This window comes from Tyto alba, unplaced genomic scaffold, assembly GCF_018691265.1.
Source record: "Tyto alba isolate M040663 unplaced genomic scaffold, T.alba_DEE_v4.0 Super-Scaffold_2, whole genome shotgun sequence".
Taxonomy (NCBI): domain Eukaryota; kingdom Metazoa; phylum Chordata; class Aves; order Strigiformes; family Tytonidae; genus Tyto; species Tyto alba.
The window spans coordinates 39,899,864-40,157,102 of NW_024881282.1; the positions used below are offsets into that span (position 1 = coordinate 39,899,864).

Here is a 257,239-nt window from a genome sequence, read left to right on the forward strand (position 1 = left end):
AGAATCCACTTAAAAAAACTTCTGATGATTTGAGGTACTTTTCTGTGTTTCAAAATGTATGTCTTTCTGCAGGTCACCAGTGTTATTTGCTTATGGCTAGAAGAAAGAAGCATCAGAATACATATTATTCTTATTAATGATAGAGACATAAAAATGTTCCTGAAACTGTCAACTGAAGATCATACATGAATGACATCTACATGCCATTTTACCTGATTTGTTTTTTCCTTTAAATTTACAATAGAATTTGAAATGTTTTAGAACTCCTAGGAATGTACTAGTAAGCGGAAATGGCATTAAAATCACGCCATTTGACACCAGTTTCTTTTTAATTTGAATTATTAAAACAAGTACTTAACCTGACTCTTTTGTGTATATCTCAGGGATAATAATTTATACCTGCCTCACAGGCCTGTAGCATGAGAAAAGCTCGATGAAGGAGCGGATATGCAAAGTGGCTTTTAATTAAATACTCATAGATCAAAGAGAGCTTCTTGGATTCCTTAGTTTTTACTGAGATACACCAGGAAAAACAGGTTCCATATTTCTGCTTGTTTACAGCAACACTGTAGCAGTGATGTATAATCAGGAAGGAGGTCTGGTGACTAATAAAGATGAAGAGGTGGTCAGAGAATGGAAATGGCCTCGGGATGGCAAGCTTGCCCAGCCAGTTATAGCACAGGTAGTATTTATTGCTTGACTTTTCTTACAGTTGTTCTTGCCTCTTTTTTTTTTTTTATTTATTTATTTTTTTTTTTTTTCTTAATTTCACATCTTCTGGTCTCTCTGAGGTGTCTCAGTTGCAAGGAACATGACTCTTACATTTCTTCTTCTTTAACACACTCTTTACAAAGAATGGCTCTCCCAACAGCCTCTATATGAGTGGGTATCATTACCCATACCAACCCAAACCCATACCAGCCCAAGCCCATACCAGGTTTTCTTTACTTGGCTTATACTGTGAGGCTGGCAGCTGATATGAAGGAATAACTTCAAACAAATGGCAATAAAATTCTTACAGCTGCTATGACTGTTTCATATAGGCGGATATTCTTATTTGGGGCTGGACTTTTGTTTATTCTGTAAAATCTGCAAGAGTTTGAGACTTCCAAAAATATCATGCTGTATCTGCAGTTTTGGTTTTTACAAAGTCTGTAAAAATCAAAGCAGATAATCATTGAAAGAGTTTGGGTTATCAAATGGAGATTATAGAACGTTATAGATTATAGAATGTGAATTATGTGCTATATCAAATTAATTTGATGTTCTTCAAGAGCCACATGAAAATGGAAATTAGTTTAGTAAAGCTGTTAGTTTTTGCAATATTTACTTTGTTTGAATGGGCAGGAGTGTCAGAGGCTGGAAAAGGCTGGTGCAAACTGTTTTTTGCATTACATGGAAGTGGTTAAAAGTCCCCTTCTTTATGTCACCAGGGCATTCCTCATGGTCTGTGTGCACAGATAATGCTAATGGCTTTAGTAACATGATTTTAAGAAAGTACTTTGTATGTGTCAAAATGCTAATTCTTTACTGGGGACTAAACATTATCCCAGTCCTGCCCACTCTCACCAGCAACCGTAATTAACAGGCAAGCAAGGACTAGAGGTTCCTGAGCCTGGCCATGTCTGACTCCACAGCCTCTGCCTCAGAAGTATACCTGCTTTCCTGAGTGGTTTGGGAGGTAGGAGAGTTTCTCAGGTCTTCCTGCTATACAGCAGCACCTTCCAAACCAGTGTCAGTACATTTGCTTTGGGCAGAAATCATCCAGACAAAGGGCTGGGAGCTGTCTCTGTTCACAGTTTTTACGCTGCAAGCTAACTTTGCAGGGTTCAGATGAGGGTGACAGCACTAAAACTTGTTTGTAGACTTAAGCCTAAAGTAACTGGTCATTCCCTCACCTATGACCAACTGTCTTGGATAACCCTTTGTGACTTCTGTCTGCCTCTTCCATTCAAACATAAATAGGAAAACTTAGTGGAGTTAGTAAATCTCCTTTTTCTCTCTTTCAGGTTAATGAATACATCACAGTGGTGATTGCAGGGCGCTTTGCAATTACCTTGATCTACAAGTGGCAACATGAAAGTGTGTGCTTGTCTTTGTCACCGCTGCAGGGTGTGGCTCTGCCTCAGTTAGAAGAATTGGTATGTTGTAACTGCTACACTGTTGCATTTTTGTAAGGCCCTCTTAAAATCTTATTTGCTCTGCACACTCTGGAAGTGATGAGTTTTCCCATAGAATACACTTCCCAAGTTTATTTCCTTTTAAATTCACTAAGTGCAATGCCACAGAGTGATCAAGTAAGAGCCTCTGGAGATTAAATATAAACTCCAGTGGATTTGTGCCAATATCCACCTACTACATGTCTGGTCCAAAGGGACAGTTATTTCTATGTACTTAGGTTCCTATTTCTGCGCTTTTTTTTTTTTTTTTTTTTTTTTTTCTGGCTGATTTCCTTAATTGTTTAATGTATTACCCGTTCACAACTTCTGGCTGATAAGTCCCTACCACCCTACATCCAGTGTTTACTCTATAGGTGCAGCTAGAACACAGATGAATCTTCATTTTTTTTCAGAAAGGATGGTTAAATATTACATGTAATTTATCTAGAATGCTCTGGTCTACAAGAGAGAATACTAAGTGCATTGACAGCCAAGTCTGAGGTAGGTATTGTGCTGTAGATGGGGGCTACTGAATGAAGCCCCAAGAAATCCTGATCCAAATCTTTCTGGTCTTCACTCTCATGCAGTGAGTTGGCTGTCTATCTAGGCTAATTATCCAGCCAAACCCCTACATCTTAATGGTAAATGCTGCCATATAGTTGGGTTGAAATATTTTGTTCATGAAAGAGATTTATGTGATTTGGGAGTCAGGAAAGAGATAGCTATGAAACAGTTGTTGGAAAAGCAGAAGAAATCTGAAAGCCAAGTAAAACAAAAACAAAATTCTATTTGTTCAGAGTTTATTTCCTTCTTTCTGCTATATGTGAAAATATAGAAAATGTAAAAGCACACATTGCAGGTCTATAAGAGTCATGTGTACATGTCTCATTGATTTTAAGAGAAATTTAGATTAACTCCTGAACTTCTGAGAAATTATATTTGTTGGAGTTATTAAATGGCATTTCGTAAGAGAGTTTCACAATGTGTAGCTCACAGCCTTAGATGCTGGAACGTGATCCATGAAACTGCTACAGCTAACATCTAACATCACCATCATTAGCAAAAAACCTCCCAACTTCTCACTCACACACCTTTCTGCTTATGTGGGCAAGGAAACATTCTAAATGATGGAAAATAAAGGTAGTAAACTACCATATTCAAAATCTAACCTATTTTTTATTTGTTTGGAAATAAAAGATCAATCTATGTTTCATAAGCTGGACCTTAGGGTTTTTTTAACAGTTTGACAGTACTTTGATTAAAGAAGATTGAGAGGCTCTTAATACTCCCTTAATAAGATGTAATCCCTCTGTAACACTGCGATGAGAAACAATACCCTATTCCTTCTAATTCTGGAAATGGCTGAGCCATAACAATAATAGAATTACTTCTGAGTCCCTGTAAGACTGCCATCTGAAATGCCACCAGAACAAGGCTTCCTGTATGGAAGAACAGAGTTTGAGCCTCTCAAAGAAGAACTAGGGAAGATGAAGCATCATGAGGAATTCACTGGATATCTTCCCCTGGTGGAACTGGAAGGCTCACTGCTCTGAGGGACTACAAGGAAATAGGGACAACTGGAGGAAGGATAGGAATAAGTCTTTTAATGATAGGAATAAGGGTAAGAAATAAGAATAGGAATAAGTCTTTTGGCTCATTCACACCCTTGAGTAGGTGTTTAGAATTTATACAGATCTCAGTTCAGACCTATGTCTTTACACACGAAGCCTTCCTTGACACAGCACTGAAGTGGAGAATTTGACTTTAAGAGGATTTGACTTTAAATAGCTGACATAGCAAATTCCACTTGGAAAAAAATATAGAAAGCATATGGCAGACAGCTAAGGTCTGAGTCAGAAGGAACCTGTGTCTTCAATTACTCTACTGGCACAAGGGTGTGTCGGTAAAAACCTATGAAGAAGGTATAACCAAAAGATTTTATTGAGTCTTTTTAGTTTGATTATGGGTCTCTACTCTCTAAGACTCCACACTGGCTCATTAAGAGATGCACCAGCAACACACACCAGATGTATATGGTACTCTGCCATCTTATTGTCCTCCTTCCTCCAAGCAGATTTATGTAATTTTAAACACTACTGGCCCAAAAGAACCAATTATTTTGAAAGATCAGACTTTTTTGAAAATGGGTATGAGAACATGGCATTTGCTTACATCAGGATATCAGCTGTAGTTAGTGGCATTTTAAATGCCTGTACCTGCTATTTCATTAGAGATTAACTGACAACACCAAAAATGGTCTGAACTTTGAGGTAAATCAGCATTTGTCTTTGTACTTTGCCCTTTGTTTCTTATTAATTAAAATGATCTTTCCTCTGAATTTTAAACAGTGCTTTTTACTTATAGTCAGCAAGAATATCTCTCAATTAATCTCTCTTCCAAAAATCAAATGCTCTCCTTTTACAGCAATTAAAATAGTTCTATTTTTTTCTCAGTTGTCTGCGATCCAAATAATTAAAGACACTGAACAGTTAAACCTCATAAAACAACAAATAATTAAATGCCACACAATGAAAACTGTGAATCACCATAGCAGAAGTGATGAATACTCTCTTTAAAGCCAGTTAAGCATGTTGGATATATGTCTTTCTTCAAGTGATAGATTCTAAGACTAATACCATTCTTTTTGGAGTCCTGTTAGCGTCCACTTTCATGTCAGTCTATGCTCTCTATGAAAGTTCTTTACCCAGAGAACTGTCCCGCACTAGGCATGGTCATCATTATGAGGAGTTGGACAGCAGACAACATAATCCATATCCTGCTGCTGGCTACACCTTTAGAAACCAGTTAATCCTTTCAGCTCTTTCTGCCCTAAGTAAGAACAACATAATAAGAGATCATTAAAACCAGGTATAATGGCACTACCTGTCACTCAGTTGTTCCCTTGCATGTATACTTTCCACCAGGTAAAAATTATTTTCTTCAAAGCTGAGATAATTTGGACAAAGTATTGAAGATTTAGAGGAGATGAGAGTTCATTCTGAATAAATTATTCTGGTTCTTGTCTCTCTAGCCCTCAAATATGTTTAGCCACAGAGACATTGTATTAATTTCTTCTGAAAGGGTGAGGTAGGGTATAATTCACAGGAGCAAATCTAAAACAGAAAGAGGAGTGTTTTCAGGTAGATTTAAATTAATAGTCACACTGTGGCATGGTAGAATCTGTAACATTTTTAGAGAATACAGAATGTTGTCATGCAAACTAAGATTTTGTTAAAAAGAAATAAAAAATAGTTACATTAACCTTCAGTGGGTAAGCTGACTAATTGCAAGTAAAGAAGCAGGTATTAGGCTTATTTTGATTTATGCAAGAAATTAACAAGACCAAAACCTGTGTAGAATTCAAAAATACACTTTGATTTTAACTGGAGAGAATCCTACAGCTGGAGAAGAGTGAGTTATCTGGTATCTACTCTAACTTAAAGAATGAATAAACCAAAAATAAAATCACGGCAGTCCTGCCATAGCCACCTTCTGTCTGGAAAAAAAAAACGAATATCAAGGAGCACAACATTAAACACATTTATTTTTAATTTAGAAGCATTTCATTTAAGGCATGAAGTGGATATTCTGTGTGGAATTAATTTTATAGTAATTTTAAGCTACATCTAGATTTTTCAGAGGGGCCTAACTTTGTTAGTTGTTAATTTTAATTTTCCATAGTTATCAAGGGCTCTTTCAAACATACAGTGATGTATGACTTATTGTTTGTAAAACGTTGTTAGGTGTATCACACCGCTACTATATATGTTCACAATAAATTAAAGATAGAGCATTTGTTTGGAATGTGAATATTTAAATGGTTCTAGATTCAGTGAAACATCTAGAAGTTATATCTGCTTCATGCTTTTTTTTTTTTTTTTTGGCATAGTGCAAAGTGCTATCTTCTTTGGCCACTGGAGTTTTCATGAGCCCAGCCAAGCAGACAAATAGTCAGAGCATTTACTCTGCTTTTCAGTATTTATAGTCTCCTTTGTCCAAGCTAGAAGAGAGCAGGATTCACTATTGCAAATATTCTCCAGTGACGGTTGAGTTGGCTAAAAGTTCCTTTTAAATTACACCTTGTTCTATCAATAACGTGTACTCAGAAGGTATTTGTATCTCTGAGGCATCTAATAGTGTTATGCCAGTGTCAGCACCGTTAAACACCAGATGGAATCATTAAGTTCTTTAATTTGTTTTTCCATTGTTGTTTTTTAAAGCCAAGGTTGACAGAGCTGTTGACAAAAACTGAAGTTCCAGAGGCAACTGTAAGCCACATAAACGACATCAGTGCAGCCAGAGAACTGAGGAATTTGCAGAGGAAGATTCGGAGCATCGTGGATGACTGGCTGCAGTATTATCGCACAGCCCTAGGTCAGGCAGAGTCAGAAAAAAGCTGGGTTTTGAGCTTGTTTCAGTATCAGCAGGTACCAGAGTAGACTAAATAGTCCGCTGAAAGTCAGCCCCAGGCTGACCACCAGAGAATGCAGATGCTGCTGGAGTGAACACTGAACTAGACAGGAGGCCAATAGGCAACCTGTTACTCAAATTGGTGAGCCAGAACTTGAGATACATGGTTGCTCTGAGAACAGCAGGTATTTCTCTGCTGTTTCCATAAAGTGTGGCATTAAAATGGCCAGGCAAGTGCTGAAGAATCCCACTCCACAGCTGACAGCAGTAGAGCTGTGTCAGAGTGCCACTGCCTTCGGACTGATCAGTCCTACAGGGCTTGGGACATTTAGCACAGGCATGGCAGCACGTTAACGCTCTGCGCTGTTCCCAGGGCCAGGCTAATACCTCTGCATGGAACTGCACTGAGCTGAGCACAGCGACTTGGTCAGGGATTGCTGCAGTGAGGTACATTGCACAGTACAGACATGCCCTGTGCAGCTCCGTGAGATATATCTGGGTTGAACAGACAGTGGATTCCAGTCCTGTACTGAGGAAACTACTGGGGACAATGGGACAGGTAATGACCTGTCTGATTCCCTACTTCCCTATTAGTGCAGCTTTTGTTAGACTGAGACTGTGGAGGTGGAGGCATAAAGGTTTGGAAAAGAGGAGGAAAAAAGTATGTAATAACTAAAAACCTTTTTTGAAGACTGTTGCTCTATATGCATTAGCTATAACACTGAAATGAACTATCTGATAAGGTGATCCACTGTGAGTTCACATAATTCCCATTAGCATGAAAGCCAGGACTGGGCAGAAGGCTAATATAAACTTAATTTCAGAGTTGAATTGAACTAAATTGATTTAGAGCACTCATGCTGGTGCGCTACATGCCACAGGAATCATTCTGTGGGTGTTCGATGCATAAAAACCTCCCTAGTAATACAAACAAAAGCTACGAGAACACGCTGTGGTTTACTGAACCAGTGGTTCAGAATGGTTCAGTAAAATTGGCTCTGTCTGAATTCTGTATCTTTGCTGGTTAGTTTAGCAAAAGATACATTCCATATATTGGAGTCTTCTTACAGGAAAGTTTGAGCATCACCATGTTCCTTTGACAGGATTCATTTTCCATCTTGTCAACATAATTGTCAACACTGATAATATTTTCTTCTGAATTATAATCTATCCACCAGAAAAACCTGCCAACCTGCCAATTACTTATACCCAATCCAACAGCAGAGCACTGGTTCTGGACAGGAAGAGGGATGTATAAAAGGGTGAGGGTCAGATTTAAGATCTACAACCTAAGTCAAGATTTTGGCCTTAGCAGATCAAGGCAGGTGATCCTTCCCATCTCCTTAGCACTAATGAGTTCATACCTGGAGTACTGTGTCCACTTCTAGGCTCCCCAGTACCAGAGGGACATGGACATACTGGAGACAGTCCAGTGAAGGGCCATGAAGATGACTAAGGGACTGGAGCATCCCTCCTATGAGGAGAGGCTGAGACACCTGGGACTGTTCAGCCTGGAGAAGAGAATGCTCAGGGGGATCTCATCAATATGTGTAAATACCTGAAGGGAGTGTACGTAGAGGATGGAGCCAGGCTCTTTTCAGTGGCGCCCAGTGACAGGACCAGAGGCAGTGAGCAGGAACTGAAACACAGGAGGTTTGCTCTGAACATCAGGAAACACTTTTTTACTGTGATGGTGACCAAGCACCAGCACGGGTTGCTCAGAGAGGTTGTGGAGTTTCCCACCTTGGAGATATTCAAAAGCTGTCTGGACACGGTCCTGGGCAACCTGCTGTAGGTGGCCCTGTGTGAACAGTGGGGTTGGACCAGATGATCTCCAGAGGTCCCTTCCAACGTCAACCATTTTGTGATTCTGTAATTGTGTGATTGACTTGCACTATTAATTTTCCAGTTTGGATCACACAGCAGATGAGTTACATTTATAAGCGCAAAGCCACCACCAGTTATCAATTCAGGGCTTGCTTCGTCACTGATTTCAGCAGTGGTGGTATATTTCAGGAATCGACTGCATACGCCTTCAGAAAATGTCTGACCTTCCTCTGCGACCCTTAAGGAAGGGCACAATTCAGTCTGCAGATGCTTTCCCAGTTACCTCAGGTATGCAGAGATCACAAGGGAAGAGGAAAGAGAACAGGCAACCTCCCAAGTCAGAAACGCCTCTCCTAGATCAAATGCAGTCAGCTCTTCCTTGCAGCATGCAGCAGGAACCATACGCTTATTCTCTCAGGTAATTGAAGGGGACAAAGTGAGGAGATGAAAGAACTGCTTTTCCCTTAAGTCCCTAAATGGTTCTTTTATGAGTGCTTACTTATGCCACATATAAGAATTTACATTCGTTTTCCATGAAATGTTATTATCAATACCTCAGAGCCTTCACATCTCCCCGTGTGATACTCTAAAAGCATCAACAATAATGAATCAGCAGTTGTGAAGGTCTGGAAAAATACACTATTAGATCTTTAAATACTATTTCAGCAAATAAGATGAACTTTTTCATATTATCAGCCACATTTTTGATAGTAGCGTCCAAAAAGCTGTTTCAGAGCAATCCCTCTCTATACCAGCATTTATGAAGCTGCAAGTCCTGTGTGTCATGTGCTTGAATGATGCTGTTCTTCCAAGTCCCACCACCTGCCAATTATAATATATAGAAAAATGGAGCTTCAGGCTTTCTTGCTAAGAGTTTGTTTAGAGTTGTAGCCATACTGCTTTGGTTTACTTCTTAAAAATATGTAAGAGAAGCCAGAGAAAAGGAGGGAATGTTGTTTTCAGCATCTTTCCTGAGTCCTTGCTTTTTCAAGCAGGACGGTCTGTATTTGATTTCAAATTACCTGATAGTCTCAGACAAATATCTTTTTAATCAATCCAGTAAAGCAAAGAGGTTTGCAATATCCTGAGCAATTATCTGAAACCTGATTTCACCCATCTGTGGCACATCTTACTAATGCAAGATGCTTGTCTGTTTTTTTTTGCCATTAAACTTTCACTTACTTGCTGTTATTTTCTCATACAGGGCTTCTGTTCTACTAAACAGTAATACCAAATCAGAGAAACTGCATACGACTCGGTTCAATGTAAATAAAAGAAGCAATGTGCTGTACGTCATTAATTCATGGTAAGGAAATCTAAGCTAAGATTGGACAGTGATGACTCCAGAGTAAACACTGATGCTTGTAGTTTACTAGCAGTTCATTTCTGGATACGATTAGGTAGTTCATATATGCCTCCAAGCCATTACACCATTGCATAGGATGCACTGCATATGGATCAAAAGCAGTAGTAACTTTTCAAACCTAAGTAATCCACAGCTGTCATTCATGCTTTGTCTACAGTTTCTCATAACAGAAAAACAAGGTGACATGATTTCTCACTGTATTTTTGGTGGCTAAAGGTTCCCTTGTGTCTTTGAGGCAAGTCTGCTTTTATTGATGACTTTCCTACAGATGAATAGTAACAGTGCCTTTTTACAAACTCAGCAATGTTTAAAAATGAGCAAAATTAAAGGAACAAAGTACTTCTCATTTCATATGACTAGTCTGTAGCTCAACTAATAAAGTAAAAATACCATAAATCTCAAGTATTTTATTATTGCTCCTAGTATGCTGAAACAGTAATGTTGTTTTACATACATGTGAAGCTGAAAACCAAAATTTTGCCTTCTCCTGCTCTCTATGAGATCCCTTACGGACTCTTTTCTCTGATGCAGTTATTTTAGACTTATTTCCTTTTTCCTTCTGCTCCCTCCAGTACAACTTCTAATTCAGGCCAGTGCTCCTCATAGTTGTTTCTCTTTTAATGCTTTTCTTTTGGCACAGCCATTTAGGGATTGATCCAACATCCCCAAATACAGCAACAATACTTCCATTAGCTTCAGAAGGCCACAGGGGAGGCCTATGGGCTTTAGTGTCTCCTTTTTTTTTTTTTTTCTGGTCCAAACCTTTCAGGGGATTTGTTCTCACTATGAGGAAGTTGTGTTCAAAAGATACCATCATCTAGAGTGGTGTGGCAGGTTCTTATTGATGACACAATGTCTTCACAAGAGGTCTGGAGATAAGGCTCTGGAACTTGGCACTCCTGCTGCCTGCTTTACAGGACCAAGCAACCTACAGAATCCCCCAAAAATGTTAAACGACTTCTCAAACAAATGAGTCTTCACCACACTCATGAAAGACAAATAATACGAACACACATAGCACATATACACGAATATAAAATAAGCATACTACAATCAGCTCTCTGAGATAAGAGGTGCCTATGAGACCTTCAAATAATTACGGAGTAGCCTTTGTAGTCTGCTCCTGACTGCTACCAAAGCCTGCCTGGCTAGCTCATCTGGTTAAAGCACATCCCTCTTTCTCATGTCGGCTTCGTTTCAGAGGCTGTGTTTCAGCAGAAGCCAGGACCTCCACAGCACTCATGGTTGCATCAGACCTTAAGAAATACCTGAAACATTTAGATGACTGCACGCCTTACGTAACAGGGGATGGCTGGGCTTAGGCTTGTCGTTTATAGAGATGATTTTAAATTATTCCTCAATCTGTACTTGATTTATTTGACAACATATCTTGTCAACACTTTCACCTATATTTTCTCTTCCTCATGGCAGGGACAAGCTGTGGGTCACATCCCAAGCTGTTTGTCCTGCTGTGCTTCGAAGAATTATGATGGGGGAGGAAGGAAAGACATGCAGCTGCAGTAATCATTGGATTCCCTATGTGTCAGACCTGGAGTATGATCACCTCATTAACAATCAGATGTCCTTTAAGGAGCAGGTTATAGTGGTCTGTGTCTCATCTTCTTCACAAACAAACAAGGATCCCAGTGAAGACAAGATAGAGCAGCTGTATAAAAGAAAGAACAAGAACAGAAGTATGCCTTGTGCTCAGGTGGGTTTTATCAGACAGTAAATAATTTTTCCAACACATGGCTGAAAACTTTAGAGAGTCTTTTTGGGATAATTTTCTGTTTATCTGGTTGCTAAAATACCTAAAAAGTTGTCTCTAGAGAAATGACTAACTGACACCCACTCCAAATACATGTTCTACAGGAAATTTAATACTAAAAAGATATTTCAAAAGTAGAAAAGAAATTTAGAAATGCTAGAGTTTCCTACAAAAAAAAAAAAAAAGAGTATTTTAAAAAAAAACTATTTCTGAAAACTAAATATTGCTTGAATCTGTATCTTTGAAGATGGAGTAAATTGCTATTCCCAACATAGAGGAATTCCTCATATCATTCTTTTTTCTGAAACTGCTGAGGGAGTAACCCCGAATAAACCCTTGATACAGAGTAGGGATCTCAAACCTTGGTTAAAAATCCCTAGAACTGAGTTTTGGGGGGCTTTTTAGCTTTGTGGAACAGTACCAGGAAAACCTGTGAGGTGCGTGTGTGTGCCTACTGTGGCATTGTGGGCCCCAAGGATTAGTAACCACAACAATCTCCTATATAGCTTGAGCAGAAACCTGTGATTTGGTAGCAGTGTGACAAAGTATCTTGTTTTGTTGAAACATTTTGGCTTCCAGGAATCAGCAATTTCTAATAAAAATGAATGAAAAAAATTCCACACAGAAGCATGCTGCTAGAAAATTTCAAACCAGTTAATTTTCCTTACAGTATAAACTTAGTGAGTAGTGATTTAATACAAGACCCTGTCCTCACATTCACATGGCCAAGTACTAAGCAAATACACAGCACAAAGTGTCTTTGTATAAGTCTGTATTTAGAAGGACTGGAAATACAAGTAAGTTAAAGTTTGGAAGGGAAAAACGCTGAAGATAGATAATATGATAAACAATTTAAAACAAGGAATGTTTCTTGTTTCCATGTCTCCCAGACATTGTCTATTGTTAAAATTACCTGAAAATTTCTCAATAAAGCTAACAGTGGAAATGGCAGTAGAGACTCAAAAGGCATTTTTATCATCTTGACATTGTGGGCACAACAGTAAACATCAGTGACTGCTGTATTCAAAATCTTCTGCTTGTCACTAGACATTAGTGGAGCTGCACTGAAATTAAAATGTTAAGAGGATTTGAGTCTGCGTAGCTGCAGCTTCAGTACCAATTAAGGCATTAAAATTACTTCTTTCACTATGTCTTATTTGTCCATTCCTTGAGAAACTGGTCACACAGCAACTATAATTTCTGATTTGCATTTGAAAAAGTTAGCATAGAAGGGGTCAAATTCTGGCCTTCATGAAATCTTTGAGAAAACTTCCATGCATTTCAGCACAAGCAGGATTTTTAGTCCAAGAAACAAAGGCTACATCTGAATTAAATACCTACATTTTATATAAAAAGAGGAGGAAGGAAGGAAGTGTGTTTTCAGACCTTAATTTTCATATTGGTCTTTCTTCCTGGAAGCCTGACCCAAAAACCTAACTGGGAATCAGTGGAAAAAAAGGCTTGTGTATTGCCTCCTTGTCTCACAGTGTGGTCCTGTAGTTGGCCCCTGTCCACTAATGGCAGGAGCACAAGACTTTTATAAGTCAGGATTCCAGAGGATTATGACAAGTCCATAAGGAGGCTGCACAGTGACCAGTTACCACCCCGGTTCTCACAACTGTGAAGTCTAGTTTTATAAATCAGAGGTGCTGTTTCCTTTAGGAAGAGAGAAATACACCCACAAAGAGAAACTGAGAAATTTAGAAGCCTCTGTCATCAAACTTACAGTGTAAGGAACCATTGCTACCTGGTCTGAAAGAGAATTCAGCTGAGTTCATAAGGACTTGTTTAGAAGGAATGTTACTAGCTTAATTGGTCAGGCAAAATTTACCACCTGCTTAATTATATAATTGTACTTCCCTTGTTGCTTCAGGGCTATCTGGATTCCTTTCGCCTCCTCAAATATGATATCGCTTCTGCAGATGCATTTACAGATCACAAGGGTTCCTTATTGGAAAAGAGACATAATGTAGCTCCTGGCATGTTTTTGGTATGTTAAAATCATTACAGTCAATTGTTTAAATTTTAATGCTATTATTGTGATCTGGTTAGAAATGAGTGACTTTGGGATTGCCCCATGTCATGAGTATTTGGTCCATCAGGAGAGTGGAATGCTAATTTTCCTTCTCGAGGACTACAGAATGTTGTCACAGCAGCCCCAACTCTCCTCTTTCTATTAGCAGTTCAGAATTTACAATGCATCAGGTCAGCCTCATTCACCTGCAAGGGGCAAGAAGCATGTCCTAGTTGCCACAGCATTAGAAAAAGAACATGATTTCTTCCTTTGGAGTTCAGAGGTTAAGTCTAGCCATCTATATGCACTTAACCCCATTTCTGCTTCATCTATGGCAAAAAGTCTTGAAGCACATGGCAGAACAGCGTGTTTCAGTCTTTAAAAAATGGAAAATCTTTTGTTTTCTAACATTCTGAGAAGTACTCTTTGCAAATCAGGAAGAAGTCTATGATGAAACATGCACTGAAGTTAGTTTTAAGCACTTGTATAGTTTTCATATGTGGTCTGGAAACATTAGAATTTCTTGTAAGAGATTAATTCGTGATTTATTCTACTGAAGTTTTTTATGCAAAGCATACATTGCATGTTTTGAAATACATTACTGTAACACTGTGAGGGGAGGATTCCCCAGGTCTTGTTCACCTCTGTTGACAAGCTGTTCACCTCTGTTGCAAGCTGTTATTAGGCTAAGAAAATGCAATCTTGTTTTGCATCTCACAGAATTGCATTATAATTGGATTTCAATAATCCTCACATCTTTCCGTAAACATCAGCACAAACACTGTTTTGCTTGGTTATTTTACCTACTTTCTCCCAGTAGGAGAGAGAACCCACTAATTGTTGTCTGGTTATTCTTTGTTCGCTTCCTAATAATGGTGAGGAACAAGTACTGCTTCCTGTGTTTGCTCTGCATATTTTTAGTAATGGCATTAGAACAGAGGACCTTTCAAATATCGGCTTAACTACTGTAAAATTAAGGCTGTTTCTGTAAGGAACACGTTATTCCTGGAGAAAGAAAAACTTATCTACATGACACCTATCTGTGATCAACTTCTCTGTCCACTGGGTGACACCAGCAGCCTATCTGACATTGCTTAGCTGTGGGTAATACCACAGAACAGGTCTTGAAGAAGATAAAAGTCTTAAGCATACAGCTTCTTTTTTCCTGGTAATATTAACAACATTTTCTTTCCTCTCTGGTGTCAAAGTGATATAAATAAATAGGAAAAAAAATTGCAGAAAAACCCCAAAACTTCTTTCACACCTACTATATGTAGCTTATAAAGCTGAAGGAGACTAAGTGGGAAATGCTCTGTAAAATACACAATGAACCGAGGGCCTGTTGTAGAAGATGATATGCTTTAGTATGAATGACCCACAGTTGGTGAAAATTATTGTTAACAGCTCTGAGGAAATCAGGTAACCAACCACAGAGATGCAGTTTGTTTCTGGTCCATGTTACCCTTTTGCATTCCCATAGGAAAATAATTTATCATTTTTGAAAGAAAAGTCAGGATAACAGGCAATTTTATTTGTGGCTGATGAACTGACTAAGTCTTAGAACAGCTCAAAAACTACTCTTGTTTTTTAAAATATTTAAAGACATTCTACAGTATATGTGCAGCATTTTGGGTTGGGTTGGTTTTTTTTTTTTTTAACTTTACCTATAATTCACTGCTACGAAGATTAGCCACCAGTACAAACTCAGTTTCAGTCTGTACCCAGATACAGACAGATATAAACAAAAGATGCATGAGGAGTACCTGAAACCTAATTAAAGTGTCAGCATGGTCTTAATTACTGTTTTTAAAAACTGAATGGTAAAGGCAATGTGGCTAGTCCTTTTGCTTGAACAAGAAACTAACCGTTGTTTAAGGAAGAATGGAGTTTGTTTTTAGAAGGAATGTGTTAATAGTCCTTTCTGTCAATACTCACAATGTGTCTCAGATGGTAAATAATCAGTCCAAGCAAACAAAAAGTCCCAAAGGGATGAGCTATTTCACCTGGCTACAACCCCTACAGTGAACATCCTATACAGATGGAGCTGCCTTTGCCGTTTCCAGGGAGGTATTCCTCAAGCAGTTCCCAGTCAGACTCACCCAGCTGTTTCCATGCTCTACCAGAACAGCTTTATCTACCAAGGGCAGTAGCAATTCAGAACAGTTTCACAGGACTGGCTTCTTTGGACAAGACTTGACCAAAGCCATGCTGCAGGATGCGAGCATTCTCTATAGACCAAGGGGCACTAAGGTAGCCTGCTAGAGGTAGCAGCTCCAGCTCTCCTTATGTTATCTGCGTACAGTAGTGACTTGCAAAGACCAGGAGGAAGATAAGAAGCTGTCAAATGCAACTCTACCAGAAGTCACAAATTGGAAAGGGCCACAGTCACTTCCAGAGCAGCTCAACAGCAAAATAATAAATAATATTCGGAAGTTCTGAAACGTAAAATAAGCTGTGGTTCTTTTCTGATGTACAACAGCATGACCTCTGATGAAGAACTGGGACTGGCCTGATTACAGTTTAGAAGTAATAATCATTAAGAATGAAGTTACTACATTCAGAGTAGAATACAACTCTCATTTTTTGGTAGTTCTGAAAAATCAGTCATGTGTCAGACGTGACAAAATTCCAGGTCACACTTGATTGTCTGGAATGTTCAAAGCTGATCACAGAGAGCTCCAGAAGGATCATGTGATGCTCAGTAATTGATAATCAGTTGGTGTATGAAAGTCACTGTCAATAAGTGCACAGTAATTTACATGGGGGAAAAGAATCATAATTATTTATACAGATGCAAAGATGGACACAATAGCTCTTAACACTGAAATAAGAAATCTAAGACTCATTCATTGACATATCCCTGAAAACTTCCAATCAGTGCTTTGCAACAGTCATAATGTAAACAGAATGTTAGTTAAAGGGTAAATAAAATGTTCTTGAGATTCTGGGACATACCACGTGACTGTCTTCACCACATCTCAAAAAAAGATATAATATGGAATGGCTGTTCGTACAAGGAAGGGCTAAATAGGGTAGCTTACAAGAGACTAAGATGAGATACAAGAAAGCTTTATAAAGCAAAAATGGTATGGCGAAGGAATAAGAACTAATTATTGATTGTTTCTTAAAACACAGGCACCAATGAAGAGATAAGCAGCAGATTGAAACTAAAAGGAAGTCCTTTTTCTCACAGCACATCATTAAATTGTGGAACTCTTTGCCACAGGATGTCGTGGAGGCCAAAAGCATAAGTGTGTTCAAAATGGAATTAGATACATTCTCAAAGGTTATCTCCATTGGCACATATCAAATGTGATGGCCCAGACACAGCTTTTGGTTGAGGAAATCCCTGAATTGTTAACTGCTTATGGCTGATATGGGTCACAAAGAATAGGATTTTCTTATAAATGCTCTTCCACTCCTCCCCTAGCTACCAGCCACTTGCAGGGACAGAGTACTGGACAGATTACACGAGCCTTTAGTATAATCCTGCACAGCTGCTTTTACACCAGCATGTGCAAGGTTGTTGCTTTAATTTGGTTAAAACTTTAATAAAGGGATTAGGGGGGAAAATGCAGAGTTCATGAGGAGAAGGTTCTTTGCCTCTGAAATCATCCTCAGCTAAATGTATCAAACAATTTTGTATATATTTAAATTTGTAAACCTTCAATAAGGCAAAAATAATATTCCCAGGAAGGTCTCTCTCAAACTGTGTAAAAGTAGGATTAAAAATGTACTTAATTTTACATGCTTTCTTCTTGAGGCAGATAACTAATTTCCTTCGGTCCTTGGGAATTTCCTCAGATGATTAGGAAAAAAACTTCAAAATGAAACACAATTGTCCTCTGTATCTAATGAATCAAAAGGCTACCCTTAGTACACTTAGAAGGACAGAGTCCATCCTTAATTTCCTACTAAAATAACTATTGTTCAGCTAAATAAATACAAGTGAGTTTAAGAGAAGGAATTCATGGCTTCAGAGAAAAAGAATTAAGTTCAAGTTTTAATGAATGTATTAGGCAAGAAGGGAATGTTGTATGATGTTAAACATTTGCTTTTAGACAGCTTTCTATATAGTCTTTTAGATGCCTCAAGGAAATGGTTTTACAGAAGCATTACAATAATGCAGTTGCTCCCAGGGGCAGTTGCTTCTCTCTGATCATGGTATGCACTTCCTGCCATATGGACAATTCCCCTCTCTCCCCATGCCCCCATCTAAAGATCTTCAGCCAGGACTTAATTCCTGTGCCTCCAGAATGTTATGGAGCTGTGTGTTTGATGGGCAGGAGGCAGAAGGGAACCAAAGTTTTTATTTTATTTGCAAGAAGTGGCTTTTCAGAAGCATTGTTTGTGCTGAGTTAAAAAAAAACAACGACCAAACACAAAACGTTCCTGCTATTTTCTTTCCCATAGGATTTTCATTCCCCTTTTTTTCCAAAGTAGATGTCTTTTCTGTGTAGTTCACAAATTTATAATCATACATTATTTACAAATAAATTACTTGGATAACAAATATAAGAACCTAACAATAACAAAGCATGGTGTGCTTACATCCAAATGCACATGCAAACACACAGTGCTGTTCCACTTTAAGGATGAACTTAACACAATACTCTAGCTTTCATCCATCAGTGCTGTACTGCATAGAATGATGGTTAAACATCGTGGGAGCGGGCTGAGGGGAACTGGCACTGAATGATTACATTTCTAGATTTTTAGATCATCTCTAGATGTGACTGACTGAGTGCTAGCAGCACAATTCCTAAAGACTGCATTTTCTAGTTTCTGGAGCATGTCAGACTGACACTGTGATGTAACGGAGGGAAGAAGGCAACTTTAGGTCAAAACCAGTTCCATGGGTCTGGAAATGTGTTCCTGCACTTGAAGAATGCAACATGAGCTGTGGAAGTTACTTACGTTTACTTGGCTCTCACTTGCAGTGCGGCCACGTAGCCACAGATGGAAAGCAGCAGCTTTAGATTTCAATCCGTTAGTCCGGATCCTTTGTTCATCCCAAACAATAACAAAGGTAACTGGCCTCTCCAGCTAGCAGCAGTGTGCCCAGTTAGTGCCACTGTTAACTGGCAAAGTGTGAATCACAGACTGAAGTCCTCCAAATGCATGAGGAAGCTAGAAGAGGAAAAAATAAAGAGGGAACAAAGCAGGAAGGGAGGAAAGCTTGCCCTCAGCAACACTCGCTGCATTTGCCATTAGTGGTGAAATTCATACACACCTATAAACAGAGATCTGTGGAAAAATCAGACATCCAAGCACAGATGCAAGGCCTAGGATGAAGAGCAGGAGAATCCATGCTTTTTCCCCTGGAGATGTAAATATGTACAAGACTTCCAGAAAAGGTCAGGTGAAACCACAGCCTGACCTTAACCTGTCCCAAGCTTCCCCCTCCCCAGCCAGTGTTCTAGCATGGAGGTTTGAAATGAGAAATGTAATAAAGATTTAATTAGATCCACTAGTGACTTTTTTATTGCCATTCCTTGGTGACTAGAGGTTGAAAATATTATAATTAATCGTACAAGTCAGGCTAAACTATCAGTATGGGAAGCTTCACAGATGAGGTTTTCATAATTCTTCTCCCCTGAAAAACAGAGTACTGCCCTGAAGAAGGTGAAGGAAATCCATTTCATTCCAGCTGACCTCAAAATTCAAAACTTTTTAAAGGAAGGCTGAGTTCTATAATTGCATTTGCCCTGCAGCCTTGCCGGCCTTTCAAGTGCACTCATTATGATACAAGATACAAGCTGAATGCTTCGCGCTGTTTCTGCAGCTTATCAATAGCATGGAGGGAATTTGTACCATTGAGGCCATTCAGTGAGTCTGGACTTCTCTGCATTCAAGAGTTGAATGGGAGTCTTCTGGGAATATAATTCAAAATTGTTTCTGCCATTTTCTGCTGCAGATAATCAAGAAGGTGGTGGTTTTAGTAATCTTTCTCCAGTAAAAATAATGCTTAAGAAATAAGCCTAGGATGTTGAATCCTCTATTTATACACAGAATTTAACAATACATTCAGCAAGTGCACAGTTTTCTGTTTCACAAAAGCTGTTCTGGAAAGGCCATAGTCAGGAATTTACGGGATAATCAGTCTCTATGCTGCTTCTACTATTGACTTCTTTGACTAAGAATGCTGGTTTGCTCATTGTGTGGTGATAATGTACTTGTTTATTTACTAACCATTCAGTTATTCATTATCTCATTCCAAATTACTCAGCCAAGCAGCCATTAAATAATAACAAATTTTTGTCACTGTCGTCCTACTGAACAGGCAACTTTTGTTTTCAGTTAGGTCTTTAGTTGGGCAGATCTGCAGTGACAGTTCTTCATTTCCCTCATAGCCTAGAAACAATCTAGGTCATCCAGCTTGGCCATTTTCACCAGAACAAAATCAACTATGTCAGTGCTGTTACGGAGACAAGAGATGGTACAGACCTGACAGAGCTGTAGACATCTACAAAACAAACCTTTAGACTCGAATCATTTTTCTAAAGTCTTTCACAGCCCCCAAAGAGAAACAGGCACTTCCACAGTACAGTTAATCTCCTGCCAATGTATAATGGAAGTGGCTCAAATGAATCACATGCTGGAAATGCCTGTTTCTCTCCCATGGGATTCAGCTGCAGGTGAGGTGAATTCCACTCTCTCTGCTTAACCTGTTCATAAAGACTCAGTGATAGAAAAGCCACAATATCCTTACAAAAATACATCTGAATACTTTATACTCATATTGCTTGACAGATTTTCCTATTTAATTTTCCTTCCTGTAGTTAAAGCATGTTATTTCTTGCTCTGTTTATCATAGATGTGGAAAGCAGGCCGTTCTCTTTCTTTCTGTAGCAGGTCGTATTTTTATGTCCCTTCTGTCTCCCATAACTATACTCCCACACTCGGTCTTCACTTCTGTATACTAAATAAGCACAGGTTATGCAACCTTTCTTTATAAGTCATATTTTCCGGAGCTCTGGTCATTCCCCTTACTTTCCTGTCGATTCTTGCTGGTTGATACACAGTTGGCCAGTCCAGCATTGCTGAGCTTACAACTTATACTTTGTATTTCACAGGTTAGATTCCTATTTGCACACCCCACAATGACTAAAAGTTGTATGTCATCATCAGCATAGATAATCTATAACATGAAAAGGACAGCTCAACCATCTTGTTTGTACATTACCAGCCCAAGAAGGGTGGTACCACAAAACCCAAACAGATAATGAAGCTTTCATTAAGCGTATTTCAACTCTGGTGATTAAATTTAAATGAGCTTTAGTGTGATCAAATCTTTTTTAACTGAACATCTGAACGCACATGCACATATAGCCATGAATTTGTCAAGTTGTTTCTTTAAGGGGCAGTTTGAATCAACAGAATTGTTTTTATAATAGGAACATGTGAAGTTTGCTAATCTGCATGAAATATTCCTAGACAGAAGGAAGAAGGTAGTTAACCTCGAGAATGATCGTCTTGGTCAAAAAAGTCAGGGAAAGAGAACTTGTGATTACTTGAAGGCAGCCTCATTTTACTCCTTTAGTTGGCTGGAAAGATGCAGACAGGCACATATGGGGAAAAGTATGGACTGAACTCCCAAAACCCCAACTATGGATTGCTTAATGTCTGTGTTTAATATATTAAAGTTCCCCTTCTCCCAAAGGTTAAAAGGAATCAGGACAGAGATATATATGCTTATAAAACCAACTTACTGTTGCCAACAATAAAACTTTTTTTTGGACTTTTTTTTAATGTCCTGACATATTACTGCTCTGAAGTTCTGAATTTCCTTAGTATTAAAGTTCATCTTTGACCTTTCACCTTTTCATGTAGACGAATTAGTCAGGGAGAAAAAACCATTCCTCTTTGACCTGGCTTGCTTATTATGACTCCTTCAAGAATTTCAGTCTGAGGCTATTTGCCAGAACTGTGTTTAGCTCTGAGAGGAGAAAGAACCTCCCCCACTCCAGAATGCTGCCATCCAAATTTATCTCTTGGCTTTCACTAAAGACTTGGGTTTTAAAACACGCTGGCTTAAATTTACCCCAGTAGGGGTAAGAGCTCTGCTATGCCAGTTTATACCTACTGAGAAAAGTTGCCCTTCAGAGCTGCTTGCTAGTGAACCTTCTTATTCTGTAAATTCTATAAATTCCTGGTGTTTTAGGAGTTAACCAAGTCAGAAAGATACCCTGTAGAAGATAAAATTGTTACTCATGACATAAAATGCCGGCCTGTGAAATTCATATGCTACAGAAGTCCATAATGAGAGCGGCAGGAATTTGAAAAACAGTGGAAAACTTTGACTGGTAACATTTATGTATTATGCAAGCAAAGCAAAGCTGCAAGCATGCTTGAATTTTATGCTTGAAGGCACAAATTGATTGCTTGTGGTGGAAGGAATAATGAAATTCCTCCATGTCATAACATCACAGGATCAACCAGGTGAATTGTAATAGAAAGGGCTACATTCCTCTGACAGTGATGGTGATTGCCAGAGGCAGCCTTCTCATTTATATTCACTTAGAAACGTTCCAATGCATTGTGTATGCATGCATCAGATCATCTTTGGAATAGATTTATCTACCCCTTCTATCAGCCTCTTCACTTTGTACAATTACAGAACACATATGTATCAGAGAATAGCAGTGTTATTTTCAAAGCATTCCCTAGGCAATCCTGCAGCAGCAAAAGGTTCCTTCCCTATCTGCTTGCTATAGTTTCCATCATTAGCCACACTGAAACAGAGTCAGAGCTCTAAATGAAATAACAAAACTGGTATGCACCCCACCACATTTTGGCAGTAGGACAATGCCAGTGGTTAAACAGAGCCAACAAGAAAGGAGTGTTGTGTGTTGCTTCCTTATCAATGTGGCAGTGAAAGGCACTTCAAATGGACAACACAACATGTAAGGGCTTGCAGCAGCAAGTGGAAGCTAATTCAGATTATCTGTATGGGGAACCCAAAGGCTAGAACAGACCAGGGTGTGATGACCAAACCAAAGCACAAATCCCTGGTGCATGGAGCAGAGGCAGCAAGCTGGGCTGTAGGTAGCTGGAGGTTTCTTCTCTGTGTTCCCACCACAATCAAGGAAAGAACATGCAGAACTGAGGCAGAATGATAATAGAGATAACAGAAAAGTATGAGAGACTGGGTGTCAGATCAGAAGGATCTGTGTAATGAGAAATATGATAGGGAAGGGGAGGTAAGACCAGTTATGGGAAGTAAGATGAGACACTGATTATGAAAAAAAGTAAGAAGCAGGAAAAGAAAATAGGTACAAGTGCAGTATGAGGAAGAAACTGAAAAGAGAATAGGAAAGTCAAGAGAGTCAAGAAAATCAGAACAAATGAATGCAAAGAGTTTGCCTCAAGGGGAAAACATGCAGACATAAAGGGGTACATATAGCCACAGAATCAGCAGCTGAGGCCAAATGTTGCCATTTCCACCTGCTGACATACACTCAAAACTGTGCCCCAAGGAGAGCTTATAGGATTCCCTTTGTTATGATGCTGACACTGCTCACAACATTAGATTTAAGCAAGGGAGTGGAAAAATGAGAACCTGTGTCACAGAGTAACGTGTTAAACTGCTCACCACTTCCAAATCTGCGCTGCTGTGAGTGCTCCTCGCACAATCGGGTAAATACAGCTCTTCGTCGTAATGAGACAGGCTTCTTGACTGAAAGAAAAATGTTTCAGAGTTGAGTAAAACAGTGCTATCATAATAATTTTTGCCTATAAAACTGCAAAATGCATGATATAAAATGTTGGGGGTTTGGTTTTTTGGTTTTTTTTTTTTTTTTTCCCCCAGGCAAAAGCAGTGTTCTATGTCATGTTCATTACTGGCTATATTACAGATGAATACATATTTGTGTGAGCATAAGATGAAGACAATTCAGTGGTCCTCTGGATTTCCTTCTAGTGAATACATCCATTGTTACCTGAATATGCATTCAAATATTCAAAGAGTCTTGATTTGGAGTCCTGCATGCTGAGGGTTTCCATGAAATAAGCCAAATGTTTCCAATTGTGTGACACTGGGAACATCCCACAACACAAGCAGCTTTGGATAGTACATCAGCTTAAATGAAGTTTTAAATTCAATTAAGCCAATTTTCACTTAAACAAAGGCACCTTTACACTGCCAGAACAATGACACAGGCCTTTATGTCAGTGAGAATCTGGCCCAACTATGTCGCTCTTTTTTTACTGACTGAGAAAAGGCTGGTGCTCCAGCCTTCATTCTTTTTGTATCTAATATTTCAACAGGCTTTTCTTTAAGCCCTAATTCTGAGATCGTCCATGTGTTATATCTGTTTGGAACAGTCTTTGCAAAACATGGAAAAAGTATTTATCTTTTCTTGAACTTGCACTGATAATTTTGAGTCTGGGAACATTGAAACCAAAAGGCCTAACCCAACAAACTGATCCAAACCCAATAGAAATACTCTAAAAATCCAGAAGGCCACTTCCTTTCAGTTGTTGAGATCTTAAAACAAAATGCATCATTAATCTGACTTGCTTAGTAATTTCAGGTTCTAGCACAAAACAGAATTTGGCTTTTAACTCATCTGTTTTGCTGAAAATATCATGCTAAGAGTCATCTACAAATGACAGCTTCTGGAAGCATGCAAATGATTGAGACATCATGAAACATATTTCAGAATCAAAAGCAAGTTTGCAACTGTGGAAATAGAGTTGGAAAATGTTTCTGGATCTTTCTAAACAACTCTGAATTACCTTTAGTCTCCAGGTTGACTTTTCCAGGGAGAGAAAATTGCCGATGTTTCAGATTTTGCCCGCATTTTGAATTATGGCTTTGAACATCAGGCCTAGTTAATTCCTGTAGATTTACAATCACTTGTCAAATGACCTCCTCTTCTCTAGAAAACTGTTTCCAATGAGATACAATATTTAAACAGGAAAGTTCATTGCTACTTATAAAAGTTTACAGTAGGATACCTTCTATTGTAAAAAACAAAGCAAACAAAAACCCCCAAAATATTTAGTTAACATACAAAAAGAAAGAAAAAAATCAAACGAATAGCAGTTTTTTTCTTATGCCTAATGTATTTGTCTGTGTTCATCTTCAAATACATCATGTTTTGCCATACCTAAACTGAAATATTATCTGGATGGATGGTGGTGGGTTTTGGTAGTCCATGAAGCAGCATGCAAAATGTTGTTTCATACACTCCAGTGTGCTGTGTTTTGAGATCATGGAGGGACTAGAAAAATGTTTTATTTTTTAACTTCTTAAATGAAATAAAGTATTTTATATAACAAAGTCATGCAAAGTGAAAGCTGTAAGATATACTAAATTGTAAGTCAGGCTACATTAAAACCTTCTTTGGTTCTCAACCTATCATCTTCATTAAGAGTAAAAGGTTGCTCTTGCCAATTCTGCATTTTTTTTTTGTTCTCTTCTTTGGCAGATGTACATCCAAGGAAAGCTACTCTTTGCCAATTATATTTTCAATGGGTACAGCAAGTCAACTACAGACCTTCAAAAACAAATAGCTAAGACAAGGAGTGATTATCACATGGGTTACTGTCTTCCAGGTGACTTTAAGTTCAGGTATTTCTTCCATCATCATGGTTTTCAAATCACTTCATTCTGAGACCTTTGGCTTCTTTGTTCAGTTTCTTAAATATAAAGCACTGTGACTCAGAGCAGCAAGTACAGCAGTCAATATCAAAGCATCGGCACCTTTTTGGTGTCTTTGCAGATTTTACATCTTGCATATTCCTTCCTGTCCCATTCAACAGTGAGGACTGTTTAACCTTAACTGATGAGCTACAGAATCTTTACTGGCAGTTACTTGCAAGGAGGAAATAACAAAACAGAGGTGAAGATTCTGGGCACATCCCCCATTTCTTTTGTGCATGTCTGACTAAAATTGATTTGTTTTACAGGCTGTTCAATTTACATTTTGGCACTATGCATAAAAATTTAATTGCAATTAAAGGCCCAATTACTTTAGCCAGGTGCCTTCTGGCAACTAGCTTCGTCATTTAATTAACAGTTGCAGGGAAGCTTTAGAAGCATAACCTGGAGAAATAGCAGTAGATGGTCAGATACTTCACAGCTGCATACTGAGCATACAGCTCACAGAGTGAGCATTCCCAGGAGCTAAAGCATATGCTGCAACAGTTAGCTCTCTTGTAAGAGTTTCCAAAGCAGAAACAAAGAAGAGGAAATAATTGCAAATTCTGCAATGTATTTATTACTTAGCTTTTAGGAACCATATAATTATTTTTAATTTAGTGATGCTGCAAATCAGTAATAAAACTGGAACGTCACAGTGCCTGGTATGAATGCAAAGGCCACTGCATTCCACTACTGATGTAACCCATGCAACTTGTAGGGTGTATTGATGATGCTGATGCTCTGTTAAACTACTGTTAATAGCTGTAAAAGCAGGTGACAGCAGTCACAGCAAAGAACAACACACGATATAGCCCCAAATGAAGTGTGCAGTCTTTTGCTGAGCTGCTCTTAGCTAGCTTTCACAGGTCACGGAAGGCCTGTTCCTTTCTTGTACTTCTTTTTAGCTTAATAAAACAATGTATTTCATTTATACTGAACAACAACAGCAAACAGCACGTATTATAGTTTTAGGCCACTGTTCTCTGAGGCTAGTCACTTCACATGTGCACACAAAACAATTACTGGAATAGTAGAAAAGTCAGGGATTAAATATGACAGGTAATTAACAGTAGCATTTTCAAACGCATTAATTACTGGCCTACCATGCTTTCCCTCCAAGTCAGTGGCAGCAAGCTTTCTTGACTGCAGTCAGGACAGATTAGCTTTAGGCTGGGTGTTTTTGCAAACACTTCTCTGAATGACTAGAAAGGCTGCACTGGTCTGTGGAATTCCCTGTGCTGGTTCCTCTCCACACTAGAATTTTCCTAAATATTTCCCACCGTGGCATCATCCCTAAATGCAACTTTAGAAGCAAATGTATGCAGTCACACAGATGGGCATTTTCCCAACCTAAATCTAAGTATAACCGATGTCACACGTGGTCAGAGCCAGCATGGTTATTCTACATGTGTGTTTCTGCTCCTTGCTACCACAACACCATGACAAGAAATCCTTAAATGCTACCAGTGGGACATTCCACAGAGTTCTTGCATGTACAAGCTGTGAGCACATGGACAGGTGCAACTGGGGGCACAAAACCAGTCTTAATGAACGAGAGGGTGATGAAGAGTCTGGGAGCAAACGAAGGCCATGTGACATAGCTATTTCCATATACACTCCTATATTTATATAGGTGGTGCTAAAGATGTGATTAATTTCATCCTTAAGTAAATGTCTAATTACAGATGAAACAGTAGGTTCTCCAAGAGCAGATGCTCCTTGTATTTTCCCTCTTGCTAGCTAACCTCCCAACCTCAAAAATTGCCAAATACCCAACAGAGAGGTGCATGTGCCTGTTCTGTTCACTTTCTTTATTTCAATACCTTGGATCCACTGCAATGGACCTTTGAACTCTTTCCACCTGGATAACATGCTGTGGAAAAGATACTATAGAGAGTACAGCTGTAGCTCAAGGAAGATCCTGCACTGCTAAAAGGGATTAGCATCAGTGAAACACTGAAAATCTTACTTTTCACTGGGAACATAAAAGAAGCACTGTCATTTCTCATGAAGTGATGAAGTGGTTCATGAAGTGATTTCTTGTGAGACGGCATTTTCTTGTTTGGGAAGTAAGCAAACAGGTCCTGCCCTGCATTAATTTTTTCCTCTTCACCTACCTGGAAGATGAGTTAAGCATGGAGACAGCATAGAGAACTGGGTGGATTAAGCCGAAGGCCGCACTTCTAGGACAAAAGTGCCCAGACAGTCCTCTTCCAAATCTCTGCTCAAAACTTACTTCACTCAGAGGACCACAGGTTCATTAGCATATGTCAGCAGAAACAACCAACCATCCATGATGACAAACTTCATCTTTCAGTACATTTTTTGTGTCTTGTCCATTTGCTTATACCATGGGTATCCCATTCTAGGTTTCTTCTTCGCTATCTTATCAAAGCATGGACTATGCTGCAAAATAACCCAAGGGAAGCTTAATACAGTAAAACTGATTACAAGTTGGGATCAGTGGAATATAAATAGAAGTCTGAATGACTGGCTTTTTAGGACTGGTCTGGCTCCATCTCAGCCAGACCCACTACACCAGACCAGGTTACCTGACAACAGTGCAAGTATTTCCAATATGAAGCAGCACAGTAGAAGGATGAGAAGAACAGGTTTTAATGAGAGAAAGGAGAAATACAGCAATACAGCTGATACAAAAAAGTACACAATATAACACAAGTGTCTAATAAATTAGCAGAGAACTCGAGAAACAGGAAGAAAGTTTCAGATGACTGAAGAAGGAGGCTTGCTCAAAAAGATACAATCTTAAGTCTTCATAGATATATATATATACATTCTTGGCAGTATAGGAAACGTACAGTTCTTACATAGAAAATATTGACTGTCTGAAGTGGTAGTATCAATTCCTGAAGAATATTTGCATATGGTACATTATGAAGAATACACACAGGCAATTTAGCATTCAAAAAATTTCCAAGCAAAGGAAAACATTACGGATCCCTCATGGCACACAGGCTTCTCCTTTTAACAGCAGTGATTGGATCTGTTCAGTATTCCATATGAAAATAAACAAACCTGGAAATAGCAAAGGATAGGCAAGACCTTTTGTACTGCACAAGAATTATTCACACATTAGGCAGCAAGATTCCATACATAAGAATAAATACTCCTGCCTCACCAAGATTTCCCTTGCCTTTCAAGATCAAATTATTTCCCTTCTTCCCCACTCATCTCTAAGCTTTCCTTCCTGGGGATATGAATTAGGTGAGAGTGAGTCATACTTAAGTGAGAAGAGCTGACAACAGCTGTCAACCTTAAAACCAATATAGGGAAAGTTTACAGGAAGAGGTGTGCATCAGCCACAGCTCCTAAAATCAGAAGAACACAGCCTTTGTTCTGATAATAACGTCTAACCACTATGAGGAAGCAAAGAGCTTCAAAAGGAGCCAGTCTGTACTGTTGCCACTATTTTGGCACTTTCAAAGCGTACAGAGAAATTCTGTTTCTTAGGAGTCATACAGCTAGACAAGTAGAAGACATCTCCTGCAGAACACCTATGCCCAGGTCCTGGGTTTAAAGATCTACTTGCTACCAGTCTCCTCAACTGACACATTATTCTCTTCCTAAAGCCCCACCTACCTAGCCATTTCTGTGATGCTAAAAGGGATTTTGCTAACAGTTGCCACATGGTTGCACAGCATACAGGTCTCTGAAAGATGATGGGAAGGTGCCACTGAAAGCATAAGACACACAGAAAAACATTCTTTCTTCTGTCATCACTTATTTAGACAAGACTAACCAGTGTTCATAACTAAAGTGCTTGCACTAAGGAGCCAGCAAAATATACTGCAGAAACTGTTGGCAGGATTGCTTAAAATTAATTTCATCTTCAAGATGAAAGAGGAATTATAAATAAACTTCCATATAAAAGATCAAACAAAGTGCTGATACAGCATTTATGAGTCCCTGTAGAAGCATTTCCTGTTCTATTCAATCATTACTAACTGAAGGATGGATGAGTCGCATCCACGCCACCTAGACAGCTGTCAGGGATACAAAATAAGGAGAAAAAGTGATACATGCAGTAGCGAGGCAAAATTTTACTAGAGATGCTGAAGAAATAATAGCAACCAAAAAGACTTTGAAAGTGATTAGTATTACAATTGAGAAAACTACTTCTGAAACTGTGGAAACTCAGCCAAAAACTAAAAAAAAAAATGGCTTAAAATTAATCTTGGTGATGCACATCATCAAATATGTAAAAAAGACTTTAGGTCCTGAATCATATCCATGGGAAAAAGGAAGGATGTGAAGTGGGAAAGTAAGAAAAAGAGAACAAAAGGGTTTGGGAAAATATCACAGGCAAGAAATCGTACCACATAGAAAGGGCAGAACCCAGGAATGTCTTCCTGCTACTGCCTACATCCAACCCAGAACTTCAGTGCTTAGAGCCCTAACACAGCCAGCTACCAGGCTTCATACCTGCTTTAAAGAGCTGCTGATCTAAACCTGCTTGAGGCCGATCTAATCAGCTGTGTTTAAAGCAGCATCAGCAACTGGCAGGGTAGGTGCAGAAGAGGCTCCCAGTGGAGCCAAACCACACGGATTTTCAGTGCAGTCAAAGGCAAGAGACTGACGTCATACAGAGCTTAAAGGAAGAGATATGGAGATTGATTTACATGCAGCTTGATACACCAGCACAGCAGGACTGAGTCTTTCTGTGGAAACAAAATGTAGATAAAATAGAGGGTTTTTAAGAGCTGCTGAAGACTACCAGTCTGGTGAATGTTTCCTGTCTCAACACTGAAGAGAAATTGTGGATCCTTCCCAGCATCTGCAAACTTCAGCGTGTATCACCTGTGATTTCCCTCTGTAACCCTGCCAGAAGTCTCTTATTGCAGTTTGTTCTTTTAAACATTTCCTCTTATATTTTAGCTACCATTTATTAACCAATTAAACAGCAGCTTACCAACATTCTTTTCTTTCCCTTCCCTGTAGTTTCCTTGGCAATTTACGCTGCCCTTAGGCCCTGTTTTGGGAAACTCAGACTTAGGCAGGAAATGTTGAGGAACATGTATCTGTTTACATGCTTAAGGTAGGGCAGATGGGCATACAGGCACTCACAGCAGCTCAGGTGCAAAGCCTTGATAAGAGAAAACAAAGTTAAATAGCTTTTCTAATTAAGGGTGTAAAATCAGTGTGCATTTTAAATACCTCTGCACAGCCTGCTTTGTAGAACAGAATTAATTTCTTTTGCCATTAGATAGCAAGAATTAAGTTTTTGTTTACTTTCTGAGTAAGTAACTGGAAAGTTTTATATGAGAAAAATACCTCTTCACTTGACAAGACTTCAGTGTGATATCTGGCGATACACTGTACAATATGAAGAGAGAGTGTGTGTATACATATACACATATATATATTAAAAAAACCCGACACAAACCCTTCAAATTAAGTTATGAAACAATCCATTAATGCTGCTCAATAAAAATTCAAAATTGTTCAATTCATGGGAGATGTAGTAGTAATTGTGTTCTGAAAACAGATGCTCTTGGACAGCGGAAAAGGCTTAAGCATAACTGCTAGATCTCAGAGCTTCCAGGGCTCAAGGCCTGGCAGCCGTGGAGCCAAAGGGGAACACAGACTCAGCCATAACTGTGCCACCCTCCTGTTGGAAAGAACAGCTAAAGTTCATATAATGAGGAACACGTGTTCCAAGATCAGTTTTGCTGAGGAGACATGACCATCTTATGATCATTAAGGAGGGGGATTTCTGGAAGTGAATGTTTTGAAGTCCAGGAAGGAATAGGAGAGCCAGGTTGAAACGCAGGTCAAAGCTCCCTGGAGAGTCAGGACAGACACGTTACCAGCCCTAAGAATCCTTCTGTTTATGAGTTTGTGACTGGGAATGCACAGCAGCATCTTGGTGTAGATTCCCTCTAACCTGCTGTTTCATAAATTTTAGAAAACTGCTTCAGAAATGAAGGGGAAAAGTGGCCAAGTTTCTAAAGAGTTGGCAGCAGAACGTTGAAAAGCCGGACTGCTAAGAGGGAAGAGAGAGACATCCGGAGGAAAGAACAGACCTAGCAAAAACTGGAGCTTTGGAAGATACCTGCAGTCGTTGAGCCCGGCTCAGCACCCCCCCAGTCAATCACCTCAGTACAACCCTCCTCACAAGTGGTCAAACCAGAAGAGCTTCTCCAGCCCCTGTGTGCCCAGGCCCAGTCTTTTGCAGTGTGGCCACTAATGTTTAAGCTCCTATTGGAGATACATTACCTGGTGCATTAAAGGATAGTAACCTTGGTGAGAAACGAACAAAAGAAACCTCTCTACAACTGGTTTGTGTGGCCTATGAAGAGGAAAGTTGAGAAGGAAAAAGTTTGAGTGGGATTGTATGGCATGGATGATGCAGTAGAGCAAGGCAGAGACAATAAGCCCAGAATGCTTGTGAGGCACCCTGCTCCTGTATAGGTTTCATTCAGCACCGTTGCATGATCTCTCCAAGCTTTGCAGACCTCGAGCACACAGATGCACGCCGAGTGTCTGTGAACACTCATGTTAGGACATTAAAAACCTTGAGTACAGTGTCATACTGAGCAGTGCAGGAAGAGACAGCATGAAGTTGTTTTAAATTTGACCAGCTGTGGCTTTGGATGAAAGATATGGAGGACAATTCATAGATTTCTGGCTTTTATCCCATAATACATTTAAAGCCTATTATTATTATTATTATTAATTATTATTATCGAAACATATATAAAACATTTATGGTGCTTCTATTGAGATCAAATGCATGATTCTCTGTTAGTAATGACTACTGAAGACATTTAACACTGACTTTTCTCTTTTTGTTTATTTAGGAATGGACCTCTTTTTAATAGCACAAAGTAATGGAAAGCATTGGTCTGGTCACTCCATTTGGAAATTTGAGATTATTTTAAGTTCTCTTCCATGCAGCTGGAGAAGGTCAGGAAGCAGTCTTAAAATATTAAAATTTGAGCACAAATCAAGCCAACTAATGACACTTATTTTGTGACCTTATTCTAGAATTGCCGTTATTTCTAAAACACTGTTTTTTTTCAGTAAGCCAGAATTACTTATAAAAGCCAATATACACAGAAAGTGTGGTATAAATTTGAGCTGCTATATATTATTATTTCTGTTTTGACTGTAGTACTCACCATTATGGTGTCCACCGTCTGTTTCAGTTCTCAAATCAAATGGGAAAGTCAGTATATATTTCTAGATCTAATCATTCCAATGATGAAGATATAGAAGAATCAAGCTGTGTTACACACACAAAAAGAGTCTATGTGTTATTTTAAAATCTGAACCTCTTAAGAGTGGTGGTAAAGAGAGAGGACTATGGGTGTCAAGAGGGACCAGAAGGGTGAAAACAGTAAGCAGAAAAAAACCCATGCATGATCATTTCAGTTTCACTAGCAGTATAATAAACAGTTCCTAGAGACTCCGTGGAATAAGACAGCCTAGGCCTGAAGAACAGAAAAACACGGACTCAAAATGAGCAAGAAAAATAATGAGTGGCATCATCCTTGATCAACAGAAAATACGGAGATGAAGGAAGCAACATAAGGAGTTGAGTTTATGCCACTTCAGTACAGACACTAATGCTATAACTCACAGCATGTAAATGTTCATTCAAACCTTATTTAAATTTGAACTATGGCATTCCTCCTCATCACCCAGGCACGTACGCTCTCCTGCTCCCCTGAGATGCTGCTACTGCTCTTTCAACCACAGGATGAACTAGTTGTGGGAGCCAGCTGAAAGTTATAGCAGTGGTGCATTTTCAGCCAGATCCATGTCCTAAATCACTGAGTGGTTACAAAACCAGCCTAAAGGAGTGACTGAGATTGAAAGGCCATGGCAGGGCCGCAGCAGCCTGGACCTGGACTGGTTTAAGCTGCTGTAGAACAGCATCCCCTAAAGGAGACTGTCCATGAGGCCTTTAAGATTTAAAGCTGAGAAGGCATAAAGGTCAGAATATGCTGATCATGTGAAAGTATTAAAGTTTTGGTCCTATTCAACCATTTTAAAATAAGCCACTTTGTAACAGAGAAACAAACTCTTTTTCCTCGTCTACTAAATCATAGTCACTTTTCAGAATCTATAGTCACTTCTTCAGAATTCTGTGTTCAATTCAGAAAGTGTAATGTGGGGTAACAGAGTATTCAAGCTGTTGAGTCAAGTTTTATTCTGACGAACCTGCCCATAACTTAAGAGATGGCAGTGTGAAAGGTGACAGCAGAATATTGAGATCAGTTACATACTGATCTGTAGCTCAAACTATACTGCCGTATCTGCCCACTAAGCAAAGCTCATGGAAAGTAGATTTCACCCCTACCTATGACCATGTCTTATCATCACAGTTATGGTTCCATTACCACTTATTTGATTACTGCACAAATTTCCAAGTCACATAAATCGGAGTGTATTTTTTGGCATTTAAAGTTCAAGGTGATAAAATAAAAACATATACATGAGGGCATTACATATCATGAGAATATGAACAAAGCACACGTCCAAGCATTTTAAAAATTAACCACAGAAGCCTTCAGTTTGATCCCTGATATCCATATATGCACTGCCATGTTTCTTGTGTGATAATGTATTTTGTGGCATATGCTTATTCATCAGACACCAGAACAGCTCTGAAGTCAAGCTGAAATTTAAACAAGTGTTGTTTGGCATCCTTAGTTTGTGTTAGACCAGGTGGCAGCTGTTGGAAGATCATTATGATTTAACAACTTTTTGTTTTGTTAGCAAAGAAAAACATTGTCCAGCCAAATCCTGCTGACAGTGAATAAATATTTCTCCTCCATTAGACCAAATATTTTCATTTGTCGTCCTAATAGCTAGGGGTAAAAGATCTGAAAATATTTTTTTCCTATGTGGACTCAAATATATCTGAATGGCTCAGTGTTTTATGAGAGGTGATTATTACTCCATACTCAGCACTGTTGAGGTTACGTCTGGAGTTCTGCACCACACTTTGGTCATTATACTTCAAAAACTGGACAGATTTCTAGAGGAAAGCAATCAAAAGGTGGAAAGCATGATCTCTGCAGAAGGACTGAGAGAAGAGAGCTTGCTCAGTTTAAAAAAGAAAATTAAAAAACATTATGGACAAATCTCATTTGTAAAAGAGTGTGATAAAGATGAGTGCATACTGGCATTGGAATTAGCAATAATTGACCAAACACGAAACTGAACAAATTTATAGAAAAGAACTCAATTGGGACCTGTTAAGCTGACAGCCAACAACACTAGCTCAAAAAGACCATGAGCTACAAATTGTTGGGGAGTAGCCTGGGGAAACATCACTACAAGATCTCCCTTTTCTCATATTCTTCCCTCAGCATCTGCTATTAGTCCCTGTCACAGACAAGATCCCAGAGTAATCCGACCCTTTACCCTGACCATGTGCCTTTCTCATGCTCTGCCTGATTCTTCAAATGAAACAGTATGAAAACCTGTTAATTCTAAAGAGTAATTAACCTGGGAACAAGACGCTTGCAGAGCAACAGCAGCCCTTCACTAAATAAAGAACAAGAGCAGTTTAGTATACTTGACCTCTTGTTTCTGTTAAAACAAACAAAAAAAAAAAAAGGAAAAAAGAAAAGAGGGATGGACTACAAGATTACAAAGTTCAGCACAGGCCAACAACTCTACAGAGTCCAACATTTATATGTTTCTTTACTATCAAAGAAATTAATAAGACAGTTGCAATTTCTGCACTTCAGATACACATAAAATTTCCAACAGTTGGGTCACACACAGAGAGGTGTGGTGAGGACAAAGTCTGAAGCCTCAGTAAAACTGGCTACTCTACCAGATTCTGTCTTGTTTTTAGAAAACTAAGTGTGAGATTCAGTGATGTCTAGTAATCCTCTGTCAGAAGTAAAACTGTCTCACTACTGCAACTGATAGCAGAAGCCTTCACATTTGCGAATCTTGCTTATAGTTGACACAGGCACATTTGACTCCATTTGAAAGATGCTCAATTATCTGTAATTCTCAGAATTTGCTTTCATTACATCACTGTTTCATTTCTGTCATGAAGACATACACTTAAAAAAAGGGACAAGTAATCTTCTAATCTTATCACAGATCTTTGCCCCCATTTAAGCTTTTACCTAGACTGTTAGCTGTAAAGTTAAGTGACAAAAATGTAGCACTAGATTGCAATCCAACCTAAGAAGCAAATCATTTTTGGAGTGCCTTCCAGGTAGGAGAGGAGGAGGAGGAGAAATTATTTAACCCTATGTATTTACTTGCTTCTTTACAACTTCACAGACTTGCTAATTGGAAACGGAATAGGGAAAATGCATTTATTGGTAGCTCTGCTCTTTGCAAAGAATTTTGGCTGCTGATATCCTTTGGTGTAACCCATTATTTAGCATGGATTTCCAGATTAACATTTCAAAAAGTTACAAAGCGCTAAAAAGTAAATGTTGTTTTCACAAAAATCCCTATCTAGGGTAATGAGCCAAAGAACACAGGACAGCACTCAGGCCTCAACATGCTCAATATATTAACACAACTCTTTAGTGCTTATGCGTATTTCACTGTGTTCACATATATTATTTTAAATGCAACAATAAATTATGATTGCCAAGAAATCTGTCAGGTTCTTGGAGAAATCTACAGAATGTATGTACAGTCCTTTCAAATGACATAATTATAAGGAAATCTGGATTCTAACAGACTATTTATATGTAGATGGAACTTTGTTATCAAATCAAGGGAAGCCATGCTTTGTGTGCTGCACACTGTTAGCCACGTATTTCTGCAGGGAGAATATTAAATTAATCAAAAGAAATGACTGACCAAAATAACTGATGGCTGTTATATATAATAGATGTGATGAGATGCAGAGAAAGCAAGTGAGCCCAGGTGTTCATACATGCAGCTTCTAAAACTGCATTAAGACCATGAAAATCAGTTAAATTGCTTGTAGAAAATCTATTTGTTCAAAGTAGGATCAGAACTTGCTCAAAAAAGTCATCCTTTGATCATATCCATGTCTAATGTCAAGGCTGTAATTTCACACTACAGCATCTTTGCCAATAATGTAAATGCAAGCAATCCCAAGTCTTACGCCAGCAACACAGTATGTGCTGATACAGCTGTTTGGAGGTAAATGCTGTAAACTGCATCACTGCCAACAAGAACAGTGAAAAGTAACCCCTAAAAAGGGCAGATTTTTGACCCAAGTGGACTCATAAGGTGGTTTGTAACATGGCCACAAAAACCTGTGTTGATGGAGCTGATAGGTGAAAATGAAGAGCTAACGATAGATGGGGTTTCTTAGGCCAGTTTCATCACCAAGACCAGTGCATTATAAAACTTGGTCCCAAGTGAGCCACCAAAGTAGATTCTCCAACTCTTTTACTAAGGACTGTAGCAAAGGAATAAAGAACTTTTATAAATATGAGATGTGAAACTTATTTCAGTAGCAATGCAAAGCACTCAGACTACTACCGGCTTCATCCAAAACTGTGAGGACAGTGATAATTCATATGCTGCATCTAGTAATTTTTCCAGGTTGGTATCATAGCCATACACGTTGTAAACTAAGTTTTGGATCCCATGAGAAAAATTCAGAAGTATCACTTCTGGGATATACAGTATCAGATCATGAAATGCTGGTGGATGAATTAATGGAAAAATATGAATGGAGCATACATTTAGGCAGAACAATTAGCTAGAACAAAAAATACCTGGGCACTTTGTGAACTCAAGGATCTCAGGTCAAGGATGAGGAAGACTTCTTTTTCAGAAGCACGGACAATGCTTCAAACACAATTTATCCAAAGCAGCTTTTCTAGGCTGTCCAAAACAGTTGTTCTGGACTTGATTAAAAAACCTGCTTACCACAGAGAAAATAAAACAGTGTTTCGTCATCTGAGCCTAACCTTTACAGGTTACAGAAGAATATACTCTACCACTAAGAGGAGGCTTAGCTTCTGAATACCCTATGAGAACCATCTTTTTTTTCCTTTTACAAATTCCCCAAGACATCATCCATTCAGCTTCCAGTCACTTACACAAAATTAAGGGCACAGAACACAGTACTACTGGTCAATGAAGAACGGCAAAAATTGTCTTCCCAAAATCTGTGTGTGAGGGAGAAGCCAGACATTACATTGTGAAAGAACACTGTAAGTCACACTCCCTTCTCTATCAAATGACATTTACTTCTTTATGGTCTGTGAAAAAAGCCACATATTTTAACACCGTTCATACAAAAACACTAATAGAAGACAGGGAGGCTGAAAGCAAGCTCTCGTTTTCTGACATACGGTCAAGAGTTCCACCCTAACCTGCTGACCTTTGTTAGCTTCCCAACTTCCCACAACAGCATCCTAGGAAAAATACTGCTCCAAACCACCTGCATCTAAAATACCCTTTATTCTACAGAATCAACAGAGGACAATAAATACCCTGTGTAACTGATGAGGTGTTTTGTGACTGGAAATGTATCCAGGTCCAAGCAGAGCATTCCATACAAAGCGGCAGCTCTCTCGCCATTAGAGACATGAGACCTTTGCTTCATTTCGTGTCAGAGGGCAAAAGGAAGAGAAGGCAGCAAAACCATTAATGAGCTCCTCTGCGAGGTAAGCATCAATTTGCTGCTCCTCATAACATCACCACAGAGAAAAAAACAACCAACATAACCTCATACCAAACAGCCAGACTTCAGTGTCAACTAAGTTACAAGATACACCTTAGAAAATACACGATTCTTGTTCTCTCATGGATTCTTAATCACACAGGTTATAGCTGTGATCTATGGAAAAATGAAAGAACACTAGGGAAAAGCAAGTATGCTGTTTAACCAAAATACTGTATGTTGTTAAGCACTCAGATAATTTTGCTTTAAGAAAATTACTTCAGGACATAAACAAAAATGTACAGTCAATCATTGTATCTAATCAAACAATTATATTAAGGTTCAATTTACAAAAGGTTAACAAATAATTAATAGCTGCTTTAATAAATAGGTGTTTACTTCTCATCTATTATCAGTCCAACAGATAGCTTCTAACTGTCTATAGTACTTTCTACACATGTGCTTATAACCCTCCCTAACATATATTACACATTTCTCTAACATGAATTACAACATCTAGAAACCATTTATTAACCCTTCATAAAATTCTAAATAAACCTTAATATGAAGCATGACTAACTTTATACTATTTCAGCCCCATACTCCAGGACACATCAAATACTAGCTCTTTCAAGTTTTTATTTAAAATTCTACATTTTAGTTGGGAGCAACATCACTAGACACAGAATCACAAATGCCTACGGTGTCTTATCCAACACACTGCAGACACAAGTAGTGAAACGAAAATGGTGGGGGAAGATCACAGGAAACAGTTCAGGTTCTTCCAAAAGAAATGTCCTGGCTTTTTTGTTGGAACAAACATTGATACCATGACAACAGAATCAGAGAGCAAAAATACCAGAGTCTGCTGTAATTCAAGATACTGTTTTTCCTTCTTTTTAGAAACAAAAAAAACCCCACAATACATTATAATATAAATAAATAAAACAGAAAACAGAAAGGTAAATTCCAAAACCCACCACAAGGATCTTAAAAAAAGGGAACAGCCAACTATTTCTTGGATGCAGCCTAAACTTCTCTTACCTGCAAATTTTCAATATACTTAGAAGTCTTATTTAGTGTATCAGACTTAGGGAACAAGATGTATTATATTTGGGTCTCCTTTTTTTCCATCCAGTATTTTCTTCAAACCCCCACCTTAGTTTTTTCCATCAAATTGCCTGCTGTTGGTTTAACAAAGTTCAGTTCAGACTTATGCTTTTCCTTCACTTTCAGAGCCTCTGCCTTCATTCTCACAGTCCTCCACAAGGTCTTCACACTCCTGTGTCTTCTCTTCCTCCTCCTCCTCATCTCCAAAAGTCTCTTCTTGCATTGTAGTAAAAGTGAAAGACCTGGCAGCAACTTGTGCAGCCAGGCCAGATGTGAAGTTTAAATCTGTTGATATGTGGAGCTGGGCCAGCCTATGCTTGATTTTTGAATGTAATTCATCCTTAGAAAGAGACTGTGAAACCTCTGCTCCATCCATATTGCTTGGCTTCAGTTCTTCAACTTCCTCTTTATGCTGATAACACACTCTTTCTTCAGCCCCTGTAGAAATACCTTCATCAGCAGTACTGTCTTTGGTTTTCTCCATCTCAGGATCTTCATACAAATATTCTGTCCTGCTTTTATCAGTAGCATTCATTTTTGGATTAGAGTCTTTTTCTTCAGATTGATCACAATTTTGGCTGCAGTCCTGCTTTTCTGGATCTGAATTTGTATGTGATTCCAAATTATTTAGTAGCTTCAGTGGTTCTACAGGAGACAAGGGTTTCACTGCAGCTTAGAAAGGGGGAAAAAAAAATAAATGATAACTAAAAGCAAGCTGCTATATATAAATAATTTATTTGTGTCTGAAAAGATGGAAGACTGTAAGGGTCAAAATGGCTTAAAAAAAAAACCCAAAGCAACAAAAACCACAATCAAACAAAACTTAAAATAAAACAGTGTTTTCTAATCACAAAGCTGAAGTGAAATGTGATAGCTACATGTTGTAACTACTCCTTAAAATCCATGATGTAAAGAGACAGCACAAAATTGATGATGCTTAAAACCGGCATCAAACACAATGTTGAAATCAAAACCAAGTAAAACTACTGCACTGTATACAGATTTGAACTGTCTTAATTTTAAACAACAGTTTACCTAATCCGGTCAAGACAGCTGGTACAATGAAAAAGTCCTTATAGGCAATATCTGATCTCATACACCACAACATATAAATACAACACGTATTCATACAGTCAGGTAAGGTGTCCTCACAAATAAAGTGTGGTTTAATTTAGCCTCTCTTGAAGTTAGTAGCAGCAGCGAGTCCCATTGCCAGCAACGGGATGCTTGCCAAGAAGTCTCTCCTCCCAGTGTTAAGGGTTAGTATAACTTGGTACAATCACTTCTTGAAGAACAGACGTCTTTCTTTTTAAGAAAACAATATAATGTCCATTTCCAAGTAACAGATTCCCTAAACTGCAGTAGCTCCATTAGAGTAGCAGCACGAACATAAATGAGAGCGGCAACAGCAGATTCCCAAGTAGCATTTCCCTTTCTAATTCCATTCTGACTTTACCCCTGTAAGCAGAGATGAAAATAACTCTGGGAAATACACAAACTTTTCATGGGAAACAAAATTTACAGTATTAGGATTTTTCCATCGCATCCTATTTCAGTAATATTTACTTTATCTAGCTGAAGGCAGGCGCATCATTATGGCTGTCACATTGATAATTATTGTCATTAGCACACTGAAAGACTGTGGCTTCAAATTTGTACCACATTTTTTTTTAAAACCTTATATACCGAAGGAGCACTGCACCAGACTCATCTCAATTGTTAACAGAGTTCTTTCCCCACCTTGTAAAAAACACGCTCCTGCTTATTTCTGCCCATTTGCTTGAAGAAGCAGGAATATGCACAGTAATCTTATCATTTGGGAGCACACTTGTTGCCTACATCCACTAAGGAATACTTCCAAAGCCAAAATTTCTCAAAAAATAAATAGATACTTCAGATTGGTAGCTGGCCAATTTGCTGAGTTAATTAGTTAATAAGCAAGGTGGAATTAATGAGTTCACAGAGTGTAGCTTTCCAAATATGAGAAACATCTGTATAAGAACAGTTGTATGGCCAAGGTGAGAGAAGGGGAGACAGCTGGGTACAGTGCAACCACTGCCAGAATGAACTTGTTTTGGGGAAGAGGTTAGAAAGGCTAGAAGTGATTTTGCACCAGAAGAAAGTTGTTTAACAACAGTTGACAAATGAAAAACAAAGCTACTGACAACTTCACAGACCTCTTCGAAAGCAATTCCATTTTATTGGCTCAACAGGATGCCAAAGGACCAAAAATATAAGATCACCTACACTCTCATAAATTACTTACTGCCTAGACTGTAAGCAGTATTACCATGGTGCTGGGCTGGGCAAATTTGCTTTAGTCTGGTGCTCTGCTAAGATTATGTTTTTCTTCTGGAATCCAACCTATCATCTCCAGTTGACTTCATGCTGCATTCTTCAGACATATCAACTTGTCTGGAGCTGGCCCCTTTTATGTGGAAACCTTCACCAGCTCCTCCTTCAACAAACCAAAACTCCTAACAAATCAGAAGGGCTTGCTGGGTGCCTGGACTAACAGATTAAAGCCTTTGAATATTTCAGGATCTTTTTTCACAATAATCACAAGTTAAGAGAACACAGGATTTCTGTAATATGATTGTCCTGCAAAAGCAAGATTTGAGAGGGCTGTGGAACAGTGTGATATCACGGCCATCTGTTGGCTTGGGTCAATGCAGACAAGAATATGAACCTTTCTGGGTTTAAATCTTCAAGATAAAGCAAGACACAATTGTGGAAAGCACAGCTCACAAAAATGCTTCTTTAAGGAATGACTTGTGCATATGGATAAAGTCTGCAGCAAGTAATACGGCAGGGTCCATTATGTCATATTTAACTGACTTGTATTTCTTTTGAAGACATACTGACAAAATTCCTTAAAAAACAGTAGAAGATGTTACGTCTGCTGTCCATATCAGTCTGTCAGATTAGACACACAGAGTCTCTGAGCCAGAAGGAGACAATATGAATTACTTTCATGAACTGCCCACATGTTTTCTAGTTTTGTACAGGATGGAAGTAATCAGTGATTAGTCCTAGGCAGCTGGAGGAAATCTTACCTTCCTCGCTCCCCATAACTGAATCTCTAATCCTAAAACAATGTAGTATCTATACATAGAAAGGAAAGGAACCAATGTAAGCCCCAAAGGCTTTCAGGTGAACAGTTACTGAAGATTACAGGAGTCAGCTGGCTCTTTCCAGCTATGGTCACAAATGGCCTGAGGATATACGGATGTGGACAGGTATCTGGTGCTAACCTAGATAAGGAAAGTTCCTGTGCAAGCTCTCCTGACAAGAACTCTTTCTGCAGCAGCCACTAGATCTCTCAAGACTTGAACTGGGGGTAGGATTCCTTCCTTCTCCCTTTAGCAGGAAAGATACGAAGACTTGAAGAGATTTATGTGAAGAGTTGTGTGGTGTCACATCTAATATCAGAATGATAATACAGAAATCATACTCTTGAGCTGACTCTGATGCAATCTGATATCTTAGGGGTTTTTTAACTCAACTAGAAGAGAAGTCAATACCAATGATCAACTGATTTACTGTAGTTGTAGCTAAATGGACATAAAGAAGAAAGTTGTGAAGAACAGATATTTTTGTGGGTTTGATGTCAAAAGAAACAATCTCATAAATAGCTCTGTTACTGCGTGTTCCCACTAAATTATTGAAGGACACAATCCATGGTCTCTTTTTCCGGTACACACTGGCAGAGTCAGAATCCTTGAATATGTTGCCAGACTTGACAGTTGCTTTTCATAACACAGAATGTGAAATTTTTTAGAGGGCTTTTCCTAATCCATGTTTCAGAGAAAGGAATAAAAATGGGGAAAAGAAGGGAAAATGGAAAAGACAAACTACTGCCAATTTTAAAGATAATAAATCAAACAGCTCAAGCAGTGAAAGGAATCAAGTTGTATCCAGCCTTATTGCTGGAACAGAGACAGACTGTCTGGTTGAAGCAGGAGAAATTTTCATATTCCTGTCTTCAAATGCAAGTGGATGGAGCTACCCAGCATCCCTCAGAGTTAGTAAAGGTTAGTAGGCTAGTTTGGAAGAACTCTTCTTGTTAGGTGTTTTTCCATTGTTTGTTTGTTTGTTTGTTTTTTAACATATAGCATATACACACTCTCTCGTAGAAACAAAAGCCAGTCTTACTCTTTTATGAGCCTTTAATATTTCAAAGTCTAGCGCTTCACTTTAACCTATATATTTTTGCAAGTCTGGGATAATTTCTGATGGTTTCTTTAAATTCTGAGAAGTAATTTATTTATGCACACTCACTAAAATTCACATTTATTGGAAAGCCATGAAAGAAAGTCAGTTCAGTTTGCGTGGTTTATAGCCTGACAGTTCCCTTTATGATGTCTTAATATTTTGTGTGTTGAATATTTTAGCTCAGTATTTTGTTTTGAGCCAAATTCCCATTTCTTGGAGTCCTTTTCAATAGATAATGAAATGATTGCTACAAGTGATATAAAGAGATGGAATAGCAAACTAAGACCACATAGCTCTATCAAAGACATTACTATAGCTAAGCACTGTCTGAATTCCAACATAGTCAGAAGTTGATGGCAAACAGACACCTACTCTGTCTTAGAAATAAATTAATTTTCAAAAGTAATGCTTACCATGGTCGCTGAATAGCAGCTGTTTCCATTTCTGCCTTTCTATTTCTGACGCTTTAAATCCCAGTACAGATTTCAACTCTTGTAACACCCTTTTAGATTCTTGTCTCTCTCGTTCTTGTCTCTCTCTTTCTTCCTGGGAAAAGCAGTAAAAATCTTCCCTTTTGTATTCATTCTCGGTATCTGAATAATCAACATATGCTTCCAGTTCCTAAAGAAAGAAAGAAAATTTTGATCTTCACTGTTAGTGTAGACCCTGTCCTACAATTTGATGCACAGTCAAGTGATCTCAGCACAAGCCAACCACAGTAATAGGATGGAGCCCTGTTTTAACAGAGCCAGTGGATCTGACATTGCTCTCAGTTATATTTGTATAATTTTGGAGCAAGTCCACTCATTGGAAGTTAACATTACTGCAGTCACCTAAGATTTACTTTCATACACAAATATGATTAAGTGATACACCTTGAAAATGGGAGTCCATTTCCCCATAATTACAGATGAAAATAAGCAATACCAATCCTGGTTTCTTTTTTTTTTTTTTTTTTTTTTAATTTACACTGTAAGCGAATTGTTCCTCAGTCAGGCATCTTGCTAATTAATTTATGTAAATCCCTATGAAGAGGATGTTGAGAATAGCAAACTCCTCCGATTTTAACTCAATTGGCTTACAATCATGAAAATGCAGAGCTTCATCTGTGTTATAACAGACAGCCAGTAAAGTTAATAGTCCCAGCTCTTTGATATGGAAAAAAATCTAGAAAGAATATATGTGAGGTAGGCTTGGGAGAAGGCAAGGGAGGGACTGTGCAGAACACAGGTGTTCAATTTGTTTTCAGAATGCATCTACCACTCAGTTCTGGGATGGAGGAGGCCAGCCCCTCTTCAAGACAGCCCAACCATCACACATGAGTTCCCCAAACACCACAAAACTGTTCAGTGTCACAGTCTGTTTTAGGTATCCAAAAATGCAGAGATTATTCAAACTGAAGACAGGCTGGTTTGTTCTGGAACTTGTCACTTTTGCAGCTGCAACAATTCATCTAACAATATGCAAGTAGGACTCTATCTTATATACTGCCTTTTAGCAATCCACAGTTTTTTTCTGCATTACTCTGACTTGTGTTGCTGCTCTCCTTTTGTCACTTTCTTCTAATGATATATAATGGTGAAATGGTGAATGCTACTACTCTTTTTTCCAGGGTGGGGAATACCTCTCCATGAGACAGCAAAAGGAATATACATAATCTTTTTCTGTAAGTCCAATTATGAAATGGCACTGGCTACCTACTTGATCTGTCTTGGCAAGACGTCACTGCACAAGCAACTGAAAAAGGAATGGATGCAGCAAACAAACCCCAGTTATTATTTTGAAATGGTCCTATTTTTTTTTACCTGCTCTTCAGGGATTGGATCTTTGTTTTCTATGTATATGGCAGGCTGTGTTAAAGGTACGGTAGTACGCTGTAGGTTGTCACAGGAAACTTCAATTTTGCCTTTAGGGGGAAAGAAGAAAAGGGATTAAAAAAAAAGAAAAAAAATTGAGTGTTGAATGATGTTTTTGACTCACTCAGGCGGGGTCCAGGCATTTTCATTAGGCAGGGTTGGCACACATGAAAAAAATGATGAGAAGGCTGGTCAGAATACATTGAAACACTGTGTTAGAGAGAGCACCTGAATAACTTAGCTAATTTTGATATAAATTGGGTCTGATGAAACTCATCTTGAAATAATTCAACTTAGAAATCTCAAAATTTTTATAGACTTTGAAAACCTGAAGATTGCAAAATAAATTGGTAAAATCAGAAAAGAGACTTGGTGCCCAAGTTTAAAAAGAGAAGTAAAATAGTAACATTGTAGGCAAATCAGGTTCAAATCATTGGAAAATATTGGAAGAAATAATCAAGCATAATTTACAGGAAGCTATTTGGAAGGTAGCAAGGAGATAAGTGACGGCCAACGTGCCTTTGTTGAGAACTGAAGATGTCAATTCACTCCAATTTCAATTTCTAATGCAGTAAGAGGTCTTACGAACAGAAAGAAGCCAAAGACATTCTGCATTTTGTTTTCAGTATGGCTTTTGACACGGTGTCATGACATACCCATAAGCAAAATCCGTGGGCCAGGAGAAGTTGCTATCGGGTGCATAGAACAGTCTCTTGGATAATCAGTGTAGTTACCATTTTCAGACAGGAACAATATACTGAATGAGAATTTGTCTCAAGTCCAATACTCTTTAATATTTCCAATGGGTGAAAGAAAAGTGTTTCAGCCCATTAAATCTGATAACATTGGCATAATCTGCAAGGATATTGAAGAGCACAATTAGAATCAAAAATAATAGTGGAAAATCAGAGATACAGCCCAGGAAGAACTGGATTTCAGATAGAGCAGTATGGTGACAGTGGCTGCCAATTTTTGTGCTTTGGAATAGTCAAATGCACAAATATATGACAACTGACTGGGCAGCACTGCTGAGAAAAAGATATGAGGAGCCTAGCAGCCAACTGTGCCCCGCTGCAAGCAAAAAGCCAAACTACATACTAGTACATATAAACAGCAGCGCTGACTGCTAGACACATGAAATTACATTTCTACTCTGGCACTGATCAGGCTGTGGATGGAACACAGTGCCCTGTCTGGGGCTCCTTCATTCAATAATGTTGTGGACCAACTAGAGGGAGTCTGCAGGAAAATGGTAGAAATGATCAGAGGACTAAATAAAGTCCATCAGGGAAGAGTTAAAGGATACACAGTCATGTAGACAAGACAGAAAGAAACATATTAGCTGTCTTCAAAAAATGTAAGAGCTATAAAGAGGAAATGGATTTCCATTGTGGGTAGATCAAAAGTACTGATTGCAGCAAGAGATATTTATATTCAGTAATAACTCTCCACTGGTAATGGGGTTAAGTGCTGGAATAGATGCCTGGAAATACTGTAAAATGTCTCTAAAGAGAGGTTTTTTGGAACAGGTAGACAACATTTACTCACAAACACTAATTTACCCTTGAGAAGGGAAATGGGCTAGATGACCTCACCAATCCCCACCTATCCTTATTTTCAATTTCTAATCTATACATTGAACACTTAGGGATGGTATTCTGAAAGTAGGCAGTTCACATTAATGACAATTTTAGTTGTGCTCAGTTACTTGCTTTTGTGAACAAGGAAAGTATGTAATTCCTTAGTTGCCTGGGCTGAGCTAAAGATTTGACATTTCAGAAGTATTTAAATGCAAAGTTTAAAAGAAAGGTGAAGCATGTAGTGAAATTTGAAGCAAGTGGAAAATTGACATATTTATCCCCCTTGTCCATTGCATAACTCTGCATTGTAAAACATTTTAATAATAATAATGAAAGCAACAATAGAAACATGGTCCTGAAGGTATGAGGACAAATTTGGAAGAGTATATGGAAGTTAACAATTAAAAGCTTGTCTTCCCAAATCAGAGGAGTAAAACAGCTGCTCTAATATGTACAGCTGCTCTGTTTGCCACCTATATGGGATGATGACATTGCTAAGGATACGCTTCAAGATCATGAATTCACAGTGTTTCACTAAAACTGCTCCTGCTTTAGTTCATCTCCAGTGATCAAAGGACTGCAAGATCCAGGAGCTTGCAGCAGAGTACTTATGGCCTTGCTCTTACAATATCTTAAAAAGTTGTATACATTTGCAAAGAGACGGTTTAAAAGGAAAGAAAATTGAATTTAAACACTTTGAGGGATATTATTTCAAAGATCATTAAAACAACACTGTAACTAGCCATAAAGAGCATCCCATTCTGTAAAATTAGAAGCAGATTACTACATGCTTAAATTGTCGAGGCTTTAAGCGGTAAATCAGTTATATCAGTGACGAAAAAAGGTGAAATAATAAAGAGAAGATGACTGAAAGTCTAGAATCAGCTCATTTTGGAAATTAGCAAAGATCTACATGTAGATCAATGATAGATAAGTCTTTCATTGCCCAGTGAATTTAAGTAGAGTTGAACTCCCCTCAAGGTGCTAAAGCCCCACTTGCTCTCAGGCTGTTCTCTATCTGATGGGATCAGTGACTAATGGCACTGGTTCTAGAAATACACTAAGTCCTGTAAACAAAGAGGCCAAACGGCATCCACTAAAATAACCACATACTATAATATATGCTAGTATCACCACTCATGAAATGCTGATGGGAGTGTATGAATGTTCAATCAGATAGACTTAAAGGCTTTGCTTTGACAAGAGTTTGACACAATGAACTTTTAACGTAGCTGTAAGAAACCTGCTTTGACACAGAATGATTTAGAGCAAGAAGTATGTAGTGCTTGCTGAAGGAGACTCATCTGTTTATACAGAAAACAACTAAAGATACGCAAAACTGCTCTGAAAATAAGTGGTAGGCAGCTACACGGGATGCCACAACTAGGATAACCCACAGTTCAAAACAGCTCCTTCGTGGTTGGAAACTTTCAACTCCTGCTTCAACAACAGCACTCATCAGCACCTGCTTCAACCATCCAGCACAGATGCTGGGTGGACCAGTATGTTCCCAGTTTTCTCCCCTCTGTGGAGCAACACAGGCCCTTTGCTGCTGCAGCTGCTGAGCTGACTTCTACTTCTCATGGAAGGAGACCTTCCCGTGCTGAGAGCAGTAGGAACCAAGAAGAATAAGCAAAGATACGTTTTTGCTTAGTATATAAACATGGTAAGAACGAAACCCAAACAAACAGTAAATTTAAATACTGGATACATTTTGTATTTACAGATGAAGAAGCAAAAAAGACTTATTTTGTTTAAATACTAAGCACAATTATGAAATACGGCTGAACGTATTTAACGAATATATATAGCTTTTATGCAATGAAATATTTCCTCTCAAAACTGGGTCTAAGCCATCACAAACAGCTGCCTCTTCAACAGTGTTCATAACTGACATCGAAAATGGTATTCCCACTGCTCTACTGGTTGAACTAATTAGTTGAACTAAACATGAATTGCAGCAAAAGTGCTGGTCATCCACTTAGACACAATGTTTTACCACCACGGGCTTCTCGCTACGGCTCTTGTCAAAAAATTCATTTGGTTTAGGATAATAGTGCATAAAGACAAAAGAAAGATGTGCTTAGTTGCTATATTATTTCAGCAGGAAGGTATCTTCTTCCAAAGAGATTTCAGGAAGCATTAAAAAAACTCCAAGATAATTTAATGAAGTAATTCACATAATCACGACCAACAGACCAGCTGTTAAGATTTGTAGAAAGCCAGCAGAAAAATTAGACTTGATTTCACACACAGCTTGAAAAGATCAACTCTGGACTGTTTAGAAATATATCAGGAAAGTCAAATGTAGTCAGATAAAAATAGTTTTCAATGACCAGCATAATTTAACAGTAGCTCCTGTGGAGTAATTCAGTAAAGTTGTTGCAAAGTAGAAATTCAACCCCAGCACATTTCCAGGCAAGTCACTGGGCAAAAGTGAAAGTGAAGGATTTTTTAATTTTTTATTTCCCACGCAATCCCTCCCTTCCAGATCACACACTAGGTTATTTTTGTACTGAACTTTAAATGGAAGCAAGTTATAATAAAAGTGCCTGCTGTGATATTTACACACAAAATAAAAATAAAACTAAAATAACTAAAAATACTATGGCATGCAGTTGAGAAAGAACATTTAAGGAAAGGAAAAAAAAAAGATCAGTGGAACTGCTGCTTGTCGAGGGCATCAGCAAAACACAACAGGCTAGTACATTCAAATGTATCAGACTACATCTAATATCCTCATAGGTTGTTTTATGCAGCACTGAGAGGGAAGTTGTAAGACTAGGCTATCAGGCAAAGTACATACCAATTTTGTTATACCATGTCTGGACCCGCACAAAGCCTGCATTAGGCCTCCCAGTGCTCCCAGTTCAGATGGAAGCATGAGCAAGGTCAGCTTGCACACCTCTAGGCCCACAGCAATATTCATCCATCTACTGGATATCCCACCCACATATCATTAAGAGCTTAGCTCACTACAAATTTGAATTTCTGCAGGTAACTTGCTGATACCCCAAGTCATAATTTTCCTAATCCAGTCTCCATTACCAGCATTTTTCAGATGCTGAGCTATGCCTTCCTAGGACAGTAAAAGAGCTCCTGGAAAAAAAGAAATATTAGAAATGATGGGTTCAACTCCATGTCAGGAGAGCCTAAGTTCACTTGCATTATTTAAGCCAGTTGTGATTCACAAGGAGAACAGCATGGGTAGTACAGGTCACTAAGGAGAGGGACATAGGCAAAAGGTTGGGATATGGGCTCAGTATGACTTTTAAGCATACAGAAGATTATATCACTCTCTCTTAGAGAGCAGGTAAACAGATATTATATGCTCAACACATTCTCTACAATTTAAAATGTTCCAGGAAATGTTGTCAAGAAAGTTTCATGACAATGCCATTGCCATTTCAATTAACTACACAATTTTTATGCAATAAGTAAATGAAAATCTGAGGGATGTTTCATCAAAATCCTACTCCTTCACATGTGATTCACCAATTCAAGGCAAAAACCCACCATCAGTCTACACCTGGAAATGTAACAGTCTGAATCCACAGGTCTAACAGGCTGAGTTAACACATTTACATTTTTTGCTGAAACAAAAGCCTCAAGGTCATCACAATGAAAAAGTTTGACATGTGTATATTGTGACATATGACATATGTTTTTCTAAGTGTATGGTTGTTAGACCTTCTTCAGTTAAAATTCTGATACACAGGCTGAACGTTGTCTTTGATCCATTTGACTACTCCATCTCTAGAGTGTATCCCATTAGTTGCTAATTTAATGCCCCCCATTTACCTTTTTTATTTGGGTTTCTTCCACCCATTCTTTCCACCTGAGAAATGGCTTCTTCCCAGCAGCTGTTGCTTGCCTGGATATGAGGCTGAATATACTTTAGTTTTTGTTCCAGAACCTGATGGGCTTCTATTGTCAACTCAGGTGTCTCCTTAGTGCTAACAAGTTTTTCAAGTTCGTCCTCAAGAATTATTACCCTAAGTGATGAGGAGATGAACAGAAATAAGTAATAATAAATATCTGAATTCACCATTCCTTCAAGTATTTAATTTAATATCTTGTTATTTTCTTCAAGCTTTAAGAATCTAACTCAGGAACTCCTCAAAAATGCCCCAAAATTTAAAAAATAAGATCCTTTTCTCCACTTCAAGGTACATTGCTCACCTGCACGCATTATAGTAATTTTTATACGTAAGATTAAAGGAGTAGGACAGTTCCAGCTATTTCACCAAGACAATGATGAACCTTTAAAAATATTTACTATGTAGTTACTCTGAGCTGAACTTTCTTATAAAGCATCTGGTACATTGCAAAATCGATGAAAGCTAAGTACGTTTTCAGATTTTTTTCAAGGGAGTGACAAAAGTGAGGCAAGATACACTGCTTAGCTTTGAATTTTCACCAGATACTTAAAGAATAACTGAGAAGCAATATCAGATTCCACAGTGAACCAAGGATCTTTGACCCCATAATATGTGAAGATATGCCCATGATTGCAATGACTATACCTATCTGCCTTTTTTAGTTCTACTCTGGGACACAAGCTGACAACCCAGAGAACTCAAGTCTGAAACCTTCTTCCTACAGGCATATTCCCTTAATTAATGTGTAAACTTACTCATTGAGCAGTGCCTTGAGATGAAGCTGCAAGCTGCGTACCGCTGTCTGAAGACTGTTCAGCTCTCTCGACTTCTGCTTTGTTCTGGTTGGCCATTCAAAACCCGACTGATGCTGAGTTTCAAAGTACCGATAAAACTCATAGCTTCGCTTAAGCTCCTCTAGGCAGGCAGCGTGTGTATGAGGTAGGCCTTGAGTCACATCAGACAAGATATGATGAGGCAGCCGCTCAGGGGAGACCAAGGGCTTGGGGGACGCGTTGGCTGGGGAGAGGAGGAGCACTAGCCTCCTGAAGAATTCTGAACTCTGCCCTACCCAGAGCTGAAAGAGGACCTGCAAAACAGAGTAGGGTTAGTTCTGTGCACCTGGAAAGACAGCCAGCCTCCAAAGTAAATGTACAGATACACCATGGGAAAACATTCCTCGGCTAGCAACAGGAAGTTTGAAAAACTGCGAAAATCTGCTGAACGTTTTGAAGGGTATCCCAGAGCATGTGGGGTTTGGGTCTTGTGAACCTTAGGTAACTGTTAATTCTTTGATGAAGGGTATTATATGCAATCATGCTTAGAAGGTTGTCAGAGGCCTAAAAACTCATATTCTCATCAGGCAGTTTCATTATTTGCTATAATCTCCACATACCCTACAGCTCATACAGGGCTGCCAAAATTCCAGTGGCAGCAAAGACATTTTTTCCTTTCTAATGCCAAGCTATCATTTCTACGATCTACTTACTACTACACTGCCCCACACCCAACCTTGAAACACGAGTCTAATTGCACTGTACTTCAACAAAAAACATTCTACATCTGAAGAAAACTGAGCTGCTAACTTCATTTTTTTTTTTTCAGACAAAGTGAGAAATTTCAGCAATACCACTAAGGAGGGAAAGGCTTGTAAGAAATTAATTGATTCCCAGTGTTATATATGGTACAAAAGAGGTCAGTCCATCTGGGAGCAAGGAAACCCACAATTTTAATTTCTTGAGAACTTCCACTTCCAATGAAATGAACTGTTTTCTTACTTTAGAGAAAAATGTTGGGTCTGTAGACCGTGACAAAACAGTAGCATCTTATATCTCTAAAATGAAAAGGAAAGGTTGTGACACTTTTCTCTGCAATACTGCCCTTTATTAAAAGGGATTAACTGTAGGTGACTATGAGGTGGAGTCTGAAATCTGTTCACAAGCATTGCAGACCGAGGAAGACAAAGTAATTACTCATCATGGTTTTTTTCCACCCCTCCTTCAGCTACAGAATAGGACTAACAACGTACTTGTTCTGAGATTTTGGACCTGCAGGAATTGAAAGAATGTATTTACATCTTTGTACTCATACTACTATGGACAAGTAGCAGTTTTTTCCAGTGTGCAAACAATCAACAGCAAAACATTCAGAATAGTAACACAAACAAATGCCTTCAGATACATGTGGTCTGATATAACCCAAGGGCATATCAAAAATACTTGGATGCAAACTGATAAAATATTCAAAAATAAAAAAATAATTATCAATTTACAAAAGATGGTAACGAGAAGAAAGAACACAGAATGATATGAAATTAATTTGGGGCACACATGCAAGACTGTGATTTGGCTGGGTGCTAAATAAAAAGCAAAAGAATGGGCAGCAATCACCCAAGTGTTCCTGAAGCTGTGGTGCCCTGGACAGAAAGTCAAGAGCTCATGCTAATAAACACAAAAGAAGACCAATCCCTTCCACCAGATATAAGGCAAAAGCAGTGAAAAAGTAGCACACAGAAGTAGTGGACTTTAGGTATTGATAATAATAATCCAAAACCTACCTGAAAAAAGGCACAACTATGAGAGAAAAGGAAATTCCAGATCCATTTAGGATTTCAAATAGCTTACTCTGCCAATGACTTCTGGTGATTTTTACAGACACTTAAACTTCACCCAAAACATCCAACTGGATCCCCTCAGCTTGAATTGGTATTTTTATTTAACCCAACAATTTTCACTCTTTAAATTGGTTTATTTCAAGGACAAGGTAGCCAAAAGACACAGGCTACATTTGTCAAATGGCCTAGACGTCGGCTTGAATGAAGATTAAAATATTAACCAAATCCAGAGACATGTCTATTCTACCTGCATTTTAATATAAAGACAAGTTCTCTCAAATTAAAAAAAACTGAAGAAGACTGCACATAAATCCAGGGCTTGCCACACAAACATGTCCCAAGGTTACTGAAGTATATCTATTTTATTATCTACACAGGAATCTGCTTAAGGACTGATTTATGTTACTTTAGCTCAGTTCAGCTACATCATACCCAGCCTGCATCACTGTCTGTTACGAGTTAACGTAAACTGAGATTTACTAGTTGTGAGCTTAACTGTATCCAGAAAGCATCTGAACCAGTTGAACTAAAACAGATTTCAGTTAGATTACTGCAAATTGCAGGTAAACAAAGACTTAGCTTACAAGCTTGGGGACCTCTGAGTGGCTTCTTGTGCTTAAAAAGGAGTGGGTAAATAAGTGGGCTTGCATGGTTACAATTAGAACTTCAGCTAATGAAAAGGCAAGAAAAAAATCCCCAAAGCTTACATCTGATGTAGCTCTTAGCTTACAACCAATCAGAAAAAGCCTCAAAGCTTAGCAATCACTCTTACTGGTAACATTTACTGTCAGAACAAAAGAAATCAAGGTCTAGGAATTAAGTGAATAAAATGTAACAAGACCCAACCCCACAGAAACACAGAAGTCACATCATAATGGAATTTTCCATTAAAAAAATAATGTTAAAAGGGAACTGCCTTGGCAGAGAACCACTAGAGTGTGGAAGGCTTGCATTCAAATTAGATCTCTTTTCCAAATTGCAAACATTGACTCATGCAAATTAAAAATACCTAACATCTCAAAACAAAATAGATAAAAAGGCCATTATATGGTTGTCATTCTGCTCAGTTAAATGTTTTTCAGAGATCAAAGAACCACACCAGCTCATGGCAGCAGGGGCCCAAGCTTATGATTTCTACTCCTCAGTGTAACTAAATGCAGCTATTCCCTTTGGCGATTACAACTAATTTATATCTTATGATGTCTCTCCTTTTATTCAAGTCAATAGATTAGCTAAAAAAGATGTAAGTACAAATCTGGAAATTATTTTATTCAGCTGGGATCAAGTAAAATCAGAGAGCAAAGAATCATGTTTAAGAAGGAGATTGATCAAGCTGATTATAAAACACTGACTTGAATTCACATGATTTGCAGAAAAAAAAAAAACCATGATGTTGTATTGTGCAAATTCTTTTCAACTATATCTAAAAAGAGATCACCTAAATGCCAGTAAACGTAGAATCAATGGGAGGTATGAGACTGATTACACCTCCCATTCAGTTGACCATGTTACTACGGGCTAGTATGTACAAGCCACAGGTCTTGAGGACAACTAGAAGAGATTTTCACCAGGAGGCTCTGTGGATGTGCCCATCCTTCGAGGAGAAGTTACCTTGAGCGCTGGCAAGCTGAAGCCATCGGTGAGATTGTGTGCCTCCTCTTCAGAGACCTGCTCTTCACTCAGTCCCAGACCCAGCTCCTTAAATGGGACTACACAGATGTAGCTGGTCACGTTGTCACTCTCTGAGTTCAGAGGGTAGGTTTAGCTGGAGTTAAGGTCATTAACAAAGCAGCTTTTGCATTAAACACTCAGAACAGGAAAAATAACCTAGTAAGGTTTCTTATTTCCAGCAACTCATATGAAAGCACACACTTTCCACCCAAACCCACCTGAATCCTGTTTAATTGAATGTTTTGCAATTCTTATTCAGAGTACAAGTTTTAAAGGCTCTCAGAAGGATGACAGATAAGACATTGACAAAATACCTATGTCTAAATGCAAAAACATGAAAAGAAATGAAATAGATTGATTAAAAATCCCTGCATCCCATTCAAGTGAGGAATATATCTTATCTTTAAACATTAAGTTTCCAAGAAGTAGCTCATGTCAATCTTAAACCAGAAATCGTATATTTAACAGATGAAAGAGGAGAACAATTGTGCAATTTTAAGTTTCAAAGGTAGCCTGTGTTATAGACCAAATTCAGGATGATAGGAATTCCCTGCAAGTTCTGTCTGTGGAAGGACTGCTCCGAGACCTCTACAATAACTGCTCTTTGACATTTCAGACAGTACCGTGAAGAACAGGAGCTCCTCGACTGTCATACCATTCATTTTATTGATTACATCGGTGTAAAGTCACCAATGATCTTGGCAGGAACAGCGGTGAACTGTTTCTTGCCAACACTATTCAGCACATTTAAACTCTGAATATGAAAATGTACATTTCTAGTCCTCAGAGATGCTTAAAAAGTAGAAAGCTAGCATGATATAACTGATACCAGAAGACAGATAAAAATACTTCATAGACCAGGCAGAATGTATTTTAGAATAGCACTAATTTTAGGCTAGCCTCATGCTGGGGATGGGGGAGAAGGAACAGTTCAAGATTTCTGCACATTTTGGATAGTTACCCAGTCACAAAATAGTAACATTTGCTTTAAAACAGAAACTTACAACTTATGGTCATAAGCATATTTGTTTCACAGAAATACCTAAAAAATAATATTTGTGAAGCATTCATGAAAATATCACCTTAATTTTCACTATTTTTTTTTCATTTATATTTTGATTTACAAACTGAACACTATCATCTCTTGGGGCATATAAATGTGATTATCAGCACCTGTCTCCTGTCCAACTAATGTGTTTTCTGGGGAAGCTACAAGTCCCATCTGCTTTCACTCCCAAATTTTCCACTCGATAAATCCTCATAGGATTAAACTTGTAATAATAATAAATTGATCAAGAAAATTTTTACCACCTGAGTAGCAGAACATTTCATCAAATAAATTTTCTGTGGCCTAGAAAACAGCAGTAGTAAGTGTCCAGGCTCTAAACAAACAACTACATTCCTCCCTAATTTCTATGCTAAGTCCCAGAAGAAAGAAGCCTATTAAGTGTTCTCCAGAAGTGTGAATGCAGATGAAAACCTGCAATGCAAGTCACTCAGAAACATAATATATTGTTGCCACCAGCTGCTGCCTCACATAAACACGGTGTCTATTCTGAGTTAGCCTGACAGTATGCCCAGCAGATGGAGCACATGGGACGAGGATGGTAACCCCATCAGACTGAAAAGTCAGGTCAAAACCCTTCAGGACCAATTATCTCAGATTAGTTATTGCTTGTTAATCTCTTCCCACAACAAGACATTTCCAACAGCAGAAACACCATAAAAAGCAGTTTTGGACACATATGAATTACTGTCATGCTAAAAAAATTTTCTAGGGAACCTCTCAAATGTGTGGTTTGACCAAAGGAGCCACTTACTGATATTATGTCTCAGCTAGGGATTCCTAGTGGACCCCCACACCTCCTGTCTCGTCCTCCTACTCCCCTTTCTATGTGATAGATGAAAGTATAGAACTGGTCTCATGCCCCCATTAGTTTCCTATGGACTAAACCTTTAGAAAGTTTAAATGTACACACTAACATATACATATACACAAACACCCTTCCTTCATGCTCTTTGCTCTAAAATGCAAGTATTTTTAGTGCTAATGTTTTCTATTAAAGTGAAAATACAGTAACTAACATTAGGTTAGTTAAATTTTTCTGTCTTTGTGAAAATATTTCATTCACCTGTTTAACTTACATCCCTTATTAGCTTGGAAGAAGAGAATGCAAAGCTGCTTAATAATAAACTGTCAAATCCAGACTAAAATATCTGTACAGTGAATGTCTAACCTCTGTCAAGAGGCTGATCTTATTTACCTGTAGAAAAGCAAGAACTCTAAAGTACCCCTGTATGTAACAATTTAATATTCATACTTTGCTCTTCAAGAGTACATTCCTATCTAAAGATCTAACAGGAGGGCCTCACAATACACCTGAGAAATCCAAGATGCTCTTTTATAAAATTCTCATCTGCTCACCCGCAGGAAGGGATGAGCTAAGTAACCATGTGATGAACTGGTTGGTCAAGGAAGAAACATGTCACTGAAAAATGCCCAAGTATCTTTATTCAGAGTTTCCAGCATCAGATTTCTGATTTAGGCTTTTATGACCCAAAGAGGATACTACTTTTTGTTTAGCTTACTGTTTTCTTGTTTGAACTTTCTCTTTCCCAAGTTAAAGGTATGTGTTTTCCTGACATTTCATGAGGCATTAACTACATTTTTACAGAGAAGTAACAATTTTTTCTAGATTTACAAGAAGAAATTTGCAAGTTTCCTTGTGCTCAGTGCATCTCAAAGACACAGAATGCATTTTATATCCATTCCACCATAATGGGGTAAGATATCATTCAGTTTAAAATACTGCTACCCAATGTCTGTTTTTATAACACTGTTTATGCCTTGCCATCAGAGAATGACACCTTACACTTACAACAAAATTCAAGTTTTTTCAGTATATATGGTCCAACACCCAGGTTGTACTTATCAATATAGTTCAATGGAAATGGAGTATCACACTGTCTTATGCCAGGTCAGAATGAGACTATTAATATCATCCAGTAACATAAGGTACAAAATTTCCTCCATCCAGATTGCATGTAATTAAATCACTGAATTAAACATAGATTCCCATGACATAGAACCTACAAGGATCTTAAGTATAAAAATATTAAGCAGCTAGCACACTGACTAAAGTATTGCCTGAGTTACTACATAATTCAGTGGAGTAAAGTGCAGAGATTTGTTGAACTAGTACTGACTGGTCTGAGCAACATCCTGTAAATACTTAACCCAAAATGCCTAATTTCCAGTTTAAGCTTTCAGCCATTGCATCCTGCTATACCCTTATCTTCCAGATTAAAAAAAGAAATACTCTTCTCTTTTCTTCCTTCTGACTTTTTCTTCTATGATTTTGAGCAACATACTCTTGCCAATATGAACAAATCAGAATAAGAACGGCATGAGAAAATGCTGAATTGTTTCTGCAAGTGCCCAACTGTCCCTTCACATAAAATGTAAAGAATAAGACATGCCATCTCATTAAATCACTGGTCGACCAAGTCTGATACAAATGCCTGGTATAAGGCTAAAGTATAATTGTATATTTTTTCTATTTTACATCGGAACAAATTTTAATTAGGAAAGTATAAATTTATTCTACTCACTGAAGGCAGCTGTCTAGCTAAAAAAAATTGCTAAACTTCTAGTTTTACTGAAGCAAGTAATGATAACATATCAAGTTTATGCAGTTCGTACTGCCATGAATAAAACCGTGAATTAGTATTTTTAATTATCTGTAACAGGTTCATCAGACAGATCCCCCTCTAACACATTTGAGATACACATTAACATAAAAGCCTAATTTGCTGCAGATATTTTGGTAGGAGAAATAATACTGACGTTTATAAAATCTACACTTAATGTATTAGCATAGATCAATATATCCCTTAACTTTTAAGATGGTTTTACTAATTTATTTTTACTTTAGCCACTTATTTGTGTCTACAATTAAGATTAATACTTAAATAGCCAGTTTTTAAGACTAAACCCAACAGTTACCAGCTCAGCCCCTCAAGTATATTTTCTTCCTTGTCTGTCTTGAAGTTATCACATAAAGTGGTTTAAGTTCAAAGTTTGGTTTCCAATAGGATTAGTCTTACTGATTCAAAGTGAATCTGAGACATCACAGAAATAATCAAGTACATTAAAGTATATGTTTAGCAACCTACTTAAGATTACAAATAAAAAAATCTCTCAAGGTAGTGTAAAATAAAGCAACAATAAGCTTTGCAGTTTGCATTTGTTAATAAAATGAGATACAAATCTGCAAATATTTTTACGATTAAACATTTCTCTATTTTACTGCATAGTTTTAAAGGTCTAGATTTTGCTTATTTCTGAACACTTTTTTGACTTAACATTACCTACACGCAACCTGTCTTAGAAAATAGTTCCTATAAGAGGCTGTTCAGCTAATTTTGTTAAGCACATATAAATGCATATTTTCAAAGTAGAGAAAACTATCAGTCCTTATTAAGCCATAAATGAGTCAACTGATCTTGCTGCGAATTATTTTTGAAACGGACATTCTGACTTAGTAAGCTTGAAAAATAATTCAGCTAGAGGTATTTCTAATAAGTTCTGAATATATAAGAATGTTTTAAATGAAAGCTTAAATCAAAGTATACCTTGTAGAACATTAGTAAATTTAATACCATTTTCTACAATACTTTAACCATTATATCTAATAATAGGCATGTCTCCGTTCAAGACATGCTTACCCTACCCTTAAGGCAACAATTATCTTCACTGCGTTATAAACTTCCATCTCAGATTTCCAGGTTTATTATAAGTAACAGAGGGAAGAAGGAAAATAGGACATACTTCACATTATCACCCCTTCGTAGGCCTGTATACCACTCAGAAGGCCCAGTCACAGACTAGGAGCTTATTCTGATAACTGGACATCACACAGAAAGGATCTCTGGAGTCAAAGGCTCACCACTGATGTTGAATGACAAGTGTCATGCCTACGTTGCATTATCAACTGAAAACCACCAGCCAAGGAAAACGAACTGTACTATGGAAGTTTATGTCCTGTTTATACATGCACATAAATGTTTCCATGAAATGCACACTCTGTGGTTCAAACCAGTGCCTGTCCTATGTATTTGCTCACACTCTCAAGAAATTACTACTTTCTCATTCTTTAAAGAGAAAAATCGCCCTAAAGAATGATCAGCCATCAGTTAAAATGGAACTAAGATTTGATCTTTAGTGTATTAGCTGGGAACATTCAATTTTTATTGTCCTCAAGACTAGGAGGTGTTTCACATATTAAATTCCTACTGAAAACTGATCCAAGCAAAAATATTTCAGTTTTTCACTTGCCTAAATACAGAGATACATCTGCTCTGCAACAAAAACAGAAAGCAATATCCAGTAAAACAAAAAAATATTTAAACAGTATTAACCAGGGAAAATGGGTTTGGGGGATTTTTAATGTTATTTTCTAACATTCACCCAAATTTTAAATATCTGGAATGTTTCTCTAGTATCTTTAATAAAAGCATTTTGTTTTGCTGTTGCCAGCATAAATCACTAACAGTGCTATAGGATTCATGTCTCTCACAATGCTCAGAAAAAGCAAATTTGGAATAGCAATTCACCAATTCATACTCAAATAACCTAGAGGAGCTAAAGTAGAGAATAACTTCCGATTTTGTGCAAAGCAGAACTTACTAAAAAGTAATGTAAAAGTCAGAATTGGGATCTAATTTCCAGACTTCGGATGGAAGTTCCTTTCCTTTAATTTATCAGCATTCATTTCCTTCAATTTATCACCTCAATCCTTTTATTTAATCTCTCCAGTTCCTCTTCCTCCTTGCTGTAGGCCAGATTTGTGCTAACAATCTGATGATGGACAAGGGCATTGAAGTTGTCACAAGTGGCAGCTGTGAATGTTTTCGACATGAAGAAATCTTTGGCCCCTCCAGCATAAGAGTACTATTTAATTGAACTGGAATCTGTTTGAAAGATGCTCCTTGCCATCAATACCCATGTAACATTGACACATAACATTTCCAGGAATTCACATTATGCAGGGCAAAATTCAAACTAAGGGAACCTGGAACTACCTTAAAGCTGCACCTAATTATCCTGGTAGGGAGGAAGAATCCTTCACTCACCTTCCTTACATTTAAATTCCTTACTTTCAGTTTTCATGCATCACAGATTTGGCCCAGCCTACATCTCAGCTCACATGCTACCACTGCTTTTGCCACTATGTTCTGGACAAATATAATGCTTCTCTTTCCATTTGTCAATGTATCCATATACATGCAACTTCAACAAATTTTTGGCCATTTATTTCTCCTGACCCTTACTACTGTGATACCTTTGTGATAATGTGGTATAATGGTACTTCCATCTTTAAAATATTTCTGAGACAGATATAAACATCGAATTATCCAAAGTAAACAAAACTTTATTTTCTCCCATTCCTTAATTTAAAAGCCATTCCTTAAGTTTAGTAGCGGACAGTCTAATACACACCAATATTCCCTGCACCTGTAACTCTGTGCCATAGCAGCAACCTACACATCTGTCATAACCAACTGCTGGACTGACTTTCTTCATTCTGGCGAATATTTGGGAAGGCCATGTTATCTGATCCTATTTTCAGATCCCTCTTCCTATGTCCTTAGAAGTGATTCTTGATTATTTCCAAGCTAGGTGTCAGCTGCTCTTATCAATGTGTCTGAATAAGAGTATTTTTTTCTTTCTTGACATAGCAAATACACCTTACTCCTCAGAGCTGAGTAAAGTCTTGAGCCCAGAATGAGGACGCCTATCCCCACACAGATTACTATTTTGCAAAGAAATAATAATTTCCTTCAAAGCGAATGCATGCACCTGTAGCTCTGTGTGTGCCTCTGTGTGTGTGTACACATTATCACTCAATATATGCATCCATTTTCCAGGCAAGATATAGTAGTGAAATGTTATGTACCAGGAAGACAAAACAAGTAATTTGTCATGTCAGATTTTCAACACTCACATTGCCACCAGCTTTTGTTTCCCTGCATGTGTTTTTTCAAATCAGGAACATATCTGTTGTATTCTTTTCTATAATACAGGGTGAAGACATTGTTATTTCCTATATAGTACAGTAAGTATAATAAACATCGAAAAAACCCTTGAAATGCTAATGCTATTAAAGAAAGCATACAACTCATAGAAGGAATACGGATGACACTTCACAAAATGGCATCTGAACAAAGTGTTCTGCTTTGACTCAGAGTAGAGACTCCTCGCTCTTAAATGTGCCTTTTGGCTAATTAATGTAACCAGAGTTTCACCCCACTTGTCTGAAACCGGAAACCAACTTACCTTTGAACATGGGGATGTTGAGTGAAAGGCCATGTTGTTCAGAGAAGAGGGCATTTTGGTGCAAGGGAAAGAGATGGCTAAAGGGAATTCTAAAACAAAATCCTGAAGGACTCTGAAACACATTATCAGTACTCACACCAAAGGCATGGGTGTCAGTAACTGGGACAATGTTTTCAGTGCACAAAATCTTATCTCACACAGCACAGTAAAGAAAAAGATAAAAATTTTAAGAATGTTCCAAACCAAGCATAAGTCCCAATTTAGTATGCTAACTTTCCTTTATCTTGTTTAGATATGTAATTAGATACTGTATGTTTCTGCATATACTAATTCTAAACATTGGCACAATTACAAGTAGGCAACATGGAATATCTGAACTTGTGGGTTTTTACAGAAAGGATATTTTTTCAGCATGTATAGAGTAGCCAGTCTTGAAGCGCGAAAGTTGGCTCTGACAGATCGATAAACAGCTTTCCGGAGACCAATAAGATGCTGACTAGGATGCTGTCCAGCTTTATTAAATGGGCAAGCGGCACTGACCCTGTCAAGCAAACTTGAAAAGTAAAATGTGATACAACTGTACAGATGTCCTAAAGTATTTTTAAAAGACAGTACATCAGTTTTCTTATTCCATTACTCAGAAAACTTTTTCAAACCACTCAGTAACTATGAGAGCAAGAAAAAAAAAAAAATCCATCATATCAATGATATATTTATTCAAAATTTCAGGTAAACAGCCAGGATTCCTCAACAGACAGCCTGACTCCATTCTCATCTGAGCCATGGCAAAACTTCTGAGGATATTTGTTTTCTCCGGAGTTTTCCAAAATGATACACAAAGGGTAGACAGGCCGCAGCATTACCGCTGATACAAAGCTATGACGAGACCACTGTAATCTTTGGAAGTGTTACCATACAGATATTTAACATATACCTCTTTATATGCAAATTTGTTTTTAAAATAATTTTTGCAGAAGGAATGTGCTACTACATATTATTTTTCATGCAGAACACCGTATTCTTTCAACTTTCTCCATGCAGAATCTTCTCTAGGTCAACAGAAATATTATTTGAGAGGTGACATAGATTTTCTCATCATGCAATGAATGACAGCTGTGTCTGTGGGAGTCTGACAGGTAAACACATGAAATGTATGTACCTATAAAAGCATATCTGAAAATAGATTTTGGTGTCCACATATTCAGGTGAATATACAATTTAAAAGAAACTATGCCATTTACCTATTAGAATATACTTCAGAATGGCTTTAGACCTGTAAAAAATTGCCTAATCTGTAAATAAACTGAATTGTTAACCAGATGAATGTTACACATGTCTGTGTACCATTAAGCTGTAGAAAAGTAAAAAAGATTAATATCCAGTTATATCTATTCATACACAGTCTGATGCAAACCTAAGACAGCAACACTGAAAACAGCCTAAAAGTGCACTCTAACTTGATGGGACTGTTTTTACTAGCATCAACTCCGGAACGGATGTAGTGTGGACAACAGGACAATGAATTGCAATGAACTGTTTGGAGACTGGACGCCTGCTTCTGCTCTCATCTTTCCCAGGGCATGGTGAGGAGGTGATTTCACGTCTACAGTCACTTAAAAGCAAAAAGCATACAGAGTATCTGGCAAGATTGAGGAGGGTTGATGCGTTGTTAACTATTTCTGTAGCCCATCTGACTGAAGAGCTGACTAAGCCAGCAGACCTGACCCTGCTGGAAAAATTCAGTCCTACTGCATGTGCTTAGCTGGACCATGCTGCACATTGACCGGGAAGGGAAATAGCTTATCGCCTTCACTGTCAAATATGAAAAGCAATGCAGCCCACCCAGTGAGCAAGGCTGGACCCATATCAGTATGTTAAATTCGATTAACACAAGGAGATTCATGCCAAATACTGCAGTAAGTTGAATACGCTAGCTGAAATACCCTATCAAAATATCTGTGTACCATATTAAATTATGTAAGTGATATTAAAATGGTTTATATAACATCTCATAAAGTACTTTCAAATATGAATAAAATAAAAACAAACTGCGGTAATTTCAGTTTCTAAATATAAATTTAAAATGCTAGTCTTGCCATACTCACACTAGGGAACACAGCGTGTAACGTAGTACACGCGGATATCTAATCTCTCCCTAGCTTTTGAAGGTAACAACTGGAAGTATTTTCGGATAAACTCTTACATCAGTTTATGGATTCAAGCACTGGCTGAATTGTCAGAAGCAGGCTCAAAGAAAAGGAGCAAAATGCTTCTACAATAAAAAAGAGAGATTTACGTTCTGCTACAGCGATGTAAGCATTTCTAGCTCCTATACAGAACAAATACAGCACAACTCATGCACAGCATGTACTGACAATATTCAGCAAAACAATTTGCTTTCCTTCTGGGAAGGCTTGTTTCAGTGTTTTTTATAAAATAATTTTTCTTTTTTCCAGTAATCTTAAATTAGTGTAACTTGCTCTAAATGTCTGTGCATCAGACATGCCATATCCCTAACTTCCTAATGTCCCATTTATCTTCTATATATTTTAATTTGACTTACAAAATGTTACCAGCTTTGCATATCAGCCACAAATAGCAAGAAGAAAAAAGGTTAAGGGTGAGGTTCCTCTTTCCTACTGCTCTTTTACTTATAAAGAACAGTGACTTATTTCTCCATTAATCTCACAAGCCAAATTTTAAATAGGCTCTCAACTTTTAACAAACTTGTATAGACACATTAATAAAAACATGTTACTGCACTTCAACATGAAAGCAGTTCTATAAAGATGCTGTATGTTCCAATATGTGCTTGTAGAGCTTGACTCTAGTTTAAAATATAGTAGAAAGGGAGCATTTTGGAGAAAAGCTTATTATTTCAGTGGCAGACAAGGAAATAACTACTTGCTGCAGGCTTTCATTACATATTCCTACAGTTTTCATTTTATAATGTGCAAGACAATGGACATACTTTCATCAACCAGTGGAAATTTCAGGCTGCAACCGGTGATCAGGCTTCGTTTGTCTAATTGTAAATGAAGCAATTAGACAGAAATACTGCCATTCTGCTGGAGCAGGCACTACCCTACCTTGCTTACACAGTTTCTGTAATCCAAACTACCCTGGAGAGGTCTTGGCCATAGATATTTCAAAGCATGTGTCAATTAGCCTACAAGAACACAGAAATGGATGGTGCAATGGGGAGAAAAAACAGCGGTGGAACACAAGGAACTTCAGACCAAAGCTGCAGACCTGGACTTGCCACATCACAGTCCAGCTAAGTACAGCTAGCCAAAATCTGAACTCGGTACTAATTAAATGTCATCTTTGGTATCTTTCCATTCAGAACATGGTTAATGCACAGTCCCAACTATGCTGAGCTAGCAGTACACTAAGGCAGCAGCACGTCTATCACCGAACAGGGTGCTGTGCTACCTGGTTGAAATCCCATTCCTTCAAGGATGTAAAACGACACAGGAAGGTACTCATTAACTTTTCAGATGCAACCATTTCTATTGCCATGTGACTCCTTCTGAACAAACATTAGGACTTTGACAGAGTTACTACAGGAGAACATTCTAAACTTTGTTCTACTAAGGTTTATTGTAGCAAAATTCTTGAAGGAAAAGGGGGTAGCTACTTTTTTGGATCACACATGAAGTGCTATCTCAAGCAAAGAATTTCATGGTGCCCTGTGCAGCAGCATCTCTTGCATACGTGGATGCAGGAAAGGACATTCTGGAGTTAGAAATTCCTCCAGGCTAAACCAAACCAAAACCTGTATAGCACTGACTTCTTCATACCGGACAACTGTTCCGATGAGGATGCTGGCACAGTCATACTTCTCCCACTCCATCCATACTCCAAAATCTTTTGAAAAGTTTGCCAAAGCTTTAAGTAAAGAGGCCATTAGATCAAGCATCAGCTTAAAGACCAGTCTGGTTTTTGTTAATCTGTTATCTAAGACATGTAGTAAAAGAACAAGGCACCAGCAATTTAGATGTTGACCACAAGTTCGTTTGCTTCAACTTGGGAAAAAATCCAAATGTTTTTCTCATTTGTAATTTGGACAAGCCCTAACAAAAATTTCTTTTAAGAACCCATTTGCAAAGATAAGACTGCCTATTGCTTAACTATATGCTTCTTCAGCAAAAAACCAAACCAAAACAAAACACATAGCTAGGCAGACTAAAGACATGCTTATGCATTCCAAAGGGAGAATGAAACATTTCTTCAATGAAACATACTGAAGGTATCTCAAGCTAGAAAATTAATTCAAAATGTTAAGTCTACAGTTTCAACTTTGCATGTAAAAACATGTGCCTGAGCGCAGAATTGGTCTGGCACGAACAAACAATTTCTTGGTGCTCACAAGGCAATTTTTTACTGTTTTTAGAAACAAGTCAACTGGATTTCAGCCGTTGGTGTTTCCCACCTCCTTTTACCTTAAGTCTAACTGGCACAGGTACATATCTAGCCATAAGTTGTTAAAATGAAAAAGAATACATGACAATGAGAGTGCACAGAAGAGGGCCTCCTGGCTTTGGGATTATTGCATACACTGAAGATGTCCTTTCACATACCAAATAAGCAAAAATTACCAAATAACTATATAAGCTAAACAACCAGGAACACTTTCACATCCCTTAAGTGGACAAGAGGCAAATTCAGCAGTAAAAAATTTAAGAATCTAAACATATCAACAGTTGTATGCAAGAAAAAAAGAGTAATGTAAACTTTATTTGAGGTGGGAAATGACCTTTGATGGTCTTTGCTGATTGCTGTGTTCTCATTACTTCAGACTGTTACTTGTTAAATAAAAATAGAATGGTAGAATGGTTTTCATGTCACCTTGTTTCTAAAATATGAATCATTACTTGCAGGTCAGTTTATTTACATAGATATGGTAATGTAACATATGAAAAACCCTCAAACAAACAGCCCTCTAAATGATTCCCCAAAATAGTTAAATAAATTGGTTTAAAATCCATTTCTTCATTTATTTCATTGCTAGTAGAGCAGTAGCTTTCAAAGCATATGAGTTTTGTGAGACTTAATTCTCTCAGGATGCAGGGTTTTAACACTGAGTTGTTAGAATTCATACTTTTGGTATGAATGGTAATTATACTATTTTATGTAAATAAAAAGCCTTAAGTATTATGTCTTTCAGTAACTCCACTTGTTATGGGAGACAGTGTAACAAGACAATTTTAGAAGACACCTGGCTTGAATGGATCTGTGTATTAAAGTGAAATATAGACTCACAGGGTAAATCCTCTAGAAATTACTTCAGTCTCTTGAATGAGTCGCAGAGCTTTCCTCACGAGATTAGTAAAAGCTCGGCTGTTCGCCACCGTTTCTTCCAGCTGGATACAGTATTTTCGCAGGGACATTTGCAGCTTGGCTGTCCTCCATGTGCCCCACACTCGAAAGACTGCATAGACAAGCAGAACTAGTCCCCACAGCAGCCACGATGATTCCTTCCACCACGAAGGAAGCATAAGCAGTACACTTACAAAGGCAAGAAACAGCGAGACATCCCTGCAAACAAAGAAAGTATCATCAACCACAGATTCCTGAGGTTAAACAAGTGGGAAAATCATGAAGCTTTCAGTTACATTTGAGATTACATCTTATTACGGGGCTTTTATGTAGGTCCTGAAGGGAGCTATAAACAGCAAAAACTACTCCTAGTGGCAGATTTAGATGCATACATACATGGTATTACTTGGTTGATATACTCTAAGGACACATTTCTCTGGCTTTTTTATGGCACAAGAATAATATGCCACTTTGAAAGGTCAGTTTCTCTTACACATGTGACTTCAAAAAAAAAAAAAAAAAATAGAAAAAGGAAAAAACCTGGCCACTCAGCATTATAAACCAGGGTGTGTAGAAACTGGAATATCTGTACTTCCAGGTTCAAAAGTACAGTAGGGAAGGGCATGTTTCTTTTGGTAACAAAACCCTCAAGTAATGCCAGCTTTATTTTTTCCAGAGTCTGACTCATTTAACTTGGACATAAACACACCACTAGTTTCTAACACATTTTTATAAAGGTGGCTTGAATAATAATTTTAAATAATGTGGCAACTTTTAAAAATCCTTAAAGAACAGGGTTACTAGTATCTCAGTTCAGTTACTTCTCAAGGACATTTTAAAAAGTTCATAAAGCTGTTATTCTCATCTAGAAAAATTCAACAAAAGTAACTGTTAGAAAACACATTATGTTCATGTATAGTAATATAGTTGCAGTTTTGTAAAATTATGACAGTTTTCACAGAGATGGATGGGATATGGGCTTCAAGATGCATAACAAATTTACTGTTTCAGAAGTTCATTTTTTTCACCCCTTAAAGCTGTGTACCCTGTATTTAGTTTTGCAAGTATTCACAAGGAATATTTTCCCATTTCTAAAGAAGGACATGATCTCTGGGTTTCTATTTTCTGAACAGTTTTGTGGTCATATTTCAACAAGTTTTACAAGTGTTAACTCTTCAGGGCTACTGATAGGTTTCAGTAAAGATCCAGGGTTAAAATATTCCAGATATGTAATAACTTTAAAAAGGACAGAAACAGAGTCTATAACTTCCTTGGTGCATTAAGAAAAAAAAAAAAAAGTCACACACAATACATGAATCACAATAGTGAAAGACTGGAAGGGATTTAAGAGCTCCTTTTGTCCATTTTCAGTTTCTGGTTAATCCAGATCATCAGGGACAGACTAAAGAAGAAAACGAAGACTCTATAACCCACCCAGGTAGCTATTCCAACTCGTAAGTATCCTTAGAGTTCAAAAGATTTCCCCCAAGTCCAGTGTGAATCATTGGCAAATCAATCACGTTATTTTTCCTCATATCCTTCCTTCCCTTTTCTGAACAGAATAAACAGCTGATCACCACCTTCTTATTAACTAGCTTCTATACATCGTAACACTGTTCCATCCCACCTCCACTTTTTCCATTTTGGCCAAGCAATCCTAGCACACTCTAATGTTTCCGAAAGATTACATTTTCTTAGCTCATTATTCTTCTTGTTCTGCTCTGGCCTGTATCTAAATTAACTATGCCTCTCAAAGTGTGGCATCCAAAACCAGATGCTGTAGTCTAGCACAAGGCTTAGGGAAACAGACAGAAACATAAACTGTGTCCTGCATGTAACAATGACACCAGGATGAGATTTGCCATTTTTTGAATAATTTGCTGACACATTCAACTTATGCTCTGCAATGATGTTAATATGATTTTTCCTTCCCAAGTGTAGCAGTTGGCTTTTGTCTTTAATGACTTTTCTATTGATTTCAAGATATTTCTCCAAGCTACTTTTGAACTCCATTCTGCCAGAAGACCTACAAACTTGGTGTCACCTATAAGATGAGCAATATTCACAAATTTTATAAGTGTACTTTATCATCTGAACAGTTAAAGAAACAATGAATAGTGCTAGGACCAGGACAAACCACTGGAAAAAATCTGGTTCAAAAGTTCCCTTGTTTGACAGAGCATCAATAATGACATGTTACAACTTAAACAAGTGGAGTTTTTAACCTGTTGTGGCTTTATAATAGTTTTATCTATTTTCCTAAGATATGTATGAAAACATAGCACTGGGCTGTGTTATGAGATATTTTTATCTACTGATTCCTGTCCATTTCTGAGAAAGTCACTCTGTCAGAACACCCACTGTCCTTGTTATTTTTCAGATACAGGTGGTAGCTGTTCAAATACTGCTGCAGCTAGCTCCTTCAGTATTCTAGGGTGAATTTTACCAGCCTCTGCTGACTTAAATGCATCTTATTTAAATATTCTTTAGTCTATTCTTCAGGTATTCTACGTCTGAAAATTAATTGTATACACCCACCCAATGTATTTTATGAAGACTATAGCAAAGAAAACACTTTTCTTTCCAGTCTTCACAATCATGTCTCATTTATCAAAATCACCATAGTATAGCTTTAGAAATTAATGAATTAATCAACCATGTTAGTTCTTCCTTATAGCATATATTACGGTTTGGAAGAATCCACTCATGTTCATGTAGCTACCTCAGACTAAAACTCACTCTTTCAATAAAACACCTGAGGGAAAAAACAGGCTTATACAAAAATTTGGGGACTAGTGGACCAAAGACTCAAAGACCTGAGGAAAAAAATAGTTACTTTATGCTGTATTTTATATAAATAACACACAATACATTTTTTGCTTGTTTCTCAGTGAATGTAGTGGTAGATATTCTCTGTACAATACCAAATATTAGGAGTTGCTAGGGAGCGTAGCGTTGGAAGCTGTCTGTTTTCCTGTTGCTTACACTGCCCTGCAGACAGGATACTGGGGTCAAGGAACTCAATCAGTTCCACATCCTCCTGCAGCAGAACTTCCTGTTGCAGGATGGTACGGAGCGTGTCAAATCGAAATCCAACATCCTTACCACAAATGGGCAGGAGAAAAAACAGGCATTAGTAAAGAATATGCAAATTCTTAAAATTAAGTTAGCAGAACAAGAAAAACACCCAGACGCTCTACACTTTACTGACAACAGTCTATTCCCAAAGACTACAGGAATGTTTCAGATATATCACAAGAAGCTACTTGATTATTATTAAACTTGCTTAACTTTAAAAACTCACATATGGCCTAACAGTTCAGACTTGCAGGATGCATCACACTGACTTCGTGGTCTGACCTAGATAGTAACAATACCTGGAAACATGCCACAGTTTATGCCAATATATCTGCATAAGAATCAGAGAGGTATTGTACCTATTAGAAGATCCTTAATAAAACAGCAAATACTTTTTTTCTTTTTTAGATGTCATGAAATAATTTACATCATTAACAAACAAACAAAAATAAGAGAGATTACAAATTAGTCAACAAAAAGTCACCTGTGGACACTTAATTACAGTATGGTAAATGCACTGGACTCAAGCTCTGAGCCAAGACAGTGAAGTCCTCTCCTGCAGAATTCTGTGCCTTTCCCAAGGAAACCTGATCCAAACATTCAACAGCATGGGACTCTGAAGACCTCACACTTTCTGAACTCCCAACAAACTTCAGGGAGTTACTTACTTGTGGATTTGATGCCATGATAAGCATTTGCTATTTTTTTCCCTATAACTATAGCTCTTCAAGAGAAATACACAGCTCTTGAAGACAAATATATCCATCAGAGAAGCTCCCTGAAATTTTAATTTGCATATTGCACCAAGCTATAATTACAAAACACTTCAAGTTAAGAATGTCATAACGAAACCAAATAAACACTGAAACATGTGCATCTTTGCATTTAGCTAGATTACAGGAGAGAAAGGAGAATATTTCTGAAAACCCTCTAATAGAAACTGTTAACAGAATTGACATTTCACAGTACAAAATCTGTTTAGTTCTGTCATTGACAGAATGAGATTCTTTATGAAACCATAAGATAGCTAGTCAAAAGTTTAATTCCTTATATTGATGTCACTTGAGAAAACTTGCATTCTCTTTTTAATGGAAAACATTTGTTTCAGGACCATGTACAAGAGGAAACTCTGCCCTTCTATGATGCATCCTGTGTCATTTCAGTATCCTACTGTAGCAAGTAGCAGAAGAAACATGTTTTCCATATTTTTTGGTTGTGTCTTCATCTCAAGAAAGTAAGGCTAAAAAAAGCTGTTAAGATAATACCTTTGATTCACAGAGGAAGAGGGAGGAAGAAAAAAGACAACCAAAGATCACTAATGAGAAGTTTCAGAGGAAATTTTGTCCTCCTGAGACAAAGGAGAAGAGAGAGCAATTGGATCCAGCAGAACTCTCTGAGAAATGGAAACCCCTAACTTCTCATGTTGCTCAACATTTTTTTTTTGAAGCTACATTTGAAGACATCATCCCTACATCATGGTAGAAAAAAATAAATTAAAACGCTAACTTTTAGATTCTGTAACAGTCTGACGAATGTGACATTTGCAAGCCAGACTAGGAACCTGAGACAGCTGGGTGCAAGCTAACACACGTCTCAGACAAGCCCATGCTAGAGACTGAACTGGCTATAAAGTGCCACAGCAGAGAACGGGTGTAAAGGCAGCATAAAACTGTTTTTAACTATCTGGGGTAGAACTATCACCCTTCAGGTCTAACCCGCACAGGCTGACTTGGGCCCTAGAAGTTACTGCAGGCTCCAGGAGTAGGAGAATACAACTTCTGGTGAGGCAGATGGACAATGAACTGGCTTCTGAGCTGCTGAAATGAGAGCACATAGGAGTGCAGAGAACTGCTCTTGCCTTTCCCTGCGTAGCCAGGGCGCTACACAGATGTCATCTGCTCTTAATGGTAACACTGTTCTGAAGCATTGTAATGGAGGTGCCTTGGTTTGCTTTGCTCTTCCCAAATGCAGAAGCACTGTGGACAGCAGTGCAGAGGTAGATAGGCCAGCATGGGTCCAGCGGTAGTAGAGCTGCACTGCAGTGGTGCCGTGCCTCAGCTAACAAGCTGAAACAGAGGGTGAAGTAATACTCAGATAAAGCTCTAGAGCCTTCTGTCTTGACCTGTGTCTGCAAGGCACGAGGCTGCAACATATGGACTTTCTCAGACAGCATCTTCACACTGCCTTCCACCAAAGGGGGTAGCTACACTGTAGGTTATCTCCTTTCAGCTTTCAAGAATTTCTTTAATTTTCCACACACTTTAATTTCCCTTCCACATTTTAAACATCTTCAACCTGGCTACTGATATTGTTTCTGTCCTTGTGTGCCCAACTTGCCTGGCACAGCAGCTCTGAAAACCAGAATCAATATTATCTGAAGTACAATTCTTAAAGCCAAAACCAACAATACAGACCAAAGATGGAGCATAACGTACAGAGGAGAAGAAGACTTGTGGATCAAGGAAGGAAATAGAAAAAAAAAGTGATCACTTACCAGTCGGTGAAGTATGTCATCATTTTTCTTATACTGTAGAAAAGGAAACCAACTTCTAAAGAACTCAACTAGTTTTGACAGGATGCCTTGCTGAAGGGAACAGAAATTACTCCAATTAAAAAAAAAAAAAAAAAAGCCAAAAATAAATAAAGAACAACATACAATTCCTTTATTTCTGCATTTGTTTTTCTTGTTAACTCAGACTCAGGTACCTCTAAGGAAGTTTCGCTTACTCTGTCTGGCCTAACTTCAGAGTACACTAAGGGAACATCTGCTTCCCGTCAGTTTGCCCATACACAAGAGTGTGAAATAAAGCTTTCAGTAACCCCACCTATTTGGAGCATAATGGATTGTTATGTTGTACTGTTAAAAATAACTACAGTTAGAATTAGTTTGATCTCAAGTTGGCAGCTACTACATTGATATGAAAGACTTTCTATCTCCTTGAGGATAAAAAAAGCAGGTTAAATGGCTGACAGGGACTGAAGAAAAGTAAAAGACCAGGAGAGGAACAACCTCTCTCTGGCAGTCCATGGCAGCTTGAGGGCAACGCTTTGGAGGAGTTGTGAACAGAGACAGGGAAGAGTGACTATAAGAAGAGGAACTGTCCCAGCAACTCCCTGTCTCAATCAGTGCGTTGCTATCAGGTACTTTGTCTCCATGCTGCTTCCCATGAAACCTAAATCCACACTTTCATCTGAGCCGTAAACATAACTTGAACACCACTAATTAGAGGGACTCCCTCTCGGCCATCACACATTTTACTCTTGTATCTTCCAAAAATATGATGCATAAAAGATTATAATTAAATAGATGCATGATTTTGCTTCACTCTGTAGCAATTCAAAGAAAAAAAATTGAGTTTTTGCCACACACTATATATCTACTTTCTTCAGACTGAGCTGACAGGAAGTATTTTTCAAAATATTTACCTATATATATTTCATGAATTCTGAGGCCCTACCTCTTAATCTTCAGACTGCTGACATGTAGTACAATCGAACAAAACACATGCCAAAAGAAATTAATTGTGGAGCACTTACGTTTTGTGGCATACCATTTTGAAATAAAAAAAAAAAACAAACCAAACAGATTATAATAGCTTAATCTATAAAGGGTGTCTGCATTAAATCAGCTTCTTCTGTTTCTCTCTCTTATTTGGTTGTGGTTTTTTTCCCCCCCAACTATTAGGTGGGAAATAGAAGAGTAAAACTAAGCAACAGGAGCTTGAAGCTTTGAGGTTAGCCTTGTGATCAGCCGGACAGCTCTCTGAAAGACAGTGTGACACAAGTTTGATGCAACAAACCAGGGCAGAAGGGCTTTGAGTAACATCAGAAATTGTCACCCTAAAGTCCTTACGCTTCAACAATTTTTGAAATAACATCTTTCTGTGTACAGTTAGAATTGCAGACCTATGCCAAAAGGAAGTGTTTTTAGGTCAGTGGAGAGACAAACCAGTAATAGGGGTTTCATAATGACAGCTCTTCCCAACACACAGACATTATTGAGGCTTATTAAAAGGAGCTATCCCAGCAATCCTCACTTCTTAGACTATGGAATAAATCCAGGTGATTGTATTTTGATGTTGCTCAAGAGCACTGACATAAGTTGGAAGAGGAGAAGAGTATCACAAACTGCAGCACTAGGTTATCCTCCGAGTTTCTTGTCAAGTGGTGCAAAATAAACCAAAATTTTCTGACTACAATTTGTAGAAAACTGAGATTAAATAAACAAAGGTCCTTGCTCTGTATTTGAGTTGCAGACAATACTTAATTCAGAATTACTTTTCCCCATACTTTGAAAGCAGAGTACAGAAAGAATTTCCATGTACTATTTAAAATTATGCCTCTTGGAGCGTACCAATTTCAACTGCTTAGACTTCATAAACCTGTATTTTTATCATGAACATTTAAATCTACATCAAGGATAATTTCAAACTGCTACCAGCTGACTAAACTAGACTGTGGAATTACTGAAAAAAAACCCCCACATTAGTGTGCTACATAAGTAATCTTTTGGTTTATTTTCCATGTTTTAGTTTAAAAATAAAAATCTGAGCTTGCATAAACACTCAACAGGCATGTCAGTGCTTGAAAACACAAAACAAGACAACCCACTGTCTTGGGCTGTGACCCAGTACAGTACAGTGACACATTAAATTATTCAGATCCTTTGAATAGTGTCTCACAGTTTGCATTCCCATTGGGAGTGTTACTGACAAGTAAAACAACTTTCATCAACACACAAGTCAGATCATGTTGCCAATGCCTCTGGAGTATTCTTTTTAAAACTTTAGAACACCACTCAGTCAAACTCTCTGTAAACTGAATAACAAAGATGTATAACCTCTAATATTACATATATATATATATATGTATAAAAAAGCATAGGACATGCATATTTTAGGTACGTTCATTTGAATCTAAAATAAAATTCTAAGAACTATTTCTCCCTTTTACAGGATAAACCTGAAATGACAAACTAGCAGGTATCTAAAATATCATCATTCATGCTTACACCTTTCAATTCTGTGCACTTCAGGAAGAAGATAATGCTACAACCTAAAAACCTTCCAGCTACCCAGAGCTAGTATTAAGTGGGTGGGAGCCCTAGATAAAGGTAAAGGACTGATCCCTCTGCCTTTCCACATCAGGTCACCTGCACAGCTATTGAGGGCTAGCCCCAACACAACCCTTAGTAGTTGCCTCTAACACCAGGCCTGTTCTAGTGATGAAATATTATGACATCTAAGATGGGAAAAGGTGTGACAGTATAATCAATTTAAACATTTAGATATGCACAGGAGTCTAGGAAAATGACTGAGAAAGGAAAAATGTAAATGGGAAGAAATATATTCCTTAAAGATCAAGCAGAATTATCCAAATAGGACTTAATTCCAGAAAACAGGTCTAGGAGCTCTTGCAAACAGTGCTTTTGAGTATCAAGTAATCATGAGACCAGAAGTCTAGCTGTAACTTTCTCCAGAGATTGGTACAGTCATGAACACTGCACCTATAATTACCGTGCTAAATCACATCTCTACACGCTCTCAGGTGGAAGCTTGGCATTTCATCAGCCCTCAGAACACAATCATGAAGCACCTTTACAGCTTTTCAGCTCAGTGTTCATTAAAACCATGTACTGATTTAAAAAACCCACCAAAGCCACACACAGAGAGAACTATTTAATACGTGCTTTAAATTCAACTGATGTCTCTGCCTTTCATTAAGCCTGAACCATATGCTCTACTTGGCAGGACAGCAAGACACAGCAGCAACGTGTATCAGTCACTAGGAACCTCTTTTTTTTCCAGATTTGTTTTTTCAGTCCCTGAAGATCCCAAACTAGATCACTACCTTGCCAAAATCTTGCTATATGTCACCAGATTGTATCTGCAAAAAGTTCCTACTTGACTGAATACAGGAGGAGTAAACAATCTCAACTCAAAGACAAAGCAATACTGCAGTTTTTCTATTTTTATTTTAATAAAGTGTTTAAGGCATTTGCAAACTTGCTTTTCAGAACAGAAGGAAAATAATACACACATACTAGGCATCACTCAACATGGAACATCATCTACTCCCTGTGATTATATTTCGCATCACACTAAGTCTCAACTAAGATAATTTTGTATTAGGACTGTGGGTAGGGTAGATACATATACAGAGCTCAGAGGCCATTTGTTTCCCAGACATTTTATAATTTCAGTAGACTAGGCAGGCAAAGCCTGAGGGGAGGAAGTGACAATAATGTCATGTAAAAATAAGGAAATGATTGGATGGGAATGTAAATGATTTGCCAGTATGTCATACAAAAGTTGCAACAAAGCCTCAGTTCCTCCTAAATCCAGTCTACTTCTTTAAATGTGTGACCAGCTTCCTCTCCCTCATTCTCATTCCTTTTGAGACACCCTACCAAAATGACACACAGAAATCAAATGACAAAACCAGACTTTCTGATATCAGATCACAAAAGAAAAGTGTTAAAGTTCCCAAACTGGTACAGGAACAGCAGCAGGAAGAACCTATGCCAATTTATCACTAGAAATTACACACAGGTTTCTTCCTTATTTTCACTATGTATCCCTGTCTAGACAAAGATGAGACAATGTGAATGTCATTCCAGGATTTGCAAGAAATGGACAGACCATTTTGCACACACCCACTTCCTTCAAGGTGCAAGGCAAACCATGACGAATTACTTCTACATCTGACACAATACTGGAGGACTTGCTCCCAACACAAGAAAATTAAGTGTAAAAGGCTTGAGGGGAAGGGCGCTGGGGGGTGGGGGGGAAGAATACCTGAGGCTTTTAAAAGCAGTATATCTTAATACTTTTGAGGTTCTTAACCCCACAGCACTTTTGTATTAAATTTGGTGGAAATTTTATACATGAACACAGCATCATACTGCTTTACCGACTTCCACCAAAGTAATTATTCAAAATAACGTAATGCAGATAACAAGCGAGAGTCCATGCATTATTTCATAGTAATGAATAGAAAATCAGCTAATGAAATATGTCACACCAATTTTCAATTAACAGTGGTTTAACTAAAGTCTTCCTGCACTAAACCAGAATAGGCATCTTCAGTGCAAATGTACCACAAAACTGCCAATAGCTTTAAAGGGAAAATATATTTTCAGGTGGTTTCTTGAGGGTTATGGTGAGTGCCAGCTGAAAATTCTGAAAAGTAAGGGTAGTGGACCTAATATTTCCATGAATACTTTTAAAGGTAGTTTAAATTAAAGTATAAAAAATAGTGAGTTAAATACTGAATTAAATTCAGCCTTGCCTTGTGACCACTGTTAGAAGCAATCTTTATTACAAATGCAATAGCTATCCATATCAACAGTAATTAGAAATCAATTTATTCATTAAATTTATAATAATCTTACATCAGAGAAAACAGCCAAGGAAGCATGGAGACACTGAAAGACTTACTTCTCCTCCTCCCCTCAGCTAATCTGTTTTCGGGGCTCACAAATTCTCAGCACACTAGACTAGGGGGTTCTGTATGAACCTCTTTCATAATTTTTTCTACATGACTGCTGAACTCTTTGAAAAGCTTTAAACTCTATGGGAACGTAGCTCAACAGTACTGAACTTGGGGATTCATATTACAGTATGATTATTTTTTTACAGGCTGTCTAATCCATGTGCTGGGCACGCAGTGGTACTTACTGGTCTGCTTGATGGATCCACACCCTGCATCTTATCTACATGGTCATTTTTGATCAGAAAGTGGGGCATGAGAGGAGGGAGACAGGGCACACTTCCATAGGGCTGCAAGTCCCAGAACTGGGGACTGAGTTTGTGAAGCAAAGTGTGCAGTGTACCTGCCCAACAGGTAAACACAAACTACGACCAACCTATCCATGAAGATAGACTCCAAAAGGGCTGAAGACCAAAGCCAAAAGTTTCATGTTTTATTATCCTGTCTTTTCAAATGGACTGATGAGTGTGTGAGGAAGCTTATACAGTCTATACAGAGAACGGTTGAAATTAATATCACTATATGAAAATATGACCCATCAGCATTTCTCTGAATACTGCTAGATGAGTAAGCTTCACACTGCAACTTCTAAATCTCCACTTCAAGGACTGCATGTCAGTCTTTTCACGCACACCATACTATTGCAAACATTTCAACAACCACACATTCTTCCTCCAGATCAGAAAAAAAACCTGACTGATGTTATCCACATCAATTCATACACTTCCAAATGCTATCCCACCTAAGATCCTACACAGAGCAGAACAGATTAAAAATCCAACAAGAAGAAAATACTTCTAACCTACAACGAAGAAAGAACAAGAGGGATATATACAAAACTGAAAAAATATATTTGCAATAAAGCCTAACTAACTGTGACTATTACTTGGCTAATTCCTTGAAGCATCTGAGAACTGAGTAGCTGATATACATCAGGATGGCATTATTTGAGGAAAGATTCTAAGAAAAGCATCAGCTCTCCCCATTCACCAAAACCTACAGAGAGACCTGGAGATCTCAGGACCATTCATGTCATATTGCTTGTGTTTGGGAAAAATAGGAAACTCTCCCCAGTTCACTACCAGATAATTGGGAGGGTGGAACACTGTGGAGCAGGGAAGCAGCAGTGGTTACAAACAAGAGGAAAGGGGTTGTGACCCTCTGATATGAAGATGGCTAAAGAGATATAAAACTGGAATTAACAACAGGAAAACTGAACTCCAGTGGAAGGTTAAAAGCCACGGCAGGCAAGAATCAGATGACCTAAGATGCACAAAGATGGAAGCTACTGTAGATGGTGGAGAGAGAAGATAAAGAAATGGTAGTTCTTTGGAGGCAGTGCATCAACCCATGAATGCTTGGTTTGGGTTTCTACCCGTGAGCTGCTGCCCATCTCAGCCTGCAGTGGCCCGGACAGAGAAGTCTGCATGGAGGCCTCCTTTCCCCCCTGGCTTAGCACATAGTGAAGCACGTCCACTGAAAATTGAACTCTCCACTGTGGAAGTGAAAGAGGTAGGCAGAAAAAACTACTCTTTGCATGCTCCATCTGGGTGCTAAGGGGAAGACAGAATGACTACTGAATTTTCAATATACTTGTTTCAAAGAGATTACTACATTAGCTGACTCAAAAGAGGAATTTCCTCACCCACACTATAGCTCTTCATCTGAGTCACACTGCCTGTAAACTACCAATAACAGTAAAATACCACCTGATTTTAATATGGGAAACAAAAAATGTGCAGGCTATAGTAGGTGTTAAATGGCCAAATTCTCAAGCATAATTTTAATACCAAAATGTTTTTGAAAAATCCACAAGCCTTCACTTAAAACAACAGAGAAATAAGAAGTCTGAGCTAATCAGCCAATGATCCTCATCAGCTGTTAATGTTAGAAAATTGCCATAACCTAAGCACAGTTCTCCTATCTCATTCAGATTGGTTATTGTATTTATACTTCCCAGAAATCCTTTTTCTTAATATATTTTGTCACGGAGTAAGTGATATTTAGCAACCGAATGCCTGAGAAGGGCTGGGAACTATAAATACTCTGTTCCAGAAAATTACAGGTTTTATTCCCAGAATGTCATGCTAAGCTAACATAATAATATCCAGTAAATAAGATAACTTATAACACTCAAAAATTTCATTATCAAAGTCTCTTGCTTCCCTAGCTTACATAAGTGCAAACAAACACTCCAAACTGTATTGGCAAACCATGCATTTCCAAACACATTTGTAGACAAGATATGACAACTGATTGGGGTTTGTTTTGGTTTTCTTATTTTAAGAATACAGTAGTAGATTTATCTCTATGCCCTCTGATTTTGCCTATTTGTGAAGTGATGTGGTTGTCTTTTGAGCAGATAAATGCTCAGGAACATGAAAGTGCTCACTTTCTGGGCAGCATGCACAGTCTGCTCTTTCTGTCTTTCTGCTGCTGCACATTGCTCTGCCTTCTGCGACACAGATGAACATACTTCAAAATCTGTGTGTCCCAAATCCTGCAGATACTGGTAGAGTGGGGAATTCTGAAAGAGAGTTAAAAAAGTGAGAAAAAACAATGTTAAAGATCATTCCATGCTTCCCACAAAACACAACTGTGAATATAGTAACCACACAACAAGCAATGAATGGATTGAGAGCAGCCCTGCAGAGAAAGACTTTCGGATAGGGGTGGGTGAAAAACCAGACATGAGCCAGCAATGTGCACTCACAGCCCAGAAAGCCAACTGTATGCTGGGCTGCATCAAGAGCAGTGTGGCCAGCAGGTCGAGGGAAGGGGATCTCCCCCTCTGCTCTGCTCTCATGAGACCCCACCTGCAGTGCTGTGTTCATCTCTGGGGCCCCCAGCATAAAAAGGACATGGAACTGCTCAAGAGGGTCCAGAGGAGCCTCTCCCCTATGAGATCAGACTGAGAGAGTTGGGGTTGTTCAACCTGGAGAAGAGAAGGCTCCAGGAAGACCCTTATTGCAGTCTTTCAATAATTAAAGGGGGCTTATAAGAAAGACAGAGAAAGAGTTTTTAGTAAAGCCTGTAGGGACAGGACAAGGGGCAATGGCTTTAAACTGAAACAGGGCAGGTTTAGATTGGACATAAGGAAGAAAATTTTTAAAATGAGGGTGGTGAGACACTGGAACAGGGTGCCCAGAGAAGTTGTGGATGCCCCATCACTGGAAGTGTTGAGCAACCTGGTCTAGTGCAAGGTTTTCCTTGCCCATGGTTAGATGATCTTTAAAAGTCCCTTCCAACCCAAACTATTCTGTGATTCTATGCAACAGGAAAAAAAAAAACCATAGTTAATAGCAAAGAAGCCAAAATTTTGCTTTAAATATCTCCCTTAAGTTTTAGCCTGACCATAATGAACAAGGCAGCAAGACAACATACAAAACAATGTGATGAGAAATAAGCACGCAACCAATCATTTTTTCCCACAGAAATATGTTTTCTAGGTTTCCTGATAGGGTTCTTTAGCTTATAACATACATGTTTTCAATAAATAAATTGTGTATTTGGTAATAAATTTTAAAATATTATTGTGTGACTCTGGAACATTTAATGACACGGTTTTCCTAAAGTTTATAGAAATTGGATAGATTATAATTTGAATCACTTCTACTGAAACAAACTTTAAAACTAGAGCACTTTTCAAACTTCAGTAAATGAGGCCTCAGTGTAACCTGATTAGGTACCTACAGACTGTTTTACAGAAATGGAAAAACAAATTAGAAAAAAGCTCCTGCTCTCTCCAAGTATGGTACTAGCATTTCTGGCAAAGGAGTATCACAGTTATTTAAAAAAAAAACCAAACAAACAAAAAAACCCCCAACCCGACTTCTTTAAGCTGCTGACAAAATTACTTATTTAAAAAAAGTCCTTAATAAAACTTCTTAGAGAAAGTATGGGATTCTGACCACCAGACAGTGCGTTTTTGAATGTTTATTTATCTATATTGACTTCTGAAATTTCTTGTTGTCATCTGCATTATATATATAGATTTACTTCATTCTTATTTTTCTGTTTACAACCACATATATGGCAGTATCTAGGATAGATCTGATAGAAAGGATATTTATGCTAACTCCAGTTCTACTCAGAACATGTAAAAATACTTTGTTTTTAAGAACACCTCTCAGCAATCAGTCTTAAATAGCCTAGTTAGTTTGGGATTCATTTTGACCTCTGAAAAATTTTATCAACATCCCACACTAGTCTGCAAACACTAGCAAACTGCATAGGGAGGACACAAACCATTTTAAGAATTATAACATACTATCAGTGAGATAACAAAAATACTGTAAATAAAAAGTAAAAACCTTACAGTAAATAATGCACAGTTGTGGAGGTCTGCAGAAACAACCACCAACAGAACAACTACTATAGTTACATTAACTATCATTAATTTGCTGGTGTAAGTTGCAAAGGTGGCCCATCTACTGTAACGATGTACCAACACGGCCAAATCTCAAGACCGCTTGCCATACAATAAAAGAAGTCGGAAGCAAACATTCATACTAGCTAAACAAATTAGCTTGTTACCTCTAGGGCTTTTTTTTTAACCCCATCACCAAAGCGCTATTTTGATTGCTCTCAGCTATTTAAAGCATGCAAATTCATACTTTTGCATGCTTTGCTTCAGTTACTCACAACAGATTCAGCGTCCAGTCATTACCTGAAACTCAAACATTCGTGCCAACTCACAGGGACCGACATACCCCTCACCCACAATGACCACAACTGTGCAAAAAGCTAGGATAGGTTTATGACTCATTTCCTTTGGGAATTTTGCCAGTGCGACAACCCAATCCTATCTTTTTACCAAGTACCCTTCCTCCTTGGCTGAGTACATTTTCAAATGCATGTAACTCTAATGAAACACTGTGCCGTTCTGGACTGGCTGGGAAGAAGGTACAGTTCTCTCTTTACCAGAATTACTTAACTAAAATGGAAAAGAAAAGATAGTAGACTAGAATACTTCTCTTACGTAAGACTGTTAAATTCAGCACAAAACTCAGAATATGAATGCATATGTATAATCTCATATTCTTAAAATGATTTTCATACAGAGCCAGGCTGGGCACTGCCAGTGCACCTGGAACAACCTGAACACCCCCACACAAGGGGCTTTGGGGTAGCACAGAGGTTTCAGTCAGAATCACCCAGAATTTTCCCTATTTAGACAAAGATACATATACAAGACAGTGGGTGAACAGAGAATGTTTTATTCAAAATCATAGTTTTGATGCTTGTTCCAGGCAGGACTCCAGGGAAATCATACGTAGGCTCTTGGCACACCTGACCATCATTTTGACCATAGTTGGCCATCATCTTGATCATACTTGTCACAGGCAAGGCCAGCCATCATTTGACATGTACATTACTGGTACTAGCCAACATAGAGAGAGCTGGCAAAATAACCCAAACATACCAAGGAGTTTTTCCACTAGTATTTCAGGGTGTACATCGCTTTGGGGTCCATGAGGAGATAATTTTATAAAAGCTGATCAAGAAAACCGGTCTAATGCTGCTTAGATTGGTTCAATTTCCCCACAAAAATGGATGAAGGAAGTCAGAGAGAGAGACAGAGGCAGACAGAGATTCTGTCCGCTGCAGACAGCGTTCGCTTAAATCCGGAATGCTACATTAAGTGAAATATTGTATAAATGTAAAAATGCCCAATTCTTCCCTCTTACTTGGTATTTGGCAACACCAAAACCTTCCCTCTGACTGTAATTAGTACATTCTCTACTCTATGGAAATAGTAAAAAATACACCATCTCTCCAAACATTAATGAAACTTCAGTCCCTAGCTAGGATGAGTAATTTTATTTGTTCTTGTAATCACGGTGGAATACAGGCACCTTACTAGGTTTTACATAAATTCCTTCCAATTAACTTTTTGAAGGTTTTACAGGGTCTCATTTTGGGTAGATCTGCAATTTTTTATCACTGCTCAGAACCAGGAATCAGTTTTCTGATTATTGAGTTACAAAATGATAATTGATTAAAATCTAACTTGAATGTTTATCACATATTCCTTCAAGTACATAAGGGTTCTCCTCTTTCAGTTTCTCAGGAAGTACACAGGCTATGATAATTCTCCTTTAACACATTTCTCTGGCTTCACATGCTTTTTCTTTCCCATTCTTTTCTAAAAGATTTTTAATGTAACTTAAGTGCGCATTGGAAAACTTCATTTTTTTATTAAAAACTTTACTGTGACTGAAATCCCTTATGCTGTAAGTAAAACTACCATTGTTCTCCATTCTGAATCCATTAGTAGCATGTAAAATGTGGGTTAAGAAAGCACTGAATAAGAAGTGTGTTGAGGCCCTTGTGAAATTAGATTATTCAGAAATTTAATGAAACAAACATAAAATTCTTCCATTAAGAGTGAGGTCTCTTGTGTAGCACATTCAGCTTCACATTTTGCACAGAAAATTTGAAGATTACACTCCTCTTCTATTAGAAATACCACTGATGGCATATATATATCATATACATTACATTTCATGTCCTAGATACCTCTTAACTTCCAATGACCCTGACAAGCCTGTCACTTGTAAAGCTGTGTGGTCTGTATAACTCACGGAGGATGTCTCCATCAGTCTCCACCAAATTTCTGCCATGACGTACATAAGTAATGGCTAGAAAATTCAGTAGAAGAATTTTTAAAAAGTTGAAGGGTAGATTCTATGTATGTGAACATTTACACAAAAGTTCCAATATTATCAAAGAATCAAAAAATTATTAATTATGCAACTACAGAATTGCAATAAGATACCATTAAAATAGCCTATTCTACATACTGTTTGTTTCAATACGAGACAGAAGTATTATACTTACTGCTTACAAAGTATTTTTCATCTTCACGAAGCTTTAAAAACAATAATTAAATCCCATAATGTGTCTGATATCCCACAAATTATAGCTCTGAATTTCTAGCTTACATCCTTACCCATACCTCTCACTCCTAAATGCCTTCTTTCCCATAAAAACGATCACAGATATGCACATATGCTTGCACATGCACTTCTAACTGTGAGAAAAGTTCCTGGGTTTCAATTCAGGCTATTGTTCATCAGCATTGTCAGGCTCAGCTGTTTTCACCTGCAAATGCCATGATAATATAAAAAAAAAAAATCTACTTCTTGGTTGGGGAAAATAGGAGGGATCTGCCTTTCTTCCCCCTAATTTTCTTTGATCAAAATTAATGTATTCTTTTTTTTAAGTCCAACATTAAAAAAAAAAAAAAGCAACTGATTTTGTTTCTGCATATATTATAGATACTACACTTCTAATTTAAGAAATTCAAGATATATTAGAAAGTTTACCCTTGCAAGCAGTAATAGGTTGTAATTTAAAAAAAAATATATAATTTAGACTTCAAAGAAAGCTTTTATCTTAGAATGTGAGGTAAAGGGACAGCAAGGTTGTTTCAGTGGATGGCATGAAAAGGAAATTCAAAATATAAAATCTCATCTTCCTATTAATACAGGATCATATTATTCTGGAGGAGTCTATTTCCACATATTTTTGAATCTTTACCTTCAATCACTTTCAATCTAGATAATATCTAGAATAGTTAGTATTACTCATGTTTGACAGTCAGGTTCGTTTATTTATTGCAGCCTTGTAAGGACAGATATTGGACTTTATTGTGTGAAGCATTTTGTGCATGTTCTGAGAAAAACCTTTGCAATCACAAACCACATTAAGGCACTGTTAGCTTTCATAGTTTTGTTACAATAGCATCTGAAAATCAAAGCCACACCCAAATTATTTTTGCTGATGCATCATGAAGTAAATGACTCAGGATTTCTCCATTAGAGACAAGGACTTCCCACACCCAATGTTCTTCACTATGATAAAATTTATTATCTAGTAAAGCATTACTCTAGTTTCCAACCACAGCTAAAGGAGCAGATTAACCTTCAAGGTAATATTTAATGCTATTGCACAAAATAAGAGGTTTAAAGCTCTCCTCTTAAAATACATATATGTTTTTCCAAAGCTGAGGTTTCCAGTATGCCAAAAACAGTGTGAGCTTAAACCACCTCCGAAATAACTACAAGTTATAAATTATCAGCTAAAAAAAAAATTAAACATTCCTACCACAGTGACAGCAAAGGCTAAGATATGCTGAACAGGTGGCTAAACTCAGAAGAAAACAGGCAGCAGTCTTGAAATCTGTCCCCTTTTCTTAAAACACAGATTTGAAGAAGTTGAGTTAACACTCACAGACAGCGCGATCTTTGTCTCCTGGAAGAGGGCATTCCATTTTTCTCTTCGGTACTGCTCCCATGCACCCGACAGAATCTCGCCCGCCTCCCCGTTTCTTTCCGCTTGTCCCTCCAGGATGACCCGAGCCAAGGATGAGAAGCAGCCGTCAGTGGAATTGCACCTGTGCCCCTGCACAGTAGCATTTTCCTGATGGCATCAGCGGATGCAGTTTAAAACTTCCCAGGACTGTGCGATTTCTCCTGACTAATGTGGCTTTCTCACTGGGGGGAGGGAAATGAGGATGACAGATTGCTAAAGGCTTTTAAAAAGATACTGCTTGAAAGAATTATTGCCCATCGATCTTCTGTGCAGTCATTAATAAGACTTTCCAAGCAACAGTATTTAAAAGCCTTGGTCATATTCTCCTGGCTGGTAACCACCTCCTCCTGCGCTCCGAGTGACAAACAGCGAGGCGCTGACAGGGCTGATATTAGACAGTGACTTCAAGGCAACGAAACAGTCATTTAAATTTCCTACTCTGCTTTCACCGTCACTGGATCGTAGACCTCGGTTTCTCCAGCGCTACTGCATCATTTGATTTAGAAGCAGGCTCCAAAACCTACTTTTGAAGCCGTTAATCTGTTACTGTTGGTGGCTATTTTCTGATGCATAGTGTATCTACCTAATTCTGCATGCACCCACATGTGCTGAAGAGTTAGGAAAGTTTTATAGCCTGTGTAGAGTTGCATATCACTGGATCTGTGACAGGAGAAAGCTCTTTCCTTTGCATTTTCAGCAGGTGCTTGCACATTACTGCCATTGTGGAAGGGTCTTAGAAAGAAATATTACAAACTAGAAAAAGCCCTGAAACTCACTGAGCGTTCTGGATTACTTAGCTGTTCAAAAGCAGACCTGTGAACACAGGTGAAAAACTGAGCAGGACCTTTCCGACAAAGACAGAGAGGAAAAATACTTGAAAAATTGCAAGTAAAAGTGGTACCCTGGGGGACAGGGCAACAGGCCAACCAGACTCTGTACCTGGAACTTTGGGTGGGAAGTTACTGATCATGCAAGTCACCAACCTAGGCCAATACAAAAAAAACTGGTTTGTTTTATACCAGTTACTAACAATTCACAGATTTTACTCTTCACTTACATTCAAACTAAAGTAATGAAATTAATGCATCTGACTGGTAAACTAGTAGAGTATTTCTGAAACATTCTGGAAACCTCTTTAAAGCACCAGGTCCAAAGAATTAGCTGTTTATCCATTGTTAATTCTGACTCCTAATGACAACACACTGTACGCAAACATCTTTAATGAAGTGAAAAGTATCCAAGAAACAAGAGACAGTCACCTTATAAAGACTAAAAGAAGTGAATCATTTTTTTTTTATTAAAGTGTCTCAAGGAAGTTGCTTCATGACTTGAAAGTGTGAGAGCAGTACTGAAGTACAAATCATCCTGTAAATACGACCCCAGAGTAATTAATACAGAGGACGATTAAAAAAATGTTTGGACCAACAGACCTCAAAATTCACTATCATCATATACTTTTGTCTTCAAATTTTCTATTAAAAATAATAAAGGCAATATGGGTTTACACACCATATGGCCCATATAGTACTCTTCTCTATCTGCTCAGATATGACATTAGTGTTATCCAAAAAACACCTGATGAGTTGTACTTGGCCTCTGCAACAACAGGACTGTTCTTTACACAGTTTTAAGCTTGCAGTTTCTTTTCTTTTCTCTCTGGTGTCACCTGCCTTGCATTCATGTGATGAAAAGGAGCACAGCCTGTCCTCCCGCTTCCTCTTAGTGGACTGCTGAGAAGCAAAATACCCAAAATAGTCCACCTGTCACTAGTCCAGGTGCCTCTACAGTACACTGCAATTTGCAGCAGAGATATCTCCCTGGGCTGCATTTACATGGTCAATTTAATCTGCCGTTGCCAGTGGGTGCAGATTAAAGCTGCAGAACCATTTTAGAACACTAATGGTAATATTTATACAGCCAAATGGTGAGATAGAACAAGGAACCGATCTGATTGTAAAAAACCATAAAAGCCATCTTTTTTTTTTTTCTTCCCTTAAACAGGTTAATTTATAGTCTAATCAGTCTTCTTAACCAGTTTACAGCATCACCCACAAATCCAGGTGCCAGCATAAGGAAGAGGATGGGAATAAACTGGAAAAGAGTGAAATCCAAACACCTCTTCTGGCAACAGCCCACACTTCAGGCAGACAAAGCACAGCCTCAGAACTAGCTCATCAGAATGACAAGTGAACTGTGGTTGTGACAGAACTGTGTATTTAAAACTGGATTTCATGCATATATATATATATAAACAGAAAGTACTACATCTTTCGTCCACCCAATATTTGGTGAGAAAAATTCTATTGAGGGAGTGTTACTGACACTACCACTGAAGTATCAATGTTCTTTTACAGCTTCTTCTTTTTCCTAATTTATAATGTTTGAGATACTATTTTTTAGAATACAACATTTATAAGCCTCATGCTTGACAAAAACCGTATTGCTACACAAGTCCTAAAGTTTTCAGGTTTTTGAATGAATGTGACTTAAAATTTTCACCATAACAAAAAGTTTCAGACATTAGGTTTCCTAGGGTTTTCATTTCTTTTTGTTTAATTTTTTAAACAAAATAATTTTAGAACAGCTCAACTTAGGTGGAGAAAGCATTTGTGAAAGCAAACACCACTAAGTGTTCTGATAAAAGCTACATTTAGTTTAAAAGGGTTCAGATGAGGATTTAAACATCTCAATTTAGTGATGCACTAGTATTCTAAGAAAAGAAGTACCATATTTTACATATGTTTTACTATTGTAGGCATGCAATGAACACATCAGCTGAAGGCTGTTCTGAATATAATTGTATTATACTGGGAAATGGTGGTGCCTCTTGCTGGAATCTCTCTTAAATCTTACAGAAATCTGTATATCAGAACATTATCTGTAGGCATCCTCCACACCCCTCAGCACCAAGCAGCATCTTGGCTCATTGCCTAAATAAGCAGTGAGAGTTGTCTTTCTGAACCTGACATCTGAACGCATTATGAAGTTGCCCAGTATTTCCCAAGCACTTTTGTCCCACGTCCCCCCTAAACAGACTCCACCATTCCTACCTCCTCCCCACATGAGCCAGACCCAGTGCCATGTAGTTGCCAGCTCTGCTGAGCCTTGGTGCTTCCTTTCTCTCTCAGGATGGCATGCTGCTTGTAAAGTTACTTTTCCACTGGTTTTAGGGCTCGTTTTTCACATTAGCTTCTTCCACTACAGCAAGAAGACAAAGAACGCAGACCATGTCTTGCCAAACTCTGCAAAGGGTAATCCAATTCCTGTGCATATTTCCCCCCAGTGATGGGAAGATGACTACTTGAGCAAGGGCTGGCTTGAAATGAAAGCACCTGTTACACGTTCAAAATCTTTGTTCTGAGTTTGTGAGTTCCAATTCTAGGTTCAGTAGAGCTGTGTTCAATATTTTACATAGATATAAGCTTTTGAATTTGGACATGAGATTTTTTACTCTTTGTGTTTATCCCCAGTCTGTTTTTTTTTTTTATATACAGATTAGTATGGATTCTAAAAGGTGATGCAGCTGGATGAGCCAAAGAAAGTCTCATTTTGTTAATTTGGTATCGCTCTCCCCTTTGCACAAAATCAAATTTGAAGTCAGGGAAGATCGCATACACAATTTATACTGTATTTTTCAGTATGAGAATTCTAATGGGACAAACAGTAAATCCCAAATTTAAAAGTCTGAAGCCATACTAATGATCAGATCTCCTAGATCTAGAATAAAAGATTAGATTTAACAGTGACACTACCATCATGACACTCAGCCAGCCTTCAGTGGGGCTATTCCTTAACATGTATTTCCATTAGTACTGAAATAGCTAGTAGCAAGGTTAATACGGACAGAACTGGTTGTAAGAATGGCACAAGACTCATGAGTTAATTAAAATAACGTCTTAAGTGAGGAAAGTTTTCTTTCCTAATTTAAATTAAAACAAAACAAAACACAAAGACAGATGTTTATGGCGATGACATCAGTTCAGTACTATGTTTTACACAATTCTATATGCAAGGCTTAATATTTCAAGCATTGTGTATGAAAAAGCCCTTAAAATATATAAGGTGGTAGTAGTCTGACATTGTGGGTGTCAAAATCTCCTTTTTTAGTGTATTCTGGTGAAAAGTCTTGCATGTATTAACTTTCTTCTCCAAACACAGCATTCAAATTGAAAACAAATGTCAGCTCCAATCTTTCCACCAGAATTATACAGCTGACACAGTCAGGAAGACTTTTTGGGATTAGGTTCCAACAACGGTCTGGGTGAATCTGAAGGAAGAAGCATCTCACACATGAGGAGAGGCTGAGAGAGTTAGGACTGTTCAGCCTGGAGAAGAGAAGGCTCGGGGAGGGATCTCATTAATGTGTGTAAATACCAAAAGGGAGAGTGCAAAGAGGACAGAGCCAGGCTCTTTTCAGTGGTGCCCAGGGAGAGGACCAGAGGCAAAGGGCAGGGACTGAAACACAGGAGGTTCCCTCTGAACATCAGGAAACACTTTTTCACTGTGAGAGTGTCCAAGCAGTGGCATAGGTTGCCCAGAGAGGTTGTGGAGACTTCATCCTTAGAGATATTCAAAAGCTGTCTGGATATGGTCCTTCGCTCCAGCTGGCCCTGCTTGAGGAGGGGGGTTCGACCAGAGGAGTTCCAGAGGTCCCTTCTAACCACAACCATTCTGTGATTCTGTGAGCATAGCTTGAATTTCTATTCGAATGTGAAAACCAAACTTGCACAAGCTCATTCAAATATAGGACAAATGGCTTAACTGGAAGCAGGAAATGTACTCGAACAGCAGACTTTGGATCACCTTCATCCCAGTGTTCTGAAAGAACGGGCACAGGAGATTAAAGATCCAGCAGAAAGGATTTTTAATAAATCTATCAACTCAAAAGTGGAAAAACCCAAACATAGTGCCTATATTTACAAGGAGAAAAAAGCAATCAGGAATATGTCAGGCTTATGAATCTAATCAAAAGCCAGCATGTTACTGAGAAGAATTATTATTTCTTGCAAAATTCAAAGACAAAGAAGAAAACAGATGATCATCAAAGAAGGTATCACGTGGGTTCACCAGAGGTAGATTGTACCAAACACACTCAACATCCTTCTTTGACAAGACAGCTAATTTGCCTAGGTAAAGGAAATGCAGGAAGTTTATATGGACTTTTTATATTCTGCCATATCAGTTATGGACTTTTGATACTGTGCCATATCAGTTAAAATTAAAAAGATGGGAAAGGAACCAAATATGTAGATTGCAGAGATAACAGTGGGTTATGCTGAACAGAAAGCTATCAAATCAGAAGGTTACTAATGGAGTTCCTAAAGAATAAGTCTTTGGTCAAAGTTTTTACATTTTCCTTAATTACCCTTATACCAAAAAAAGCATGCTAATGTAATTTCCTGATAACACCAAGTAGCATCATATATTAAGAAAGGAATTGAAACATCATACAAAAGGAACTGGATGACCTGCAGTGGGTACTGATAATGGCATGCAATTTAACAGTAGACAACAGCAAGACCAGACAGACAGACTAATACAAACTCTCCAATAATGTGCAAGCTGTTGATAAAAATAAGGACATAAGTGGTTACCCTATCATATTACAATGAGTCAAAGAGTATGAAGACTTGAAAAAGTTGTTTGCAGGCCTAGGATGCAAGAAACAAAGTATTCCCAGCAGAAGCAAGTGAAAGTACAAGACCCCAGCAAGAACGCAGATTACCATGCTGCAAGCTCAGGTAAATAAAGATAAACCAAAGTAGATGTAAAAAGCCCCAACAAATAAACAAACCAAAGAAACAAACAAAAAATTAATAGCAGGAAAATCTGTTTTGTGAAAGGATTGGATTATTCAGTTTAGCAAAATTGCTAGGCAGGATAAGATTGCTTTTTACGAGTACATTAGGAGAGGAAAATTCTAGAGAAATGTAAGAACTATATATGGTAATGGACAGCAGTAGCAGAAGTGCAAGTAGGTATGAAGTGGCCATGAATAAATTTCAAGTAAGAAATTAGATAGCAGTTATTGACTATCAAAGCAATGAGGTTCTGACACAGTCCTCCCATTGGAATAATGATGCAGAAATTCAGGCGGTTTGAACAAGGAGCTTCTTAAATTTATATGTCAAAAAAAGAAAAAGAAAACAGGGAGAGGATGTCATTGTCCAAACAACAACAAAAAACCTCATACAGCTGCAGTACCATAACAAAATACACAAAACACTGCAACATTTTCCAGAGGACTCTGGTGTACAGTAATTACAGTGTAGCATGCACTGCGACTACATCATTCTGTCCTCTAGTCCATTTTGTAAAAAATGTGTCTCAAGTAACTTACCATCACATTTCCTATCTCATGATCTCCCTTAATAAACTAAGGCAGACATTAATAAAAATGTCATTCGTCGTTCCTCCATTTTTTAGTACAATTTGCTCTGCACTGCAACAATCTTTGATTTGACACTGCTACCAGAGGAGCCCAGGCCAAGTATAATCAGGGGCACCTCTGTGTTTTTTGGATTATGTCCCTTCCCCCCAGTATTTGTAACATTTTAATTACAAGAACAACCGGTTGTAACCAATGCAAGAATTGAAGTGCTGAGGACTATGCAGTAGGTGAATGAAAATCGCTGCCTTCTGCAGGAATTAATTTATAAACTGGGTTGAGTATGGCAGCACTTACTGGATAGAGTAAACCACCCATCATTCACTGCTCAATCACAATGATCTGCAATGGCTCTTAAACTGGATGGAAAACACTGTGTTCACAGGGCAACAATGCCCTCTTTGTGCTTCCCTTCCTCCAGAGATACATTAATGTTAAAGGTATTTTGATACTGAGAAAAATGATCAGTTTTTGGAAGGTGGTAAATATCTATCAGCGGGCTGTCATCTGATGCTGCAAAAATTTGTAGTAATGCAGACAGCTGTCATGGATGCATTCAGGGCCTGTTGGACAGAGCTATGACCTGAAAAAATGTGCAGAAAGTAGCACTGGCCATAACTGTGATGTGGAACAGGTGAAGCGTACCCCATCTGCTCCTCTTCCCTCTCCTATCCATCCTGTTGTGTTTGAAGCATGCAGGTCCACTCCTTTCCTGATTATGTATTTGTTAGCACACCACTACTGCTTATAATATTGACTGATATCTTGTTCACAAGAACTCCAAAAGCAGAGAGAAAACAGCTATTCGAAGGCCTCCTTGCAACAGTGACTGCTTGAGGAACAACATGGGAAGTGACCCACTGAGGTGCAGAAAAAAATACAGTTCTTTACCAAAAACCACAAGTAATTAAGGGGAAGAGTTTGGGGCCCAAGAAGAAAATTAAAACAATGATTAAAGAATAAATACGATGTAGCGTTAACTACTCAAATAATTTTCAGCTCCTTGCTAATTCCCATCTCTGGTTTATCTGTGTGGAGTATGTTCATAATTGTCTGTCAAGACTTCATTTTACAATAGTATGAACCCTGCTGAGCACTCCTGAAGATAATTTTTGCAGGTATTTGAAGGTACCTGTTATTATCAGTGGGTATCTCAACAAGCTCTGCACCTCAACCAACCAAAAAAATCTGTATTTTTCCTACTGTTGTTTATCTGATGTTATAAATGTACCCTAATGTATGAAAGATACAGTACTATGTCACTCAGTATACCTGTAAGGGTTATATACACACACACACACGTTCGATACAGTAATGTTCCAAAGAGTCTTTACAAATGAAGGAAATCTATTCCCAAAACGCAAAGAAAATAGTGATGGGAGACCTTTTACTCCCTATACAGCAGAACTTTTTCAGTCAAAATGGTAACTGCTATATGAACTGAATAACTGTGGAACTATAAAACGAGTATCATGTTTACTGAGGAAGGAAATGCAGAGAGCAGGTATTATACCTGCGAAATAAATTCTCACCATGGATTTATGCCATTAAAGGAAATGATTTAACATAGCAACAATATACTTAACAGATTTTGTTAGAATTCAAGGTTGGTTGTTAATAAACACAAAACTCGGTGGTATCGACCAAAGCCATATACAGGTAGTACTTACACATCCAAGAAAAAACAATGCTCCTTATATAAGGAGATTTTTGCACCCTGGTAAAACCAGGAGCCTTATTATTATTATAATAATTAATCATTTTAAAGACAACATTTCTCTATAACCACTTTTGCCGTATACCTGCAAAAACAGGTGTGCCCTCCACAAAGATGCAATTACATTTACCTGCTGCAAACTAATCTGATTTTGTTACTGAACTGCAACAACAGATGTATTTAGCCAGTGTTTTAAATAAGGCCAAGATGATATTGTAGCCCCGTTATCTAACAAGACACTCAATATAACTGTAAAAGTTTTACGGAAATCCTGTAAACAATACAAATACTAGAATGGTAAGGCAGTTTCAGTACTTACAGTGCGTGCTGAAATGTACCTTTTACGTGAATGACACTGACTTAGCAGCAGGGTTTATTAGCTTCACAGCGGATCTGCTATCTTTGCCCTCGACCCCATGGCCAGGGCCGAGCGGTGGGAAGCCTCCCCCCCACCGTGCTTTCTGCACCCGCAGTGACACGGGTGTGCCGCCCCCACGCCCCGCGCCGACACCCTCGGCCGGCCCCTTACCCTCCCACCCCCTGAGGCTTCTCACGGACACGGGCTTCCCGAGGTCTCTCGCCGAGATCGCCACGCCGGCAGCCCGAGCCGCGGGGACGCAGCCGGCCCGGCAGCCGCCGCCCCGCCGCACAAAGGACCGTCCCTTCGCCGGCTGAGCCTGCCCCGGCCCCGCTCCCGGTCCCGGTCCCGGCCCCGGCCCCGGCCCCGCTCCCTCTCCCGCCCTCGGCCTGCACGGAGGGGCGCGGCGCGGCTCTGGCCCCCACGGTTCTGCGGAGCGTGGGACACCCACGCCACGCCGCCCCGCCGGCGCCCGCCACAAGCGCTGCCCCCGGCCAGGCCCCGCGCCCGCCTCACGCCCAACGGTCCCCTCAGGCCACCCCGGTGCGGGCCGCCCCCGGGGGCCGCGGCGCAACGCCCCGGCGAGGGGCGGAGAGACACGGGCCCAACCCGCCCCGGGTCGCCCCCGCGCCCACCTCAAACACCACTTCTTCGTCAAACTCCGGTGTCATCCTTCTCCGCCATGCCACCCCCTGTGGGCACTCTGGGAAACAGAGTCCGCCGCGCCGCCGGCGGCCCCTCCCCTCCCCGCCCGGCCCGGCCCTGCGAGGCGCCGGGAGGAACTACAGCCCCCAGAAGGCACAGCGAGCGCCCGCTTCCGGAGCCCCGGTGTGTGGGGGGTGCGGGGGTGGGCGGTGGAGGGGAGGTGCTGATTGGTGGGCGGGGCGGGGCGGGGCGCGGGCGCGGGGCCGGCAGGGGGCGCCGCTGTGCGGCGGCGGCGGGAGCTGGCGGCGCTGGCTTCGCCGGCAGCCGCGGGGCGTGATGCGGCGGCGGGTGGGGGGGGCGGCGGCGGTTGGTGCTGGGTGGCGGCGCGGGGGAACAATGGGCTCCTTCTCCTCGGCCCTCAGAGGGGCCGTGGCATAAGGGACGGCAGGGAGGACGGCGCAGCGCGCAGGGAGCACCATGAGCTCCGCCGGTGAGTGCCCCGGGGAAAGTTTGGGAAGCGGCGGTTCGCTTCTGCCCGCCCGGCGGGGAGTGTCCGCCTGTCCCCGCGGCCAGCGAGCCTCGCCTCACATGCGTGGGGAGGAGGAGGAGGAGGAGGAGGGGGGCGCAGCATAACACTGCGCTCCCGCCCCGGGGAGCAGCCCTTTCCCGGGGTCCGCTCTGGGCGTCCCGCTTCCCCTTCCCCAAATCCCCCCCTACACTGACCCTGGCACGTTTGGCCCCGCGGCTGTGCGGGCACGTCCCGTCCCGGGCTCTCCGCTCCCCCTCCCGGCGTGGGGTTCCGGCCGCTCTCGCGTGTCCGGCGGCGGAGTGGGTCGCTCGGCGTGGGGCTGAGCCGGCGGCGGGTGGAACCTGCCAGCAGCCTCCGCCGGGGGCCGGGTGCTGCGGCGGGGAAGCCAAGCCCCGGGTTTGGGGTTGTCGCTCCGTCTGCCTTGGCGGGGCCGCCGAAAGTTTGTCAGCGGCTGAGCTGCGGCTTCGCCCCGGGGACGGACCTGCCCTGACCCAGCTCGTGCGAGCTCAGGCAGAGGCGCGGGGACGGGAAAGCGCTCGCTTTTGGCCTTTCCAGCTCCTGGTTTGAACTGACCTCCTTCAGCGTTTTCCTTACCTTTCCTCCCCTTTTTCTTGGCCGCTGTCAGTTTCGTGGCTACGAGAGCTGCGAGGCAAATTCTTGGTTTTAAACGAGAGCTCCCCGTGTTGGAGGGAGTTGCTCGTATTTTTTTGTTTGGCTGCGCGGTGGTGTACTGTTAGTACTTTTGTTCACCCATCTGTTAGATCAGTAGATTCCTGGCTTAGGCTGCTTGAAGAGGAGAATAGGAGTCGTTTCTGCGTTGAAAAGATGTCATGTGTAAGTTATGATGTATTGGGTGGAAAACACAACTAATTACGGTGTAAACCTGAAGCGGCGAAGTGCTTCCTGTAAGGATTGGCGTGGGGGGGTGTTCTAAAGAAAAAGCATTACACAGATAACAAGTAAAAACATCAGCCTAATTATCAGTCTCTTCCTGTCAAATATGTCAAATTGTTATCAAGTTCAGGGTTAATTAAGTTATCAGGGCTGTCTCAGTTCATCAGAATTTACAGGAGAATAAAAAGCTCTGTAATGCATCTTTCTGCTCCATTTAATATATTTCCACTTGAAATATACGTGATAGAACTGATTTTGTTTAGATCTCGAAAAACATGTAACAAAGCTGGATATCATCTCTGCTTAACACCTGCATTGTATGTTCGTGTTATTTAGTAGTGCCACTGGTAGTGCAATTCACCCCTGCTCTTTTAAGAGTTAAACAACTCTGCAAATAAAAGATATGTGTTAGGGGGTGCTCAAGAGCTTAGGACTGCACTGTTAAAATTTGATATGGTATTAAGTTCCAGAAAGTCGGATAGATTTTCAGCACTAAACAGTGATTTCAACTTCTAGAGCTGAGGTTGTGTGACAGTCTCTGTTCCTTTAGTTGATGTTGTGATGGTGTTAGTGAGGAAGGTGGGGAGGAAGGGGTTCTAGTGAACAAAGTCACTTAGAAGGCAAAAGTGAAAGGGAAGCTGAGGAATATCAAAGAAGAAAGTGGAACAGTTTTGTGGAAAATATTAATTTTAGCAAGGGATTTGAAGGGAAAGGCTTAGAGAGAGTCCTGGTGGGCAGGAAGAGGGAAGCTGAGGGATGTGTGAAGGCTGTTGAAGAGGGGATGAAGAGTATTTTGTGTGTGATGGATTATATGAGGATAAAAAAAAATATTTGGGAACAGGTGAAACAACATCAGAGATTCACAGTTTTGCTGACAGTGTCATGACAGCTTTTCACGTTTTAGTGAACGAGGGATTTGGAAAAAATGAGGACTGTCAGGAGATGGTTCTGAAGGTTTAATATCCATCTCTTGGTATTGATGCAGAATTTAGCTCCTGAAATATATAGACATGCTTTATAATGCTATTGCTCACAAAAAAACTTACCAACTCCTATATTTTAATTTCAGTCCTGTGATCTATAGATCTATTTCCTACAGTGAAATGATTTAACTGTGAATTTGGTTACTACTCTGGTTTGTGCTATGTAAGCTAGCATTCTGACAACTGATTGGGGTAATACAGTGTTTCAGTAAAAATGGTTTCATCAGGTGTGAAGGCTTCAAATGCAACTCAAAATGCCTAGAAATCCTTCTGTTCCTCCTTCAGTTTAACTTGAAGGGCTCGAGCGTCTCTCTTGTGTCTTTCATTTAATGTACCTTTAGAACAAAGCAACTGGGTACAGCATCATCAGTATTGATTTAATATTTTTAAGTAGGATTTGCAGATATGAGTGACTTCAGCTTGATATGCAGGACTCTCTGTAAGAGATACTGTGCTACTTGAGGGGACTACAATGCGGAGAGAAATACTGAACATAACTTCTGTCCGTGGACAGAAGCTGCAAAAGCTCCAACATTGATAACCCAGCCTTAACTCCACTCCAGCTTGCCTTCTGCCTTTCTAAATAATGCAGTGCATATTCAGTTTCTTGTTATATATGTTTTCTAGTTCCTCTCCCAAATTGTTTCAGTTACATCTCAGTCCAGAGCTGGATGTAATTCAGTGATAGGGGAAGGAGTTCTGCCATAGCTGTTACATATTTGAAAATGTATGTGTAAATCTGGACTTGTTAGAATTAAGGAACTGTTGTACTTATTTAAAATACTTCTAGATAATTAAAAAATTATCTTATTGTAGAGATCAACCTGTATGTTGGTTTCAACCGTCATTTATAGCTATTCTCCTCTCATTACTTTCTCATGTACTGCATATTCTTTATATACAATGCTGATGAACGTGCATTTATTCATTTTCTGCCTGGAACCATTGTGCTGCCTTCAAGTATGTGCTTTGCCTTTAAAAGGGAAAAACAAACGCTCAGAGTTCTGAGTTTGACGTTTATTATTTCTTTCTGAATAAACAGTCCTTATATGTGAATCTATACAGCTTTTTAAATGTGGACAGAATGTATAGCTTAAACTTGAAATCTGATTTGACAACAACAATGAGAACTATGTAGTGTATTTTAATGTCAAAAATGTAATTCAAAGGGGAAAAAACCACAGCAGGAACAGGATAAACAAAATCGACATGACTTTTCCAATCAAACTTCATTGCTTTCAAGGACTGAAAAAATGAGGCCTACAGGGTTTAATGTCCTTTTAACCCTCTAATATGTCAAGTTTCATTAGAGTTACTCAGTTCTATCTCTGCATGCGATCTTAAAAGCTTGTTTATTCATCTTTTGTACTTACTCTAAAGTTATCCCCAACTTTCCTGTTTTATTTCAACAAGTCATCCAACAACCTGAGATTCTGAAATGAATGTTTTCCTTTTGGAGTTTATTTAGGATGTTTTCTAAAACTGTAGTGTCTTGGAAACCATCATTTTCCCTTGTATTTTAAAAATGACATGTGTTATCTTCCGGGATGTCATGACTCATTCAGGTTTTTTTGTTTTCTTTTGAGCATTGTGGCACCTGAGAAAATCAGAGCCTCTGCATAATGAGAAAATAAATACACATTGACAGGAAATAAATTAATGATCTCGGAATACTTTTTTAAGGTGTTTACCTAATGAAACTTTCTTTCTGTAACTGAAAGCAAAGTAATTGAACTGAAAAGTTTTGTTGTGAGTCATTAAAATGTAAGTTGCTGGGGAATGGAAGTTTTAAAATACTTTATCAGTTTCTCTATGCAGTATTTTAACCTCCATCACCATAATCTCTGAGTGTGCCCCAAACATATAGCAGTAATTATCTGTCTCCTTACATGCTCTGTAAAATCTGGATTGGTTTTCTTGTTTTGTGTCTGTGAGGTGTAGTGTTTTATGCAAAAAGTAGTCCCAGGAACAGTGAATTGGCTGTTGGAGTGAGCTCTTCCTTCACATAAGAAAGAACAGCACATCGATCCCTTGCTAGATACCTGCTGGGCATCATATTATTTGTATGTATAGCCTACAGATGTGATTTCCTAACTCTGAGAATACAGTACACGTGTAAACAAGGTGATATGAGAAAGCTGATATGCACATGTGCAGTAGGCCAGCTGTGAAGCTGTAACTGTTTCAAGTACTTTTCCTAGTGCATGTGAAATAGATGTAAAGTAGTATGTGAAATAGATTTCACCTCGTAGGTGAAAAGGAATAAACTACCTTATGTAGTGTGCAGTAAGGTAAGAGTATACATACGGCCAGTTTTTATAGAGTAGCTGATTTGTAAAATTCATACCTTGGCTTACCCCATAGTAACTTGGTTGTGTACCCATACCTTAAATTTAGGTCCAGCAGCTGTCAGAATCTTATGTCACACTGATTAATTGTTTTACTGTCTTCCTACTGTTTTATGGTTCCAAAAGGATGTTGATTTAGGGTGGATTGCAGGATCTTGCCACAGGGATACCTTTTGGGTGGCTAGAGACAGTCCCATAGGGGACCCTGAATACCAGGAGAGAGGCCTCTGTTCATGTGCAGCGTTGCAAGGAAAGGAATATCAAGTTATACTTGCATGACAGCATCCAGAACTATTTGTCCCTGTTTCTTAGATAAATGCAGGTGAACATAATTTGTTCCTGTTCTTTTGCTGTTCTCATGTGTAGAAGTTGTTAGCATAATCTCAAAAGTATGGGCATGAAGATAACCTGGGAAAATGTTCCTTTAGCAATAGTAGGGTTTATTGCAGAAGGGGTAGTGCTATTTTTTTTTTTCCTTTTATTGTCTCAGTTCAACTTCATATATCTTCTTTTCTCCCTATTCCTGTGCTGGACAGACAAGATAACAAGAGGTTATAACAAGAGGAGAAGATTTAAAGCTGTGTAATAATAGTGTTTAAGACTGCACTGTCTTACTGGCTTTCCTGCACATTCATGATACTGCCTAGGAGAAGACACACGAGTATTTTTAAGCGAGGTGCTCAGTTGCCAAATCCTATCATCTGAAGAACAGAATTGGACACTTTAAGGCTAAAACATTGAGAGTAAAAGTCGCTCCAGGGTGTTCTCCACCTCTAAAACAACTTGAAGGTAGGACGGGAACGCATGCTAGCCAAGCAATAAGAAGTGTTGGTCACAAGGGAGCTCAGCAGGATGAAAATGGGTGTTGCTTTTTCCTCAGCGTGCTGGAGGAGATAATTCACCAGAGGGCCAAATATCTGTTCTCTGGACTGTGACCTGAAGTCGGACAAAGAGCATATGCATTGACCTACATAGCTGGTGCTAACAACTATTTATTGTTAGAAAAAGAATGCCCTTTTTAATCCGTTTTTTTTTAAGATCGTTGGCTGTGTTGGTATTTTTAAGCTTTTTTTTTTTCTTTTTCCCTTCCAGCACTGAATACTCTGTTGGGTGTTCCTAGAAGAGCAGTAGATTTCCTGTTGGTGATGGCAGCTTTGTTAGTCAATTTATTTATGGATTTCTTCCTTTGCCTAGTTAATCAAGTCAGAGGATATCTCTCTCTGCTTCTCTGGCTCTGAATTGTTTAATCTATTTATGCAGATAAAACCTTGTGTTTCTGCTCTTACATTTGAGTTTACTACTAGTAACCCATAATGCTAGACTGGATGTAGGGATCCTCTCTGAGAAATGGGGTAAGATTTAAGGGGGAGCAGGGGAAATCATAGTGATTCTCTATTCTAATCTCCAGAGTAAGACAAGCCAGAGAATTCAGCGTCCAGTCCAAAATTTTCTTTGAAACTTCTACACATCTCAGAAAGTGAGTTTAGGTTGACTGTAAGTGCTAGTGGCTCTACCATAACTCCAGGCAAGATGTTTCTGTAGTTAATTATCCTTTGGGTTTAATAATAATTTTAAAGCTTTGTTTCTAGTTTGAACTTGTCAAACTTCAGTAGTCAGCTCTGGAATCTCATTGTGTCTTTTTTTTTTTTTCTTTTTTTCCCTGATTAAAGAACCATCTGTTATCAAAAATCTTTCACATGTGCATAAGTATATATGCTGTTACCATCTCACTTCTTAAATTCTTGGTTAAATTAAGCAGAATGAGCTTTCTTGGGATTTGAGGCATGATTTTTAGACCTTGGATACTTCTGTAGTTATTTCTTGCATTCATCCCAAGTTTTCATCTAAGAATGTGCGAAGATGACATAGCATGTCACTAACAGTCTGGCAGGTGCTGTGCACTGAAATATTTTCAGCTCCTTCATCTTTTTATATTTATCCCCTTGTAATTCGGGGGATTACTTACTGCTTAACTGCAGACCTGCATGGAGCTCTCATAAAAAAACTTATCTACAACGATTTCCAAATTCTCTTCAGTTTTCACTCTCCTAAGCATAACCAACCATCTGTATTCTTAAGTGAACAGTTCCATATGGCACCAGGAAAAAGCCCATTGTCCAAACAACTCACCACTGCATGCACTTGTTGTATAATGTTTCCTTGATTATATTTATTGTTTTTCACCAAAAAGGCTCTCTTATGCTTGTCATTTAACAAAAAGTCATTCTCATATGACTTCCAGTCATTCCTTACACCTTTATATTTAACATTTGCCTCCTACTTAGTTTTCTGTGTATTCAGGATGGGAAATTGTCCCTTTTAAAGCATTGCATTATGTAGAACTGTTTTTTACCCACACATAGTGGATTAAATTAGTTTATAATCAACTGAACTTTAATTTTTAATTTCTAATCAAAATCCAATATACTTTTACCCCTGCCTAGCTGCTGTTCATCACTTGTATTTTTCAGAAACTTAAAGATACTTTGTTGAGGAGAACTACTGGTATGCATTCCCTTCCTGAAGTCTTTCCTCTCACGTCATATTTATGTTTAAAAGGCCTCTTCATCACATTCCTTTCTGATTGAGCGGTTGACTGAAGATCCGTATTGATACCAAGACTCTAATGTGCCTGTTAGTACACTGACCCATATCTACTCTAGATGAAATGAGGAACCACTTTAAAGCAGATAGTGGAGTCTTTTATTCTGCTGCACAACTTGCCCCTCTCTTCTGTCTGTCCCAATGCTTTTTAATGTTGAAGTAATTTCAAAAAATTTATTAGGCTTCAGAAATCACATGGAATCACACTTATTATCAGAAGTCGCTTTTTCTCACTGTTCATTATCCAGGTTTCCACTATAGGCATATAAGCAACTCGTTTGTCTTCTTTGCATCACTTTACATGTCATGTTTTAGTTTTGAATCTTATATTCAGGTAATGGTATCATATCATAACTTCTGGGTGTCCTCCCTAATAAATACTAGTTGAAAGCCCTGCAGAATAATCTAGTTTGTTTGCTATCTAAAATGTTAGCCAGTCCCATTATAGAGAGAGAAACTTCCAAGGTTTATGGACTTCAATTTGCAGTGTGGGACAAATAATCCACAGGGTATCACTTACCTGGCCAGTGCTTAATCTTCTATAATCCGATTCTCTCATTTGAGCATCAGGAAGGATTCCCAAGAAGACTGTCTCTCTCCTGTTTCCAGAGAGCTTTAATAACTTAATAAATATTACTGAACATGGCCCAGGTTTACTACTGCATTGTATTCTGTGACAAACTGGGTATCCCTTCCTCAGTTTTTACCATAGAAAACAGGCTCCTTTATTGTCATTGCTTCATTCTCCAACTGAATAGGCAGTTGCCTTGTCTGAAAGTGCGTGTACAACCCTCTTTTGCTGTTCAGGATCAGTAGTTGCCCAACCAAAGGGTTAATTTTTTTTCTTTATCGAACTATTGACTCTTCACTCTGTGGGAAACCTGTCATTGGAAAGGAAGCAGAAGGTGGTACGGCCTTTGCAATAGCTGGTAGTTGAGTCTCTGTTGGCTGCTGTCGATGGCTATAGGGAAGTGTTTCTTTGGAAATAAATTCTGCATTCCCTCTTGCACAATGTCTCAAAAATTGTCTCTGCCATCGCGTTCATCTCTTTGCTAATATAATTGCAGCAAGGACAGCTATTCTAAGTGTAAGTGGAGTCAGTCTGGATACCATTTAATGATTCATGTCCTAGAAAAACATGGTTTTCCTGTTTCTATAGTAGAGACATTGTTTCTGGCTGTCTGCTTAGAGCAGTGGCTTAGTGTTTGGGAAATGCTTGCAACAGAGGGCATCTGCTTTTTTTTTTTAACATCTAGATTTCTTTCAGACAAACAAAAAAACTCCAAAGCAGAAAGAAGCCCAAGCCTGAAACTTTATTACTAGGCTACAGATTAGAATGTAGTTGCACATCTATAATAACAATGGTGATAAAAACAACCAAACACCAAACCTGCAGTTCAAAGGGAATAATAAATCAATGGATTACTCAATCTCTTTGCATGTGAAACATTAATTGCCATGTTTTCTTGAGAGTTTTAGTTAACGTGTGTATGACTTCCTGAAAGTATACCAAAATATTATTCAAAACAAAGGTAATAAATACAGAGGTAGTACATTAAAAATCAGAATGAGAAACTTGTTTACTATATAAATCAGTTTTCATATGTCAGAAATCACTCAAAGCATTTAGAAATCTGAAATTATTCCAGCATATGGAAATTGATCATAAATGACCTCCTGCAATATTAAAGTGTTTCAGGCATATCTTAAAGAAAGACAAACCCAACAACCACAAAACAAACAAACAAGAAAACCCCAAACCCACCCAAAAACAACAACATGATCAAAACTCCATAATCTTCAAGTTCCTCATGTGTTCCTTTTCCTGCTGTCTACTCTCCATAGGGTTTGTCATCTTGTGCTGTCAAGTGGGTCATAAGTCATAGCACATAGTGACTGTTTCAAGGACAGACTACTAGTACCGTGTTGGGAAGAGTAGAAGATGCACAGAAAGAGTATTTTACAGTAGGAAAGTAGGAACTGACTTGGTACAAATTACTGCATTAACTTCACACCACAGACTCATTTAACTGAACTGATGGTGGTGACATGCCAGTTTTACAGTTTGTACAGTAATCCGTCTCAATATTGTTTGAGAAGAAGAGGAAGGGAAAGGGGAATTTTAGGCTACACATTTTCAAAGGTGGTAGGGGAAGAGACTAGACTCTCCTGGTAGTTATCCTAGCTGTTCTGTTATCTTCATGGCTTATTATACATGAGGCACTTAATATATTTACACCATTTAAAAATGGTATTATAATAGTTCAAATGGCAAAACCAGGCTAATCTGTTCTGTTTGTATTAGCATCATACTTTAGCACCTGAACAAGGACATGTACTTTCATAAAGTTAAACTTTTTTAATGAACAAGTTACCCGTGAAGACTTTTCCTACCACACCTTGATTGTGCCTATTAAAATGAAAAAAGGCAACCAGTAAAAAAGTGGTAGGGAAGGGTGGTATGCTTTTAAGAGAAAAGTGGATACATATACACACTGAGATCTTGCAGACCTCATGATTTAAATGTTATAAAATTTCTAATAATACTGTGGTGCAGGTGAAGTTGTTCTATGGCCTGATGGTGACTAAAGTTTTTGTTTTCCATCCTTCCTAGAAATTAAGAAGCCACCAGTGGCCCCCAAACCAAAATTTGTGGTAGGACACAAGGCGACACCTCCACCTGTTGCACCGAAGCCTGACGTTGTACTTTCTGGTGTTATACAAGCAGCAAGGAAAACCAAGCCAGCAATTGCACCGAAACCAAAGGTTCTGAAGAGCTCATCTGTTCCAGAAGTTAAACCTCCGTCATCTACACGAAAAAGCACAAAAAGCTTTGAGGAACACAGGGGAGATTCTTCTCAAACACTAGATCACTTGAACTATAAAAATGAAGCCTCGGAAGGGAGTACTGGTAACACATCATATATTCTACCAATGTCACCTTGCAAATTTGAATGCCTTCATAAGCTTGGCAATGGGGAGAACACCTGTAAAACTCAGATAATTTTTGAGCACTTTGAAAACTTAGAGAACATCAAATTTGGTGAAAAAAATGCATTAGCTCTGGGCGATAGTCACAGTGAAAAACTAGCAAATAGAAACCAGGTGATTTTGAAAGCCAGCATTTTGGAAGAGAAACTTAAGGACGTTCTAACTCATAGTGTGTTTCCGAACAGCAGTCCTGTGAGGCGCAGGTATGCAGACAAACTTGACAAAGTGGATGGCAGCAGTTCCAAGAGCAGTGTTAAAATTGAGTTTATGGATCTTTTACAGTCTTCGTCGTCTTCTGAGGTAGCTAAAGGGAAGCACCAAAATACTGACAGTAAGCTCACTGCTGATGAGTTTCAGATGTCTGAAATTTGTCCTAGTTGGACTGAAAATAACCACAGTTGCTCTTGTCCACCGGACCAGGAAATACTGGAAGATGAAAATTTAAGTAGCAATAGTACGTTTTCAGGTGAAATAGGTATGAAAGCAGATGCTGGTAAAGCCTCCTCTGAAATGTCTTCAGTCCTGAGCTCAAAAGTGCTTCCTATCCCTAAGCCAAGAAAGCCACGTGCTGCATGTCTAGTCCGTCAGGATGGCATAGACACCACAGGAGAAGGAACAAAGGAATCATCTAATTCAGAGAAAGATTCCTTTGGACTTGTGGACCAAAGCTTTAAAAAGCCAGCAAAAATTAATATCCATGGTCAAAGTGTTTGTTATAACAATAATACAGAAGTGCTTCATCCTGAAAAATGTGAGATAAACCAGAGCAATGCAGATAAAATGGATCAGGTGAAGGAACCTTCTACGGAAGAGTCAACTTCACAAAATCTTTTGCCTCAGTTGTCACACAAAACTTCTGATTTGATGGAAAGTGTTGAATGTTCTTTAGATGCAGACCATAACTTAGTTAAGTCCACGGAGGAGATGACAGATGATACCAGTATGCTAGATGCTGTGGACAGAAGGACTAACTTTGTCAGGTGTGATACTTTGTCCATGAGTTTGCCAAAGCAACTCAAATTAACTAGCAATCAGCACTCATCTGCTTCTAATAGCCTTCATGTTTCCCCACAAAAATTGGAAGATAAAGAAGTTAAAATAAAGGATCAAAGTTCTCCAAAAATCATTCCTAAGAAACCACAGAGGCACAGTCTTCCAGCTGCTGGCATGCTGAAAAAAGCTGCATCAGCAGAGCTTGTGGATAAAAGTTCTTACACCTCCAGTGAGGACAAACCAAACAATGTTCTAGAAGGATCTCATTTCACACATCCACCAGCCAAGGAGCAAGGCACACTGTCATCCTGTGACATTCCCAAACGTTCTTCTGAAAAACCTGTCTGGAAGTTACCTCATCCTATTCTTCCACTTTCCGGAAATTCAGAATCATTAAAAACTGCTAACATTGCTACCAGCTTCAACCACTTGACTGTTGTGACGAAGCCTAGGGCCAAATCTCTGTCTTCTGTGGACATGGAAAGGACAGACAAGCCTTGCAAAGACCATCAGAAGAAAAACAGCTTGAAAAAGTTTCTCAACATGAAACTGTCAGTTTGCTTAATGAAAAGCGACTTCCAAAAATTTCTGTCTAAAGGCAGCCAGTCAATGGATAGTGCTATTGCCAGCCTTTCCACCAGGGACGGGTATGGAAGTGGTGGCAACCGGAATATAGCATCTGTCAGCAGTGAGAGGAAAGCTAAATCTGCCAAGGCACATTCCGTAGAAATAAGTAGTCCGGCATTACAGAAGAAGAGGCAGAGAAATAGAAGTCAACCTGAGATGCGAAATAACCAGAGGCTGGAGCCTTTAGATGGGCACATACCTTCAGGAGAGAATTTGCCACAAATGCATTTGAGTTCTGCGACCAGCATTTGTGCTCCAGAGTACGAAAACGTGCGTCACTATGAGGAAATACCCGAGTATGAGAACTTGCCTTTTGCTATGGGTGCTGAGAGGAATCTCTGTTTTGAATGGCAGAACTCCAGCAGCGTGGAAGACCAGAGCCCTGGCTTCTATGAGGTTGAGGAGCCTTGTGAATCTACAAGCAGATGTTTGAGACTTGGCAGGTAAAATAAAGAGAAAAGGGAAGTTAAACAGCTCCATTGTAACTGTTGGTTATAAACATGTTTAGACGATTATTTAAGAGGCTGTACCCCTTTCTTAAATGTCAGCAGGACAGTCATTGCTGTATATCTTTCTATATGCTTTTGCTGTTTTGAAAACTGTTTGCACTTGGTAAAGAGTCAGGAGGAAAAGTAAGCTAGTTATTCCTCACATAGGATCAACGTTTGGGAAACTAGCGTATGTTCTTTTCCAGATTTAATTAAAGCAAATCAGATACAGTTATGTGTTTGTATGCAAGAATACTTAAATGGAAGAATGAACGTTACCACAGTCTCAGGATGAAGTTGTTTAAGCATCCATAGAGTGCATAGTTGCTAGGACTGTGGGGGGAATTAATATATTTTTAGATCAACTGATAGAGCTGGGAAAAGCAGACGAGCTTTTGGGTATGCAAATTCTTCATCAGGTCTTGAAAGATTTTCAGGTTTTAACAAAAGATACGGCCTCTCCCTGAATATAGTGGGTCTTCTGTAGCTCCCAGTGCTTCCAGCAAAGGCAGTAGCGGTGTGCGAGTTCTGCGTGACTCACACAGAATATTACTGAAAGGCAGGGTTTGGTGGCTCTGGGGGTTGCTGCTGTGTTTCATTGTCTCAGGAGATGGTGGAGACTGGTAATGTCAGCAGATTCAGAAAGGGAGTGGATCAATTCATAGATACATCCAGAACGGATGCTAAGCGGAATAGGCAGGAACAGATCTTTTAATACCTGTAGTATTGTGACTGTGAATGCTGGGAAGAGTGGCCAAGCTTGTACATTCTCCCTAAATGGCATCACTTACTGTGTCAGTGTGGTAACAGGTGAAGCATTGTTTTGATCCAATATGGTATCGTTTAACTTCGGCTAATCAGTTGGTCTTACAGATTCTAAAGATTTTATCTCAAACCAGCAATAAGGATTTGAATGATGTATGCGGCCTGTATACTTCATAGTCCCCAGCAGACTTCTTCACACTGTTGAGAATATATGCATAATGACAAGAAAAAATGAGCTAGCTTACAGATAGTCACATTTAACTTCATTTTCCACTAGGCTTCATTTAACGGATGTGTGTGTAGCAAGTCCATGCTCCAACGAGTCTGAGAGCTGGCCATTCTTTAGGGGAGTGTGTCCTCTTACATAGGAGGGGACAAGTATTTTAAGTAGTATCCTGTGTTGATAATTGCTTATAGAGTTGATATTCTCAACACTGGACTGTTTGATGGAAAGCATGAAGTCTTATCATGGGAAGTAGGATTTCTGGTTATGGGCTTGATATTGGTGTATTTATTGATGTGGTGGTTGGGTATTTTTCTTGTTTACAGTAGGATGTTTCTTGATTTTATCTTTGGTATACTTTAAGTTCCTGACTGAGTGTATGCTTTTTGTTTGAATCTAATCTTTGGGTATCTTTCAGGGGTTTCAACCACACTGTCGTGGTATTCCCTTGATTTGGTTTACCTAAGGAGGGTGAGACTAAACTTAAATAAGGATATATTTTATGCATTTATGTGATCTATTTTGGTTTGTGTTGTGGTTCTGGATCCAGGTGAATGTTTGTCTTTGCTTTAGGAAAAGGACAGGACAGTTTTGCTGTATGAACCATGGTAGATGTGAGACTGCAGTTGCTCCTTGAGTGAAATGCTGTAGTTGTCTTACCTGGCTGAGTGTGTGAGATTTATAGTTATTCCCTCTCCACACAAATATTGCCCAGTACCAATGGTGATTTAAGGCTTTAAGTTATCTCTTGCACCCTGGCACATCTGCACCTGTAGCTGCCTTCTAAGCTGGATTTTCTTGACATAACTGTGTTTGTGTTGTGTTTTGCTTTAAAAAGCACACATAGAACACCATAACTGGAGCCCTTTATATATAAGTGTTTATTTTAAACTAAATTACATAGTGAGAAACTACATTAGGAAACAATGCATACAGTTGCTTCAGTAGATCTCAAGGAACAAAAAAATCCCTAGGAGAAAAAGGGGACGTAACGGGGCAGCAGTCTCCTCACCCAGACCAGCTGCTGTTGGAGGAGCAGGTACAGGTATTAATTTTGGCTCTGGCTTGGGAGGTGTAAGGGTCCCCGCCCAGACGGAGCCAGGCAGGACGCTTCTCCAGTTTTCCCATCCTTTGTTATCTCAAATCCTTTGAAGCTTCTCTATCAATGTCGTCTTACCTTTTCTGCATAGTTCTTTAAGAGCCTTTTTATCATTTCCTGGGCCAGGTGGTATTATAAAACCGGTTAGAGAAACAGTGCTGATGTTGTTGAAATAATTACGGCTTGCGTTTTCCCCAGCCTGTCAGAACATGCACTTAGCTCTTTTTTAATAGATCATGGCACATAAAACTCCTGTAATGCACACTGGTAATGGAGATCTCGAAGCAAATTATCTTATGATTAAAGCCAACGTACAAATGAGATTATTGTTCTGAGAAATTAATGGACTGATTGCCTACACTTCTAGTCATAATAGCATATATGCGGTATATTAAGTCTGAATGCCAGGCTTGCCATTACCAGGAGAGTTCGGTGGTGTCTTTACCCCACATTACATTTTTTTCTGGAAGAAAAAATAGAATTTCCATGATGTACTCAGTGGTTACTGAGAAAATCCCAATCCCATCTGGTGAAACCAGTGTGCTTTAATGGAGAATGGTAATAACTTCTGACACTCTTATTCTAACTTCATATGTCTTACTAAATTCAGATACGTTTTGTTTGCTTGGGCCTTCCCATAGAAATTTAAATTCAAATGGTGGGCCTGGGTAATTAATGGTGGATATCGGTTGTCACTTACTACTTGATTTTTGAGTTATTTGATGTCAGCCTCCCTTCTGCTGAAGATGGGCCTGGCTTAGAAAGGAAAAGAACCAGGGTCTTGATATGGTGTGTGAACTGCTGAGATGGGATGGGAAACTGATGGGTTTTGCTTGTGGTAAGTAGTTCAGGGGAATATTTTCAGTGAAGTAAGTAATGGCAAGACCTTGGGAGCAGATAATCCGTGTTTTGTTTCTACTATAGAAAAAAGAAGTCTCTGGAAGTGATTTTTAAGGATTGATTATTTTGTCCTAGTCTACCTGTCTGACTACCAATTTAAAATGGGTAATTAAGGTGAATGTGTTATTATGAGGACTCTGTAAATAAAGTGCATGACAAATAGATGCTATGGGATAGAAAATGTACTGTTAAATGTAAAAGAAGTTTTAAGTATCATTATCCAGTTGTGGATAACAACAGGGAAAGCAGCCCTTTGGGTTTGTTTTTTTGATAAATTAATTTCAGGCCTTAAAGTGAGGTGAAAAGTCAGTGCTGCTGGTACCACCACAATTCATTTTAATGTTGTCAGAGACCAGTAGTTGTAACAGTTCTGTTTTGAAGAACATAATTTTTTAAAAACCTCCTAATGAAAGAGAAATATTAACACATTGGTTATCTTCTTTATAGTAAATAAACTTTATTCTGAGGAGAACAGCAAAATCTTCCTTAAAACGGAAAGTAAAATTGAGTATACATTTGTCCAGTAATCTAAAGATGCAATGGAACAATGAATGTGCTTTGGTACATCTGTCATGCTGGAGAAAACAGAAGCTTAAACTTTTCTGGACCTTGTGGGCTTCCTTTTGGTATTTCTTACATTGTTCTAGGTAAGAGAATTGTACTTTAGGTTGATGAGTCAACTTACCCTTCAGAAAGTAGTATACTGTATTTACTGGCTGCTTTTGACAATGTTCCTTCAAAATGCTGCAAATGCACATGACCGCTAATTGATTTTGATGAAATTTATAGTTGTGTCATGTTTCCGGCTAGGGTTTTTCTTTGGAAAGGGGTGGAGTGTTTCATGTGACAACAGTCATTTGAGATCTTAATGTTGGTTTAAGTAAATACTGCTTCCTATTTTTTCCCACCCCTGCTGATTTAGAATTATCCATTGGCTTTCCAGAAATTAGCATCTCAATGCAAAATGTAAGTTTAGTTTTCCGGACTAAATTCTGCTTTGGTGACTGGAATATTGAAGTAGTGTTGAAATCTGTGTGGTTGAGCACTTTGCTTTGATACATATTCCTCTTTGATGTACTGAACTTTGTAAGGGTTGAGACACGCTTCTGATGAGCAGTATTGCACCAGATAAATGTGTTGTTGTTTAGGGACTGGCTGCATTAGGGAAGGGTGTGGTTTTTTGTTTTGGTTTGGATTTTTTTTTTTGAATTGCAAAATTCCCATTCAAAACCATTTCAAGAGAAACACTAAATTAATAAAATACTGCAGGGTCTAAATAACATTTTAAAACAGTTTTCAAACAGTTAAGCTGAAATTTGGATGCATGAAATACATTTTAGATATTGAAGGTGTTACACATTAAACAACCCATCTTCTTTTCACTGAAAATTTTAAGCAGAGGCCAGGTATGTAGATTTTTTGGATTTCATCTGCTTCTTAAAGATGAAAATGGATTAGTTTCTGATCTGAAGAAGGCAGCTCTGCAGACTTGTCCTGTCGTCTGATCTCACCCTCTGCTTCTGCTACCCTTAGTTGTACGTTAAATTGTCTGAAATTGTATCTCAGGTTTTAATGGAATAGCTTTGATAATATACTATGTAGGCATCCTATCAGGCTTCACTATCTTCAGTCATGTGTTATCAGGGTCTTTCTTTTTGTATTCTGCTCTTGTGCTTCTTTGAGCCTGCCTTTCCCGCACCCCCCCCCTCGCTTTCTCACATCCATGTTATGCAGCTGGTAGGCTTCTGCCAACTCGGAGGGCTTGTCAGTAAAGAGTGAGTCAGATGGCTCGGATCTCCGCTTCCCGTCCCCCACGAGGCTGAAGGCAAAGCCTATCTGGCAGTCCCAGCTCTGGCACTCGGGAGCTGGGAGTGGACAATGCAATTCTTGGTTACCGGGCATAAGGAATATTCTGTCTTGCTGACTTCTCACGTTTTGCTTTTACAGACTATGAAGAAACAAACTCTGTAATCAAGTTAAGGTGTGTCTAATCAGAACCCAAGCTGGTGAGAAGTGGTAGTACTTGGGAATATTGATGTTCTGTCACAAGGACTTGGGGAAGGAATCGGGTGGATGCAGGTGGAGGGACCCTCATCCTGGGTCTGTATGCCGCTCACGTTGCTCCTTCTCTTTCCTCATGGTCAGTCGGATTGCTGACCTTGGGCCTGCAATTATTCTATTTTGTAGTGTCAAGTTAATTATTTTATACTAGTAGGGTAGCATGTGAAACTAAGTGAAAGACTCGCAGTGGATTTTTTTTCTTTTTTCAGGGAAACACATGGGGTGCTTTGGGTTTTCCTTCCTTGCAAAAAATGTTATGCAAGTCAGTGTCTCCATTGTCTGCTTTTCCAGTAAGAGAAGGAGTTTTCCTTAGTATTGGGGTGGCTTATGGTCATATAGTTTTACAGTTTAGTCTGCTTATACAACCTGAAATAAAATGCATCTATTGTAAGAAGATATGCACTCTGGGAAAATACTTAAATATTTTAAAGCAATCTGGGACAAATGCACGAATCCCCACCCTTCTCTTTAAAAATCAGAATAAATAGGGACTTGCTTAAAAGAATCTTGACACATTCTCATCCAAATGTGTTTGAGATGTGCTGATTTCATCTGGTTTGATGTTGGGAAAGATTCTGAGGTCCAATGTTCTCCCTCTCCAACGAGGGAGAGAAAGGAGTTGGAAAACTGCATTTTTCCAATAGCAAGTCCATTCTAGTATACAATCCAGTTTTGAAAAAGTTTGAAAGGTCTTATGAAATGAAAACCGTTGTGAAGATCTCAAAGATTGAAATGAAAGAGAACTTTTGTCTTTGGTATTTCTTTCATCCCTCTTTTCAAGGGTTCCCTGTTGATGTTGGTAAAAGAAAGAGGTGGGTGAAGCAGGTTGACATGGACACAGCGAAACTTTTGACAGAGCTGAAGGTACAAGAATGAAAGACTTGTAATTTATCGGATGGTATTACAAGTGCTACATAAAAATAGATGTGGTTTAAGTTCCTGACGTTATCTTTTTACTGAGTGTAGTTGGGGTTGAGCATGTTTGTGAGTGTAAGAGGAGCAAGCTGACAGTGGTAATGAGGCAGGCGCTGCCAGGGTGCACTACCCGGCTGCTGGGTGAATTCCGCTGATGCCCTCCAGAAGGTTGGGTCGTTACTTTTGTCACAGTCTTGTGCAGTCTAGAAAATTATATCACGTTAACCTTGGGAGCACGTGCAGTTCACATGCATTAAAAGATCCGTTTTGGGGATAAACTGCGCTAACCTTAGTTTCCCGCCAAAGAAGTGCTTACCACAGATGGCAAAAATGTCCTAACTGTGCTGTTCCCATCAGTCCCCCGGTACAATACAAGGATGTCCTCGTCCTTCCTCCCGGTGACGTCGCCTCATGCCTTCAGCTAAAGGGTGGCTTACTGTGATGCAGGGGAGCCTGAAGTAAGCAGAGCAGCTCACAGAAACCCTGCGTCCTTTAGCCTGCTTACTAACCCCCCCATTTATGGATAACAGGAACTCAGGTGTCATGCACTTTCGTAAATTAATCTCAAAACGCTTTATCTTTTTCTTCCCTCTTTTATTCCATGTTTGTGGTGTTCTGTTGTTTGGGTTGTTGGGTTTTGTTTTTTGTTTTTTTGTTTTTTTTTTTTTTTCCCCTAATTTTGGCATTCTTCGTATGTATTTCCTTTTCCTTAAGATAGGGGAAGCTAAGTTAACGTTGCATATTTGTCACTGGACGTTGGCCTTTCTCCTCCACCTCCAATACACATGCTCTGTCTCCAGTTGCCAGCCATGGTATAAATTGCAGGTTAACAAAATGTAGCTCCAGAGAGCATCTCAGATGTAGAATGGAGAGTCAAATGTGACATTAGAATTGATGAAAGACCCATTTATATGCTCAACAGCAGCCTCTTCCTGTGTGTTATTTTCAGCACTGGCTCAGGAAACGTGCATGTGAAGCTACATGCTACTCTGGTTTGTATAGTGGTATTTTAACTGCAGCAAGGTCTAATGTAATTGTATATGTAAAACAGTAAGATTTGGGGGGGCATAAAATAAATGTTGAAAGAAAGAAATCAAAATATTAACTTCAGTTTTTATTTAAATGCCAACAGTAATATTAGTATGTCTCATTTATCCAACATTTATATTTGATCCAGTTAAAGATGTTTTAGCGAATAGACTTACAAAACTATGCAGCTATGCTGTTTCAGTGCATTAGACAAAATTTAGGTTAAGGAATGCAGGTTTTATTTTAGATGCTAGAATCCAAGAAGTTTCTTTTAAAAACAGTGAGTTTACACAAGTTTTAGTTTTTCCTTAAAATATCTTTGTGCATATGGAAAACTGCTCCACTCAAGCAGAAGTGGACAAAAAAAAAGTCTCTAAGATGCATGTAAATAAATAAAAGGAGTTTTCTATCAAAACTACCATTCTGATAGCTACAACCTGAGCCTTATGGCTCAGTGATTTCAACTGCACAGAATTCAGTTGAATTTTTTCTGATTTTTCTGTTGTTTTGGTTTGTTGTTTTGTTTTTGTTTTTTTTTTTTCCCCCTCTCCAGTGGTGTTTCTGGGGGTTGGATGTTCTGTATTGGTTTTGAGATGAGCTGAAAAGTTTAGAAAAAAGTGTCTACATCTCATTCTTCCAGTCTGTGCAAAAGATTAGAGGAGGTAAGAGTACAAGTTCAACCTTGCAAGCAGCTCAGTTATTCTTTACAGCTAGTCAGTGTTGGTCTCAACCAAATTATTTCATCCTCTATTTTCAGGCAGACTACCCAGGAACCTGTGTCAGCTCCCATGCATGCAGACAGTTATGTGTTTAAGAGTCAACTCACTCCATTTTTACTTTAAGTCACTACCTTTTGAATACTCTGCTACTTTTGTCATCTTCTAGGTATCTGACATGTAAAAAATGGAGTGCAATATGTTGTACATTATTTTTAAATTGAATGAGCAACTTTCTGCAGGGAGGTATTACAGCCCTGATTTCAGGAATAAAGTAACCCAAAAATCGTAAGAAGAATGATGAGTCAATACTGAAGGTATTTAGGGACTTGCATTAACTCTGATTTTATGTGGAATAGAAGTAGTTATGTATTGGAATGTCATGGTGACTCTGGCAAAGTAAAATCAATTTTCTTTGAAATGGGTGTTAATAGGAGGTTTTGTTCTCATTTGGTCTAAGTTTTCCCTTTCCTATTTGATGCGTTTGGTTTGAGATTTTATCACATTTTTATTATAGTTTTCTAGAAATCTATCCAGTGTGTGCTGGAGTTGTGTTGCTGTGGGGTTTTTTTTCTGCTTGTGTGACTGGAAAGTAAAGCATTATTTTTCTTCTGATCCTGCTGTCTTTTCCCAATAAACATTTTCCCACTAGGGTCTGTTTTGTGAATTGATAGAAGTTACAATAGGAGGTCCTGATTGTAAATGAGTGCTGTATTTTGGCAATCCTGTTCTATATTTTCACTTCCATGCCAAGAGTTTTTTTCCAAAGGTCTTGGCCATGAACACTGCAGCTCTCCCTATGAAATGAGAATTAATGGTAGGGGAAGCCAAAAAGCTGTAAATTCTGCAAAGACTTCCCTTTTTACCTACCCTGGGAGGCAAGTAATCCCTTACAGCTTTAGGTGGTGAAGGGAAGAACTGATACAGCGACTCTTTCCCCTGTACAAGTCTCCAGGTAAGGTTTTAAATCCATGGGTTTTGCTGCAATGTTTCGCTTTCCCGTACCAGTGCTCGACTGTCCCCTTGTATCTTCTTGCATTATCTTCTGCTCCATTGGCGTAATATCCTTCTGGCATTTTTGCTGGGGCTGCCCCAGTGGAAGCAGGGCAATGCAACCGTCGCTGTGCTGCCTGGGAGCTGAACTGTGGGCACCAGTTTTCCTGAAGACTTAAAACTGAGACTTTTCTTTTTCTTTTTTTTTTTTTTCCTCTCCCCCAAATGTGGCTTTTCAGTGGTGAGCGTGGAAACATCTGAAGCATCCGTGTGTGTTTATGTTGAACTTTCCAAGGAACCGAGGAATTGTCAACAAATGGTCTGGCTGACTATGGCTCCTGTGAGCATGGGAGGCTGAGCATGATCCTCGGGCGCCTCTGGCTGCGGGAGCTCCTGTTTTCAAATTGCAGCTAAATATGGAGATAATCTGAGAGCTGTTTGCACCTTTTTTAAAACCCTGCTTTTCAAAATCATGCAATGAAGTATGCACATGACTGTGTTGATCATAGTGTGCCTGAAGTAGGGTGGCTGACAGAATGGATTGCTAAAAAAAAAGGCACAAAATGTTATTAAGTGTGTAACATATTATAAACGCCTTGCTTATTTTTTGCTTAGAATGCGAGTAATTTTTTGTTCTTTCCTCCTTGTTGAGAAAAGTGGTAAGTGCTGTCTTGGCCCAAGGATAACAAATGCTAAACTAAATGCTGCTGACTGCAAACGCTAGGGTAACTTGGTTCCAGCAAGTCAGGTGTTGCAGTTTGCAACACGCTTAGCCAAGTATGGAAGGAGCTGCCAGTGGCATGATCTAACAGGCTAAATGTGGTGGCAGCTCTCGGCAGTTTGCGATATCCTCCTTCCCCAGCAAACCCAGGTGTGAGCTGGGAGCGCCAGAGCTAAAGACCGGGACAAAGAGGTTAGTTTTTGGCGTTTCTCTTGGCAGGAGCAAACTCCCGGCATTCCCACCTGGCCTGTCTCTGAGCCAGCCCTCTGGCCAGAGGCAGCAGGCAGCTTTCAAAGGACAAGAGGCTCTGAACAAAAATGAATTTCAAATAAATTGTCTTGAGCTTCTCTTCTGACAGTGTATCACTGTCACCAAGGGTCCTGACTTCCTATAAAAAATGCATACAGTATATATGTTATTTTAAAAAAGGATTCTGTTTCAATTCCTGAAGTCTTTAAATCGCAATTTGAAAAAGTAACCTGACATACACAAAATATTTTTAACTTGAGTTGCTCAGCTGGATGCAGGTTGTTTCTGTTTTCTAGCTGTGATTTTTGAGGAGTGTTTATGTTTGTAATTGTATCCTTAAAGTTCCCTAACCAGCCCAGAGAGAATACAGCACAACAGTTTTAAGTGATGCAAATCATCATGGATTCATTGGTCTAGTTTGTTTGCCTCTTGTTTTGTGGCACTTTTTTAAAAAAAAAGATTGTTGTAGAGGACTGTTTCATGGCTCAGCTCACAAAAGGGACTAATGAATCTCACAGGCATGATATGTTCAGGCAGTCTTAAAAATATAAATAAAAGGGTGATCAAGATTAACAGCCTGTCATGTTCCTTAGCATCAGACCAATAAAAACTCCTGGTGTGTTGCCTTTTTTGTTGTTATTAGTCCCAATATTATGAAGAACTTATTAAAATCCTTGAGTTGTCACTGCAGAAGAATGAATGGCACAACTTTAATGCTATTGTGTAAAGTCCTATTTGAGAGGACACCTTGCTATCTCGCTCCCTCACTGTGAAAAAGCACCATTTTTGGCAGAAAGTTGAAGCCCAAGCAATTTGGCTGCAATAAGGCAACCAGTCCCCAGTGCTGGCAGCCAAGCCAGCACAGAGAGCTGCAGCAGTATGCACCAGCCACACTGCCCACTACACCTAGAGAGGAGAGACGTGTTCTCAGCTTCAGCTCTTCCCATCTGTGAGTCTGTCGTTAAACCAGAGAGGTACCTGATGGTGTAGGAGTAACTCAGACAACGAAGCCACCTGGTCCAGGCTGCATTTCATCCTCATTTGCTGCTTAATGGTCCAGTATGCCTGAAGGAGAAATTAAAAGCAGGGGGACATGAAGAGGATGGTGAGGGAGGGAATTTTTTAGCTGTAATGGCACAGTCACCGTTGTTCAGAGAATCTGAAGTTTAAATGATGAGGTCAATCTGATGGGTTAGGGTCCTGGTGCGTCTGGGGTGATAGGAAGTTCATCTTTATGCTTTCCAGACTGGTTCGTGAAAGGAAACATGAGCAGATGTTTGCTTCTTCAAGATGGTTATGGAGCTGAGGTGTTGCAGCAAAATGTAACTCATCCAAAAAGTACATCGATGCCTTTATTAATCTTGCAGATCACTAATCTTGTCATATATTCTTAAAACTTCTATAGGAGCTCACTAGTGATCTTGGTTAGCATTCATTATCATCTTTGTGCTTTGTCAAGTATGCTTCCTTTCTAGAACTGAGTCCCTTTTTCCCAAAAACCTGCAGTAAATAAATATTAAAGACACTGAACTGTCTTAAAAAGTATTAAAGCAAAAGAAAGTTCACTAAACAAAATCAAGCGATTATTAACCAAGCAATAATTTAACTTTTGCTTTGGTTTTCCAAGAGCATCTTCTGTTACCTTCAGCACCCAAATCAGGTAATTGCTTCCTAAATTGTTTTGGAATCGTAACTTGATTACTTGATTTCTATATTTACAGCCCTTCTTTCTGCCTTGAAAAGGAGATTCTGAATTTAGATAGGACCTAACAAAAAAGATGTCATAGAACACTTTTTTCTTCTTTTTTTTTTTCCCTGCCTTTTTATCCATGTAGTTTCCCAGAAGCATACAACTAAGATCCATTGAGGGAATCAGTCAGTGAGGCATGCTGCCTTACCTACAGCTATCACAAGTATAAGGTGCTATGAAAAAATGTAACAGCCTTATCAGTTATTGCCTTTACAGAGAGCCAGTGTGCTTTTAGGTCTTTAAAAAACAAAAACAAACAAACAAAAAAGGCACCTGAACATTCCTTAATTATTGAAATTGATTGTAGGGACTGGTGATACTAAAAACTGAAAATGGATGAACAGCAGTAGTAATTGTTACCTCTTTGGAGGAAAGTGAGATGAAAGCAGCTGCAAAAGGATTGTGAAATGCTGTAACAGTATATAAAGGATTTGAGATTAAATACTATAGTAGGATATGCTTATTGGCTCTCTCTGATGCTTTGATGTGTATTTTTTAGTAGAGTAGGAACTTCAGTTTTTGTAATTTTGCCTGTATGATGAAGGCTTTCTTTAAAAATAAACAAACAAAAGCACCCACAAAAACAGCAATGAAATACTGGAGAAAGAGACAGAAGATGAGTAAAGATGCTGGGACACTCCTACAAAAAGCAGAGTAGAATGGACGTTCCTTTTAAAATAGTGAAAGGATGAGAAAAGAAGAACTTAGCAGAGTCCTGTGTGGAAGGTTCTGTTCATTCAGCATTTCTACATATTTTTGATTACTTACTGAAAGCAGAAACAAACGTCTAAAAATAATGAAGATCACAAGGAAATGTGTGTAAAGGAGCAACGTGGATGAATATTTTAACAAATACTTTGGTGCTGTGGAAACTTGCTTTTTAGTAGTTATGGTGATGCTAACACTTGAAGTAATTCCAATATACTATAAAATACTTAATGTTGGGGCATTCCGTGGCAGAGAATCTCTCTGAATCATCTCAGCCAAGCTTAAAATACTATTTGCCTTCTAAATGAATTGGGAACTGAGACTGAAATGTTAATTGTGACTTCAGGCTATAGTGTCCTGTGCAGTGTATAAGTTAACAGTGACTAAAAGTGAAGCCTCAGGTGTATTTGAAGCTTCTATAATAATACAAATAGGCTAGTCTGAACTAGTCTTGGCTATCTTTTGAAGACAATAAGAGGTTTTTATGCTGATTAGGATTTATTTTTTCTGTCTGTAATAGCTTGATAGCAGTTCTTAAGTTTTGACAGTTTATCTTGCTGTATGTATTACTAGGACTAGCATGTTTTGTTCCGTTAATATTTTACTATTTTGTTAGGAAAATATAGTGCAGTGTATATGCTTCATCCCATAAATTGTTTATTCCGAGGCTAACTATCCCTTAATTTTATGTGTCAAATAAAAAAACCCCACATCTATATTTATATAACTTGCTCACAAGATATGGCAAGATATTCTTACTCAGTGGGCAGCACGTTGAGTTGGCAGTGATGGTGTTTCACATGACTGATAATGCAGAAGTTTCTCTTTAGTGCTGTGGGTAGGACAAAGAATCGTGATGAAGAGGGAACAAGATAGAGATAGTTCACAGTATCCCTGAAATACTTACTAGAAGAGCTTCTTAAAAATAACCATTATTGCATGCTTGTGGTATTTTGGAAGAGGGGAATTGATATGTGGTAGAAAAGATTCTGTTTATTTAAAGATTTACTACTCTTTCCAAACTCATTTAAAGATTACAAGGGATTTAACTTTGTCCAGAGATAACTTTAAGAGAACCATATATACGCTTATAGATAGCTTCAGAGGTAAAAGTACAGAAAGAGTAATCGGTAAATACAAAACAGCTTTCTGTTTCAACAGAAAAGCCATAGTATTTATGGTGAAAGGTTAAGGTGTAAGGTACAAGGGGAGTCACATGTTCTCCAGCACGTGGCTGATAAAGGCAGATCAACACTGTGCCTTTGTCACCATCTCCTCTGAAGAAGAGTATTGCGACAGTAGTGCATCCTGTCCCAGAACTGGCAGCTTGTTTGATTCTGGAATCTGACTGGGTGTGAACTGACTTTTGATCATCAATCATGTAATCATTCACTGTGGTTTTTCTTTAAATAAAACAACAACAAACCCAAGCAAACAAATAAACCAACCACCAAACAACCAAAAAATCAACAAAATGTATCAGGTGGAAGAACCTGAGGGCTGTGTTAGGCTGTATGCTGAGCAAATACAGGATAAAGATGTGTAGGGGTTGGTGGGGCAGATACTGTAGGCAAGATTTGGTAAATCGTTCTCTCAGCTTGCATAATTCCCTTTACACAAATAGTAGGTGCATACACACCACAAAGGCAAGAAAAGGAGCTTACCACTTAAATGTTATTGTGATTCATAGGAAGGAAAAAATCTTAGATGGTGAGTGGCTATCATTTATGGACACTTACTAAACATCCTAAATCATCAGTAGCTGATTATTAAAAATGTGTAGTAGTTTTTTTACTGAAACTTTCTATTAGATAAGCTGATTAACGTTTCATTTAGAAAATTCTTCACCCAGCACAGACCAGCTAATTTGATCTTCATCCTTCAGTGGTGAAGGCATTATGTTGGCACAAGGAGAATACAGCCTCACCTATAAATGCTTGTTTCTGACTTCCCAGAGGACAGGTTTTCTGAAAATGTTAAGTTGGCAGAGGTTGGCTAAAATAAACCTTCTCAAGCTAACAGGTCGTTTGACTGTGAATTAGACTAGACAAGGAGTTTTCTGAATTGCTGAAGTTAACAAGTAACTGCAGAAGTCCTGGTGCCCTGCTAGTGCAGTTCCAGGGAAAACTCCAGTGAAAAGCTGCTTTTTTTGCCTTCCTGAAGCTTGTGGAGGCCCTGTGGGAACCATTCCTGGTGTATTCTCTGTGCTCTTGTCATCAGCACTCATCTCTCTGGGGCCGCTCTCTGCCCGCGTGAAGTTTATAGTTTCCAAACTGAAATAAATTGGTGTCTCTCTGCACCCTGGGTGCTGCAGTCTTGGCTCAGGGTCTCATTTGAACTCAGTGATGAGCTTGCAACCTCCCCCCTCCTCCCAGCCCATTCAGTTCTGGGAGACAGTAACTGGTTGGGTGTTTCCTGAGTCCTTCCTGTGTTGTCTTAATAGAACCAAGCTATTTTAAACTTTTGTATGTCTTTGTGGCTGATCGAGGTCTGTCTTCAAGCCAACTTATTTTGTCTTCATCTCTAAATATATTTCTGGCTTTGATCAGCATTTGTGTGTTTTGTTTGTTTGTTTTTTGTTTTTTACCTCTACCTTGAGCATTGAATAATCAATACATTGTGGCTGCCAGAGAATCCTCACACAGCTGGTATTCCTTACTTCTGCTCTTCATGTTACCAGTAGCCACCTCCCATGTGAGGTGACTGGTTTTCTTTCTGGTAACTATCACAGTTGGATGTGGTGAGTCTGAAGAGTTGCCCTCTATCCCTACTTTCTTGTGATTGCAAGTTAGGAAAATAAAAGATCAGTTGTAACCATCCCATGCACAGGGAGGCAGAGGGCAGATACGTGGAGAAGTGTGTAGCCCTGAAAGATGTTGGCTGCACAAAATAGTGTTGATCAGCACAGTAAGATCTCTGCTGCAATGGCTTGGGGACAAGGGTTTCTGGATTTGCTTTTTGCTTTTTAGGGTAGCTAATCACTTTTGAATCATATCACAATAAGCCTGTGGTATCCCAGCATCTTTTTGCTGGCCTTGAATATAGATTATGTGAATTTAGACACAGCTTTAGTCTAACTGACAATGATCAGGTATTTTTAAGGACTAAAAGTAGGAGCCCAGGAATTTGCTATGTTTCTACATAACTTTACCAAAACCTCAGGTTCTGTTTCCTCTAGTCTCTGTTTTTTTCTTTATCTTTCCCTACCCTCTTATTTTCTTACAGAATTACATTTCTTAAATCTCTATTGAAGTTGTCAAGGCTAGTTAGAGGAAGGAGGTTGTGTGCCTGTCTCATGCAATTTCTGTATTGCAAATACGGCTGAAGCTAATGAAAAGAGACCTATATAATCATTGTACAGCAGCAGAACAGGGTTATATTTTATAGCTTTGACAGCTACCTGGAAGGTGTCTATCTCTGGGGGATGGGAGTTTTTAATCACAAAAGATTCTGCTTTCTTGTTTTTAAGAAGAATTATTGGACAGAATAGTTATAATATTTCCATCTTGGATGCAGTTGTTTAGCATATGCATTGAGAAACAACCCTGTACGTATGTGTGTGTATATATATATGCCTCTCAAATTTCAGAGAGAGAGCTCCAGTCTGAGTACCGTATCTGGAACAAGTCTTGGTGCTATGAGCTAGGAGAGCAAAACAGCTATGATCTTTCTTTACCCTTCTGGCACACAGTACAAATGTTTCACTATAGATGCAGATAGCAATAAAGGAGCAGATTTATCAAACTTTGCTGTCAGACAAATTCTGAGGGACAAGAATAACATAAATACGCCAAAGGTACTGTGGCTTTTGCTTGCTGTCAGTGACATTGTATCAATACCAGCATAGATAAAACATTGTGGACTTACGAGTCCACTGTGGAAAAGCTTCTCACTGTGGTCGTCATTTTCAGGCTACCCACTACTGTTTTTAATGTTTCTGATACCAAGTACACCATTTATTGTGGGGTAAAACAGAAATCTCTTTACATAAATATGGTATATATCTCAACTATACATACTTTAATTTTAGGTCTTTAGAAGAACACCATGATCATCCTAACATGGTAATGGGAGATCTTCAGTCAGATGAAGAAGATATCATGAACAGTTCTGATGAAGATGACGACACAAATTCTGATTCCAGCAAAGGGGATCCTGATCCTCAAGAAGATAAACAGGTATCTTTTTATCTTTGTCTTCTGAATCTATTTCTCACTCTTGCACTATTTTGTAAGTTGTAACCTGCTGGGATATTTTCAAATAAAAGGCATTGAGTCACATAAATTTATATTTCTTTTCATCATCCTTATTGTTTAGTGGTTTGTTTTGTTTTTGTTTTTTTTTTTTTTTTTTTAATTTCGATTTGTGTACGTTAGCCTAATATTAAGAGGTCAAGTTCAGAAATACCACACTACAATGTGTGTTGCCTAGCATATTTGTTCTTAATCTTTCACTGAATTGTGGAGCTGTAGACCTGCCTACCATACCCCTCTAATAGAGCTATATGCACAGATGTATGTTTCGTGATCTTCAGTTTTGAGACTTGTAAATACCTCTTCATGAGTCTGTCTATGCCTCAGAGATCCTAGAGTGCATGTGTCTCTTGCACACTGAATATTTAAAATCAACCTTTGATTTGTCAGCCTTGGTGAAGCCCAAGGAAAGGGGCCAGGTGAAGGTTGATAGGTCTAAGAAGGTCCTTCTGAAAAATCTCTTGGAAGTGGTAGTTATGCCTGGAGGGTCCTATTTCAGGGGCCTTGGCCACACAGCAAAGGCTGTGTCCCAGTAACCATTTCTGTGGAGGCAGCTTTCTTGCGATTGCAGGTTCTGCATACTAACCTGCCAAATTACTACTTGGCACACAGGGGACAGATGACTGAACCAGTTTGTAGTTCTTCCTTTTCAATGGCATGAAACACTATCGTGGTTTGAGCCTGGTCAGCAGCTAAATGTCACACAGCCACTCACCCACCCTTCCCCCACTTGGGAATGGGGAGGGAATCAGAGGGGCAAAGGGAGACTTGCGGGTTGAAAACAGTTTAACAGAATAATACAGTGACAGTATAAATAGGTAAGGCACAATACAGCTGCTCACCACCTGCCGACCAACACCCACCTGCTCCTGGCCAGTGATCCCCAACACAAAGCCACTGCAGCACCCCTCCAGGAAGTGAGAGCCCCTCCTGGCTCACTCCGTCCTTTATATAGTGAGCACAATGTCACATGACACGGACTATCGGCCAATCGGGGCCCAGCCCTCCAGCTGTGCTCCCCCCGCCCCCGCACACAGGTGAGGGCACTGGGACCTGGGGAGCCCCTGGGGTCTCAGGGTGCTGCAGCTCCTCCCGCTGCCAGACCCACGGGAGCTCTAGGCCAGCCCCAACCAGGACAAACACAAAGGGCCCAACCTGCCTTTCAGCATTTAAGGTTCTTAATTCACTCCTTTGGTGCTGAGGAGAGACTACGGGTGTGTGTGCAAGAGACCTGTTGTAGGGTGGGAGAACCAACTCTATGGCCCATGGAGGAGTCTAAGCTAGCCTTGACTGTTGAGGTTTGACCTTCTGCTAGATTCTGTGAGTGCCAGCTTGGAGTGATTTCCCCTGTTTTAATCTTGTTTCTCCTTCAAATGTGAGGAGCAGGAAGATAGCACAGAATGAAATTAAGTTCTGGGGGGGTCCTATCCCTCTCCTGGGGGATAACCACTTTTGTACTTCTTAATCCTAGAAGCCCTGATACCAGCCTACCCATAGATCAGTGCCTCTCATCATCAGTCCTGACAGCTCAATTTCCTTTGATAGTAGTATATTTGCTTCCTTTCCTTAAAAATGGATAATAATTAAAAACAAACAAACAAACAAAACAACAAAAAAAAACGCAATAAGACTTTTTAGTGCTGGAAGAGAAGATTTGATGATGATGTGTCAGACCTGAATGGCATTTAACCAAATCTTTTGGGACAGATAAATTGGGGGAGGGAAAGACAGTTGCAGGAAAAGCTTGTTCCTGTGAAACTAAGCAGGACTGAACCTATATAGAAGCTAACTTACTTTGAGTGCCTCTAGAAATGCCCTCAACCTTTCACAACAGAGTTTTATAGGAAAGCATCCCTGTTATGAGGCTTCTCGGGCAGGTTTCATGGCATAATATTCAGCACTTGCTGTGAAGGATCCACTCTCTTCAGCCGCCTGCGGCACATGCGGCTGGCAGCTGGGGATTAACAACCAACTTCGGAACAGTGAGAGCAGCTGCAGAGGAGAATGAAGCAGTCTCTGCATTGGTCATCAGCTGGGCTTGTTCTTATTTTTCCTTGCCACAAGCATCTGGCTGTTTTGATGCTTTTTATCTGTTAGAGGAGTTACAAGGTTCCTTCCCAGTGCGGTGCCTGAGAACCCAATTTGTATTCCTTCCGTTCTCCCATTAAAGACTCTCTTAGGCCTGGAGTATCTTTGGCTGAGCAAATGCAAAGTGGCCTTTTCAGTGCCAGCTGGTATGTGAAAAGTCTTTCAAATGGGGTTGAAAACAGGCTGTGATATTTCACTTTGTAATTGTTTAGTGGTAGCATCTTGTTCTCAAAATACTGATTTTCATCTCATTTGCAACTGTCACATCTACGGGGATGGCAGATACCTTGCTCTGCATAATTGAGTTACTTGTGAATTCAGTCTTGTAGGGAGTGTGTCAGCTGTGCTTTCTAAAGAGTCATGGAGGCCTGAGCATGGGTGTTAAAATCTTGCCTGAATCCGATTGACCCTCACTGGGTAGATCTAAGTGGTTTTTGGAAATAAGTTTAATTTTACAAGTAAAATCCCAGCTCTGTGTGGAGATATCTATGTTGTATATAAAATAAATAATGTATTTTGCATATATGTGATGCAACACCAAATTATTAAATATAGAAATTACTTTTAAATTAATAATTTGGCACTGTGTCAATTAAATTAAAATGAAAAAAAATAATTAGATTTATTTTTTATTTTAAATATAACAGTATCATTAAAACCAGTCTTCGAATATCATCAGTTCCATGCTTTGATTTCCAGCACTTGAGGCTTGTTTATAGGTTCAGAGAACTAAAACTCCAGAAAAATCTTGCAACATTAGTGATTATGATCCAAAGGTTCATATATGCAATGCCACCAATATCTGCTTTTCTAGATAAACTGTTCAATGCCTATATTACCACACTCAATACAGCTCCCCCAGGACTTCCATTGAACTTGTGTTTCACATCCTGTGATGTTTTAGTGCTCCACATCCACGCTCTTTCTTTGCAGCCCATGGAATTGAAAGCCTGAGTATCTAATAGATGTGGTGACAACTGGCAGTAGAGAAGCATATGGCAAACCATGAGAGCTGTTATGGAGAAAGGTGTTTTATATGAGGAAAATTGTACATGGGAGTTACACAGTGTAGAAAACACATTTGCATCCTGACACCTACCCCCTTATGCTTCATTATACCTGTTCCTTCTATCTGATGTTGAACAGTAGCATTGATTTTTTTGAAGCAAACATGTGCACATAAAAATCAGCATAATCTCCATGGTGTATCAGGTAGATGACAAGGCTCACATTTCTACATCTTTGCAATATGATTGCTGTGTATTCCAGCAGCTGCTTTAGTAGATTGTCAGAAGCTAACTTTTCAGTGTGATTTTTTTTTTTAATCTTTTTCAGTAAGAAAATGTGTATTTCTTTTCAGATGTTCCTGAAATCCATTTGAGTTTACTGCAAGTATTACTGTTGCTGTATTAATCAGAGAAAAAAAAATAATCTGTACTGTATTACATTTACTAAACAATAATTGACACTTGTTAGGGCTTCATTCATTATGGGCTTCAGTGCTTTCTGTAGTAAGTAAATAGAAAGGCTGATAGTGTTCTAAAAACTACTCTTAGCTAATAATGTTGTTTCCAGCTACGTGCTAAATTGATTTTCTCATGGAACCTGAAAAGCCAGAAGATTTCAAAGCAGTATAAAACGTTTTTATTAGAAATGACTATTGAATAATTACATTGGATTTGAGGAACTCCTAGCTGGAAGTGATCTTTACAACAGTTCTGGTAGATGCATAGTATAACATATAATTTCATTTGCAGAGTAAAGCAGCTGGAAAGAAAACAAAGGTTTACCACATTGCCAAGGAGATCATGAGCTCAGAGAAAGTGTAAGTGTCAATGCTAAACTTAACAGCTACTCAGGTTATTTTAATTGGGCAATTAAAATGTAATTACTTGCTTTTTCTTGCTTTTCTGATAGGTTTGTGGATGTGCTAAAGCTCTTACACATTGTAAGTATCTCTTCCCCCCCCCCAATAAAAGTTTCTTCTTCTGTTTCTTTAATCTGTTACAGTTCTACGTTTGGGCTTTATTGTAGTGAATGTGACTTTTTTCTGCTGTTTGTACATATTCAAAATATAAAAATTAATTAAGGAGAACTTTAAAGTTTCAGATTTAAAATAATGGATTTCTGTTTTGGTGATTTTTTCTGCATCTCCTTAATTAATGTATGCAGTCTTCCAGCTGAGTGTGGGTATTGCTCAAGTATTGAAAATGCAATATACGTCCATTTATGTTAATCAGCATCATATTTATAAGCCAGTTTGTACCATAGCAACCAAAATAAAATCTTTGGTTAGAATAACTTTTAAAGTAGCAGGGGGAAGCAAAAACAATTTACCTTTAGAAATGGTACATAAAAGTACACGTTCTTTAGGTAATTAACTAATTACTGGTGTATCCATGACCATGGCAGCATATTTTTTTGAGGTGCAGTTCTTTGACAGATGCTTGTTCTCTGATAACAGCTGTGATTGTAGTACATGCAATGAGTTGCCCACAGCAAGGGTTAAGTATTTAATCCATACTTATGCAGACCAGTCATGTGTTAAACATGCTGTGTTGAAGGTGATAACAGTAAATTAATGAAGAATTTAGCTTTCTCTAGCTCTGTTTTATGTGTTTTCTGTCAACTTCTAAGTGACATGTGTTTGTACCATTTTGTCACTCTATTAAGTGTAAGCATAGTGATTTTTTTCCTTGGGCAACAGAAGTGGTTATATTGCAAACAGATGTGTTGGTCTATCTTGGTCTCTTGAGAAGCATGTTCTGTGAAACTGGGAACAAAGACTCTTATAGATGGATGTATAGAGTCCTGTAATACAGAGATCTTTCAGGAAACAAAAAACTTACTGCACCACTTGCTGATTCCTCTTTTGCTGTCCATTTTAGTAATTGATTTTCTTACTCTGTTCAAGCTTGTTTTTTAAAAGCTAGGTCAGGCAGTTGTGGACAATATGTAATTTATAATCAACATGGTTTCTAGTACAGAACTCAAGCTTAAGTACTGGTTAAAGGAAGAGAGTTGTCCTAATAAGTACAGACAAGTTTTAAGCTATATGATTTTTAATTATCATATTTTTCAGTCATATAACTTATGTCTTAAAGGTGTCTTCACTTTTTAGTGTACCAGTTCTTCAGGTAACATGAGCAGTACTGGAAGAAAAGGGTGTCGGTGAAGAGGATGCAGGCAAGCAGAGATAAAATGTGAGAGGGACAATAGTATGGAATGTAGGAAGTTTCTGGGATAAACTTAAGGTTGTCCACACGGTGTAAACGTGCAATGCTGTAAGATGTGTTTTGCTTTGTTTTAGTGGATAACTCGCAACTCTACTCATGACAGTATGCTAGTTTCTAGTTGCCAAATAAAAAACATTTAAAATGTTTTTGTTGGCTAGCAATAACAATTGACATGTATTCAGCCTTGTCTAATGGAGAGGATGTTGGGCTAGGAGTTGAGGAAATACTTTGTCCTCAACTTGTCTGTTGGCCTGCTGCAGGAACCTTGGTGAGTGTCCTTGTCAGAGTGGGCATCAGTTTTGGGGCTCTCTGTGTGTGCATTCTTCATTAAATAGAAATTGCCATACCTGAGAAAAGTTGCAGAAACAATTTTTTTTTTTTTTTTTATTTCCACAGAGTGGTATGTCTGAAGATTTGTGTATGTTCATCACAGCTGTTATTATATCTGTTTATTTATTATATCTGTTTATTTAATGATGTATTTCTTATGGATAAACACTGATAAACTGTCCTTTTGATTTCACATGCACTGAACCACTTTGGTTTTCTAGCTTCAGTGTCAGAATTACTAACTGCCAGTCAAGCAACCTCTGACAGATTTCTGGAATTAAAACTTGGATTCTGCCCAGGCTGTGCTGCTTTACCCATAGTAAAGATCTGACCGGTCAGGGGAGGCTATGTTACACCTTTTGAACCATCTATTAGTGGTCTTCCAAAGAGTAAATACTCGAAATTTGGTAACTAATTCCACTAGCGATGATCCGAAAGTAATAGTGTTCTCCTCAGTCCATCTCACCAATGTCAGTTAATGCAGCTCATGGCTCTTAGTACAGCCAGTGAACAGGACTGTCAATGTATGAAAAAGGTTTTTAAGTTGCTTTTGCTTAGAGCATTCAAAGTGGAGTCTAAAGGAGCTGAGAAGGTGGGGATGTGATTGCAAACTGGTTACAGGTACCACTGAATTATTTTTAGCATTTTTTCTTTTATATTGACAAAGTGAAGTTAGGTGAAGCAACTCTTCCAAGATACCAGGGTGCCAGCCTATTTGGACACTTGCACTTTGTAAGTACCCCTGACTGCTTCTGTTGAAGACAGGCTACAAAAGTTCTCTAAGAAAATGATAAACACTTGGGGACATTTCTACAATAGGAAATAACCTGGTCATAACAGAGATAAGGGACTTAACTGGCTTTGCACACTGATGCTCTCAAACATACTCAGTGAATGGGGTTGCTCTGAGGGTGTAATCAAGCATTAGATGTAATCTTGAATTCTCTGTCTTTCTGTAACTATCCTAAGGTTCTTTTAGAGGACAAGATTCCAGTAAAATGCTGCTAGAAACTCCTGAAAACAAAGGGGCTTAAGTCAAACCAGCTCATCTGTATACATGTTTGTGGGATGGTTCATGCATGGCCTCCAGAGGGTAAACAAGGGTTGAGAAGCTGTGAGAAGTGCTGTCTCTTCCCTAAGGGCACTTGCAGGAAAAGAAAAAAAAAAAAAAAAAGAACGGTAAACTGGATGTAAAACATAAGTGACAGGAGAGAAACAAGCTTATCGCTGCTGCCTGAGATGCCTTGTGCCCAAAGACACCTGGTGTTCCTGGAAACAGAGTAAGGCAGGATTGGTGCCATTTGTACTTCTCTGTTGTGAGATTCTTTGGAAAGGGTTTGCTTTTCACAAGTGAGAGGACCTCCTCAGCAGCACACTGGTGCTCTAAGGGGAAGCTGCCTGGCTTATTCGCTGTCATTTCTTTTGTCCTTTTTTGTTCCAAATTTTGTTCTTTTTGCCAAAATCCACCACTCTTTGTTCTCCCAACCTTTTTTAATTTCATTTTCCCCCTCCTGCCACAGTATGGGCACTCCAGCAGAGGAAGATGCTTTTTGGGATGGCTTCTTCCACTGCAAGACTTAGTGTATGACTTTGTGCTGTGTAAGCAAAGAAAAGCTTAGGCCTGTGCCCGAGCCCTTAGATCTGCACTTCTGACTTAGACCCCTGTTCTGTCCTTATTAGGACTCTGAGAGCAAGTAGGAGGTTATTAGGAGACACCTCTAACTTTTCTTTAGCCACAAGATCAGTCTCTTATTGGAGAAGGCAGATAAGAGGTCAGACATCTTTCTTTTTTCTGTTGTGTGTACAAGAGGGCGAAATTCTGGTTTAATGTGTTTCCATTTTCAGAAGACAAGTCCAAAAAAAAAAAAATATATATAAACTATATATGTAGTTTTATATAGCTATAAAAGCTTAGACTTTTTGTATATTGTAGCCAAATAATATGAAAAATAATTAATAGTAGATTTGGAAAAAAGAATGTAATGTGCATATTGAGAAATAAATCAGCTACGGGGTTGGGAGCAAAAGAAGCCCTGACCTCTGCTCCTGGCTTACAACTGACCTACTGTTTGGCTGTGAAAAATTCTCTCAACCTAAAACTCCTTTTTCTTCAACTGTAAAACTTCAGTATTTGACCAGTCTGAGGTGAATATGTTGATAAATTTTAAGTCCATGAAGTGCTTTAGAATTGCTGATCAAGGCATCAAGGCATTTGACAATGAATCGCAGCTGTAGTCATCTTATTAAGAAAGCTAATGCAATAGTTCTGGTTTGGAAGGAAACATTGTTCTGCTACCCAGCCTATTCCTTGAAATAATATTCTGGGAATATGCCACAGTCAAATAATTGATTATTGTAAAATATTAACTATCTTATATCATTAAAGACTTATAAATTATTTTACTACCTGAGAAAAAAGGTGTGGAACTACTTGACAGCTTTCCAGAAGCAATCTCATATGTTTGAAAAACATCATGATTCACATTTACTCATAGTCTTCATTAACTATCATTGCTGTAGTTTAATTTAACAGTTTATGGCTAATAGTCTAACTCTAGTTAAGACAGATTATTTATATTTTAAATAATGTATTTATGAAATCTTCTGTAGCTGTATTCCTAGCAGTCATGTTTACAGTTTGTCACATATAGCAGCCTGGCTGTTCCCCAGAGTGTGAAACTTCCTCCCATTCCCTCCTCCCCCCCGTAGGATGTGTGTGTGTTCCTTGAAAAGCATCCAAGCACAAACATATTTTTTTCCTTAAATTAAACTGATATTTGAGCTATCTCCAGGTGTATTTAGCTGTGAGTTGTACTTCAGTGGAAGGGATTACGGTTTATTTTTGCTTTGCGGATGGTATGTTCTAGGAGAACAGATCCAAGATGAATATTGGTTGAAGTCTGAGAACTAAAATACATGGCCACATTTAGATCATGTAGTTCTTTCTCTTCCAGTTAAATTTACAAGAAGTTTAAATTTCACCAGTTTTAAATTATCTTAATTCAGGTATTAGATACCTGAAGGTGCACTTAACCCAGTCAACAGCTGAGCGAGGGTTTAGTCTGGTCAGTACCTATTCTGGTTTACAACTAAACTTGTTCCTTTGCCCCTTAGACTAATGCGGGCAGGTCGCTTCGCTGCACGCTGGGAATCCTCTGGTGGAAGGAACTGAGGGATTGTGAGTCAGGGCCTTTGCACAGGGGAAGTGCGTGGGCTGATGGCAGATGATTCACAACAGGGTCAGAATTATTTCAGATATCACAGCCATTTGCTTATTTAAGGAAGCTACATTGAAGGAAGGGTGGGAGGAAATAAGAGCAGTGATGGTGTTGTCCTTCTCAAATATTGTTTAAAAAGTGCACCACTCTTGGGGGAGCGTATACAAATAGGATAAATAACATTCCCTAAACATTTTCAGGTTGGGAGTGTTTTATCAGGCAGTAATTAATCAACAATAGGTACTCAGGAGCCTTTAAAACTGCCTAAGCTAGATTTTCATATGGAGAAGTACCCAGTGGGTTGCTGTCTTAGTCGAGAATAAACTAAAACTGCTTCTGGTTTGGAAAGAATGTGCTTTCCAGGGATGGTCATGAGTGCTGTCCTCTTAAAGTAGCTATGTGAAGACAGTTGCCCTTGCCTAAGCAGTAAAAAGTGATATCAGAAGATTATTAGACCAGAATATAATGTAGAATTAGAAACTGTAAACCAGCATTTCACCAAGTGTACAATAGCCTCCCTCGTTCTGAAAGGAAGAATTACCAGAGATGAGATGATTCAGTGTAACTACCATAATCTTTTGTTTTCTGTCATGTGAAATTTTTGTCTAGAGTTGCAGGTAGTGTTTTTCAGTGAAATAAACACCTTAATTCCAAAGCATGGAAAATTGTTTTTTTTTTTTTTTTTTTTAATGAGTAAGATTGTAATATTTGAAAGGCTCATTTGTAATTAGAAATCTCTCTCTTTAGAATTCACTGTAGTAGATTGCTGCATTGCTTCAAACAGAATGATTTCTAGGACAACTCAGGTGACTGTCTTTAAACAGACTGATTAAAGCAGTGCTCTTCAGCAGTGTTATATAGTACTATTTGCTAAATATGGTTGTAATATGAATCACTTCTTGCAGGTATATACAGATATTAGAGCAATGTATGTATTATTTGCAACAGTGATTCTGGTTTTATTTAGCAGTCAACAGATTTAGTTTTAAAAGGAATTAGGTTCTGGTGTGTTAAATGATTATTACTGCAATTTCTAATTTCTAAGTCATTCACCTACTTGTATAAAAAGTTGTCCTTGTCTGAATACCTTCCACCCTTTGGAGTGAAATTTCAGGGTTTACTTTTGAGGTTAACATATTTTACATTTGGTAATTAAAACAGACCAATTCTATGTTTTGTCCTTTGGATAAGAAATTACTTTCTCAGAAGGCCATACCTTCAAGTGTAAACACTTTTAACTGCAGCCTTGTTACATTTGTTTGACTTTTCCTACCTCAACTCCTCAGGCATGTGCTCTCTGCCTTCAACTCTTAAGTTTATCTCAAGACGAACTTGGCATGACAGTTACTTCACACCCACTGCCAGGTTAAAAATAAATCTTAATATGATTACAGTGACAAATGCATTGTACTGCTTCTCTAGTGAGGACTTGAGAATTAAAAGAAAAATAATTTAAAAAAATGTTGAAGTTTAGCTCTTTTGTTTAGCAGACTGGTTTGCATCATTTGAAAGCTTTATGTTATCTTTCCTCCCTGTGTTTCCTCTCTGCAGGGCTTCCTCCGTTTACTCAGTTTTGGAGGGGGATGGAAGGGGTGATGAAATAAAGTTTTGGTTGGCTGTTTAAATGATAGTCTTTCATGGTGTGATCCAAAGCCTGATGAAGCTGATGGACTTTGGATCAAGCTAGTTGAAAAACCGTCTGTATTTGGAAAACATCCTGCAGACTCTTTGAATGCTGTATCTAGAAGTTAAATAAATGCTCTTAACTACAAATGACATTCCTGTCTTATCTGCTGGTGTTTAAACCTGTCTCCTTGCTCTCCTTTTATTGTTTGGTCAGGGAAAAGCCTGGGTTGTTGATTACGCTACAGACAAAACTGCTTTTCTTTTTGTTGTGCAAGTAGCCTTATAACATACAGACAAAATTCTTGTTTCATCCCATGGTGAAGTACATACAGTATATTGTGTGTGCATGTGATTGGGGGGGGGGGGGGGAATATTATCATAATATGATGATGCATTTTGCATGAAGCTCTCCAGAATGCCTCATTTGAGCTTTTGCCATTGTAATTCCATGTATCATTTCAGTGTTAAGCAATGCCCTAGGGTCAGGAAAACCCATAAGATGCAGCTGGTAGTTAACCTATATGTCACTAGTCTGCACAGAGGATGTAAAACAGAACATTTCCATATGAATAAGGCCATCTGTTTTTTAACTCCTTTGCATTTAGTTCTCAGCCTTCCCCCATCACAGCCATCGCCCTGTATCTCCTTTCAGTTTCTTGTCATAACTGCGCAGTCACAGCCTTCATGACCCAGAGGGTCACAAAGCAAGAAAGTGTGTCTGGAGCTCATGCTGCCCAGAGCTGATGTAATGAGGAGAGAGGGCAGGGGAAGGTTGAGGCTTCAGCTTGAGAGACCCTAAATAGTGCCAGATGCTGTACTTGATGAGATAGCTAGTAAGACCTGTAATAGTAGACCTGGGGAGTGGGAAAGAGACAGCTTAGGGTTTTCTTGTTCTTGTGGAGTTTTTTGTTTGTTTGTTTGGGGTTTTTGGTTGTTTTTTTGTTGTTGTTTTGTTTGTTTGTTTGTGGTTGGGTTTTTTTTGTGGTTGGTTTTTTATGTTGTTGTTGGTCTTGGTGGTGTTTGGGTTTTGGTTTGGTTTGTTGAGGTTTTTTTTGTTGTTCTTTTTTGTTTTGTTTTGTTTTGTTGTTTTGGTTTGGTTTGGTTTTTTGTTTTTCCTCCCCAAACTTCGGACCCTACAGATTTTCAAAGGCAGGTGTGGACCTAGTGCAGGCTGAAAATATGACTCATCATTGTACTTAGGAACATGTTGTTAGTCATCTTTTTCAGGATACCTATAGATTGTGCATGCATTATCAGATTTCAGCAGACCACAAATTCCAAGAGCTCTATTACAGACTCTCTTTTTTCCACCGTTGCCCAAATCTGTGAGACTGAATAGTACAGTCCACCACCTAATTTGGACTTTCTGTTTTGTCAGTTTAGACAGTGTTGTTTTTCATTTGAGGTGTTAAATTGCTAACCTTTCTTTGAAAACTTAATTTGCATGTGATCAGGGAAAATACCTTGTGTAGTGGATATTGAGTTTCAATATGGATTCAATCCTGGACACACTGACTTGTGTGGTTCCAAGATTATAATTGTAAATAGTTTAATGAGGACCAGTAAGCCTCAGCTCTGTCCTGTTGGGAGCTGGCTATAGCATAAAAACACTGTAAGAAGATTCTTCAAGCGTAAGGAGGGTTTTCCTTCTCCCTATAAATATTTCAAATGTATCAGCGTTGGTTTTGATCATTGTTAACATTTGAAATCTCATGGTTCCCATATGTTGTTAAAATATCTTTTTATTAAATGTTATTTTTCCTGTATATAGAAGAGCTGCTACATACAGTAATTTTCGTGACCCTACATTTTTGTCCGAGGCACATCTTCCAAAATGTCATTTTTAGATAACTTATGAAAATTAGTGTGATGTTAAAATAAGATATTATGATTCCATTAGCTGATAAAATATTTTTGCTTTTTGACCCAAATATTAGCAAGAAGATATTCAAGGCTGCCAGCACCCTTGCAGATATAAGCTTCCCCCTGTCCTTATCCTCATGTGTAGTACCAGCACATTTCTTAAGGGCATGTTATAAAAATAATGAACAACAACTACATTATGCATACAGGAGCAGGAAAGTAAAGCTCCAGTGTCAAACCAAAGGGATTAAGGCAGTCCCAGGGGAGTAAACTGAAGCTGCAGAGAAACATAACCCAGATGGTACCCGCCTTGCCTTTGGTAATAGGGAGCAGCAACTGGAATGTCTGCAGAGAAAATGCTGTTGTCTTTGTTGGTGCTTTGAAGGCTGTTGGCTCATGGGAAGGGGGTTTCTGTCCTCTTTGTACTCCGGCAGGATTTCCGGGATGCTGTGGCACATGCCTCTAGGCAGCTTGGAAAGCCAGTGATTGAGGACAGAATCCTGAATCAGATCCTGTACTACCTACCTCAGCTGTACGAACTCAATCGGGACCTCCTGAGGGAACTGGAAGAGCGATTATCTCACTGGTGACTATCAATAAGGGGATACCAGTCCTTTGAAATTTATCTGTGGATTTCTGTGACTCCATGTGACCACAGTTTGACTCTTGTTTGTGTTTCACATGCCTTCTTAAATGACTGAATTGACTTTGAAAGTGTGGGAGAACATTTTCCATCTAGATGTATCCAGAAAGGTCCAGAAGGCATGTCAATGCATGTTTTTAGCAATCACACTTTTTTATTTCAAATTTCGTTATTAATTGAAAGTTCTGATCCCTGCATGGGCACGGTAAGTGGGCTGATTTCATTAGAGAAAAAGGATGCTGTCCTGAAGACTGGTTTGCATTTTAAAGGTAGTTGAGATCTATTAAGCAAACACAGGGCTGATTGACAGACACAATCCAATTGAAGTTGGTTCTCAGTTACACTGTGGGTGTATTTACATCAGCTGTACAAAGCCTCCCCACAAAGGCACTGAAATGGGTTAAGACTGCAGTCCCATGCTTGCTGCTAAGGGATAGAGACAGTATCTTGAAGTTTGAAGATGTCTCCTCGGAAATCCAGCTTATTCTGAAGTGTTCAAACCATTCAAGATCATTTTAAACAGACTGTGTATTTTTTCATCTAACACTAATGTGTCAAGATGTGCCTGGTAAGGTTTTTCAGAGTAGCAACTGAGATGGATGCCTATCTGCTGAACTGTAAGCTTTTTTTCAGAACATAAACCAGCACATCTTATTGTGAAAGATAGATGTTTTGCTGTAAGGTTAAGATGTACATTCTTTTTAGCTCTTTCTAATTGCTCTGTTTTTTGTTTCTAGGCTCGAACATCAAAGAATTGCTGATATATTTGTTAAAAAGGGTCCCTACTTAAAGATGTATTCAACTTACATCAAAGAATTTGATAAAAATGTTGCACTGTTAGATGAACAATGTAAGAAGAATGCAGGTTTTGCTTCAGTAGTCAAAGATTTCGAGGTACTGTAGTCTTTTTAAAGATATAACCTATTTTGTGGCTTTTTGGCAGTTGTGATCCTCCACAAGGTTTTAGAGACTATCCTCCAATTTGGTTTGGTGGCGTTTTTTTATGCAGTCTTGGCTTGAGACATGGTATGGTAGAAGTAGAAGGAAGTAAATTCAGATTTTGTGATGTAACTAATGATTTTGGCTACCACTCTGAGATATGATACAGGACCTTGATTTTCAGAAAATGCAGCACTTGCTGCATATCAAAGGCACATTAGCAAAATCTCTATCTGCCTTTTTTTTTTTTTTTGTAGTTTTGTCTCATGGTCATACTATGCACTGATTAACTGTCCTATTTTAACCAGGTTGATTTCTCTGCCACATCATAGGGCAGTAGATTACTTATGGGAATGGTGTTTCACTTCAGTTGGAAACATAAAAAAGTGAATTTTCTCATCCACCTGTTTCTAGAAGTTTCAAACCCAGCGCATGCAGCAATCAGATGAAAGCTGATTCATGTCCCTTACAGCATTGCCAGATTTTTACATAACTCCCTTAAAACGAATCAGAGAAGAGGTACAAGCTCCCTAAGCACATGATCCACACAAACTATGAAATTACCTCCTATACCATTGGCTTCCCTTTGGGTAATCCCTGCTCTGTTTGCTTATGGGTGGTTTGAAAGGCTACTTACAGTGGGCAAAGGAAGAGCTTGAGGTAGAGTCAGCAAAGACAGGAAGAAGGAAAGAGGCCTTTTTAAGGACTTTGTGTTTGATGCATGTTATTTTGAATGCAAACTCAAGATAATTAACATTTTTGAAGCATGGATCTTTTAATTCTGTGTTGTCTTTACAGGTGTAGATTAATTAAAACTTCTGCAATGAGCATTGCTGTCTTTTCTGCCTAGTGGTCACCAATGGCGATTACAAAGGAGCACGTTGCCCTTGCCACCGGTGTTTCCTTTATTTCTGGGAGGCTTCACCTCTCTCCCTCATAAGCAAAAGCACCTGTTTTGAATCCACTGAGTATGAGTGCTTGTTGATCTTTTAATGCATAATTAATTTTGCATGCAGTCTCCTACACGGAAATGCTTGCTTTGTAGCATTTAACACTGCTAGTCACACCTTTTTAAGATAGAGGTTATCCATTGTAACTGGTAGTTGTTTGTAGGTATGTTTTCTTTTGCTGGAACCCTTGACTACCACTGAATCGTTACTTATTTTGGGTGTTTCTTTCAGATGAGCCCCCGCTGTGCTAGCCTGGCCCTCAAGCACTATCTGCTCAAGCCAGTTCAGAGGATTCCCCAATACAGGCTCCTGTTGACAGGTATAGTCAAGTTCCTTTGCAGGTTTAAGAAGCCAGTCTTCACACCTCCCAGGAAACTTGTTTCCAGGCAGTGGTATCCATCTGTAAAGCATGCTTATCTGACTTGAGCTATATGAAGCTTTTTTAAAAACATGGCATGGGTTTAGAGGCTTTGTTAATATTTATTGCAATAAGATACACAAGTGAGATGCTAATATTCCCAATGCTCTGGTGTGCTCTCTGATGGCATGTCCAGCAGTACTTGGAAAACATGAAACCTGTGGTGGTTTGTGTTTGTTTCTGTGGTACTAGAAGCCTATAATTTCCTTAGAGGCTTGGAATGCTCCTGTTTTGCTTTGGATTTTGTTGGTGGTTTTTTGTTTGTTGTTTGTTGTATTGTTTGGGTTTGGTTTGGTTTGTTTTTTTGTTTGTTTGGTTTTTATTTTATTTTTGGTCTTTTTTTAATGAAGGAAAAAGGTAGTATGGAAAATTGGAGCTAGGAGAAGGAAGTGTAAGATGTCTATACAACTGTGAACTTCTGCAAGTAGCTTCTCCATTTCTCCCCCACCCATGTGTTTTGTCCATAAAATCCATTCTCTTGAAGGCAAAACACATGTTTTTAGGGTATGTTTACCACTAAGTCCTTAAGACTTGCTACAGGGGCACTGTAGGCTGAAGAGCTGTTTTGGGACTAGGAAATCTGGGCTCTATACCCTGCTCTGGCACTGGCATGTTTGGGTGACCTTGAGCAAGTCATCTCCATGATGCAGTGCTTTCTTTTATGTAAAAGGAGGGCAATGATAGAGCCCTCCTTTATGAATTATTTTGAGATGTGTTTGTTGTAAGGGGGGGATGGCTCCTGTAAGGATTTGGAAATACTTCAGGCATTGTTTTTGAAAGCTGTTGCGTCTTGATGAGCAATTTAAAAATAGCTTCTGTTTATGTAGTAACTGCAGAATAAAATGCTCTGTGACCTTTTTTTTTTTGGCTCTGTAGCAGTGTGTTGGCATTTCCCCAGCAAGTACTTAGACTAGTGATGCTGTGAGAGATACAGACTTAAGTGTTACACAGCAGTTACCAAGTTATTGACATTGACCGTTTTTCTTTTAATCATCTAATTAAAGTTACAGGTGTTGAAAAAATAGTGAAAAACCCTTATTAAATGGACTGTTTTGTTAGGGGGAAATCTTAATGACTCTTAGTTGATGAAATCAAACCATAAAACAGCACTTGGGGAGTTGCTTTATTTTAAAAGGATACTGACTTGGCATGGTATAGGCTTGTTATACACTCAAATCAGCAGAGCATTGGGGAAGTTCAAAGGTTTTAATTAAAAAGGTTGAACAGAGGATCAGGGTGGAGTAAATGCCATTGTCAATATATATAGCAAAGCAAGAGATGTCAGGGGTGAATGGCACTGCAACAAACCTCAGATGTTGAAGGGGAATTCCTCATGATCATTAACTGTTACTGTGTCTTGGACAGGCTGTTTTAGACCTGAAAAAAATTACTCTGTGGTGATGTGGGAGTTGCTGCCGGTGTCCCCAGTCTGCAGACCTTACTGTGGTTGGCCAGCTCTGAATACACCTGCAAATGCTATTGGCAGGAATGGGATTGCAATGCTGACTGCTGATTTAGAAAAGCAATTTTGTGTTGTTCTAGGGGATCAATAAAAGAGGTTAGACTATTAATTTAATTATGCTGGGGCTGGGGAATGTTATTTTGGATTTGTTTGACTTTCAGTTTGTTCAATCTATCATGCCTTTCTGTTGGCCTTGAGATTCTCACTCTTCCATATCTTTGTGGATGACCTGTCAGTTGCCTCCCAGCAGCTCTGTGTAATATGGAGCAACCTCTGTATAAAACTGTGCTGCAAAACCTTAGGAGGACATGCAAAATATTTGGCTCTATTGTTGCAGTGGGTGAGATGATACAGTGAGTGATACAGCAGCTGCCAAGGCAGAAGATGGGGATATGTGAGTGAGGGAGGAGGGGGCAGAGGGTAAGAGCAGAGGAACGAAAATAATCCAGGAAACTAAACTGCTAGGCCTGAGTCAGCAGGATTTCTTCCTATTTAGATGTTCTGTGTCAGTGGGGCAGCTTTGTACTGGTAACCTGCTGCTACACGGTCACATCACAAGATTGTTGCTGCGCTTTGAAGTGAAGTTACTTTTGTGCTCACAAAAGCAGGAGCAGGTGGACTCATAAATCAACCAAGGAGAGTCGCAGCTCAGCTGTGTTTGTGTTTAATTACACAGCTTCTCCAGTCCAGCAAGTGAACTTCCACTTCTCCACATACTGACCCCAAGCTCTATACAGCAAACATTAGATGAGGTTTTTTGGGAGGTTAATTAGGTGCCTCTGATTTCTGCTAGAAATGAAGGAGAGGTGATTCTCTCCTCCCAAAACGTCTGATTTGAGTAGATGACTTAAGACTGTACAATATGAACAGGCTCTTCACTGTCATAGGAAAAGCCTCTCTTAACATAAGGTTTGCAGAGAGAGAGTCTTTGATTATCCTCAACTTGGGTATAGTGAGGGGAGGCTGAGGGGGATGAAAAATAAGCCTTGGAGCACACTGCTCCTTTGCAGCTCAGAAATAGAGTTGTCAGACTTGAGGCCAATTACATGCTGGGGAACGATTGCTTTGAGTTTAACTTAATTAATTTAGACAACCTGAGACAAAAAGTAGTTAGTGAAGCAGAAGATAATTTTTAGCAGAAGAAGTGATAGTTGCTGCCCCCCAGCAAGAAGGAAGAGAAAATTGCTGGGTGCTGTCAGGTAGAAGCAGGGCATAAGGAAATTGTGTTCATCACAGAAACCATACTTCTATGCCTTTGTCTTGCTTTTTGTTGTGTTTTGGGGTATACAGCAGAGTTACAAATTTTAATTTCTCAGTCTGCCTTTCTGAAGGTATGCCTAAGGTCTTCCTAGCCTGAATAATTAAAGCACATTTCAGAGGGGAAATTTTTTTTGGCAAAGACAGTAGATACCATTCCACCTTAATATTTGACTTCTGTATTTATCTTATCTAGGAATATTTTTGCTAAATTTTTACTGTAATGTTATACATGTCTGTGAAATCCGCTTGTCTGTATAGTTTAAGCCAGTACCTCCAGAAAGTAGTTGCAAGCACAGAATTTCCAGTGTGTATTCACAGAAGAGACTAAAAATACCTGTTCTGATGCTTCCCTGAAGCTGTTTTAGCAATGAACTGAGGTCCACTTACCAGATATACATACAGAGTATTAAGATGAAAATTACGTATTTATCACTTTCAGGATTTTACAGTTGCAAGGTTTTTTGGCTGCTTCAGTCTTGTAATGCCAAACTGCCTTTTTTAAATACAGACTTTTAAACAAATGCAGTTATGTTAAAATCTCTACTTTTCCCCTCTTTTGTTCACTGATTATATGATTTAAAATGCTAGAATATACCCATCCAAAAAAATGTTTGAGTGATGTAAAGTGTTGGTGTTTTGGGAAACATGCCATAAAGCATGAATTTGCCAATAAATGGTTCCCATGTTGGGTCTCTGGTTTTAAGCTTCCAGTGCAATTACTTTAGATATGAAATTGAATGTCTCTGTGTACTAGTGACAGTTTCTTAGAGTGCCAGCAGTACATTTGCAGATGATTAAACGTATACCTGCCTCACCTCTTGTTCCCAGCCCGTAAAGGTGAGTGTGTGGTTGGGCAGCTTTAAACTGGTATTTCTGTATTAAGCTGTAGGGACTCATTCTTCATGCTGGGATGTTCCCAGTGGAGCGCTTTGTGCTGGCCCCGATGATGAAGATCAAGTTGCAATTGTAAAGCTTTAACTTGTTTGCTTTATGGTGGAGTCCCCAGAGTGCTCTGCCTGGGCAGGATGGCACAGCTCCGACTTGAGAGGGCACCAGGTCAGGAGAGGGCAGCTGGTGTCGTATGTGTGACATTCCTCTAGGTTAAACCAAGTTAAAACCAATGTGGGCTATTCTCAGTTCCTTTCAAAATACCTCCTGCTGATTTATTTATTTTTTTCTCTCACACCAACTTCTTATCAGCACAACCCAAGGTGAAGCAAGATGAACTTTGTTTTTAATGGAATATGTGTCCACCAAAATACTGCACTGGAATGTCTGGTAGCTACTACATCACAAGATCTTGAGGGATGTGAAGGATGCAATATTTATGGAGTGTAGCTGGAGAGGTTTTGGTGCCATGTCAGACTTGTCTAAAAAGATCCCACATTGACCAGCACCTGATAGCGATCAGACAAAACTTAGAGGAGAGCAGAAAGCTGTGGGTGTTCCTGTGGCCCAGCCAGCTCTCCCAGTGCTCCCTCCCAGCTTCCCTGCAGGAGACTCCAGCCAGTTCCTTCACCCCAGCTTGCTCTTGGATCCTCCCCTAGGTCTTTGCCAAAAAAGAAAATTTTTGTGCCAAATATTTTTCTTCCTGTAGTTCTGTTTTTCTCAAAGCTTTCATTAACTGTGACAGGATTTCTCACTCTTCGTAGCATTTCTACTGCAGAAACATGTTTCATAATTCCCCTTTTTTTTTTTTTTCCCCTGCATAAGGAAAAGATTACAATACACTGAGCGGTCTCTGAGGGGCATGCATGAAGCAAGACATCTTAGGAAGGCAGGAACAATTCGCTCCTGATCCTTCTTGAGTAAAAGGATGAATTTAGGTAGGGCAAGCATATGGGAGTTGAATTATTTCACTCCTACATGAAACTTGTACAACTGTGAAGCTAAAATTGAATGCTTGCTAGATCACATATAATTTGTTTTCAGTACATCTGCCAGAATCTTAATACCTCATTTAAAAGGTAGTTATAAATTTATAAATCAGTATTTGTTGATATTATCAATCTAACCTGGAGATTTCTTTAAAATTTTCTGGTTTGGTTTCTTTCAATTTTAAGCAGTTCAAAGCTGTAGCTTGTAGAGAATAGATGGTTGACTTTTTACTGAGGTTAAATATTAATCTTTGACACGATATGGTACTTTTTGGTGAACTAGACACTCAACCAGGGAATGAAAACTCAACATGTTTTCTTGTATAGTCATACATTTGGAGTTACTTTAGCAAGTAAAATAGGTATTTAAAACTACCAAGACTTTAATGGATGGAGGGTGCCATCTTGTGGTTGAGGAGCTAAACTCATAATTGAAAACCAAAAGGTGTATAATACTTTTATTATTGAAAAATATCAAACACAATCAGGTCTTCTGTAATGGGGTACTTTTTTTCTTAGCTCTTAGAGACGAGTTAGGTGCTCAGGTAGATATCTATAATCTTCAGACCGTTTTTCATCAGTTTAACTGTAAATGATTGCAAGTATGTACTTATTTTTCACTTGCTTGTTTTGTTCTGGAACAAAATATACAACATATCATTTGTCTTTCAAGAAGGCTACTGCTTCAATAACCTCTTCCTTGAGCAAGATATCATGATATACTTTCATTATGGAAACACTAGTCTTCATTTTGCTATTACTTTGACAGATTTAAAAGATTAAGTAGTAGATCTTTACTGCATAGATCTGCCTGAAAAGCAGCGTTCCAGGAAAAAGGTGTTTTTTACTACTTTCTGGTGGTGTTTATTTCTTTAACAAATCTATATATTATTTTTTTCTTTATACAGATTACTTGAAGAATCTTTTAGAAGAATCTGCTGACTACAGGGATACTAAAGGTAAATGTCTCTTTAGATTAAAGAAACAACAGCATATGTATGTGTGATAACGCTTCTAAATTTTAAATGTGTGCAGAGTGCTAAGCCAGTATATAGAAATACTTTCTATTTAGTTCTAAGTTTCTCAACAGAGATACTGAAAGATTGCAAACCTGTGTTTCAAAAAAGCTTGGAGCTGACAGTGGTATCAGCTCACCCTTGTGTTGAAACCAAGAGATAAGAATGAAGTTCCCCAGGCAGCTTAAGCAGATATTTTGGGCACTGCTACTGAGAGAGACGGTCCTTGCATCTGTAGAGTTTTCATGATAGGCAGTCTGGTCTACCAGCTGCTTTCTGCCAGCTATGAGCCTTTCTGGCCTCCTCCCCTCTCTCTGTGCCAGGACAAGAGTTCATGTGGCAGGAGTGAACAAGATCAAGGAGCTGCTCTGGCTTATATTTAAACCTGAGGAGTTTTCCAGTTTGACTTGTCACAAGTTGCACAAACACCAGTGACTTCCACAAGTTTGCCTGCACGTGGGGGGAAAGGGGATGAGAGGAAATGAGGAGGAATAGCTGGTGATGGAAGAGGACAGGACTGCATGTTTCATGGTAGTTTGGGATTAAGTTGGTTTAACTTGAGTGTAGCAATGCAACGCACATTCAGACTGTTTCCTTCTTCCATGTGTGTGCCTCAGCCATACTAAAAATGCTCCCAGTCAATGTTTCCATTTTATTTGCATGAGCCTGACACTTATTTCAGGCTCTTTAGTGACATTTGTGCAAGCCCATTACCTTTGGGAGGGTTGTCCAGATGTAGTTGATTGGACTGCAGTAAATGAGTACCTTCAATGCACTGAGCCGAGTTTGTTTTCTTATAGCTTTATCTGCTGATACAGTACTGTAAAATTTATAAGTAAATAGACGTTTCTTAGGACATTTAGACACATTTATTTTGAGTATATTGAAAATATAAGCCTAAAATATTTTAGAGTGACTCTTTAAGATGTAGAAAGGTTTGTCTTGCACTTTTTGTGGCTGTGCTTGCACATTAAATAATTGACCATTTGAAAAGTAAGCAACTTTAATATATATATATATATATATATATTTAATTTATATTTTCTTGTGATTTCTCCAGCTTCAGTGTTTTTGGTATCTGTACCTTCCACAGTATTTTTCTCTCCCTTCATGTATCAAAGATAAAAGCAGAAATTTAGTTGTAACTATAACTGTTAACTTTATGCATTTGACATGTTTAATAGTCTATCTTTCAAACTGGGTAAGAAAAGAAATCTAATCTTTACTCACCCAGCTCTTTCTTGTGATAATTAAGTTAAACTTAGTTCTGACTTTGCTTAGTTGTTAAATTCCAATGCAGGGGTAGAGAGAAGACTAGATTTGGTGTTATGGTTAATATTCTTGGAAAAAAACCCAACAACACATTTCTTCCTGATGACCTTCATTTGAATACATCACTCCAGCAAAGTGGTATAGGAATTGGAATGCTTTTCCCTGCCAAAGCCCACTTTGTTTATGATTTTGACCCGATAGATTATTCTATGTTGTTGTTTAGATTCATTCAGTCTTGGCTCTATAAGTAGCCCTGAGATCCTGGAACTTTTAATAACCAGCAAATTTTCTCTAATGTTCTTCAATCTTTCTTGAAGTCAGTGAGTAAAATTTTAAGTTTTTAATAGATAATAATAGTTCATAGATGAAGGAAAGTATAACAAAAAATTCAGGTACTCATTTTTGTCCTCATGAATTTAGCTAAATTTCCCTTCATTTTCTTTAAAGTGAATGGGAGTTGGGGAGCATTTTGGCTGGAGAGTTTCCAACATTTTCTAGTAGGAGACAACCAGCTATTTTTCAGGGCTCAGTTGACATCATGACATCTATAGCTAAACTTAAATTTTGATCAAATGCTTGATACGTGCTACGCATTTTAACTGTTTGACTCCTGTGTTGTGTTGCCTTGGTTCATGAAAATATTGAACAAAAATTCTCCTTAGATTGACTTAGGAGGAGCTTTTTGTTCGCATCTCAGTTTAGTTTCTTATATGGCTTCATGACCTTCTGAACCTTTCAGTGCAGAAAGCTGTATCTTTTAACATGCTTACTTTCTGAATATGAACTCAACAATAAGGGGGAAGTATATACATTATATTATATACTCTAATGATTATCTGGGAAAAAAACCCAAGGCTTTGCTTTTACCTGATTTGGTCGGCTTCTCTGTGGGCTTACAAGCAAATGTAGTTCTTTTATTTGAAGTGCCTGCTGCACTTCAATTACTCAGAAGGTGCTAAATGCTTTAGAGACTGCATTTTATCAGAGCAGTTGTTCTAGCTTTCAATTAAATGAGTATTGTTTTTTTTTTTACTTAAGTAAATTACAGGGGTTTAGATATGATCCTTGGTTGTGTTCTGTCTCATATATACTCACTGTTCAGTAATTTACATAATCTTTTTATGTAACCTCTTCTTGCAGTTACGCCTTAGCATATATTACAGTCAAGTTGCTAGTTATTAAATATCAGGTACTTAATAAAGTCCCTTCTCTTTGGTAACTCAGATTTTTTTTTTCTTCTTCTGGTGTTAAAAGTTTGAAATTTAGAAAATTTAACTTTATATTGTTATCTTGAGGTGCAGCAAAACTAAAAGCAGAAGAAAGAAATTGCAAAGATTTGGATAATTTTTTCTATGTAGTCTTCCCTGACTGGCACTGAAAGCAGTCATGTAAAATGGAAAAAAATTAATCACTACATAGTATCAGTTAGCATTTTAACTTTTCTGCTGTAAGTAAAGACATTGAAATTAAAGTAATTCTTTGTGTGAGAAACTAGAATTTAATTTTGCTTGTGGAGTGTTTTGATTAGCTGTAAGAAGTGATTGACATTGTTGGTTGAAGCAATGAGTTGCTAGGTCACACTAAGTCATGATCCAAAGACTCTGTGATCTATCAGATGTGCTTCTGAATGCAGTGGCTGTACAATCAGGTCCTTGAATCTTGGTATGATGTGGAAGGGCAATAACTGTACTTGTGCTTTACATAATACTGATGCTAACTAGTCTGTATAACCAAAGCATCATTTCTTCATCCTTCAGATGCTCTAGCTGTTGTCATAGAAGTTGCAAACCATGCCAATGACATCATGAAGCAGGGAGTAAGTATTTTAATTTATGAAGGTGGTTGAGTAAAGCTTTTTCTCTCTTTAAAAAAAAAAAAAAAAAAAAAAAAAAGATACAAGGGCAATTACTTACCTTTTGCTTTTTCTTTCTGTAGGATAACTTTCAGAAACTTATGCAGATTCAGTACAGTTTAAATGGACACCACGAGATTGTACAGCCAGGAAGGGTAGGTCCTCCAGATGGCATTCAGCAGATTGCAGTAGAAGTGCAGCATAGACGATATGCAAGCAAAATACTGAAACTGGCACATACTGAGAAGAAAAATGGTCCATTGCTTAGTCAGTCCGAACAGTCAAATTAATACTGCCTCTCCATATATGTGCAGGTTTTTTTAGACATTTATCTCATGAAAACTTACAATTTTTAGAATATGATGCCTTGCCAGATGTTGCAGGCAGGTTCTTTTCCTCAAGCTTAACCTTGTATTTGTCATGGTTTCAAGTGCAGTGTGGAAAACTGTAACGCAGCCGTTCACACTCACTTTTAGAGAAACCTAAGGATGAACAGACTTTCTCAGAAAGGGAACCCTGAATCTCGAAACTTCTGCAGCATTTATTGTGTTGTAGTAGTAATAATAATTTTAATGATGATGATGATGATGAAAAAGTCAGCTCACTTGTATGGCTTGTGCCCTGAAAAGCTAGGTTTTTAGTTGCTTGTTTTAATTTGCTAGGTCTTTCTGAAAGAGGGAACACTGATGAAGCTGTCTCGGAAGGTCATGCAGCCACGAATGTTTTTTCTGGTAAGATGCTGTGTATGTTGCTGTGTGCCTAACACTACTGTAATTTTAAGTGGTTGAAACATTACACCGCAAGCATAAGTAAGTAGTTCCCTCAGGTAGTGGAAAAAATAACCAATTGTTGCTGTTCTACTTGCTCAGTTCTAATTCAGAGAGATCATCTGTTGCATATGGGCTAATTTTAATAGAATACCATTTCTCACTAAAATGTACTGTTTTGAACAATGCTCATTTAAAATTTGAGCGCTTTTATGAGAAGATGCTATCTGTGGTAGTGCAAAAACACAGTTATCCCACTTGGCTGTACCAGATCTTAAAACCTACAACTCTGCCACTGCTCTTGCACCCTTGCATCCCTCCCTCCTCCTTCTCTCTCCTTGCCCTGCGTGAGCCCACTCACATCCTGAGCGCGGCACTGAGCTGGAAGTTGTGCTGGGTTCTCTTCCTGTCTCTGCTGTTTTGTTTTGAAACTCCTGTGTGCATCTCTGAAGTTTCTACTTCCACTTGAACCTTTTGTTTATCTCTTCTATTTAGATAATAAAGCAGCTGTTGCCATGTGTAATTTGTGGCATTACTGGTCCACAGTCCTGGCTGAAATCTGTCTTGTAGTTACTGTAGTATGAATAAATATTTCTCTAGGCAGTACATGGAGTATGTATTCTAAGCTTGCAGGTGCCTGTCTATACTCTAGAGATTACTTTGTTGCATATAAAGCACTGAGATAACTGCAAATTGTGTCAGTTAAGGTAATGCTCTCAAAAACCTGGCACTATCTCAAGCCGGACTTCCCAAATCAGATGTTGCTAATTTGAGTGGCTCTTGCTCATATTTTCTTTGTTTTGCTTTTTTTGGGGATGGTGATTGGGGTTTTTTGTTTGCTTTTTAGATATAAAAGGTGCAAGCTAATGTTTATACATTTAGGATACTTAAGCGGTTTATACATTTGGATACTTAACATTGATCATGTTGTGAAGGTTTAGTAAGGCTCATGTGAAACATTAGTTATTTTACAAAGAATCTCACAGCAAAAACTTATGGCACAGTTCAGTTTTCTGATCTGTGTTTATGTGCAGTAAATGAAGTTTGAATCCATGTGTTGAACAACACATACCTAAGAAAAAAAATCTTAATAGCTGTTCAGTAGTGCACTGAAGGAAGCCAAGTCTGGTAGAACAGGAAATAAACAGTAGATACGCAATTATACTGATAAAATTCACATAGTGCATATGGATAAGTTTGTCCTTATAAATTGCTGATCTTAATTGTGCTATCTCTGAGTTTCTAGAGTGTTTCGCTTTGTTTGAATGGTTAATTCTAATATCCTTTTAAAATAGTTTGTTTTACAGTATAGCTGTGTACATGAGAAACATTTTTGTCCTTTTTGATAGCCTGTTCTTTGACATCCGTGAGCTGTTTACTCATGTGCCAAATGTATACTTACGGAAGGAAGATATAAATAGACACTTATTGTTATCTAAATTAATCCATGAAATTGTTTCTTGGGTTCTAAGTGGAATAATAGGAAGTAGAAGATGCCCTTCTGAACAGTTGATCTCAGACTTCCATACTTTGAGTAAAATGCATCTGAAATTATCTGTCTCTAAACAGTCCTTAATCATTAAAAAGCATTGCTTCTATATTACAGTTTAATGATGCCCTGTTGTATACTACTCCAGTTCAGTCAGGGATGTATAAGCTCAACAACATGCTGTCGTTGGCTGGAATGAAGGTGAGTCACTTGTTAAAATGAGTCTTTGTCCAATTCCATTTAAATTCAGGCCTTCAAATTTTCAAAACACAAGCATGTTTGTTGTTGGAGAGAGATATTCAAGATGCTTATGTTCCAGAGCAATCCTACAGCCTTAATGTTTCTTGCATAATATGGCCTATGGGTTTCTTGTCTAGGTTTCCCTGAATAACTCCGTTGCCTCAGGTCATCTCACCTGCATTTAATTCAGTATTATCCTACTCTGAAATAGTCTGCCTACTTATTGTTTGTATTGTACTTTGACTGCCTCACTTTTGCCTTGTAACTGCTTTTTATTGCCCACATCCAGACCTTAGGCATCTCTGCCTGATAAGCTTCTGGTGGATCAAATCTCTGATTTGTAGAGATTTGCTCACTGTGAGGGAAGATACAGCTTTTGTTTCTGAGCCTTTGTGAAAAGCATCAAAGTTTAAGCCCTGAGTCCTTCTGGGTAGTGATAAGGAACATGCATGCCATATATTGATGCAGTCTCTGACATGACAGTTAGTGGGAACAACATAACATTGCCTCGGGAATCAAGTAACTTGTCTCTGTTCCTGTCAGAGAAAAGCACCAAGTCCAGCTGCAGTGCAGATCTGGTGCCCAGGTCCAAGCTTTCACAGGCAGAGCTGCAAAATCTCTTCTGCCAGCAGATGTCTTGTGGTGGCTCAAAACCACTCTTAACTTTTAAACCTCCTTATGTTTGAAACTTGGTAGCTCAAAAGGATCAGCAGGGTGGTCCAGCCCTCAGGAGTATGGGGCAGATGCCCACTCCTGGGTGCACCAGTAGTCTCCATCTTGTCCTGCAGCAACAGCATCGCCTTTCACTGCTCAGTTGCCAGAGGTCCTTGGAGGACAATGAGCCCAGGCATGCTGAAGCATAGCAGGAGGTGTCTGACAGCTCTTGAGCTTCATTCCCTGTACGTCTCCAGGATTTGTATGCGGCCACAGTGAAATAAAATGGTGGGCTGCATTGTAATCTTAGTGTAGCTGGGCCCTCTGGACTGCTGTATGATCTCTTACTTTTGAGATTTTTCTCTCCAATGTACCCCTTCTGCAATAAAAGTGTAAGAGATTTTTACAGTAAGTAAAACTAAAGCAACTATAAAAGTACCATTTCAGTTTGAATGTCAATTTTCTCTCTTGACTGAAGGTTAAAAAGCCAACTCAGGAAGCATATCAGAATGAACTGAACATTGAAAGCGTAGAGAGATCCTTCATTCTTTCAGCAAGGTAAGTCTTACAAATTAATACTGAGTTAAAAACCATGTGATTTCAGACAGGCCACATCGGCTTTTTATAGCTTATTTTGCACTTATGTAATGAGAAGTTACCCTTGGCTTAGAGTAATTACAGAATAGAGGGAGTGACAGATGGATTTCTGGAAATAAGGTAGACCTTGTTCTAATTTACTTCTGTTCACATTCAAAATCTGATTTTGAAAATTTATTTTTAAATGAGCTGGTGGAAAGGAAGCCTGGTCACATGTAATAAGTTTCAGAGATACCAGTATGAATTTGTAGTCTCTAATACAGTTCACCCTGACTTGTAAGGAAGAATGCTCATTGTGAAGTGATGGATAGAAGCACAAAAGCTATAGTAAATGTGGGTGGTGTTTGAGCAGTTTGAGCTTAAGACTGCAGCTGGCAGGGATTCTGCTGCCCTCAAGACAGTTAGCTGTTAATCAGAGTGGATAAAACTCTCACTTGGTTCCTCCTTTTCAGCATAGCTACACCCACAGAAACTGTAAGTAAATTGAAATCTTATCCTCTCACTGCCTTTCCTTGAGAGGAACATGAGTTAAAACTTGTTTCAATTCAGTTAATTTTAGGCTTTGCTTTTCAGTATTTTTTTGTTCTTCCAGTGTTACTGATATGCTCTGTCAGTGCATTAACAGGACAGGATATGAAGCATGACAATACATTTTGATATTATTATTGGTAGCTGATATAAATTGGAAGAAGTCATCCTGGTCTTCTAGCTAAAATAAGTGTAATTGAAACAAGAAATGGATCTCAGTGAACCTGAAATTATGGAAATGGCAATTATTGAAATGGTGCTTGTCTTTACCAGAAAACCAAATTCTCCAGATATCTCCAAAAGGATACATGGCCCCTAAACCAAAGAAGCTCTTGTCTGCCTTCACTGAGATGCCTTTAGCAAAGACCTGTTTTTGTGGATTGTTTTCACTGTGTTTGATTTGGAGTTTTATATGTTCTGACATTGGTGACAATGCTGATACCAATGAAGACAGACGTATTTTCTCTTCTGTTTAGCAAAGCTGAGCAAGGGCAGCCTGCTGCTTTTTGTGTGACCTTGTAAATACTGACATGAGGATGTCTGCACAAAGACAGCAGTATCTCTAGTGGAGGGGTGGACCAAGCTTAACCTTGTCAAAGTAGCCAAAGGAAGCAGCTCAATTGTCTGCAACAACACACTTTAAAAGAGTAGTGGGTTTTCAACAAATTTAAATGTTTCTTATTTTTCTTTTGCACACTGGTAAGAACAGATGCAATTCACAGTTTAGGGTGTGATTCTGCTCCAGTATAATATGAGCAGGCCCGTGCTGCCTTAGGTGCATTGCTGACCAGGTGTCACACAGATACATGAAGACATTTACAGGATTGCAGTAGGCAATGTGGATTTATCTCTGCTTGAAACTTGACTTGAAACAGCATTTCACTTTTAATTCTGTAGTTTAAAAAATTTCCTTAAAGTCATTGGAACTTGTGAAAAGATTATCATCTTGAAATACAACCTACCTATTTTCCACAAAACAGGATAGAATTGTGTTGTGGTTTGGGCCTGATCGGCAACCAACCCCTGCAGCTCATCACCCTCCCTTCCCCCTCCCCACCTGGGAATAGGGGAGGGGATTAGAGGGGTGAAGGGAGACTCACAGGCTGAGATAGGAACAGTTTAATAATGGCAATAAAACGAGAACAATAACGATGATGGGGGGAAAACAAAAAGAAATATATAAACAGGCAATGTACAGCGTAATTGCTCACCACCTGCTGACCAATCCCCAGCCCGTTCCCGGCCAGCGACCCACAGTCGCAATCCTGGAAGTGAGAGATCTCCTTCCCGACCACCCCTCCTTTATATAGTGAGCATGATGTTCCATACTATGGAATATTTCATTGGCCAGTTTGGGTCTGGTGCTCTGGCCGTGCTCCCTCCCTGCTCCCTGTGCCCTTGCGCACGGGCAGGACATGGGGAGTCAGAGAGTCCTTGAAGTCTCGGTAGCAGCTGAAAACATCAGTGTGCTATCAGCATTCTTCTCATACCAAACCCAAAGCTAAATCCGAAACACAGCACTCATCTAGTCCCTGAAAAGGAATATTAACTCTATTTCAGCCCAAACCAAGACAAATTGTCTTTATGAGGAACGGATTAAGTGGTAGATTAAAAGCAACTACTGTGAAATACATGCTGGTTTATAGGGGAAAACCCCTATATATAATGTTCTCATCAAATTGGGCAGAGTTTGAGACATGCTTTTGTCTTGACCTTGAAATTATTGGCATTACCCTCATGTTACCAACTAAATCTGCTCTGATTTGCCCTTTTCTTTTTAGTGTTGTTGATCTTGCATCTTTGGAGAGCATTCAGCTCCATTATTTTTATACATGGTGGAAGCTATGTGTGTGCAAGAGCCCTAAGTTACACAACCATGACAGAGAGAGGTTGCACTTGCTAAGGATGAAGGAAGTGTTGGGGGCCCCAGGTGTAAATGAGGATTTCCAGATTATCTGTCTGTAATCAAGGCCTTGGTCTTTTGTGATATAGGAGGGAAGTGAAAAACTACAAGCAATAGGTACTTGCATATATTTTTTTTTTCCCAATTAATTATATTGTTCCTACTGATAAATATCCTGGATATGAAGAGAATCAGTATCTTGTCAATACAGACTGCTTTTTGCTTTTGCTGTTACCTCATTCTACCATTTTCTTGGGTCCTACATGGTAAAAATCTCAACTACAGAACTGTTCAAATTAATCTTCCAGGCCTTGGAGACAAATTTCACTTCTGTGAAATTTTTTCAAATAACAAGCATAACATGGAGTGTACACCAAAGAGATTCAGAAATGATCCTGGGGACAGAGATGGGGATGGGAGCAATTAAGCCAGTGAAAATTTGCTAGCAATAAAATGTAAGCCAGTTAATAACAGAAGGATAGATTAATGCCTAGACAAGAGTCTTTGTCACTTCAGGTTTAGTTTTACTGACTGCATTAGTATTCTGCTTTATCTAGTCTACGTCAAGGTTTCAGTTTTCCTTGCATATCTGTAGGAATGTGTATTGTTTTACATAGTACAATGCAGTATTGTAGTAGAAATCTCTTAATCAGAGAAACAAGTTAGCGCATCTGCACGATACAGCACTGTACAGAAGTAAAGCTTTGGTCCTGAAAACAATCGTCGTGCCATCATCGTGCCAGCCTGACATGGTCAGTAAGGCTGGCAAAGAGCTACCCCGGGGCAGACATAGCTGCCTCGCCTCCCCTAACATAGGGACAGCTCATGCAACACGAGCTCCGCTGGGAGAGGTGCCCTACAGCTCTGATCCTGCAAACAAGAGGGGTACACTTCTGGGAGCACCTGACTGCTTAGCTCCTCTGGGCAGCATGCGACACGTGCCCCCAGCACATGCATTTGCCACTAATAACAACTGCTGGGGCTCTCTGCACTCCATTTAAAGTTTTCTACTGTTTTGTTAAATCTTAAATGAATACAAAATATTAATATTTTTTATAAACCCTAAGAAGACCCTGCAGTTTTAGTAAACAAAATTACTTTTGAAAGGATGCAACAAATACTGGACCTGCAGCGAGGGAAGTGGTAGGTGTGTGCAGCTGTGGAGGAGGGCAGAGAGTGCCAGCAGAAGAAACACTGCCTATTTTGCTGCATGGCACCACCTTTGCTCTTAAGTTCTGAAGGACTGTAAACAACCCTAAAGTGCGACTTCCCTAGTGAAATATTAGGGCGTAAGCCATGTAGGTCGTTGTGCAAGCAGCCCCATATGTAGCAATCCCCACATGATCGGGTGATGCTTCATCTCCAAAAACTGTGCCAACTTTAAATTTAATTATTTAATATAGTTTTAGGAACCTAATGAATTGTAACCAGATTTTGAAAAAGACAAAGGAGTTGATTAGTGTTCTGAATGTTACGTAGCTAATGCAGACCAGTTGTTCTTGCTGGATGAGGAAGCAAAGGTAAATAAACTGAACAAAATGTTCCACTCAGAGTGTGATATATTGGGACAGACAATAATACATTGCTTTGCTCTTGCTTATATCTTATTTCCTCTCCTTTTGTTCTGATTTTGTTGCTATGTGCACTAGGTATTTTTTTTTTCCCCTCACGCCTCATAGGCTTCCCCCACGTTTACCTTACCAGATTTGTCCTCTCTGATTCTGTATAGTACTCAGTTTCATCCAGTTCAAAATGCCAGCTCAGAGTATTTCCTTAAAGGTTCAAAGATGATCAAAGCTTCCAAATTCACCTACAAAAGCCATTAAACAATAATTGGTGTTGCACACCTAATTTGTGTAAATCATTGCTTTCTTCTTCCCTAACATTCCTTTTTATATATTCAGCATGTTCAATTCCCTGGTTTAAAAAAAATAATTTCTCTGATAATATTTAAGAAGTAGAAAATAAAAAAAAAAAAAGGTGGTGGTAGATACTGGTTTAAATTTTAGAAGTCCTTTTTAAAGCTGCCATGGCATCTCAAACAAGCAGTCTAGCTGTTCCTCGGTCACAAAACTGCTTCTTCCTTACTCAGACATCTGGCACAAGTAGCTGTTCAGCTACGTGATGAACCCAGTCGGTAAATTGATCCAGAGGAAGGGCAGGTTGGTGGCTTGCTTTAATATGTATTTGTTTCCCTGTCCAGCCCACTACGTAGCTGTGTGTGTTCTGGCACAAGGGAAAAAAGACCTAGTGCCGAAGAGGGAGTATGGTGGGCTGCCCTTTGCGGCAGAGTAGCATGGATTTTTATTATACGAAAGTGGTAGTGTGCCCACAGCCTAAGGGAAGTGCTCTGGCATCGCACATAATCCGGTATAGCTGCAGGATCCTGCTGTGCCAGGCACTCCTTGTTCTCCCTGCACTTTTCCTTGCGCTTGGTTAGTGATCTACCAGCTGTGAGATAGATACAGTAAACTCATCTGTTTATCTCTTTGGGTTAGGTAATCCAGTGGAAAAATTTGGAAAAAAAAAAAAATTATTTCAGAGCTGCATGACCTGGTAGGAGGAAACAGTCAGGAACACAAGGCTGAGGAAGAGACAAAGTGTTTTTTCTGGCAGAAGCTTGGTGTTTCACAGGGTTGCAAATAACAAACTGCACCCTGAGACAGAAGGAAGGGAGGGAAAAAAAGAAGCTTGCTGAAATTCCAGAGTCCCTCTCAAGAGAGAGGGCCCATGCCTTTGTTCTGGGAGCTCCGTTTGCTCCAGTGCTACTCAGGCTATTCAAGGGTGCAAGGAGAATGGGGAAGCAATGACATACAAGCCTTGAAACGCTCACAGGGTATTTTGGAAAGAGGAAAGGGAGGGAGGGAATCCACATTATAACAACAGTCATGGAAATCTTTTTAAATATTAATCAACACAAATAACTGACACCATGGGAACAGTTAAAAAAAGAACTCCAGTTTCAGTAGGAACTGGAGATGGTCTATAAAACTGAAATTGCAAGAGAGTTCAAGTCAATGTGTAATAAAGTTAATGGAATTCTAATCAACACTCGCTTCTTAGTTTTAAATGTTAGTAATAATAAATTGATTTTTTTTTTTTTAATTCCCAACAGTTCTGCTACAGAAAGAGATGAGTGGTTAGAAGCTATCTCCAAGTCAATTGAAGAATATACAAAAAAGAAAATCACATTTAATCCTAGCAAAAGTCTCGAAGAGGTATATCACACTATTATTGTTGGTTTGTTCCCTTTTTGAATATAAAGTGTCTTTGCAGGTGTTTAGAGAAATACGGGGCCTTCCATGATGAATAATAAAACAGGGCAGTAAATGATAAATGAACAGATGATAGAACAGAATGATATTTCATAATGTTATCTACTTCATAAATTTAAAACTATTTTCTTCCAAAAAATTCAAACCAGCTTTCTCAGTTCTCTCAGTAGTCTTGTAAACAGAAAGATGAAATGAAAAGATTATAAAATATAGCAGCTATTGATATGAATATGCTGGTAAAGAGTGAAAGTCACACAGCCTTTTTGAACTAATTAAATGCAGCTCTGTCTTCCGGCTTGCATTCTAATGGTCACTGATGAAATAGTAGATAATGTTTAAGAGCACAACAATTTATCAGAGAAGGCTTTCCAGCATAATTAGCATTAACCTATAATTACTGATAAATATTAATCAGATTTCTCATTGCTGAATGTAATGTTATTCTGCCTATGTTCTCTCAGGCAGATCCAGAGAAACAGGAAGAAGACAGTCCGCTGGGATCAAAGGCTCCGATCTGGATCCCTGATACTAGAGCCACTATGTGTATGATCTGTACAAGTGAATTCACATTGACATGGAGAAGGCATCACTGCAGGGCATGCGGAAAGGTTGGGCAATTTTGTGATTACCATTTCCATTAGTCATTCAGGTTCCTTGTGTGACATACACAGATGGAGCCCAATTGCACCACAAGTCTTTTAAGAGAGCATTGTACTAGGATACAATTCTGTGGATTAAAAACAAAATGTTGGTGTTGGTTTTGGGTTTTCATTTGTTGGTTTGGTTTGGGTTTGGTTTTTTTTTTTTCTTTGTTTGTGGGGTTTTTTTTGTTGTTTTTTTGGTTTGTGGTTTTTTTTTTTTAGAGTAAGGTGTTATGACAGACTGCTGTTCAGCCTTTTAACCTGTTACGTGTTTCTTATATTGCATTTTGGAGTACTATTATGGCTGTCTTCTGCTTCTGCAATTACATAGTACAAAAAAAATGGTAGCTGAAATGAGAAAAGTATCTTCCTCGCTAATTTTTGTAAGATAAATAATGATTTTGTTTTTAAGTTGCTGCCAAGATTATTTTCTATTTAGCACTTATGAAAGCTATATCTTACAAATGTTTATTTTTCTTGTTTTAATTGTGTTGTGGAGAAATTGTCAAGACAGCATTGACTATTTTTAGTCATTTCTTTAAAAATTTATGATTTAAACAGTTCAGTAACACAGTAGGGTTATTCTGCTTTTCATGGACTTGTTAACATTGGCTTATTGGATTGTGTAATACAGTGATTTTTTTATATTTAAATTTTTATCATTTAGAGGAGGAAAGAGCAGCATGTTGAATATAAGAACATAGGGAAAAGCCAAGATCTTAAACCATTTTCAATGTAAAATAGTGCCTATTTCAGGTTCTGTTATGGGCTTAACCTGAAAGTGAACATCTTTAAGCATTTGGTGATTTACAGATGCACATCACGTATAATAATGCTTTTATCTGTTTCCAGATTGTCTGTCAAGCTTGTTCATCAAATAAACATGGTTTAGACTATATGAAAAACCAGCCAGCAAGAGTATGTGATCATTGCTTCAGGGAGCTACAGAAACAAGGTAAAGAAATTCTGCACAAATTGTATGTATTATTTTTGTGGCCTTTATTAACATGGTATGTCTGTGCCTCATCTTTACTCCTTGGTTCAAATACCTAATTCTGCTACTGCATGAAAAACGATAGGCATGGAATCATTTAGGTTGGAAAGGACCTTTAAGTTCATCAAGTCCAACCATTAATCTAACACTGCCAAGTCCACCACTAAACTATGTCCCTAAGCACCACATCTATACATCTTTTAAATACCTCCAGGGATGGTGACTCCACCAGTTCCCTGAGAAGCCTGTTCCAATGTTTGACAAGCCTTTAAGTGAATAAATTTTTCCTAATATGCAATTTAAGGGCATCTGAGGTTATGAGAAACCCGCACAAATTTCTGTGGAGTAAGTGAGGAAGTAAATTTGCAATATATTGGCTCCTCCTTCCAGAAACATGCATGCATTTGCTCAGTGATAATGACATGTAGCTTATGCTGCTTTCTTTTTGAGATAACTAGTGTTACATTGCTTTTCATTAATCATAGGGTACAAGTGTACATTAAAGTCCTTGCAGCTTATCACGTCCTCCCAGTGAGTTCATGTGTACTTTTACTCCCTGTAACTGGTATGCCTGTAAACTTCATTTTTGCCAGCTAAACTGCTGAGATGGCTGAAGTTCTGGGGCTCTATAAAGACATATAGGTCTTCATCCTAGTGAAGCTGAGTCTCTTCAGCGTCACGCCACGGCTCATCTGGAATTCAAGAAGTTGGCATACCTGCACCTCAGTTCTGAGGGCAAACTCTTAATGGTTGCCTACTGCATACTGGTAACATGGATTTCAGTTTAAAATATTCCTAGAGCTATTTTCATTGAAACACTTTCAGAGCACGTGGAACTACTGGTGCGTGGTGGTAATAACATTTGCTTGGAAAGGAGATCAAGGGTCAGTTTCCTTCTTAACCTGAGGTAACTCAAATCCAGTCTCTCTGAAGGAGCTTCGTATCATTATGCAGAAATGAATGTACCTCCCAGTGAGGTGGAATCCGGTCCCATCTCTCAAGACTTGCTCTGAATTCTGTCCAAAGACTCTAGTGTAGAATACAGAAATGAGCCATAAGCAGGGACTGAAACAGTTTGCTGCCCTTCCCTCTAGCAGAGGCTCCAGTTCAGCACAAGCTCTCTCGGGTATCAAGGAAATCTGTGATGCCCCAGTGAAATGATCAAGCTATGGCTCCCATCATGCTGGGAGTGAGTGGGCATTTGTTACGGGGTTCTGAAAAGCAGCACTGACAGCCCCTGAGGTGGTGGTGGGAGCCTGTGATGAGGGAGGGAAAGATGGATTGCTTGGACCTCCTGCAGGTCTCTGCGTTGGGCACTAGAGGCTGCTGTGCTGCAGGCAATTGCAGGTGCTTTTAGCTCGGAAAAGAGCTGCAGAGCGGGTGCTGGACAGCTGGCAATCCCTTTACTCAGATCATTATTTCAGAGCCTCAGCGTGTTCAGGGACAAGTCTAGAAGGGGACTTAATGAGGCCAGGGCAGCCCTACTCCTTCCATGCTGGGCTGTAAAATAGTGATGGGTGTTGCTAGAAAACTGGGGTTTTAAAGGAGTGAAGCGTTGCAGAAGTCTTCTAAGAGAGATGAAGGAACTGCCTGCTGCAGTGGAGAAAGACAGCACATGCTCTGGAGATGGGAATCTCCAGAATTGGGTGTGTGATGGCATGATGCTGGAAGAGGAGCCCTACAGCATGCATACTGAAAAATGCTGAGAAGATAACAGATGTAGAGAATTAAAGGACAGAGTTGGGGAGCAGAGATAAAGCACAGACTGAACTGCAGAAGACAGGTCTAAAAGTTTGGTGTAGTTTTTAAGACTTAATTTTCACCCAAAAGGTGAAAGTGGACAAAGGTAGTTCAACATCAAGAAAACAGACTTTGAAAACAAACAAGACCAATCTGTTTAGCTTTAAATTTCTTGTGGTTTTTTTTTTTTTTAGTCTGATTGTGTTTTGAGGGATTCTAGCTCATGATGTTGATGATAATACTGAAAAGGTAATTCAGCACTGAATTTAATGTGATTAGGTGTTACTATTGAAACATTGTAATCAGAATAAAAATGTCAGCTGTTTTTAAGCAAAAAAGTCTAAGAGTCATTGCCTGTGTTTAGTCATCTGTGACATGAAAGCAATATATTCATCCTATGCATTTTAGATAACCAGTGCACTCCTAAGAGCGGATCCCCTGTCAACCATAAATCTCCATCAAGTGCCTTGTCTACAGTATTACATAGTATTCCCTCTGGAAGAAAGCAGAAAAAAATTCCTGCAGCCCTCAAAGAAGTAAGTGCTTTATTGGTCAAAAGTAATGCCTTGTTGGTGTTATGTCATCAATATTAACAACGAAAAAAATAATTCCATATTTTAGCCATCTTCTCTAGAATCAGAAGTCAAAATTTGCCTGTAACAGTGTTTTGGGCCTTAGTTTTATATAGGCAGGGACCTAAACTATGAAGCAGTGTATAAATTGCATGAACACCGGTGAGACTGTGATTCAGAGAGATAGTCAGAATTGTAATTTCTTCCTTGTATTTCAAGGAATTGTGATTTACCTCTGCACCAACAGACAATTAAAAGACTCTTACACCAACTCAGCTCTTGGTTTATTATTAGGAAAGGTAGAGCTAAACTCTGTCTACCAACACTAAAGGCCTTAGGAATGGGAGGAAGTAATTTTTCTTCTTATATAGGAATGTGTGTTTTCTAGCTGTATGTGGTCCTCAGTGTTTCATCCCTCTCTTGTCCTGTTGCATCCAATTTAAGTTCCAACCCTTAGCAACTGCAGAAACCTCTCTTCCAGACCAGGTAGATGGTGGCATACAAAATATTTTTTCTTTTAGCCATCTGAGTTAATTAGCAACATTAACTTGAGATCAGGTAAGAATTTGAGTCTTTGACAAGACAGGACTCTGAAAAGCTGTTTTAAAAAAAGCTGTAACTGTGAAAACCTGGACAGATGCATACATACTCTTGGAATTTTGGTTTTTTTTTGTTTCTTTTTGTTTTGTTTTTTTTTTCTCTTCAGGTTTCAGCAAATACAGAAGACTCTACAATGAGTGGCTACCTACACAGATCTAAGGGCAGTAAGAAACCATGGAAACACCTATGGTTTGTTATAAAAAATAAGGTGCTATACACATACTGCTGCTAGTGAGGTAAGAGACTACATATTTGAAATCGAATATCCAGTGATAATACTGTCTTTATAACAAAGTTGTTTATGATCTAGAAACAAGTTATAAAATTAGATCACCTTACAGTAATTGATCTGATTGCGATGTAGTATTTTGAAAAAGCCCAGTGAGCTTGGTACCATAATACGCTGATGTAGCTACGCTGTTTCTGATTCCAGACCTAGCTTTGAGTACCTCTGCACTGCACACCATTGCACAGTTGTAGGTATGTTCTGAGTCAGTTGAATACATGGGGTATGTTTGGATGCATCACACTGGACTAGTGGCAAAGACAAAAAAAAGCATCTTGAAGTATCTTGTTCTGCAGTTCCACAAGGCATTTTGAATGCTTGGAAAATGAACAAACTAAATCTCTCTGCTTCTCTTCAAACTGTCATCTTCAGCCTGGAGTTATTATTTAATATATACAGTGCTGCAGGAGAAGAAAATGCATCTTATCTAATGCCATTTGCTTTTTTATTTAGAATGTGTAGTCCTATTGCAGTGTGGAATAATCTCTAACCAATATATATAAAAGCTCAGCACGTCCCAGCATGTGCTGAGGATATAGTTTTATTGCAACTTACAGTGTTTTGCAACATATATGGATGTATTGTAGCACTGGAAGATCTTGGGTTCTGCTTTTCTGTATTATATGTTACAGTTTGCTAATAGCTTTCAAGAGCAAAATATCCAAAGCATCTGTTTAAAGTTATTGCTATCCCACACTTCCTTTCAAAATGTAAAGCCTAACCTATCCTGACCATGTAAAGAATTACCCTTCTTCACCCACATGCCTCCCCCACTTCAGTTATTTCCTTGTTTGTGCTCAGATTTGTTCCTGGGTTGGTCCTGCTGTAGTGCCAACCTTTATTTTAAAACTTCTGAATTATATCCAGAACCTGTCAGTTATTTCCACCACAGCATTGGCAACAGCAAAAAAAACCAGGTAGTTCTAAATATATCTTAAATAATTATGTACAAAACAATTGCTTCTGCAAAGATTTGAAAAATATTTTAGAGCATTGTGTCTTTTCTGGCACTTGCAAAGGAGACTTTGGAAACTGTAAAGACTGGCATATTAGTCTGTGACAGTCACCTTAAATTTTCTTTTACTTTGTTTCCTCTGAGATATTAGCCCTCCAGAATAGCTTCAGTTTGCACCTCGCAAACACAAAATTAACTCTTTCCTATTTTCTTTAGTGAGTATCTGTCCTTATTTTTCATCTCAGTGAGCCTTTGCAGGAGACATTGTTTAGAGAGTCTCAAGGGAAGGTCCAGTGTTGCCTTAGCCAGGAAGCCTCACTTTTAAGCTACTTACTCACTTTAGTTCCAAGTGTTACAATGATTAGTGGTACAAAGACCTAAGATAGTAAAACAGATTTCTAAGCCTTACTTAACTGTTTTCCAATATCAAGAAATGCTGCTTTTACAGGATACTCTTGTTTCAATGCAGAGGCAATTACCAAAGCCTTCATCTGTTCTGTCAGTGTTTTTGTACAGACTTTGTTTATTTTTTCTATCCAGAAGCATTGCAGGACTCTGCCTAGTTACAAAGCACTATTTTGGAATTTTCACAGGATGAAATTTATTTTTTTCCTTCCAAAAATGATGTGCATTGTATTTATTAATTAAAAGGAAGTAGCTGAGATAAATGAGGAAGGGAAAAGGTTGCCTTTTTAGACAGGTTTTGAACTTAAATGAAGAGAAGGTAAAAATGTACAGCTTCTTTTGCTCTTCCTTCCTAGCCAGCCACTTGTGAACACATCAGCAACTTCTTTTCTCTATCCTGTTAATTTTCAGCAACAGAAAGCAAAATAAGTTTAGCCATCAAAAGCATTTGGAGTGTGACTCCAGCACTTGAGAACGTAGGTTAAATCCACAGGTCCTCTTTTTAGCATACTCAGTGCAGCTAATATCATCCCACATCACTTTTAAGACATGAAAACTCGCTACTAAGGTTACTGGAGAGAGTACTGGGCTAGATGGACCTTTGGTCTGCTGCCAGTTGGTAGCTGAACTTTTGACAGAAGACAACCTTACCAGGCAGAACAATGAGACTATACAGTGAAAGACAAGGTAGACGTTATCAGGGAAATAAAAAAAAAGGAGCAGCAATGTAGAAGTCGGTGAGGTTTTGTTATTTCCTGTCCCCTGATTCACGGAATCATAGAATATCTCAAGGTGGAAGGGACCTGTGAGGATCATCAGGTCCAACTCCCTGCTCCTCACAGGACTACCTGAAACTAAATTGTATGACTAAAAGCGTCATCCAGGCGCTCCTTGAACTCTGACAGGCAAGACTCATGCATGGAGACTATAAAAAGCAGCATTTTGTGCATGACTATTTGTAACAACTTGTTTGTTGTATAATCTGTTGTAATGGTATGGTGCATGAATAAAGTCTAAATGCATTCTTTGGTATGTCTTACAAGTTCTAATTTTGTCTTGTTTGATTTTTTCTCTATAAAATAGGATGTGGCAGCATTAGAGAGCCAGCCTTTGCTTGGATTCACAGTCACTGAAGTGAAAGATGAAAACTCAGAATCTAGAGTGTTCCATTTACTGCACAAAAACACTTTATTTTACATATTCAAAGCAGATGATCCCCATTCAGCTCAAAAGTAAGAAACCATTTGAATTAACTTTTGTTACTTTTTTCTAGAAAATGTTTCAGAAGTCATGAATGTTAATTTTCACAGATTGAGCATATGTAAAAAATATGCATATTTTATGTAATATGTAAATAAAACTTTTGAATTACTTAAACAGAAGGTCCTGGTTTCATTAGGACTTCTGAAATGCTTTAAATGAAGAAGCAGACTGGCCTCTGCAAAAGAATTAATGTAGCAGCATGGAAAAATCTAAGATAAAATCTAAGCTAAAATAAGAAGTCTTTCTTTTCCTAGCCTCTATCCCTGGTCTGCTTAAGTGAAAATTGAGTGTTACCTTTGAAGAAATCCAGAAAATGTGTTTTAAGAATTAACTGATGTGTCCCTTTTTTTTTATTTCCAGCTGTAAATTTTATTTATTTTAATGAATATATGGCAGTGAAAAATAAAGCAAATCCTAGAAGTAAGGGACAGAAGTTTGAAGTGTGTGTGCAGATGTGCACAAGCACCTAGGCATGTTTAATATGTTCAGACCAAAAGCTTGAATTCAAAGAACACTCACACGAGCGGTTTCATTTCAAGACCTGCTTATGTGTCTGAGTGTGGAGACATATTTATCAATTTATGTATTGTGTGTGTTTTGTATAAAATAACCCATAACCTTGGTCATTAATCAGCAGAAAACATTCGCTATATGAATCATGGAGTAAACTAGAAATGCGCATGGAAGCAATATATTTAAGTTATCTTGCCTATATACCTAGCTTATTTGACTCATTCCACTGCAGTTTTCCCAAATGAATTTTACATTAATAAAATAGATTTCATGTGCTAACTAGTCCATTATTAATACTTAAGCATTCAAGTGGCTGCAGTCATAGTTTTGTGCAAATAGGGATATTATAAAAATCAAAGTACCCAGGACAACTGAAAATTTTGAACAGCTGAAAACGTGCTTAATGACACTTCTCTACACATAAAATCTGGAAGTCTTTATTTGATTTTTGGGGTATTTTGTCTTGCAGATGGACACAAATGTTTCCTTGTTAATTAAGATACTATTCTCTTGTTTCTACTGTGGCCTAATTTGTACTATATAAAACAACACTAAAAAAACCCAAGACATTCAATAACTGTTTTTCTCTTCTGATAATGGCTTTTGTCATCAGTAGGAACACTTGAAATAGGGCATACTCTATTTTACTGAGGCTAGGCAAAACCTGAAGTACCTTAAATTGCAAGCTTTCTCCAAGTATTTAATATCCTTAAGAGATTTATGCTGAGCGTCCAAATAAATGCTGCTTTGACAGCATTAAAAGAAAAGACAGAGAACATGCTGTTGTCCTGTTTGCATCAGTGGACACTATTTTTTCCTGCTAGGGCCAAAGAAATATCTGATGTATTTGAGAAAGTGCAGTAATAAACTTTAAGAGCTCATCAAAAAGTAAACATCTGTTAAATTTCTCAGTCTAGTACTGTGTTCAATGCTTAAGCTGTTTATGCATTTGGTGTATATGTATTCCTTTTTAATTATTTTTAATGAATATATCCCAGTGGAAAATACAGTGAGCCCTAAAAAGTAAGGGATAGGAGTTTTGAGTTGTGTCTGCAGACAGGCGTGAGCACTTACACACGCTTACTGTCTTCATACCAAAAGCTTGAATTCAGAGAACATTGCACGCAGTTACAAAGTTAAACACTCAGGGCAAGGAAGAGCCAACATTTGTGACTAATGTTGAGATACCCCGTGAATACTAAGACAAATTTGAATTTCCATAATAAAGGTAACTTTACAGTGTTTTTCTCATTCAGTTCTTAAAAGATTTTTCACTCAGGAAAAAAAAAAAAAAATCATTGATTGATGGGCCCTGTAGCTTTACAGGCACACAGTTCAGCCCTCACTCGGAAGACAGAATTATTCCATCTTTTACTGTATTTGTCAGTGTAGCACCAGAGTGCTTCAGAAACATTAATTTTTGCAGCATCCTTGAGAAGGTGAGGATGTTTATCACCCTCATAATCAAGTTAGAACAGAAACCACAGCTATAGGGGGTAAAAGTACCTGAGTATTAACTTTGACTTTCCAGTTTGAGACACCCTGGATCAGCTGTTTGGGCCTTGCCTCCCCCTGCCCTGACATATACTTCTATTGTCACAGATAAAACGTGCAGGGTGTCTGTTAATACGTGATTCAGTAGTAGCACATACTTTGTGTGTGTGGATTACGGGGAAGTTCTGTCATCCTGCAAAGGCACCGTTCCTCCACCCCAGCCCATGTGCCCTGCGGCTTCCTCCCTCAGCCCCACTGCTACTCCGTCATGAAGAACCCTGTCCCAGCTGCAAAAGCAGAGGGTGTGGGTTACACAGAGGGCTACCTCACTTATAGTAGTGTCCTGATTCATCCCAGATCATGTTTGCAGCGAAATAAGAGAACTGTTTTTTTTAAAAAGGTATGCAATTGTGTTATTAAAGTTGGCAGAACCTTGGCAAATCCTACTTTTTGAGCATTTGACTCCCCAGCCTCACTTGTTCTTTATGCATGTAACTTCAGTATGGAAAAAGGTTTCTATCATCTCGCCTTGTACTGATAACCTAATACGTCTTTAGCAAGCTTTGTATGTTTAGACTCAGCGAATTCTGGAATTTGCAAGACCAACGGGTCATGGAAGTATGATGTTACTTCTTGTGTGAATCTGTACCTAGTCACAGCATTGTAATTTATACTTTTATCAGCAACCTTCCTAACAGTGTTTAATTTTCTAATAGGTGGATAGAAGCTTTTCAGGAAGGCACCATACTGTAGTAGTGTCAGCATCGGATCTGCAAATTTAAAGGCAAAAGTCCAAGGATGGTGGTAAAACAAAGTGCAGCAGCTGTTTCGAAGAAACGTAATCCTGCCATCTCAACCTACACAAAATTGTATATTTGTCAGGATTAGGAGTTGTTACATTTTTAGTGTAACGTACTATTTTTTTAAAGAATTGTGTGTATTTCTGTGTTGATACAAAATGTGTTATTTATTAAATTCCAATGTTTACTTTCATGGTCAGAATTATTTGTGAGGTCTGCAGTGAGGTCCAAAGAGCTTATGTCTTAAGAATGGCAGGTAGTTGGTCAACATATTCTTAAAGTTTGTGCTTTTTTAAAAAAACAAAACACTACAACAAATCTGTTGCAATTGTACAGTTCCTCATGATTTGTGTATAGGTCTCAAGTTTCTTTTGCTCTCTTTACAATTTAGGAAGAACAGATCGGAATAGGAATTTCAAGAGGTTTTGGATCTTTGCTGGCTATGTGAAATCCTTTATGAGAACTGAATAATATTGCAGCTCCTTTCCTTGAATGGTGGTTGAAATCTTACATACCAGTACATTTAAAGTGTACAACAAATTCTGTATCACAGAAGCAATTGCAAAGTACAGTTCATTTATTAAAAAAGAGAAAAGGGAAAATATTTTAAAACAGACTGCAATTACAGAGATAAGGCACTAGAGCTTTTAGAGTACTACAGATGCCAAAGAGACTGAATGAGATACCCTCAAACAATTGCAGGATATATTTTCTCTTTTGTTTCCAGTAGTAATTTAAGGCAGAGTAGAAAATACATTTTTTGTAAACAGGGAAGAGACAAAATATCTTACTTGTTTCGAAACTTTGTGTTAAATGAATTCTGTGTGCAGTATGAAACACTGTATAAACTATTGTTCAAAGAACGTTAAACAAATATATGCACCCCCCCCTCCCAAAGTTGTAACTATTGTATATTTAAATATTATGTTTAAACTGGAATTGCCATACCAAGAAAACCTAGGGTTTTTTAGTGCAGATGGCACTGAAAAGTATGGCATTCTTTGAAATACCATTTGTTTACACTATGATTTGTTCTGTTTGACACTTTAAAACACAATTCAGTTTTGGGTGTTTGTGGTTTTTTTTTTTTTTTTCTTTAAGGAAAATTGTCAGTATACCTCATTAGGAAATACTTACTGATGATTCTGGTGCATTTATTCTATTTAACATTGGAAAATTTTTTAACACTGTAATAGCATAAATGGAACTAGAACTATGAAAAACACATAAAAAGAAGCCATTTTTGTCAAATGCAATGCCTGTGTAGCCAGTTAATTTTACTGTATGAAATACTTCTCAGTAGTCCTCTGAATCTAGCTAGTTGTGGTAACAGAATTAAGAGCAATTCACTTTTAATGAATAGTTTGAATCCATGTTAATAGCTCTTCTAGTGGCATCACAAATGAAAGACTGGTAGTTAGTAATCAGTCACAGAAAGGCCAAGAATGAAAATGCAAACCAAAATTCTCATATCCCCTCATACCTCAAGATCAGGTCTAAGATAACATAGCTCTGAAGAAGCTTGATTTTTCCAGAGCCTCTGTTAAGATAGTAGCAGGCTTGGAAGCCTCATGCTTGATATTAAGTGTACAAGTAATTTCACTGACTTCAGACATTTCAGTAGAGTACCTTTCTGAATCAGGAACTTAAGGCTGTAGATCTGGCTTCCCTCATGAACACTGGAGATGTGACCAGATAGTGTTTGAAATTCAGTGGGACTCTGATCAAAGGGTTTGTTCTAATTTTAATACAAATGTGATAAATTAATATTCTTCTCCTGTTACATATAAAGGGCTTTTACTTAATTTTCAAAACCAGCTGCTAACTGAAGCCACGTAAGCTATTAGCATATCTCTTCAGGTTGATTTCTGACATGTTTTTTACTGTATCCAAACCAAAACTGATACCAGTGTAACATAGATGTGATGTGGCTCTTCCAGTTGGTGTCATCAAATGGAAGAGCTTCTTAATATTTTTATAGAGACTGCATACCAACTAAGATGGAGAGCCATGAACTGGCAAATAAATCGGAAATTTGGCTAGGAGCAAGCTAATTTAATGTCAAATTATGGTTTTATATTGATCGCCCTGCTGCAAAACAGAACAATGAAAGTCAGAACACATACTGAATAAGGTGCCCAAGTTCTGCCTCGTGTGGCGTCAAACTACCTCTCAAGGAGTTGGTGCAGAGAAAATAGTTTAAAGTGTACTATAAAAATCAAAGGACTTCTTCCAGAGCAGATGGTTAAGCAAAAAATCTTTCTGTGACAGAAATAGATTGGAATGGAGCCTTAAAAACAATAGGACACGTATTGCAATCTAATTCTGTGTGAAATAAATTGTCTTTGTAAATGTGTTTGAATATTTCTTTTCTTCTTTCTCTAGCACTAGTGCTTTGTGTCATATGAAGAACCCATGACAGGCATTTTCATAACATTTACAGATGGTTGCTCTTCAAACTTATGCTATTTCTCCAGCTAACCTCTCATTTCAGTTCATTACCATCAAAAGTAAAGTATTCACTTCTTGATTTGATTGAACACTAAAACAGGACCAGAAGTTTTTAAACACCTGGCTACCTCTTCTTATAAGAATCTAGAGATAATAATTAATTTACGATTGGTTAGTAGAGTATGAGACAAACATTAGCATTGAATATTAGTTCTAGCATCTTTATTCTTGGATAAATGAAAGGTTCTAGGATCCTGAATTCTCTTTAACTTAAAACTATTTTTTGTGCCCAAAGGACTTAAAACAAATGGATAGCTGAGCAGCTATGGAACACATTTTACTAAATATTTTGTGTCTGTGGAAACTTGATTATTATGTATCATAATGTGAGAAGATGTTTGGAAAGACGCATTCAATGCATTTGTTTGCCATAACTGCTGTCCCCTGTATTTACCATCCAAATAGGCTTTTATTTGGAGCAGTCCTAAATTGTACTGTCTAAATGAAAGAATAGAATCTTTATTTTGTAAATGAAAACAGTTTAAAGTTGTTGTAAATATTCCTGTGGATATGTATCATTTTTGTATAAATAAATTCACATTAGTCAAGTCTGCATGTTTTGGGTTTTTTAATATATTTTCAGGGTTTTATGTATCATATAATTTATGTATTCATTGATTATCATAATGGCAGAATTGTCAGTCATTATCCTGCACATCAGTCTTCTTTTAAAATTCCTACTACGTTATGCCCTTGGAAAGGTAGGCTGTGTGCACAGGCTGACACGACAGCTGGATCTGACCACCTGAAACATCAGTTTTAAATGAGTTATCTTGCTCATGCCAGCCAAGACACTACATGCTCTATCAAAACCGGTGTCTTTGCTATGAAAATTATTTCTATCTTCCTGCCCTCCTGTCTTTCCTTAGTTGCGTCATGCTGTCTAGTTCTTTGTTTTCTGTTCCTTCTTCCCTAGATCCCCAAACTATGAGTTCATCATGTTTGTTTTCTATAAAGCCCTTCCATAACCTGGGTGCAAAGCCTCTGCTCGAATGGGGATTGCAGACAAAATGTCAACAATCCAAAAAGTGGCTCCTGAGGAGTCCCACCTGTAGGACAAGCAGTAGTGTTTTACCTCCTGAAGCCACCCTCCAGTCCTAGGGAATGACGGTCCTTCCGAGCTTCATCTGCCCAGGAATGAGCGAGGCTCCCTACGCCTGCGTGGTATAATGCAGTGTGATTGATTTACAGGTCTGCGAGCAGAAACTGTAGCTGCAGCAACAGCTGACTGGGATACATTAACCCAAAGAGAAAGGACTTCATTGATGCAATATTCTTGAAAATTTATCGGTGGAAGTAAGACCATTTTGGAGCATTAGGATGCAGGATGAGAGGGCTGTTCTCTCAGTCTCCTGGTGTAGAGATGTACCCATGGCAAAGCAAGCATCCTCAGAAACCATCATTCTAAAGAACTAAGGGAGTTACATCTATGTGAAGGTCAAATGAAGGGTGTTACATTAATAAATCCTTTTGCAAAATCCAGTTCTACTGTGTCTGATAAAGTATGCCTGAATCACAGAGTTTCTGTTGGCATTTTAGCAGGGCCTGTAAGGGAGAGATTTTTCTGTCAGGTTAGTTATGCTGCCTCCTTGTACTTCTCTGACAGATGTTTGAAAGCAGTTTTTTAATAACTTGCAGTAACAGCATAAAGGGTTTTGCTTCTCTGCATGTTTTTGATATGGATGTGTCTTGTAATCCTGGCTGACACAGCTCCATAGACATGCCTTTAATACAGATCAAGTATGAATTGGGTTACCTGCTAAGAATCAAAACAGGTTTTACTGGTTAAAGTGACGTTTCTGTTCTATTGAGGCTATTAGGATACTTCTCTGAAATAAGCTTTGGTGCAAATTCCTTGGCATTTGTTAAACTGCAGTAAGCTCCTTTATTTAGAAGGTGGATGTGTGTCTCAGGCTAGTTTGGGAAGTGACAAGTACTGTAAATTGAGAGTGCTGTAACAACACTTTCAGGAAATACTTATCAAGTTAATTGCTCCAATTTAAAAATTCTTCATAAGATTAATTTGCATTTGGCTTTTGCGAATGTGTTTGATCAAAAAGAAAATACGATGCTTGCAAGTACTGACTGAATTAGTGATCTTGAGCTAGGGTAGCTAGATTCAACTGCAGCTGTGGGACTGGGGGTGGGAAGAAAAGCAGTAAAGGAACTGGCAAGATAAGAGCATGAATTATTTTATTAATGTTAACACATAAACTGCTTGTATTCTTTGGGGTTTTTTTCTTATCTCAGCTTCTCCAGTGTTGATGCTTAAGTCATCAGATTCAGTAGAAGTTGCATAAAATGGTCTAAATGAATTTCAGATAATGAAATGGTGCACACTGCCCCAATGCCCTACATGATCTTGAAGTTCCTGCTGATCTCTAGTCACAAGCTATACAATCTTTGTAGAACAGAATGAGGACAGGAAAAAAAGGACATATATAATGCACAAAACTCTTACTTAAAATTAAGGTCACTAAAATAATTAGCATGAACTAAATAATTAGCGAACACAACTTTGGTCCAAACGGATGCCAGGACACTGCCGGAACAGCAACAAGTTGTTCCTTTGGCACTTTTTCCACGTCCCACTTCCAGCAGGGCACACACTGGTTAGCAGCCAGGCTCCTCGTTGCCTTTCCAAACCCTGTTCAGAGCAGCGTTGACATTTAAAGAAATAATTTGCTGCTGCCATGCTGGAGGAGAAAGCCAGGGCTTTCAAACAAGGCTGGCTGAACTCCTGCATTAACCGCGAGGGGAACTCATGGCCCGATGGAGACGTTTACGTCTTCATCGCGCTCCACATTTCAAGCCTAATCCCCAAATCTCATCTCTGCATTTGCCGCGGGGGGGGGGGGGGGGAGGGAGGAAGGCCCCACCAAGCTCCCCGAAGCCAAAAGCAAACGCTTCGCGGCTCCGGGCGCTGAAAGCGGGCTTGTTCTCGTTTCCCTGCAGACGACCGCAGCGGGGATTTGGAGCCTCGCGTTCTCCCCTGGATGGGTGCGGCAGCGCCCGGAGGGGCCGTTACAACGGCCGGAGCCGCGTTCCTCAGAGTTGTCAGGGAGCTTCGCTTCGCCTCAGCCGCCGCCGCCTCCCGAGGTCCCGGCCCGGCCGCTGTCTGCCCGCCGCGCCTCCGTTCCCGCTGCTTCCCAGGGCAGGCACCGCTCGCCAGCGCGGACAAAGAGCCGTCCTCCCCCATCCACCGCCCCGGGCGCCGTTAACGGCCACCGCAGGGTAGGGAAGGCGAGGAGGCCGCCAAAGCGGCGCCTCGCGCCCCGCCCCGCGCGGACCCCTCCCCACCGCGCCCCCCCCCCGCCCCCCCTCCGTTCCCGGCGAGCCGCAGGCGCAGACGCGGCGGCGGGGAGGGGCGGGGCGGGGCGGCGCCGAGCGGAGCGGAGCGGAGGGGGCGGGGTCGCGAACTCTGACCTCCGGGAGCCCGGAGCCGCAACCGACAAATAAACCTTGCGGAGAGGCCGCCGAGCGCGGGGCCTGCCAGGTGAGCGACTCCCCCGGCAGCGGTGCGCGGCCTGGCGGCGGCGGCAACAACAGCTGCAGCGGCGCGGTAGCGGTGCGGGCCCGCGCGGCTGGAAGGCCCGTCGCCTCCGCGGGGCGCCGCCCGTCCCGCCTCAGGGCCTCGGCGCGTCCCGCGCCCCCCGACCTTTCACCTACAGGAACCGCTTGCGCCTCCCGCCGCCCCGCATCCGGGCGGCGCCGGCTGCCGCTTCCTGCGGGCGCCGCTGGGGAGCGGGAGCCGCGCGGGTGGGCGGCGGCGGCGGCGGGCGATGCCACCCTCGTACCGGGCTCCCCCCCCTCCTTCCCCCCCCCCCCTCCCCGCCTTGCGCAGCCATTTTGTGCGGGGCGCTGCTCCGCGGCCCCGCTGGCCGCGGCGGAGGGCGAGCCCGGGCGCTGGCCCGCCGCCCCCCTCCTCGCAGCCCCGCGAAGCCCCCCTGGGGGGTGGGGGGGAGGTGCGGGCAGCCTGCCGTGGGGAGGACGGGCCCGGGCGCTGGGTTGAAGCCTGGCCGCCGCGCATCTCCTTCCCTCCCTCCTTCCTTTCCTCCTTCCCTCCCTCCCCGCGGCCTCAGCCCTGCCGGGGGGGGTGGTTGTGTTCCCCCCCCCCATCCCCCTTAGCCACTCTGTGCCTGCTGGCTCCATCGCCCCGCCGGTTAGCTCTCCTCCGATGGCTTCGGCGGCTGGCTGGGTTTGGTTGGGTTAAAGTAGTACATCCTGTGTAACAACCGGCGGTGGTGTTGTTGGGGCAGACGACTCTGTCGCTGTTCCTTATTTTGTCTCGTTAGGTGGGGTTTTTCTTCTAAGCTGCGGAGTTTGTTGGTTCTTTCTTTTTGCAGTGCTGCAATATATTGTCTTAAGTGTAAAATGCACAGCCCTGTACCAGAAGATGAATTTACATTTGCGCGTTTTGGATGGAAGAGATGAGATGGCATGTGTTGTGCAAATAAACATACACAACAGGAAAAAAAAAAAAAAGTATTTGGATACTGGTTTTACTGCAATATGAGTGTGAGGACATGATTCTTGAAAAACTGAGTCGGGCATTCTTGATATGTGACATCTCTGATCTGAATCTATCAATACCAGTATTAGCAAGGTGGTCTTGGGAGAGTGGTGTAGTAGGGAGAGCTGCATCCACATCTATCATTGAAAAATAAGATGGCAAAAAATTGGAATCAGTGTTGTATAACTAAATTGGGGGGAGGCTAAACATCACATTACTGAGCTGGATGAGGCAGTGTTCTCCTGGTGACTCTTCTAAACTTTGTAATTTTGGATGGCTTTTTCTATAACAGCATTTGTACCTGAAAGTAACTGTATAAATACCGGTCTGTCGTCTCCCCCCCCCTCCCCCGTTAGTCTGTGGTAGCCAGTTGTGACATGACATGGCCAAGAAAACATTAGCCTACAGCTTACTCCTTGCTGTAGGAATCTCCTCTGGGACACTTGTTTGAGGGAAGCCTTAAGGTCTGTGAAATGTTTGACTGCTTCTGTCTGTAGCTCTTTCTCCAGAGACATTGCAGACCCTCTCATCACAGAGCTAAGTATTTTCATGTGATGGTGGTCAGCTGTATGTGTGCACATGCATGGTAATGTAAGGAACATAACTGACGTCACCTGGTGGGATGTACAGTCCTCAAGTTCTGCAGTTCATGTAAACTGCGCTTAGCTGGATGATTGGACACCACTTGCTTATTCTGTCAGATTCTGCAAGATCAAGATGCTTATTACAGAAAAGAACTTGCAATGGGTAAAATAACTAGCTTTAGCTTTTCTTCTCAATTCTTCTTAATATTTCCGGTTTTCTTGCTGGCTGTATTGTGAATTGTTGAACAAATTTGGTGAGAATTCTGATGTCTTAAGCATAGCCGTAGCACAGGCTAGATTGTGGGATGGGGGGGAGACTGGGTTTTGTTTTGTTGTGTTTTTTTTTTAAAGGCTACCTTGATTTTTCTGGTCAGGTTTTTTAGCCTCTGAAGACAAAGGCCTTAGGGACGTGTGTAACTTTGAAGCTGACTTTGCTTTGGGGGAAAAGGGGTTGGACCAGATGACCTCCAGAGGTACCTTTCAACATGAATTATTTCATGACTGTATTGTTATTAAGGGGGGGGGGGGCGGGGAATAGAGGGGAAGCAGGGAGGGCACAGGGAACCAAAACTGAACAAAAATCCACTGGTGCTGTAGCAAGCTATTGAATAGTTCACATGCAGAATAAAATGCTTACAGAATGCTTAAAGCTAATGTACCAGTCCAGTGAAAACTGCCTTTCATCTATAATGTGAAATCTAATTATTTACACTGGTAATATTAGTTTGCTTGTTCCCTATGCTGATACTCAATTTTTGTTTTGATTTGTTGTGTGCTTATTGTATTATTCAATTAAAGTTTGTGCAGCCAGTGAAATTGCTGGAGTTACCTTCCAGTTTGTGAAGGAAAGCAGTGTCCCTGAAGAAAGTAACCTGTGTGTGATGACTGGGTCAAAAATCCCTAAAAAAAACCCCATCATCCCTTGCTTAAAGCAGGGAGCCTAATTGTGTGGAGTTTAACTGTGTATGAGCAATAGAGCTGTGTCAAATCTTTAACTTGTACATATTTGTTCTGCTGATGGGCAAAGTGTGGATCTCAGCTGGCAGTGCCGCAGCTGGCAGAGGGTATGTGTGCCTTTCCTGCTTCAGCAGCCATCCTGGCTTAAGCAGGTTTAATAGTAAGCTTTGCTAACCTGAGTTATTTTGGTTGATACAGGTCAGGGAGCTCTCACGTGAATGTCTGCTTTCCCAGACCTGTGCAGTCATTAATATGCGCTGTGAGGAAGCAGTAAGCAGCTGGGGTGGGTGAGGGGGCCGCAGGCTCTGGCTGGCACAGCTTTCCATGTATGCTTTTTTTGTCACACACAGGCTGCAGCATGCAACCCAACAATGACTGTTGGGGAAAACTAAACAATATCTAAGTTACTTTCTGGTAAACTTTTAATTTTTTTTTCCTCAGTGCTGTTTCAGGATATTTTTAGCACTTTAAACATTTGCCTGTATGTTACTGGCATAAGGTAAACTGCTGCAAAACAGAATTTCATCAGTGTGAGAATGATGGGTAAAACTGCAGAAGTACAGTTCAAATTCTTACTCTTGTGTATGCAGATCTGTCCATGTTCTTACCCTTCAGTCAGGAGTTTTTGATTTCAGAGATTACTGTGTTAGTATTCTCCAGACTCTTAAAGCAGCAAAGAGTTTCTCTTCTGAAGAACCAAACTCTTAATTTCCAGTTCTCTGAGACTGGAAAGTTGCTTGTGTTTTTTGAGCACTGATGATGCAATGCTGCAGATTTTGTAAGGAAGTATGTTCCTTCATGAAAAATCATGGTCTAAGAACTGCCGCTCCATATCAATATTTAGATTTTTTTTTTTGTTTGTTTGGCCTGGCCTTCACTGAAAGGCTGTTCAAATTCATTTAACTTAATTTTTTTTTGTTCAACTTGATAGTAAGACAGGCTAGACTAAGCTAAGCGTTTGACTGCCTTTGTAGGAGCTTAAACCAGAAACTTGAAAAACATAAACCACCAAAATACTAAAGCAAAAACCTTCTGCTATTGTCTTATTATCTATAATGAATGGTTGTTTAATTCCAGATAAATTGAGGTTGCTGTTCATCGTTTAGCAGTAACTTTGTGGTATGGAAACTGCCCCATTTATTTTGCTAATAGGTTTTCTTTGAAGTATTAGCAGGACAGTGTGTCAACATGACTAATACTTTCACTCTTGACTGACTTAATCTGAATAATTTTTCCAGAGTACTTTGCATACATGTTTATAGGAATTTAAAACAAAACAGAACAAAACAAAACAAAAACAAAAAAAAAAAAAAAAAAAAAACAAAACAACACCAAAAAAACCCCCAAACACAAACAGGGAAGAGGCAGGTGTTGATACTTATGAAGGGATATTTTTATCTGAAACAACATCAACATTGATTTATTGGGAGGATGTGTGTGAAACCCAGGGTTTTTTTTTCCAAAAGGAAGTTTCTGTGGATATGAACATGTGTAAGTTGAAAGGGGGGAGTTAGCAGTAGTTCCGTTGAATAAGCCTGCAAGCCCTTTTTATAGCGTACCTTCATGTATCAGCTACCTCTTCTGTGGCTGCAGTTCACTGAATACTCCAAGCAGCCACCTCACACCACACTTACATTGGCAATTTGGTGTTACACATAAGCTGGTATACCAGTATGGGCTTTTTCTAAAAATGGTCTTATTTCTGCTTCTACCTGTTTTTCTTGTGTTATCTATAGCGATTGCTAGCTGCAGGGTGAATAAATTCATAAGATGAGCTTACCTTACAGCTATACAACCACAAGGTCAAATGCAGAGGGGGACCAAGGTGCCAGCCAGGAGTGGGACTGTGTGGGGCTACATCTTTGTGAAATGCTGTAATTAGACCATAGTGGATGTAATGCTGCAGTGTGGTGGGAAAGAAGGGCTTACTCTCACTATACGGTGTTAGTATAATCTTTGTGTGCCGGGTAGGTGAACGGACCTCGCTGGACCAAGTCAGCAAAGGGGCAAGTCTTCGATCAGATGAACTTCCTAGTCTGGTTCATTGCTCAGCTTCAGCTCTGGTGCAGGGAACCAGTTTGGAGCTATTTTCTGTACCAGTACAGGACTTTGCAAGCTTCAGGTGGAGTTGCAGGCTATGGCTGACATTATGCAGGGCAGCCTGACCTGATTAAATGGCTGTCTTCTTACCTAGCTCTGGCATGTAGCCAGTGCTCATGTAAGTGGACTCAGCTCGCAGGCAGCCCTGTTGCCTTTCCTTCTCCTTTCTGCCCCCCATTGTTTGTGGGGCTGGTGAGCTGAGTCAGCGCTGTAGCTTTTCGGGCAGGTTCTAGATATGGCATGATAAAAGCAACAGCAGTCCAGGGCTAAATGTGAGACCTTTGGGCCTTTGGTGGCCCAAACTGTAAGAATGACTAGGCAGTCTACTGAAAAATTATCCTAGCAGTTCTGTTTTCTCACCACTTCTCCCACTGTAGCACTCGCTTACACGAAAAAGCAGTGAGAGTGATCATTCTGAATTAATCGTACAGGCATGCCTGCAAATGTATCTCTTTGTTTATTGCTATGTGCCTTTTAATTATTGCCTTATGCTTTTACAAGCATCTCATCTACTCTTGCTTTCCTGCAGGTTTAGCTGCTTCAGTTTCCTGTTGTTACCCGTCTCTTACATATATACTCTATAAGTCTTGATGTCGTGCAAATTTAATAAACAGTATCTAACTGGGTTTCAAGAGTCACATAAATATTCCTCAGTTCACTGATGAAGAGAATGTTACTCCTTTAAGTCTGCCAACTGTTCTACCATCTTGAGCAATATGGCTTATAGAACGATAATCCAAGAATAGCTCATTTAGCTTGCCACGCTCATTGAGCTTTTCTTGTAAGAAGTATTGAATGAAGTAGTGCCATTTGTTTCACAAATGTGTTTGGATTCCTTGGCTTAATTTATTATCTAGAAAGCATTGCAGAATACTCTTCTGAAGTGTTAAGAAATCTTAGTGCTTAGAACAAGTAACAGAACCCCCTAACTCTGGCACTTTTAAATAACAGAGGGATTGTTAAGTGCTTTCTATTGTATGTGTAGATATTTATTAAAGAAGTTTGGCACAGGTTATGGTGATTTCTTAATTAGTACATGATGAGTTTGAGAATGGAAATAAGAACTAGTTTCCATTGTAAGGTGCAGAGCAGCTGTAAGACCAGTGTGATGACCTGAGCTAAAATACTATATCCTTAGTTCATTTTCTGAGATCTGTTAAAATCATTTACTGCTGAAGCAGTATGACTCTAGAGAGAGATTGAGACACTTTCTTCTAAGAGGGAATGCTTTTTCTAGTTAGCTTTCCATTATATTAACCTTTGGAGCATTTCTAAAGTCATGTCAATCTTCCTGTATTTCTTTTCTGTGATACAAGAACAGAAAGTAAAGTTCACAGTAACTTCTGCAGTCATAACCAGTTAATGTGCCTGTACTTGAAAAGTATCAAAAAAGTTCTTATGTAACTTCATTAGTTTAAATGTGCATCTGATCTTCTACAGGTGGATTTAATCTAGGAAAGACCCCTGTATTAACACACATTCCGTACATGTACATAGTCATTACCAGAATCATTATGCATTCTATGCATACAGAGTCAAACTAGTTTGACAGTGTCAGCAGAGTAAGTTAAACTACTCAAATTTTACAAGCATTGTTTTTGCACCAGTAAAACTACACTGGTCAGGGTTATGACCTTTTTTTTTTTTTTTTAAAAAAAAGTAAACTGAAGACCTCTGGGGAGGACAGAATTTTTTTGTGTTGTATCTTCATACCAATGTGGTTGGTTCTTACTTATTTAAAGAGTTTTAATTCAGAATCAAGGTACTTGATAGTGAGACAGCTATACCAACAGTGCAATGTAACAGAACAAGAGATGTTACTGTTTATATCAAATGAAGAGTCCACACATAAAGAAATACTATTCATGCTACTGCTCTTAAAATCCTTAGACTATACTGGTATAAAATATTTTGAAATACTATTAGTAGGCACTTCTTACTAGGACAATTAAAGTTGTGTAACTTTTGTCCCTGGAGAAGGGTGTGAGTTAAACATTGATGTCTTCTGGGTATAACTGTACTAGTGGAGAGGTTAGTGCTTCAGATTACCAACCCTCAAATCTGCTGGCTGTTCTCGTGGGAATGTTTCCTAACTCATTTCAGTTGAAGTAAGCCAAAAACAATTTAAAAAATAAGTTACATTGGGGAAAACTCTGGCATATAAAAACTGAGGAAAAAGTAGAGTGGTTGAATTGGTGCAAGCTGGTGAAAGTTTTCCACTGACACAGTGGCTCATGGAGTGCTTATCTAAATTGGAAAACCATTGGCAATGGTGCCCGGTTCAACACCAGCAAGTTTGGGCTAATGCTGATGACAGTGATGTATTTAAAAATATTCTGACGACTCCTTCTAAAAAGGCTTGCTAATGCATTTACTAGGGGCATAAACTAACAATATTTACATAGGGTTTACGTACAGAAAGAGATTCTGGTGGCATTTTATTTGAGCCTGAAGGTTGAAAAGCGATGCAGTAAGTGCATTGTAAGTAATACAGAGGAAGTCTAATGCCCATCTTTTCTCAAAATGCCTGCTTTTAGATGCTGCTTCTAATAAAATGGGATCTAATAAATTTTTAAAATGGGGGGATTGAGGTTTTGAAAAGAGATGGATATATAATTATGTCTCGTCTGAGTTTCTTTCTCAGAGGTTTTTGAAAGAGCTTAATTCTTTTTTTGAGTGCTTGATAGTATTATTTCCCACATAAGAAATAACTTTGAGAACAAATGCAGTGATTATACTTGTAAAGCAGGTCTAATCAGTATAAATCCAGATGCTAATATTTGTGTTACTCTGTACCTAGAGCAACAGAAAAGGAGCCTTACTGTGTTGGGTATCCTTTAAGAAAGTGATTATTCTCTGGCCCCAGAAATGCACTGCTAATGAGAGATAAACAAACAGATCTTCACAGCCTAAGGGAGTACAAGGGTACAAAAGTAGAATATATTGGACAGTTGGAGAGGCAGTCATCTAATCATCTTGACAGTCTAAATGTTGTCAGTTTTGACATTGTTGTGAGCAACACATCTCCTTTAAGACAAATTGAAGGAAGGTTAGGTATTTGTTTTGTAGAGTTTTCTGAAGAGTGTTTCCAATCTTAATGACAGATCTGCAAAAAGTTGTAGAAGGAAGTAAGAGCTTAAGCAGTGAACAGTATCATTAGCTAAATGGTCATGGGACAAAGCATTTCTTATTGCTTTGTTTTTCAGAACCTTCATGGTAAAAGTAAAGGCAAACATCTTAAGTCTGATATGAAAAAGGGAAACCAGTAGAGCAATTAAGCAATAATTACTGTAAGCAACTATAGGACGCACTTGTTGATACAGTGAGCGAAGAAATTAATTTTTGCAAGAGTATTCAAAGTGAGACATAACTGAGGTAAAGTTTAATTGGGCAGTTTTTGCAAAAAATTTTAGTGCTTGATGTATTGGTAGGAGCCTTGGCTCTTCTTCCCCCTCTTGGAGTAATAATATAACTAATATTATTACAGCTCTTTTAATTGTGAGGCTTTATAAAGATCCTAAAAGTATGTGCATTTTTTCATGTAGTGTTCACTGGTCTCTCTTAGAATTCCAGCTCTTACCCTTTCCTTGTTTTAGATAACTTTAGAAAGGAAATATAAATGTAATTAGCACACTTTAACTGGCATCTGGGTAAAGTTTGGTTTGTCTTGGTTTGTCTCATTCCCTTTGAAAGGAGTATAAAGCATTCTCCAGCAAGAAACCATCAATTATTTGACTCAATCTATTTCTTCCCTATACTGGCAATAAAAAACATTTCTCCTGTGTTGCCTGATGTCTGCTTTGAAGGTGTGTGGCATGGTTTGGGCAAGCGTGGAAAAAAGAAGCACTTCTGAAACCAGGAAGATTCACATTAGATGAGAACACCTTAAAGATTACTTCCAGTTATTGAAGATCAAAACTTAAACTGTGGTGATAATTATTTTAATATTTTTCTTTACTGGGAAATCAAGGTTTGTTCTAAAGTGTTTAAGGACTATTTCCCAATTTCAGATAGCTCTGAGTTTACAATATATTCCTCATTTCATGTGAAACAATTTAGCCTTTGGGCATGTTGGCTGGAGTAACTCAGGAAAAGAAGCTTTTCAAAACATGAAATGTGCTAAATTTGTAAGTTTATATAATAGAAGAAAAAACAGCTAAAGCATTTTTTCCACTTAATTCTTTGCAGAGATCCCTAAAGAGTGATTAAGCATACCTGATTATCTGAATAAGGAAAAGGTGAACTACAAAACTTTTCCCATCTGTCCCAAAGTTAGCTTACAATCTGTTGATAGCCAGTTCTCCTTGACGTGTCCTGTCCAACCGTCTCCAGTGTCAAGATGCACAGCCTAATGTAGCTACTGCTCAGAGGCAGCCTTGCTGCTTCACACAACGGGAAGCGGAGCTTGTCTGACTCCACAGTGAGCTGTGTCAGGCAGCTGCATGGTTTCATGGTGCAGTTGACACGAATTATCAGCTCCACAGCAACAACAATGGAAAGAGAGGTTTGCCACCTTCCTAATCTTCCTTTTTTTTTTCCTTCCCTCCCTTGACTTCTAACAACATATTCTCCCTTTTGTCTGTGATGGACTGAATCTGACTGCAAAGTAAATTAGTTCAGTGGACTTACCTAGCAGGTGTTTGGTGCATTTCTGCTAGGTTAGTTTTCTGTCTTTTTAGTGAGTTGACATGTTGTAGTGTGTGGCCAGCACCGCCACAACTTGATCAGGATGAGCAGGACCTTCTCCCCCAGGATGAGCTGTAATTCTTTTCCAACTGCCTTTGAAACTATGCTCTGACTATACAAATAAGAAAAGTTTCTGCCAGTTCAGTTCCTTGAATTGACACCTCACAGCATTCTGTATACCAACGCCAGCGCAAGAAGAGATTAAATTATAAAGCAAAAATGGGGAATGGAATAAGAATGCCTGTTTTAGCGATCCATTTCAGCAGTTGAGCTGTGGCATGAAATGCTGCCTGAAAGCTTATCATTTAAAAATTGAGGTTGGTGAGTTTTTTCACCCATATATATGCTCTTCAGAGTCATGTGGTTATTTGAGGTGATTAAAGTTAAGACATTTCAGTAGAGTACCATTGTTACAAATACAGTATTTGTCAGTTACTGCCCCAGTATTTAGGTTTCATGAAGTCAAATAAAGCAAGAGCACACAAAACCTACTACTGCATGTTTATGCAACTTTAAATTGCAAGTATTAAAATGTAAACTACAACATAATTAATCTGTAAATTCTTGTCAATAATACTCTTTTATTTCACATCATGAAAAAAAACATAAGGGAATAATCCTGTAAATTCTGTCACTTTTTCATTGTATATAGTTACAAGTCACACTGGTTACAAAGTACGCGTTTGCAGTGGATGAAGTTATGCAGCAGTGCAAGCCATAGCCTCACACCATGTCAGGCAAATGAGGGAGGAGCCTGCTTTTCATTAGCTTTTATTTTAGGATGTAGGTGAATGTGACATTTGCAAGTGTCAAAGACACTAATCATTCAGTCTTCCCTTAAAGTCCACAGAAATTCCAGCTCCTCGGGCCAATATTAAGATTACAGTCTTTAAGAGCTCTAATACATAATCAAGGACTTCAGTGCGACTCTTGACAGTTAGCGCTCCTAGCTGTCATCCCACCTGGAATATACAGCTGAGCAAGGTGCTGTTGAGCCTGTTGCTGAGCACTAGTAATCTTTGCTGCATGGGATTCTAACGCAAAGGATAAAGACAGACTTCAAAATAATGCGCTACTCTGGTGATTCAGCAACCAGTTGAGAAGCAGCTCGTCCATCTGTATGCTTCAAGGGAGACGAGGAGATGGAGGATTAATTCCGTAGGGTGTTCCAAGCTATGCTGCCTCTGCTTGTAAATGCTGTTAAAGTCTGACCGGTGTTTCAGACCTTCTGAGAATGTGAATCAGTGCTTTACTCGCTAGAAGAGCCACAGTGGGACTCACTGCTAAGGTGTATTGCGTTGCCAGTTGTTCTTTTGTACCCAAAGTAATTTCACATGCTGAAGTGAAGCCAGTGTAAGATCATAACCTCATAGTCAGTATAACTTCATAGATCAGGCCTGATGTACATCAGTCTTAAGAAGTCACAGTGTTAAAAAAAAAAATCACCAGACGGCTATGGTGGCGTTTATCCATTTTAAACAGCCTTAGTTTAGTTTTGTTTACAGGTTTGTTTCACTACAGAAGTTTAAGAATGTAATGTTACAACAGTGTACATGCACCACTACATTTTGTGCCTGTAATAGGACTGTTTCTAACTTTGAGCTTTTCAACTTAACAGTTTGTGAGTCAAAGCAGTTTCATGGCGTTTCCATAAATGAATTCATTGGTATTTATAACTCAAGAACTTGACACCTCTCTAGTATATCCTCGGAAGCATGTAACCACAGGCTCAAGACCCTCAAAATCTGAGTTTGCAATGGAATAAATAAGCCTTTACCAGAAGGATGGTGCTTTGTGCCGAAAAACTCAACTACAGATATATTTTTAAATTATTATTTAGTGATGGCTTTGAATGACAAAACTTCACAAAAGTATGAAGGGCTAATACCTTCATCATTTTGTTCAAGTGATAAGTTTTCTGAAAAGAATCCAGTAGGATGATTAATGTCACATCAAAACAGGCCTCAAATTGCCAAGTTCTAGTGTGTGCATGAAAATGCAGAAAAATTGAGTACACTCTTCCAATGCATCAATTACTGTTGTAAACACTTATTAAAAAAATGCTTTCATAGCTCTTTTGTAATGTAGCAGTTGTCAGTTGGTACTGATATGAATTATATCTAGAAAAGAACCTAGTTACTGTGTTAGATTTTTTTTATATAATTGTGAAGGTATACTAACAAGTTCTGACACTTAAATGATCCCACTTGAGTCCTAGAAATTGAATTTTACATATACGTACATACATATGCACACACCTTATGCTATCAGTACATTCATTGTAATATTTTTCTAGGCAATGGATTTTTGCATATAGATTATAATAACTGCATGTCAGAGGTGGTTTGCTTAATATTTGTATTGGTTACCTACACAGTTTTCAGGGCTATCTTCTAAGTTATCAAGAGCTAGTGTACATTGTATCTCTACATGCCTCTCCAGAAATCTTCAACTGCTACTAGTAATACAGTTGTAGCAAGAACACCACTGACATGGTTAATGTTTTTATTTAAGTAGTACCCTGAGCTAAGGATCAACATGTTAATAGTCCATGCAAACTATTAAAAAATTCTTTCAATTTTACATAGCAACTCTTTATTGTGGTCTGACAATAATAGCTGCAGATTCTTACTCAAGTAAGTATATTCCTTTTCCATTGTATGTGTGCCCCATGTGCTCATGCTCAGATTTGTCTAGCTTTGACAACTTGTTCTGCATCCATGGGCAGAGTTTCCTTGTGCTTGTTCCAGGCAGCATGAAGGGGTAGGACAGCCCCAACCAATTCTTAAGGTTCCTCTTCATCGTCAGAGTTCAGTCTTGTTTGTATGTTTGAAGTACTCTTTTTCACACAAGTCTAGTTCAAATGAGAAGCAGACAGCTCTCTCAGATAAAACTTCAAAAGTTCACTTCTGATTGGTTTATGCCTTTCTGAGAGTTAGTTTCCTTATGGCTGGAGCATCATAGTTGAACACGTGTATTCCTTCCTTGCTTTACTGCAAGGTAACAACATGTTACTTTAAATCGCTTTCAGTTTTTAAGCTAACTCGTTTTAGTAAGACATCTTAGCTGTGAGGGCAGCCACATCAGGTTTAGGAGAACTAACTAGCAGGTGCAAAGTTATTCCTTAAAGCACACACGTCTTGATTCTGAAGGCTGTTCTTTTTGTTTCCTACCAAGACAACACTGCAGAATTGTGCCTCTGAGCTGCTGGTTGATCTAAGTAGCAGCACAGAATGGTTGGATGAGCAATTGAGAAGCTTTTGCTTTGGTTTGAGGTTTCTGTGTCTCAATAGGTTTGAGATGTATGGGATTCATATTTGAAGCTCATAGCTGGTGAAGTCATTACTATGATCAAGAATTTATGGAGTTTCAAGGTGCATTTCCCTCTTCTTTTTTTTCATTTTTTATTGTTAATTACTTGTAGATAGAATGTTTTTTCTTTTTCTAAGATGTACTGTCAGGTGTACAGCAAAGCATTCTTAAAAGCTGACCTTATGTGGTGGTAGAGACTCTCAATGACAGACACTTGAGTGTTTGTTATGCTTTTTTGAGGGATTGTTTTTTTTCCTGAGTGGCGCCATTTACAAGTGCTTCTTTAAAAATTCCAGTTGTTGGGAAAAACCTCCTTGAAGGTGCTTTGAATGGAGAGGTGACATTCTTCAAGTCCAGAAGTAACTGGGATTGAAGGCTTTTGTGAACACAGATTTCTCTTTCTTGGTTCTGAGAATCACATTTCAAAGAAAATCTTTTTGACCAGTAGAATTCTTGTGATTGGGGAAAGGTAGGAGCATCACTTGTTCAGGGAATATTAATCTAGTCAAGCTTTCAAACTCCATTTTAGTTTCATTAGGTTTTTCTTTAACAGTCATCACCTTTAAAGCAGTTTGATTCTGAACAGTTTGTAAAAGGATTTGCTTACCACTGCCCTTTGGCTTTTCTTCAATTTTGCTTATTTTGGGGGCATTTAGACTGTATTGTATGCAACACCTTGGAGGTTGTGGTTGAGTAGCTATTCTGTTCCAAATTCCTTCCTACTTTTTTTCTCATCAGTAATTTAGGAATCATGCAAAAATAATACATTATCAAGACAGGGAATCTCTTTTAGAAAACCTCTTCCATTGCTCTTAAGAGTAAAACAGAGTATACTTATGTTGCCCCTAACAGCAAGAATAAAGGATGCCTATGTCCCGTTCTGGATTTGAGGGAGCTGAGTGTTTTCATTATTTTACTAGTTCTGTTTGATAACACTGAATTAATAATCCTCTGAATTAATAATGTAAAAATGCCTGCTCTCTCTCATAGCCATTCGTCATGCTCACGAGAGAGATGTTGTTACAGACAGGTTTTAGCACCAATATAGAATTCTGCCATAACCAGCACAAACTTTCCCCATGCCATTGGTAAGGATTTGGCAGTATGGGAAAGAATAAAAAATAGAGCATCTTAAAGATGTGACACTGTTTAGGACTTGAAAAGGTCAATATCTGTTAACTGGAGGACTAAAATCTACTAAGGGGTTGAAATGTCTGTGCTGAACAGTATTTCTACTAGACAATACGAGGGTTAGCTATAAATAAGCTCATGTGTGTGAAACTTTTATAACTGCACTGCTTTCCTTGCATTGTTTTTAAAAGTAGCTTTGACTATTTATTAGAAAATAATACCCTTCCTAGAAATAGGGCATGAGGCAAGAAGATAGATCTCTTACGATCTCCTGATTGTACAGTACTTTAGCTTATGGACTAAAAGTCTCTGCTAGGCCACTTCACCATCATAAGTGTTGCCTGTTTTGTCCTGTGGCTGTATGTTGCTTTTTTTTATCCTTTATTTCTTGCTTATTCACCAGGTTCATCTATAAAATCCAAAAATAAGTGTGTCTAAGCTTCAAGGCTCATCTCGCAACAATTTATAGAGCTGTGGGAAAGTATGGGAGACTTCAGATGGCTTAAGATGATGTAAATTTCTCCTGATGTGGAAAAGGTGTGATCTGCAGTTTCCCTCCATCATTTGTACAGCAGTAACATTTGCATGGTAATACAGCAAGTACAAGTCATTCCTTGGGCTGAGAACTAACATGGACAAAAATAAAATTTTGCTGCTGGCTGTGAAGTCACAGATGTACTAGTACTGACAGCAGGGAGAGATGTTAGAAACTCAGGCCAAGAGATAGACTAGGACTAACCCTTTTGGTGACAGATTATTGACATGTTGATATGTTAATTTAAAGTAATTGCATGATGGAGAACATTCAAGAGAATCCTTAATTATAATTTTGCAGTGCTATAGGTATGATAGGTAAGAAGGTTTTTTAATTCCTTGTGTCTGAGTCAATTTCTGTAAAAGTTGTTTTCCAGATTTTGGCTCCCATGCAAGTTCAGTATTTGACTGCAAGCTTTTACTAGATGAGCAATAAATTAAGCTTTTCTTTTCACTGTACTGTATTGTTCATTTTCATGTGCTGCTGAGTTGGTGCAACAGAACTATAGCAGTAATAATTAGTATTCAGTATTCTTGTTGGAACATGCTAATTCTGCAGGCTGAAACACTAGGAGTTTAGAAAATAAGGTTAAAGTAGCCGTAGGCTCTGTTGGTACACATGACTAAAATTGAGAAGGTCATAATGGTACTTTGTTATGCAAAGAATTATAGGCCTGGCTTTTCTGATGGGAAGATAGTGTTGATGTAGTCTAGTTTCTTCAGGAAAAATAATGTAGAAAATGCTAGAGACAGTGATTGCAGAATGAAAGATGTTAGTGCTGTCTCAAAAGGCAAACATAGTGGAACATGTATTCTCCATAAAATTGTTTTAAACTGCCCAAAATAAGCTTTCTTGTGCATAACTCTTTAAACTAGACACTCAGTGAAGTAACACTTTAAAATTAGATAATTTTTTGTTGTGTCCTTGGAAATACCAGGACAGTAGACTTATATGGAGGCAGTCACAAGATTTTGCAAATCAAGCTGCTTTCAAAATACTGGGAATTTTTTGTAATTGCAAGCAACCCCAGTTGTTCCTGCAGCTAAGAAAATAGAGCAGTTTTGAGTTGTACAATATTCCAGGTGGGAAGGGACATCAAGAGCTCTCTATTCCAAAATCCCACTCAGAGCAGGATCAGCTCTGAGATTGGACTAGAATTTCAGCATTTTACTTAGTTTACTCCTAATTTTTTTCAAAGTATTATCGTATGTACAATATTTCTGATAAGTCAGATTGTCACGAAGCAGTAAAATCTTCCTCTGAAATAATTCTTTGCAAAAAGTACATCTCTCTTATCCAAAAGTTTGTCTGTCTTGCTAAATAGTTCTCTAATTTAAGACGTTAAGCTATTTTTTTGTACTGCTTTTTTTTTTTGTTTGTTTTTTTTTTTTTTTTTAATTAAGTGGTACTAATTTCTGGTACTGTGACTGTAAAAATGTCATATTATGTTGCTAGTAAGTATTTTATTTAAAAGAAGAAAACATCTGATAGAATACATTGGTTCTTTGAATAGTGATTGTGCTGCAGCTCACTGCATGCAGAAGTGGGTTACTAGAGTGCTCCTGCAAGGATGCTGGCATTTATTAGATCTTCTAAGGAGGTAATGCTTTTCAACATAAGCTTCAGTCTCATATGTTTTATGCATATGCCTGTCACCTTTTGCCTTAATTTAACTAACAGTGCAGCATGCTGGTGGGTTCTTAGGAATGGTCTGCAGTCCCCAAATATTTTTCCCCCCCTCCACACATTGATCAAGTTTTAGTATACTGCTGTGCATACTTCCAAGGCCTGAAATTCTTGCCCTAGTCAAAACAGATCTCTCCAATTATAAGAGCAGAATGAGCTTCAACATGAGTTTACATTTTTATTTGCATAGTTGATTGAGAAAGTTTATATATCACTGAGGTAGGAAATAGTTCCTCGGTACTACAGCTTTTCTACATATGTAGTTACTTTCATTAGTATTCTAACTTTTTGTATGCTTACACAGCACCATTTCTGCTCATTAAATAAATGAGTAAAACTTTTATACTGTGTAAAAAATCCTTTATAATGACACCATTTCTTCTTAATACAGAGGAAAATGTGTGTTGGTATTGAACATCTTTGTAACTTTGCAATGAGGAGGCTGTATAACCTGAGCTCATTGTATATTTGAAACAAAGCGAATTTAGTACAGAGACAAATCCTTTAGTGTAGGAGTACTGTCTTGGTTTATATAAGAAGTATCTATTACAGTGTTTTTAATACAGTTTTGTCAGGAAAATTAATTGTTTATGGTGCTTCATAATTTGTATATGTTCCTTTTAAGTACTGACTAGTGAATATTTGTAAATCAATACCTAAACAAACAAGGCATACGTCTGAATACTTTATACTGCATTAATGTAGTAGTGTCTGTTAAATCCTACAAAATTCTTCTTCTGAAGATTTGAACTTCTTATGCTGTAACTACAATATCGATAACAAAACAGCATCTTTGTTTTAAACATGTATATTTTCTGCCTCCCAGGTAATTCTTTCTATTAATTACAAAATTGACCTTTAGGCACTCCTGATAATACAAATAAATCGGTATGAGTTCAGAAGAAGTTAGATTTGACCCCTTTGATTCGCATTAACAAAACTGGCTCTGTTCCAGTTTTTAAGATGTTAATTATGTCCCTGCAGAGGGCTTGGTCATTAATACACCTCTCTTCTCACAAGGAGTTTATTATATTGTTGCTCTTCAGGAAAGCAGAGCGGGAAAAATAGGAAATCTCTATGTGAATTGAGTAAAAAGATACAGAAGTTTACAAATAGAAAATAAATTACTTTTATAGTATAACCAAACTTCAAATTCTGCAGGGATGTCACCTTCAGACAACTGTGAACATACTTATGTGAACTATATTTTCCCTAAGATATTTTTACTTTTGAGGCTATAGATGTTAAGCATTTTCTTTCCTTTCTTTGACAGGAAATTCTGGTGATTAAAGATCATGGCAACCATAGAGGAAATGGCCCATCAAATTATTGAACAGCAAATGGGAGAGGTACATAAATTTTGAGTCCTATTTAAGAGACATTGAATAATAAAATGTACAGACCGATATGTAAAAAAAAAACCAAAATCAAAAGAGAAAATAATTTTTCGTCTACTCAGAGCTTCCAGAAACTCTCCCATGGAAGACTAGAAGAACTTACTATGTCAATTTTAAAGTTATGCTGCAGAGTCTTTTTTATCAAAGTTTGCCCCACAGAAGTGAAGCTAAGGAAAATCTAGCAGTGTTTCCAGTAAGTGACTAGCTCTTCAGCTCTGCTTTTTGGACCTGTAGTGGTCTTCAGAGAGCTGTCTGGTTGTATAATTGCTTTTCTCACTTTCAATTACAAAATTTACAATCAAAAGAGTTGTCAATACATAGCTTTTGCTTTCCAATTAAGCAGTTGCTTCAGTTGTCATTTTCGTTTTCACTAGTAAAGCTTTGCCATGCTCTTTACTATAAAATATTTGTTGGTGTTTGGTATAAGTCAAAAGGAGGACTGAACTCTTGTTTCTGCTGACCTCTGGTTTTAATTTTCTGTAACCTGTGTGCAGAATCTGTGTACTGCAGCCAGAGAACTTCCAGAGATGCCCAGATAGTTTGGGAGTGTGGATAAGAGTATATATACTCATCTAGAAGGTTTCATCATAGCATAGGCTATTTAAAATTATCACCACTTTAAATTAGATAAAAGTAGTAACTTCTCTTAAATAAATGGTATTTTTTATCTTGCAATATCCACTTTTGGTATCTTGCCTAGACATAGACCTACTTTTCACATAATTTTAGTTCTTCTCAGTCTTGGTTTCAAATAGAAAGGTTGGAGGGGCAGGCAGGATGCTTAATTCTATTCTGAATGAATTCTTACAGCTTTTATTGATACAACATTGGAGTGTTGCTAAGGCTATCTCAAAGGACGTAAGTGATTTATGTGATATATGGTGTTGTCTTTCACCTTTAACAGTGAGAATGGTGTGTCTAGTGTAGTTTTGTTTTGGCAATATAATTCCTTGTGGAGGTCAAAATAGGGCTGTATTTCCTGTTTTGGTTTGTTGTTTTGGTTTTTTGTTTTGTTTATTTTTTTTTTCACTCGGAAAAGAGAATGGAGTGATAAATGTATTTATCCTCTGTGAGGGTTGTTTCTCAATTTCATAATGTGATTCCATGAGGCACTGAGCTGACAGTATCTCAGTGCCATAGGAGAGGAAAGTTCCTTTTTTTTGTTTCTTACCTTATTTAATTTCCGCACTAACAGTAAGCTAACCCAACCAAAACAAGTGGACATGGAAACAAGTGGAAAATGGGTTAGTGTGTGGAGTAGGGTCTGAGAAGGCTTTAATGAGTACCAGAGCCAGCGTAGAGGAGATGGCTGGTAGCCAAAGGAAGGCAGGGGAGAAGATGAAAGCAGTGGAGGTGCAACACTGCAGAGCGCTGTTGGTTGCTTCTGTTCATGGTGAAACTGCAGCCTTACAGTTTTTATGGATATCATTCTGTCATCAGTGCAGATTAGGATTTGTCCTTTAGCAAGGTTTTACTGAACCTGAGATTGTCACATTTTATTTGGCAGCAGTGCGGCTTCAGCGTTCCCCAGTCCTCACTTAGCCACTTACTCTCACACTGTGCTAGTCTTGCTCATGTAAGCTCTGTATGTTATTGTGTGGTGGACAAAACTGGAAAAAAAAATATGGGGTAGTGGAGGAAGGTCTTCTCTCTCCCAGCTGGAGTCAGTTCTCTTATCTGGTACAAGGTGCAGCCCAACCTGGCACATGGTTAGAAGGACTGAAAAGCATCACCCAGGGCATTGCAAGGTGGGACTCTGTAAGCCAAAATTACTGTGAAAGCTTCATGCCATGCCTGAGTGCACTGTCTGAAAGGTGGAGTCAGCAAGGAGAGTGGTCTTACAGGGGCCTTCATGTAATAGCTTACATTCCTACCTACTGGCTGTATTTGCTTGGATGTGTTTGTGTTTGATGTAATATTGGAAATCATAGTTTAAGGTCTAAGTATTTTTCTAACATTTGTGATTCTCTTGAATTTTGAAATAGTTTTAATGGAATTTACAAGAAAAATTCACATGTAGAACATGAAAGGAAAAAGAGAGGTGTTCCCATTCTGAGGAGGATGGAAGGTACTCCTGTATCTCATTGAAGTATTGGTCAGAAGTGTTATGTGACACAGATTTTGGTTTCTTTATAAGACTAATTCTTGTTCATGAAGCATTTTAAAGGACAAAACTATCACAGACAGTTTTATGATGCTGTTCACAAACAGTTTTGTTAATTTAGGGCTTTTTTTCCATAAAAGCAAAACTTAATAAAAAAATAATATAGCCTTGCCTATATGGAGCATTGCACAATGTTTATATTTTCTCACATTCCACCAACTGCTGATCATCTTTTGCTGAGTGTGAGATAACACATATTTCTACAGCAAGATCACATTCCTAGATTCATGTAGAGAAGTTGTCTGTCAGGAGGCTGCTGCAATCTTCTTTCTTTATTCTGTGGCTGGGTACACTAAGTATATAGTGGTTTCTTTCCACAGTCCTGCCAGGTAACAGTAACAGAGAAAACCTACATATTTGTTGAAACAGAGCCTGTCATACACATACAAAATACAATTTTTAACAAATACTGTGGTTATTCTTACCGGCTTTTTTTTTTTTTTTAACTGCAAGAAAAAACTGTATTCTATATAGAAGTAAAACTGTCAAGCTGATATTTTGTGAGGTTGAAGAGCACTTTTACCTTGCACAATAAATAGATAGTGACATTTTAAGGGAGCAAGCATAAAGCAGTCCTGGAATATGCAGGTTATTTTGTAAAGCAAATGTAAATTCACATAAAACTCCAATTGCCTGTAAATCACCATGTGTACATGTCATCTGAAAAGCTGATGCAAAATTTCAAACTGTAAATGTTGCTGCATAATGAACTCTTCTTTGTACTTTACTTAAGCAAAGAAGTAGCTGAATTGTTTTAATATGGAAAGTATTCATACTCACGAAAAATTGGGTATTTTTAGACAGCAGTGTTTGAAAATTACTTGGGCGGTGGTTTGACAAGCATTTCTTTTGATGGTGCTGATAGGTTAAGCGATCCCTCCAGCATCTTAACACCACTCTCTCATTTGCTCTGATGCATCTGCTTCCGAGCGTTATGGAGCTCTGGATTGAAGGTTTGATCTATGCTAAGAATAGCCTTTTTTTGTCTTGGGCTGGCTGTTTGTTGGGCTGTGTTTTAAACTGCATCAGTGTCCTATCCCAGATCACTGAATGACTAACCAGCCAGTTTTACCTACCAAACTGAAGGGATAACAGCAAGTAGTTTGTAAGAACTGAGACTGGTACCGAAAGTGATGCCTTTTCGGGTAAAATTTCAAAATCAGTTTAGGCTAATGGGAGCTTATTTTTCTGCTGTAAGGGGAAGTCCTGCCACCTTTTCCCTCTTCTCATACTTTCCTCCAGCTGCGTGTTCTTGCCTCCTTTCTTCTGCTGCTGCTAGCTTTTACATGGTGGTGAGGTTGCAAAATTAGGAAGCTGATCCAGGAGGAAAAAAAAAATGCTCCCAACCCCTTATGAAGCAGTACATTTATTGTGATAGAGATATATAGTCTCTATATTAATTCGGGGGGGGGAGGCGCAGACAGTTGAAGAGGACCATTTTTATTATGGTGTAAATACTGGGAATTATTATTGATACAGAATTGCAGGGTGTTCCAGAGTTTTTGAACTGCAAAATTTTGGGGAGTTACTTGGGAATTTAAGACAGAAATTTCACTTTGAAAGTATCTGTAAACTCTGTAAAGACAGACTTTCTTTGTACTACAAAATGTCCAGCCTTTCTGATCAAGCCTCTGCAAATAGCAGCTGTACTTCTTAATTTTTGTTGACAAATAATGTAATGAATAGTACCTTCCCCCATATACCTTTGGCTATAACATGTGAAGAATTTTTAAAATACTGATAATTGTTAAAGCACTTCCACAAATTGTGTCTGAAAGCATTCACACAGGCATTTAAGTTTGTTTTAAGATACACTGCTTGCCAACTTCATGCATTTCATTAATTCTCTCTAACTTTTTTGATAGTTTTTCAGTATAGAATTTTCTTGTTCTGTTTTTGCTGCTTTAACAGATAAACAGAACAGAAAAGGCCAATTGCTGTGTTGTCCACATTCTTTTCACACTTTAAGTAAGCCATTAACGTAAAAATATTTTAGTGTAAATGTAGCACAGCTATGATGAAAGGTATTGTGTCTTATGAACATCAACAGTAATAAATATTCAATCTGATTGACTTATGTGGACTTGTCAACAATGAATTGTTTTGCTTGTTTCTAATTTTCAATTGGAAGGTATTTCAAAATGGGTTTATAACAGTGAAACAATTTTCTAACTAGCAAAATGAGTCCATTAGATTAGATGACAAGCATTTGCATTCCTTATGCACTGTCAGATCTTCCATAGCTTTGTGCAGAGAAATCAGAAATTGGTAAAACCTTAAGGTTTCATCCATTAAGCTACTGTATCCATCCTTGACATGGTATATGCATTGTCAATCAATTACATTTGTTTCTTCTTTCTAGATTACCCATTCCCAGGAAGCTGTTACACAAACACTAATGGATGGGACACCACAACGAATACAGATTGTCCCTGCAGATTCAGGCCTCTCTTTGCCTCAGCGTATACAGGTATGCTCCATCTGACATACTTTAAAAGCAGAAATGAACTTTTTAATTTTGCCAGTTTTCACATACGGTTCTTTTTTATTTGCATTATATTATTTACTTGAAAGTAAATATTCAGCTCTGGCAGAGACCATTTCTATATAAACAGGAATAAAACATCATGCCAGTGTTTCCCTCATTTTTTTTCTTTTTTTTTTCTCCTAAGAATTTTAAGATTACAGAAAACTTTAACTACTGAACATAAAAAGACCTTTCACAGTACTGTAATGATACTGCTCTTTAGAAGCTGAATAATTTTTGGTAATTTACTTTTTAGATTTGGTAGTTCAACTGAGTTGGAACATTTCTACATTTTGGATCAGGGAGGGAGGGAAGTACTGCATTGTATCATTGATACAAGTCATGAAAAAGTGCAAGGCAACCTAATGTCTGAGAAGGATATTAGTTTTTGGTTGTCTCAACCAATGTTGTATGTCCCATTGTGCTAATTCATAGCCTGGCCAGGTGATAATCTCCAGTTCAAGTAAGGGTATGAAGTTCTTGGCGATGTAGGTAGTTAAATCAACACAGAGGGGTGTATATGGAGATTAGGAGGATTTGAGGAATTAAATTTTATATTTTATCTCTTAAAACTCAATGCAAGTCCTTGTAAATGTTTTATTTTTAAATTTCATCCTAGAGAAAAATACCAACTGCAGAAGAAATTTTAAAAATATTCTCATATATATGTTGTTGCATACAAAAACACTCATCTAGCAAGCCAGCTGCTAGTATAATCTTGGCTGCTTTTTCTTTTGCTGGCTCCACTCTTCAGTATTTTCTACTGTTTTTTCCCGTTTCAGTTCATTGTGTTCAAGCTTTCAACCTTCCAAAACTCTTCACAACCGCCCCTCATAAATGATCTTTTGGTTTGTTTTATCACCCCTTACCTGTGCTCTAGTCATGGTACCAGTCAGACCTATCCAGTAGATCTTTACTCTTTCAGCTACTTCTACTCCTTTTCTATGCTTTGTGTACAGCTGTACCATTAATTTATGTTAATCAATTAACCATCATCTGTTTATCCTCTGTTTTCATTGTCGATACCCATAAGCTATGATGTCACTGTAGCGTGAAGCCATTTTATGTAATTTCAGCATCAAGGTCTGCATGTGGGACGACAACATATAAACCCATAAGCCTTTAGTGTTGAACAGCAGGACAGCTGTGTTGGTTCAAAGCCAGTGGCAGACTTCTAACCTTACTGTGTCAGCTTGTTTTGCGGGAGGAGAACTACTTTCAGTTAGGCGCTGTAATTACTGCAAATAGGATGAACATGGAAGAATTGTATTTCTAGGGACAAGGACCTTTATATAGTTTTTCCTTGTCTCATGGAGCTGGAAGATCACTTGTTTCTAACACAGCTACTTTGTCCCTTGTCTTTTTTCACCATACTCATTGATTCTTACTTCACAATAGATGGTGAGCACTTCGGGGCAGTGGTTGTCTCTTGATATGTGTGGAACAGCCCTCAGACAAATGGCATCCTTCTTCCAACAGGCATCTACAGGCATGTCACCAATATCAATAAATTACATCTGAGATAAAACTTCGTAATGAAAACTCTCCTCAAAGCAGAATTTATGTGAAGAGTAAAGTACTTTGTAGGAACAAATGCATAACAGTGAAACGTTCAAAATGTTAAATTGATTAATTTTGTGTTTATATTTTCAATCTCTTTTTTCCTTTATTATTGTTAAATGCACATAAATAATTATCTGAAATCTTGAAATACAAAATCCTCAGTAAAATGTTCTTTAAAACATGTTTCATTAGTCACCTGTTTTAGGGAATGCTAACATTTCTCTAGGATAAAAGTTGAATGTCACATTTGTTGTTAAACAGACATTTCTGTTCAAAACCGGCTCAGTTCAACAGGTGTATTAGTCCTCTGTGTTTAGACTTTTTTTGTTCCTAAAATATGAACACAGAATTATTGAAATATTTAATTTACTGAAATTATGTTCAAATGGAAGTCAAAATTTGTTAATGAACAAGGCTTAAAAGCAATAAAGGAAAATACTATCCTCCATTCTAATCAGGATGGTTAATTGAAGTACATCAGGGAAGTGTATTTTTTAGGCAGACAATCCTGAATTAATATATTCCTGTTTTATAACATTACCCCTTTAGTGATATTGAGTTTCAGATTATTAAGGAACATAATGTGTTGTCACTGAGCCCTGGTGGATTCCCTTGAGAAGATAAGTGGTTTTCTTTTTCCCTCTGATTATTTTTTGTTCTCTTATCTCAACATTTAGGTACTGCAAGTTGTTACATTTTGAACTGCTCCACTTGTCAGAGTCCCATTGCGATTTAGGTGGAAACAGTTTTTGTGGGTGTATGGCCATAAGAGGTCAGCTGCAGACAGACTGTGCTTGTTTAAACTGCTTTCTCTTACGCCTTTGTCAGTTGTCAAATGCTTGACAGCTGCAGAAACCATTTCTGTGGATAGAATAGCTTTGTATGGCTATTAATGTAACACTATGCCTACTATATCATGTAATGAAAACTACATGGGCATCTTCCTAGAATTTGAAGAATTGGGACACTATTTGTTAAATAGGTGAATTGTGTGAAGTAGCTGTGGTTCTGCCTACTGTCCTGCCATATTTACCTACAAATACATACCTTTTTCAAATTATGGAGCTGAACTACTCTAGGAAAAAAAATAATTTAGCGTATATACTCCCAAAATAATTTCAACTTTAGTTCAAATTTGTATCTTCACTGTTTGGGACATGCTGGTTTTTGAATTATTTTTATACTATACTTTGTATAAACCTAACTAAAAGTATGCTTAAAAGTATATGCCTTTTTTGATGTCCACATAGTTGCACTTTTAAGTTTCAATGGGCAGACAGATTTTAGATAAGCCTTTCAAAGAGCAGGTCTGGAAATTCAAGAAACAGCACAGTATTCTGTGGTTGGCTTTTGTACATGTATGGACACTGCTGAGGATAACATACATTGCATTTGTCCTCATCCCAATAGAGTAGATGTGTTTGGAGAGAAGGGGAAGGGAACATCAGCTACTTTGAAAATAGCCAGAAATGACACAGGAGAAATAAAGATTGTAAATGATGAAAAACTGAATGGAAGGAGGAAGTTAAGCAAAGAAGGGAATTAAAAGGGCAAGGAAGTTTACCTTCTAAAGAATATAGAACCAACATAAAGGAATTTGAAAGGAGAAATAAGGGACTGCTGTAGTCATTTGTGGTCCTGGACATGTGGATTTCTGAGAAAACTGAATAGAAAACCCTGTATTAATCATGTTTATAACTATTGTGGGGGTTTTGTATTGTCTTCCCACACTGCACTCCAAATCTCATGATTTATGTTCTTCTCTTATATCTTTAGTGTCTGGAATTTTATCATCTTACCTGGACTTCTCTCAAAAAAGCTTTTAATTGTGTTTTGCAGAGAAAAAAATGAAATTTGATATATTAAAATGTTTATTGCAAAAGGCCACTTGAAGGAAACACATTCCTTTTGTATAATTTGAAACGCATAATTTCTGAATATTTTAAAGTGGCAATACTGCCTTATAACTGCTGAAATTACTCAATGATTTATATCTCTCACTACCTATCTTTTTAAAACATAAGGTATACACAGGTTTTTGAAACAAATGTAAGTTTACTGAACATTTAGAGATAGCAATAAGCTAGTTGTGAAGGTGCATTAACAAAGTTGATAAAAACATGTGAAATTATGCCTCATTCAGTTTCTTTGTGCCTCACCTAGAAAATATAATTAATATTGCTGTCATAATTACATGAAACTAGTTATGATAAGGGTTAGACCATGAAATAGGCAGTCAGTAATAAGGACTGTATACATGTTAGAGGTAGATAGATGGACATAAATGTTTGGTTACAGGTTAAAAAAAATTAATAAGAGCTCCTTTATTGATCTGTAATTAAAAAATAGTTTGCAGGAAACAGTTTTTGTAGGATGATACCACTTAATCTCCAGAATAAACTAGGCAGTCTTCCGTATAGTTATTTTATAATGGATTTATTACAGAAGATATATGGAATCTTGGTTATTTTCTCTGAAGATTCTAAGCTTCTGACAAGTTGGCAAAAAAAGGAGTTTAGTTGGGGATTATTTAATAAACTTCTGCTTTATTTCTGTTTGAAAATAGAGATAAAATGGAAAAAAACAGTCTGTAGGTCTGTTCTTGAATATGAAATGAAACATGAAAATAAGCTTTTCTTTTACAAAAAGGAAAAAGTGACAAGGAGAGAGGTTCTGGCTTACTTATTTAGGAATATATATGTAAAAAAAAAAGCCCTCCAAAAAATGAAGCCTGAAATTATATACACAGGCGCAACAAGATTATTGCTTTTCTTGCTGTTTGATGCTTACCTTTTTTACTTGGAAGTCTACATTAATGTTTTTAGGAAGTTTTTTGTTAAGCAGCAAAGCCTGAGAGGTGCTAAGTACTTCACGTGATATGCAGTGAATTCAAGAGTTAAGATTTCTCATAACCTGATGGGTTTTAGGGCTGAGCTACAGACATACCTCAAATTCTGGATGCTAGAACTGTCAAGGGTTTCAGTAGTGTTGTAAAAGCATGGGCCAGTTGTAAAGCCTGGGTATGAACTCAGGTTTTGACTTCAAACACTCCTGATTAAATTGTGTTTTAAATACAGTGAAAACCTGAGGTTTTGCCTGAGATTATTTCACTCTTGTGTGACAGAAGGGAGGATGATCCTGCTTCACAAATGGCAAAGGCAAAATTCCTGTTTTCTTCAAGTGCCCGGATTGGGCCCCAAAGGTGAACTTAAATTACCATAACAATTTGAGATAAATGTATTATTAGATTGTCACAGATCAGCAGACGGGCCAGAAGATTCAGATTGTTACAGCACTTGATCAGAGCTCAGCAGGCAAGCAGTTCATCTTAACAAATCATGATGGCTCTACCCCAAGCAAGGTGATCCTTGCCAGACAAGATTCCACTCCAGGAAAAGTTATCCTAGCAACTCCAGATGCTGCAGGTGTCAACCAACTGTTTTTTGCATCCCCTGATATATCTGCACAACACATCCAGGTAGATAATACACTTTATTTCATACTTTTGGTTCAAATGGGATAAGAAGAGATGTTTTATTTCCAAATATGTCTGTCTGGGTTCTCCTTTTTTGATTTTTTTTTTTTTTTGTTTTAAATTATATACTTTTCCTTGCACTAGGATTCAGCATGGATACTTAGAAATTATGAAGAAAACTTTTTTTTTGTAAATTTATTGCTTTTAAAATATATACCCTGGCTCATGACATTAGAATTAATACTGTTATTTTTATTGTCATTTCTAGCTCCTGCCATACCAACAGTCCTTCATTATTTCTGCTTCATCGACTCTCTGTTTTCATGTATTGTTGAAAAACATATTCTTTTCTCCATTGTCTTTATCACTTTACATTTCCTTCTGCTTTTTTTCCTTTTCGCACACTCTTGTAACTACTGTTCAGCTGTGTGAATTGTACTCCAAGGTAGTTTCTCAGAGACTATTTAGTAGGGAAGTACATTACTCAGTGGGGATGGGGAAATAACAGTAAAGATTTTGGGTATACAAATGTGAGATTGTAACTAGTCAGGGTTGTAATTACCTAAACTGATCCGCAGTGCACCTTACTCTCATGCACACTGTATGTGCTGCTTCCTTAGTCCACACCCTCCAACTTCCAAGCTTTCTGCCCCAAACCCTCACCTGGCAAGGGTGGGATGGCACTGCTGTGAAGAGCATGCTCAGAAGACGTGGGAAATGTGAGCTCCTTCACCATGAAGTAGGAGATTACTGCACTCCAGCTAAAGTATAGTAACTGCATATTGTCTACCCGTGTACATTTATGCTGCTGTTAAAACACACCAGTGTGATAGGCCAGGCAACATTAGGATAGCTACAGTCCATTTAGTCTAGTATCTTACACTTAAATGATGGCCAGAAACAGTTGCTTAAGGAAAAATATTAAAAACTGGACAAGTAAATAATGATCCTTCTGAGCCTATCCTTTCACTTCTATTAGCTGATGATTTAGAGCAACCTCCTGATTTGGAGATTGCAGTGAGACCATCATATTTGATAGCTGCTGCTAAAGTTTAACGACCTTTTTTGTTATTTATATAGACCATATATGCTTTGGTCTGTGTAATATCCTATAGTATCCCTGCATGTTGTGCAAAGAGTACTTCAGTTGATGTGATTTCCTGAGAGAAGTAATTAGGTGTCCCTTGCACTAAAAGAAACAGCTATAAAGGATTCTGTTGTTTTTATAAATCACTATTGTATCCTTTTTCAAGTCATCTTTTTTCAACTGAAGACCCCTGATCATTTTAGTTTGTGCTCTTCTGGGAAGCAGTCCACTGCTCTGATTCTCTACCCACATGTTGTGTAAGCTTGAAGCATCTCTGTATTGCATATTCCTTTTTTTTTTTTTTTTCCCCCCCGAAACTCACAGGTCTTTGCAAATGGACATCCAAGGTCCTTGCTCCAAATAATTTAATTGATACGAATAGGGGAGCAGTAGCAAAAGCCAGTCCTACAAAGAGGCATTTCCACACTTTTAGTGGTATCATCCACTTTGTATTTTAGTTAGACCTCAAGAAAAATATAAATTAGTGGGATATGATTTGAAATAATCCATATAAAAAAAAATTTCAAAGACAACTTAGAAAATGAGAGGTGTGCCACTGTGGTTTAAAAGGCAAAATTCAGGAATAGAGGAAGTCTGGACAAAAAATTGAAAGCTCTAATTCTGACTGTACAGTTCAGGCAAAATAGGTTAGTTTGAGAGGCAACAGAGTATTTTGTCACTTTAGTTAGATTGTTCCATTGTCAGCTGACATATATGGTTAGAGATTTCTTTTTTCCACTTAAAGCTTATGAAATAGAATACCACTGATCTGTGTTCAACTGCATCCTCTTTGGGATCTTTCATATTTTCTCCCCTAAATGATCTTTTCATCTGCAGTTTCACCTTTTTTTGTTGTTCTCTGTAGCCTTCACTTGAAATGCCCATTCATTTGCTCTGCTAAAAGCCTCTGCTTTATTGCGTCTTACCTTTACATTGACTCATTTGGCAAGGCCTTTTCTCCCATCATCTGTTTTACCTTCAGTGGCTCTTCATCTTGATAATCAATTTTTATTCTTCAATTTCAAGGTCAGTTGATGAGTTCTCAGAGTCTGGGATTTTTTAATCCTCCTGGGCCCGATTCTGTAGTCCTTCTTTATGTGGAACTTCCCATTTCAGTTCAGGTTTCATTTATGGAAGGATTTAGAATTTGTTTACATATATTTTATATAATATAATGAAAATATGTAATGTTAATAATGGAAATTAGGAAGGAACAAAAGGTTAATATTCTTTTAACTCATCAATATTATTTTTCTTAAAAAGATGTTATATTAAAAGAAAGCTTCATAGATGAATCTCTGAGACAGTATTGTTAACAAAGGCTAACTAGCAAGAAGTGTGCCTATTAAATGTTCTCATATATATCGTTTATAATATCTTCCAAACCTAAAAAAAGTGATTTCTTAATTTTCTCTGTAGAAGACAGGGTACTTTCAGCAAGTTATCTTTCTTTTTATCAGAGGTCCTGTTTTGAATATGCAAGGCAAGAATGAGTCTGACCTCCCATTAAGACACAGTAGAAGTTAGAATCTCTTAAAACTTCTAAACTGTAATATTTTGAATGGGAAGAATATTTTTTTTCTCTTCTGCCTTACATAATTGTCAAGATGATGCTTGGTTGTTACTCATGATACATGTGTTCTCTTTAAATCGGTTGGTTGGGGTTTTTTGTTGGTTTTTTTTTGTTTTTTTTCTGTATTTTATTTATGTCATAGTGGGATAGAGTTTTTAAAGATCAAATGGAAAGCTATAGACCCTACCTTGTAGTGCTGGTGTTCTAATATTATGTGCTTAATGAAGCTTTACAGGTACCAGAGGTAAATGAAAGAGACAAGACAAGAATACTGTAATAATGTCAAACTGTTATCAAAAGCCAAACTATATACAACTTGATAGTTAATGGTAGTGTCCATAGTACATTTTCTGTTGGTCCACGGTTTATGTGTATTACAAAAGAAAGGAGTTAATAAACCTGAATGTAGACATAGTGGCCTTTACAAGAGATTTTTTTGTTCCATCTGTTTAATGCTTTCAGTCTGTTTTGTACTATGAACAAATCATTAGGATATAAATACAAAATTGAATAAAAGGTAAGAGTATGCAGGTGCTAAATGTTGTTCAAAATGTCAGTCCATTTCACAGAAGGTAATATTTAGATAAATGAAATCTTAAATTCTTTTCAGAAGTATTACAAGTAAAACTTTTGTTCCATCCTGAAAAGGAGCACAGTGGCATGGAGGTAGCTCCTCTGTGTCTATGAAGACTGTAAAATGCAGTCAAGAAAACCTTAACACTTTGTAGATTTGGTCCCTTATCGTAGAGAAAAAACACAGGCATGAGATATATTTTAATCTTTCTTGATGGTAAGAAAAAGAAAAATCAAATTCTTTCACACTTTTTTTCCAGATTTTAACAGACAACTCCCCCAATGAACAGGGCCTAAATAAAGTGTTTGATCTCTGTGTTGTATGTGGAGACAAAGCATCAGGTATTTACTTTTTTCTTTTTTTTTTTAGGCAATGCAATTTTATAAAAGCAGTTTAAAATCCTTCTGAAGCTATGTAACACTTGGCATGAATATACATATATGCACAAACAGAAAGGATACACTGTTCTTTCAGTGGAGAATTACACTAAATGGTACTCTGGTGTCCATGGATAGGATTTATTGTTGGTTTACATCACAAATTTAAGGTTTTCTACCAGATATTTTTTGCCTTTTTTTCTTAGGCTGCTGCATTTTATTTTCTATTACAAAAATTTGGCTGATAGAATTACTTAAGCAATAATGTTGAGAGTTTTTTCTTCCTTAAAATAAGGTCATATGGTGAACTTTGTTATTGTTCTCAGGCTCTCTGAAAAACCTGTTAATGATGTTCAGTATGAAAACAGTAGGCAAGGAAGACTTCGAAGTATATGAAAAAAATGCTAGTATGAGATTTATGCAGGACAGTTGATTATTTTAAGAACATTTATTAAAATTGTAAAAATGCATTGTAATTCCAGTAAAAAAATAAGCTTAAGAATGGTATATTCATATATTGCTAAGGTAAGAAAAGAAAAATGTTTCATGCAATAAATTTTGTGTAATGATATTAAGAGATTGGAAAGAAATATGGTGGGAGCAGTGCACTGGAGAACTCTGTCTCCCACATTCCTTTCAAATGTATGCCTGCCATCAGGGTTACATATCTGTCAGAATTGGAATTACTGAAAGGTTGTCTTGTCTTTTTTATATAAAAAAATAAAGAGGAGAGGGAAAACTACAGGGGCTATTCCTCAGCGTGATTTACCTGAAAGCTCTTTTCTCTTTGCACCTTTTTTGTTACAGAAGATAATGGGGTATACGAGAGATGAGACATTTAACTTTGCTTTTTACTTAGCTAAAATTAGTTTAGGCAGAGAACTGATTGCTCCATTAGATTCTTACAGTTTGTCAGTGAAGTCTGTATGATGGGCCTTCAGTAATATCAAAATATGACACTTGCATTTAAATGCACCTTCTGTGAAGTGATGGAAATAAATTGTGTAAAACAGGGAGATGGTGGAAAGAAGTAGTTAATGTTAGGATAGCATCATGAGAAGTAGTAAGATGGGGAGCAAACTTCCTAGAAAATAAAACTGATTAAAATTTTTCTACTGTGGCAAAGTTTAGCATTTAAAATACAGTTCTTAGAGCTCTAAATACATGTCAGACTTCACCAATCTCAAAGGAAATTTCTGCCAAATGTAAGGCAAAGATGTGGTTGGTCTGCTCCAGTTGGCAAGACTCCTCTGGCTCTCCCAGTGGAGGGCTGGAGTATTCCTCGAGAGGATGGAGATCCCGGGAGCTGTTCCTCCCTTCCTGGCCCAGGGATGTCAAGCAGTGGGAGTGGATTTGGGGACAGTGCCGTGTTTCCCCGAGCAGCTGCAGGTTCTGAGGAGCCTTCCGTGTGGCAAGCAGTGTCATGCAAACTGCTTTGCAGACACCTCCAAGCTGGAGTCCGAGAAGCTACATCAAAGAGCAGGTGAAGCAGCAGCCCCAGTGCTTTGCAGGATGGATATTAAATGTTTACCATCCAACAGTTGTTAAAATGCTTCACTTAGTAATATTCTTTTAACATGTATGATGCTTTAGAAATTTCACATTTTAATAGTGTGGTAATATGGTTGTGATAAAGGAATCTAGAAGACCAATCAGAATTTCTAGAAACTTCAGGCAGACAAGATTGATGTATCTAAGAAAAGATTGGGAGGAGTGAGGAAAGAATCTAAAAATGTATCTTCCCTTAAATCAGTTCATATTTGAGATTTATTTCTGTAACATGCCCTACTTAGTTCAAAGATCAGCCTTAGTGCTTCTGCAGTATGTATTTTGAGTGTTTGTCAGTGATCTTTGGGTTTAGATTTTTTTTTTCCCCCTCTTCGGGATCACAGAATTAAAATTGTTGGAATTGCCAAGCATGCCTTAATCAAAAGCAATACTTTTTCATAATATTTGTATTTTGTGCTATAGCAGAATCAAGACAATTTACTTCTGAAAAACAATTTTTAAACTTGACTTTTTTTCTGTAGTATATCCTAGAAAATTTTATATGTTAGTATTACATATTTTAAAATTTACATAAGAACTGATTTTTTAAAAAATTATTTAGCTATTTTAACTTATTATTTGCTTGGAGTTTTACTGCAAGAACTGAGGATGTACTGTTACCCTGTGAGGAGAATGAAAGGTGAAAGTAAAGCGTTGAAGTGATTACCTACTGCTGTCAAATGCCATGTTTGTGTTTTCAATGGTGCCATTAGATTTAATGCATACAATTTCGGCAGCTGAATTTGTAATGAACAATAACAGGGCTTGACTGTGGGGACATTTTTTAAAAATTGCTAAAGAATGTTTAACTTAAAAGAATTTCTACTGTGTTCTTCCTAACCTATTTCCTTAGGTTATTTTAACACTGCTGTCAACAGATTAAGCAAGAATTTAATAAGGAACTTGGCTATTTGTAAAATCTGTCCTGTTTAAGTGCTTTGAACTAGAAAAATGGTTCACTTGCTTTTTTATGTTGTTTTATAGCCACAATATATTTTAAGATCTATAATCTATGGGGAAAAAAACTCTTTATGGGTAAAATAGAAAATACTTTGTTTTTAATAAATATAAACTCTAAAAAAATAATATTACCATGTAAAATAAATGTCGTGATTTATGTTGTTCTGTAACTAGGGCGTCACTATGGAGCAGTAACTTGTGAGGGATGCAAAGGATTCTTTAAAAGGAGTATACGGAAGAATTTAGTTTATTCGTGCCGAGGAACCAAAGACTGTGTCATTAACAAACACCACCGGAATCGGTGTCAGTACTGTAGGCTGCAGAGATGCATTGCGTTTGGGATGAAACAAGATTGTAAGTCTGAATAAGTATAAAGTATTTTAGCTGGCAGCTATGTTAAAGTTTGTGCTACAAAAGATATGCTTTGTGTTAAAATAAATTGCTATCGTGATTTTGTATTTTTAAATCATTGTATCTTTTTCCTTTAAAGAATTGGACAAGTCTGGTGTATCAGAAGTCTGAAAAGTTTTCAAGCATACGTATTGCTTGACAAACTTAATAAGCACATTGCATGTGGTAAAAGTGAATGAATTGTTATTCCTAGGTGGGTAAATGTCAAGCATGTCTCCATCTTTGATTTTTATATATGCAGTTCCATTTTTCTATGTGTAAATTAAACTACTGAATGTTTTGAATCCTCCTACCTTCTTGTCATGTTTCCCACAGCTGAGATTACTGGCAATTGCTGTTCACTTTTGGCAAAGCTCTGCAGAGGCAGTTACTCACAAGGCAGAGATCCATAGTGATCCAGAGTTCAGTTCTTACCGATTCCTGCAGATGTCAGGTTCCTTTTTAGATTTCCATACATTCAGTGTAGTGATGTTGCAATACCACAGCAGTATCAGAATACTAAATACAACGAAAGACAAGCAATACACAAATTTTTCAGCCCTGATACTGACACAGTGTTGCTGTATGGACAGTATTAGTCTTGTTCTCTGCTCTCTTCCATCTAGCTCTATTTTGCTGACCCTCTTGAGCCTCTGTGGATATTCCCTTCCTTACAGCCCTGCTCCCATCAGCAGAAACCAGTAACACGTTTCCAGCACAGGGGAAATTAATTCAGAAAGGGAGGAAAAGCTGGGGCGGTGAAAGTGGATCTTTACCCGCTAGTTCAGCTGGCATTACTTTGCCCCTCCACAGAAGACTTTTCAAGCAGAACAAAATTCTGGGGTTAGGGGTCAGAAAAGGATCTCTGGGTCATGGGGGGGGAATACTGAGCAGAGGAGAGGATTGTTTTGGGATAAGAAGTCTCATTTCTCAGTGGAGTGGGAAGAGGAAAGAAGAGTCAGCACCGCCTTGTACTGTAGCTCCCTCAGTGGGGTTATTTGTCCCTTGAAGAAGTCTTGGCCCTTTCTCAGCAAACTCGGATCCAGCTGTCAAGCACAGGGTTAGTAAAGGAAGATAGAAGACTTGCCTCCATCTCCCACCCTTTCAAAGCACCATTTGTGGGTTGCAGGCTAGTTTTAATGACATTGTCAATACTTGATGGTGTTATGACATTTGGTTTTATGGTGCTTATCAGTGTAAAAATTCAAAGAGTGTCACAGTCTACGACTAACTTTAAAGCTTTTTAATTTTTTTCTTTAGTTATACATTTTCCAAAACTACATAATTGAAGAAAAAAATAGATCCTTTTTTTTTTCCATTTGCCTTTGTGTTTTTAAATAATGATCATTCAGGATTCTCTTTATAGACTTAACAGTTTCTGTGTGCAGTACAACATTAACAAGGCTCTGCTAGCCAGTAAAAGTGTTTATCAGGCTGGTGAATTGATGCATGTTCTAAAATCCTTATAGGCCTGGTTTGTGACCCTTTCAGGATCTTACTCCAATCTATAAAATTATGTGCACCACTTTAAAATTGTGGAAGAACAACTTACTGCATATTTTTAAAAGATTTGTACTTTGTAAATACCTCTTATTAAATTTTACAGTAACCATGTTATGTTACTGTTATGTTATTTTTCCAGAAATGAAATTTTCCTTCTAAACTTTCCATATCAAACTGTAAACTGGTTTCTTTTGGCTTTATTCAGTAGAGCTAGAGAGTTCCCCATAGGGTATAATACTGTAAGTTTCATTTTAATGTTCTCTAATCCATCCAGAGCAAGGTGATGTATCTGTAGACTAAACCCAGATTTATTCCACCTGGTTTCACTGAGCCATTCAAATTAAAAATCTGCTGCTTCTGTGCAGTCAGTGACTGTGGGTCAGGATGTCACCCAGATCTTAAATGGTCTGAACTGAATTTTGTGAGTGCCCCTTTCCCTCTGTATTGTCTAACCTGAGAAGCTTCTTTAGGTGCATAGAGTTATGTGGGTACAACCAAGACCCACAATCCATGGAAAAGGGTACCATGAGTCCTTTATGAATCAAATGAGAGCGTGGGATAGGGAAATTGAGAGAAGCAGCCATAAGCCTCCACTTAAAGATCCAAATTAAAAATAAAGTGTAAGGGGATTTCTCCCTTAATTGTAAGTTGAAAAATTTACTGTCTGTATGTTTGGTCCCAGACTTTGACTACTCCATCATTTCCTTAAGAACAAATCAAAACAGTGTGTTGATTTTTTTACCCAAGTTGATAGCTTACTGGTTATGGGTTTTATTTATTTATTTATTTATTTTCAAGATCATTATTAAAATTGTGGATTAAATAAAGAGAGGGGAAAAAAGGGTTATTTCTCAGTCTATAATTTGGGATGTAATTTAATAGTTGCATATTGTTTTGTTAGCTGTGCAGTGTGAGAGGAAACCTATTGAAGTGTCGAGAGAAAAATCTTCAAACTGTGCAGCTTCTACAGAAAAGATCTACATTCGGAAAGATCTTCGTAGTCCATTAGCTGCAACTCCAACTTTTGTAACAGACAATGAAACAGCAAGGTACATAAATTCTGCTCAGAAGCAGCTATCTCTATTTCCTGAAACAGGAAAAATTAATTTTAAAATCAATCAAAATAAAAACGTATGCTGTTTTCTGTCAGATCAACAGGTCTGCTGGAATCAGGAATGTTTGTTAACATTCATCAGTCTGCAATAAAAAGTGAGCCTGCTGTGCTGATGACTCCAGATAAGGTATATGATGATACGACTGATACATTAAGTAGAGTTGATTCCTGTAATTGTGTATGTAGGGAGGAAAGAATGTTCTATTTTGTTGTACTTCTGTTATGTTAAATTAATTTTTAAAACACGCCTTCAATTTTAAAAAGCTCCTTTACAACATAAGTCAGGGTTGCAGATGTCTTCTCTTCACAAGCACGCTTTTAGCCTTGCATATTAAAAGTGCTAAAAACTCTACAAAGTAAACGCTTTCCTCCATGTTTTTAGAGAGCTTTAAGGGCTGCATTATTTTTCTTTGTATTGGGCAATCCTGATGCTTGGATATTTCTCTTGTACCCATAAAGTGAGGTGTTTGCAAAACCTCACATGACATTATCACAGTGCATTTCATAAATATTGTTAGGGTTTTTTTCCCCTGAATCGCTAATTTTTTTGCAAAGCTAATAAGAGCTATTTCAGCAACAATCTTATTTCTGAGCTGGTTTTCCTTTGTTTCCATTTTGTTACACTTACTGATCCACTAAAGCCATGTGGTAACTTCCCTACACATGCACAGTAGGAAGCTTTTGTATTTTTCTAGCTGATACTAAATTACCTCATACTGTTTTCATGCAGCTTGCCTCACTTGCTCTGTCTGCAAAGGGCCCCATCAAAAGTTGTTTATTCCATTTCACTTTTCTGGCTCTGTCTGTAGAGCATGACAAAGGAAGCTAAATGACATGTAGTATGCTGGCGTTAACAGCAGCTTACTTGTCTGTAATCATGCATTTAATTTTTTTTCTTTGTGGAGGAGGGTGGGAAGCATGTCTTACTGCCTCGCTGAGTTGCTGGTCAGTATTGAATCACCTTGTTCTCTTGCAGTTAAATAAAGACATAAAAACCAAAAAGACTGCAGGAGAATTCTTTTTCCACTTGCTTTTAAAGGTGACTTTTTATCCATTCCTTCTTTTCAAACATTCTTCTACCCAATTACTACTGACTCATTTACAAAAGAAAGAAAGGAGGATGCTGAAAATAGAATCTAGTGCAGTCGTATAGTCTTGGTGACTGACTAGTGAGTGGAGATGATAAATTATCTTTCCGCGCTTGCTTACCATCTGTAGCATTCTTTCTGAAAGAAAAACTATTACTTGTAGAAGTAAATGTCTAAATATTTCATATTTTAGAAGCAGTGCAGTGTCTAATTGCTGCATTATGATTACTCATTTACTGAAAACAATAATTTTCTTACAGGTCTATTCACATGCTCAATTCTTCATTTATGTAAAAGTTAGATTATTTTATTACAATTTAACTGCTGTCAATATGAGAGAATTAAAAGCTATGCTTTTCCTTTAGGTTGAAGCATGTCAGGGAGATTTAAGTACACTGGCAAATGTGGTGACTTCATTAGCAAATCTCAGTAAATGCAAAGACATGTCACAAAGCAGTACAGAGCTGTCTATGATTGAGAGTTTAAGTAATGGAGATGCATCATTATCTGAACTCCAGCAAGAAGAACAAGCTAGTGATGTTACAAGGTAAGGCATGTTCCACTTGAAACTACTATTCTTTTCAAGAAGATCTCTGTCAATAGAAAGCATTAATTAAATCATCTCAGTGTAGGAGATGAATCTGCATTGAAAATAATAGTAATAGCAGCGTAAGCTCATGTAGAACATAAATCTTATAAGATTCTTCCAAATGAAATCATAAGGAATTTCCATTTGAGAAATAAATACTTCTAGTTGTTTGTACTTGTAATGAACTTCAACGTAAATATTACAGCTGATTTTCTTACCTTTTGGTTGGCCTTAGTAATGGTTGTTAGATCTTGTACTATATATAGTCTTAGTACTTTGTATCATCCTGGAAAACTGTTTCTTACAGGTCTCATTTGTGTAAGTAGTTTAGTTTAATGCCTGTAACTATTAATCTCCTTAAAAGCTTGAAAAGCATGTTCTTTCTACACAGAAGTCAAAGAATTCTCACCATCAATACAAATACATTAATTTAATATTTTACAAACTTGTGTCTTGCACTGGTTTTAACAGAGCCGTTTTGGTGAGCATATGTGTAAGGTACTCCGTGTAGTACGTACTCAGTTATTCTGTCAACCACAGTTGTGTTCTTCCTTGTTTGTTGTCTCCTGCAAGCTTCTGACAGCTGTCCCAGCAGTATTCCTTTACACACCATCTACATGTACGTGCTGTTTTGAAATGTGTATACGGAGTAAATCCATCAAGGAAAAAAAGATTGGATGTAGTGAATTAGTTTGTGCTGACTGAATACAGGATTTCCCCTGTGGTCTCTACTGCTTTGTATAATTGCAGGCAGAATGCATTTGTTCTGCTCCTTTCTTTATATGCTGCTTAGAAAGTCAGTGTGACTTTGTATAGGTGCTGATTTGGGTATTTGCTGTATCCTCCCAGGTAAAGAATATAAGAATATACTGTGTAAATAGTATGGTTGTTCACGCTGATAAACTTCATTCAATACTATGGCTCTTCAAGGGGACGTAGTAATCTTTCATATCTTTATTTCCTGGCACTTTCAGATGCTTGCTTTTGCCAATTGCAGTGTTTCTGTTCAGTTTTAAAAATCTATGAAAAGGCATCAAGTTCTCTCAGCCAGAGAGCTTGACAGAGCTCTGACTCAGCGTAATGTGTACTCTTGTCCAGTAGTTTACCTAATAGGTTTCTAGTGGGGAGGTTCAGATTAAATATTCCTGTGAAAGGGAAGTCATTACCCAAGCAGTAACTAACATTTTTATCTAAATCTTCAATTACCTTGCCAGGACCTAGGCCAGCTTGGTCTAACAAACACAGGTGTTTGCTGAAAAAAAGGATTTTAAGGGATTTCAGGAAGCAAATCTTATCCATCCGTGGGTTTTTATGTATTTTGTTATATTCCATTGCTTGCAGCTATGATAGTTAATCTTTCACTCTTGCTGACACAAACTTTGTGTACAACTTTGCTGCTGGCATTCTGCTGCTTTTATATTGTAGCGCTAATTTCCTTGTCCTCTAATGACTTCATTATCTGTGTTCATTTTTTACAGTTTATCAGCAGTCCTATATATCTGTTAGTGACTGAGCCCAACAAAAAGAGAACCAAAGTTGTTTCTAGCAAAGGATATCAATACCATTTATTTTAACACTGATTATAACTATTTTTTTTTTTTTCCTCACTTTGTGGGCTAGGTTTTTGTAGCTTTCAGGCAAGCTTTCTTCTAGATTCTCTTTTCCTCATTTCACCTTGCAGTCATTGCTCATGTTGGGGCTTCACGTATGAAAAGGAGCCACAATGCTGAGCCAGGAGGAAGCAAAACTACTGACTTCTGCTGGCTTACTACTGCCGGTTTATGAGATAGGAGGGAGAAGATTTCTTTGAAAGCAAATATTCAAGAATAAGTTGGAAACAAAGTATCATGGGCAGACATGGTTAGCCAGTGTACCTGCACGCCCTAATTAAAAAAGGCTTTACCAGAATAATACGAGATCATGGCAGATGCGTATGACATTTACCTTTTGGGGAAGGGAAAGATCTTGTTCCTCTCTTCCATTTCTCTCCCTGCTACATGAAGAGCCCTGCAGAGATCCTGTTTTTCCCAAGAAGCAGCTGCTGGGTTTGCCTGTTCTACCTGAGACTGCCAAGAGTGAGCCACTCAGGACCTGAAACTCACATCTTCTAGCAGGAATCCAGTAATATAGCTTCTAGAGCTTACCCATGTATGCATTCCCTTTATGCCTGCTTTCTGTATACTGGAGACAACAAACATCCCAGGTATCTCTGTGTAGTCAACTTACATCTGTTTAGTCCACTCGTGCACACCCTAGCCACCCTCATGTGTACACATCAAGGTATACAGGCTGGTGTAGGAACAAAAGCTAGTTCATTTACCATATCAAGCCTGAGGCAGTGTCAGCAGCTGTTTTATTGTGATGCTTCATTCGGTTTTAAATGGTCATGTGAAACACAGTAAACGTAGATTTTTTTTAGCACATTCAGGAATTCAGATAGCTAGGGAGCATGGGGGAAGAGAAGGTGGCAACGTTCTACTCCAGACTTTGGCATTAAATCAGTGATTTCAGATTCTGTGGTAATAAACAGCTCTACATACAAGCTGATAGCTTCTGTGAAGTTTTCAGACTTCAGTGCGTAAGTTTTTTCATGCAACACTGTATACAAATGATACTGCTCTCAGGTTATGTCATCTGTAGGCAGTGATCAAGCGTATATTTTTGATTGAGGATGTATGTGGTTCTCAGGTGTGTTTGTGAACAGAAAAGCAACAGATCTGTTATCAAGCAGCAAAATAATGAATAATACATCTGTGCTTGTCCTGACATCTCCCTTGTAACGTTTGTGCATGTGACAGGAGTCACTGCCCCACATCAAAGGGTACTAAGGGTGTTGAAAGCATTGGAGTGTTTCTCTTGCATATTTCGAAACAGTCTTTTGAAAAATCTAACCACAACTCATTACTATCAAAAAAAAACCTTATTCTATGTGTGCTTCTTAGTATCAAAAATCTGTAAAATTTATACATGCATTAAGTTGCATTAACAGCAGTCTGATGATCATATCCCCAAAACGCTCAATGCCAGCACTCTCAGTAAACATCACTAAAGAGATCTTGAAAGGCAAACTGTGATTCAGCAGCACAATCAATATGTCAAAACTGTGAATTTGTTGGCAACTAGCGTGAAGAGGATCTGCTGCTAGTTTTTGTTTCAGAGCCACTGTAAGTTGGAGGTTTCAGGGCTTTTGTTGGATGGAGTGTTAGGAGAAGCATGCTACTGACTTTTGTTTTTCAAATCTGGTTCTTTGAAACAGACATCTAAATACAGGTTTCAGACACGCAGAGGTTCCTCCTAAATTGAAATGGTCTCTAAAATTAATTTTTTGTTTGTCTGTTTATTGTGATTTTACAGGGCATTTGATACTCTTGCAAAAGCATTAAACCCAGGAGAGAGTGCAGCATGCCAGAACTCTGAAAGTATTGAAGCCAGTGTGCAGCTGATTGGTGGAGAAACAAGCATGAATATTGTTGAAATAGAGGGGCCGCTACTCAGTGATGCACATGTAGCATTCAGGGTACTTAATACTTTTTTATTGTTGACTATAAAATAATGATCTGACTAAATCTTATTTTGAATTTCTTAAAGAATAACTATTTGTTCAGGTATTGGCATTCATTTCTGATGAATGCATCACTTCTGTTCACTGGTTAACTATTTGTTTGGGAAAATGTATGGCGCTCTTCAGTGGTTTAGCTCCACTGTTTATGTTATAGCTTCTTACCTTAAAAGTACTAGGTAATCCATGCAAAAAGGTTTACAAAGACAAGTGTTGCATGAGGAAGAAAGTCAGCGTCCATGTTTTCACTTGTTAACAGGTGGATCTGATGCAATCTGCAAGTGGGTTTTGAGACAAGTCTATTTGCCACTGTCTCCCTTGTGTATATACCCTGTTTTATGGTATTATATGATATTAATTTACTTTAATTATTAAGGCAAAATATGGTTTCTTTGTTAGTGCACCGTATATTTTCTGGCTTTACTTCTCATTTTAGAAGCCTGCAGAAATTTTTCTATCCATTTTTTTCATCTTGGCATTTATGGACAAATCAAAAAGCTGGCTAATCTGAAAAACTCTACAGTACCAAACATTTTATTGAATTTTGCCCCTCTGTGCTGGTTTTGGCTGGGATAGAGTTCATTTTCTTCCCAGTAGCTAGTAAGGGGCTCTGCTTGGGCTTTGCGCTAGAAACACAGGGATGTTTTTGGTATTGCTGAGCAGTGCTCACACAGGGTCAAAGGCTTTTCTGCTCCTCACCCCACCAGTGAGGAGGCTGGGGGTGCACAAGCTGGGAGGGGGCACAGCTGGGACAGCTGATCCCAGCTGACCAAAGGGACGTTCCGTGCCATATGACGTCATGGCTCAGCAATAAAACCGGAGGGGAGGCCGCGGCTCAGGGCCTGGCTGGGCATCGGTCAGTTGGTGGAGAGCAATTGTCTTCATCATTTGTCTGTCTTAGGGTTTATTTCTCTCTGTTATTTTTAGTTTTTTATCACTTTCCCATCAAAAGATTTTTGATGTATTTGTTTGTTTGTAAAATATTAAAGTACAAGAAGATATGTTTTGTGAAATAGAATTCCCACATATTCACCCTTCCTAGGAATTGCAGTAACTCCTCTAATTTTTCAGACTACTTATTCCACTCCTCTGGGGGAAGCTTTAGAAAGCAATGATGCCTCTGTGTTTATCTATTTATCTATATATAAATGTAAGCAAGCTCATTCTTATTACAATAACTCTTCTAAAACTTATTCTTTAAGAGTGTCTCAAAAGTGGAGTTTTATTTGGGGTTTTCCATCTCCAGGTGTCCCAGACATGAATATTTATCTAAGATAAAGATTCAAAATGTTTGCCTTTTTTCTTGCTTTGTAGTTGTTATAGGGTATAACAGTGTGGCTAATAATGAAAGAGGCAGTAATTCAATTTTATTTCAGGATCATCACATATTTAAAAAACTTTTTCACATAAAAGAAACTCTGATTTTTTTTCTTACCATGTTTTTTATGAAGAAAGTAAAATAACTGATTTGCACCTTTTTTTTTTATTTTGGGGTTGGTTTTTTTTTTTGGTTGCCAGCTCACCATGCCTTCTCCCATGCCTGAATATCTGAACGTTCACTATATCTGCGAGTCTGCCTCAAGGTTGCTTTTCTTGTCCATGCACTGGGCACGTTCCATTCCATCTTTCCAAGCTTTAGGGTAAGTGTTCAGTTACTCTATTCACTCATGTGAATACGCACTTTTTAATTTTTTATTTTCACTGTCTTCTTCAGGGACATTTTAAAATATAAATCTACATATTAAAACTTTTATAGATCTTCATCACGAGAGTAAATTTACTGAATCAAAACTACTCCAAACCTCAGTCCAATTTAGGTACTTGGGTTGAGTTTTGGAGGAAAAAGGAGTAGATATATAACAAATGCCTGCACACTGCTACTTCTTTAATAAATTTTCAGTAAACAAGACTTCCTATAATTCTGTTTTAATAGCTAATATAATCCCAAACTAAGATGCTTATCAAGCAGTCACCAAAATGAAGCTTCTTTCTGGAGTCCCAGATCTTGTTATCTTTATGGGTGAATTAGTAGAAAAAATTTTGCCTTTAATAACCTTTATGAAGAAAATGGTGAGCTAGATTCAGCAAGCATTCAGGATGAATGTGTTCGGTTTCAGGGGATTTTCCAAAAACAAATGGTTGCTCTAACCAGGACGTAATCCTTATTATTATTCTTATAGTTTTTATAATGTCCTGCTTTTCCAGCAGAATTCAGTGTGTCACTTAAAATTCTTAAGCTAAATGCAGTATTCCATTGCTGACCATCATGAGAAAACATCTCAAAGTAGCACAGGGAGAAGTAATTTATGTTATTTTCAGAAGTAATTTTATGAAGACACATCAAATAAATAAAGATACTGTATCAGCTCTGACACAAATGGAGTATAAATCATGTTTGCCTGTTCTCATCTACAGTGTATTTCTTTAATTCACTATCAAAATAGTATATGACTGTGGCAGGAAAGAGAATTCCTTTTTAAAGTGAGGGATTATCTTGTTTTTCAGGAAGGCTGTCAAAAGCAAGATGATCTGAGATTACCATTTGTGTTTACTCAGATGTTTAAGCCAAATGATTCTATGTTGTGTAATTGAAGCCTGTGTTTTGGAAAAGGAAAAAGTAAAATTCTATAAAGTTAAACAATAGTAAGGGTAAAAAATAAGATAAATATGATGGTTCATTTTAGTAGAAATTGTTGCCCTGCAGAATTTCAAAATACGTAGCAGATTACCATAGTACATTATGTCATTATACATTTTTGAAAGGTTTTTGTAACAAAGAGATGCTGCGAATTAGTGTTATAACAGCAAATGGGAACTGCGCTTTAAAAATAAAATGTTGCACAGAAGACCTGTCTCTCCAAAAATATTTAACAAGAAATGCTTATAGAAAACGTGCATATTTTTTTAATATGTTACTTCTCAATATATTTTTCTGTTTGAATAAAAAAAAAAAAAAGAGTAGGCTGTCTTAACAGTGTTAATATTCACCTGTGCTCGCATTTACAGTCCAGTCGAGATCATAGGCAACAGTAGATTTAAACACCATTTAACATAACTGTACAGTTTTCATTTTGAAGAGTTTAAAACACTGACTTTTTTCAAGTGGAGATTTATTTGAAATGAATGCAGTTTTATTAGTTTGAGCACATTATGTACTGTAATTTTGACTTTTAGAAGGGTGACTCATTTCACTTTTAAAATGAAGATAAATTCATGGTGCACAGTAATTGAGAGGAGTTGACAAGCCAAAACAAAACCATAGTAGTGGGTTTGTAAGGAAGATAGATAATTGTATCCAGGTGGTTCCCTCCTCAGGCAATGTTTTCCTTAGTCACGACAAGATAGTTGGCTTTGGCATACTGATGTAGTTAATGATGCCAAATTACTGCTTAGTTCATCTTCATGTATGAGGATCTTTTGTAGGCAACACAGATTCCTACTGAAATGTTCATCACGCTGGTTACAGCCTCTTTAGTTTTTTGAGGCTGCTTAAGTTTGATCAGTCATAAAGGTGCTCTAGATGACACATTTATCTGTGCACGTATCAGCTAAGCAGCCAATACACCCTGTTTTCACTGTTCCTCAGCATAGTGCCTTTGACAGGAGACGAATGGAGATGTGAGAAATGTGTGTAGAAGCTGCATGTACAGTTATGTCTGCCATAACAAGAACTTGATCATAGTAAAGAATATTGCCGTAGGTAAGCTCTCTGTAATCCAGTAGAGGACAAGTCTACATTAATCTGTCATTTACCATATTAGTATTGGAGTAGATAATCAGAAATGTTCTTGAAGATTACAGCAACGTTCTTGCAAAAATCCATTCCATGGTATTTTTGTAGTTGAAACCCTAGCTTCAGTATGCTTTTCTTCTTTGATAGGTCTTGTGCTTCTTTTAAATTTCTATTGTTTATACTTACTGGCTAAAACTGTGAAACATGGTACCTGAGTTTGACTCCTCACTGGTAGGATTTCCTTTTTAAGGTACTGAGCTCTTGTTAAGCTCTAGAAGTTAGAGATGCTTGGCAATACTGACAGGTTACTAATATGGAAGTGCCCGAGTATGGATTGACATACCTAATTTTAAGCTTCAGCATTTGAAAAAAAAAATGCTACACATGAATTTTAATTAAAGGACTAATTGTTACCGCAGAGAAATCCTCATGACTTCTGTTTATACTTTGAAGTCTGTATTTCAAACCTTATTCCAAACAGGACAGTGATGCAGAAAATAGCAGTCAGGAAGCTCAGGAACTTGATCTCACATGTTCCATTTCACATGTATTTTTAATTAAAAAATTATACCAACCTGCCAGATTTCAAGTAAAAAAAAAAAAAAAAAAAGACCTTTGAGTCTATTCTACATCCACAATACAGGAACAGTGCAAACTTTTTTTGTCGATGCATGTAAATGTTATTCAAAGATTAGTGTAAATCCTAAGAAAATTAGCATGATGGAATACGCCTGGACAGTTGTCATTTACTGTAACTTCAGCTTGCTTTTGTCATAGAAATCTATCTCCTTTTAGATAATTAAAAGAAAAATGACTTCTTTACAAAAGTCACTCTAAACCAGGTAGTTTAATCCTAACACGCAAATAAAAATATTTTTGATGCAGGGCTTCATTTTGGTACTGGTTGCAGTGGTTGAATTAGACGAGTATTTTATGAACTGTTTTTCAAACTAAAACTATGTGAATGCCAATGGCTGGGTTTATTAAGTGAAATTATTGTATTTTTTAACAGACAGGATAACAGCATATCATTAGTAAAAGCCTGCTGGAATGAACTTTTTACGCTTGGCCTTGCGCAATGTTCACAAGTTATGAATGTAGCAACTATATTAACTGCATTTGTTAATCACCTTCATGGCAGTTTGCAGCAAGGTAAGTGTATACTCTGCACGTTGCCAGACTTGGGGAATTACTTCATGTTTTTTAAGTTTTGAACTGTGCAGAAGCTTTTCACTTATCTTTCAGGTGTTAATGAAAATTTACTGCTTATAGAGTTTCATGGTTAGTATTGAAACAAAACAATACTAGAAAATAGAGTTCACAAGATGGAATCTTTTAGCAATTTTGCAAAAGTCAGCTATGCTAATACCCCCAAATTAAAAAAAAAATAAATAAAACCCCAAGTTGCCTAACTGTCTAATACAGGTTTGCTTTTACTGGAGTCATTTTTGTGTGTCTATGTAGCGTCTAAAAGTGTTTTGCTGTTCCGCTAGTATCATCATCTCAAAGTAGGAATGTTTCAGGCAGCATCCATGTTAAGAACACAAGTGTACTATGAATACGATTCCTCTGTATCAAGGGTATAAAGTGACCCACCTGTCCTTGCTGTTCATAGCTGTGAAACAAAGCAGCTGAATGCCAACTTGGTAATACACTTCCTTTATATAACTTGACTTGTTGACTTCTGTATACTAGTTGTAGACTACACACGAGTCTTCAGCAGATCTTCATTAAGTGTACTTTGTTCCTTATTAATCCTACGTCCTGCAACTTCTGCATATGTTTCATTCAAATGAAGGAGATGTCAGCTGGCCTCCTCTTTCATTCACTCTACAGTGAAATGTTCTTCTGAGTGGTAGGGGAGTCTTAGCTAACCTTTGTGTGCTTGTGAACACTCACAAGGTTGTCAGCACTGAAAGCTAACCGGTCAAATATAGTATAGTCTTAACACATTTTTAATAAGGTAGATGGACATACAAAAATCTTAGCGTTTTCAGGTTTAACTAGATTTTTGGGTTATTTTCTGTTATCTGTATGAAAATTCCCTGTTGTTAATGTTATGTAAGCACAGATTGGTAAGCTGTAGAAAAACAGCCTACCAGACTAGATTTTTCCTCTCCTTTTATGATGAGAGAATTAAAGAATTATTTCTGAGGGGTTTTCATGATTTGAAAATATCCGCAAGATCCTCCTATAAATAACAATAGTTTTTAATTAAAACAAATTTAGTAAATCACTAAATGTACTGGATCAGCTAAAGATACTGAGAAATCTGTGAATGTCTTTAGGAGGGATACAAATGGCATTTGGGAACTTACTTTGGTCTGCATAATTTTTAAGCATGTTCACCAAAAAGGATATTGTCATAATTAATCATGGTTTTTATTATTACAACAAATATATATTTTTTCCATTTAATTTGGGAATTCAGTTTGAATGCAAAAACCAGAAATCTATAACCAGTGTCTTCCAGTTGTGTAGTATGCCAGCTGCAGAATCTCCAAGAGATAACAAGTTTATGTGGCCTAGGGACCCTAGTTTGATGCATTGTGGAAGAAATGGCATTTTCAGGTTGCTTAGCTATTGCTGACCCGAGGGGAACAACTCTGCACCACCCTCATTCCACTAGATGCAAATCAGGAAAAGTGTAGAGTGCACCTTCTTTTTCAGCAGTGGCATGGTCTTTGGCTGAGTAAAATAACCCATTGAACTATACACTAACTTACCTCATGGCACCTGGCCCTTAGGCACAGAGCACAGATCTGCACTAGGAGTCTATTCTTTACTTATAAGTAGTCTTTCCCATACTTAATCATTTCAAGCTCTACTCCACCCCTGATTTCTGGAAGCTTTAGTGGCAGGAAGAGACCTAACCGTAAGATGTGAGGGGGAAAAAAAGATTGTTTTAGTCCATAATTGTTGGTGTCAAGATTATTCAGACCTAGTATGTGAGCTTATAGATGACATAGATTTCCCATTGTCTGAATCTAATAAAATAAATATTTTTAAAAGCCCCAGTGTGACCACTTTTTTTTGCATGTGTGTTGACTTGGGGGTTTTATATTTTATGTGTGTGTTTACTTAGATAAGCTGCCAACAGACAGAGGAAAACTAGTAATGGAGCATATCTTCAAATTGCAAGAGTTCTGTAACAGCATGGTTAAGCTTTGCCTAGATGGATATGAATATGCATATTTGAAAGCAATTGTCCTCTTCAGTCCTGGTATGTATTCCACATGTAAAACTTAAATCTATGCTATTTTTTGCCATATAACTTGTGCCTGTTTCATTATATGTGTTTACTATCACCTATAGAATTACTGCCTCATTTGTTCAGGAATCTTGGAAGGCATGTAATAAGGACTGTAAGAGGAGGGTTAATCTTTTAATGTCAACAGTTGAATGCTGCTTTGGAGACAAGTTTTACTCTTGCCTCTGCCACTGATGGGGGTTTGTTTTGTTTTGGTTGGTTGGTTGGTTTTTGGGATTGGGGTTTTTTTGTTTGTTTGTTTTTTATTATTTATTGCTTTTAATTCTGTGCCTCCTTTCTGGGATACTTTTTCTGAGGACTTGCAGTTTAATTTTCAGAAGTGTTGCTCTTGCACATCCAGCTGAGATGGATCTAAGTTGGGTTTTTCATGTATGAAGGATTATCTCTCTGGGCATCAATTCTCACATGCAAAATTGCAGACACATATCACCCAACTTCACCTAGGTATTCTGAAAATAAATATTACATACAGCATTTCTGGTGAATGACCACCACAAATATTATTATTTCTGTTTTCCAAGTACTTTTGCCTAATGTACTCCAAATAACGTTAATGGACATAGGTTAGACAGTGAAGATAAGTAAATAGAAAATAAAATAATGATTATTTTTTCCTTTGGGAGATTAGTGTACAATATGGAAGAAGAAGAGTCCTCTGGTTATGACAGATAATGTCTGAGTAGTTAGATTATGTAACGCATATTTGTGGACTGTAGGAAACTACAAAATTAATTTTCTTTATTTGAAAATTGTAGAATTAACTTTTCACTACAGGAATTCAGATTATATCGGTGTCGTGGTTTAAACCTGGCCAGCAGCCAAACGCCACGCAGCCGCTCACTCACCCTCCCCCACCCTGGGGAACGGGGGAGAGAATTGGAGGGGTAAAGGTAAGGACACTCGTAGGTTCAGATAAAAACAATTTAATAATTGAAATAAAATCAAAATAATAATTATAATAATAATTTTAATAATAGGAAATACAAATGAAGAAATGCACAATGCGATTTCTCACCACCTGCTGATCGATGCTGGTGATCCCAGAGAAGTGAGAATCCCAAAACCACAATCCTGGAGGCGAGCACGAGCTTCCTGGTCAACCCTCATCTACGTACTGAGCATGAGGCTATATAATATGGAATATTCCACTGGCCAGTTTGGGTCCGTTGCTCTGTGCTCCCTCCCAGCTTCTTGTGCACCTGCACACTAGCAGGACATGGGAAGCTGAAAACTCCTTGATTTCGTAGAAACAACTAAACCCATCAGTATATTTGCAGGTCTTAGATTCAGCATTCAGAATTTAGGGACTTCATATAAAAGCAAACCCAAATCTTTTGATAAAAGGAAAATGTACAAATCTCAAGTCCTTTCTGTGTCTCCAGGAATTTTTCACTGTCACATTTAGAAAGTAAATCTTCAGTTCTCCTTTCTGCATTAGAAGGTTTTAAGAGCATCAACAGCTGCCTTAATCCTTGTTGCTCTGCCATTTGGGGATGCTGATGTTCCATAGAAAAGATCAGAGCAAATTCTAAAAAGCTGGATGAATCTTAGTGACCTGCCCCCTATCAGTAGTGTAGGATATGGAGGAGAACTGGGTATTTGGTTCTTGTCAGTTCTGTAGATTCATTAGATCTGAGAAGAACTTTCTTTCTCCATTCAGTTGCACTTCACCCTTTCACAGAGAAATTAGTTGAGGTGAGAAAATCTTTTAGAACTTGGAGACTTCCAAAATGTAAATCTTAAGCAGATTTTCTAATATATATATATATATATATATATATATGCAAATTAATTGTGAGGTTCTTGCTTTGCAGTTTCCCTCACATTTTCATCATCTTTTCTATATGTAGTAGCCACAGGGAGTATCCACATTTCCCAGTAAAAGTGGAAGCATCAGCAGGAATTCATGGTACTCATCTAAGCACACAACAAAATCCTGTATATCTTCCATTGCTTTTTTTGTTTCTTTTTTAAATATATATATATTGCATTAATGAAATACTTTCCAGGTAAAAGACATTCTTGCAAATAAGAGGCCATATCTGTCAGTAGTGTCAGAACCCTCCAGGAATGATGATAGATTCCCAGAGGATATTCCAGTGATACTCTTCTATTGTGGATCACTAAGGAAAATCAGACCCTGAGTGTTTTCACTATAGAATATAATCCTGCTGTCAGTCCTCATGACTAGAAGAATCTTGCATGGCTTTGTGTTTGCTTCTGCAGTCCACTGAAGCACAGGAAGGATCTCAGTTTTCTGAATAGCAGTACCCACTGTGAGTTTAATTGCACTATTAGGAGCACTTAAAAATGTTTGCAATTTTTGTTTTCTGCTGAGGACTGAAGAGTTGCCTGGACTTTTCACTGTTACTTCAGAAGAAGCAGATACTTTCTTGAAGTGCAGGGTGGGAGAGTGTTTGCTTGTTTAATTTTAGCAGATAATGCTTGCAGGAAACTTAATTCTCCTTTCGGTGTTCCTTACCCCAAAATAGTCCTTTCATGGCATTCCCATGCTCAGAGCTGGTACAGGTTGCTCCAGAAAAGAAACAGAATGATAGAACTATAGCTCAAGCCCATTTTTCTTGCACAACATCTGCCAGGATTTATTACATAATCTATTGGCCTGTCTGAAGAAATCAGTGCTGTTAGACACTAGAAAATATTTCTCTAGGAACCTTACACTCGCAAAGCAATATTTAGTTATTTGTTTAGTCTGAAGTTAATTTGTCTCCTTCTGATTAGATTTGACAACACAAAAGGTAGGAGGAAAGATACCTTGGGAAAAGACTATATCCTGTCACATGACCGAGATGAATTTTCTTTAGCTCACGTGCTTTCAGGATCACATTCCTAATGATGTGTAGCAGCTCTAATGGCAATGTGTTGTCAATATTCTTGATCCTATGAGCTATATAACAAAATCTTCATATACCTGAAAAACATGTTCAGTACCTTGAACAGAAGCGATATTCTGGCAGTGATCCACAAGTCAGAAATTACAATTCAGGGATTTTGCTGCTCTGCTACACGATGGGGCTGGGCTGCGCATGCAGCAGAGTCCTAAGGTAAGAGCATCTGCTTTAGTAGGCCCTGCTGATTCTTCCGTAGCTGGAGACTTGAATATTACTGAAAATCTTCTGTGGCAAGCCAGCTGTCTGTCTGTCACAGGACAGCCTCGGACAAAGAGATGAGTGTAAAGGGAGTGCCTAAAGACTTTGCATCTTTATAAATGGCTACTAGTGTACTAGCAGTGGTCTTCAGGCTACTGTTTTCTGAAGTTGACTTCTAGCTGTGTTTCTGACATTACTCTAAAAGCAGCATCGTGAAGCGATGGACATTGCGCGTCAACAACAACTCTTCAAAATGGGTTTCTTCTTTACGAACTTGTTAACCTCTTGTCCTCGGCATAAATTTGAAATTAGGCTTTCAGTATGACTGAATTACTATATAGGACAAAATATTCCTTTGTGAAATGATGTGTTCAGGTGAGTCCAGTACATCACATAATAGCTAAATTGCTCTGAAAGCTTCTATATCTGCAAAGCTAGACTGAAAACTCCTGGTTTTGTTGACAGAAGACCATGTATTTGTAGAGGAGGAGTGACTGTTAAAAATTATCTTTTATCTGACATAATTTGGCAGCTCATTTATGATCCCATTTCTGAAAAATAAAATTTGTGATTTGTCAGGCTACTGTGACAGTAAAATATTTACATTAAGATAGATGGATAATAAAAATTACAGACCATGTGAAGTGTTCAGAATTAGCAGATAATAATTTACAAATGTGACTTGGCAGTTAGATTAATATGTTTTCATTTTAGCAAGATTTAGATTTCAAGTGTTTAAATCGCTGCTAAAAATTATGTTTGGCATGTTTGAAAATTTTGCACCGAACAGTTGAATGTTCTGCTACATATCTTCTATAGTTTTTATGAAGCAAAACGTTCATAGCCTTTTATTCTGCTTTTTCTACCGATCTTAATTTTATCCTTCACTTCCCACCCAAATGCTATTTGGGCATACAATATTCCAACAAATGTCAGTGTAGTGAAACAATGCTGTTCTACTGCTGTGCAGAGAACAGAGCTGTATCATAAAGATTGATGTAAACATTGCAAGCACTGCATTTATTTGAACTCTTAAAAAAATGTCTGGTTGTATTTATAAAAAACTAAGTAAAATGTAAACATAGAGGAAATTAAATATAAAGAGGTAAAGCAGTGTCCTCCACTAAAACTGTGAAGTTGCTACGGCTACCAAATAATCATTTCAATACGCTTACAATTAGATAATCTGTATGGATTTTGGTGCATTTTATATAGGACAGGTATAACAATGTAGGATGTTTTTTTTCAGATCATCCAGGTCTAGAAAATGTGGTACAGATTGAGAAATTTCAAGAAAAGGCTTACATGGAGTTCCAAGACTATGTAACAAAAGCATATCCAGATGATACTTACAGGTCTGTAAACTTCGATGCTTACTTGATTGATTCTCTTTTCAGAGCATCAGTGGTACTGATTTGTACAGTATTTCTTGTAATAAATACATACATTTTAATTTTACCTCCTTAAAGGTAAGAAATCACCTTGAGAGCACTTCAGGTATTATGCATGTACCCATATATATTATGAGTATTATTTATCTGCTCATTCATTATTAATTCCCAATATTAAATACTGGGAATAAATATTTTTAATGTTTTCATTTTGAATTGTACCTACTTGGAATACTTCCTCATTTAGTCTAAGTCCAAACATTATACTGTCCATGTAATGGACAGGCTTATTCACATTTTTTATACTGTTGAAGACATGACTCAACATAAATCTAATGCTGTATTGATTTAAATATTTAAGCCTTTCGTGAACTAGACATAGTGAACTTTGACCAATGTTGTCCCTTCTCCTCTCTTACGGTAACATGACTGTGAATAACACCAAAAGCTGTGACCACAAGTAACACTTTTTACAAACTTATTTTCCAGACTGTCTAGACTTCTTCTCCGATTGCCTGCTCTTCGACTGATGAGTGCTGCCATCACTGAAGAGCTGTTCTTTGCAGGACTAATTGGCAATGTTCAGATTGATAGCATCATCCCCTACATTCTGCGAATGGAGACAGCGGACTACAACTCTCAGATAATTGGTCACGCCGTATAAAGGTGGCAGTCAAGGATTCTGTACCATGGCAGTCATGGCGGTGTAAATGCATACCCTGTCTCCAAGAGATGGCAATAAGCCTTCCCATGCACCTTTCCAAAGAAGGCTAGTGTTCCTCCTTTCCAGTACACTTGGGAAACATGGTGGAGTGTATTAAGGAATATAGGATCGTTTCCTATTTTTCATTGGATATTCAAGGACTTGTAAATTAACTTGATATCTGAAGAAAGGCAAGAATTGTCCATCCTATTTTTGTAGATAGATGAACTTGGAATATTTGTTTATGAAGTCCAGGCTTGTGAGGAGACTGAAGAAGCTTTGACTGAACTAAGGTATCTCAACTTAGTTTGATGTTTTAGACAAATAAATTAACTTTCCTCTCTGAGTTGTGTTTTCAGTGTTTTGCTACTAGTTCCTTCTCCCTGATCAAATGGAAAATAAATGATCAAACATCCTGAAAAGGCCAGTGTTCCCTTGGAAACAAGACTGTTATAACCCAACCTAGTTTTTCCTGTTGTTTTGAAGACAGATTTGTTTCTTGTTGAATGAAACACTGGGCACCATTACAAGTGCAGGGAAAGTAGAGGAACTTCACATTTAAAACTATTGCGATATGGTGATGCAGTTGATCAGAAGTGAAGCAGCAAAGGGTCAGTACTGACTTTTGGGGATGCAAAGAAATAGTGTTGTATGTCTTGGTGGACATCAGCTGTTTTATACCACAGGAAACTAACAGAGAAGTGTATACTGCAGGTATTCAAAGACAGCATCCTCCTGTTTTTTTCTGGTCTCAGAAGTTAAAGCTTTTTCACACTACCCCTCCCTCTTCCATACTCAGTGCACAATGATGGAGGCATTCTAGGTGCCTCTTAACTTGAGTTCAGGTCTATGTTTTGTTTATTATTGTTAGCCTTTGGCTATGTAATTCTCTTTTCCAGCCAGTCTCGTATGATTATTTTTAAAATTTGAGTTTGTCAAATCCAGTGCCCCTCCCTATGGGAGCATGGTCTCTGCTGCTTTGCCTTCCCTTATTAGAAATGGGTCTAGATACTTCATATATGTTGCCTGAATCATACTCCATATCTCCATCTAAGGATGGGTTTAAATGTTTTTCTATCTTGAGGCATGCGCCTCACTGACTTGTAACACTGGCACATGGTTGCTTCTTGCTTCCTTTTTCAACAGGAAGTTATACATCCCTGGCACGTTTAATACTTGTTGCTTAAAATGAGACAAGTATCCTAGTAAAAGTGGTGGTCTACCTCTGACACTAGCATTGGGGATTATCTGAATCTTGGATCAAGCCAAATTGTATTTATCATGAACCTTCTCTTTCTCTGGCAACGTTGGGTGAGGAAAGCCTCACCCAATCAAAAACCACATGGTTGCACCAGAAATTGCTTAGCCAAAAGATCAGCTTCAATGGGGGCCTTTGCCCGCTCTGCACTAGCGGCTCCAGGGCCACCCTAACGCCGAGAGACTCCTAGATGAGGCTTGGGTGAGTTCTGTAGTTTTTCTCGGCACCTGAGGATCTCAGCCAGCCAAAAAGAATCAGAGAACTGCCTCTGACACTCAATTCCTGTGTCCTTTACAACTCCACTGAGCTCCTGGGATCTTCCCCCACCCAAGCTCTGTGATCCGAGGCTGTGCTACAGGACCCGTCATATCCAATACCACAGACCAAAGCACTCGGTGCTGACGACCCCGGAACAATGGAACCACCCCCCCACCCCCCTTGCTCTGCCTTGGCACGCACTGACTTGCTGGAGAACAGCCTTCAACATTGGAGCTGGCCATGGCAGAGAAGCTCTTCCCACATGCCACCTTTAGAAGGGCACAGGATTCAAGCTCTTCATCTGTGTTCCCCACAGAGCAGTATGACAACAACTACTCTGCGCCTCAGGAGGTATGCATCTCATCGGCAGGGTTTGTGGAAATATGAAAGATGGGTCCTGCCAATATGCTGTGCTTGTTCTCTCCCCAGGGGTTAGAGGTCCACCTTGCTACCTGTAGGACCAAGTTGCAGATGGAGGTTATCATTCAGTTCAGCTCTCCTTAGAAATTCTGACCCTGCTCTCTAGCCCTGGTGCTATCCTTAATGTACTTCTTGCCCTAACAGGCATGGGGGATTTACAGTCCTCTATGGTAAAACTTTTAAGGAAGCTGATAGCACGTTACTCCTGAATAGTTTGGAGGTAGTTTCCCAGGCATTCCAATACTCTTGGAAGAGTGTTACTCCAATATTCCTCCCAATTCATGTAACCCAGATAATAGTAAGATGGAAATAAATGTTTGTTTTCCTTCTAAACGCAGTACATTGTGCAAGTCTTTCTCAGATACTTGCAGAAATCTTTTGACTACATAGCTTGAGCCTCAGATGTGCTATGCAGTTCCTTGCTTACAGCTGGCCAAAAGATTCTGCTGTAGCCTCTCGCATGGTACTGTCTGGCTTCAGAAACAGCTGAGAAAGCACCCCGTGTTTCTACAGACGTAAATCTTCAGTGATTGAATCCCTCCACTCATCCATCTTTATTATAGAACAGCTGAGGTTTGAAGGGACTTTGAATGATCATCCCGTCTAATGTTTCATGGGTAAAGAGAGCCTAGATGAGATTCTCTAGCACCCCATCCATTCATATCTTGAAAACCTCCCGTGATGGGGACTCCACCACATCCCTGGGGAGGTTGTTGCAGTGATTGATTGTCCTCTGTAAAAAATTTCTTTCTTATATAGAGATCACAGCTTTTCAGAGATTATAGACAGTGGCCTTACACCGATGTCAGCCACTTCTCTTAATACCCTAGGGTGGATTCCTTCTGGGCCCATGGATATATATGGGTTGAGCCCTTGCAAGAGGCTGCAGACCAGCCTTTCCGCCACTACTGGTGCGTCAACACATACACTGAGCCTGTGCTCTGTGGCCCAACTATGCTGGTAAAGTAAAGACAGAGGCAAAAAAAAGATACTGAGAACTTATGCCTTGTCAGCATTATCAGCGAGTAGTTTCCCTGCCCTGTTAGGCAATGGGTCTATGTCTTCCCTGTGCTTCTGCTTACTGCTCATGTATCTGAAGAGCCCTTCCTTCTTGTTCTTGACATCTTCGGCCAGTTTCAGTTCTAGCTGAGCCTTAGCCTTCCTGGCAGCATCTCTGCATGCCCTAGCAAGGTTCTTGTAGTCCTTGATGGGTATTTAGCTGCCTCTACATGGCTGGCATGCTTTTTTTTTGCCTTTTTTTTTTTTTTTTTCTTTTTCTGTCAGAGCACTGTTTTGGAGGAGATGGCCTCAGAACCTCATTTTCTCATTATTTCTGTTCTTGTTTCCTCTTTGTGCCCTAGTCTGTTTGAATACAAGATAGCCTGCTTCTGTAATGCGTGGACTGCCATTACCACTGACTGTTGGCTCAACACTACTTGCTTAGGTGCTTAAGTTGTGTTAACTCGAAAGCACAAGAACCGTGGTCTTGTTTCACATCAGGTTGTTTAAATTTGGGTGTTTAAAATGTCCTTGCTGTTCTTTTTGATGCCCATCACTTCTGCTGGGCAGCAGAAGATCCAAATCCCAATGGCTGACTTTTTCCACTCCTACACATTTTACTGTTCTTTTCCTGGCAAATCCCTTGGACTTCATCTGGGGTTTCTGACAGATCACCAAATCAGGAAATTTACCGACCCATGTTCTTCTTTTTAAATCCTGTATTTTCAGGTTCGAGATTTCCCTTCACATGTTGGGTAGCAAGATAATATATTCTTCTTACTTGCATCGGTCGGAGATTTTCAGTTGATCTTTAATCTAGTTCACTTGACCAGCTGAGAAACCTGACCGGAAAACCATCTCCAAGCTAGGTAACGGACTGTATTACCTCTCTTGAACAGTATGGTTGAGTCACCATCAGTAATCGGGATATACTCGTAACAGTTCTCAGACTACCTTTGAGGCTTTGCTTAATAATAGCTCTGTTTCATATCTTTGCAAACTGGACAACTAGTTCAAGGAATCTTCAACCAAAGAACCAAGAAGTCCCTGCCAGACACCTTTTTTCTGAAAATACTGGGACACTTAATTATCTGTGGTGTGGTCATCTATATGGATATGCACATAAAGAGAAGCTGCGTACCTCAAAGAGATTCTAGCTACTTGTGTGTTGTCCAGGCGTGTGATAACCACATACCCTTCTCCCTTGCTATGTGTGGCTGACAGAATATTGTAACTATGCTTGCTGTCAAGTCAAGGACAAGGGAGAGAGGCGAGGACATACAGTATTGTGAGGGCCAAAGAAAAACCCCTTTTATGATCTTGGATACCTCTTGACATTTGGACCTCTATAGAGCAAATGTGTATACACACAGCACACTGCAAAGAGCTCTGGCTATTGGTAAGTAACCTTTTTTCCCAAAAAGTTTTCTTGCATTTTTTCGTAACAATAAAGTTTCATCATAAGCTCAGTATTGATTTAAAGGGAGGGTGCAGCTGGTCTACGCTGCCTGGCTAGTAATCTCTCTTGTCTTCATGATGATCTAGAAGCTGGATCTCGTACTGCAGGTTGTTGCTTCAGTGTTACTTTCCTTATCAAGACTTTTCATCGGTCATTTAAAAATGATTTCATTATTCTTAAACTATAAATTCATGCTTTTGATAAGGAATGAAGCATAACTGGGTTTTCTCAGGAATGGGAGCTTTAAAACAGGTAAATTAATACAGGGATGAACATAGTTTTTGCTTATTTCTGGATGTTAACCATTGCAGTCATCTGAGAATAATGCAACAGCTCATGGAAAGGCTAAAAAGTGACTTTCTGGTTTTGTTGTTTTGTTTCTTTAAAATAACTGCTGCCCAGTTAAATGGAGCATATTAAGTTACCTTCAACTCAGGCCCTCAGTATTTCTAACAGCTATTTTTTATGATATGATCTCACTACAACCTGTATGACTTATTGTCCTTTATAGTCTTGTGAATAAATGTTCTTTGCCACTGAATGAAAGGCTGGTTAATATTACTGGTTTCTTTCGTGCTGTCCAGTAACATTGCTCATCAGCTAACAAAAATATGAATATTGGAGCTTCAATATTATTCAAAATGCTCAAACATGTCACTATTTTTGTGACCTCTTCCTTTCACCGAACTGTGGCATTTACTAGACGAAAAATAAGAAGTCGCTTTGTCAATGAAAGGTCAAGTTTAGTTTCAACAGGTTTAAAATTTTCAATGCTTAGAGCAAGAAAAATGATTTTAATATAAATTACATGAAAGGAAAAACAATTGTATACATTTCAGAATTCTGTCATTTAAAAATGGGAGCAGCCTTACACATACTACGCTTACTAGTTCAAACATTTTTCATTAAAGTATATGTTGTACATATATACATGGGTTTAGTTTGCTTGTTTCATAATGGTAAAGTTCCTGGTGCAAGTAAGTGTTATATTTTAAACTTTTTTCAAAACTACATTGCTATACCTTCTGCAGTTACAAACTTACCTGTCCATACGTTTATGCTCTTTGTGTGACCTTCAGCATCAGCAAAAGTCAGTCTGTTCATTTTGAAACTGGCCCGTTCATTTTGCTCAGCCTTTGTGGTTTGCTAGTACATCAGTTTCAGTGTAAGCATTACAGTGTCACTGTAGTTGTCTTGCAGTTGTATAAAAAAAATCACTGTAAATGTCTTGAAACCTGGCTAAATTGCTAAATTCTATTTTGGCTGTATTTTTTAAAATAAACTGTAACTTTCTGTTATAGAAAACAATGTCAATAACCCATTACTTTGTTAGTGTTTTATATGGATTGACTTACAGACCTAAAACAGTGTATGTAATTACAAAGAGGTTGTGGATCTTTCACACTTTTATTACTCAATGTAGTATTGTCAATTATATTCAGGTCTGGGATTTGTGATAGCTGTGGTATTTTGCTGTTTGCTAATATTTGTTGCTATTAATCTGGTGTTTTCACGCTTACTGCTTTCTGGCATAAGAATCTGAAAATGTAATAATTTATTGTAAAATTTAATTTACTGATTTTTTGCTTTTTAAAGTACTACATAGAAATTTGTGTTGTAATGAACCCTGAAAACAGATCCTCATGTCATACAATGCAATAATGTGTATTTAGAAATTATTAATTGGTTGATTATGAATCAATTTTAGGTTGGAAGTTAGAGTATGGTTGAACACAGGGGTTTTTTTCTTTTGAAAGAAATACAGACTTCAGACATGCAGGTTTAATTATCTCAGTTTTAAATACTACTGGATAAATAATGAATTTATTCATGTTTAAAATTGTGAAATTATCACAGGTTTTGGTCCATTCCAGAATTTATTTCTCCATGATAATTGAAAAAGTGTAATTTTTTTTTAGTTTTTGTCTTCTATTATAAATTAATGTGGCATTTGCATTAATGTGCAGATAACCCAGAACAGCATCCCAAATGATAAATGAGCTACCATTCTTTCCATGTTTAAATTCTGAAATGTTTTTATCATGAAGAAAATTAATTACCCACTGACACACTTCACAGAAAATGTTTCTGAGATGCACTGGTAAAAGATAAAGTTTGGATACTGCAGTGAGTTTGTTAATTATGAGAGCTAGAAATAAGCATTTAGAGTCTCTTCCCCATCAAAACTTACTCCAGGGTCTTTCTTGCCTCTGTTTTAAAAACTTACCTTTCTCCGTACTCAGGATCACAGAATGGTTTGAGCTGGAAGGGACTTTGAAGATCCCCCAGTTCCACCCCCCTGCCACGGGCAGGGACACCTTCCCCCAGCCCAGGTTGCTCCCAGCCCCGTCCAGCCTGGCCTTGGACACTGCCAGGGAGGGGGCAGCCACAGCTGCTCTGGGCAGCCTGTGCCAGTGTCTCAGCACCCACACAAGGAAGAATTTCTTCCTTATGTCTAATCTAAATCTGCCCTCTTTCAGTTTAAAGCCATTACCCCTGTCCCTGATAGAGTCCCTCCACATCTTTCCTGTAGGCCCCCATTAAGTACTGGAAGCCAACTATAATGTCTCCCCGGAGTCTTCTCTTCCCCAGGCTGAACAACCCCAACTCCCTCAGCCTTTTGTCACAGGAGAGGTGCTCCAGCCCTCTGATCATTTTTGTGGCCTCCTCTAGACCTGCTCTAACTTCTGCAGACCCTGGTTCCGCAGACTGCTGATCAATTACTCTCTCATACCAGTAACTTTCCACAGCCTTTTGGTCACCTCTGAGGGGAAGAGGAAGATCTCTCTAGAAAAAAGTGCCCTTCTGGTGAATAGCAAAAACTTGTTTGGGAACCCTCCAACTTTGTTTCCCTGTAGCATCTCCCTTTTTCTCTCTACCCAACAAACGTCCCTAGCACCCAGTCTTGCCTTTCTGCCTCACACATCTATCTTAAAGTAACCCCAAAGAACATTCGTACTTCATCATATGAAGCCACCTCTCATGAGCTTCTCTTCCAGCTCACTTCCCCCTCTTCCTCCTCCGTTCTTCCACTGACCTCAGTGTTCACACAGGTGTCCTCCTTGCAACTTCTCACAACTCCAGCTCTTCCTCCCATGTTCCCCTTCTTAAATACATTACCACCGAGGCACAGCCGCTGACGTGAATTGGCTCAGCCTTGGCCTAAGTTGGGTCTGACTTGGAGCCAGAGAGACTTCGAGAAGCTTCTCACAGGGGCCACCACTGTAGCCCCCTCCCCTGCTACCAAAAACCCTGCCATACAAATCCAGTACAATTATAAAACATGCACCTTTTTTTGTAACATTACACTTTAGTTCCAGGCTATGAATTCACCTTTTAACATTTTAAAACAATTGAATCCAAGTGAGAAATTTTTTTTGATTGTGGTTTTGGGAAATAATACGGATTATAGGACTGGCTAAAAAAATCCATTAGTGAAGCATTAGATATTGCACTGTTTAGATTAGAAGGAGAGAAACTATGGTTAGAGACTGGACTTAAGTATTGCAGGATATTGAATTGTGGAGACTTGTGTTGTGGATTTGCCTTTGCTTCTGGAACTTTGCAATTCTGGAAGGATGGGACTGGAATTTATAACATTCTCAGAATCTACATAGTTTGGTCTTATTTATTAGTCTCTCTTTTGTTGGATTTGTTTCTTAGTTTAGTTAAGCAAAGGAACTCCAATTAATGTTGCAAATGTATGTTCCACAGTTGTGAACCACTGCAGAATAAATTTATATGACTTTCCATACTAACAATAGAATAGCAGTGGAATAGGGAAACATAATAAAAAGTTATTCTAAGGTAAAATATAAGTACAAATTAGTCTATAGATTGATTGATTTTTGCACTTTCTGGGAATATATGAGCTTAGGTTTTTCAGGATCAATTGTACCATTGAATAAAACTCTAAAGAAAAACTAAACTATGTAGGATTCAGTGAGCCTATCATTAGAGTCAAGGGAAGCTGCATGTCATCCTTTGAGTCATTCAGGAAATGGATTTGTTTATCTTTGAAAAATAAGTTGTTTGTTACACTGTATTAGAAAAGAAGCAACTAATTCATGTGTTCAGACTTGAGAGGGGTTTTTTTAGGCCTGAAAAAGAGTTCTGTCAGCAATTCTGTGCCATTTACTTGGACAGTAGGAGAAAAACAAGGCAGCATTAAATATATTTAGCAAGAGTTTTTGAGGAAGTGAGGTTCAGTGCATTAACTTCTGGGGAATAAAAGCAACATCTAACAGACTCTCGAAGTTTAAAAACTGGGAATTAAAAATTTCTTATGGGTGCATGAGTTTTACAAGTTACTTGAGTGACAAGACAGCATTTCAATGCTGTCTCCCAAAGATGCCCCAATAAATTCTTAGGAAGACGCTATAGTTGCATTTGCATTCCACTGTATTTGATTGTGACGGTTGCACCTTCAGGAAGAATTCTGAACACAGCAGTAAGATTATTTTTCCATGCTCAATGACAAAACACATTAACAAAAGCAGTTTAAGTGGATGTGATGGGACTTGAGCAATTATAAACTAATGAAATTCTCAGTGGAGATCTCACTTGACCCAATTAATGGAGAAAAATAGTATAAAGAAAAATCAAAATGTAATTTGAATATGCTGTAAAATGTTCCTGCTACTAAGAATGTATTCTTCTGTAGGATCAAAGTTACATTAAGAAGTTGATCCCTTCTTCCAGCTTTGTATCACAATGCCCTAATCCTCCACAGTGGTCTCAGTCTGACAACCATGGCGGCATGTGGATCAGTGAAGTGATCCAGATCACTTAACCCTTAGGGAAAAAAAAAAATAAATAACCAATGTTATTTCACTTCCAGCAGAGAAAATGCTCAGGGAATTACACTCTCAAGTCAATGAAAATGATCCCAGTTACATGAATCGGGAATAGGCTTAGAAGCTGGTTCAAGCGTTGAACCTATCCAATGCTTCAAAAGTTGCTGACCTAATTTAAACTACATTTCTGTCATATTTTACACTCCCATCATCAGTAGTTTATATCAAAACAATGGTTTCTGTGTATGAAGTTACATGCAACAAAACAAGTGAATTCTGACTGTAAACGATGCTGTGTTTCTGCATGCTAACATACAATTATCTGAGCATATTTTAATACATTTAATACATTTCCTAGTTTTGATTGTGAAAATGCAAATAACCTGTCACAAGTGTATTGAATCCTGAGACTTACCATGAAACAGATGCTGTGGTTAGAGGATGGAACACTGGATCATCTGGGCTTGTGTTTTGTGTTTGAACACAACATCACTTGTGTTCAAATTAAAAAAAAATTGAATGGGAAACTTCACATTGAAATGGGTATTATATTTCCACACTGTGAACTTGGCTGACAGACCTTTTTCCCAGTCTCATTTTCCTTTCAGGTTTAACATCATCTACTTCACTTTTCACTTTGACTCCCGCTTTGTCCCTTGCCGAATCCACTTGGCCTCTCCATGCTGACTGACAGTCACGTCCTGCTGATCGACCAGTGCTGGTTGCAGCACTGAAGATGTGTTTACTGGGTGCTCTTCCAAGTCCTGCCTGCTCTGACAAGGTACCATGGATCTATTTTTGGCTGGTTTAAGTAACTCTAGCCTTGTGAAGGTCAGTGAAGCAGTTTCTGCACCCTGCCAGACCAGCCTTGCAGTGACAGCAGTAATGTACTCCCAGTGCCCACAGCAGGGTGATCAAAAGTATTTTTTCCTGCTGGTGCAAAACCAGGAGAAGGCAGTGGGACAAGACAGAGATGGTGGGGTGGAGAGGTGGATGAGACAGAGATACACATTTCTTAATGGCCTGCCAGAGTTGGGAAAAGCCAGGGAGAGACAAGAGCGTTAAGCTCTTCTCTGACCATCACTCAGTCTGCACAGGATGAGATGTCACCTCCCCCATCTCCTAATTTTTGATCTAGGAAATCCTGGACTCCCCAGGCCAGTCTTGGTAACTTTTCTCATCACCAATCTTGTAACCTGTGTGAAATAAGGGATAAACAGTAGACATTTGTATTTAAAAGAGGTTTTTTTCCCCTATCCTGAAGTTGTCTTTTAATGATCTTTACATGAACAGTAGGCAAATGCTCTTTTTATGGATCTAAACTATGCAAATACTTTGTGTCTTCAGCAGGAAACACCCTTCAGCAACCTTAACAAATGCCAGAAGAAGGATCTCACTGCTGGATAGGTTTCTGGATAGTTGCTCTGTTATCACAAAGCAAAGCACATGCTAGCTGCACTGGGAGAAGCGTGGTTTGCCAGTCCTGGGAAACGATCATCCCCTTGGCTGGTGAGGCAGTCCCTGGGACACCAGGGCCCTCTCCAAGCGGGATACGGAGATCCTGCTCCCGCAGAAGCTTGTTGCAATGGCCAGCAGCCAGGGCCGTGCACATTTGCGAAGATGCGTTTTGAAAGAGTTCTGCACCTGCAGCCTGGTGGAGCGGTGGTCAGCGGCGTCTAACTGCAGCCTGCGACTGCTTCCCTGAGCGTTAACAAGGACGATGGAGCCGTATGCCTCATCGGAGGGGATCACAGAGCAAGAGGGGTGAGGCAGGATCAGGAGTAACGCACTCGGCAGCTGGGCGAGGCAGCACCGGGCTGTCAATCTCCCTCCTTGCCCGCTCTCAGGGAGACGCCACGGCGGGCCTGCGGCAAGCCGGACGCCAGCCTGGGGGGCACCAGAGGCCGCGTCCAACCGGCCCAACTCTCCGCGGCCCGGGCAACCACCGAGCAAATGGCGGACGGTCAGAGACCGCCACCGCCGTCAGCTTCCAGCCCGCTCTCCCCTCCCTCCCTCCCTCGGGCGGACGAGGCGGTGCTGCCCCGGCGAGGGGCGGGAGGCGGGGCGGCCCCGGGCCGGAACGGCGGCGCCGCCTCAAGATGGCGGAGTACGTGCAGGTGCTGAAGCGGGCGTTGAAGCACCTCAGCGGCCACGGCGGCGTCCGCGGCGCCATGTGGCAGCTGCTGAGGTAACGGGGCGCCCGGGGCAGGCGGCGGGGCGGGGGGGGGGGCGGCTCCCCGCTCCCGCCTGGTCGCCCCGCGGGGTCACCTTGGCGGGGGGACGGCACGGAGCGGCCGCCGCTCACGGCAGCGGCTCGGGAGGAGGCCGCTCCGTGCGCTCCCCCGGCGGGGCCCGGGCTCGGAGCGTCCCTCAGGCAGGCTCCGGTGGTTCTTCTTCTGCCATTTTAGTGTGTTCCTCGGTGCTGAGCTGGCGTTATTTCTCAGGCGGGTTTTCCCGGTGCCCAGCTTCAGTCCGTGGCTGCGGCCGCCCTGCGCTGCTGCAGCCGCCTCCCGCGGGCCGCCATCCCGCTGGCCTGCCGGCTCTCCTCAGGCTGGTCGCGGCTTTTTTGGAACTCTCCGGTGTGCAAATCTCAAAGCCGTGCTTCTGCTGAAACCCTGCGGTGTATGCCAGAGAACTAATTCATTCACCTTACCGGCTGTTGTTCCTGAACACTTCCAACTGTACATCTGGCTCTTTGGCAGCGGGTTGTCACCGTTGGCCTGTGCTCAGCTTTGAGTGCCTTTAGCCCCAGTGATATTTTCTCCAGAATTAGTTTCAGCCTTTGTTTACAGTCGTATCTGTATACTTTGTTCCCCCAGCACAGAACCTTGCACTTGTCCCACATTAAACTTTCCCCTATTTTTTTTTCCCCTCACTCCCACCTCTACCTAGTGAAGAGAATTTTGAATTGTGATACTTTGTGCTTGAAGCTTCTCCCAAATAGGAAGAGCTGCAGATTTACTAAGGTACTTTTTGTCATTCAGATCCTTGATGAGGTAACGTGGAAGTCTGAATGATACATGATCCAAATTCGGCAGTGTCAGTAACCTGTGTTATCTTTGTAGCTGGTCTTGGAAAAGTAGTAGAACATTTCTTCAGGGTACAGTAAATGTTATAGGCTTGACCATATAGCCAGAAATCCTTTTTTTAATCAGTAGTGGGAAGTTATGAGTATGTGATAGGGAGGATTCTCAAAGATAAAGTTCTCTGCTATATATGAAGGGCTCTCTTAGGCCAGAATAAACAAGCCAAACTTTCTGATCCTTCTTGAAGACTTTCCCTCCCACCCCGGTCACCGTAATAGCCCTTTTTCTGTTATTTCTTGTAGTTTAAATGGATCTGTTTACTGAAAACAGCTCAGTTCACCTGGTTCTTCCTAGGATCAGCTTGTCTTGTTTTTTCTCCCCACGTCACTTAATTGGCAGCTCATTATTGCTTTGTGACATGCAGATGTTGTCCTTGTGATTACACACACAGTGCTTTAGATCTTATTAGTCTCCAGGTGCATCACCTTGTGCTATGACCTTCATACCATTGAATTTCACTCTGGTGCTACCCTGAGGGTAGTATAGAACTTCCTGTCCAATAACATGACCTTCCTCTATGTGGTAATATAATCTATCAGACTCCTTTGCTTTTTGGGGATGGGTTTTCTGTTTTGTTTTTGTTATGGTCAGGAGCTCTGTAAAGTGTTAAATAAGGCTACTGTCATCATCATGCTTTGTGGAACTTCACTACTAACCTTCAAACAGCTCTGTATTTCTTCTCTCAGCTGAGCATGTTGTCTTCCTCCTGTCAGTCAATGTATTGGTCCCTCTACAATTAGAGATTTTCAATTATTTTCTCATTTGTTTTGTGGCACAATATTGTGTGCTTTTCTGAAGTCAGCTTGACTTTTGGGAGGCCTCAATGGTATATTAGTAGTAGCTGTGGTGACAGGCAGCTTCTGGCTTTTCTGTCTCCACGGTAGAAAGCAGCTCAGATAGACCTCTTGCACGATTTTTTAGAGGGAGATTTCAAGCTGTTAGGCAGTAAAAGTTAAGACAATATGTGATTCCCCTGGCTAGCATTTTACTATTATTACTATTTTCTGTCATTCCCCCAAGTTGTTTTCTCCACTTTGTTTCCCTTCTCAGCCTGTAGCTATTACACTGGCAGTTCTCAAGAAGAAGTGGAGCTGGGGAAATAAAAGTGTAGAAGAGTTTGAGTATTGGGTTTCACCAGATTGCCTCTTCCTAAGCACATCTTAATGAATGTCTTATCAGGGGACTTTTGTAAGTCAAAGATCACAGGCTGTGTTGACACCTTTCTACCACACAGAAGAAGGAAGCGGGCAAGACTGGAGGCAGTGCTCTCTTTTTTTTCTTTCAGAAGACTGAAGTTAGAAGAGAGATGTACTAGGTGGAGAATCACACCTGATCCTCGTAACTGTACCAATCACAAACACGGCTGCTGCTTTCAGGCATTTGAATCTTCTGTCCCAGCTCAAGGAGTAGACTTGGCACTTAAAGGAAGAGTAATCAAGGTGTATCTTTCTTGCAACAATTGATGTCTTTAAGAAGTAATTACTGGTAACTTGATAAAAAATATTTACCCAAGTCAGGAGATTCTCTGCAAGGGTTTTATTCTGAATTTTCCTGCTTTTCTCTGTATCTGTCTCACTAAGGTGGCTGGAATAGGTTTTTATGCCATAGAAGTGAAATTATTAAGATCCTGTGTGCCTGAAAACGTTCTCCTTACTCAAGACTCAGTGAAATTGTCTGTGAAATGTTCTCTGGAAGCCCTAAATACCTCTTAGTGTTTGATATCAGTATGGGCATGAATCAGGACAAGGGCGTAAGAACTCTTACAAGAAAGGGAGGGGAAGAAGGAAGAGAGAGCAGCAGTGAAATGGCATTTCTTTTTCTGCAGCTGGGAGCTTGGTCTTAGATAGCTGTGCCAGAGATCTTTCGAGTGTTTCTTTGACAGAGCAGAGCTGTGTCAGAGAATCTTTCTGCCTGGAACAGAGGTTTAAAACGTGTACGTGGTGGAGTGAGTATTGCTTTACATGTACCCTGGGACAAAAGACAACAAAAAAACTTTATCTGTGGGTTATATGGTTACCAACTAAAGAAGCATGCATGTGTACATCCGTTCTGTCACCTGGGACTGAATTGAGAGGGTATATGATACTACAAACAGCTAAAACCTTTGAGAGTAAACTTTTCCTTATGTAATTCTGCCTGAGGTAAATGTCAGTAGAAAGGAAAGCCAAGAGACAGATCCAGGGGAAAAAGAGCACTTCAGTAATTTTAAGATTTTATCAGTAGAATGGAAATCATAGGTTCAGTTTAATTATTGATACATACACTAATGTTATGTATAAAATATGTAGAAAGAGTTGAAATGGGTATATACCTTATCTGGGTCAGGTTCAGCCTCCCGGAGTGGCAGCGTAAATGCTCACATCATCCATAGTTATACAAAAGCTATAAAGTAAAAATTATCATTTAGGGTTTAGCATGCGTTTCCTTGGCAAGCAGCTACAATGGCTTAAAATATTACTGTTCCTCTCCCAGAGGTTATTGCCCACACAGACGTGTGAGATCTCTTAAACTGCTTCAGTGCTGACCGCTTTCCATGGTCATTCAAGCTGTAATGGTAGTAACAGATAGTTGAGAAGGATGGTAACGTCTTCAACTACGTGAATTAATATTTGTCTCTGGGACTCCCACAGTATTTAAGGTTTTGTGGGTGTTAAATTGTGCTGTATTGCACACTTGCTTTATCTTCCACTATAATGAGCTTTTAAATAAATAATAGCCCCCAAAAGCCTTCCTGTATGACTTATTACCCTGTCAGTGGGGCGCACAGTAAAGGCACGCTGACATTAGTTGCAGGGATTAGTGATTATGTATTGCAATCCTTAAATTTGAATAGTTTTTTTTTACTAGCTTTACATATATGTGTTTAAGAGTTTTTATGACAGATTTTTACTAATCCCTAAGAAACCTTTATCACAACTTAATTCTAAGATGATATCAATTGAAACTCTTGTTTTGGGAATTCGCAGAGTCAATGATTTGAAGACTGGTACACTGATAGGAACTGACAAATATGGAAACAAATACTATGAAGACAAAAGAAACTTCTTTGGTATGTGTGTACCTCTTGACTGACTGTCCAACTTTGTATAGCTTGTGTAGTTTCTGCTAGTGAAATAGAACTTGTTACCTGCCCAACTTCCTTGCACTTGACTTGTGTGAGTCTTAGAGAGGGGGCTCATAGGAATGCTTTGACATCTGTCTCTCTACTGCTTCCTTCACTTCATCTGCAAACATAGTCAATCTGAAATAATAAATATGGGATAAATATAAGCTAGTCAGATGCTCTCCATGTAGGTATGCCTATGTGGTGATGTGACTGAGAGCTGAATTTGGTTCTTGACCTAAAAGCTGATGGCTTAACAGGTGGGGGAAGAAAGACAGCTGCCTTTAAAACTGCCTCACACCTGTACTTACTTACATGATCACTTCAGGGCAAGGAAACACGTTAGCTTAAACTTCTTATTAAGTAAAGGGATTTTAAATAACATTTGTAGAATACGTAGAAAGGTAGCACCTAAAGCAATGAGGATGATGTGTAAGCAATTGATGTGCTGGTTAGGCCAAGGTCTGCCTACTGTAGGTTATCTTGTAGGGTACCTGGGGAAAGCAGTTACTGGTAAACATTGCTTGGTAGTTTTAAATGGCTGAAACTTGGTTTAATCTTAGGTTACTAATGGCAGTGTCCTTTTGGAAAAGACTCCTCCTCATGGGGAAAAAAATCCCCAAACCTGTTTCTCTGCCTGAAAATTTTGTAAGTTTCTATCTCCTCACTTATACAGTAGCTAATATTTGCTTCTTCGTGAATGTTAGATTCAGCCATATAAGAATATAGTAACAGTGGAAATACAGAAGACTTAGAAAAAATGAAAGCTGTACTGACTTTTAAATCAGTTCCCATAATGGTAGATACTTTTAGTCAAAACACTTTTCCGTATGTTTTCATGAATTCTCTCCTTTAAATGAAAATAATATTTTTTTTCTTTGAGCTAATACAGTATTTCTGTTTGTTTAAGGTCGACACAGATGGGTTATCTACACTACTGAAATGAATGGCAAAAATACGTTTTGGGAAGTTGATGGAAGTATGGTGCCCCCTGAATGGTAAACTATTTAGCTTAATAATGTGGACAGATACCAGTAGTGTAATTGCCTGTATATTTTCTTGTATTACAAAGCACGGGATTAAAAAAGTAACAGTTTTATGGTAATAAAGTTTTCTTGGACGCAGCTATCTTACATATGACCAGAAGATTTCAGACTGGTTACTTTTAATTTTGAACTGCATTCATAATATTATATTGTTCACTGTCCTGACAGTAGCACTCATTGCTTCTTGGAGTGAGAAAAGCATTTTGCCAGCCATATTGACCAGGTTGAGCCAGTCTTCCAATTTTCCTTATTAGTTGTGATTCCATCTTATTGTAGGCTTTGCCAAACCATTAGCATTGAGCAGCCAGAGGTAGAAAATGTATTTTTATTATCCATTCTGGATAAGAACCTAAAGAACCTAAGGCAATGATGGAACAATGTTCCTTAATCCACAGCTGTTAACAGCATAATTGTTTCAATTTATATACATTGATACTCTACAAGATGATGAACAGCAAGGGGCAGGATGCTCTGTATGTTGACTGCTGCTTCACTATAATTTTTCTTAAGATTTTATTTTCTGTTAATACATTTTAGTAATCATTCTGTACAACCTTGAGTTCCAGAAGGTCTCTGGCCACACAACTGTTTATACTTTTTTTTTGTCTTCCTAAACACACACCAAATAAAGTAGTGGTGTATGCTAGCAAAAACAATCTCTACCCGATTCTTGAGGAATAGGAATAGCACTTTAGCCACAAAGCAATGAAAGGTGATATGAAGTAAGAGGTGCTTGGGTAGACTGAACATTGGTGAGTGCTGGATTTTATTATTCCTGTGGTAAATGTTTTGTGCCAAGGCTGAGATTGATTATCTAAACTCATCAATTGTGGCTCTCATTAGAACATTTGAGAAATGTGTGGGTAGGCTGTCTAGGCAGTCAATTTTGTCAAACTCTCCCAGCCTTAAAATTATGTTTAATGCTATTAATGCTTTTTTCTGTCTTCTCCAGTAAGAGCTTAATAGCATTGTTTTGTAGAAGTGATGTTAGGAATCTCCAAAACTAGCATGTTCATGCCAGTGCAGGGCTGTTCCTTATTATCTTCATAATAACTGTTGTTTGGTTCTATTTTTTTCTCCTTTCACTGTTACACTGTCATGGTTTTCAAGATTTTCCTTATTTTGAGGCACAATTTTTGCTGGTATGGTTTTTGTTTGTTTGTTTTTGTTTTTTTTTTTTTCTTTTCTTGTGCTTATGTGTTGTTTATTGTGTCCTTACAAATTTCAGTAAAGGGTTTCTTCCTGAGTATCAAAGTGATGTTTTGAGGATTAAGTAGCTTGTTTAGATCACGTAAATTAGTGAGGTAGAAAAACTTGTTTTCTTATCAATGTGGAAAAAATTGCCCTAAAAGAAACAGTAAACATTATTTTCAAGACTGGTCAGTGCAGTGGGGCACAAAAGGGTAAACAGTCCTGTGTTCTAAGGTATTTTTGTCAGGAAAATTAGTTGTGCAGTACTGTTCAGTTTTGTGTTTTGTTTTATTGCTAATAAATTTGTATGTCTCATGGCAACCTTAGGTGTTTATTTTTATGTAGGAATCCTAGTTTTGTGTCACATCTGTATCAATGACCTGACCTGTGTTGTGGTTTAATCCCAGCCAGCAGCTAAGCACCACTCAGCCGCTCGCTCACTCCTCACCCCTCCCAGTGGGATAGGGAACAAAATCGAAAAGTTAAATTTGCATGTTGAGATAAGAACAGTTTAATAACTAAAATAAAATATAATAATAACAAGTTATATTAATAGTTGCCTTGAAAAGGACTATAACAAAAAGAGAGGGAAATAAAACCCAAGAAAAGACAAGCGATGGACAGCGCAGTTGCTCACCACCTGCTGACCGATGCCCAAGCAGCAATCCGCTCCTCCTGGCCAACCCCCCCAGTTTACACACTGAGCACGATGTTCTAAGGTATGGAATATCCCTCTGGCTGGTTCGGGTCAGCTCTCCTGGCCAGGCTCCCTCCCAGCTTCTTGCGCACCTGCTCACTGGCAGAGCATGGGAAACTGAAAAATCCTTAACTTAGGATAAGGGCCACTTGGCAACAATTAACACATTAGCATGTTGTCAACATTATTCTCACACTAAATCCAAACCACAGCACTGAACCAGCTATTAGGAAGAAAATTAACTCAATCCCAGCCAAAACCAGGACAACCTGTAATTCTACAGTGTTTAAATACATCTTTAAAAATACTTCTATTTTGACTGGGAATAAATGCTCTCTTTTAAGATTGATTTTTTTTTTTTTTTTTTTTCATCTGATGGTATACTATCTTAAATTTTTAACATGGCATAGACTTTTGAATTGAGACTGTTAATATTAACAAGTTGCTGTCAAATGCAGGAAATGAGTGGGGTTTTTGGACCCAGAATTTGCTGGAAATAAATCAGACTGTGTGAAATTACTTCCATTAACAAATAGACTAATTTGGTCCATAGTATAATAGTATCCATTCTGTCAGTTGTGAAAAATGTTTATTTCTTAAATCACTAGCCTTGTTTTCAACAGATGGGAAGGTGAGACAAGTTTGGCATCCCTGGGCCAGCTGGGAAGTGTTTAAAGTGCCATTGTGACAGCTGGGTTGTGATCTGAATGCTTCTTCTAAACAATGATTTTTGACTCTGGGTTTCCATTACTTCAGCTCAGTAGAGCATTTTGTGGGTGTGGTGTTGTACCCTCTGCAGGTGGAAGCAGGTTCTACTACATTGTTTATGCTGGTGTTACTCTCAGAAAATACTTTGCAACTGTCATGCCTAAAGATGACACTTTAACAAAATTGAGGTTTAAGACCAGTGCTAACCTAGAGATTTCAGATTTTCCTTTTTTAAATAGTAATGCTGACTAGTTTGTAATGATTTTCTAGTACTCTTATAAAAATCCTACTGTATGTAGAATTACACTACTGATTATCCTGCTAATTACACTGTTTTCTTGGGAAGTATAGAGAACATTAGCAGATGTGCAGGAAAAAATTTTTTCAGGTTGTTTTTCTCCATGTTTCTGGTTGTTGAATACACTGTGCATCTTAAGGTATAATTTTGTAGTCTGTCACGTGCCTTCAGGTTTGCAGAATATGAATGCTTGAAATACAATCAGGTGGACTTCATAATGCATGATGAATTGGAAAAAAACATTTTGGTATATTGAAAAGTTCTGAAAACAACTGTCTGGAAAAAATAAAATTAGAATTTGTTTAGTTGTCCTTTACCTTCTGTCAGATACTGGAGAAAAGGAAAAAAGCAGCAAGAAAAAACGACTCATATGCAATAACATATTGTAGTACTGTTTTTATGAACTACTGAATATTTTCAGTATTCTGAAATAATTGATGTAATTTGACAACGGATGTACTAAAATCACAGTCTGAAGGAAATCAAAAGAGTTGTTTTGACATATGTCTGCTATACAGGAGTTGTGACTTGCTTTTTTAAAATGTTGCCATACCAGAATATGTAGGCTTGTGATTTTTTCTGATTTAGTTGTATTATTTAACCTCTTTGTTAATCTGGATTTTATTTTCTTACCTTCACAATCAAGATGTTGGTATCTACTTTGTTGGAGACCTGTTAATAGTTTTGTTTGGTTTTTTTTTAAATTCCCTCAATACTTGCATTGGGAATAATTAGTATTAATCATCTGGTAATGCTATACAAGATACTGGGCACATTTTTTTTCCTACATGAAGATATCTCTTATACTGTTAGACAGAAAAGCCAAAATACTTGTTTTGTCTTCAGTTCAGAGCATGTTGTTTGCAGGAACTCAGTACTTCCATTTTTGAACACACTGATCTGGTATGCTGTGTGAACATACAAACAATAAAAGTTAAATCTGTTTATATCAGTGCCTGCCTGTATGCACCCTATTTAGTGCTTTCATAGATGTCTTCATTACAGAACTGCTCTACTCATTGGGCTGTGTGTTGAGCTCATTTCCATTTTACTGTTACTTTAAAGTGTCACCTTTTGTTCTTCATTCAGTTATCTCCCAACCTAAAAATACTACAGTTAGCAAATCACTGCCAGGAGCCCCAGGTGATACTGTTTTATACAACTGGCATATGCTGCTTCATGCATGTGCTCACATTCACACAGAGACACAACTTAAGCACAGATGCACTCATTACCAAAAAAGCTTTTTTGTCTTTGCTCAAAAAGAATCAAAAAACAAGTAGGAAGATGATACGGATAAATGACTTTCAGGTTCAATATGCTGTATTTTTGGCTCTGCAGAAAAGATTTTGAAAGGTTTCAGGGAAGAAAATGTTAGTGTTAAGATTGAGGAATGTGTTACTCCCTGGGAATCCTTGAGCAGCTTGTGAGTACTAGTTAGGGTACCAAAAATATTTTCACAGGCAAGGAGTTTTCATAGTAAAAACTGGCTATCTTGAATGTGTATTTGTACTTCTTGATAGTAATGTGGTTTGCTCTCTTCCTAGGGCAAGGGCTATATAAGGGTTATAGTTCTCTCCATCCACCTTCCCACCTGCCCTGATAGAAGCAGGCTTGGATCACAGGCAAGCTGATGCCCAGGTGAAATGTTCTGAGCAGGTTTGTTAGTAAGGAAGTGTGCTTAAAAGTGCTAGCTGTTTTTTCCCCTTAGCCAAAGGCTGCACAGAGAAGTGAAGTATTAGGGGTGTAAAATACAGATAGATGAATTGAAGAGCTCAGTTATTACCAGATGGAGGTTATCTGCACTCCTAAGTTTGGCAACATGGCAAGTTCCCGTGTCTCACTTCATGTTCACAAGAGGAAGAGGAGTGAAATCATGTGGCTGAGTGCAGAGACTGAGGGTAGGACCCAGCTCTTCTGGCTGAAGCCTCTGTGGTGTACAAGAGGAGAGCAGTACTGCAGGATGACTGGTGTTACGGGAACAGCAGGTTGCATAAGTCCACATTATCATAGTGCTGAGAAAGAAGTGTGCCATCCTGAGAAGTAGAAAGAATTGCTGCCTGCAGTCATGCAAAGTGACTCTTCCTTTCTGCTTATTACCAGGAAGACTTATATAGGGTATAGTGTTGGACTCTGGGTACCATGCTCTTAGACCAGTGGAAGAAGCCTAGGGAAGAGCAGCAAGAACAGTCAGACCTCTGAGTCTGAAGAAAGAAAACTGGAATTTGAGAATAGTTTTCCCCTTTTGCAGGGACACTTAATTTTGCCAGCGCTGTCCTATATATGTGTAATGTCTGTCCTGTATTTTGATGTTTATTCCCTTATGGTGCAAATCTGACATCTTTGGAAGAAGCTTCAGGAGTGTTAACTTCATACAATGAAGTATTTCAAATTTAAATTCAGTTTAATAATCTGCATCCTCTTTGTTAGTTGATTTGACAGCTGAAGGAGGGTGGAATGTAGCATCTCAGACTTAAAGTGCCAGCATACTAAGAAATGTAAAGATATGTGCCGTTCCTCTGTAAAACTGCTGCTTTTCAAGTCTGCCTCCAAGGAAAACAAAAAGGTTGAACAGAAAAGGAAGGGAGGGTAAAATTTCCATCCTTTCAATAGCTTCACAATAAATTTGTGGGTTTTGTAACTAGATTAAATACTAGTGTGATGTTTTCAGGTAAATGGGATGCTGTCTCATTACTATAGAATGGTATCTTATAGTAGCTTGCATGAGAAATCAGTTATCTTTCATGTGTAAACAAATAAAAACATTAAAAACATGTTTCTTGTCCCTTTTTCCTTCTCTTCCCATTCTTCTCTGCCCTTTGACCAAAACACACATCTTCACTTCTCTTTTGTCTTATTATAACATAGTTAACTTGTTGAAAAAAGTGGATGCTAAGAAGTTGGCAAACATCCTGAACTTATATAGACGATGCCTGAACCTTGCAGATGCACATATGGTAGTAGCTACAGAGTTTGTGTAGCATTGGTTCTTGTTTGACAGCTTGTACATCATATAATTGGCTCTGGTCCCTTGTAGCTTCAGTTTGAAATCTCCTTGCTTTTAAATATTTGTCTAAACTTGGGAGAAAATTCTACATAGTCTTCAGAGCACTTGAAGATACTTTGAGGTGCCTTTCATCTCTTTACCTAAGGAAAAGTCCAGAGGCTTTGCTAGCCTCAGTCTGCTTGGTAGTGACTCTGCTCTGTGATTCGGGAAGCTGCTTCAGCCTTTTCAGAGCTTCTGCTATCCTCCTGATTTTCTTTGTTCTCTGTAAGTTGTCTGCTTCTTTGTAGGTTTTAAGTCATTAATTGCTTTTGAATCCTGTTTTTCCATGCATGGATTTATAGGCAGAGTCTGCATAGAAATCTGGCCATCTGCAAGACGTCAAATCTCTTTATTCATGCTGTTCAATCTAGTGCATGAAAAGCTTTTCTTGAGCATCTGGGAGTCTGAGACATCAGGGCTTCAAAGGACTCTTTGAGGGAGGTTGTCAAGGGGAAAGTCTTCCCAAAATAAAGTTTTAAGATTTTACATATTTTTGCTTATGTGGAGAGCGGGAGCTTTTGCTTGAGAGAACAGACTTTGCAAACTGAAATGCTTTTGCAAGTCACACGTTGTGCTTCTAAGGGGAATCTGTTGTGACCAAGCTTAAGCCCTAAAGCTCTTAAATATAAGCACACTTAATAGTGGATGGACTTCTAAACAAACTTTTGAAATGACTTCAGGTATTTCAGTACCTGTGACTGTACTGACATGTCTCACAGGTGAGCAATTTTATTTCTACTTTCCAGAGGGAAAGTAGAATTTAAGGATTGGTTCTGCTGATTTGTTTATATTTGAGCCCGATTTTATATTGATGTTACAGAACTGAAGAAAATCCTGAAAGCAAATATATTAATTACTCCAAATACCATATTTTTAAAAACTTCATGGATTTAGTCTTAGAAAAGCTGCAAAACAATAGCTTAAATGACAGAATAAAACTATTCTGTTAAATGAGTAAATAAATGAATATTGTGATAATTTTTCTGATGTTTCATGGAGCAAGTGTACAATGTAAGTATGCTTGTAATGACAAAGGTGCCAGACATCATGCAAGCTTGAAATCTAGTTGATTTTAACTGAGCTTTAACACAGTTCTTGTGCTCCACCTGCTCCAGCCTGTCTTTTCAGGGCCTTTGTTACTTGCATTTCTGTCCAGGAAGACAATTTCTGTTTGTCCTGTTGGTGTGCATGACACTCAGGAGAGCGTGAGGATGGTGAGGCACAGTAAGGCATGCATAAATAGGGTTTTGTTTGCAAGTTCCCTATCCACTATTACTAGAAGTGTCACTAGATGAAGGTGTGTGAGTTTAAGTTGCCTCTGTGTGTTACGGTAAGTGGTTTTGAAAAGCTGATGCTCCTCTGGAGTAGTACTGCAAAGTGTTTGGAAATGTAGTACTTCAGTCAGTATTGACAGAATGTATATGGATACATGGACTCTTCTGTCCCCCTTTCTCGCATGCGACAAACTGTGTGTTCCTCTGTTAGCAATGGAGAGCTGTCTTGTTGAATATGAGGAGCATATGATACCACCTCTGTCAAATTAGCTGTTTTACAGTATTTCTGGCAACTTTGATGCTAGCTGTCAGAGGACATGTGATATGTCAGGTGGTGTGGAGCACTCTAGTACACAGAATTCTTTTGATGGTGTGAATTGGGAGAGGGAGTTCACCTGAGGTCAGAACTTAGTGCAATGTGGCCAGGGCATTTCAGAGGCTGATAATAACTGGTTTAAAATTAATGAAGGCCTGATCCTGTATCCTCAGACCACATCATGATTAGCTATGGGGCTGGCTTCTTCCAGACAGAATCATTGCCAAAATCTTCTTTTTTTAATATAAGTAATGGGAAATGCATGCTTCAAATGATACCAGATTTACAAAGGAGAGTGGGGGGAGGAAGAGAGGGAACCTCTTCCCATTCATATTGCATTGGGTCACTTAGTCTGAACATCTGTCTAACTTTCAAACTCCTAAGTGGATAATTTTTCCCATAGGAGGCAATTCTTTACCCGGAAACAAGGTTTTTCTTCTTACTTTTAAAGGATCTTATGGTTCCATCTGGTTTTGTACTCAAGCCAGTTTTCTGGCAGTCCTTAGTCCTACATGTGGCTTTCGTCTGGGGGTTTTGTTTGTTTTTTACTTACAGAAAATGAATATGTGGCTGACATTTTTTTAAAGTGAGATTTTGTACTAAAGTTATATCCAAAATTGTGAGTTTTTCTGAAATAAATGTCTAGAAACTATTTGACTGAAAAGATAATCAACCTTCTGTAGAGCTCTTCAGATTTAGAATATACTTGTCAGTCTATTTCTCACTACTTTTATTGTGGTTTTGTTTTGCTGTATCAATGCAGTGTGCTAGATTTGTTGCTAAAGGCTGAAGATGCAATTTTTAGGCTTTCTAATAGCACTGGAATAGAAGACATCTTATTTTTAGGTCAAGTCTTTGGCAAAAGCTGATTAGCAGAAGCCTCTTTAATTCTTTCTCAGTAAAAAATACATAAACTTGCAAAAAAAAGTCAGAACCTCACTTCTGTCGTAACTGTGCTTACGATATGACGTACATGTAAATTGACAGATAATTAAAATGTTATTCAGGTTTGAAAGTTGCTTTAGGCACTGAAACAGAAATGGGATGAAATCAATTCAGTTGATCCCTGCTGTAGTGTTTCAGTAAATTGTGATGGAAAACACTTTGCTTGATCAGTAATGTTGTTTGCACAGGGGAGGATTGACATTTAGTTCATAGGTAAAGGATAATCACTATTATCAGTTGGTAATTACCCCATCACTGATTGGTATTAATAATTTTATTATTCAATCAGTAAACATTTGCGTGATTACATTAGGTGAACCTGCATCATTAATCTATATCCCAAGTGCTAGCCTCATGAATGCTTCAGAGATGGTACTGAAATTGTTGTGCAGGCTAGTCTTCTGGTAATTCAAAACAAAACCCCCAGAGCCCAACAAAAAAAAATGCAGACAACAAAAGAAAACCTTGTGGCTTTGTCATTTGGAGTGCCTGCCTTGACCAGGCTGGCTGGTTAAGGCCATGCAAACATGTAACAATGAAATGCTCTCTTCCCAAATGCGAAGCCTACAAAGGAACAGGAAATTCAAACTCAGGTGTGCTTTCAGTTGCTTGGAAACAGAACTGTTATGTATCAGATATGTTTGTGTAATTACTCTAAATCAGTATCCTGTAGTTTCGTTCAAAGTCATACTGGATTAAAATTCCCCTCCCCTCCAAAAATACTTAGTGTCTCTTCAGAGGAGAACCCTTGGGAGTCAGCAGGAAAGCTCTTGTTACACATCATGTAATGCTTCTTAATAACATGTCTTTTTCCTCTTAAGGCATCGCTGGCTTCACTCAATGACGGATGACCCTCCAACTACTCATCCACCAGTTCCTCGTAAATTTATCTGGGAGAACCATAAATTCAATCTGAGTGGCACTCCTGGACAGTACGTACCTTACTCTACTACTCGCAAGAAGATACAAGAGTGGATCCCACCTACAACACCTAGCAAATAACAACAACAAAAAAATGTGACTCACCTCAGCTTTGGCTTTCAGTGTAAATTGTATTTTCACTGGTTTTGTTGAAAATAAAAGCATCCTATAACAGCTGTAGTGTAGTTTATTGAATTGGGGGGGAAACAAGTGAGAAAACATTAGGAAGTGGTAGAGAACAGAATATATGACAAGTCTTAATCTTGTCAAGATATGGGGCTTTTTGTCATATTGTCAGGGGCTTTTGGCTGCACATAAGCAGCTTTCAAACTTGTTTTAGCATGATAGCCATTCCTGTGACAGTCATTTCTCACATTTGCACCATTCAGTAGAATACAAATATAAATTTGAAATACAGGGTTCTTATCTTTAATATTATCCTAGTATAATCTCTGCATGGCAAATAACGTACTATTCATATACTATTCTAGGAAGCCATTTCTTTAAATAAGTTAGAATAATAAAGCCCAATCAAGGATTGTAGTTTTTACTTGTAAGTTCTTTGTGCATGAGTATGCATGCATTGCTTTATTACAATGTGGTATGATACATAATATAAAACTTGTAAGGCTACAGTAATCAAATGACATGACAGCCACTAAAGGAATGCAGCCATAAGCAGAAGGCCCCGTCACAATTGTTTTTGTTGTTTCATTATTGAGATTCATTAGAAGACGTTCACATAACGGTTTGCAATGGGCTGTCTGCCCTGTCGTGACAAGAGTTTAAAGGTCTTTGAGAGGTAGAGAAATAAAATGTACCAGAAACTATTCTCAAAAATGTAAAGTTTCCAAGTTCACCTTTGAGAGAGAGTCGGTTGAGGCTACGGCGCTTTTCTGTATCTTGCAGTAGGCTGATTCTTATTTCAGCCTGCTAATATTTTTTAGCAGAGCTGCCCTCTCCACAAGGCTTCCTCTCTCTGATGACCTAGTCTGTAGATAACTGACGGTGGTGGGCTGCCCACCCAGCCCCTTACTCTACCACCTCAACTGGATGGAGGAGAAAATACAAAGCTCATGAGTTGAGATAAAGATGGGGAGACTGCTTGCCAGTTATCATCATGAGCAAAAGAAACTTGACTTTTAATTTATTGCCAATAGATTTGCATAGTGAGAAGCAAAGGCAAAAAAATGTAAAACACCACCTTCTCCCCCACCCTTCTTCCCAGACTCAACTTCATGCCTTCATTCCAGACTCCTCTACCTCCCCCATGCAGCAGTGCTGAATGGTCAGTCCATAATGGCTCCTTTCTGCTGCTCCTTCCTCACGCCTTGCCCCTGCTCCAGGGTGGGTGCTCCACAGGCCACGTTTCCCACGGGGAAATACCTGCCTGCTCTGCTGTGGGCTCCTCACGAGGCTGCCAGGAATCTCTGCTCCGGTACGTGCGGCACCTCCTCACCCTTCTCTTGCGCTCACCTTGGTGTTCACATGGCTGCTGCCCCCTTGTTTTCCCCTCCTCCTCTGCCTGTGTCGTGTTTCTGTCCTTTCTTACACACACTTTCCCAGAGGTGCCTCTGCCTTGGCCGAGGGGCTGAGCTGTGCCCTGTGCGGGGGTTGGTTGGAACCGGCTGGAACCGGTTGTGTCCGGCACGGGGCAGCCCCGGCCTCCCCTCACAGCGCTGCCCTGCAGGCCCCAGCTGCCAGCACCTTGACAATTACACCCAACACACTGACTTATAAAAATCATTGTTAAAGACACAGAGGGTTTTGAATATATTACATGCTTGCAATACCTGTTATGAAGAAAAATCCTACTTTGCTCCCTAACAGCCACCCCAGTGGCTGCACTGCTAGCTCTGTGCTGGCTTCTTTTCCATCCCTGCCTGAATGGGTCACTTAACCCCCAGTTGCTTCCTTATTAAATCAAATTCTGTATTAATTTGTTGTTTAAAGGTGGGGGGTTTAGCTTTAAGTGCTTTAAACTAGTGCCAGTGTTTAAATTAGTAGGAAGTAGCACTTACTGAGATCTCCTAACGTATCTAATTAAAAAAAGATAATGTTTAATTTACTTTAAGTCAACAAAAACACTGAGCACAGCTGAAATGCAATTTGAGCCGTACTGAGCAGCATATGTGGAAAGGGCTCTTTCAGCATTTTCATCTTGATAGATTGTTTGACCTTAAGAACCAAGTTTGCCCCAGTGCTGCTGAAGAGCTTCGTTACTAACATGCCCTACAGACACAAACCCGAGTAGAGCAATTAACTCTGTTAGTTTTAGCCTCTACTACTTTTTAATGCATTTTCTACCTATTTCTTTCCTCTTCTTTCTTTATCCTCTGGATTTTTTGGATTGCAGCCTAAGCAGGGGACAGTCAGGGATGCAGTACCTCTCCCTACACCTCCTGTGCTGAAGAAAGAGGCCTCAGAGCTGGTTTGTCCTTTTGTTGTCAGCTGGAATAGAAACACTGAGGGAGAAAACAGTTTTGAACAGCTTTGTGTGCAGCAATACTCCACAGAAAGGCAAGAAAATGGGCTCGTCTTCCTACTCTGCTGGGCTGGCCTAGGACTCTGTAGCTTGGTTTGGAAAATACCATCAACCCTGGTTCTGGAGAGGACAGAAACACTCATCCTGCTTTAATCAGCAGGAACCACAAATGCTGAATTTTAAATGCTGAAGTTCACTGACAGCTCTTGTAACATTATTTCACCAAGGTAGATTGCAGAAAGCATGTACAGGAAATAAGGCATATGCAGAAAATTCAGCGGTCTTCCACAGGGCTCTCTGTAAACGCTTCTTCGATTCAGCCTTTTTATCAGTAACCTCATTCACTTACGGAAGTTCACCTTTGCTGATGACAACTGCCTCAGTACCCAAGCTCAGTTGCTTTCTGGTCTAAATGACATTTTAAATTCCAAGCTGTCCGAGTATTGCAGCAGATGGTGTCTTCAATCAAGTGCAACTGAAGCAGTGACAGTAATATTCCCCTTGCACTACATGTGAGTTTTAAGAGGCAACTTTCTGACATGGGAACCATCTCATTAAGAAAACAAGTACCTCTTCCACAATCAGCAGAATGCTGAAACTCACTTTTATTTTAAAACTGTGTCTTTACCAGTAGCTTTCCACATCCCCCACAACCCAGGGCAGCCTTTTGCTGTAGCTGCCCCTGGGCTATCGCCATGCTGACAGCACGGGGCACTGCACCCTCCCTCGCGGCTGCCCGGGGCTGCGCCTCGCTGCCCAATACAGCTGAAACTGGCCATGAGACATTAGGGTGGAGAATGACCAAGAAAGGAGCTGCAGGAGACCATCTCCCCACATGAAGATCCAAGTAACAATAGGTCAATACTGGGGCTGCTGAGCCAGTTGGCATTGCACAGCAGGACACAGTGCCCAGTCCCCATTACCGGCAGTGACTCTGCCAGCAGAGGGTTTAAGACCCTCATAGTCCAACAGCCCAGGTCAGCACAACACAGCATGGAAAAAACAAGAGTGGGCTCCATCAACGGGATCCAGTGGCAGCACACCACTCACTAGGCCTCCAGATTTTGACCTTAAGACCCAAAATTGCCCTGGCTGCGTAGATTGGAGCAGGTGGAGGTTGCCTTGCAGACCAAGGACCTGTGCTGTAGGTGAGTACAAACAACACTGTTCAGTGCTCTTGAAACTTGATATTGGCTGTGATGTTAAAAGTAACTAATAAATCCACTGTGGCTCTATTTGACAAA

General features: G+C 38.7%; 5 protein-coding genes across 17 annotated transcripts; 4 read left to right on the top strand and 1 right to left on the bottom strand.

Annotated features, from left to right (window-relative positions):
* Positions 1 to 10,409: 10,409 nt before the first annotated feature.
* CUNH3orf20 (chromosome unknown C3orf20 homolog) lies at positions 10,410 to 32,647 on the top strand. The gene is made up of 4 exons (XM_033010151.2): positions 10,410 to 11,473; positions 13,404 to 13,520; positions 24,980 to 25,122; positions 32,016 to 32,647. The coding sequence occupies exons 1-4, from the start codon at positions 11,249 to 11,251 to the stop codon at positions 32,044 to 32,046; spliced, it is 516 nt and encodes a 171-aa protein (XP_032866042.1). The 5' UTR covers positions 10,410 to 11,248; the 3' UTR covers positions 32,047 to 32,647.
* Positions 32,648 to 38,411: 5,764 nt separating this feature from the next.
* Positions 38,412 to 95,454, bottom strand: VEZT (vezatin, adherens junctions transmembrane protein). 11 transcript variants are annotated; one of them, XM_042792002.1, is made up of 13 exons: positions 95,364 to 95,431; positions 89,316 to 91,083; positions 80,339 to 80,473; positions 72,950 to 73,035; positions 70,302 to 70,477; positions 67,321 to 67,596; positions 62,459 to 62,608; positions 54,657 to 54,804; positions 51,190 to 51,521; positions 50,355 to 50,548; positions 44,923 to 45,023; positions 43,531 to 43,738; positions 38,412 to 39,574 (listed from the first exon to the last, which is right to left on the bottom strand). In XM_042792002.1, exons 3-13 carry the CDS (start codon positions 80,418 to 80,420, stop codon positions 39,006 to 39,008), a joined length of 2,322 nt encoding a protein of 773 aa, XP_042647936.1. In that variant the 5' UTR covers positions 80,421 to 80,473; positions 89,316 to 91,083; positions 95,364 to 95,431; the 3' UTR covers positions 38,412 to 39,005. The 11 variants fall into 11 exon arrangements, with proteins under 11 accessions (XP_042647936.1, XP_032866039.1, XP_032866036.1 ...); XM_033010148.2 differs by lacking the exon at positions 95,364 to 95,431 and adding an exon at positions 94,709 to 94,811; XM_033010145.2 differs by lacking the exon at positions 95,364 to 95,431 and adding an exon at positions 94,690 to 94,811.
* A 302-nt stretch (positions 95,455 to 95,756) lies between these two features.
* Positions 95,757 to 171,040, top strand: FGD6 (FYVE, RhoGEF and PH domain containing 6). Its single transcript, XM_033010237.2, is given in 22 exon segments — positions 95,757 to 95,863; positions 105,346 to 107,785; positions 123,990 to 124,137; positions 128,058 to 128,125; positions 128,218 to 128,248; positions 137,008 to 137,159; positions 137,954 to 138,110; positions 139,337 to 139,424; positions 145,031 to 145,081; positions 148,168 to 148,226; positions 148,346 to 148,417; positions 148,925 to 148,993; positions 150,636 to 150,719; positions 151,891 to 151,970; positions 157,556 to 157,658; positions 158,177 to 158,323; positions 159,209 to 159,311; positions 161,499 to 161,626; positions 162,369 to 162,485; positions 162,487 to 162,498; positions 164,992 to 165,140; positions 167,895 to 171,040. Coding segments are annotated over 22 exon segments (4,308 nt in total). The 5' UTR covers positions 95,757 to 95,850; the 3' UTR covers positions 167,932 to 171,040.
* A 2,842-nt stretch (positions 171,041 to 173,882) lies between these two features.
* NR2C1 (nuclear receptor subfamily 2 group C member 1) lies at positions 173,883 to 228,035 on the top strand. 3 transcript variants are annotated; one of them, XM_042792846.1, is made up of 15 exons: positions 173,883 to 173,985; positions 191,267 to 191,342; positions 195,917 to 196,024; positions 200,892 to 201,122; positions 204,613 to 204,694; positions 207,413 to 207,592; positions 210,033 to 210,180; positions 210,282 to 210,372; positions 211,699 to 211,880; positions 215,277 to 215,439; positions 217,000 to 217,121; positions 220,227 to 220,366; positions 222,300 to 222,437; positions 226,845 to 226,950; positions 227,476 to 228,035. In XM_042792846.1, the coding sequence occupies exons 2-15, from the start codon at positions 191,289 to 191,291 to the stop codon at positions 227,648 to 227,650; spliced, it is 1,920 nt and encodes a 639-aa protein (XP_042648780.1). In that variant the 5' UTR covers positions 173,883 to 173,985; positions 191,267 to 191,288; the 3' UTR covers positions 227,651 to 228,035. The 3 variants fall into 3 exon arrangements, with proteins under 3 accessions (XP_042648780.1, XP_032866081.1, XP_032866082.1); XM_033010190.2 differs by lacking the exons at positions 173,883 to 173,985; positions 191,267 to 191,342 and adding an exon at positions 176,039 to 176,059; XM_033010191.1 differs by lacking the exons at positions 173,883 to 173,985; positions 200,892 to 201,122 and having other exon boundaries at positions 191,261 to 191,342.
* A 10,880-nt stretch (positions 228,036 to 238,915) lies between these two features.
* NDUFA12 (NADH:ubiquinone oxidoreductase subunit A12) lies at positions 238,916 to 253,684 on the top strand. Its single transcript, XM_042792847.1, has 4 exons — positions 238,916 to 239,067; positions 242,932 to 243,014; positions 243,979 to 244,066; positions 253,411 to 253,684. Exons 1-4 carry the CDS (start codon positions 238,979 to 238,981, stop codon positions 253,589 to 253,591), a joined length of 441 nt encoding a protein of 146 aa, XP_042648781.1. The 5' UTR covers positions 238,916 to 238,978; the 3' UTR covers positions 253,592 to 253,684.
* The last annotated feature ends 3,555 nt before the right edge of the window (positions 253,685 to 257,239 follow it).

Coding starts and splice junctions, on each gene's coding strand:
- CUNH3orf20 (XM_033010151.2), top strand. CDS start 11,249: ATGATGGGGGAGGAAGGAAAGACATGCAGCTGCAGTAATCATTGGATT. Junction 11,474..13,403: donor GAAGTATGCCTTGTGCTCAG/GTGGGTTTTATC, acceptor TTGTTGCTTCAG/GGCTATCTGGATTCCTTTCG. Junction 25,123..32,015: donor CCAGGTGACTTTAAGTTCAG/GTATTTCTTCCA, acceptor TTGTTTATTTAG/GAATGGACCTCTTTTTAATA.
- VEZT (XM_042791999.1), bottom strand. CDS start 95,399: ATGACACCGGAGTTTGACGAAGAAGTGGTGTTTGAG. Junction 73,040..80,338: donor CTGTGCATGCTGCCCAGAAA/GTGAGCACTTTC, acceptor TGTTCCCTTCAG/CAAGGCATCCTGTCAAAACT. Junction 43,739..44,922: donor ATCCAATCCCTGAAGAGCAG/GTAAAAAAAAAT, acceptor TTCTTTCTTTAG/GAACTGGAAGCATATGTTGA.
- NR2C1 (XM_042792846.1), top strand. CDS start 191,289: ATGGCAACCATAGAGGAAATGGCCCATCAAATTATTGAACAGCAAATG. Junction 204,695..207,412: donor ATGTGGAGACAAAGCATCAG/GTATTTACTTTT, acceptor TTCTGTAACTAG/GGCGTCACTATGGAGCAGTA. Junction 220,367..222,299: donor TCATGGCAGTTTGCAGCAAG/GTAAGTGTATAC, acceptor GTGTTTACTTAG/ATAAGCTGCCAACAGACAGA.
- NDUFA12 (XM_042792847.1), top strand. CDS start 238,979: ATGGCGGAGTACGTGCAGGTGCTGAAGCGGGCGTTGAAGCACCTCAGC. Junction 243,015..243,978: donor AGACAAAAGAAACTTCTTTG/GTATGTGTGTAC, acceptor TGTTTGTTTAAG/GTCGACACAGATGGGTTATC. Junction 244,067..253,410: donor AGTATGGTGCCCCCTGAATG/GTAAACTATTTA, acceptor TTTCCTCTTAAG/GCATCGCTGGCTTCACTCAA.